Source organism: Aptenodytes patagonicus, chromosome 1 (assembly GCF_965638725.1).
Source record: "Aptenodytes patagonicus chromosome 1, bAptPat1.pri.cur, whole genome shotgun sequence".
NCBI classification, from domain to species: domain Eukaryota; kingdom Metazoa; phylum Chordata; class Aves; order Sphenisciformes; family Spheniscidae; genus Aptenodytes; species Aptenodytes patagonicus.
In genome coordinates, this window is record NC_134949.1 from 33,135,606 (window position 1) to 33,395,144 (window position 259,539).

Here is a 259,539-nt window from a genome sequence, read left to right on the forward strand (position 1 = left end):
CCCAGCCTTTATCTTTGCAGGTTTTGTAGTGAATTTAAAAGATGATGAATGTTCAGCTCTGTAGTCTCTGTAAGTCCTCTACTTCATCACAGAACACTCTTAAAGTAGAAGTTTCCCTACTTTTTCCATTCAGCCTCTCTCAGAGGTAATCCGAGGTGTGAAGGATCACTGCTAGGAATAAAAGAACATTCTCAACGCTCATTAAATATTTCTGGTCCTTTTGCTGAGATTCCCAGGCATGGTGGTGCACATGACAGTCTTTTAGACTGAAGATGGTAATTCATTTCAGATAGGTCACTGAAGATTGTTAATAAATAATACCGATACTTAATTCTATCATACCTCTCACAGGAGAGGTGTGCTAAAAACTGCCTGTGAATGCTAGATTGAAGGTACGCCAGGCGACGGCTTCATACACCGGGAAGGTGTTTACACAACCTGTGTCTGAACTTGAGGAGCCAGTGGAAGTTTCCTTCCTAACAAATGGTGGAAGATGGGCTTCTGCAGGGCAAATGGTTCCAAGTGGTAAAGCTGGGGTCTTGCTTTGAACCGTCCGTAAAGGGAGCGGAGGGAGACAAGGCTCACTAGCCTCTGTGAATTTGGGTCTCTGGGGTTAAAGGAACTGGAGTGAAGCTGCCGTTATCAACTATTTAAATTTGGGGCTAAATCTTTCCCTGGCTGCTCCCATCAGGGTGAATTGAGGTAGTGTTCAGTACATCCTCTGCCATGGGGGATTCATTCGGGCAAAGCCAGAGCCCCCTGAGGAGGAATGGGTATGTATTGCAGAGGCTCCTTTAAACAGAAACAATCTCTGTCTTCAGCTGCCAGTTCTTGCTGACATCAGCTAAGTACTAGCTGGTTACAGGGGTGAACACATACATGCCTTGATTAGCAAGCCAAGCTCCCTCGGGGCTATAGGAGAGAAAAAAAATAGCCCATTCTCAACGCTATCTGTTCAGGTCTGCTCCCTGATTTCATCATCTGCCTTTATCCCTCCTACGTTGCTCCCTGTTTCCCTCTTTGCTATTTGTCACCTTCCTGGTTGTTTTTTTCCCCCTTTTCCTTCTCCTCTTTATGTGTTCCTTCATCCTCCTTCCTGTATTTTTTTCCTCCTTGTCTTTACATCTGAGATTTATCTTTTTAGCTGGTCTTCTGTACTGCTAATTCTGCCTGCTCCATCCTCCAGGTTCCCTTTCTGCCATGTCTCACTCTTCTCTCGCTTGCTTTTCACCTTCACTGATGCTCTCTCTTTTAGGAGTTGTTTTAAAGCGTTAAAATCTGGCCAGAGGTTGAGTTTCCTATTTTTGTGTCATGCAGGTGGCAGGCTTCCAGTGGAAATAGTGCCAAAGGAAGAACAGCAGCCCAGAGGAGATTTCACACTTTACAGCAGTATTTAAAGCGTTCTGAATCTGATTAGGGGATATGGCTGAAAGTCACATAGCTTCCTGGTCCTACACAGCATTTTTTAAAAGCTGTCAGAGCAAAAAATGAAATACTGGAACTAAAGCCCCTAAGCAAGTTCCAGCTCCAGTTCAGTACTCCGACGTAGTGTCAGTCAGCACGCAAACACCTACTGCAACGGCCGGATTCACAAGTGCCATAAGCCACCTTTGGATCAAAAGTGCCATTCAATTTTTCTCACTGTAAATCTCTCTTATAAATTCCTTTAGATTGACTTTGCAATCAGAATTTGACTTACAGACATTATCTCTGACAAACGAAGGGGAAAGGGTAACTGTGTAGCACTGTGGCATCAGGAGGAAAAAAAGATACTGCAGATGTACTGCTTTTTTCAGATGTAATAGGAGTAGCGAATGAACAAACTGACCTTCTGTCAGAAAAAAAAAACCATACAAAGATGGTAAGTCCTTAAGAAGAATGCCTTCTCTGTGTATAATAAAAGGCATATTTCACTGCTCATAGCTATATATACACAACTACACACATACACACACAGAGACACGGGTACATAAATATTCAAAACAGTTGCAAATTTGTCTTAAAAGGTATTCCATATCAGCTCACTACATTTTCATTATGAAATACTGAGGTAAGAGATCTCCATGAGAAACCTCTCGAGTCCCCTTTTCCCAATTTCCACGCTATTCTAGGTAAGGAAGAGAAAGATGGATTTAATAAAGGTGCAGCATGCGGTAAGAGATCTCACAATTTTTTTTGGCTTCGAATCACTGGCTTTGTCTCAGTTTGGCAAAAGATTATATCCTTCACGACATAATCCATGTCAGTATCTTCTGCCTCCAGCCCCAGTGTTACACTTTCCGTTTTTCCTTTTTTTCCCCCTCCTTTTAATTAAATGAATGTAAAATACAGCATCTAAACAACAACAAGGAACAAAAAAAGCACAGGGATCAGGTCCAGCTAATAGAACACATCACCGTGTGGGTTCAGAATCGAGGCCAGGCGAGGAAGCCTCTCCCCTGAGGAGAAGGCAATTTCCTTGCCACTGTGCTAAGGTTATTGCAATGCCAGCATCCCTAAATAACCACACACTGCGCCTTACCACCCCTTCGTCTTTCTCCCCGTCCTTTTGGCTGGACTTGTATTGCTGCCAAGTGCAGGGCTGGACTGTGTAGAGACTCAATATTTGGTAGAAGCTCTTTACAGAGCTTCTTTTTAAAAATAGATATATAAATGAGAGAGAGAAAGAGTAATGAAGTTCTTTAATTAACATGGAGTGTACCCTCAGGCTTTGCCTGTAGGTTCAGAGCACTGTCTGTAGCGAGCCCATTGCACTGACAGGTGGTCTGGGGCTGGGAGAAGCAGAAATCTCCCAGAGGAACCTGTCAGTCAACATGGATCGGTGTTGATTCCTCCTGCTAGGTAATTGCTCAAGTAGAAGTCTCTCCAAATTGTTCAGGATTCAGGAAGAACTGTACAAATAAAAGAGTGTCTAATCTTGCAGTGCTGCTATTTTTAAGATGATTTAAACCTTAAAAAAAAATGCCCTGGGAAAAAATATTGCAATTATCAAGATGATCGTCACAGATCACCATCTCTGGAAGTTGAACACTGATGTCAGACAACTTCTTCACGAAGCAGCTGCACCGCACGGCCTCACTGGTGTCTCGCCTGCAAATGACCGGGGAGGCTGTACGGCTAACGCTGCAAAGGCACACCGCTGATGCAAAAGCCCTGCTCTCAAGCTAAACTGCTGCTCTCTGGCTGCTAAAAAGGAAAAGGAAATGTGGTTACACAAAAGGGAGCTTGAAAAATAGCAAATTTTGCTACTTGATTCTGCATTGGAGTTATCATCATCTGTAGCCATTCCGTACATTTGACTAGCCCTCAGAATGCTCTCTTACAGCCTAACAAAGAAATCTTCAAAGAAACCCTGGGATCAAGGCAGTGTAAGCACAAGCTTTAAGTCAGCTTTGCATGACAGCTTCTGATTTATGCTTTCAAACGGACCCACAGATCTCTGCCTCAGTTTGTAGTTACCACTTGCAAAACACATAAGGGCATGCAGTGCCTTAATATACTTCTCCCAGAAGAATAAAGTCTTTATACATACTCTATTAAATTAGATGGTTCGGAGAAGAATTACATTTTCCTGAAGACTGGATTTATGAAAAGACTATCTAGAAGCTTCTATTTTTACTTAATTGCAAATTCTGTAGCATTCTAGACAACTTTAATGTCCAAATTTGTCCTCACTAAGTCTATTTAACTACTACCATTTTCATATAAACATTGATAAATATCGCTAAGAATGAAGTGCTGAATGTCTTTTTTATGATACCAGTAGAACATACAGTAAAGGCTTTACCATTTCCCTTATCCTTGGGGAAGTACTTAAGCAGATAAAGTAATTAATAATGTGAGTTCCTAGCTTATATAGTAACAACAGAATATTTGTTAGCTGTACATGTAAGAAGATTTCAAATACATTCAGTAGTTCTATCTGTAGTTCAATTCTTTGAAAGAAAAAAAAATCTGTAATTGGATTTATTTGTTGGAAAAAAGCTATTTTACAGTTAAGAAGGGAGACGTAGCAGAAACTCTTTAGCCACGTCTCTCATAAACGTGCAGTAAAATGAGCTAGATACTCTGCTTGGGTTAACCAACATACTTTTATGCAAGCTGTTTGACCTGTACACTTAACTCCAGATAAGAATCTGTCCCTGTGTAACTAGAAGATAACAAACTGTATAGCAGACACAGGAAAAAAGCATCTCAAGAAGACAGTGGCAGGAAATGATTGATTGACTTTGTGTTCGTTTGGTAACCTCGGGAGGTCAAATACAAGGGAGGTCGCAGAGCTTCTAGGTCTAAAAAGTGCATATGTTCTAAGAGCTGTGTTCTGTCTTCTTAGGAGTTTGCCTGGGACACTAGCCAGAATAGCACTGCAATAGCACCTGACAGATAAAATTAAAGCATGAATCGCAATCTCTCTAGTCTGCCAAACTGAGCTTTATTCAAGTTGTAGCTTTAAGATAGATTACAGTTTATAATTTGATGGCATGTCCAAAAGCTAACTCTCCCCTAATTTCAAACCGTGTTGTGGGAAGGTCGTGTATTTGCGCTGGGCTACAAACTTGGGTTTGTGTGATGAGAATTGAGTGAAGGGAGTTCAAAATTATAATGGTTTCTATTGTTTAAATTTAGATGAAATACCAGCTGGACATTTGCCAGGATAAGATATCATTCTGACAGAGCAGAACACTCAAGTATATTGAGCAAGCTCTTTGGATTAGTTTAAAAGAATAAAGGGCATCGTAACACTTTTACAAGGCAGGGAAAATGTGGAATGCTTCAAAAACAAGCATTCAAAATAGCATTGATAATAAATTATTTAGATGGAATTTGGAATATGGAATTCTTCATGTTTGAAAACTTTTTCTTAGATATGAGGAAGAAGGCAGGCAGACTAGACCTGGAAGAAAGCCTATTATAGGGTAGAAGGGTATTATTTTTATTAATGCTAGCATTATTGATAGGCTAATCTTCCAAAACAAATCTACTTAATCTGTAATCTTTGAAGCAATGGAATTGGTTGGGTACCACAGTAAGTACCATCCTTCCAATTTTCATTTTAGATGCTGTAGCAATCAAAGGATGATATAGCTTCAAAGAGTAATACGACATAGTTTGAAGTTCTAGTTGAAGATGTCCCAGCCCACGGCAGGGGGGTTGGACTACATGACCTTTAAAGGTCCCTTCCAACCCAAACTATCCTATGATTCTATGATAAACTCAATTTATCATGCTGGTAACGGACCAACCACTGGGATTTTTTAGTTGGCTTGACCGGGACAAGGGATGGGCGTACGAAAGTCTTCAATCATCAGATTACCTTGATATGCATGACAAATTGGTTGTCTGAATATAGGGTTGGGTAAACACTTTGTAATTGACAGCAAGCTGCCTGCTTTATCAACACCAATAAAAAAGACTAATGCAATCTAAGAGTTTTTCTCTCTGTGCCTAGATATGCAGCAGATTTGTATCTCTTTAACAAGTGTGGTAATCCATAGAACAAAGGATAAAATAGTATAGAAATAAAACAGACTGTTCAATTTATAATTCAAAGCATTCTTACATTTGAGATATCAACTTATGAAAGTAAAATAGCCAGCAGATGTCTGTGCAAGAATACGTATTTACTTTTAGTCTCTTTGGCAGTGTCCATTCAGGTCCTGACATTCAGTTCATCAGTTGCAGATACGACCAAATCTGTGAAAAAGGGATCTAGATTTTGATGCAAGTAGCCATCGCTTGATGCAGTTCATATCTTTTCTGGGAGTACTTTCAGTTAAACTAGTGATATACATTCTCAATATCGACTCCAATTTAACATTGATCTTTGGCTGAGAATTTCTTTAAAAGGTTTTTACATACGAACATTTAACGAGAGAACCCAGGAAGAAACCCAATAAGAAGATACAAGAACGGTAGCATAGTATCTGCCATAAACTAAAGATATATATGAAGAATCTTGGCTCAGCTGAAAACGCTCTCTGAAGTTTTGAGACAGATTCATCAGTAGGCACTAGTTGCTTTGTGCTGCTACGTGGCAATGCAAAGCAAACAAAATATAGTCATAAGCTAGGCCAGGTCTGCAGCTGCTTTGCATTACTGAGGGAACTAACACCAACCAAAGAGACCTTATAAGCCTGAGCATTAATTGACTAGCAGTCAGGCACAGAGATCCTTTACAAGAGTGACGTTGGGGACCGGGTGGTAATTGTGCACGCTGTCAGGGAGAGCTATTAACAGATGAGGCCGGTGTCCCTGACTGATTTTGCCCAATTAAACTGAATCATGCAAATCAGTGAGTGAGGAAGGATGATGCTTGGCTTTGTTATCTCCAGTGTTATAGAGGTATCAGTGTTATCGAGGTATAGATCTGCACCTGCTTATCGCCTACAGCAGTTTCTATACCAGTCGTTAATAACATACTGTCAATGTATGGCCTCCAGCTGAAGCCTACATGTGAATTTCAGGAACTCTATGGAAAGTTTGAATGCTCCTATGTTTTCACACTATTGAACAAAGATGTGGGATAAAAGACTGGCAAATGGCAAATTTCTAAAGTGACTGGGGTGTTTTTTGTTTTAATTTTTAAGTTAAAAATGAATTGAAACATTTTATCTGTAAATTGTCACAAAAAGTGCTATATCCAAAGCATAGGTGATGCATCCTATGAAATCCATATCCTAGGTGATGGATCCTACAATCCATACAAAAGGATCTTGAACTTTTGATGTGTACAAAGCAAAGAAGTTTTGAGTATTGAACCATTCACTCAGATCTCTATAAGTAGACACATACCACAAACACACCAGTACTCTATGTTCCTTACAGTACATTCAAGGTCTGGAAATGCGACCAAAAAAAAATCACCTATGGTGATGATATTACAGATTATAAGCTTTCTCTGATGTTCAGAAGGTGTAGAAAGGGTTGGTGTAGTAGGCACAGTCAGGATGATCTCTCACAGCATGCTGCCACTTCAGTTTGAAGTCCTCGGTAAAGAGCTTAGAAGAATTATCTCTGGCCAGTCCAATCATAGTGTCTTAGATGTGCTGATGAATGGTGTTGCTATACAAAACCTCCAAGTTCAGAAGCAACCTTGAAATGTCTGTTTCCGGTGCTATCAAAGATGGGAAGTATTGTAAAGCTAATGTTACCCACACAAAGATGAACAGCGGGAACATCAGTGATAATACGAGCGTGCTGCAGCTGTACCTGGACAGTGGGAAAGCCAGGGAGTTAAAAGCAAGAGACAGTCAGTTCCAGAAGATGGTCTGGGTGAAATTTTTCCTTTATTGTCTGCTGGTTTATTTCATTTTTAATTGGTGAGGAAGAGGGGTCATATTCTGATACCAGGAGCCTTCCAGAAGTCAAGAAATGTCATATACAAAGTAAGTCAGTGTAGTTTTTTTATTTTCTTGGAAAAACTATCAGCTACTAAGTTGCTTTATTAGATACACATTTATTTTAAGAAGCAACTGAATACTATACAGAGGGTAACAAACTATGTAATAGCTGGGTTTTTTTCTTCTATTGGGCATGAAATATTTTGGACAGGCAAATGTGACTGCACAGTCACTTTGTGTTTGAAATCAAATAGAGATGGGAAGAGTCAGAGCATTTGTAAAAACTAGTGATACACCATGTTTTTCAGCTGTGTTAGGATAACTGCATTGCTGTATTGGGGAAAAAAAACATTCTTCAGCTGGAAAGCCCAGATACATTATTCCAGGATACCAGTAACCTCTGCAAATGTTTGCATTGAGGTCCCCATGGAAAGATTAAATTATGTTTTCAGAAAAAGTTAATTGCTACTAGCTTTTATGTGTCCAGTAACTTGCAGTTGTTGTAGCTTCTTGGTGCTTTCAGCAAATGAGCTAAATTAGGTAAGTTCTTAGAGTTGTTTTTTGGTTTTGTTTTTGGGTTTTTTTGGAGGCTGCCCTTCCAACACCTAAATCCCCAAAATCATGGCAGTATTGTCCTTTACTCCAGCCTGGCTTCCCGCTTAACTAGCAGCTGAGCACTGGAGCTTAGTATTCAATAGCCCGCCAGTGTGCCAGCTGAGGAACCTTCTTTTGGTAGTTAGCAGGGTCAAATTTACTGCCTGAATTGATTCACAGACTTTATTTCAAGATAGCATTATGTGTTTACACTGAAATAAACAGTGGGCACAAGTTCTTTCTTCTTTAAACCTGCTTCCAGGTTGTTTACATGTGTTCCTAACTCAGCCTTGGACTAAGATTTTGAGTTCTTGCCTGTCCGTCACTGTAAATCTTCAGTGACTCTGCTTAAATCCAAGCATTCACTCTGGATTTTGAAGAGGTTTAAATGGATGCAGACTCTTCAGTTTTATCTTGTTTGAGTTTTTTCCCTCTCTTTTCCACTTGGGAAATAAAATACACAGATGGAATCTCAAGTCTTTTGAGAACAACTGCAGGGAAGAAGTTTTCTGTGGGTGTGCAAAAACAAGCTAGAGGACAATTTGTAATTTATTGCTGCACTGCTGAGTCTGAAGTAATTGTGTCACTTCTGAGCAGTCTGAGAAGGCTGGGTGAAAGCACACATTAACACGGGAACGTTACTAGAAAAAAGTGTGATGTCAAACTGCCTAGTTCCCACAAAAATTGCTGATGTGGAAATAATAGAAAAATCGTTATTTTTCTGGATGATGTTAAACTATGTATGGATTAAGTTGTATTAAAAATAAATAAATTTACAGCTTTTCTAGTTAGAAACCGGTGTTAATGGATGTGAATACAACATTAAGAATGATTTGTTTATTGCCAGCCAAAGTATTCTGACATAATTATAGCACTCCATGGTCTTTCTTAATGGGTAGTGTTAATTTTGGAGTCTATCTGGGTTTGCAGAAATTACTCACTGTATTAATAGGTGCCAGCTGTGAGATAAGCCACCGACAGCTTCTTAAAAATACTGTTGTTCTTTCACACTGACTTCATGTAAAGCTAATCATTGCACAGTTTTGCATTTGTTCCCAAAAACTAAAAAGAAAACCGCCACTTCGCTTTACTATTGTAAATATTTAACTGATGAAGTATAAAATATTCTCCAGCTTGCTCTTGTTCTATGCCAGAAGAAATAATAATTTTTAAATAATCATTCTTTTCTGCTACATTTGTTCGAGGAAAGAAGAACCATACGGTAAGGTGTCTCTTACTGATTCTGCAGCCTCACGGGGAATTTCTCTTGGAACGTTTTTATGTGTAAAAATCACCTGAAGAAAAATTTTAATGCAAGTACTTCTGAAGAGCAAAAGGTGACTGATCTTGCAGTTTCACGATCACTTTATACAAGGTAACTGTAGGCTGCGCCCCCAGGGAGCGCTCCCCTTCTCCACCCAGGGGTCCGTCCCTGCCTACCCCCCTGCCTTGGCCACCGTAGGGACAGAGCAGGGCATGGTGAGCTGGATCAGCTTGCCAGGCTGACTGTAACTGCTCTGCTGGGTTTTCTGCAGAGTTCATTTTCTCTGCTCTGATCTGTGAGCTAGTCTGGCTCAGCCCACAGTTGTTTGATTGGAAGCAGCGGGAGCTTGTAACCAGAGGCAAGGAGGAGAGAGCTGGACTGTTCTCTCTAGGCTGTGGCGAGTCAGGCTTCATTGCAAACATCACATGTCAGCAATATAAAAAGAGGTAACCTGAGCAATAAGGTTGCACTGAAAATCACTCAGAAAAGAAATTGTCCTAACCTCAAAAAGGACATGAATCTGACCTGTGATCAAAAGACAGAAAAGCCTCTAAACAGACAACTTACTGGGAAGCAAAAAGCTCTTTGTAAATTATCACTTATTTAACAGCAGACATGTAAGTGGAACTTCACAGATACAGCACTTGATTCCTGGCACTCACAGTCTAAACATACATTGCAAGATGGAGGCACAGAGACCAGCCTACATCATGGGGTTGCAGTCCTGAAGGATGGGGCCCTATATTAAATAATTAAACATGACAGTGGGAGAACTGACCAGACAGTGACTAGACACATCTACATTAACTTAGAAGAATAAAACTGTACTATCCCACAGCTTGCTGACGTGAGAAGCTAAGGTTCTGCTTTCCCAGGGTTAATGCTGGCATTGTGGCCCCACCTTTTCCCATTTTCTTGCCTCTGGCACTGTCTGACCCATGGGTGAGCCGGGTCAGCTCACTAAACTAGCTTTCTGCCAGCTCAGCCAGTGGATCCAACAAACTGTGGGGCCATGTGAGCAGTAACAAGAAAGCAGAAAGATTGGCAGAGCGGAAACTATCCTTCTGGGGGCAGCCAGGCATCCGATTGTCTCAGCTATAATGGGAACCCTCCCAACAGTGCTCCAAAGTGCTAATTATTTGCATTCGGTTTATAGCACTAGTGACAGCAAACCTGTAGCTGGTGATTTTTCACTTTAAAAAATCATAGGATCACAGGATAATTCAGGTTGGAAGGGATCTCAGGAGGTCTCTTGTCCAATCTTCAGCTCAAAGCACGGTCAGCTTTCAAGTCAGACTTGGTTGCTCAGGGCTTTGTCCTTGCCTTGAAAAAACATTCTCTTTATTTGAGAAGTTGCACAGTTTATATAAAGTCTGTGATATTTTCCAGGGAAATTGCCTTTCTTCTGTCACAAAAACATCTACGTAGCTTTAGCAGAGAACAGAACCAAAAAATTATCATTGTCCTTCTCCTGTTTGGGCTGCTCAGGTGTAGGCAAACACCTCTGGGCAAACAGCGCACTGGCACACTCATAGCTTTCTCTGTTGGGAGGCACCATTTCTTAGGTAGCATTCCTTAGGGTCCACTGAAAGAGTTACGGACTCCCACCCCGGGACCTGTGACTTTCCCCTAACCGTTTCAGTCCGAATGAGGCACGTGAGTGAAGCCTCCTGCTCACCGTGTTTAACCTGGAGTGATTTCATTCCAACCTCGGGGGTGGACGGCGGGCTCAGCCAGTGGGTACCAGGGCACAGGAGTTTTTCTAGGGGAAGGGGCAGGTCACTATGAACCTGCGGGGAGGATAATTCTTCACCCCAGCACAGCTGGATCTGGAAAACAGCATCTGTCCATAGCCTGAGACACACATGACACGGTTGTATTTTCTTCTTTAAAACAAACTTAAGATTTTTTGTAAAAAAGAAGCAAGGAAGTTACTTAAGGAGAACGTTCTGTGGGTAGCAAAGTCAGCTACCCAAAAGTTAGAAGATGCCAGCTGACTATACGACCTTGACTTGGTCCCTGGTGCAAAGTGCATTATGCAGCATCAACACGTGTTGTTCCTCCATGGGACCTCTGTCTGGTTCAGTGCAGAATACAGATGAGAAAGGAGTAATAAGGGGATCTTAAAGTTGCCACTTTCTAACGTTCAAAAGCTTCACCTTGGACCTTATATCCCAATTAATATTCCTGTAATGTAGAGGGTTACATGCAGTATGCATGATGTGTGTAGACACACCTGTATATACTTTAGACCAGGTTCTCACCTGAAAGAAAAGTAAAAATGCCTTTAAAAAGACTGAAAAATAAAATGATTCATAAGATTTGGTTTTATCTCCTTTTACAATTCATGTTAACTTTGGACTTACAAGGTCATGTTAAACAATTTATATAGGAAATAGTAAACCAGCTTATCATAGCAAATGTAAAACAAATATGACTGAGTTTGGATGTGACCGCATGAACAGTCACATGGGGAGAAAATCCAGGCAGCTGCCTCCAAATAACCATTAATCCTCCCAAAGGCGAACAGACAAGAGAATGGCCTAAGGCCTCTAAAAGCCAGACCCCGTGCATTTCAGGAGAAGCAACACTGAGGAAGCTGGGATGAAGCAGAAAGCTGAGAGGAGAGCTCACATACAGTGGCACCGTTTGGTACTAACGCCGCCTTTTTTCCAACTCTCTTAATTCCTTCAGCTTTTTTTTTTTTTCCTTTTTTTTCCCTCCTTCCAGAGTCTGAAGTAAATTCTAGAAGACAACATGTGCATAACATCAGCCACATAAAAAATTTTAGATGTTTAGGAATCAGAGCTATTTTCAGGTAAAATTTCTTATCCTCCTGTGATTCTTGTGAAGGGCCAAGAAATCTGTAGAATGGGCTTAAAGGTGGGAAATCTCTGCCATTTACTGAGTTCAGCAACCCTGTTGTCTAGCTCTCTGGCCCTTTACTGCTTTGTGTTGCCCTTGTGGATGAGATACAGGGATCTGATATATTGGCTTTTATTTCACCCCCTAATTCCTATTAAGAAAATGGGAGAATTATATCATTTTGGTAGCAACCCACATTAGATGAAAAAGTACAGCGGGAAGGTGAACAGGAGGTTTCCCATTGATCTGGTGTGATCAAGATTTACACCACTGTTTTTTAAAAATACATCCATTTCTAAATGTCCATACAATAAAAGGGCCAAAAGGTGCCTGCATTTAATCAGAAAAACACACAAAAAATAAACATTGTAAAATATGAAAACCCTTCTGACATAAATAAGATGTCTTTAAAGATATTATTTTAATTCAGATCAAGTGTTTGTCAATTAAGAGCATTAACTGGGGACACAGTCATCCTAACTGGCATATGCATTCATCCATGGACATAGCCTGCAGGGGTGGTGATCAATTATTCAGCAAGGCATTTTATGCTGCCTCCACCTTTCATAGCACATCATCTGCTAGATTGTGATCAGCAGCAAATATCTGAACAGCAGCAAATGAAAAAAACAATTAATATTTCTTGGTTGAAGCTAAGTGAGATTTTAATTTCCTCAGTAAAAACTCTCCTCAGTCACTAGGTTATGGAAGATGCATGAGTCCGGCTCTTTCCGTTCTCCAAAAAAAGCTGCGATGGTGATTTCCCATTCTTCAAATATCCCATATGCTTTAGCATTCAAACCCCTCAGAATTCTGCCTCTTCCATCACATTTATTGTCACCTCCTCCTCCCCCAGATCTTTGCTGTTGGTCCGGCAGCATATTGATAGAGAACAGCTCTCCCTGTGTGCTTTTCCAGTTTTGAAGCTGCCTAAGACTGCAGTCAGAAATGTTGCTCTGGCAAAAGCATCTGATGGAGGTAAAGAGGTCACTGCCCCACACACTCATCAGTTTCTTCCCCATCCTCCCCATCTACCTCCACCTCAGTTCTCTTGGGTCAGCCCAAAGCAAACTATCCCACCAAAAACCTGTTCATTTTCTGTTGGATCGGGGGAGCTGATTCACCCTGAAGTTGCATAATCCCTCGACGTGATGATGCAAGGAAGAGAACAGGGACACACGTGGGAGTGGGGACATGAATACAGAAGGACTGCCGTCTTTGGTGGCAGCCCACAGTTGTACCAGATTAAGTGCAGCGTGAACAACTCTCGGAGAAGAACATGTTGACCACAGTCTCTCTACTGGGGAAAATACAATATTATAAGGTAACATAAGCTACTTCTCACTTCTTTTGGCTTTTTTAGTTTGGCTTTCATTGGCTTGCCCCTCTCACGAGCTGGAGTCACAGTTTATGCACTTCAGAAATTAGATACATGTAAAAATTCCTTCAAACTAAGTTATTTTTTCTTAAACTATCACTGACACATGCCTGGATAAATCCATGCAGGACTCTTTCCATACTCATTCTCTCACTTTCTAAGTTATTTATACTTCACGCCTTTGCCTTTTAGCACCAGGTAGGCTTTACATATTTTTTAGGTGTAGCAAATAGGTTTTTTTGCCTCATAACAGGAAAAACATACCAGATGTCATTATAAAACAATCAAGATCGTTAATCCTATTCTTCTCCTGTGGGAGGTGCTTTGTGTTTCTGTTGCTCCAGGGCATCCATCTCTCGAAAGTGCATATTCAGCATTTTTCCCCTTGTATTTTCTGTTGTCAGGGATAATATCAGGTATGGAGTAGGATACCTGGGTGAAATTGCAGCATCTCTTCATCTTTCTCTCTCTCCTAGGAGGTTAGGGATAAGGACAACATGACTTGGGAGGCAGCATTTCAGTTGATCTTCCTGTGGGCAATTATTGTATCTGCATCATCTAGATGCATTTGTTTAGCATCTTGAAAAGGCCTGGCTGATTCTAAACTGAGGTCAATATTTGGAAAAGAAAATGTTTTCTACTATGAAATTAAAAGGAACTGGTGATGCTGGGTAGCTCTGTAAGAAGTAAACCATGCAGTTCTTACTTTTGAGTTAATAATCAGACCTAAACCTAAACCTAAGTAATTAGACCTATTAGGTACCTAAACTATGTTCTGGCTGGAATTAAACACATTACTGAAAGAAGTAATTAATAAGAAAATATCTTGGTCACAAAGGTGCCTCAGTATGCTTAGTTTTCTCCAAAAACCAGTCACCTAATTTCCAGTATCACTTAAGTCAAATCTGTACCATCATTGAAAACCGGCAAAGGATGGACAGATAGGTTGGTTCTACGCCCATCCATTGCCAAAACACTTTCTGATGGTAATAAAGAGCTCTGGGTTTGTGTGAGATGTGTGAATGTGTCTGCCATCACTTTAAAAATTGTGTTTATGTCTGTTCAGTAGGAAAGGTTTTGGGAGAGAGAGAGCAATGCTAAATGCTTAGAAGTAGTCTCCCGACCACCAAGGGATGGGGATGTGACATGGTCTTGATCAAAGCTTCTGGGGTGGGATGGGCCAGAGAAGGGAGCACCTCTGCTGCACAAAGGTCAGGGTGCAGGATAACTGAGAAGACTGGACAGCCCTGCTGGAAAACCTTGCTGCTTGGCAGTGTGCCCAGAAAATGAGACTTGCCATGAAAAGGAAGCAAAGCACCTGCAAAGGAGGTTGTCCCCCATTTCATGCCCCTGTTAGCCTGGGACCTTCTCAAGGGTACCTGGGAACTGAGGAAGTCCTGTTTATCCACTGTCACCCCGTTGCTGCTCTCACAATACTCTGATCAGTGTAGATGGATGCCCATCTTCAGAGGAGGGGAAGTGGCTCCTACAGAAGGGAGGCTTGGGGCCGTACCACCAAAACCCTGCTGTACTCGGGAACTGCATGCCCCTCCCACACTAACTGCAGTCGAGTCCATTTGGGTACAAAGAAGACAACCCCCAGCACTGGACCTTATATTGGTATTCTTAGACTTTTTATAGGCCCTCTGCAGAGCCTTGGTTAGATGCTCCACTGGTCCAAGTTTTTTTGATGCCTCTCCTTAAGCACACACGAGGCAATGGCACTGTATTCCTTATCCCTGGCCATTTTGCAGCTCCTCTCCAGACCCTCAGCAAGTCTCTTCCCAGATCCATGTCGGATCACAGCCGATAAGACTGACAACAAATGACATTTCTATGGCCTTTGATGGGCTCTACAGGGGTGACAGCGCCACTGCTGGCTACTATGGCAGGGGAGACATCTGGTGTAAGGCCAGGTCCAAGGTAAAGGCTGTAGAGACCCAGCTGCAGTACCTGCAGGAAAAGGAAGGACAGGGCTGAGAATGGGTGCTTTGAGGAATCACCTTTGCTCTTGGGCAAAACAGTTATAAGTGGCAAAGAACTGACCAAGAAAAGATTTGAGGATAGATATGGGAGGTCCAGTAAAACCCTAGTGAGAAAAGAAAATATGTGATCTGTCGTAAGACCTGTCAGCAAACACTTACCCCTTTGGGGAACATTTCACCTTTTGGAGTGACTTTGTACCCGATCAGTATTTTGTATTATGTAGCTGCAATACTGTGTTCAGTTTTGGGCCCCTCACTACAAGAAGGACGTTGAGGTGCTGGAGTGTGTCCAAAGAAGAGCAACGAAGCTGGTGAAGGGTCTAGAGCACAAGTCTCATGAGGAGCGGCTGAGGGAACTGTTTAGCCTGGAGAAAAGGAGGCTGAGGGGAGACCTCATCGCTCTCTACAACTACCTGAAAGGAGGTTGTAGCGAGGTGGGTGTCGGCCTCTTCTCCCAAGTAACAAGCGATAGGACGAGAGGAAATGGCCTCAAGTTGCGCCAGGGGAGGTTTAGATTGGACGTGAGGAAAAATTTCTTTACTGAAAGAGTGGTTAAACATTGGAACAGGCTGCCCAGGGAAGTGGTGGAGTCCCCATCCCTGGAGGTATTTAAAAGACGTGTAGATGTGGTGCTTAGGGACATGGTTTAGTGGTGGACTTGGCAGTGTTAGGTTGATGATCTTAGAGGTCTTTTCCAACCTAAATGATCCTATGATTCTATGAATATTTTGATTGGGTGCAAGGCATTCAAAAGCCAGGCTTAGTGCTTTGCCAGGCTATGATCCACAGCCCTTCAGCCCATGGCACTATCACATCTGCTAGTACAGAGCAGGACCCAGGGATGGCGGGTAGGACCCACAGCTCTACCTTGCCACTCTGTAAACCACTGTTCAGTTTTCTTTCCTGTATCTTCTACAATAAACTGTAAAGCACCATTGCGAAAGGGGGTTATTAAATAAATAAAAGCTGGTGATGAACAGCCCCCTCTTAAGCAGGAAACTGTGTGTCATCGAGCTTCTCGCTTATGTCAGGGAAGAGAGGAGTGAAGGAGAGGTGATAATGACAGGGGCTGCCTCCAGGGAGGGAGATGGAGACAGCATTGGAGGGGGTGGAAAGCTCAGATTGTGGCGAAGGGAGAAAAGGAATACAGTACAGTCAAATGAATACGGTGGAAATAAAGGTCAAGCAAAAGAAGAATTTATTAGAAGTGAAACAAAGCAGAACCACCGAAACCTTCAGAGCTATAAAAATGAGGAAAGGAGAAAAAGTATGAAAACATTTTCATGAAAATTCCTAAAATAGGCACATGTTAGCACGCTTGGAGAGGGAAAAAAAACCCAGGGCAGCTTCGATCTTGTCTGTCTCTTTCTCTAATCTAGCCAGCAGTGTGCCCACGTTCCCATGCAACGTGACTATAATTATAAGCTGTGATCTATCAAAGCAGGACCCGGAAATTTTCATCTTATTGCCCTGCAAACATACAGGGAAGGCTGCAAAACTGTTAAAGCATTGACTCTTCTCATCTAACTGCATTGTTATTTAGCACCATGATTCTATACATAATGAGAGTGGCTGGGTTTCCAGTGAGTAGCGCTTGATAGTATCACACAATTAGATAAGAAATGTAATGAACATGACCAACACCTCACCCAGGTTTACTGTCTCTTGGTGTCTAATGGAAATTGCTTGCCCTTGCCTCCTCTTTAAATGATGATCCCACACAAGGCTCTCTTTCCAATTAACAAAAAGTCTTGAAGTGTAAGAACACATTTAAAGAGCCCTTTTTTCAGTTTTGTCACTTATTTGTGCTCAAGAGCCTGTTTCTCATTCTTTCCCCCACATGCTGATAAACTCCATGCTGACAGACTGAAGGGGTTGAACTCAAATGAGCCCTGAAAATTTGTATTTCAGCTTTGGCATTTACTACATTGGCAATGGATGTCTCCCCCTACCACTTCATCAGACGACCAGCCTCCTGCTGTAAAGGAGTATAAACCCAGACAAAGATAGGATTGCCCTCAATCTAAGAACACTGAAGCATTTTATAAATGTGGTATTTGACCTTGTTAGTGATGGGAGGTTATTGATACTTAGAGGGGCATCACAGCTAGAGGCATAATGGAGCTTGCTGGGGGCCGTGGGAAATACAGTCTACAGCCCCAGGCTTCAACGCAGCGTTGAAAGACAGAGGACAGTTATTAGCTTTGAAGATCTTATAATTTGCCTCCATGGAAAAGAGAGTCTTGTTTTGCTAGACAGGGACTTTGAAGATAAAAAAAAAACCAAAACGCAAACCCCAAAACAAAAAAACCCACCCCACCCAGCTTTAAAGGATCTCTCCCTGAAATATTAAAGTGCCTGTGAACGAAACACTACCAGACCTACCGTTCTCTGGAAAGAGATACAGAATCTACTGAAAGCTTAGATCAGCCAGGAAAAAATGGTCAGGTGTGTGAAACCAGATTTAGGGGTTTCGGTCCCATTTTTAATGGGAAAGCTTTAAATAAAATATTCTGCCTTGGAGACACGCTTAGTTAGCGATCATCTTGCCATTGTCCCCATAGGATAAAGACACATAAGCCTTGAGCACAGGTCAGTTCGGCTGGCGAAATCGCTGTGATGGGCAGAGGGCAGAAGCCCATGCCAGCGTGGAAGAACCATGGGGAGAAGCAAGGGCTGAGCAGAAGGTGCTCACAGAGGTCATCGGAGGTAACTGATTAGCTCAGGAACAGCCAGGAAAGGAAGAGCTATTCTTATGCCCATTCAATATTCAGCAGAATCAGATGAAAAGCCAAGACAGCTGGTGTCCTACGTGATGCTCGTTACTCACAAGTTTTACAAGCATAGTTTCCATTCTAGCATCCAAGGTTTTAAAGAGAGTATTGAACAGTATCACATTCGTGACAGATCTCTGCAGAACCCCGCTCAGTACATCTCATCAGTTTTTCTGTGAATTACTGACAGCAGTTTTCCTCAAAAATTTTCACTCAGGTTACAGAAGTAGCATTTAGACCATGTTGTTACTATGTCACAATATCACGAATCTTAATGAAGTCAAGATAAACGCTATTAACCACCTCTCTTTGACATGTAAAACCTGTACCTTGGTACAGAAAGACATCAGATTGATTACAGTCCATATTGATTTTTACTTCTCACCCCTTTGCTCGATAATGTTGTTCCAGGATTTTTTTTAACCATGGGTCTAAAATTCCTCAGCTCCCATTTTTTAAAACCAGAATCTGAGTGTATACTTGTAAACGCAAATTCTCAAAGACAACTCCTGAAATTGCCTAAGGTCTCTAGGTACTCCGGGAGGCTCAGCCATTTTAACAACATCTAACTAATCTAAGTATTCCCTACCCCTTTCTTTCCCAGTTGCAGCTTGCACTCTGATAGAAGGCTGCTAGCATTAGAGTTGACTTTATTAGTGAGGGCTGATTCTACCAGGGCTGAAACACCTCTGCCTTTTCAGCTGCTGCACTGAGAACCCCTCCCCGTTGAAGGGTGGTGGATCAACTTGCTCCCTGGTTTTACCCTTCCTATGAACATGCTCCTCTTTTCTTGTTATTCATACAACACTCATTACTGTTTCTTGTTTGATTGGCTGATCTTTTGATTTTGCCTCTGTATCCTGTCCTAATAACACTTAGTTAACTGACCTAGGTTCCCCTTTTCTTTTTCTATTTTGACACTGTTGAAGAGTTCATGGTTTAGTTAAGTTGGACTTTTATTTCACTCCTTATTTTATTCCACTTTGGGGTAGTTTGCAATAATGCCTTTATCACAGCTTCTTTAAGGAATTGCCTTTTTTGCTTTTGACTACTTCCCATGAGCTCTGAGTTTTCATCTCCTACTGCTTCAGTTCTGTTGTGACACTTCTGAAAATTAATGGGATCGATAGTACTTGTACTAAGTGAAACTTGACCCACTGCCTCTGGATGAGAAAAATAGGTTGGGAAACCGGTAAGAATGAGCGATCAGTCGTGAGGGATTTCTCCTCAGCAAGGTGGCTGGTTTACTTCATATGACTTTCCTGTTCCTTAACAAACTATTCACGCCATGTAAGTGATAGCAGCCTGCTGAGGCTCCTCCGAGTCTCTCGGTTTCCTCCTGTGATTGTCCGAGTTGAAATGCAGTTTCCCTAAACCAGTATTCAGATGTAGTGGTACTAGTAAGAAATACAAACATTTGGGAACAGCCCGAGTATGGAACTATAGAAATATGAATCAAAATACGGAATAACCATCTGCTGGTTGGCTTATTCTTATTAAAAGGGACAAACATCTAACTTTTATTTCTAAATGAATTAACATATAATAAATTAACTAAATAAGCTTAAGACAGTATCTTTGAAATCATATAAAAGTATTACAGAGATTCCCCACCATACTGTTTTCTATTTTAGAAATAAAGATATGATTCTAAGGTGCGTATTTTCTGCCAAACATCAGCAGATTTCCACAGTGAACTCTTAAACCCTTGAAAAGGAGGGGGAAAAGAAGAAAGAAAAAAAATAACTGAACAGCTAATAAACCTTTTAAGCTAGCAACAGCAAAAAATACTGCCTATCATAATACTGTGGCACAAAATACATCTTTTAAAACCAGTTATCAATGAATAATGCACTTATCACTCAGACTGGAGGCGTGTATGAAACTCGTACTTGACTATTCTCCAAAGGAATATGTCTAGACATTTGAAATGTAGTTTGTTGGCCTCTCTCATCAGCTGAAGCCTAAGTATGATGCATCTGTCATCAAACATGGCAGCAAACATTAGCCTGTGTGATTCATTGCTGGTTTTGCTATAATTCAGTTAATGATGACCATATATATTTTAATCGTCTCGGTGAATTCAATTTAACTCATTCATATTATGTCAAGGAACTGCAACAATTATATTGCAAGAAGAGAGAGAAATAGAGATGGCAGAGGAAAGTTTCCAGGCAGCAAATTTTGGAATTAATTTCTTGTTCCTTATTCATTATTAATACAAGTAATTTTAGAACAAACCATAGGATGAACTTTTATCATTAGTTGCTCACTTCAGCTTGCTAGGGTTGTGTCCATTTTTAGACATTTTATATTTTTCTGATTAACTAAAAATTAAAAAAATAAATGGGCTATCCCCTCACATTATTAGCAGTTTACTGAAGGAAAAAGAACCGGAATGAGTTAAGTCTCCTTCAGCTGTAAACCTAGGCCCTTATTTAGGTGTTAAATTAAGTCAATGATAAGAAAAGTGGAAAATCAATTGGACAGAATAACTGGATGAATGGCATAGCTGGAAAGCAATTTTTTTTAAAAAAAGCATCTTGCAGGTAAAGTATAGTTACAATGAGGCACCCTGAAGCCGGTCTGCAGATTGGATAACACATAAAAACCACAGAACAGAAATCTCTCCATCTGAGAGAGTCAGAAATCTAGGGAGGAAACCTTCATCATAGGCAGAAGAACAAACAGCACGTTATGAATGAGGAAAAAAACCTCAGCATAAATCGTATCAGTGGTGAAGTGAATAGAGATAGGAGGACTTTGTCACCCAGACAGTTGGAAAAACTGGAGAAAGCTGTGAACAGTAACAATCCCATGGGGATGGACAGGACAGCAGGGAAGTGAGTTTAAGAGACACTGGTTTTCAGGAGCATCATTAGGTCTTAGAAGTTGTTTATTGGCTAAAGAGCTCTTGAACAATAACCGGTGACACAAAGGATAGATTGCGAAGTCATTCATGGCTTTATTTTTCAAAAAACAGCTGAGCCCCATCCACCTTTGCCATATTGCTGTGAAGTTGATCACCTGAGAAAATCAGATAACTGAGTTCAGAGTTGAACGTGAAAAACAGACCTTCACTGCAATATGCAAAATCACTCATTTCCTATAAAAGCCTTCTTTAAATAGAGGAGAATTAATGTTACAGATGATTGTGTGTTGGTTTTTAGTTGACCTTTTTTGCTCCCTTTTGCCCCTTATTCTGATGCTGGTCTCTGCTCTACCAATATTCTCAGTCTCACCTGCCATTGTTTTTTTCCACTTCTGAAGCTCTCCCTCCTTTCCTCCCAAGCATAATACATCCTCTTAATTTCCACAAAGCCACTGTGCTGTCTGCATCTAAGACTCACATGTCAGAATCTATTTAAATATAACACCTATGTAAAAAATAGTTTACAATAAATAGTTCTACTAACAGACAGGTGTCATTGTTTCCCAGGAGAAGCCAGTTAAAGCATGAAGATAACTTTAACGTGAAGATGTAAGATGTAGCGAGTCCCATTTGCATTAATATAATCCATGTTATACTTCTACGTGACTGAAATCAAATCTTTGCAGTTACAATTTACACCTATGTACTCCGGACAGCCACATAGATTTAATCCTCATAAATTCTGATCTAAAGTACTGTTAAGAGGGGAATCTGCAGAAAGAAACCTGAAAACGTGTAGCATAATTGATATACACTTATTCTGGATGGACATTTGGCCTACTCATTTCTTTGCCCTACCTGCCTCCTTCCCTCCTCCTCTGGCTCCCAGCCCCTAGGAGCAGTGAAGCTGCATCCAGAGAGTGCTGTTATAATGATTACTGATTGCCCCGTCCTCAAAGGAGCAGAGTAATCTGTGTGCAGTGCTCCTACCCCACTCAGACCAAGGGAGCTCAGTGCCCTCCCATCAACCAGTTTGCCATTTCAAAGGTTTAAGTAATGATTGCACTCATGTGAAATCCTAAGGAAGAACACCACACCAAATTTGCAGTAAGTTGGCAGGAGCAATAATAGCATATTGTAGCTGGTACTCTTTTAATATTTAGTGGGCATCCAACATGCGTGCAACATAGCATAAAATCCGCCATCCTAGCACAAATAACAGAAGAGTGAAAAAAAGGTAGAAGTTTTGCAAGGGCTACTTTGTCCTGAAGTCAAGTACTCCGTCGTGAGCTTGACCTAAATTGTGCAGCAAATGGAGAGGATTCTGGACATTCTCCAGCAGCTTCAGCTAAATTAAATACGAACATGAATAATGCCCTGGGGCCCTGCATTCTCTGGGATGCCACAGGCACAGGACTCGCAGAGAATCCACCCTTGCTGCAGAACCGTGTTCCAGATCTTAATTAACTGAGTTTCCTCTGTTAAGCTCTTCCTGTGAAAGCCTCCCACAGTAAAAACACTTCTTAAATATGTTATGCTGCAGCAGGTGAAAATAAACCTAGCTGTTGAATTTTCAAAAACTTTCTTTGAAAAAAACATAATTTCAAGGACTACAATCACTCATTCCAGATACATGGTTCATGAACTCAAAACCATCACGTCCAATTACTGCATGTTCTCATCTTTCCTAACTGCCATATGCTACTAAGTCATTTCATTTTATATGCACCCTCATGGCTCCAGGCTTCATGGGCAGATGGCTCTTTGCCATCTAATCAAATTCGCACATCAAGGGCATCCCAAGTGAGGTCCTTTGTAGGACTGCATCCTCCTTTAGTTCCTCTCCCTTCCTTGAACACTTGCACATCCGTACAAACTTCTACTACCAAAAGGTTCATAATTTTCAGATATAAGACACTCATTCTTCAATTAAGCACAACATAGTACAAGCAGTTCTATCCCATTCATTCTAAAAATACAATTCAGTGCCTTGGAACTTCACAGCATACCCACACAGTCCTTAATATGCCTTTTGGTTCTATTTTGGGTCTCTCCTTCTTCCATAGCTACATCTGTTCATTGGGCAGAACGTGTCTACATCCTCTGCCACCACGTACGCAGTTACAATAATGCATCTTTACTCCTGCAACCAAGTGACAGTTTTTGCTGTACTGCACCAAGCTTGACGCAGTATCTAAATTTGCATGCCTTCTAATTTTCTTTAAGTGCATATTGATAAAACTGAATTTTCATGGATCAGCTCATCTTATCGTAGGCGTCTGGCTGTTGCCTTTGATGGACTCATAATCTCAGAGTTGCATTTGATTCTCTGGAGCATCCTACTAATCAGACAGGAAAGTTCTCACGTTGGTAACTGCGGTATTTCTTCAAGCCACTGTGACCTACATTGCCTCACCGGGTTGGTTAGATTTTTCACACACACTTTTACCACATTTTACTGCCACAATTTCCCTAACTGTCTACTTGCTGCGTTACCTATCACATCCATTGAATACTTGTATAAGCACACATCTCATCTGTTTGAATGCACAGCAGGGTCAGGGTTAGCCTCGCACTGACGAAACATTATTTCACAAACCCGTACAATTCTTCAACTTAAAAAATATTGCTTTCTTTTACATACAGAATGTCCTCAGCTTATCCCTTCTAAGATACTTTTTACAGACACCAGGATAGATACAAGAAACAAGGTCATCTACGCTGAGAGTGACTAAATCCTTCACTTTATGCCTTTTTCTCTAAAGAAGGAACAGTGTAGTAATTTTTAATATTGCCATCAACAGCTACAGAAAAAACTCACCCTGCTAAGATCCATAAGATAAACAAAGCTGTTTAGTATGAACATTTTAAGGACACCTAAAAACAGTTTTGTAACCTACACTAAAAAGAAGCAACCAGCTATCCAATACCAGTTATTTTAAGATAACACACCTAGAACAGTATTATTTGAAATACTTCTATAGAAGAGCAATGGTGCAATTGTGATCGTATATATTATACTGATACTGCGGATGCCAAATAGAATAGAAAGTGGAAACGAAGAGGTCTCTGTACTAGTTACCTCTAAACATTCATAGTAGCACTTAATAAATCCCATTTTTAAATATCACATTTTACATCTAGCTTTTCTAAGCAGTTCGATATTTTGTGCCTTAGAAGACTCCAGCCAAAGCAGCATGCACAGCTCACCTTCCTGTGCTACAATAAGTCATCTCTGCAGATTAAAAAAAGGGCTATCCCAAAGAACACGGTGACCCAGAAGCCGAAGATAGAGTGTGTACAATTTGTTCCAGACATCACCTATTTAGCTACACATAGTTCTTTATATTTACAGCCCCTTCTATTGCTCTGCTGAGAGTAGTAACCTGAATATGCCAAGAACATAGTGGGAGCCTGCTAAACATGGACTAAAATTACTCCAGCGTCTCATAGCTGCAATGGTTTAACAAGTGCTGCACAGGCACAGTATGAGTAATACCATTTATAATCAGTTAAGCTAATCATCCTTATCCCCCTTCCATAGCCCCTTCTTCCCCAAGGACAGATAAAAGTCATCTTCTAGTGACTTTTGAGACACTACTCGGTTAGCCATTTCAATAGACAAGAGGTCCCATAACCCAGAAAGCATTATGTTGACAATTTTCAAGCTGTTTTGAAAATACGAAAGACAAAAATCTAGCAAGTGGATGTTTGCAGAAAGATCCAAGTTTTTGACATTATTTAAAAAATAAAAATCTGTCTGCCACTTAATGTCATTTTGTCTATAATCAGAGACACATTATATATACTCTAAAACTAGCATTCAGCTTGCTAGCCTAAGCTAGGTCCTCAAAGTACTAAAAAAAACCCCCAAACCAACACAAAAAACCCCACCCACAAACCCCTGTGGTTTTTCTAACAATAACAGGAAGGTGTTCTACAAGGCGGTTTTCATTCTTCTCTCTTTTGATAACATGGCTACATAGCCTCATCTGTCTGGCCCAGAGCCGTGCAGCCACCAAAGCTGTTTTCTGCTTCCTGAGCTGGTGCTTTAAGATACTAACCTCTGACAAAAGCACCACTCTGTTGCTCAAGTTTTGAAAACTAATTGCACTCTATTGGCCTGATCTAAATTAGCAGCCTAGTTAACACTCCGCCTAGCTTCTCAGCACTGATCGGACTCAGATGGAAACCTGAAGCCATGCTGCTTGGAGTAGGTGAGGCTGGGCACGAACAGGAGCAAATCCCTTGGCGTTCAAAGATAATCAATAGAAGTTCAAACAGTTAAGAAAACTGTTAAAGGAAGATGATTTAAGGTAAGGAATTCTAGATGCCAATTCTGCGCAGAAGCAGGCTCATTTTTATCTGTCTCTTTTCCAATGTCACCTGCCTCAAGTGACTTTATGCTTGGAACAAAAGAGCATGGAGGAACACCACTGGGTCAGTTGTAATAGTCTGGACTGAGCTACTGCTTCATGCTGACAAAAGCAAATCCTACAGGGAAAGCAGCGAGGCAGACGCAGCAGAGTAGAAAGATATCAACACGCTTCAGCTACTGGAACTCTTGAAAAAGTATTATATTAGGTCAGAACAAAGGTCAGTTTTGTTTTTATTCTTTCTGACAAAACACCAGTAGCAAATATGAAACAGTAAAGTGTATAAGAATAAAACATTCCTAGACTGTTAATATCTCTGTATATTTTACAGCTAAAGGTAGGCAGTAATTTAGGATATTTCTGAGTGGAGACTGTATTTAAGCTAACGTTTTTAAATAACTATCACGTTTCACATACAAGTCTAATCCTTTTGACCCTATGATCCTGAAAAAAGTCTTATAGCAGTGAGTTCCACTACTACGTTACACAGTGTAATGAAATAAAAGCTTGAAACTTGCTGCCCAACCACTTCATTAAAAACTTAATTCTTACAAGCTATCAAACATTCCCAAATCAAAGTCATGGACAATATCAAACTGGTCCTCTGTTGCATTTTAGTTTTCCATCTTTTTTAAAAAACAGCATTGAACATGGTATTGGAGAAGATGACAAACGCTGATTTTAAGTAGTGGCATAATATTTTTGTGTTTGTTTTGCTCTCTTTTTCTTTTTTTTTTTTTACTGCCACTGAGCCCTAACCTAGCATTTGCAGAGAAGCATGGTGGCAGCAAGATTTTCTTCCTTAGAAGTTTAGAACTCCTCAGTCGTTATTATTACACACATGATGTACAGTGTTTTGCATTTATTAACACTAAGTTACACCTGGCACTTTAGCACTTAGCTACTCAGTAGCAAAAGACCTTTCCAAAATTCAGCAAAGAAGCTTCAGATTTAACCAGCCTGAATATATAGTGCTTTCAGCAGAAAGTCACAAAGTAAGTCTTAAAAACATTCTTTGGATTACTGAGTCCAAGACCTTCCTATGCCTAAAGCCCAATATTTCTTCCCAGTCTGTGGCTTGAGTAGTTTATACAGAAAAATTTTTCACTTTATTACCTTATTCTTGTTTCTGAGTTCTTGTGAAAGTAGCAACAGAAGACCCCAGAATGACCTTCTGAATGTGACTGCTTAGAGGGATGTGGGTGTCTTTTCTTTGCATCCAGTTATATATTTGAATGTAAATTGGTATTAGGTAAGAATATGTAATGGTATATTTCGATTTACATTTTCTATATTTGGAAGAAAACCAAGTCCTGATAGCAACAGGAAGAGCTGAAAATAGAAGCAGAGGCTAAGCGTGAAAGCATTTTATATTGTGCCTCTTAAAAATGCAAAGTTTGACTATACAAAGTGGCCAATACAAAAGGGTTACCACCATCACCATGTGTCTGTGGTTTTGGGAGTGATCACTGCTGCAGGGCTTTGTACTGTTCTAATGTGTCTGTGAGGCTTTTTAGGAAAACCCGACTAGAACCCTACAGGGATTTAAGGATGGAGACTATTTAAAAGATCTGAACAGCTTTAGGTGCAAAATAGACACCAGCACACTTTGCTTGGAGACCATGACAGTTCCAAGTACACATACAAGCTGATTTTTAAGCACGTAGGAAACTCTGTGCTCTCCAGATTTTGCCAGCAGGTTCAGATGCCTGAGAAGACAGGACTGTGATCCATGTTAGATACAAGTATATTTAAAAACCTGTGCATAACCATAATTACCATCTTAGGCACCCAAACTGCAGTTAGAAGAAACAGCGCAGTATAGGCCCTTATCACAGCAAGAGACTTTCAATATCAGATTAGAGCATATTAAAACATATGCAAATTCCCATTTTTAAAACATATGGCTATTCTCAATTTTAATGCAAGAGCAACAGAACTATCACTCTTAAAAAAAATATTAAGTATGAAGATTAAGACTGAACTAATCATCATGTAACTTTTAACTTGCATCTCCTATGAAGCCTGTATTTTATATAGGCTATATGGTACTATAAAATGTACAGCAAGTTACTAAAATTGTGCATGAGACAGAAGATCAACATCTTAATATATCCTTTTGGAAAACAGAGATGTATTGTTTAGTCTAAAATGATTTCACAGACCAAGCTTATGTGACTTATAAATTTATTATATTACTGCATGAAGAGTTAAAAAGACTAGTACAATGCTTAAGGCTGAAATTCAACCCTATGCAGAGGAACTAGTGAGAGATTCATATACTACTGAAGTACTACTAAAGCACTGCTTCCAAACAGGCAAGAAACAGACCAATACATAAAGCATCAGTGGTGCTAACAGTGATCCTAAGAGGAACTCCTCTTAGGAAAAAAAACTTACGGAAATTATCTTATGAAAGATTTCATTGCCAGGGTTTGGGTCTAGACACTGACTGCAAGAAGCATTTTCCCCGATACTTTTCTGGATTTAAGTGTAGAAACACATTGTTTTCTTAAGAAGCTGCCTTGAAGGGTGAAGTTGAGAGAGAGAGAGAGAGAGAGAGAGATATCAAAAAAATGGGAGGTTTGAGGGGCAGGGTAGAACTACAACATGATTTTCATTAAGTGTCTTCAACACCAAGACAAACCTGTATTACTGATATCTTTGTAGCACTTTACAAAATGTACACTATATATATTATATGTGCATATAAAACAGTATTATTTCAATCACTAAGTTCTTCCTCATCACTGAAATAAGCACTTTTCTTAATCCGTGGACGTTTTGAATCATCTGAAATTGAAGATTCCCCTGCAGTCTGCGTCCATCTTTGTTGCTCTTCCTCAATTTTGGCTTGCTACAGTGAAAATGAAAAGTATTAGCTAGGATTAAGAAAAATTAAGATGCATTACAAATAATAATGCTAATTATTAAAAAGCATTGAATTATTTAATGAGTTAAAGAATTTAAAGGGTTTATCTCAATTTCCAGATAAACTGTGCGATGAATGCATTAGAAAACATTTCTGAAAGTAGTTCTCGCGTGCAAACAGTAAGTCTTCTGCACCAACGCAGGCCACATGGAGTACGCTCTATTTTCCAAGAGAGGAACTTTGCACCTGGCAAACTTGCAGAACTATAGAGCAGCTTAGATCTGAAGCAAAGAATGCATCGCATTTTAAATTGACATTATTGAATCAGCTTTGTTCCACTAACAAGTCTTCTATCTGTTGGCTTTTGCAGTGATTCATTCAGGAAATTAATGTCTTCAGGAATGTAAAGGTTATTCAACTAAAGGTTTAAATAGATGCTTCCTATTTTTACTGGGAAACATGCTATCTCAGTTAAAATCTTTGGATGGTGAGAGAAATGGGAATGTTTCCTGGCTTGTTTACATTTATAGGTTTTACTTCCAATTGTGGAGTTCTCGGAGGGTGTGTAGGGGGATAATGTGCATATTTGCATCATTTTTTTGGACTACATCATGTAAAAGTTTTGCACTCATTACAGTCATATTCAGGACAAAGTTATCTTAGAAACTCTGAGGGTTTTTTTGGGGGAACAGGGGCACACAGGGGACAGCTGAGGACTAGGGAGCCATGAAATTTGAACATCGGGTCAGGCTTGCTCTGTGTAGTGAAGCAAAAGCCTGTAAAGAAGTATTAAAGAAGATAGTAATACCGCTGTCAGACTATCTATCTACATAACAAAAAATGCATTAAATATGTTTTCAGAGAAGAGGTCTATTAGAGACTGCAATGGACTGTATTAGGCAAAGGAAGTGCTCCAGAAATAGACGTTGTTCAAAGATATTCTAGTGAGTGAGGGCAGAGGATGTACCTGGTCATTTATACATCACCGTTCTTCCGGTTGCTCAGTTAACAGAGTAAAGAGGGATTTGTGGACCAGAAACCTAATATAGCATCACAGCAGAGATGACAGGAAACTAAACAGCAAAGGAGCTTGAAGGAAAGAAAGAATCGCAATGCACAAACACAGCACTAGTGAAACAGTAAAAAAAAAAAAAAAAAAAAAAAAAAAGAGACAACTGAACATGCCTGCAATATGAAGAAACCAACTATAGTCACCAACTACTGTCAGGGAAGGGTGCCCCAAGTGCTACAGAGTGGACAGACTTACGTATGTATCTCAGAGCTTTTGAGAAGCAGCTAAAAAAAGGAAGTAGAGTTGCATTTAAATAACAGTAAATACACAATGCTTCAATTTTGTACCTGAAAAGCTATGGCTTGGCTGAGGCTATCTAGAGCAGGGTCTTCTCCTTCCTCTTCGCTTTCTTCTTCCTCCTCACTTCGTTGTGCAGAGAGAGAAAAATACATAGATCTTTATTTTAAGTGTTCAGTATGAAAAAGCTGCCTAAAAGAAGTATTAACACACAAATAAATATACATACACTTCTTCTGGCTCAACTATTTTTTTTCTCTTCTTCTTTTCTTTTTTTTTTGGTGGCTCCCGCTCTCCCAGCATATTTTTAGGACAAGCATAACTTAAGTGTCCTGCTTCCTTGGAGAAAAAGAAATATTGCTTAACAGAAACCCTTACAAACAACTATATGTTGAAACATATCATGAGGAAAGTTAATGTAAGACAGTTCACGGGGGAAAAAATGGAAGCAATTAGTAAGACAAATGGAACGCTGAATTAGCACACAGAAGACAAACTCTTCTCTATAAGCTTGCCATGGAAACAAAGAGATCAGTGGCGATACGCATGTTTAACTGCAAACTGAGAACAAGCTATGAGCAAAGTAGATTTTCTCTGGCTGCTGCAATAGCTGAATACACTACAGCACAGTTTATGTTCAAGACAAGATATAAACCTCAGCATTAACAGTTTAAGAAATAGGAGTAAGTCAGCACTTTTGCTCTCAAAAGTGTTATGAATATAAATCAAGTTCGTATTTGATGTTAAATACTACCCAAATTTCAGTCTCCTATGTTATTATATTAAGGAAAAGTGAGGAATTGCCTGAAATTTAAAACACGCTTATTCTGTGTAAAAACAGTTGTTTCCAATATTTATTTAACCGCCAACTATATCATGAACTCTCGCAGATACAGCAAAAGCAGGTATTTTGAAGCAAAGATGAGGAGGTTTTCCTTCTCATACAGCTTTAAGCTGATACTCGTTTCTGTCTGCTCATCAGCATGTTAAGCAGCAATTATAAGCACATATTTTCCCCCACCCCCAAAATCTCAAATAAAAGACAAAAGGTGTACTGTCATTCTTGAAAATGGTACAACTGCTATACAAGTTGATAGTATCAACAGAAAAATTTATTTTAACACCACGGGCAGGATTAGCAATGGCCAAACTGAAGAAAAAAGCTGGAATAGAGTAGTTAATTTTTGGTTTTACTCACCCCACATTCGTAACACTTGGACTTATCAAAGTAGTTACGCCTGCGAATGAATTCTGCTGCTCTTCCATTATCAATGGCAATACTTGCTTTTATTACTCTCCCAAACAACTACAACAAATTGGAAAAAAAGGTAAATATTTTGGGGCTGTAAACCCAGCCCTCCTACCAAAACAACTTTCCACAATTTACCTGTTTGTTATTAAGTGCCCGAGAACAGTTTTGTGCAGATTCTTTATCCAAAAACAAAATAAAGGCAACTCCTTTGCTCTTCCTGGTGTCTTTGTCTTTCATAATAGTAACTCTGAAAACATATAACCACATTATTGATACACTAAAATTACTTCAGAGGTATTTTTTCCTTAAAGATCTCAGTGGGATCTTAGCTTTGTTATACAGCAAAAAGAAAATAAAGTACATTTAACAACAGAAAGGCTCATTAAACAGAAATTCAAAGGAACGGCTAACCAGGCCATGTGCTTACAGGTAGAGCGGAGATGATTTTAAAAAGTATGTGGGGGTCTTTCTGGGTCCAGTATCATTCTTTATTCCCTTGGATGACTTGAAGAACAGAGAACATACTCTCCAGATTTGCAGACAACCTAACTGGAGGGAACTACACATATTGGAGATGAAATTAAAATTCAGGAGTAATCTTGACAATTGCTATCGTTGCTGAAAAACACAGTATATTGAACTGCATCCGAACTGAGAAGTCTGTATTTCTGTAGGACCGACCAGTTAAACAGGTTCACGATAGGAAACAATAAGTATATGCAGTACTGTTCTACAAATGTCTCCAGCTGGAATCCAAGCAGGTCATGGATGCATGTGTTATTTTACATGACATACAAACGAAATCTTCAGTCTAACATTGGAATCAACAGCTCCAGTAGCACATCAAGAAATTCAAGAAAGATTTAGACCCAGTAAAAGCAACAGACAAAGAAAAAGAATGACAAGAGGTGAAGGGGGAGGGGACACCCACACAACCTCAATTCTGTCAATCTTAACATCAATTGTATTTAGCCCTAAAAACCCTCAAAAAACAGTGGGAAACAGGATGCCAGTCTGCATGTACATAAAAATAAAAGAACATGTTAAAAAGTAGGGAATAAACTCCTCCTTATGTCCACCATGGGCAGAACAAGGCTCAGCCATAAAGTAAGCCAAAAAGTAATAGGACCTTTTTCCAAACAAACCCCAAACAAACCCCGCTTCAATGCAGAAGGCCTACCAGAGAACCTGTATAAGTAACAGATGACCTACATAGTAAAAAGTGTATAAAATAAGAGCTCAGTAAAGAAAGCTCAATTTCCCCCCAAATATATGCACAGAAAGATAGAGCTTAGAACAGTTTTTCTACCAAAGCCTCTTGGACAAGGATGTGTCCAATTGAATGCATTGAGTTGAAGTAGCAATAAAACCGACTTTAGAACAATTCAATGAATTCTTTTGCCAAGTTACTCTTCCAAGAGTTCCAACGGAACCCTAATATGACTGTCAAGCTTCTACTTGGGATATTGAACGTACCAGTTAATAACACAAGTGTAGAAAGAAACAAGTGTGACAAATCTTCAAAAAGTCAGCAACTTCTTGGAGCCCTAGAAAGTCTGATTTCTCACTGAACGAACTGAGCTGAAATCATAATAGTCAGGATGTATTGGGGTGAGAAATGCAGTGTGGAAAAAAGTCAGCACGATTTTGCTGAGTCAAGACACACTTGAAAAAAAGGTCTATTAAAGCTTATTTAGTTAAGTTAAAGCTGACCTAGATAACATCGCAAAGCTTTCTGCAAAGTGTTTTAAAGTCCCTGAACAAAGACACTACAGAAATCAAGCTAATATTTGAAAAGACTTTTGTTGGGAATTAACAACTAGTTACAAACAGGAAAACTGATCCTTGTTAGCCTCAGTTTCGCAGCAAAATGGGAATACCAGTAGAATCCCACAGCATCTGCACTGCTTATAGTCAGGTCAGCTTGCAAAGGGACAAACTGGAAACAAATTTTGCTAGATACAAAAAAAAAAATCATGGTAGTATTTTACACATGGTATTCTGTGACTCTTTGCATTCGGTTTAACTTCTGGCAGTGACTAGCAAAATGTCAGGAAAAATTAGGTATCAGTAACTGAATTTTTTGCAAAACAATATATAGGTGGTGGAAAACAGTAACTGTGCAGACAGAATTGCAAGTTCTAAATTAGCTGCTTTCACACAGGATGCAGTGCAGGATTTCTTTTGCATAGGCATCTGAAAACACCATTTCTGTTGTCTATGACAGTCAAAAAAACCCCCAAATAAAACACTAGAAACTATTAATAAAGGAAAAAAAATAAAAGAGAGAATGCTGCTATGACACCTTTAAAATATGCAATGCATCATACAGTCAAAACTTCATACAATTCTCATCCTCCTATCGAACAAGTTCAAAAGCCAAGACAGTAGGAGACCCCCACCCCCAAACACAGAGTATAGGTACATTACCAAATGATAGCAGGGACGTCAGAAGTGTCAAATTTATGGAGAACAGGCCCCTCAATGGATTTTAAACACCAGCATTACTACAACAACCTTTGCTCAGGGTTTTCCTAAATCGGTAGTTCAGCAATCAACTAAAACAGTTCATACACCCCACCCTGGAAACAATAAAGGCTGTAGCTGTCCAGTTGTATTGGTCACTGCATGTCTGCCAGAGCCCTACATAAGGGTTTTCCTCTCGGTCGATTTAAAAAATATGTTTTACTAAAGTTGTAGTTTGGCTTTTCCTGCTATTTGTCACCTGAAACACACTCCTGAGACTTTAAAAACTTTGAATTTAACTCTGTATCTCACAGATTATTACTACTAAAAGTTGGAGTAGATATTTGCTGGTGTAGGGTTGAAAACTGAAGTCTTGAATCTCATTATTCTGACCAGTTAAAAAATAAATAAAGAAAACAAAACAGCAAGTTCCTTACTGTGGCATTTATTTCCATCACTTGAACATAGAGGCAGGTACTCACAAGTACTGTTCATGAATACCCCACATATTAAAAGCCGTTACTATGCAGGCTTATGTCTAATCTTAAATATAATACTCAGCAGTCACAATAACAAGTCCCTCTAGAACCACAAATAGAGGAATCGTACATTGCAGTTGTGGGAACTGTTTGTGGGAATTGTGACATCTAGCTCACATAAGTAGAAGCTCCCACTTTTACACTTATCCACTTGTGTCCCAGGTGGTGTTCGGGGGAGGGGGAACAACACTTACTAGAAGAATACTGTTTCAACTATTTCAGAGAAAAGACCATTGGTATATAACAACATTCTACTTGCTCTTAAGAAGTGGTTAGCAAAACCTGTCCCCAACGCAAATATTCTTACATTATGCGTGTAACTGCAAGGACTTCCAGTTGTTAATTAAATTTATACTTTATTAAAAATGCACAGGACTTCAATACAGTTCCACATTCATACTTAAATTATAAAAAGCACAAGACTTTAGAGTGAAGCAAAGACATTAAATACTTAAAATGAAAGCTACAAAAACAGCAGGCCATATCAGGTCACTTACTTGACAACTTTCCCATACTTTGAAAATATCTGAAATATAAAACAAAATAAAAAGATTTAACAATAGACAATTGCATTTCGTTAGTAATAAATTTATCAAGACAAACTTTTCTAAGTAAGATATATATATATATCAGTATTGTATTTACACTCAAAATCGTTGTCAACAAGTTTAATCTGCCCAATGAAGCTCTTAAAAACTTACCCTATATAGATCGTTGTTTGTCAAAGCAAAGGGTAAATTGGACACATACACCGTGCTTTTGCTTGGTGCCAACCCACCACTCATTTTTCTGATGAAAAGCAAAAGAGAGAAGAGTTAAATTGTATTCAACAGAGCAATCAATTATAAAACAGTTGCAAGACTTTTAAAAAGTTGTTTTTCAAACCTAGCCCAGACGGTCATGATAAAGTTGCAGGAAAGCATAGCTTTCATTTCCCTTTCATCATTTTACATGAAATTTGTATATGCCTTCACGTGCTACAGAAGACATACATTCCCTCCCCTGGATCCAAAGCATATTTTTGCTGTATGCGAGTCAATTTGCAAATCATGAAAAAACAGACGAGTCAGTGTACTTAAAATAAGCCTCTGCTGATTTGTGCAGTAAAGAAAGGTTTAGGTCCAGAAAGAAACAAGTAATCTCCATTTATTAAACATTCTGGCCAATTTGTGAAATTAATGACCTTTGTTCAAGTAGCTGCATGTTCTGATTCTATATGCAAGTTTCCATTCAGCTGTATTCAACATAGAATAAACCACATTCAGTTAAGGGCGGGGGGGAAGCTTCCCTAAAGCAGAGTGCTAATTATTAAGGCGGGGGGAAAGATACTGCATTGGCTTTAAAATGTATCTCAGCTGCTAAAGCAGCAAGTATTTCCTCTTGTATCTATTGCTCAGGCTTCTACGCTGGTCTGGAACTGCAAGTGTCCAGAGCTGACCATAGACAGCATCTCCCCTAGAGGCACTCCCCCTCCTCCTGCTCCTCCTGATTAAGCAGCTCTATACTGGCAGGAACCAGGGAAACCCCAAAGCCGTTTTCATTTCCAATCTCTTTTAAGCTCTTGAAACTAAGTAGCCAAGAATATGCAGAGAAACAATGAATCAATTCAAAAACCTTTTTATAACTGCATACACATCATACCACTAGGTAAAGACTAACTGAACAGTGTTACGTTTTTCCTCATGTTTGGACATTTCCCAAAATTTTAAGTGGTGCTAAAGTCTGTGCCAGACACTTTGTCCCTCTGATCCATTCTGTAGCCATGGCTTGGTCCAAGAGCTAAGTGAGTAAAATTTAAGATCGGAATAAAGCACAACCCTTATGAGAGGGCACACCAAACAGCACAGCAAAAACATTCCCTACGCAGTCCAATTACTACCTACTTATCCAGTTTCCTGCAGCCTCATTCCTGCTTCTCGGCACCTCTAGCTGATTCCTAACTGAGGATCAAGCCATTTCTTCAGCAAGACCAACTCATTTTAAAAATGCAGACAAAAGCTGCTGAAAGGATGAAAGAAACTAAGTATTAGAAACCAACATCCATCATAGTACATACAATTTCTTAGGGGACTTTTTGGGTAGTGAGTCTGAGCAGGTTGCTTGGCCAAGTGCCAACAAAGTAACTAATATCACACTCTAATCCGGCTGTGGTTATTTTCTGGCATTGCATGATTCAGTCATCTGAAGACCTGACATTCCCCGCAGACACTGATTATCCAAGCGTTTTGCTTCTCTTTCCTGACATGCTTACTGTATCACAATTCATTTGAGTGCCAGTTTCCAACTGATTGAATTTTGAGTTCTTCCATGTTCCGAAACTGTATTTTTTGGCATGAGCAGAAACGGCAACATAAAGGTTAAGCAAATGAAAACAGAATAAATTTGCAATAAAGGCCATACTTTGCATCTGGTGTTACGCAGCCGGGGTTCATTATCCCAAATTCCTTGCTGCTTGGCATTAGTATCCTTGACAAGCCTAACCAGGCTGACTTGGCAACATGCCACGCGAATAGATGGCCCGAAGTGCAGTTATCCAGATGTACGGTGGATACAAAGGACACGGTAAGAGCTACCTTAGCGCTGCATTGTGGTATGTTGCCTATGCTAATATATTGCAACAGCGGAGGAGAAAACAGCAGAGGTGAACCTCACACTGTAGATAGCAATTTTACTCTGCCTAAAAGACAAGAGAAGCTCGAGCACCTTGTAACAGGAGACCAAGCAGGCCCCATATTAATGGACAGACGCCAGCGAGGATGGCATGACTGGAGAGCAATCAGCTTGCGTATTCCGCAACACCGCAGTGCAAACCTCCAAAGAGAAGGTGGTATGTCATGTGAAGATTACTACAGGCCTAACAGCTCAGTCAATAGGAAATTATTAATGAACGCAAGTTACAGAACTGCCGTGTTCAGCTGTACACTACTTTTTCCAGAAGCAAGCTGAAAGAGTTGCACCCTGGAGCACTGGCTCCCAGAGAGCTGAGGCTGAGCTTTGTTTCTAGTCCCCTGGACAAATTTAAGCGAAACAGTCTTGCTGCTCCGACGGCCCAGATATTCTTAGCAATTTGTATTGTTTAGGACTATCGTGCCAGGATTTCTTACTTTTAATGTCTGACTCGCTGGACAGGCACAATTTTAATAAAAGAGGAAGTACAGTAACTGTAAAGCAAAACTGATGGCAAAGGTTCAAATTTACCAATCCAGGAAAGAGTATTTCCCCAGATCTGCAGGAGGACTTCCTCTTCTAAATACTAAGGGGTCATTGAGATGGTTTATAGGTATCTTATTTAAGCCAGCAGATACACTGGCAGGTTTGCGCAACGGCAATATTTGGGCCATTATTATCCGATTAAAAGCCTCATTGTCCTTACTAAGTCTTCTGCAGAACATTCAAAAATAATATTCTACCAAAGCCAACCTCTCAAAAAGTTTGAGCATGTTAAAATGCAGATTTCTGGTTATCTGTTGTGAATACAGTGGTATAAATGCAGTTTTAGATCCAACTACCGGCACAATTCTTCCCACCCGATAAACCTTAACAAAACATCATGTATCAATTGTAACTCTGCTATAACAAATCCATTAGGGTTTTTTTTTTTTTTTAACCACCATGAAGCCCCTGTGGGGATACCAAGTGCCAACACCATATAAACAATAGCTTTTTTTTCCTCCCTTCATTTATGGATGCCAAACCTGCCACAGCAGCTTCACATTTATTGGTCTGACGTTTTCTAGCTCTGTGTGTGTGTGTGTGTGTGTGTGTGTGTGTGTGTTAAAAAAAGTCAATTCCAGCCTTAAGCTAACTCTCTAGATGAGACACATCTCATCTGGAGGCTCATCATTACAAGGCTCAGAGTCCTTTTACTTCAGGAATTTTCTAACTGCATAGAACAGTCCAATACAAGTTTAACATTTTCATCACGTTCTTCCTCCTTGATCACCAGTCTCTCTGCTTTATAGGTTTTCACTTCACAGGCTGACAAAAAACCAAAAACCCTCCCAAAACCATCTGAGCTTTCTACTTGCTGCAGGGGACTCACTTGAGAGTCATGTACAACCTAGTTTCTATATCCTGCTAGATCTCCCCAACAAATGAAAACATTTCTGTTTTATACTGAATGCTTTTACGGGGCTTCCCTGATCTTCAGGGTATTACCTGGTCACTTAACTTTAAAGCACCAGCTGGAAGCCAGTACATTATCTCCCTGGGGTTGAGCACAACTCCCATTAATGTAATAGCCTCTCTGTAATATTAATGCCTTCTTCATTTATCATTTTCACATACTAACTTTCAGGATGGAGTTGTCTCCCACAACTATGACTTCTTGAACTCAATCTTTTTTGTCTTTTCCAACAACTCGAACTAAAAGAAGCCATTCTTTGACAAGAGCCATCTGCCAGTAATGATTAAGTCTCCTGCAAAACATATCGGGTACATGAGTATGTTTTGCTTGAATCCAATATGCTTATTGCAGCATCTGTCACTCATGTTGAGAACACCACGAGAAGACAATGATTAACTTCAGTAATTGGCTTTTCTACTCTGTCCCAGAACACATAAGGACACCACCAAAATAGTTCAGATGCCTCTGAAGCATCAAGTGGAGTCTGAATTTACTGATATTTTCATGACTTAACATCAACGTTTCAACTTAAGCACAAACTTTTCTGTTTGTTATGCTCATTCAGGCCAACTAATTTGAGTTCTTCTATCTTGATCCTGAAGACACCGTATTTTATTTCTAATTTAACAGTATCAACAGAGTTTAGACCCAAATCAACAAACCATTAGTTGTGGCAGGAGCTTGGCTCAAGCTTGTCATCAAAAGTCTGTGGTAAAGGAGGAAACTGAACGCATGTTCTCCTTGGTCCCAGACAAGGGTATTAAGCACTTACTACACTTCTTTCCTACACAAGAGGCATGTAATAAACTATTAGAGCTGAATCTGTTTTACCTTTACGTAGCCACTTAAATATTACAAGACAAATATTAAACAGGATCAGAATTAGGTAAATAAAGTTGACACTATCAGGAGAGTGGAAGAGCCTTTCAATCTGCCCAAGCCAAAGACGTACGCAAAAAGGATCCGTGGTCTGAATCAAGCTACTCTTACGTACTAATCTAACTACAAAAACTTTGGGACAATAGGACTGGGTGACCAGGCTGCCAGCAGGAACTACATTAAGAGTTTTAACAACAGTTTCTTGTTAAATGCATTTCCAGCATAGTCAAGACGTGAGAAGAATTGCTTGGTCTCACCCAGAAATTCACCCAGGAGAGGCAGATCCAGGTAACTCACTCAGGGACGCCCCTTCCTCCTGAAAACCCCAGCTGAGACAAGCAATCCCATGTCAGAGCTCAGTACGTGCAAACCAATATCAAGGCAAGAGAACTACAGACTACTCAGAAACTTCCACGCGTTGTGTTAAAGCCTTTCGCTGTAAGTAACATCACCCTGCGGTTCCTCTACCACGCCGCGGCCCCGACCGGCCGCTTATTTAGCTTTGCCCAGCTGCTGCGCGATGACAAACCGCTACTTCCCCGCCTACGACCACAAAAGCCAGAAGCGAGGCGAACGGCCTCCCCGGCTGTGAACGGGCGCTCCTGCCCCCCGCGGTGCCCCCGCTCCGGCCGTCGCCGAACCACGGGGCGGGGGGGCGGTGGACGGCCGGGGCTCACCCGCGCACCTGCTCCCGCGCCTGTTCCCCTCAAGGGGCCGCGGCCCCCGGCCCCGCAACGGCCTACCAGCCGCCCCGGCCTACCCGTCACGGCGGGGCTCAGCCCGCGCGGGCGCCCATGGTGCGACGCGACACCGGACGACGCGCAGGCCCCGACGGGACGGGACGGGACGGGACGGGACGCGTCACACCCCTCCCGCACCGCCGCCGCTCCAACCGCCCTCCCGGCACGGCGGCGCTCTTCCGCCGACGCGGTGCGACCAGCGCTCTTTCCGGCCAATAGACGGTGGCGGTGGTGGAAGGAAGGCGGGCGTTTCCGTCAACGTCTGGGGAGCGCCGGAAGCGGCGGGAGGAGGTGTGGCGCTAGCCGCGGGAGCTGCCTGCCGCGCCGCGGGACCGAGAGGGGGAGGCGGGTGAGCGGCGGGGGCGGGCTCGGGCCCGGGCCCGGGGGCGGCGGCGGTGGTCTGTGCCCGCGGGGGCTGGTGCGGAGCCGGTTTTCTCGCCTCCCTTTTCCGCGGAGCGAACGTGACACTTCATGGTGTCAGAGCCGATCGCGTGGCCCTGCGCTTCGGCCCGCGGGCTCTGGCGGCGGCGGTTTGCCGTTCGGCTCCCTTGCGAGGCGGTTGGCGTGGCGGGGCGCAGGAAGGGGCCTGCCTTCCCTCCCGGCTGCGCCCCGCGCTGCTCGGGCCCTGCGAGCACGTGCGCGGGTGGTCGCTGAAGCGTCTGCGAGGCCCGTCCCGGGAGACGGCGCCTCCGGGTGGGCTTTGGGAGCGGGCGTCCCTCTTCCAGCACCTGCGGGGAGCCTGTGTCGTGGGACGGGAGCCCTTGTTTCCCCGGGTTCCTCGGAAGTTGGGGTTAATGGAAGTGGCGGGACGGGACAGCCTCCTGCGGGCAGGCCGCCGCTGTCTCGGCACCGAGGATGGCTTTGGTAAACCTTACCGTTTAAACCTTTTTAAAACCCATGCATGACGGAAGATTTTGATTTTCAGTTTAATTTGCGTTTTTGTTTTGAAGGGGAGGGTGTTGCTCGTCCTGCATACTTACAAGAGTTATTTCAAACTTCGGTAACTGGTTGGAGGCTGTATAAATCCCATTGTAAACACTTGGTGAGACTTCTTGTGGGTGTGCTGGCGCAGAATCGGTATCTTTATGTTTTTGGAGGGGTAAATAATACATAACTGCGTCACTTAGCTGATTTCCTTAAAAGTACTAGGATAAATCTTTACACTTAGCCTGACGTTAGGGTGTCCTGTAATATATTTAAAGTCTTTATTAGTATTTAAACACTGTAAGTCTGCTCTCCGTGGTTCTTTGTTCTCACTCATACTCCTTAAGTAGGCTCTTTACCATGCATCAGAGGTTTTAATGGATAGCCTTATAATAATTCTTTGTCCGAGGTGTCTGGGACTTCAAGGGAACAAAGAGTCTGTCAGAAATACACAAAAAGATGTGGAAACCCACAGAATCTGTGCAAGCGATGAGTAGGGTTTGATACATTGATTTGCCCTGGGTGAAATATTCAGAGTCAGTTGGTACTTTCAAGTGTAAATGTTGAAAGCATTGAAGTTTTGACCTGTTATGACAACGGTATGGTGAGCTGACATATTTTGTTGTCAAAATGTTTGTGCTGCAAGACGGAAAGTCACAGTGGAGGTGGTGATCCATACAGTTGTTTGCATTGACGTTGCTAGTCTAGCAGCCCCATCGCAGCCTGGCAGAACGTTCTTTTCATAGTATTGACACTGATGAAGGACGGGACGTTGGTAACTGCAGGTGTTCTGGCAAAGATAAGTGCTAATACATCAGTCATTGTATTAATATAACCCCCAACGCATTGCCTCCATTTCTCTTGCTCCCAGTGATATATTAGAATGATGTGGTAAGAAAACTGAACCAGTGGGATTGCAAATCCTCATCAGAATGCTGCTGCTGTTAATAATTATATTCAGCTTACGCATTTCTGGCTTTTTTCCCTTTTGAGGTGGGAGTTAATTTGACTTTTGTGGTCAGTGCTTTCTTAAATGATTTTTTTCCTTTTTTTTTTTTTCCTTTTCTTTTTTTTCTTTCTCTTATTTTAAGTCAAAATTATTGTGAACAGGTCAGGAAAGATTGGAAGAAAGCCTTTTCCTTCAGGTTGTTTGGTATCTAGGTTGAATATGCCTAGACTTGTTGCAGTCATGCTTCTAATTGCTTTTGAAAATCTTATAGCCTAATATTTGTTATTAGGAAGAGATGGATTCTCTTTGTATCCCTGTTTTTTCTCAGTGCCTCCCTCACAGTATTTTATGTACTGTCGTGGTGGTTTTTTCCCTCTGCTCTTACACTTCTGCTTTTTCATCTTACCAATAGAGGACTATGTCTATTCAATGTTTTCTGCCTGTCCCAAGTATGGGGGGAGGAGGAGAAAGTTACTTTTTTTTCCCCCCAAACTCGGTTTTATCTGTCTTGCCTCCTGTCTAGCTAAGAGATACTGGAATATCTTTGAAGCGCTATCAAATACAGATTCTAACTGTTGGAAGGAAAAGTGGTGTTTTCTATCTTTCTTTACGTCCTCAAAGCAGCAATTGTTGCAAAATTGGCCATGATATTTCTAATAAGTTACAATTCTCTAAGCACCTTTCCTAGGTCTTACTCATACAAAAGCATCTAAGCTTTTTTTTTGAGAGCTTTCCAAAGCAGAGGAGAGACAGAACTGGCCCACATTTGTCAATCTCTACTGTTTGTCAAAGTAACAGTATAAAACCGGATATATCCCGATAGCATCAGAGATACTGCAGCTGCCTGCCTCTGCATTTGCAGCACAGCATTGGTTTTGTGCTTTGTTCGCATATGGCAAAGTGTAGCCATCTGGGTTAGAAAGCTGTATGTTTTTGAAACAAAAATGTAGATTCTGCAGAAGGTTGATAGCACACACTGGAAACTTACAGATCCTGGAGAAGTAGATATTTCTAGCCGTGATGAAAATTGATGTCGCAAGTGAGTGTAAACAGACAAGAATTGTGTACAAAGTATTGCAGAATACGGGAGTGCTTTTGCAAATGTGTCAGCTTTTTTTTTAGCATATATTATTTAGAAAGCAAAAAAGAATAGAAAGTTAATGATGATAAAGAAAACCCAGTTGTACAAAAAAAATCTGAAGTTTAAGTGACCCATGTAATCTGCTTGATGAAGAAACCCATTTTGTATTACATCAGTTATACTAGCATAGAGCAAGACGTAGTGCTGTGATAATCGGAGCAAAGCCATTCTTGGCACCTGGCCACAGTGGAGCAGCTTGCGCTGCATTAATAGAATGGCTTCTGCGTACGCTGGAGTGTCTTTATTTGAGAAAATAAAGACCTTGCTTTACGGAAAACAGTCACCTCTGATCAAAAATAGGAAGAAGTTGTTTAAATTAATACAGCAAGTGATTATATGTCATGATAGTAAAGAAACATCAACTACCTTTGCTGTATATGCTAATAGAAAATAGTGAGTGACAGTGGTGTTAGGTGTGAAACAAAAATAGATTTTTTTTTTTTTTAATCTTCGTTTTAGAACAACTTTGTACTGAGAGAACAGATGAATCTGAATACAGCGTAGTAAACTTGAGGTTTGATCTTTTCAATTCTTGTTAATTGAATCTTCTCATATTGATCCTAAGAGTTTAGTCTCTGATTGTTATTAAAGCTGTGTTAGGTCACATCATTTAAGAAATGGATTTTTTTTTTTTTTTCTCCTATAGAAACAGATGAAATGCACTCAAGATGCTGGGAAATGCATTTTCCTCCCTTTAAACATTTTTTTTTTCTTCTGGTATTTTTCAAGTGCATCCTTATTTTATCTTATTGATCCCAGCTAAAATTTGCCTGTTTAGTCTTCTATATAAAATTGGTCTCCTCCTACTTTTTTTCCTTACCAGAATCAACTATCAAGAACATTGCTCAAAATGCTATTGGATTAATTTTCTTCATTTCATTCCTCTAAATGCAAAATATTCTCACTTCTGAGGATTTTTCTTCCACCTCCATACTTTGTGTCTGATGTAATTGTGTTGTGGTTTTTTTCCTTCCATCTGTTGGCTTTTGAGATAGTATGTCTCTACCTTTTTTCCAGCTTGTGTTTTTGTTTTGTCAAAATACCGGTGATAATTCTTGCTAGGTTCAGTGAGGTCCATCAAAAGTGATAAAAATAAGAGTGTTTCTATCAGCCTTGCTGCCTGATAATATAACAGAGCACGTATGTGAACGTCGGTGCCTGCTGCCAGTGATGTGTGTTGGGATGTTGGAGGTGGCTTGCATGACCAGAGCAGCATGATGTGAAAGCTTGCACCTAGCTTCAGTGGCACTTACCTGAAATGTGTTGCTTTTTGAACATTGTGTTCAGTTAACAATTTCAGTAACTGCTGCAGGCAGCAGGGTGTGGACACTACTGAGTTTGTCAAAATGCAAAAAAACCCCACTTGAAAACCTTACCTGAATCCAGCTTCTGATATTTGCTGTTGGTCTAAAAACTGAGTGAGGCTCGCCATCAGGTACCAAAGTCTATGCGCGTGTGAGAGGTGGGTGGGCCGTGGTCGAGCAGGGGTGGGAGCAGGCACTGCGGGAGGCTCAGGTGCTCTCCAGCTGTGAGCGGGTATGGACAGAAGGAACGGTCCACCTTGGGGCAAGGGCTGGGCATGGGGGACCAGCAGCAAAGTGTTTTGAGAAAGAGCATGTGACACTGTTCCAGTGTAATCGTTTTGTCTTGCCTCAGCTAATTCTGTCCCTCTTGGTACGTGTAAAACACAGGAGTATTCAGGTACTGTTCTAGGTACAAAGAAAAGAGGATTGCGGGGACGGTGTAAGAGCAGATAGAGCACCCTCCCAGTGACGTGGGAAGGAGAGGGCACAGGGTCGGCCTAAGAACAGTTAATGCATGTGTAGCCCCTGGTATGAATTTTTAAGGCTTTAGCAAAAGTGCCTGAAGTAGAGAATGACGAAGAGTTGAGGCAGTTACTGCGAAAGTGCCGGGAAGGTGCTTCTGATGGGTATGCCTGACCAACAAATACAGCAGTATGAGCAATGGTTTCAGAATTAGTAATGTGGAGCACACTGGTGAGGGCAGGGACAGCAGACCCTCTAGCTCTTACCCTTACTGAAACCAGGACCAGCCAAACTCTGTTGGCTTAGTCAGCTTTTGATTTGTAATCTGTAGTGACATCAGACTAGACCCGTGTCTTGGTTATGGAATGTACTTAAGGTCAAGTCTGTTATAAAATGGAACAAACTTTTAAGAAGATACTCTGGTTCGTTTGTACCAATGGTAGGGTCAAAATCTCTGAACATAAAGGCTTATTACAGTTGAGGAAGGAGCTACTTCATCAGGATTTACTATCTATTGTCAAAGGAAAAGCATTTGTTAAATCAAACTTTTCATTAACCTCTCATCACATGCAGCTGAGTCTTATTTTTCTCTATTTAATGATACTGAAAGACACTTAAATAAATATGAGTGAAGTGAATATATTAAATATTTTTCTGAGTGTTTTTAAGAAAGCAGTTACAGTAGTTTCCAAAAGCTTTTGCTAACAAATGGAAGAAAAACTGAGACTTGAAATAGTGAGTAAAAGATGATAAAAGGGAAAGAAAACTCTGGAATTTATTAGGAAAGTGTTGTATCTGTAATAATTTGTCACAGGAAGTTTTTTGATATTGTGAATTCAGCTGAGTAGTTCATATTCTTTCTTAATTGAGTGTAGTGAATTACTCTGTGCTAATTCAGACAGATCATGGGGGATAGGCGGTTGAAAGATTTAGATTTTAAATGTCTGGTTTACTTAAAAAAAAGTACTTATGAATATATATGCATTTTTTTGCTGACTCCAGTTTCTTTTTTTTTGTAGGTCATTGAATGGGTCTTCAGAAGCAGAGTTACTAAAACTGACAGAAAAGTAAGTATGCGAGTGTTAGTTGTTCTTCACAAAAACATATATCTGACAGTGCTACCTCTGTTTACAGTTTATAAACCCTTTTGCCTTGTTGGTTCTTAACATCTGTAATAATCAATATTTTTATATAGCCTCCTAGGTCTATTTTCAGTTAAGTGGTTTTATTTTGTGAAAGTAGATAATGTTATATATTTCTCCTTCTGAATATGTCCTGCTGTTTCGTATTGATTGTTTTTAATAGTTAGAACTACCATTGTGAAGGGAAACTTTGAAAAATATAATTCTAGCAAGTTCTTATCCATTTTCAGTGATGTATAGTATATAATTTGTCACCTTTATAATCATCAGAAAGGTTTCAGCTCCTCAAGTTTGTGTTGTCTAACATAGTATGACTAGAATCACTTATGGTAATGGTTTATTTCCACCTGTATGTAGTTATTAATTTTGACTTTGAAAGTCACCTTTCTCTGGAAAGAGGAATTTTTGTGTTCTGCTGGCTCCCAATTTAAAATGGGAAAAATCTGCATGTGAAGAATGCATTTCATTCATGTATTCAAAACACGGAGCTTTGTCCTAACTGAATGATGTGTTGTGTTTTAACCTCTTTCCAGATGGTTGAGATGATGAAATAATTCAATCAAAGTTATTATATTATATAAAAAAGTAGAAGTTCTTCAATCTAATAAATAGGAGTTGAACTTTCTCAAAAAAAAAAAAGTCCTCTATTTTTAGCAGAGCAATATCAAAATTGCTGTAAGGTATGTGTGTATGAATTTATATGTACAGCTGATATTTGCAATATGCATATATTTCAATAGAGCTGTTTATAGTATCTGTAAGTCCTGTAATTATACTGATTATACTGCACTAATTTCCAGTTGTTCGGTTGTTCTTGCACATACTGTGAGTTATTTTTGCTTAAAGTTCATTGATTACTTTCTATAACTAGAGAGACTTACTTTTAAAAGGGCTAATTAAAAAAAAAGTGTATGTACAGGGCTTGTGCATATTACATTATTTTGGGAGAAGTGCGGGAACCTTTATTTCTGTGCTCACTATCCTTTCGTCTATTCATAATGAGTCTGGTTTTGGCTAATTCGATTTTTATTGTCTTTAGTGGCATATCGAAGAGATGAAATGTGGTCTGAAGGGCGATATGACTATGAAAGAGTTCCAAGAGAACGTCTTCCTCCAAGGATTCATCCTGATGTAAGCGTATAGTATGTTTTTTTAGCATTATACTGTTATACTATACCTTTATACCATGACTTGTACCATAAGGGCTGGATTTATATACGTATTTAAGTTCCTAGTATACCCCAAGTTCCGTTCTTTTCTCATTCATTTAAGCCAACGATCTAGCAAACGCATCTGCACAGAGATAATAGGATGCCTACAAAATTAAATCTTGGGTTTTTTTTTTTCAAATCTATTGAAAGTGTTTTAGAATAGTTGTATTTTGATAAATTTATTTTCTTGGTGTAATTCTTTGTGTTATTAAACAGAGGATTTTTAATAACTTCTGGAGAACCAAAGGCCATACTATGTTATATTTTTTCCCTAGACTTTTTTTTTTTAATGTTAATACATCTTTGAAGTGATTTGAGGTGGTAAAACGACTGCTTTCAGCATTGTTCTTGTCACCGATGCAGTGTTTTATTATGATGCTTAAAGTATAGAAGGAAATGTTTGTAACAAATGTTGAAAATACATCTTTGCTAAAGAAATTAATTTTGGAGCCCTGTAAGGGAAATGCTTATCAAGAAGAGTGTCGATGGAAGACTTCTAGTGGCATGGAGACTTCTACTCTGTTATGCTTGTAAAAGCAAATGCAGAAGCTATGCTTACTCTGCTGTAAAATAACTTTAGAATGCTTTTAGAAAATCTCTGTGCCAGAGTTGGGTAAAATTATTTTCTTTTTTTTGCTCCTGTGTCTGAAGTCTCTAAAGAAGAAAGAAAACATGTTGTAGCTTTGTCTTTTGAGCTATTACACCATAAACAGAACTTTAAGAATACTTTTTGATACTTCTGTTTACATGCTGTGCAATGTACATTTGGCAAAATAAAATTTCAGGTACCTGTGCCTGTTATCTGGCTTTTCTTTTAATTCTTTTAAACGTTGGAATAATGGTATAGCTGATTTAGCATACTTCCTGGGTTCCCTCTACCATATTTTCAGCGTGTCGTTTTGGAAGTGTACCAGTGTTGGTAACTTGGTAACTAGTTACATAGTCTTCTCTATTGAGTAGTGTACTAGTGTTTGGCTGCTCTGTGACATTTTTAACTCTTTTTACAGGCAACAACAAAATTTCTGCATTTTCAGCAAACTGGAAATCAGATAAGTTTGCACAGGGTATTTAGTCAGCTGCTTCTCCAAAATATTTATCAGCAATGGGACATGAGGAAAGGCAGAACGTATTTTCAGATTTTTTTTTTTTAATCAGCATTTGATTTGACTAACATATTGCTAATTTAATTTAACCATTACAACAGTGACATTCCTAAATTCCTTTAGTCTTTCAAGCTGTCCAGGGAACAATGCATAGCATATGCATTATGAAAATCTACTTTAAAATTTAAAAGATGTGATGCACTCATTTTGATGCAAGAATTAACTAGATAGTTCAATGCTAGCTTTATATTACATGTTTTGGACCTGGGAGTGAAGGGACTAGCAGAATACACTCATTTATCACAATCAATACTATCCATCTGCACCAAAACAACACCCCAGTAGTTGGGCAAACCAAGATCTGGTGTCTCTGTATTACTGAAAGGTGGATATGAAGCTCCTTCTCATACAGCTCTGCTGATTCAAGATAGTTGGCAGGCAGTTTCTGTCCTTGTAAGCCTGTGCCATTGTATCTGTGTCCATGTATAGAGGTCTGACTTAATTTTGATTAGACAAGTAAAATGGAATTAATTTATTCAATCTATGAATGTGCTTAGCATTTGCTGATGGGTTAGTATGATGGAACTGAGACATGCCAATGATAAAGAATGAAGTATCTCCTTGTTTGAGAGAGCAAGAAACTTGTCCTAATCTAAACTGGGTGCTAATTACATATCAAGCATAGATTGTAGTAGAAACACATGCTTTCAGATCCTGAACAGATAAAGTTGCAAGCACTTGGCACCATTAACTGTAAGTGGGTATACCCTGAGCTTTCATGTAACTATCGTTCTGTATGTCAGTATAGTTATGTGACGGGGACTTCTGGTTGAGATTAAAGCACAGAGCAGTTTTATTTTAGCTTCAGAGCACATCTTTGTCAGACACCAAACTAAAAAAAAAAAAATACATGTGGAGGATGTTCAATGAGGTAAGGGTAAATCAAGCATTGTGGCTGTGTATGAATGTTTATGTAGTCTCTACTTTGCATCAGTATGGCTGTAGGCTGGCTTTGGGTTACCCTCTAGTGAATTTGTTGGGTGGTCTCTGAAATCAGAACTAACTTTTTTTTGCATGACAATATTTAGCAGTTTGTGAATTTAATGTATTTTTCTACAAAAACTATTGGTGCATTAGATTGTGACTTCCACTACTATTATAAAAATTAGTTTGAGTATCTTTCCTCCCCTCCAAATTGCACATGCTAACTCAAGACTCTGCATTTATAGCTTGTGTTTTTAAGGCCGATATAAAAAATATCTTGCTAAAGGAAGAAGACTTAAAATACAAGGTCTTACATTCATGTTTTTGTTTGCTTTTTGTTTGTGGTTGGCTTATATAATACTTGGTTCTAGAAAATTGAATTTGTATCTTTTGCAACTGTGCAATTTGCACTTAATAAACAAAGGATTTCTTTAATTGGTAAATGGTGTATGACATTTTATTTGAAGGAAATAAATTAATTTTACATTCTAGCAAAAAGCTATCCGAAACTTGCATTAAAGACAAACCGAGAGTGTTAAAATTCTCTCTGTCACTTGAAATCCTCAGATCACCTACTGCATTGTATTGAGGAGGTGCTTATCTATTCAGACTATGAAGTAAGGACTGTCTTCACTATAATCTCCATAGTGTGAAGGATGTTATTGACATTAAGAAAATTGATATTATTTTCAGTGGGCTCTTTGTTTTGCAGGCATTACAGGTGTAATTTTCTTTATTGCATTCCTAAGTTAACATAAAAGTCTGAGAAATATATGTAGCTAATGCTTAAAAAAAGAAAGTAACTGATGCTTAGAAAGTAGCTAATGCTACTGCTTTAAACTTTCAGAAGAAATTTTCCCGCTATAATTAAACTTGTAATGCATCTGAATTGTGTCCAATTAGATTTAATAAGTTATTCCACCATCATTCTGGCATGAATTTTTGTTTGTTGTTCCCCTGTGCTATTTCAGCTTTAAGATTATTATAGTCCCATATTTAGAAATAACTTGTTTTTACTTTTATGTATTCACTACAGATTTCCAGCTGTTAAAAGCAATATGATTTTGTTTGTTTTGTGGTTTAGGATGATTACCATAGAGTAGTAAACATTGTGCCCAAGAAACCACCACTGCTCGAAAGACCTGGGGATGGGAATTACAGTCGGTATGATGATTACAGTCACACTGAGTACAGAGACTATGAAGAGGGTCGCAGTTTTGCCCATGACAGAAGAAGTGGCCCTCCACACCGAGGTGTACGTAAGGTGATTCTTCTCACGTTTATGATGTTTCTCTTCTCATTAATGCTTGAATACTGAACAATTAAAATATTTCAGACAGAGCATTGATGTTACTACTGTTCTCATAAACTGAAATAGAATGAATAGAAAAAACATCCAGGTTTTGATACTTGTTGCTTTTTTGCAGTTACTGTGCTTCTAAGACTCTTGTTATTATATGTAATACCTGTTTGCTGCTTCTTGTGTTTCCTAGCTACTCTATTGACTTAGAAAAGAGCCCTTGTCCAGCACTGTGGAAAGCTCAGAGTCTGAACTGGGAAAACGAAAGTGGCCAGAAGTCCTCTCTGTAATGCAGTGCAAAGTTATCTGGATGAATAGAAGAATGATTGCAAAATCATTCTATTTAACAAGTCCGTGCACATGCAACTTGTTGAATGTTGTCTACCTATCCCTCTAATTCGCACAGTTCACTTATTTAAATTCTGTCATGATGTTGAATGTTTGGGGTTTTTTTTCCTCCAGTTGCTACACTGAAGTACAAAATTTATGGTCCCTTTGAAAGGTCATTGGCTCCTCCAACCCAGCTGTTTGAAATTCTGTAATTTCAAGCTATTGATGATAATTTACATTTCAATGAGCAAAATTTTCTTTTTTTTAGTCAGGGCCTATGTATATAGTTTGGAAATTTTTGTAGTTTTCATGTTTTGTACAGCATTTCAAAGTTGCTCTTTTTAGTATTGACAGAGGAATGGGGTAGAGTGAATAAACTGAGAGGAACCTTGCTGTGAATGACTAATACTTTCTTCTAGCTCATTAAATGCTTTGGTTTTGCAGTGAATAAGTACCATTTGGCAACTAACTGTACCTGACATCAGATGTTGAGATATACGTCACACAATTGTTTTGCATGTACATTTTGCAGGATGAATCAGGATACAGATGGCCAAGGGATGATCATCCTATAAGTCGGCAGCCTGAATACAGGTATTTTATAAGACTTTACAGTAGTACCATGCATAGGCTGGGACTATTTAGGACATTTTTCTTTGTTATCAAAACAGTTTTAGAGCAGAGCAGTGAAATGGCAGGGATGTGGGAAAGGACATCTGTCGAAATAAAAGATGGTAGTGGTTTCTAGTTGTATTGTTTGAAATACAAATTAAAGAAATGGTATGACATGAAAGTCTCTATTTCAGTATTTGTTTAGTAAGGATAGGAGGCATAATGATAGCACCTTTAGGATGTTAGCCTGGGACTGTAAGTAATTTAGTGCATCTCCCTGATCAGTCGCATCTTTTACACGACTTCAGAGAATTCTTTGGTCTAATATTTGCTTCTGTGACTGCAGTACCTTGGGGCCACAATACAGTAGAAAGATACCTGTGCCATTTTAAAGGTTGGTGGGGTGGATAATGGGATTATGAAGTTCACCATAGCCTTGTTCTGACCTCCCTGTTTTCTCAGCTGGACCGATGAGTAGATATTTCCATCATACATGATATTCATTTCTGTGAACACTTCTTAGTCTGTACCTCAGGTTCCCATCTATGAAATGTAAGGAATAGGATTAAACAGTAGGGCTGTAACATACATATGCCTGCAATGATGTTTGATATGGGATTATTTGGTATGATAAATAAAGTGCACAGCAGGATAGTGTTACACTCAAAATTTATGGACAGGGATGAAACTCACCTTAAATGTTCAGACAAGAATCAATTGTTAGTACAACTGAAATATTAACAGTCTAATCTAAGAATGTCATCCCGTGGCTGTGCTTTTATATGCCACATCCTGTGTTTCCACTTCTCAAGGTGTCTGCTATTATACCAGGCCTGTATTTCTATATACTGCATCGTGGTTTTAGTCATAAATATCTCATTCTACATGGACTAACTCCTTGTATAGCATACAAAGATCAACGAAAGTAAACCAAGTGAGCTATAGACACCTGGTCATTTAGAATAATTGCTCTTAAACCTGCACCAGGTTAAAAAAAAAGACTTCAGGCAGTTCAGAAAAGCTCAGACAGAGCAAGCCTGACAAGCTTGCTCAAAGCTTCAGTCTTGAGGCCTTGCAAACTCAATATGAAGCTGTTAGTAGCAATGGCAATACAGTGCTACAGGGCTACACAGATGCAGTAGATATCTATTCCTTTGAATGTGATGCTTTAGACATAGCATAACTAGGTTATTACATAACTTCACCATAAAAAAAAATCCTTCATATACCATAAGGGTCTGTGTGCACTGGACTTCTCTCAAAATTGCATTCTTGGGGTTAGAAGCAACAGTATAGGGTTTTAAAAAGTAGTAAGTGTTTTATAGAAACTTGTGTAAAAATTCTTGCATCTTTCCCTCCCGCTTTAGAAGAATCAGAGTTGTTTAAAGCTGGAGGGGGGAAGACTGAGAAGACTGAGTTAGTGCCAGGCAGTTTATTTTACACAGAACAAGAGTGGCACCCAGTGGTCAAAAAGATTGTCTTAAATGCATCTTGATTTCTTCCATTTAAAATGTGAGGTGTCCTGGTTTCGGCTGGGATAGAATTAATTTTCTTCCTAGTAGCTGGCATAATGCTGTGTTTTGGATTTAGGATGAGAATAATGTTGATAACCCACCGATGTTTTAGTTGTTGCTAAGTAGTGCTTACACTAGTCAAGGACTCCAGCTTCTCATGCCCTGCCAGCGAGAAGCTGGGAGGGGGCACAGCCAGGACAGCTGACCCAAACTGGCCAAAGGGATATTCCGTACCATGTGACGTCATGCTCAGTATATAAACTGGGGGGAGTTGGCTGGGGGGCGGTGACCGCTGCTCGGGAACTGGCTGGGCATTGGTTGGCGGCTGGTGAGCAATTGCATTGTGCATCACTATCACTTATTTTGTGTATTCTTTTATCATTATAATTATTATTTTCCCTTCCTTTTCCGTCCTATTAAACTGTCTTTATCTCAATCCACGAATTTTACTCCTCCCCCCTGCCCCAATTCTCTCCCCCATCCCACTGGGGGGAGTGAGCGAGCGGCTGTGTGGTGTTTAGCTGCCTGCCGGGTTAAACCACAACAGAGGATAAAATGTCAGCTCGTTTTGTTGAAGGCTTTAAAAATGTGTTGTGTGGTAGGTGATAGTCCCATCTGAGAATAACACTATGGAAGAACTTCATAAAGATACTTGGTTCAGTTGAGGGTATGGGAATGTATTTGCAATTGAACGAAGCCCTACTGATTTATTATATAAATATGCATTAGCATGTCAGAAGTCTGATTGTACAGAAGAGCACAGGAATAGTAAATAACCTTGGATGTAAAATTCTGTGATCAGACTGCTAAACACTTGCAGCATTACATGCTTTGTAATAAACTTAATTATGATTTTTTGCATATTGCTCACTATTGAGCTATGTAGTGGATCTCAACAGAGGAAATCGAAGAACAGTACTTGGTATATGTTGTCTCCTGTGATGAAAACATAATTACTTTCTATTTCAAAGACATTTGCACTATAAAACATGAGATTAAAAAATGATTATATGTGAAAATGCTTTGGATATGATGAAAGTTAATTTTGGTAAGTTCTTCTGGAGTACATATAAATAATTTTTTTTTTCTTTGAGGTAGTAGAAGCTGATTTAAGATTACTTTAACAAGAAGTACTTTTTAAAAAATTGCATGGAACGTGGCTAAAACAGTACAAAGTTAGATTTGTGAAGCTAAAGACACTCAGGAGACTTGTAAAGTTAATGGGTTTTCGTAGTCAGTACAGTGACTAAATTCGAAAAAGAATAGCTCTTTTATTGACATAAATAATCAGTTTTCTTGAGTATTTTTAAAAACTCATTCAGCAGCTAAAAATGTGCTGTAAGAAGTTGTTGTCAATATTATGTTTAGCATTTCCTCTTAAGCATTAATCATTCACATTTCCTGCTTTGATTTCTGCCAACTTAACTGTCAAAAAGTAGTTTCTGATCTCTTACTCTTTACATTTTTGTTCCCCCTGTATTTCTTTGGAGTGCTGAAAAACATTACTCGAGATTCTCCCAAAGTAAAAGAAGCTGCTCATCTGGAATATCAAAAATCCTTAAATGATGCAGAATTTTGGGGGGTGAAAATTTCCTATGTTGAAGAAACCAGCTGTTAGGGTTTTTTTGGAGTGTCTTTTTTGTTGCTGCTGCTGTTTGTTTTGTGGATTTTTTTTTTTAAAGCTTCTTGCCTTTTCCTTAAAAATAGGAAGTGCATGCTTACTTAGCAGTTGCATAGCTGTGGCTTGAGCTGTAATGTGTCTGCTGACCAGCAGCAATTCTCCGTGAGTGACGAGAGGATTGTTGAGGTTCTACCGCTTGGCTTAGCTGTCTTTTTTTTTCTTGCCTTCTTTCTTCTCATGGAGTTATGCTCCGGTTTCCAAGCAGCTGTCATTTGCCAATAGTCTACCATTGAGCAGAGCATTGCTGATCCTTCTGCTCTTTTCTGGACCACTCAATTCTTGAGAGTTGTTAGCCCTGTTTTATACTATGCTCAGTGAACAGCTCTCATCCTGACCATGACTTCTTTATGGTAATATCGTATTTTATATGTTAAAAAAAAAAAAAGTAATTCAGAGGATGTGCTGGGCATAGATTTCAAAATGAGTTCCCAGCCCAAGAATGACCTAAGGGATTCTTAGAATCATAGAATCATAGAATCATTAAGGTTGGAAAAGACCTCTAAGATCATCGAGTCCAACCGTCAACCCAACACCACCAGGCCCACTAAACCATGTCCCTAAGCGCCTCATCTACACGTCTTTTAAATACCTCCAGGGATGGGGACTCCACCACTTCCCTGGGCAGCCTGTTCCAATGTTTCACCACTCTTTCAGTAAAGAAATTTTTCCTTACATCCAATCTAAACCTCCCCTGCCGCAACTTGAGGCCATTTCCTCTCGTCCTATCGCTTGTTACTTCGGAGAAAAGACCAACACCCACCTCGCTACAACCTCCTTTCAGGTAGTTGTAGAGAGCGATGAGGTCTCCCCTCAGCCTCCTTTTCTCCAGGCTGAACAGTCCCAGTTCCCTCAGCCGCTCCTCATAAGACTTGTGCTCCAGACCCCTCACCAGCCTCGTTGCCCTTCTCTGGACACGCTCCAGCACCTCAACGTCCTTCTTGTAGTGAGGGGCCCAAAACTGAACACAGTATTCGAGGTGCGGCCTCACCAGGGCCGAGTACAGGGGCACAATCACTTCCCTACTCCTACTGGCCACACTATTTCTGATACAGGCCAGGATGCCATTGGCCTTCTTGGCCGCCTGGGCACACTGCCGGCTCATGTTCAGCCGGCTGTCGACCAACACCCCCAGGTCCTTTTCCGCCAGGCAGCTTTCCAGCCACTCTTCCCCAAGCCTGTAGCGCTGCATGGGGTTGTTGTGGCCGAAGTGCAGGACCCGGCACTTGGCCTTGTTGAACCTCATACAGTTGGCCTCGGCCCATCCATCCAGCCTGTCCAGGTCCCTCTGCAGAGCCTTCCTACCCTCGAGCAGATCAACACTCCCACCCAACTTGGTGTCGTCTGCAAACTTACTGAGGGTGCACTCAATCCCCTCATCCAGATCATCAATAAAGATATTAAACAAGACCGGCCCCAGTACTGAGCCCTGGGGAACACCGCTCGTGACCGGCCGCCAACTGGATGTAACTCCATTCACCACAACTCTCTGGGCCCGGCCGTCCAGCCAGTTTTTGACCCAGCGCAGAGTCCACCTGTCTAAGCCGTGAGCCGCCAGCTTCTCTAGGAGAATGCTGTGGGAGACAGTGTCAAAGGCCTTGCTGAAGTCCAGGTAGACCACATCCACAGCCTTTCCCTCATCCACTAGGCGGGTCACCTGGTCATAGAAGGAGATCAGGTTGGTCAAGCAGGACCTGCCTCTCATGAACCCGTGCTGGCTGGGCCGGATCCCCTGGTTGTCCCGCTCATGCCTTGTGAGCGCCCTCAAGATGAGCCGCTCCATAATCTTCCCCGGCACCGAGGTCAGGCTGACAGGCCTGTAGTTCCCCGGATCCTCCTTCCGGCCCTTCTTGTGGATGGGCGTCACATTGGCAAGCCTCCAGTCTTCCGGGACCTCCCCCGTTAACCAGGACTGCTGATAAATGATGGAGAGCGGCTTGGCGAGCACCTCCGCCAGCTCCCTCAGCACTCTCGGGTGGATCCCATCCGGCCCCATAGACTTGTGAGTGTCCAGGTGGCATAGCAGGTCATTGACTGCTTCCTCCTGGATTATGGGGGGTTCATCCTGCTCGCCGTCCCCGTCTTCCAGCTCGGGGGGCCGAGTACCCTGAGGATAACTGGTCTGCCTGTTAAAGACTGAGGCAAAGAAGGCATTGAGTACCTCAGCCTTTTCCTCATCCTCAGTGACAATGTTCCCCCTTGCATCCAATAAAGGATGGAGATTCTCCTTGGCTCTCTTCTTGTCATTAATATATTTGTAAAAACTTTTTTTGTTGTCTTTAACGACAGCGGCCAGATTGCGTTCTAGCTGGGCTTTTGCCTTTCTCATTTCCTCTCTGCACGACCTAACGAGATCCCTGTACTCTTCTTGAGTCGCCTGCCCCTTCTTCCACAAGCGGTAAACTCTCCTTTTTTTCCTGAGTCCCAGCAAGAGCTCCCCGTTCAGCCAGGCCGGTCGTCTTCCCCGCCCGTTCTTCTTACGCCGTACAGGGACAGCCTGCTCCTGCGCCTTTAAGACTTCCTTCTTGAAGATCGTCCAGCCTTCCTGGACCCCTTTGCCCTTCAGGACCGTCTCCCACGGGACTCTCTCAACCAGCGTCCTGAACAGGCCAAAGTCCGCCCTCCGGAAGTCCATGGTTGCAGTTTTGCTGCCCCCCCTCCTTACTTCACCAAGAAGCGAGAATTCTATCATTTCATGGTCGCTAAGCCCAAGACGGCCTCCGACCACCACATCTCCCACCAGTCCTTCTCTGTTAGTAAACAGCAGGTCGAGCGAGGCACCTCCCCTGGTAGGCTCACTCACCAGCTGTGTCAGGAAGTTGTCTTCCACACACTCCAGGAACCTCCTAGACTGCTTCCTCTCTGCCGTGTTGTATTTCCAGCAGACATCCGGGAAGTTGAAGTCCCCCACGAGAACAAGGGCTAGCGATTGAGAGACTTCTGCCAGCCGCTTATAGAACGCTTCATCCGCCCCTTCATCCTGGTTGGGTGGTCTATAACAGACTCCCAGCAGGATATCTGCCTCGTTGGCCTTCCCCCTCATCCTTACCCATAGACACTCAACCGTACCATCATCACAATCGTTGAGCTCTATACAATCAAAACACTCCCTAACATACAGGGCCACCCCACCGCCTCTCCTTCCTCGCCTGTCCCTTCTGAAGAGTCTGTAGCCATCCATTGCAGCACTCCAGTCGTGAGAGTCACCCCACCATGTTTCTGTGAGGGCGACTAAGTCATATCTCTCCCGCTGCACAATGGCTTCCAGCTCCTCCTGCTTGCCGCCCATGCTGCGTGCATTGGTGTATATGCACTTGAGCTGGGCTATCGATTTCGCCCCCGGCATCGGCACGCCACCCCTCGGCTCATCTCTAGCGAGCCTGGTTTTATCCCCTTCCCCCTTCGAACCTGGTTTAAAGCCCTCTCAATGAGCCCTGCCAATTCATGAGCCATGATCCTTTTTCCCTTGTGAGACAGCTGGACTCCGTCTGTCACCAGCAGGCCCGGTGCCATGTAAACCTCCCCATGATCAAAAAAGCCAAAATTCCTCCGACGGCACCAGCCCCTGAGCCACGCGTTGATCAGGTGTGTTTTCCTGCTCCTTTCGGTATCCTTCCCTGCCACTGCAGGGATAGAGGAAAACACTACCTGTGCTCCCGATCCTTGAACCAGTCGCCCCAGTGCCCTGAAGTCCCTTTTGATCGCTGCAGGACTTCTCTCCACAACCTCATCACTGCCAGCCTGTATAACCAGCAGCGGGTAGTAATCAGAAGGCCGTACCAAACCAGGGAGCTTCCTAGTGATGTCTCTGACATTCTTGCTGGATTCCTGAATTCCAGGAACTGATGTGAATTGTGTAACCTTACAATCATAGCTTGGTTTGAAGTGCCTCTTGGTTCAAGCCTAGTTGGCATGTATAAAGAATTGTATATCAAAGCCAAATCTCTTAGTTTGGAGAACAGAGAATTTTCTGCACACATGACGACAGTTTTAATGTCTTGGTCACTGATGCTATGAGAATTGTGAAACCTGGAAATTATGAGAGAAGTAGAGATCGAATAACACATGACTTCTTTGTACATTTATCTTTCACTGATGTTGATCGCTTCTGGGGCTGTGTTACTACTTGTCTTTAGTGATATATTGAACTCATTTATTCAAAGCACTCGAATTATTTTATGCATGTCAGATTTTTTGAAAAGTTGTAGGGAACTATGCTGTTATGTTGAAGAACTCAAATTTTACAGTACTTCTGTATGGGCCTCATAGCAATGGATTTTGCATACAAGTTCATTTTTATAAAGTCAGATGAACTTTTCAGTGTGAAATGCTTTAGAACATTGTTAGCTGCTGTTTGCTGTAGTCATACCAAATTTTAATCCTTTTCAGTGCACAGAGCATTACTTCACTCTTTTTTTTTTTTTTTTTTTTCCCCCAGCCAAACTGAGTTCATAAGATGTGAAATATGCGAAACTTGGCAACTTAAGATGGGCAAGACTCATCTTCAAAGAGAAATTTCAAAATGACGCACTTGTAAATCCCAGCTATACATGCATTAAATTTGATCCTTAAAATTACCCAAGGTCTAGGTTTTTGTAAAATAAGGATTGCCATATTTGTAGACAAAGTACTCTGCATCAGTAGTAATGTTGGTTCATATAATATAGACTCCTGAGAAGCGGCTCACGTAGGATATTTTTAATATCTCCTCTCAAGTTGTTGATATGAATAAGTTTTCCTTTGTTAATGAAGGAAACTTGCTGCTACTATGTGTGTTGTTTTGTTTATTGGTTGTTGGGGTTCTTTTTTCCCATGTCCTGTGTGAAATTAGGAAATAGTCTTAGTCCAGTCTTTAATACTAATGCATTTGTGTATATAAAACAGATCTGCTTATCTGTGGAGTGCACAGGAAATATTTTTGTAATAAATAGAAATAATAAAGTAATTTTGATGCTAGAAATAAAAGAAAACTGGCAAAATGTTGAAACTTAATTTTAAACAATTGGTGATCTGTGAACAACTAAGACTCATCAGTCAGATCTGTATTTTGTTTTGGAAATCTTTCAAATCAATGGCACATTGCCTTTCCTCTGAAAATTTTATGTGGCTTTCTGAACGTTAAACTTACAGTTACCTCTTTAGGGTAGTAAAGCATAATATACCCCAATTTTTGTAGATACATAAACCTTCACAGTGAGATTGTGTTTACCAAAGACCATGGAGAAAATTGGTAGCAAAGTGGGTGATAGAATCCCAGCAGTCATGGCTTTCTGATATCTGCTTGAAGTACCCTTCCATTTGGTGGTTAACCCCTTGCAGGTGCAGTATGTGATGACAGGATGTTCTAGAGGAGTAGTCTGAAGATTGTACATTAAGAAGAAAATTCTTCTTTAGCAAGAATGGTTATTTTAAACTAAAGCCATTGATGAGTCTTCAGATAGAAGTTAAGGGTCACTGACTCTTCTCTCAATAAAGCAGGATTTAATATTGAGGGTTCAGATGTGTCATAGGCCAAGGCAGTTATCTTTACACTATCACTGTACAATCACCTTTGAATTACAGGTGGTAGCTTGTTTCTTGGTTTTTTTCCTCTCCCTGTATGTATTCTTTAATGAATGAAACAGTGAACCTATTTAAATATTTTATACTTATTTAAAACAGTGTATTATATTGTGGGAAGTCTTTAGGCTTTGGATTTAAACTTTCTTGTAATGTAAACTGATCTTTGTCTTGCTTATAGAAGAGAAACTTAGCCAAAGGGATTTATGAGATCGTGCTAAAAATGTACATAAGTCTGCTGTTCTGTTGCAATATTTGACAGGTCTTAAGGGACACCATACAAGAACCTCATTCTTTATTAAAAAACATGTGTGGAGGGAAATAAATATGGCAGTCACCCAAAGAAAATGGTCTTGCTTTTGACAGAGATTGATAAGCAGAGTTCTAATCATATTCATTAGCACATGCCTTTTTCTTTTAATAAATAAATAAATAAAACCTCTGCCAGAACATTGAACCTCTCAGGTATTCGCACGAACTACTAGTGTAACTTGTTTATTCATATATGAAATTACAGTTTCCTTATAATAGGTCATTGTGGTAGATTCGTTATACCTGTCTACAACTCCAGGCAAGGACTTGTCTGTTGAAATCTTTAGTTCAGAAGACCCATTGTATTAGGCTGCTAGCTAAATTAGTTCACCTTGACTTATGATATTTTGGGGGGGTGGAGGGGGGATTTAGAACTTTTTGGAACGAGATAATAGGTAATAGATAACTTGAAAGTAGATTCTGGTTTACACTAAATATTTAATGACTTCATATTACACTTTGTGTCTTATGCAACAGTCTTACTGATTCAGTAGTTGCTACATCTTCTTTGAGGGCTGTTTTCTGCTCCACCGCCTCTTTAGCTCTTTTGTGCTTGGGACAACCGATTTGTTTGCAAACTGAGATTTATGTTTTTATAATTTGAATTTTGTTACTTGGCCAAAATTATATATGTCTAATTGTATTAGTAATGCTTTGGATTCCTTTGGACCATAAGTTTTAATTTTGAATGGATTTTAAGAACTCGAATCTTCTCATGCAGATACCGTTTAGCGTTTTAAAACTGCCCTGTACTGAAGGCTATGTATAATTAAGAACAGTTCAGGACTGTCCACTACTGCAGGCCAATGCAATTGAAAGTAAAAAAGTTTCAATTCAGACAAGTCTGGTTTTGTTGCTGTGATGAATCTCTTTCCTCCATTTAACTTAGAACCCAGAGATTTAAAACTATGTATGTGAACACTGGCTGTTTTCTTACTAAGAATATTATGTCAAACTGAGTTTCTGCTGTTCTTTATGTTGGTGGGACCTGCTTTGTTTATATCTAGAATTATACTAGAAACTTCATTCAAAGCAAGACTGCTGTCCCTTCACTTCTGAAATGTTTGTCACTTGAGAGAATGGGGAGAAAAGGAGAGACTGGTGGACAGGGTTTCAATTGTAGAATTTTTTTGCACCCACCTTACAATATGAAAATATGGGTAGGAGGTAAAAATTCCTCTTATTTTCAACTGGATTTTTTTGCGTGTTTCAGCTAATTGTGGGGTTAATCCGAAAGGTGAATGTTGCTTTCACTGGCAGCTAGTTGTAGTTGTTTAGTGATTGCTTTTAATTTTTAAATATTTTTATTTGCATAACTATTGACCATGATCTTTATTGAAGACCTATTTTCTTTTATTTCTTTGCAGAATTTCTCATTCCAATTCTAAAAAACATGCTTGCTTTCAAAAATTGCTTACTGATAATTTTGTTCGTTTTAGGGGGGGTGTTGCAGAACTCTGATTTAATTGCTTATGCAATTTCCATCTCAGGTTGAGGGAAAGGAGTTTAAACTTTAAAGTCATAATATATGCTGTGTTGATCATTTAATTTCTTTTAATCATTTTTCCTCATGAGCTTCTGAGGTCAGTGCCAGTATTCCTACTATTCAGCCAGGACCCTGGAACCTCTCACAGGAGTCTGAGCTGTGATTTCCCCCTGTCCCCCTCCTAATTGATGGGAGACTCTTTTGACTGTTGTTGGTAATAGAGGGGTCTGGCTGTTCTATTTCATTTCAGAGTGATGTCATGGAAGCTTTGTTTTTCTAATCAAAACATTTCAAAGTTTCTCCTATGTGGGAATTGTCAAATTAGCAGAACTTCCCACTACCTGAATTTTTTTTTTTTTTTTTTGCCCTGCAGAGCTTGTAAATATACAGCCTCATGCAGTAGAGCTTACTTTTTCTATGAAACTCAGAAGGGTTCTAAATCTTGGTTTTAACTCCTGCTGAGAGCCACAAGAGAAAACTGGGTAAGATTGTTTTCGAAAACCATAATTAAAAATAGGTATTTTCAGTCTGATTCTGTGTGTTTGGTATTACTTATACTTTGGTCCTTTGAAATGTTGTAGTTACATTTGAATATGGTCTCTATGTTGTGACTCTAAAGGATTGACAAAGTGTTCTTTGGACTAAAGACAGGTAGTTATAATCTTCTCAAAGAACATTTTGATATTCTTAAAAACCCAGCCTGAATTATTGTTGAATAAAGAACAGCTAGGTAGTAAATGGACTTGTAAGTATTTATTTGACAACAATTACAGTAAACACACCAAATTTGGTAACAAAAAACCTAGAAGTTCTCATCATGGTGGTTCTCAACTGCTATCATGTGTTTATTCAACTTGCTTTTGATCCAAAGCTATGTTATGTTTTAAAGATCTATGGCTTTTTGTGTGTACAACTGTTTCCCACTGCAGTTTTTGTAAGGTTGTAAATTGTCATATGAAATTGGTATCATCATTATATTAACAGTGGTTATTGCATGAGAACTGTTCGCTACAGCTATTAGTATGTTATGATATACATGTAAGGAAAAATTCAGTAGTGTGTACAAACTCAGTTAAATTTTGTAATAATGTTGATTTGTTGCTTAAAACTAAGTCACATTTTGGGAAAATGATTATTTTCTTATCAATTATGTTTACATAATGCTAATAAGCTGTAAGGAGATCCTCTGTTTACAATGTATGATAGGGCAACATGCCTAAAGATAAGATTATATACCTGTACACTGTAAGATCTTGGCTAACATCTCACTTTAAAGAAGACTTTAAAAAGCAAGCTCGTCTGGTCCAGTTTTATAGCTAATATTATAATTGAGTGGTAGATGGTATCAAACTAGCAAGTTAATGCTGTACTGGGAAATAATGAGGCAAACTCCCACGGATAGCAGTTGATTATTCTGGAAAGGTTTCCTAACAAATATGTTGAAAAACTACTAGGTACTGAGAGACAGTGGGGAGGGAAAGAGAAGGGAGTCTCCCTTCGAGTCCAGACAACTACTGTTAGGGTGAACATCTAACTAAATCATTTCAACGATCAGCTAGTGAATTGGGTTAATGAATGTAGTCATGGCTTTCTCAGGACAGGGAGTATTGTCACAGAGGACTTACATAATTTCCCTTAGGAAGATAAATGCTTCATTTCTTAGGTTCCAAGGACTTGTTTGTTATATTTTTAATATACTAAACATTTCAGGGAATTTAATTCCCATTGAGAGAGGGTGGGAATACTAGGATGATCTTTGCTTAGATGTTGTTTCTTTACATGAATGCAAGTTGTTTCCCCCTCCCCCCCCTTAATTGACAAAATGAGATGCGCTCTAAATTTCAGTAGAGGAGAGGAAAAAGTTTGGTGTTATTGACAGTATAGGCATCCTTTTGTTAAGCATTTTGCTGCAAAGAGAAAATTTTTGATATGTCATTTCCACCTACTGCTGCGTTTGAGTGTGTTATGATCTACATCTGAGGAAAAGTTCCTCAATAAAGCAATTCCATGATCTCATGCCGTTGGTATTATTTTTAAAAGGTGATGCTATTTTTGCATGCTAATATATTATTCTTAATGTTAGTCTTGACATTTATTCATGATATGTATTTGCATAACCATACAAGGTTCTTTCCCATGTATATGAAGCTTTGTAGTTTTAGTTTGTGAGTTGATAACAAATGCTTTTGTCTAAGTGGAACCGAATATTGATGCCATGACATGCAACAGCGTTGTGTCAGCCAGCTGTGGGAATGTCTTTCTCTTCTAAAATCTGAGTTTAAACAGTTGCATTGTGTTATATGAAGTCCTACCTTACCTAGTCTAGTATGCCTAATTATTTTTGGAAATTATGTTTGAGAGCGTGTTTATGTAATTTGGAAGTAGAATGGAAAAGGTATTTTAATGTATTGACTTACAGAATCATAGAATGGTTTGGGTTGGAAGGGACCTTTGAAGGTCATCTAGTCCAACCCCCCTGCTGTGGGCCGGGACATCTTCAACTAGATCAGGTTGCTCAGAGCCCCCTCCAACCTCACCTTGAATGTTTCCAGGGATGGGGCATCCACCACCTCTCTGGGCAACCTGTGCCAGTGTTTCACCACCCTCACCGTAAAAAAATGTCTTCCTTATATCTAGTCTAAATCTACCCCCCCTTTAGTTTAAAGCCATTCCCCCTTGTCCTGTCACAACAGGCCTTGCTAAAAAGTCTGTCCCCATCTTTCTTATAAGCCCCCTTTAAGTACTGAAAGGCCGCAATAAGGTCTCCCCAGAACCTTCTCTTCTCCAGGCCAAACAACCCCAACTCTCTCAGCCTTTCTTCATAGGAGAGGTGTTCCATCCCCCTGATCATTTTTGTGGCCCTCCTCTGGACCTGCTCCAACAGGTCCAAGTCTTTCTCGTACTTCTTGACTCCAGAGCTGGACGCAGTACTCCAGGTGGGGTCTCACCAGAGCAGAGTAGAGGGGCAAACCAATTCAGGTTTGATGAGGTAGTAAACTCAGTATGTGTTCTACAATTTTTATCTTACTTGATGCAGTTTTTGGAAGAATTTTGTACAAGGATTATCTAAGTATTTCTTTACTGAAAGAGTAGTTAAACATTGGAACAGGCTGCCCAGGGAAGTGGTTGAGTCCCCATCCCTGGAGGTATTTAAAAGACGTGTAGATGAGGCGCGTAGGGACATGGTTTAGTGGGCATGGTGGTGTTGGGTCGACGGTTGGACTCGATGATCTTAGAGGTCTTTTCCAACCTTAATGATTCTATGATTCTAAGTAAGGCAAAGGATTATGTTAACAGAGGAGATTGAAGTGACAAGCAATGAATTATCTTATTCAGAAACTCTCGCTTCAGCTACTGCTACTTCTGTCCCTTACTAAAACTTGTCTCTGCTAAGCAGTAGTCCGTTTAAAAATTTATCTTTGAATCTACATTTATTACAGCTGGAATATTGTGTTTTCAGTGTTGCTTAGATATGTATGTCTTATTTTTAGAAAAAAAAATGTTTTCCTTCTTTGAGTCTTGCTGATGCTAACCTTAACTACTCTAAAATTCTGCCAAGGGACCTATTTTATTTATCATAAATAAATAGAATTCATGAATGCAGTAAGGAGACTGATCTTCCTACAGTAAAAATCTATTTCCACAGTAGTTTAAACCTATCTAAGCTGGTGCCATTCTAGTTCTTCCCTCTCCCTGGTACTGTTTCAGGTGTTTGTGCTCTTCAGTGAGCTGGTCCTGCATGCTAACCCACCACAATCAATTAAATAATTATCTACCAGTTTGGTTGCCTGAGAGAAAATATTGATGCCAGGTTAGGCATGGAGTGGGAATACGGATTCAAGGAAGGTTGAGAAGATTAAGATTGTAGCAGCACCACTTTGAATCAGTATGACTTGTCATGGAGGTGCACTCTGAAGTTAACTTATTAAATCGCTGAAATAACTGAAGGCATACAGTAGTTGCAAAAGGATTTTTAATAAGGGATTTACCCAGGTAGCGTGGCTTGTCTCTGTGTTAAATATGTTCAAGTAAGTGCTGTTTGCAATATATGGGAAATGGCAAAAAAAAAAAAGGAAAGAGATATTCATGTATATTACAGTGATTGTAAACTGTAATCAAAGTGAAAGGAAAAAGCAAACTGGGGGAAAAAAAAAGGTGAAGCTACATGGCTGAATAATTTATAAGAGGAAATGTCTGTCTTAGCTTGGGGCTTTCTGATTTTGAACAAAATACATACTTGACAGGAAGAAATGAGATCAAATAAAGAAAAAAAACCATTATGGACAATAAATTTTTTCTTCATATATATATAATGTCTTTTATCCTGAGAAATCCAAAACCAGAGGTAGTTTGCTAACTTTTATTTGTTTGCTATGCAGAAGTCTGTACCACTATTACAAAACTTCGAGGTGTAAGCAAATGAAACCTATTTGACCTAATTGCTTCAAATTTCACTTTGATTTAAGAATAAAAACAGCGATTTGTGGAGCATTTTTCTGATATAGAGAAAAACGGAGTGTTTTTCTGATTTATAGATCTCATTAAGGGATTTGGAAAGAGAAGAAAACTAAATATAATAAGGGTATTGTGTGTCAGTATTACTGACATAAGGTATTGCTGCTTATAAACCTGTTCCACAACTTGCTCTTTCCTTTTGCAGCTTTTTATTGATAGTGTTAGAAAGTTAACCACAAGGGTTGATCAAATCAGTATATACTACTACAGTACACTACTTGTTGCTTTCTCTTAAGTATCAATGAACTAATGGCATTCTGCGGCATACCGATGAAAAGCTTTAAGAGCTCCTTTAGCAGATATTTCATGGCTTCTGGGTTCTTCTATTTAAGAATTTTCAAGATAGCCTTTGAGAAAGAGAGTAATCGCTTGCTGAACATAAAATTCACTTATGCCCCTAAAAATATAGTGCAAAAATATTTCCTTCTTTTTCAGATACTTAGTGTGTATGTTAAACAAATGCTTGCCTACATTGAATTGCTTGGCAAGCACTGACTGTGAAGTAAAAAACAAAACAAACCTCAAAACCCCAAAGAAAACCCCCAAACACCCCCCCCCAAAAAAAAACCCCCAAAACAACACCACCCCCCCAAAACCAACAAAACAACCCCACCAAACCCACCAAAAAAACCCCCCAAACCCAACTCCCAAAAAACCTTCTTTTGTTCAGAAATTTGGCAGTATAAAGTTGCATGACTCTAAACAGTGCGTATTTTTCTCCACAGTCTCATGTCATTTCCCACACTGATTTAGAAGATCTTTAAAAAATAAATTATTAAAAAATTTCCATAGAGCTGCTTACTAGTGTTTCATAGCACGTTACTGTCCACAAATGCTTGTTCTCAATACCTTTATGCTTGCTTTGGGTAGTACTTGGGAATTTTTTCCATCTCCCACCCCATCAACCCCACAATTTGGTACCACAGGGAAACTTTTTAAAAAATTCTTTCCCATGTGCTGGTCTCAGTGCCTAAGGCAGGATGACAGTAAATGTGCAAACACCTACTTAGGAAGGTCTGTCCCATTAGAACTTTCTCTAGAAGCAATAATGATGACGAGTTTCTCTGGTCTGTTATGGTATCAGGAAAAAAAATAAGAGTATATGAAGATACCGTATCTTGTTTCCTGTCTTCCTTTCAATTTTAAGCTTTTATATTGAGATAGAAGATTTGAATGGTTTCCATTTTGACTTAAGTCTGTTTAGGAATTGATTCAGTTGCTACTATATTGAGAAGTTTATTCCTCGACATAGTTATCTGAACTGCTTGACTGTTCTGGGATGACATGCTGCTCAGAAAGTCGAGAATAGGAAATCTGGCCCAACAGTAGTGTCTGACAGTAAATATTTTATCAGTGAAATTCTGTGCTGTTTTAATTGCTGTAGCTGTTAATAGAAATTGTAACTTGATCCATCACTTTAAGCAAATATGCACTCTGGAACTTTAGACCTATGATTTATTTTCTATTGTAGAGAAATTGCAGGGACTTACTAAGCCCTCATTTTCGAAAAGAAGCCAAGATCACATGCATTTGAATGCAGTTATTTTGTCTACTTTGCTCTTGATTTGTCTAATTAACATATTTTGTCTTTATTCTGCACACAGTTGTATAAAGCTGTTTGCTCTTAATTCTTTGGTACTTAAATCTGTGTTTTCCTGGACTCTAACTCTTTCTTTCTTTCTTGTTCTTCTGTCCTAATCTGTATGCTTGACCATAGTTTCTCTCTGTCAGATAATAGAAAGAGAGTTTGAATTTAAATATACTTTTATTGTGTGGGCTTATCTTCCAGCAAGTTTAATAAAGTACATTATCGATGGCAGTAGAAAAGAGGGTACTCTTTACTAAGGATAAAGAGGAGTGTAATCTGATTTCCAGTTTCAGCTGAAGTGCATAGCTTCACTATTCAATTAAAGAACATAAAAGGCATTTCTCTCTAATGTTGCTATAATATTCAAGTTGTCTTAGTTTTTATTCCCTGATCTGTCATGACATCCCAAGGTGGGGGGTGGGGAGATGGGTTTAGTAGCTTTCTTGTTGAGTGAGGTGGACAAGTGGCATCAGTGTGGAGTTTTGGTGTTTGCATATGATGACTTCAGTAGTCCTACATGCAGCATAAAAATCATGAAGCATTTATATATTTTTAATTTTTTGTTGTACATTTGGTATATCTAGTTATCCTTCTCTTCTGTGAGATCTGCTATTGTTCTGCAATGCCTGTTTCCTTTTGCCTTCATGCGAAAAGCTGTTAATAGGATTACATTGACTAGACATAATTATGTTAATTTCATTTAAAGCAAATGCAAATATCGTAAGTACTGCAGTTACTCGCTTAGTCATAAAACATTGAAAACCGGTTGTCATAAGAAATCTGTCATCATTTCAAATGTTCAAATGAAAGACGGTGGAACCAGATGCAATTACTTATATCTACAAAGGTGTAATTCACTGTATTGTTTTAGCTTATGATAAATCAGCATAAAGATCTTTGGACAATAACAAGAGATTATAGTAAGTCTCTAAAGGAGAATTAAAGTAAATTGTTGGTTTGTTGCACAAACATGTATTGCGTACTTTGGAAAGGAAGGGAATGAGTTCTGGGAGAGAGGGTGGTGGCTGGAATCTTCCACTGCCTACATTTACTTTGAAGATGTTAAAGGTAGAGGTGTCCTTGACTCTTCGTGTTTGCTTTTTGGATATATAACACAGCAAATCTTTTGAGAAACTTAGAGGTCAGGGGTGTAGTATATTTTATGAAATGTTTTCCACATCATCTGAATCACATTGATAGCTCTATTAGCCCCTGCAGTGTCCTGACAAGGAAGGCAAGAGGATTTTTTATTTTTGTTTCACTCTTCCTCCCCCTTCCCCTTGCCTGTGTATTATGAGACAGAGAAAGTGTATTGAGTTAGGAAGCGTGGTTCAGATCTTGTCTGTTTTATTTCTTTGCACTGAAGTCTGGTGTCTTAGGAGATATGTATAATTCCCTCAATTTATTTATAAAATTGTGTGAGTTACTTTTAGGCAGGGTTAGTAATCGAGCGCAAGCCTATAAATGGAATGAGTAACCCCTTTGACAATAGCAATAATCTTTCTCAGATGGAAGGGGTCACATAAACTTCTCTGACTTTTTACCTAGGTGATAGACTGCACTCACCTGTGAGTTACTGAAAGAACCTACAGTTTCTGCTCCACAGCGATACGCTGTTGAGTTGCCAGTCTCTTCAGTGCAATGTCAAAAGTGTGAGTTATGTCGTCTATGGCTGGAGCACATCATAGATTAATGTTTTAGTTGAAAAGATGGATGTCTGTATTGGGATGTAGAAGTCCAAAAGAGTAGTAAGCATGAAGTATTGTACACAGTTGCCCAGTAGAATGAATTCAAGAGAGCGAACAGATTCCTCTTACAAATAAAACTTTTTCCCGTATTGCATGTGATGTGCTTTCACGTACCCAAGTACACCTCCATTCCAGGCATTTCATAGCCCTCAGTTTCCCACAACGTTGCTGCTGAATGGCTTGCTGGGCTTAAAATGGTAGGGAGGGATGGGACCAGAAGTACTCAGTGTGGTAGTGGTAGCTTAGGAAAGGTGGTGTCTCTGATCCTTTGGCAACAGAAAATCGCCCCTGTGTTGTATTCCCTTGGTCTCCTGCTATGCCAAAAGCTGTACCTTTGCCTATTCCATATTTGTGTGTTTTCCTCCAGGAAACAGGAACTGATGGTTAACTGAAATAACTCTCAGGCTTGTGCTCTTCCCTAAGTTGCCCTTGGTGGATGGTGTATCAGGGTATGGCTGTTTACTTATAAAATTTCAGGAGCTCATCCAAGATTATCAGCTTTAGTGAGAATTTAATGCTCAAGTTTCATGGAGGTTAAAAATGCCAATACTTCCTGTTGCAACACTGCTGAGAGAACTAAACTGTGCTTTCAGGACTAAGTGTGAGATGGGAATACAAAGTATAAAGATAAGAGGGATCCTATGTAAAAGGGATTAATTCTGTATTTGTTATTAAGGGCAGTAGTTCTATTTTAAAGTTACAGCCAAGCACAAAATTTTGCATGTCTATTAAATATTGTCCCTGCTCAATAAACCTTTTGAGTATGTGTTGGAATCTGAAGCATGTGCTTAACTGCTTTGCTGAATTGGGGCCTTCATCACCAAATTGCAGGTGTATGTTAGCTTAAGTATTTAAGGAAAAAAAAAAAAGCAAAACAATGCTTATTTTGTTCTGTTCAGTGTAGTTTGTTACATTAATGGAAAACATCAGAAATGCTGTGCTGTTGCTGTGCTGTCCGAAACAGATTTAATATAGTTAATGGCTTGAGTGTTCAGTATGAGATAGGGTCCAGTTAAGAATGAACACGGAGTGATGAAATGAAAATTTAAAAAATGAAAGTGAGATTCTACTTTTTTGTGCATAGTACTATTGTAGAATGAGGCTTTTAAATGTTTTCCTGTTTAAAAGTGTGTTTCAATGATATTTTGTAAATTATGTGAATATTAGAGCATGTATTATATGTGTGCAATAGCTGGGGCTCTGTAAACATTTCCATAATAAACTTCTCTGTATACTAGGGCTTAATAACTTGCTCATAAAAATGTGCTTTGGGCATAAAAGTGGTGTACTGGTCTGCCAGAAAGCTTGTGCTTTAAAAATAAGTAAGATTATTTAAAGAGAGAGATTTAGAAGGAAACTGAAGAAAAAGTGTGCTGTACCTAACTCATTCCTAATAAATATTTGATCAATATGTTCTTTAATAAATAAAAAAAACCCCACTTAACTAGACAAACTAGTTCAGTGCTGAGCTAATCTTTCTAAGTATACTTCAAGTCTGAACTTTCACTTTAAGTCTATTGCTACCTGAAATGTTCATACTAGTAACGTAGATAAAGCGTTAGTTCCCTATTTTCAGCTACATCTCATAGGTTTGAGAACTTGCCTGGCTTCTTTAGATTTCTTTTTGCTAAATTTAAGTGGACAAAGGGGTTTGAGTGTTTCTTCATTAAACTTGTTTTCTCAGTCTCTGATAATTTCAGTTATTTCCTTCTGGAAAGTCTCCTGTTAATCTACACATTTCCTAAAGAGTAGTGTCCAAAGCTGGGCATATTGCTCTTAGGACTTTGAAGAAAGCAGGAGGATTATCCTTCTGTGTATTCTGGGGTGCTTCATTCTTTGATGTAAGTATCTATACAATGGCTACTGTGTAGACGTTGTTAAATAGAGTACTATTTAACAATTCCTTAATTGTTTCTTTTGCTGGCTCACTTGGGGAGAAGAAAGTGTCGCAATAAACAGAAGAAGAAAACATGTTTAGAAAGGAAATGAATATTGATTTTTAGCACACCTGTTAGATATAAAACTATGTAACATTGTCCTGTATCAGTTTTGGTATGCAGACCTGTAAAACATGCTTTTCTGTAAGATAAGATACCTATAAAAGGCCTGTGGTCTGTTAGCAGTGAGGTAGTTATTTAAGTGTAAAATCTGGCTTTGCTTCACTGGCGTTTTACTGAAAACCAGGGTGGCTGAGAGCTATTGATTCATACTTCAGTTTCGTATGAAAATTTTCAAAATAAAGATTTGTTTTATTTTCCTAATACTTTATTCCATCTGGAATTGGAGAAATAAGCTGAAGGATTTCTGTATTTTTACTGGCTATGCCCCCGCCCTGATGATTTTTCTGTTGCAGAATAACCTCAATGTTGCTTGCGGGATGTTTGCTTGCAGAAGCAGAACCACTTACGCAGATGTGCTTTCCATGCAAAAAGTAAATCAGCACTGTATAAAACACATCAATGTAATAGGGTTTGTATTACTGTGGTGCTACCTGTGTAGTTTCAGTAGTCCAAAACACCTTTGGCACACTGAAGTCCTTTGTTACCTGTCACAAATGTGGGCCTGTAACACGCTGTAGGAATTGTACACTAGAGGGCTTTTTTCCTTTTCTCCACCAACATAAAATCAGCTATAGCTACATTGTGCTAAATGAGACCACCAGATCTTTGCTTGTCTTTGTGAGATGTTCCCTTATTTAAAATATTGGACTGTGTTGAGAAATAGGGGAGAAAAGCAGTGAAATAAGGTACATTCTGGCTTACTATAAATGCTATGAAGTCTTTATTTTTACTTAGCAATGCTGTGGAGGAGCTGAGAAGTACTTGCTTCTCTTAGCAATGTGTCTTCCAACCAAGGCAAATGTCACAAGGCTAGATTCAGTAGGTGTTCGCTTGCATGTTTGTTAGCTTTGAGATTCTTTAGGAAAAGTTCAGTTTGATACTGTTTTTTTTGACCTTTACATATATATGTATATTAATATAATCTGCAGGTAACCAGGACATCTGGAGTATAAATTTATATATATAAATTTATATAAATTTATAATATATAAATATATATAAATATAAATATATATATACAAATTTAGTAGAAAGTTTTGGTGTTTACTACATTATGGTTTCAAATCAGTTGGGTTTCATGTAATACTGACTGTGTCTGTGGCATTTTACAGTAAAGCTCAAAATGAATATTGTGTACTGTGGAAGACATAGACTTTTTAGTAGGTATAAATCTTCATATTTTCATTCAGAGTTTGACCTTGCGTGGATACATAGGCATGAGGATAGATAGTCTGCAGTTTTCCTTTTGTCCTTGTTGGATATAAACTGAAATCCCTCAATGATATTTCCCATAGGAAGGTGTGTGAAATCAAATGAGGGACATAGTCCCTTGAAAATAAGGGTAAGAGAAAAATAGAGTTGAAAACCAACCAAATAGTGTGAGCAATACTTACATATGCATTTTTAGCTATTGTAAATTAAGGCTTAATTTCCAGGTGAAGTGGAGTGTGGAGTGAATCTGAAGAAATAAAATGTGAGAGTCCCAATTTCTTGAATGTCTCTTCTCTTATATTTTAGCTGTATTATTGAGAAGAAGAAAGGAATTAGCTTCTAGCGATGAAGTAGTTGAATGAAATCTGAAAAAAATTACATACATATACATATTTTTTTCTACTTTCCTACTTGTTTTTCATTTGTTGCCTAGTACTGTAACAATGCTGAAGATTTAAGATGTGTTCTGCAGATGACAGCTAACCTATTTGTATTTACCAGACATAAAATGTTGCTATTGTATTATCTAGTGCTGTTCCACAAACATCGGAAGGATAACCAAGTAACTTTTTATTTTTCTGTTGTTTTCAAAGGGACGTCAGAGATGGCTTCAGAAGAAAAAGCTTCTATCCTTCTCATTATATGAGAGAGCGATCCCCTCATAAGAGGGACTCTCCTTTCTTCAGGGAATCGCCAGGGAGCCGAAGGGATTCTCCGCACAGCAGATCTGGCTCTAGTGTCAGCAGCAGGAGCTACTCTCCTGAAAGAAGCAAAGCCTATCCTTTCCACCAGTCCCAGCATAGCAGAAGTATGTCATCTTTACATAAAAGAAATATTTCTTCTCAGCAAGGTAATGCTGGATTAATGACGAGAACTGGTTAGTGAGGTGAAACTGCAACTCGCTGTATAAGCCCTTTTTCTTTACATGCTGTCTTTTACAATGAGAAAACTGGACGTTTTGTTCCAATTATGTGTTGTCTGCTCTTTGGTTGTTTCATTGTACTCTCTGTTCCCTTACGTATTTCATGTGGGAGATTGTAGGTGTTATTTCAGTAGCAGCTCTAGACTGACTAGGAGTTTCAGCTGCACAGCTTTTTCTAGTATCGTATGTTGTTCTCCTTTTAGCATCAGCTGCTTCTGTTACTTCATGTGCTTCATTGGATTCCCTTACAAGAGACTTTGCTGTCTTCTATAGCAGATGAAGACTTTTCTTCCTGCAACCAGGGGAAAAGAGGGGTTAAAAAAATTGGAGAAATTAAAGTACATGCTGCTACTTGTTACATTTTCTGAAAATGTTCTTAGCCCTGTATTATTAGGGTTTTGAGGCTGGTTATTTTTTAGCAATTGCATCTCATTGTCAGATTCTCTCAAATCTTGCTTTCCTCATAGAAATGTGAAACATCTCAGTCAAATCTATACTGTTTATGTTCTTCCTTTTAAAAGCTTGGCTGTTAATCTTCCCCAGAAATCTAATGAATCATCTGTTCTGAAAATATTTAAGGCTTTCCTATTTAAATAATTTGGAGGAAAAAAAAAGGCAAAATTGCCTTTTTTAGTATACATTGTAGTCAATGTTAGCCACTGCTGTTTGTACAGCTTATGTAAATTAATCTGATTTGATTTCCCTTTCTGCAAATGCTTTCTAGTGAACTATGCAAACCTACTGTTCATTTTGGCAGCTTTTTAAAAATTAATTAGATTTTTTTTATTCACTGATAGGCATATTGTGTGTTTTCAGAGTGGCACACCGGACCATTATGTAGCATTTCTTGCCAAAAAAGATCTTGTGGAGTTTAGTTAACATTGTTTAAATATTGAGAAATCATTTCACTCCTTGTAGAATACAAATTATCTTTCTAGCTCATCATTGCAATTCTTTTAACATTTTGTAGCAATACTCAGTGAATATGAATTCCTTTAAGTGTAGAAGAAGAAGAGAAAAATATGATATTCAACTAAGTTTGTAGATGTGCAGATCATAATTACCAGGAACAGGAAAAAATTGTTATGAGAAACCATATAAAATTTTGGAATGTTTCAGAGTTTTCCTAAAATTTTGAGCCGACTTCTATCATATTGGCAGAATTACTGAAACAGCAGTGGAGGTAGCGAAGTAGAAGCAGGCATCTTCACAAACCAGAAAAGATGCTGGTCAAGAGAGGAGGTTACGTTTAGGTGTGTGGCTTTTGGGATTTTTTTCCAATTACATGGTTAAACACCTCTCCCCATCATTTTTAAATCAGTTTTAAGAGACCAGATGGCTTGTACACTGGACTATTTCTTTATAACTGCCTGTTCCCTGGAAAATGGTACTACTAAACTGTTCCTCTAGATGACTGAATTAAAATGGCCTATTGGCCTATTTATACCAATGGCAAGGTATAAATGGCTTAAATAATACTTTTAGAATTGTGTTTGAATATGATTTGTCTTAGGTAAGCTCATGTATTACATATTTAAAAGGAACATAAAGTGGGACATATTTCATATATGTCAGCAGTACATTTTAGTCTACTTAAATGGATTTACAACACGCGAAGTATATACTATTTCATGCAGAACTTACAATACGGCGTCTTTTTAAATATCGTAACACTGTTTAAAATCATGGTGTCTGAATCAGTTTGGCCTCATGACTTCCACTGAAGGAGGAATTATTACATGTTCTCCAGCCCTTCATAAATTAGGATAAATGCAGGATTTGAACAAAGAAAACTAGGGGGACGTAAAGAAGCTTGGTAAAGGGAGGGAAGGGCTGATGGGAAAGGACAGGCATTCAGCTGTGGTGGGAGAGCATAGAGAGAAGCAGCGTAGTATTCCTTCACCGGGCCAGTCGGTAAGGGGTCTGTAGAGTGGTATGCCGAGGAGATGCAAGAAGGCAAGTAGTAGTGCTCAGAAAGCATCATGTTTGATTGTACAAGTAGGGCTTGTGGGTTCAAAATAGCCACACGCATTCAGAAAAAATGGCCTAATAATGTCTCCAAGTTAAATGGTGGTTTCTCTCTCTGCTTAACTTTGAATAATTTACTGCCACTTGTATCAGCTTATTTCACCTATTCAAGCGCAAACATATAATCCACTCAACTGAGATAATCGTTAAAGAGTCCAGTGTGACGAAGGAGGCATGTAGGAGGCAGAGTTAGAGTAGTCTGTAAATTTAAAAGGTGGTAGCTCATCCATGGGGCTGGAAAGCAGGTATCACAGGAGCAAAACTTCTGTGTTACTTGGTGGTGTCAAGGGAGACATACTGTGCTTTGGGGAGTGTGACAGATGAAAGACATGATTATTTCTATACTCACGTTTTTGGTTTTGTCATATACTTTGTATTTATAGGAACTTTTAATTTTTCACAGTTTTTTTTTTTTGCTATTTCTTTTCATTGTTAAAGAGCTTTTTTAGTTAAAGGTAATTCCTAATTCACCTTTTGGTTTATGGCTACTAGAAATTCTTAAATAAGGCTGCTTGCTATGTTCTTAAGTATGCTCTCCATTTAGCGTGATCTTCAAATCGAGGGTTAAAGTGCTCTTTGGAACGTTTGCTTTTGCCAGAGTAACTTCCCCAACTATTTTCAGTAGCATTTTCGAAAGACCCATCAGTAGCTGTGAAGATTTTTGCATGAATTAGTAGTCCTTCAACATCATAGCAGTAAGTCACTTGCCTCTAACACTGAGCAGAGATGAGCAGGTGTTTGATCTTTGCTTTGTATTAAGTCTACACTATACATATAGTATGAAAATGTGGGGAAAGAGTGGAAGACCAACTTTTCAAATACCGCTTAAACATTTCCTTGTTAAAAGTATGCATTTTGCATAGACTTTTCCTTACATTTTTTGTGTAAGTAGTGGTATTTTAAAATACACAACACGATGCAGTCTTATTTTATGGCATTGAGTAAAAAAGGAAAATAGCTCAGCTATTAGGAGTGAGATGCCATCTCTGCTCTTTATCGCTTCAACTCATTAAATTAAAGCCATATTTGTTTATAGTTCTACTGAAATAATTTACATCCCAATTTTCATAAGTATTTGATAGGCTTTTTAATTCATCCCTTTCTTAATTGTATTGATACAAACGTAGTGGAAGCCAAGGTAAGTCTATTGTTTTCCACTTGTGAACAGTCAGCCATTTCCCGGTGAGTGTGAACAGTCTAGTTAATTTAGGCCTACTGACAACACATTTGCTTTTCCTATCTACCTTTTGCAGATCCCTTAGATGTAATCCACGGGCCACAGGCTGAAAACTAGTGGTTTACACAGCAACCAGTTCTGCTGCTGCGGGCTGCCTGTAACTGGTCTGTGGCAAGGCTGTGCACAGACTGTGATTAGCACAGTGAATTTGAATTGTCATTTTGCCGATGTTTAACTCTTACAAGAAAAACACTGATAATACAAAGAGCAGCTAGCCCGTGGTTGATACAGTACAGGACTGTTTCCCATGGCAGGGCTTTTCAACATACTGTGGCCTGCTAAACCAGTTCCTACGCTGCTTGGTTTCCTGGAGTGATTGACTGGTGTCTAATATTTCACCCGTTTATATTATTACAGGAATATTAAAAAGTAAAACCACATCAACTTGCCAAATCATATTGATACGCCCTTTCAGTTAATGTTGAAAAACAGGACAATGGGTTTTCCTAAATATGTGAAATAATATAGCTATATCTCTTCTCTCTTTGTAAAGAGAAGAAAGCGTTATCAGTATTTATCAGATGGTGGAGCATGTAGATTTCATGTCTGACTTGAGCGAATTTCACTGCAATTTTTCTAAGCCAGTAAGTATATTTGCAACATATATCTTTAACATAATTTTATAGTCATTAATTTTTTCTTAATTGTAGGTAAAGAGAGGACATCAGTTCAATCACTGAAAACATCAAGAGATGCATCACCTTCAGGTTCCACAGCAGTACCCTCATCAAAGGTGAATTTTCTTTTCAAGTACTTCTCTCCATGGTTTCAGATTGCTTATTGTCGTTGGATTTTTTTCCTCAGTTGGAAGGAGATACTGTATGCAGCTGTTAAGGAAAGGAGCATCCTGAATTGCTCTGCAATCCAGCAGAGGATGGGTTTCCCTTATCTGGCAGGAAGGTGCTGATAATGCTGTGTATCTAATGATGACACCGAGAAACCTTTTTATTCTGTATTCACTGTCTCATTTTAGGAGAAAAGGGAGTTTTGTATGTATTTAAAATTGTCATTTTTCAAAGTCTGGAGTGTGCTAGAAAAGGAATGGCAAGGAGAAAAATGGGGAAGCAGTTTTTAGGAGCAACAGATCAATTGGACAAGCCTGTACTTGCACTGAACTCCATCCTTCAGTGATTCCAAAGCTGTGACTGGATTTGGAAACAGTGTGGTGAAGTGGCTGACTGACTGGGAAGATAACGTGAATAGCAGAGTTGGCTTGAAAGCAGGGCTCTTTGAGGATGTGGCAAGAACGATAGCCTTCACTTGGGAAGGGAGCCACATTGCAAGATAGTTTGGTAAATGCCGTTTTATGTTCTAAATGATGCTGTTTAATTTCCCAACCAAAAAATCCTGTGGGCTGAGCACCAACTACATAATCTTGTTAATTAGTTAAATGGACAGGCTAATAAACACTAATGAACAATCAGCATTCAATATTGTTCTGGCTGTCCTGTGGCAGCAAAAACATTTTCACATCACAGACTGCTTGCCTGTAAATTATATTTGAGGTTACAATGAACATTTCCACAGGAGTATTTTCTCTAAATTGTTGGGAAATACTTTAATGAGAAATAAAGAAACAATGCATTATATTGTTCTAAGTGAATAAGGTCCTATTAAAAAATAGCATTCGCCCTAAGTAGCATGGTGTACTAGCCTGGTTCTTGAGGTCGTCTTAATAAAAGCAGTGGAATGCTTAAACAACAAAAAAAAATTGAAAGAAAGAATGGTACTTTTTGTTGTGAGATGGTGAGACTGAAGGAAATAATTAGGTGGGGAAAAAAACCAGGCTTTTGTTGTGCTATGTCATTCGAAGTACTTATCCCTTATGCAGCATTTTTAGAACTGCTGTGCTAGGCGTTAGCTAATTGCCAATGTCCTTAAGGGGGGAGGCAAGCGATACATTTTCAGCAATGTAAATAAGGGAAGTAAGATAAAAGCTGTTAGGCACAAGTTACACTGATTTGGATTATAAAATAAACTTTATAATTAGTTCATGTATTTTGCTTACAGACTCGGCATAATACAGCTTAATACCAAATCCTTGCTTAATACAAACCTTTGAGAACAAGGAGACATTGCAAAATCTCTTGCTCTCATATTAATATGCAGTGCGAGCTTGAACTATAAAGTATTCTTTAAATGTTTTTCTTTCTTCTTCAGTCAGGTCTGATCTATGCTGTATTGGCTTTTTTGCCAGCAGTTTGCATATATCTGCTGGCAGTAGATATCCACTTGATGTAAGCTACACAAAATGAAACTTTCTGTTTGATGGAAATCATTTCCCCAGACAGCACAAGTATTTATTGGGTATGCATCAGCTGCAGAAATGGAAGTACTTCAGTGACCTTTTATTGCTTTTCTCTTGAAGTTCTGAAAGCTGCTTGTAATGTACTGTCATGTGTCAGTGGAGCCTCTTGGGGTGATGGCTGGATTACACTGACCAGATAAGTGATATAAGTGCTTCACTGACATAGAAATATCGACAGAAAAAGTCTTGGCAAAACATGACGAACATCTCTAGGGCCAGGGTCTTACAATCTACTAAGACTTGAGAAATGAGTTATATACTTCATTTTATAGATTAAAGGAAAAAATTTTCAATGCTCTAAGTTATAATTTAGCTTTGAAATACTTACAAAGGTATATGCTTCCACAGCAATCTCTTTTCACTGTAGTAACTATATGCAAATCTGAAAAGGTATTCTTATCTGTCTTATAATTAACTTTTTACATATTCATGCATGTGAATTAATACATGTTGGTGTTATCTGATCTTAACCACCTGTTTAATTGACTACAGCATGAAATGTTTTGTGTTTCTCTTTAATAACTGTCTGGACTGCAAGCCTTGGAGGCTGTATCCAATATAATTAGAGCAAAAAGCAGATGTGTGAGACAGGGAAAGCTTCCCAGCAAAGATAGCAGAAAACTGACAGGTTTTTGCTGTTCTTATGTTATGCATGAGGTAAAAAAGAGAAAAAAAGACACCTCTGCTTTGAGGCAGGGGGGAAGTTTGGTTGTTTTTTACGAGATACACGAAGTTGTTCATTTCTTGCAACATTGCAGCCTAAGTAAATATGTTCCTGTTCTTCAGTTGTAGTGTACCTGTGGAAATACCATTACTTTAGCACATAAAATGAACTCAGGATTTTTTAATAGCTATTGACATGCGACCTATAGAATTAAATTTAGTGAGATTAAATTAAACAGATTCTTTTTGCTGTATTCCAGCAGATACTAGAGTGGTTAGTTTCTGTTTTATGGCTTGTGGAAATATTGTAAGTCATGTGAGATTTTATTTATCTTCATTTCATGCAAAGCTGACTGTTGGTGACAAAGATACTGGTCTTTTCTTTTGTTAGTATTGGCCAGAGCTACATTTGAGGAAAGGGAGAGATTCATAATAGTACCACAATATAAGATTTTTTGGCAGCTAGGGAAAAGTCAGGTTAAAGGTAAAAGTCAGGCATACTATGGGAAATAAGAACATTGGGGGGTGGAGGGAAACTTGGCAGCAGATAGTTTGTAGTGAGACTACTGTAAGAATAATTGTATAGTTTGGAAAGGTGAGCTGGGCTAATTATTCTGTGAATTATATTACCCCTTTCTTTTAAGAACCCTCTTCGTACCCCTGCATATTGACCTTTGTCACCTCCTGACTTCGCTGGTTATAATTCTGTAATTTACAATTATAGAAAAGAGGGATTCCTCTTCGAACATTGTATTGCACTTCTCTTCTGAATTCAGATAAAGGTGGTGTCTTTATGACACAGAATCCTGGAAGGGTTCTGTGAATTGTATACTTATGCCATACTACAGCACAAAGAGATGTATGGATAATATTTTACCTGAGGTAAGCACAAAAGTTCTGAAGATGAAGCAGTCTTATTACAGGTCACAGTATTTGCTTCCTCTGGCCACTTACGTGATTTGGAATGAACTAACGATAAGAGGGAGCAGTGTTGGTTTTTTTGTTTGGTTTTTTGTTTGCTTTTTTTTGGTCCATCTGTTTACTAAGATGGAACAGGCATTGGGTAGAAATTGTGACAACCTTTTTCAGGCAGTAGAATTTTTGTATCTTTTTTAGATCATAGAATCATAGAATCATTAAGGTTGGAAAAGACCTCTAAGGTCATCGAGTCCAACCGTCAACCCAATACCACCATGCCCACTAAACCATGTCCCTAAGCACCTCATCTACACACCTTTTAAATACCTCCAGGGATGGGGACTCAACCACTTCCCTGGGCAGCCTGTTCCAATGTTTAACCGCTCTTTCAGTAAAGAAATTTTTCCTTACATCCAATCTAAACCTCCCCTGGTGCAACTTGAGGTCGTTTCCTCTCATCCTATCGCTTGTTATTTGGGAGAAGAGACCGACACCCACCTCACTACAACCTCCTGTCAGGTAGTTGTAGAGAGCGATGAGGTCTCCCCTCAGCCTCCTTTTCTGCAGGCTAAACAACCCCAGTTCCCTCAGCCGCTCCTCATGAGACTTGTTCTCCAGACCCCTCACCAGCCTCGTTGCCCTTCTCTGCACACGCTCCAGCACCTCGACGTCCTTCTTGTAGTGAGGGGCCCAAAACTGAACACAGTATTCGAGGTGCGGCCTCACCAGTGCCGAGTACAGGGGCACGATCACTTCCCTACTCCTGCTGGCCACACTATTTCTGATACAGGCCAGGATGCCATTGGCTTTCTTGGCTGCCTGGGCACACTGCCGGCTCATGTTCAGCCAGCTGTCGACCAACACCCCCAGGTCCTTTTCCACTGGGCAGCTTTCCAGCCACTCTTCCCCAAGCCTGTAGCGCTGCATGGGGTTGTTGTGGCCAAAGTGCAGGACCCGGCACTTGGCCTTGTTGAACCTCATACAGTTGGCCTCAGCCCATCGATCCAGCCTGTCCAGGTCCCTCTGCAGAGCCTTCCTACCCTCGAGCAGATCAACACTCCTGCCCAACTTGGTGTCGTCTGCAAACTCACTGAGGGTGCACTCAATCCCCTCATCCAGATCATTGATAAAGATATTGAACAAGACCGGCCCCAGTACTGAGCCCTGGGGAACACCGCTCGTGACCGGCCGCCAACTGGATGTAACTCCATTCACCACAACTCTCTGGGCCCGGCCGTCCAGCCAGTTTTTGACCCAGCGCAGAGACCGCCTGTCTAAGCCGTGAGCCGCCAGCTTCTCTAGGAGAATGCTGTGGGAGACGGTGTCAAAGGCCTTACTGAAGTCCAGGTAGATCCACAGCCTTTCCCTCATCCACTAGGCGGGTCACCTGGTCATAGAAGGAGATCAGGTTGGTCAAGCAGGACCTGCCTCTCATGAATCTGTGCTGGCTGGGCCTGATCCCCTGGTTGTCTCGCTCATGCCTTGTGAGCGCCCACCTTGGTGATGTCCACCTTAGTGTTGCAGTTTTTAATACTAGAGTTGTAGAGATTCTTGGATGGATGCTTCTGTACATGCAGTTGATTCAAATGAAATACCCATGTAGTGGTAACAAGATTTATAAAGCTAGCTGTTCCAAAAATGGTTTTGGTATGTGGGTATTTGTCATTGTCTGTTTGTTGCTCTGTTAGTAAAAGCCAAATCGTATTCTTAGAGATAAATCAATTTTTAATTATTATTTATATGAGTATTTCCATCTGAGAAGGTAGATTAAAAGGCCATAAAACCATGACTGACTCTATTATAAATGATCAACGTTCCCCCCCAAATAAAAAATAATGAATTTTAATGGAAGCAGCTCTGATCATTTAAAGTATGTATAAAATACTTTTTTCCCTAACTAGCTTAGGTTTTATACCCTACACAGTATTTAATAGTTTAGTTTAAATTTGTTACAACCTTTTATTCCTGAAAATCACATTGAATTATTAGATCATTCCACACTTGTATCTGACTTCTTAATGCCCATTTGATCCATGTCTCTTTAAACTCAACTGGTCTCAAATAATTTTTCTGTTATCTCTGTCCCGTGAATGTAATAAAACTGATTCTGAAAGTATGATGCTTTTTTTAACATTTTACTGAACTTAATTGATTTATCTTTTTTCTCTTCTCTCTTTTTTCTCTGCTGTCTCCTCACCCACTTTTCTTTTTAAAGAAATCAGTCAGCAAATGAAATAGCTTCAGCTTCCTTATTTCCTATTTTAAAATGTTTTGGGGATCTGAAAAACTGTTTATTTTAGTTTTGAAGATGTTTTGCCATGTGTAAATATATTTCATGTTAAACCTTGACTATAATGTTTTTGTACAGGGCTTGGATAAGAGCAACAGACTATTGGAAAAGGAACTTGCAGAAGCTGCAAGCAAGTGGGCAGCTGAAAAGTCAGAGAAGGCCGATGAAAGCAATTTACCTGAAATAACAGAGTATGATGTAAGACAGGAGTATTAATCTATTTATTTTGAAGTGTGACAACAATAGACTCTTGTTTTTCTTTACTCTCCTGAAAGGCACATTTTGTAACTTACCCCTGAATTTGTCCGCCTATGCTATTAAATGTTTGTTGAAAGGGAGCGAGAGGGAGACTAAAGCCTTGTGATTTATTTATTCATTTATTTAAAAAAATACAGAAAAACAGAGTAGGTTTTGTTAGTATAATTTGAATTCATGTTGAGCTACAACTGACAAAATAAGGCTCCAGCTCTCCCAGGGATTCTCCAAGGAACTGTTGTACTGGTGTAAGTATGTATGCCTACTGAACTTAAAATTAGTAAGGGACTTCTGAGGCAAAATATGAGTGTACATGTAAAACATAAGACTAAAAGAGAAACTCTGGTTTATTGAGTCCGGTTCCATGCCATGTCAGCCTGTCATATCATGTATTCCTTTTCAGAAAGCAGTCCTCCTCTATATTAAAAATTAACAAACTCTTGCCTGGGTACTGCAGTAGGTAGATTTCACACCCCACCCCATCCCACCCCCGAACGTTTATTTCCTTAATAGTCAACATTCATTAATTGCCAGTTTATACCCATCTGTTCTTGCCCCTCCTTGTCTTCTACCCTCTGCTATATTGAAGTGTGATTATAGCTGTTTTCAGTCTTTGTTTTGTTATGCTGCTCTTGGATAGGATGTCTTTTTTTGGATTCTGCTATATTAGTGGAAGATGTATTTGTCATTTAAAACAAACCAAATGTCATGTAATGTGGTTTTGTAAAATAGTCTTTTAATTCTGTGATCATTTCATCTTCAGCTTTCACTTTGCTTCAACTTTAGAGGCACTCTTACAAAAACAAAATAGTACCTACTTTACAAAGTCATGTGTCTTTAAACTTTATAATTAATGGGTTTGTATTTTATATTTGTTTGTAAATAATTTGAGGGAAAATAAAAGCATCTTGGGAAGCATCAGATTTCCTCCTTGTATTTCACACTTGTGGAACGTAAGGGCTAGATTAGAGAAATAAGCTCACTGGATCCATATTTATCTGAACTTTTTAAGTCCTGTCCATTGATGTAATGGCTGAGTGCATCAACAGCTTCTTGGTACTGGACAGGAAGATCCAGTTTGATAAATAAACTGTTCATTTCCCTCCGGGAAAAAGAAATAAAAAAAAAAAAAAAGGGCGGGGGAGGGGTTGGAGTGAGGAAGAAGCAGCAGCAAACTGATCTAAGCATGAATGCCATACGGAGGAGAACATATGCATGGACATTTCTGAGAGGTTTAGGAGAGTGACGGTGAAGAGAAATGTCACTCCTGTTCTCGATGAGGGGAAGGTAATGCAAGAGAGAAAAGAACAGAGTGGGCCATATGGAGAAGAGCTGTTTAAAGCTTCCTCTGTGCCTCAGAGAAAATTGCAGTGGCAAAAAGATTAAAAATAAAGAAGGATTCAAAATGAAACAATTGCAGTTGATTATGGCAGAGGCTGAGATGATTTATTGACTAGCATTCCTGTAGCACACTTTCTTAATGAAGGAGGTGAGGCATCTCGTTCTGAGTCCTAGAAGAAAGGATACTTCTCACCTTGATTAGTAGGCTGTCATGTATGATTTGCAACAGTTTTTAACTTTTTCCAGTTTATCTTACATAGTGCTTAATAGTTGAACTTTGTCTTGCAGTGAACTTTTTAGCAGCCTTTACTCCCTCTCAGGCATTTCATGATTTGCTGCAGTAACAAGATTTGGGATGCAATCTTAGTGGTTTATATCACTGCTAAGTTTTGAGCAGATGCTCATCAGACCACTTAAGGTTTTTTTTGTGTGTGTGTAATGCTTTTTCTCTTTCATGTTAGTTAAGTCTTAAGATTCTCCGTCTCTTTATTTTTGATAGTAGAAAATATTTTTATGCATCTTCTTCAATTCTCAAATCTTATTTAAAAAAAAAAAAAATTACTATATTCTACAAATCTGTTCCATAATATTAAATATGCTGTAGTAGTTTCTTTTTTTACATCTTCTATATAGGCTTCTTGGAGTAGGAGTCTGTTTTCTTTGGGGCAGGGATACTGTCTTAATTTCTGTTTTAAAGTGAAGCTTATACAATTTTGGTGCTTCCATAAGATTTCTCATATTACCAGGGATCTTCTAAGCACGTGTTTGCTTTTGCTATACAATAGGTATCTCTGTTCCTTTAATATTAAATCTGTGGTCCTGAATGCTGCAAGAGTTCTTTCTGACAGCATTTTGATTTTGTCGATGCCTATTTACCTTTGGTTTTGTTACTTTTGTCCTTTCCCAGAAAACTAATCCCACTTTCATTGTGGATTTTTCTTGCTAGCTGGTGTTATAAATTATATCACATACACAAATTCCTTCTCAGCAGAAGGGCAGATAAAGGTTGTCTGACGACATTGTCTTTACACACTTAAGACTGAGTCACAGGTTTTTTTATGATGTCGTTTTCTACATGTTTAAAATCCATATTTCTATATCTGTTAGATTGTAGCAATAATACTTTGCTAATAGTCTTGATAAGCAAACTCATATCTAACTGAATGTATTTGGGTTTTTATTTTGCTCTCAAAACTCTGAATTTTTTTTTTTTTTAAGGCTGGATCTTCAGCTCCATTATACGTTGAACAAACAGAGGAAACAGAAACAAATATAACGGATAGTACAGAATTATATGAGGATGGCCAGCTTCTTGGCCGCTCAAAAGCAATTGCAACTAAGACAAAGGAGATTGAACAGGTGAGTCCTCTTGGCATTTTGTCACTGATACAGTACCTGTGTAATGGTTTGGTCTGCTAGAAATATGTTGATTTATTTTTTCTCCTTCTTGGAGCATAATATGAATGTAATCTGATTTCTTGAGATGATGTGATGATAATATCTCCATTTATTTAATTCTGAAGAAGCATGGCATTTATCTGCATGTGGGAATTAGTGGTAGTTTTCTGTAACTTACATGCAACACCTGCTATTTTGCAAGCCAAGAAAATGACTGCTTCTTTGAATAATTGTTTTAAAATCAAATATAATAGAGATAATTTCAAATGTAATTAAAAAGTAGGGCTTTATGTGAGATCAAATTATCAAAAACTACTTTTACACTGTAATTTCCTTAACTTAAATATATACAGTTTGGGACTGAACACTAGAAGCTGCCTGTTGTGTTGTTGTTGTGGGTTTTTGGGGGAGGGGGGTTGTTTGGTTTTTTTAAATCAGCTTTGACTCTCAGTGCCTTTGTCATTCTCTGAAGATTAAGAAGCTTTAAGTTTTGCTTTGACTACAGTGTTTTATATCTGGATGAAGGAAGGATATTGTGTTCAAAATGTGTATTCTCTTCTCTTTTGTGTTGAGTACTTGGGGATTGATTTAATACAAAACGATTTCTATTACTCTTCCTGTAACATTGAGTTTTTGAGGACGTTCAATGGAAGTTTATTCATGAATAAGTCTTTAAGATCATGTCACCTCACAGTAAGGAAATTATCTACAATAACCTTCAATTTCATTTGTCGTAGACAATTGAAGTGTTTTGTTTCTATATTTTTGTCACTTCAAATGGAGAGTTTGGAGATTTTTCTAACTTGATCTTTCTGACATAAAGGCAACTATGCCCAACTCTGCAAATTGCATTTAAAGTTTATAATTTGGGTGGGAGAAAGAGATAACTTTCTTCAAACTTGCTCTGATTTACAGTGTTTTCAGTGTATGCCTGAGATGGATGGAAGGGAAATATAGATCACTTTTCCCCCTCATGATTATCTCATAATAACATCTTCAAGAAAATAGGTCTCCGGTCTTGTTCGAGATAAGCTTATTCTAGGTCTTTGTTTTCCATCTTGATTCTAGTGACCTTTGTTCTGTTGCCTGTGAGCCCATTTCCTGTACTGGAACACTTGTTCTTTTTTTCTTGACACTTGAAGAACAACTTTCTACTCAATTGTTTTTGTTTCTTTTTCTTTTTTTTTTAATGTTGACTTTGCATGATCGTGTTCCTAGTGAGCATGGCTTTGCATGTGTGCTGGGTCTGGCTGGGATGGAGTTAGCCAGAGCATGCTGTAACTATGGGGGTCATGATGCAGTTGGTTTATCCCTGTGTGTCTGATCACCAGACATGGCCGAAATCAGCTACTAACAAATGCACAAACTTCTGACTATCTAAAAATTACAAACTGAAAAAAATAAAGACTAGGAGCAGATTTTTAAAAAATAGCAATTGTGATTATTTAGCGTGATGCTGGTGAATCTGTGATTTCTTTATTTCCCACAAAGATCTACCCCTCGGTCCTAAGGACAGGCTTATAGTGAAGACAGATGAAAAGTTCGGCATAAAAACCAAATGTTATTTTCAATATGATCTAATGTTATTATGTTTGGTAGAGTTTGTGCTTATCTCTAAGGAAATCTAGGTTATGTTCTGTAAAACAATACTTTTAGGAACTTAGCTTAGAAAAGCCTGAGGAATAACTTAAAAAGATTTGGATTTCATAGAACCAGTTTCTCCTGTTGTTGATTTGAATATTGAAGCTGTCAGCTTCTGCAGAACTAAAATAAGATTTTAGAATGATACTGGAAGCATCTTCAATACATTTTATTTAACTGAAAAAGATTTTTTTTTTTTTTTTTTAAATAAAATCAGGTACTGTGAATTTGTTGAGAGCAAGACAAGATATGTATTTAGTCATTTAAACTTCAGACTGTAAAATGACCTATGTGATTTTCAGATGAATGTTTAAAAGTAACTTCTGCTTCAGCAACTAACAACAGATCTTCTGGAATTTTTTTTTATGATAGTCCTGATGATTTTCATAATTGTTAAATACTGTGAATCTTCCTACTGTCTATGGAAGCAGTCTCTCTGTAGAAATTTGTACACTATTCTGTTGACTTTGAGTTGTCAGCATCTAAAAGTAAATTTGGTTTAATTCTGTGTAGCTTGAGTTCTCTGCCTTTGACAAGGGATGAGGGAGGGAGCAAAGAGTGGAATGGAAACGAAATTTGCAGTCCTGTGATGGATGAACAGCTTACTAAAGGTTCTTTGGATGAATTTCTCAATATAGTTTATACTGGTTTTACTACTGTTTAACTGAAAGTATGTTTCTGGGTTTTGCACAGTAAAATTAGTCCTTAACATGCAAAATTAATACTATTGCTAGTCAAGCTGTATTGTTTATATAGATGTAACATTTAAATCTTAAAAGTGAACTGTAGGCTATAATACACTTCAGGAATAGGAAGACTGACTTGATGATGAGATATAGAATACATTTATAAGACAGCTTTTATATAATTTGTTTCTGATTATTTGTCTTGAAGACTCAAATAACAGAAAAATTTTTTGTTCTATGGACTTTTTTTCCAGTTCAGCTGTTTAAAATAGCTTCTGAATACCTAGTTTTAATGTATTATTTCTAGAATGTATTTTTGTGGAAGGATTACTAAAATAAAATACTTATTGCAAAGAGTTATGCTGCAAAAATGGTGAAGCTGTAATCCTTCTGCAAAGCAAGATTCCCGAAAGATTGGTTTTCAGTCTTCGGTGGACAGCTATTGAAGTATTTAAAATAAATAAATGAATCAGACAGGGTGGAGATACCCAGTGACACAAGAAGTTACGTGTCTAAGAATTGGTGAAGGTTCAGCTAGTGTTTGAGAAAGTGAGGCTTGATTAGAAGGCTGACCCATCAGACCTCTTTTGCTTCTGTCTCACAAGTTTTTCTGCTTTCTCTTGGAGCACCAGATCTAGTGATGTTTGCTTTTAGTTCATATTTATACTCATCCTGATTCCCAGATATTCTTGCTGTTCCAAACTCCTGCTAAAGCCCTCTTTGCTTTGTCCTCTCCATATCCATCTGTCTCCAAAGCTCCAACCAGGAAAAAGAGCAAAATTTTCCAAATATGTACTTTTACTTCATAGTATGTACTATTTCAGGTAAACCCAGAGGCAAAAAACTGTGCTGACGGAACACGTACAGTGTGTCGCAATGAGCAAATTCATTGCTGTACAGCAGAGAAACAGGCAGCCTGATGCCCTGGGCGGGAGAGGGGGTGGCAGCAGCTTGTAATGTAGTCTGTTATTTCTCTTAAGAAAAAACAACGACAAAAAGAATCCCTTAAGCAACTGAATGAAATATTCATACAGGTGTTCTGTTTAAATAAGTCCATCTCTGTATCTTATGTATCGCTCGTATCACTCTTTTGTAAAGTTCCTTCTACCTTTCCTCTAAGTTACAATAACACAATCGCCAAATTCAGAATTTTAAATGGAATGTGATTGTAAATGGTCACTCTGGCTTATCAACAAAATATTTGTATATTATTTGTTTGATGGGGGACTTACTGCAAGTATTCATGTAAAATCATGTAACCTGAAGAAAAATAAAATTCTTTGTGTGCTAACTATGACAGGACAAAAATTGTGAAACAAGTGCTAGTTGCTGTTTGCAATTTAGTGACTATCTTTTAAGAGTCTGCAGTTGCTTTGCAAGTATTAACTGAAGCTGACATAAAGAGAGGAGAACAGAAGTTGTGCTCATGGATAAAGGCTTGGGAGAATCTGGACACTGTTTGAACAGAGCCAAGAATTATCTGCGTGACTCCCAAACTAGAAAAACTCCAAAGCATGTGTTTAATTTGAATTCTGCCAGTATTACTTGGGAAGGAAGAACATGGCTGAAGATGCACGGGCACTTGAGAACATTGCTGAACTGGGACCGCAGATCCTGGAAGTCTCTGGTCTCATCTTTGAAATGACAGGCATAGTGACAGTATCATAGAAACATCCAGGTTGGATGGGACCTCACCTGGGCCAATCTTCTTTTGAAACAGGGCCTTAAATCAGGTCATTCAGGACTCTGTCAAGTTGAGTCTTGAATATTTCCAGTGAGGGAGACTCCCCTGTTTCCCTGGACAGCCTGTTTCAGTGTTTCACTGCTAGCTCTCTGAGCTCAGCTGCCATCAGTCATGCATGCTGTTCTCCAGAACATGGTTTCCTTCCACCAAGGACATGGTTTCTGCTCCTTGCTCCTCTTGGCAGTTTCCTGTCCCCATCTTGAACTGTGGAGTCCCAGCTCCTTGCTGTGGTCCCATGTCTTTGGCTGGCCTCACCTGGGGAGGTGAAGGGACCTGCTCCACCTGAATTACTCCTCAGCTGCTCTCAGGGAAGGGTTGAATTCCGAGGACCTGCTGGCTCTGCCACTTTGTGGTTGGTAGAACAGGCTCTTTCCTGGCACTTCCGCACAGCAGGTATCTTTATCAATGATCTGGATGAGGGGATTGAGTGCACCCTCAGTGAGTTTGCAGACGACACCAAGTTGGGTGGGAGCGTTGATCTGCTCGAGGGAAGGAAGGCTCTGCAGAGGGACCTGGACAGGCTGGGTCGATGGGCTGAGGCCAACTGTATGAGGTTCAACAAGGCCAAGTGCCGGGTCCTGCACTTTGGCCACAACAACCCCATGCAGCGCTACAGGCTTGGGGAAGAGTGGCTGGAAAGCTGCCCAGTAGAGAAGGACCTGGGGGTGTTGGTCGACAGCCGGCTGAACGTGAGCCGGCAGTGTGCCCAGGCGGCCAAGAAGGCCAATGGCATCCTGGCCTGTATCAGAAATAGTGTGGCCAGCAGGAGTAGGGAAGTGATCGTGCCCCTGTACTCGGCCCTGGTGAGGCCGCACCTCAAATACTGTGTTCAGTTTTGGTCCCCTCACTACGTTGAGGTGCTGGAGCATGTGCAGAGAAGGGCAACGAGGCTGGTGAGGGGTCTGGAGAACAAGTCTTATGAGGAGCGGCTGAGGGAACTGGGACTGTTTAGCCTGGAGAAAAGGAGGCTGAGGGGAGACCTCATCACTCTCTACAACTCCCTGAAAGGAGGTTGTAGCGAGGTGGGTATCGGTCTCTTCTCCCAAGTAACAAGTGATAGGACGAGAGGAAATGGCCTCAAGTTGCGCCAGGGGAGGTTTAGATTGGATGTAAGGAAAAATTTCTTTACTGAAAGAGTGGTGAAACATTGGAACAGGCTGCCCAGGGAAGTGGTGGAGTCCCCATCCCTGGAGGTATTTAAAAGACGTGTAGATGAGGCACGTAGGGACATGGTTTAGTGGGCACGGCGGTGTTGGGTTGACGGTTGGACTCGATGACCTTAGAGGTCTTTTCCAACCTTAATGATTCTATGATTCTATGATTCCATCCTGGTGCATCTTCTTTTCCATCTTTGTATCTCTTTGCGCTGAATGAAAATTCTGCAGCATTAATGTGTGTCTCATGTTTTAATATGTTCCGTGAAGTAGGGTATAGATCCACGATGTGGCTTTTGATGTTCTATTTGTAAGCAATCAGAAACTTTGGAGAGTTTTTAAAAGCAAAAATAGTGAGGTAATTAGCTTTCTGGTTGTGGGTTTTTGTGGTGGTGTGGGTTTTGTTTTGTGTTTTTTTTTTTTTGAGCTAAGTGTTTCCTTATGGCTTTGAACATGCCTTTCCCTCTTTCCTCCACAATTATAATTTTGAAATTTGATGTTATATGTTGTCTGAGCATGGTGGGGTAGAAGTCCATTAATTAGGTGTTTAAAAAAATTGGTCTGGGTACTTGAGAATAGTGTAGCAGAGAATTTTGCATTGGCATGTCAAGGTCAATGAATATTCATAGCTGGCTGATGTAACAATTTCATGCACTCTTTTTATATTTTTGCATTTAATAACATGCAATATACATTAAAGTATTGTTTTGGATTTGTTTAGTTTCTGTTTTTGTATAGTTAAGGATCAGCTTATGCTTTTAGCACATAATGTGCTGAAGTGTGGGGTTTTTTTTTTTTGGAAGTGATGACAAATATGTCCCTGGTGTTAAATTCACAGTTGGAGCAATTAAGCGTCGGTGTTACACAAAAGGCTATCTCTTTGTTGTTCCTTTATGAGCATGAGTAGCAGGGATTCTTGAAATGTCTTATCTTGTCTAGACATCAAGTCTGCAATGCTGTATTAATTAGTCCATTATTATGTGTCCAGTTTCTTAAATGTTGCATATGCAAGTTGAAGTGACATGGGTTACCTCTGAAAAATCTATTATTTTTCTGAAGACAAATTTTGCCAAATGAGCCAAGTACCTTCCTTGATTTTGGCAAAAAATCAAACCTTTAAGTTTCTGAATGAGATTTGACACTCAGACCTCAATTTGTCTATTAGCACAGAGCTCTGGCATCTAAGAAGGAAGCATAGGAATTAATGGATTAATGAATGCTTTTTTTCTAATGGAATTACTGGCTGACTGGCTTTCAGTTCAACAATATTTTTAAATGTTCAGCAGAAAAATACTTTTAAGTGTTCAAACATTTGGATTAATTGCTTGTTTACTTGACTTTCTAAATTAATATTACTTGTTAACGGCCCTCAGTAGTATCAACGAACTGTTGAAGGCTGTTGCCTTCTTGCTGGAAGATGCTGAAAATCACAGATTTTTCTAAAGCTTGCATTTGAAACGTCATCGATATGGTGCATAGAAAGAAGGAAAAACAGGTGTGTGGCTGGGTCAACAGGTTGTCCAGATTCTGTTTCCAGATCTGCTGTCTAACCACTTTTCATTTTTAGGTAAATTATGTAAATCTCTGACCTAGAAGTTGCAGTTAAGTAAGAAAACCAGTTAGGTTTTAGTAGTTGTAGTGCGTGTAGTTTCAAAAGAACTGTTTCTTGTTCTCCTGCTTTGTCAGATCTCTTGTTCTGGTAAGATCTATATAGCAATAACTGAATTGTCTTTGTGTGTATTTAACACTTTTTAATGGGACTGTGTTCTCTGGTGGTGCTGCTCTGAGAGAAGACTGACAGCTCACAAAGTGAAACTTCACATTGCGAAGATTTAGTTAAGAAAGTTTTGGTTTTAATATCAGACCATAAAGAAAATATACAGGCATTTCTGTCATGACAAAATAGTTACAATTTCTGTAATGTATGGAAGTGTACTGCATACCTTCCTCCCCACCCTCTCCTGTGTCCGTTGCTAGTTTTGTTTTGCTTCAAACAAAACTGTTTTATAGTGCTTCAATGGTGTAAAGGTGAAAGAGGATGTAAATATGAGGTAGCTTCCACATCTTGGCTAGGAATAAGCTATTGAGAAACCATGGTAAGTATATCAGAAAAGTTTTATAAGTTCTGCATATGTTAGATTAAACATTTAGGTTTTAGCAGTTGTAGTAAAATAAATGAATAAATTGGACTAATGGGAATCCAGGAAGGAATGAAGGAGGCGGCTGTCAAAGCTGGCCTTGGATATACCTTTTCTTTTGACTTCAGCTGAGCCAGGGAAACAGGTTACCATTTCCTTACATTAGCTTGTTGGTCTGCTTGCGCTGTTGCTCATTTCGGGCAAAATTATCTAGGTTAGAAAAAAATCCCCTAATTAAAATGTGAGTTAAGTGAAGCTGAGGGAACTGGAACAGTAGCTAGAGAACACATTAAAGGATTATTTCTGATTATGGATGAGGTCAGACATGCTTTGTTTCTGACGGGAGTAGACCAGACAAGAGTAACAGGCCAGATGAGAGTAAAAGATGGGGAAGCTGTAGATTTTGGTTCCCTCCTAGCTTTTCTGTTGTCTTTCAAACCTTGTGTACTTAATACACAGTAGCAAGGCCTTAATGATGAACTCATCATCATCGGTCTAATTTGGTTGGTAGCATAGTATGTATCATGCCTCCTCTGAGCTTCTGTTTATTTTATTTAAATGTAAGATGTAATTAAGTGTGTTAATTTATTTTTTCCTAATCAAGAAAACATTTGTCTCGGGTTTTGGTATTTTGCCTTAGGCTTCTCAGAAAAATTGATGAGGATTCCTTTACTTAATGGTATCATCTGCCTATGATCTTGTTTCATCCTTTCGCGGTTTATCAGTTTCCTTGTATCAGTACCCCTCTCCTTATATACAAGGCAAGTCATTTATTACTTTTTACACATTCTTAGGCACTTTTTCTTCCACATTAATTCTGACTCACTGATTTTTCTACTATCTTAATATTTATTCTAGACCTCCTTAACTTTTACCATTGCAAAATCAAATCAATTAAGTTGTTATGCTTATTTGTATCTTTACAGTTCACACTTGCCTTAAGTCTTTTTTGTGCTGTGATTTTTCAGTTTTCAAAATCTGAGCTGTTTGTTAGAAATCCGCATTTTTATGTTTATTGAGACTGCAAGATGGAGAACATAAAAGCTTTTGGTCAGTATTCTCATAGTATCATTGATTGTCCTTACAAATACATTGATTTGAAGCAGGACACTTTTAAAAGGATGTGAAAAATTTAACTACTTTCCTTTTCTTGTGTTTGGGTCACCATGCTTTACAAGTTGCGGTCCTTCACTTTCCATTTTTTTAGCTGTGTTCTATTCCCTTTCCGTGGACGTTAATGGGTTATTTGGTATGTACTGCAGTGTTCGTAATTACGAACTGCTGCATATGCAAAATCAGTGCAACTCACTCATTTCACTTCAGCACCTGAAGGTATAGTTTAATAAGGAAATGTATTCCCACATTTGAGCTTTTCGCCAGTAGCTTTTTACATTGGAAAGCTGAAAAAAAGTGAGCGTTATTTAATATACAACACTCATAGAGTGATACTTTTAAGAGAACTTAACACCATAAATGTACGCATGTATACAGTAACAGTAGAGTATTTTCATTCTTAGAGAGACTCAAATACATTAGATAGAATTCACCTTTAGCTTTCTATCACTATCTATCTATGGAAGATTTTGTGTGTGACAGTGGGGGTTTTTTTAATGCAACAGTTTTTGGCCTGTGCTAAGCACATTATTTTGAAGTTGGTGAATGCTGGGGACTCGGCCTGTTGACAAATCTAGTCATTGATACAGTTTTTGATGTCATGGCACTTCATTTATGCGACCAAGCAGGACTGCAGATTCCAAGATCTCAAAGAGGACTGTTTGCTTACAGATAGTCTTAAAGGGGATTGTTTACTGATGTTATAAATTCATGGCAGATCTCTGGAAGACTTAAATGAGAGACTGTTAGTAGTTAGGTACGTGATAAAATTGCTGGACTTGGTTAAAACCAAAGAAAATGTGAAAGAAGGTTCTGTCTGTTTCACTTAGTGCCCTGCTGTTCAAATCTGAAAGACAAGTCACTTCTTGCTCAGATAAAGTGAAAATCTAAGGAGTTGTCCATCAAATAGTATTTTTTCAATCAACAGCTAGCAGTGATTGCTTGATTTAAGATTTCTTGTTCTGTCATGAGAAACCAGAAGAACTTAACGACAGAATGAAAGAAGACTTGGAAACTAATACTGAGTAGACGAGGAAGAAGAAAGATTAGTTTCAAGAGATGATGAGTGTAAACAGGATTGGAAAAGGCGTTAGGAAGAGAAGAAACTCTCTAAAAATGTGTGGGCCTTGATACATAATTAGGAACTAATTATGAGAAATTGCCTACTGAAAAAACTGTCAGAAGTTGATGCTTGGAAGGATAAGCAGAACTGACACTGGCGAGCCTCCTGAGAAAGCTGAAGGACAAAACCAGAAATGATGAATAGGCTGAGCGTTGATAAAGGCAGTAGTTTCTGTGGGGGTGAGGGTTATTGTTTTTGTGTGTGCGTGGTTTTTTTGTTGTTGGTGGGGTTTTGTTGTTGCTGGTTTTAATAACTTTAATTTAGAGGATAGAGAGAGCCTTGTCTCCAACTTTGTCTCCAGCTTATTCTTGCCTTAACAGAAGGGCATCGGTGGTCTTGAGAGGTGGTTTTAGCAGTGTTGTTTGATTTTGGTTTTGAACTGTTTTAAGAGTGGGAGACAAAATTCTCTCTTAGTTGGCTCAGTGCACTGAGGCTTAAAGTTTCAATGTTTTAGTATTTTTCTTTCTTATAACCTAGTGTCACTTGAACAGGGCATCTTTTGAATTGTGGAGGAATATTTCAGCATTGCTGCTGGGGAAACCTGTTGCTTCCTGGATTGAAACAGAATGAGAATAGGATCAGTCCCATATACCTAATAATTAGATCCAGAAATTCAAATTGCCTCAGAAATAGCCCTAGCTCAAAGAACTACTGTATAGCATCTATTCCTACCCCCAACACTGGTTTCACATCAGCTCTACCAGTATTCCCGATACAGTCTGAGCATTGATCTTCTGAAAGACTTGGAGATGAAACAGGAATCCAAGTGGTGCTTAAAACAGGATGTATATAGGGCAAACAGAGAACAGTGTCATAACGGAAGGGTTTCATAAAACCATATGTGATGATGGGAAGGTGGTAACTGAGCGAACATGCAAAAACCCTTGGTAAATGGCAAATGAAATGTAGTGGCAGGAAGGCAGGTGACAGGAGGGACTTGATGTTTGGCATGAAAGCTGGTTTCCCTTTCTCCAGCACTGACAACAGCTTTCAGGCCTCAGGAGGTTGGAGTAGACAGCGACAGAAGAGTATAGCACAGAAAACCTATAGGTAGGGAAAATCTGCTGAAGTGTGAATCTACAGTTTTATGTTTTTTCGTGTGTCTTTTACAGACTGCAGGGCTGATCTTAATGTAACAGAAACTTGTTTTGTAGATGGCTGTTTTGCTGGTGCGTGTAGTTTAATCCTCTAATCCATTTGTTATCTGATTTGTATACAACACTGATTCGTGTATAAATATAGGATCATCTGTGACCAAAGACACTTTGGTGACAGGTTGCATTTGTCACCTGGTTCTTAAGTCTCTATTTCTTGTTATATTCTGTATCTCAGGGCCTAGCCTGATGTCTTCGTTCTTCCGGCAGTTGTTTCACTGGGTAGGTTAAACTCAATATGTTTTAAAGATGGGTAAGCCACACTGTTTTTTAATAGCTTGTTCTTTTCTGTGAACATTAGTGATTTGATAGCCATTAATTGGATGGCATTTGGAAAGCAAACAAATTATTTAAAATGAAAAAGCTGCAATTTAGAGGACTGTTCTATGGTTTTTGTTCAAATTATTTTGAGTGCATATAGTATTTATGTGGGTTTGTATCTTAAAAGTTTGGCATAGGAAGTATTTATTTGCCCTGACCTTTAAAATATAAGGTAATCATATAGTTCTTTTTCACATTGTTGGTTTTTTTGTTGTGTGTTGTTTTTTTTTTATTTTTTATTTTTAGAAAGATAATTCCAAAAGGCATCAGAATTGGGAACTTAGTTTCCTAAATGATATGGGAAAAAAATCTTTTGTTGCGTAAGTTGCTTATGCATGTGCTGCTTCTGTAAGTTAAGCTTATAAAAACATTATACTTTTATCTTGGGGTTTAAATGACTAATGCACATCATCATTTATCACTGACCCACAAGGATTACCTTCCTGTTTTGTTTGACTCTTATTTGCACTGATGTTGTGACTTTCAGTCCTCAGTGATTGTCTGGACATACACTAGTATGGATATCACAACTTTTAATGGCATGCTTCACAAAATATGGCAGAAAAACAAGGGCCAAGATTTCCCACAGGACAAAGGTTATAGTGTGCCTGTTTTAGCTTGGTACTTTGACTTTGAAAGGCTAATAGAGTCAACTTGGCTTATAAAATCACAGAAGTTGAATACTGACAAAATCAAGTGGGTAATACTGCTCATGGTTCTTTAGCTTCTCATGCTTCTTGAGAAGGACTGTTTATATGTTAATTTTCTGAACTACTGAACTTCAAGTGTTGCTCTGAATGACACTAATAACCTTTAATAGATGGATTTGATACTGTTTCTCCATGGTCTAATTGGCTTGCTAGCAATCTTTCCCCCTCTCCTGCCCCCCAGATAGCTTAAATACTTGGTTTCATTACAACATGAAATGTTGTACTTACGTGGGTACTGTGTGTACTTACTTGACCATCATTACTCCCCACAAGCAGTTCACCACCTTAGTATAGTAGATAATTTATATATTAACTTTTTCGGTCACCTGCTACCTAAATAAAAAAATCTCCACATAAGCATTTTTAACACAAAATCAGAATAGATTAGGGTATGCTGACACAAGCTTTTCGGCGATCATCTTCAGCTGGAAATTTGCCCAGTTTATTACTTTTTTTTTTTTTTAACTTGGCTTCCTGGAGAAACTAGCTTATGCAATCGCAGAGTATCTGTGCTGTGTATCTCTTGACTCTATTGTCAGGTTTCAACTAAATTCAGTTTAGGCATAAACCAAGATGATTAGTTGTTACAAGCTTTATGAAAATAGGCAGTAGCAGAAACTACGAGTTCAGTGGAGAAAGACCATAATACGATGGCATCTCATTAGACATCAGGAAGTCCCCTTAAGCAAGTGCTGCAGTTGTTTTCAAAGACAAAACAAAACAAAAAAATAACTTGGACCGTTGCAGACCTCAGCTGCATGTTATGAAGAGTTTGGTGGCAACCATAGTTTCAGAAATTACATCCCTGTGCAGTACTGTCCTCTGCGCTGGCACGGTAGTCTTTGTGGGGCCTGACTATGCATCAGATCAGGAAAAAGAATGAAAAGTTTGCAGATATTTCTGTGTCCAGTTCTCTTATTCACAGTGTGGTTCCTTAAATGTGCCTGCTGCCACAAGTGAATACCCATGCTGTGTTGTGTGTCGAGCCACTACCGTCTCTGAGTTATTATATTATGACTTCAAGTTACTAAATGTTCAAAGTTATTTAATCATCAGGCAGAAATCTATAGAAAGCGATAGTCTTTTGGTAGTTTGGCATTTGCATAGTAACTGTTTCTTTTTGTCATAGGGAAGATAAAACTTTGAAAAATATTCCTGTTTAATTTCTGTCTAAAGCTGCTGTGCCTAGAACTCTCTTCTTCCTTTAGGACACCTCACCATCTTCTAACTTCAGTAGCCTTGGTTCTACATATTTTGGAGAATTTACTCATTTTGGAGCACTAGTGCATCAGTAGACACCCTCGTAACAGCTTCTTCCAGCTGGCTTGTTGGAGCCGAACTTTGATCTAGTTGTGAACCAAGCTGGTACCCAGCTGCTCCAGCCCCTAAAGTTCTTGAGCAGATCTTGAGAGGAAAGAGCAGTCACAATAACCAGTATTTCAGGTAGTGAGATAGCTCAGTTTTGTGAACTAAATGGTCCCTTTTAATAAAACTCTAACCTCTTACAGTTCATTAAAGTATTCGTGCTTTTAGGAAAATGAAGATCAAGAGATTTCTGACTGGTTTATGTATTGCCTGTCAGCTAATGTGATGAAGAACTGGAAGTGTGCAATTATAGAGAAATGTTCCCACAGCAAGGCGCAGCTCACTGTGAAGTAAAGCTGAATGCCCTTTTGAACGCATCTGCTACCTGCCACTGAAAGGGAAGTTGTAACAAAGACTCTGTTACGGTTTAAGATAAAGATGTCTCTTTGTTCATTTGGTGGAACCTGTGAGCTGGATGCAGCCTCCTTGAAACCTGTAATTAGATTACTTCTGCTGGTGGGGCAGTCTCGCCCATAGCTCTCCCAGCAAGGGGGATGGAGACCGTACCTTCACCAGCTCTTGGCAATGACTGGTGCACCTCTCCACCCCCAACAAAAGTTCAGGGGTTTTTTTTACACAGTTGAAAGGAGAGAAACCAGTGTAGGAAGGCATGTGAATCTCAAGTTAGGAATCTTCCTGTGCTCTATGGAGAGGTGGACCATGCCAGAAAGAAGGTGCAAGGAGGACTGGATGCAGGAGAGGATCCAGAAGGCAGGGGTAAAAGGATGCAAGAGTTTCTGAGGAAGAGGCGGAGTGGAACTATGTCTAGCTGAGGGATGAGATGACCTCTGAATTGGAGGGTGGAGGAAATCTGGAGGAGGTGAAAGGATTTGTAGTGGCAGGAGAGGTAGGATTGGGAATTGGGAGTGTGGGAAGCAATGGGCGAGGGTGGGACTAGACTTGCAGTTGAAAAAAGATGATTTGTGCCAAGATCAGGAACTGCAGCCAAGAGGGTGGGGAAAAGAAAGAGATGGGGAACAAGAGGAACATGGGTGGAGATGGGAATTAATTCCACAGAAGCTCTGAAGCCTATGGGCAAATGCAGTGGAGTTTCTCCCTGGCTGGAGGGTGGAGACGCTACATCATGCAAGAAAACTTACTGCTATTTCTGGTGCCAGAAACAAGTGGGGAGCAGTCAGGTGCTTCCAGCTTGGTGTCTTCCCCTCTGGATGCCCTCGAGGCGTCTGCAGGAAGCTACAATCGTAAGGCAGGAAATGCAACGTTTCTGCATCGAGTACCTGAAATTGCTTACTGAAGAATTTGATAAACATGTCAGTCAGTGCTGATTGTTCTGTTGTCCGTTTGGTTCACTTTACTGTATTTCTTATCAACTAAAAATAAAAACAATATGAATATTGTTTTTAACGAAACTATTAATCCGCTTACCCAAGCGCAGGTCTAGTCATAACTCAAAAATGTCCTGATTAATTTTTAAATACTTTTTTTAGTTTTTCTCAAATTTACTATTAGGCATAACTACAGCTCACTGTACAATTTTCCTTTTTCTTACATTGCTATTGAAGGATGTTTTCTTGCAACTATGTTTTCGCTAAAATCAGAAGCAAAGATAAACTCTGAGAGTCTGTTTCCTGTTTCACTGAGGTCAGTTAATTTTTTTTTTTTCCTTTGATTTTCTAGTAACAGGGTACCTAAATGTTTAACTCTGAGCTCTATAAAGCTCTCTGACTCACCCTTGATTTGATTTGGGCTGTTGGTTTCTTAAGCCTATGTATAAGTGATTTGTGCTTTTAATAACAGTGAAATGTTTCATAATACATTCCACAAAATTATTGATCTTGTTATTCTTGCAGTCTCCTTTTGGATCAAGAATTATATCTGCATTCCAAATGTGACCATTATCATCTGTACACTAGTAAATATACAGTAAAATGATTGTAGTATTGAGTCATTAACATACCTAATCCAGATGTGATTAATCTAAAATTACAAATTCATATGTGATTTAATAAGACAGACTTTTAAAAAATTAGTTAAATATGGTATGTGTTCTTGGTGTGTGAATTTTCTATATCATTCGTCAGCCAGTATTTGGGGAATTGCGGGTAGTCCAGAAAAACTTGAGTTTAAAGTAATTAAATGGTCGCTCATGACCCAGGTAAGTTACCAAAGAAACTCTGTTTTAGGAGTGTTCCTTTCTATTTTAAGCAGGGTGGGCTTTTTGCTACCAAGAAAAGCATGTATCATTATAATGAGCTGGCTCTGGAGCCTTTTAATTTGTGTAGATGTTACTCATGTCATGGTAAGCAGCCAGAGCAGTGATTCCGAAGAGATGTATCTCCTCTAGCGTAAAGATAGTTCGCTCCTTGTTCATTTATATTGATCCAAATACATTTTTTACTGATGGGAGAAACATAATTTTTGCATGTATGTGTTTCTGATAGTGCAGTGAAAATGTAAGGTAACTCCTTGCTTGTCTTAGACCTGTGCGATACGTTGTGGACTTCTGAGAATGTAACCTCTACTTTGCAACACAAGCCTCTTTCTTTACTCTGTGTACGGACCAGTTTGTTCACTTTTTTGAATCATGACATTTATCATAAAAATGATCCTTCCTCTGTTAGGAAAAGCAGGATTCGATGACTTTTAACCCTTTTGTTAAAAATGATACTGGTTATTTTTGAAAGTCTAGTGCCTTTATAGTAACATGGCTCATGTCTTACTTCTTTATCTCAGGCTTCAGTTTCTCTTCAGTCTGTTGCTGTTTGAGTGTTTCAGCACAGTAAGATTAAGTATTCTTGAAAAATATACGTGCATATTGCTGAAGACTTATATTAAGATTTGCAGAGGTCTGTTAGGGATAAAGTGCTGAGCTTGTTTTTGTCCGTTGTGGATCAACTAAGATTTTAAGAGGCAAGGTCATTTAACATGTTAACTGAGTATGACTATTCGATGTCTAGTGTCAGGTAAGGTTTTATGCATATAAAGATACAAGCTTTCATTGGTATGCTTGTAATTCATTTCAATGTGAATTGCTCAGCATGTATGTGTAGCTGGTAAGCAAGTAGCTTTTTACTGTATTCCTTAAATCTGCTGTATTATATATTATATTAAAGCTCTGAAAGACCATGTGTGCATATGTACATAATGTATACAGTGGGCAGTGTTTGTTTCTGTTCTTTAAATAATGTTTCCATTTAGTTATGAAACATACCTTTTGTTTATGTTTTCATGTTTGATAGACATGCATGAAATGTAAATGTGTTTATGTCACAAGGTAATACAAAGATGCTCAGATAATTCAATTGATGTGAAATATTTTTCAATGAATTTCTGATTTTTCAGAGCGCTAGGTTATAAGAGCGCTAGAGTGAAGACTTGCCAAGAGAGCAGGGAGGACTCGGATAAAATTCTGGTGGCAGAAGTGAAGGTCGCCAGAGGTAGTAGTGGTTCCTTTATTATGTATGTGTTGGCCAACTGCAGGGTCTTTGGAGCAGGAAGAGTGATTTGGCTTTGTCCACAGTATAGTTTGCTGAGTAATGGAGAGCTACAGAAACAAAGAGGAGAGGTGAACAAGTGAAAGAGAGGTTAATACTAAGTTGAGGTAAGATGAAGTGAGTCAATGGATCATATTAAAACTAAACAGTAGTTCTAAGATCTGGTTTCAGTGCATTGCAGCCAACAAATGGAAAGTGTTAGTTGTATTGTCTTCATTAAGAGTGTAGGCTACTGACTTACCCTGTAGAAGGCAACTTTTTTCTTTTTTCCTTTTTTTTTTTTTTTTTTTTATGAAACAGTTAACTGTTATCATTCTACACAGTCCATGGTACTCTTAAATAAATAAATAAATGAAATAATCGTTTGTTTAGCATGTAAATCTGTTCTTTGTGGATACTAATCCTTGAAATAGCAAAATGTCTTACCCGCTGATTTGAAAATAGAAAGTTTGCAATGTTTATACCCTTACGTGATTTTTTTAAAAACAAAAAGCCCACTGGAATTTCTAAATGAAATGAGAAAATGCCATTCATTTTCATTGTGTTTTTTTAATTTAATTTGGCTTGCTCTATTCTAAATAAAATCTTAATTAAGTCTTTTTTCCTCATTTAATTCTGTTTCCAGACAGTGTAGTTCAGCCAGATCTTTATTAGCATGAACTGTTTTGTTTAAAAAAAAAAAAAAAAAAAAAGTTCTGGAAGGCTGCACGAAGGGAAGAATGCCTTATTTTTCAGGATATGTTTGTACGAATAACCCCTGTCTATTCTGTATCTTTGAGAGCACATGGTAATCTTGTATGAAGTGAAGGTTAAAAGGTAAATGGCATGGTGCTGTTTCTTTTGGCTATTGCATTAAAGTGTTTGACCTTTAGCAACCTATTTTTATCTTAGGCAGTAAACTGTTTAGTTCTGCTTATCAAAAGAGACTTCACTGCTCTCTTTCCATGCTGTTCTTATCCAAAACACACTGTATCAATCCAGCATCAGTAGACTTTATCAGCAACGGCCATTATTCTGCTTAGAGATGCAGCATAAAAGAGTTTATTTATATTGTAACAGTACATTTTATTTAATAAATACTTTCATATATAGTTCTGTGGTTTCCAGTTTCATTATCTAGTTTAGATCTTCTTTTGTATTACCTCCTTATTAGCTTACTCTTTCTCCAGATTTTAGCTGTTTGACTTGAAATTATTTGTTTTGGTGTCTGCCCTAAAGTGAATTATTTTAGACTATTCAAGCAATAGCCTAGGTATCTCTAAAGATAAGTTTAATATGGCAAAGTAAGTATGCTTGCAGATATTAACCAATTTCCTAATTGAGGATATCTTCAAATCATCAAGGTGTTGGTGATAATTTGAAATTTTATGAAGTGTTTAGTTGAAGGGTCAACTCCCCCATACCTTTAGTTGTCTGTGTGATTTGCCAGGGTGAAGTTCTACGCATTGGAGTGTTGGCCAGAGGCAGAACTTGCTGCATCTCTGAAGTGACCACAATTCATAATGCTGCTGGTGATACTCAACGAATCTTTAACCTGCAGGAAGTTGACAGAGTTGCTGGGCAGCCACTAATTTGTTCTAGCTATAATTTTTTCATTGACTTATTAATTTACATGATGCCTTACTGTTGTTACTAGTAAACAAATACTGGTACCGTAATCAGGCTCCCTGTTTTACAATTAGAGTACAGAAGATATTTCATGAAGTAAATCCCAGAGGACTGAGTCTAGAGCTCTAGTATCCCTGTGCAAGTTTTGTCTCTTGAGTACTAGAAATACCTCTTATTTTTTGACTTTGTGAATTTATTGCATCATGCCGTTTTCACAATTTATAGATGTCAGGGATCACAGAAAGCTGCTCTAAGCTATCTGAAGAATACAGAGCTAAAGCACTCAAAAACTCTGCCTCAAAAAAACCCAACATAAAACAGTATTTGATGATCCCAGTTTTCTTCTATTGGTCATAATACTTTTTATAAGGATTGACTGAAGCTAGACTCTAAAAGAATCAAATCTTTTCAGTGGATGCCAGAATCTGAAGACAAGCAAACACTTCAAAAAGTCATGAGTGTGTTCACGTATCTTGCCAAGTTCGTTCCAAATCTGTCCTCTGTCAGTTCACCCCATCAGACAACTTCTGGAAAATGTTCAGTGACACTGGGTTGAACAGGGCAGACATTCCTTTAATGAGTTTGATAGGTAACAGTTCTTGTGCTGAAATGCTGCAGTGTTGCTTAACTGTCTCATTAGTAAAGGCTTGTAACGAGGAAATAGAAAGCCAATGTTCTTAGTCTCAAAAGATCTTTTTAAATACAAAATAGGCTTGTTTTTCACATGGAAAAACAGTTCACAATTTAAAAATCAAGTGATTCCCAAGCTTTTTTGAACCAGCTAATTGCTGTGATTCTTCAATGTGACTTACGAGCTGTAACCCAAACTTTACCAAATAACTAATTCCAAGTACTGTGGGATACAGTCAGTGGTGTATCCACTGAGTAAATGCAGAACTCCTACTACATTCCCTTGGAACCACAATTGATAATCACTGCCCTAAGACGTATGATTTACTAACCATAAAAGACAATCTCTACTCCTTGTGGCTTTCTCTTTGGGGAGAGTCACACTTTCTATTTTTACCAATTTTTGGATCGGATTTCTGCTTCCAAATTGAAGTGGAAAGAGCTAGAATTGTGGGAACAGTTCAGAAGGAGAGATAGTTTGGGTGTTGAATGCTAAAAACACAGAAGGAATGAATATATTTGCAATGAGAAATGAGAGGCTTCATCATACTGCTTTTCTGACCTGTTCCACCCCCAGCCATTATGCTAGCTTTATGTTCTGTTTCTTTATATATTTTGTATTTGACTGAAAATACATGGTGAGATACACCGGCATTTAAACACAGATCCTGTATGCTTTGTCTGTCTGGGCTAGGTAGCAGTTGTGTGAGTGGTCCCAGATCAGCTCAAAGAGACTGGACACACTAGTAAGGCTGTAGATAAATGTCCTCTTTAGATGTCATCTACAGCTGCTTGTCACCTTCTCACCCAGAATAGGTGATTCCCCCCCACAGCCCAACTGATATGCTAGCATGTGACCTAATCAAGGTAATTTTGCCTAAAAATGAATTTTAGGAGTAGTCCTATATATTGCTGGCTCACACAAACAAGTGGGGTGGTGGTTTCTAGCATGGGGTTGGTGACAGCTGGGAAGGGGGAATACTCTTTTCAGCTGTCACAGCTGCATATGGAAAAAGATATCCATCCACAAACTAGGGAAAGATTACAGAAGTCTTCAAAAACATGGCCTTAATTTACTTTTTCCTTTATTTGATTTTACATTTGAAATGAGTACTTAAAGTAAATGATGAGAGTGACTGTTTAGAGGGTAGAGACAGGACCATGACTTGGACATGAAAAAAATTAGATCCATTATTGAGGCACTAATAAAACTGATTTGTGAGGCTAATATAATGTGTGAAGTAATTCTAAACTTTCAGAAACCTTAAGGTTTAACATAAACTAAGTAATAAAATGTTGGTAATCTAAGTAATTGTTTTTCTTCTTGCAGCTGTTGCTTTGCTTCTCTGAAAAGTTGTCCATTACATACAGTACCTTCCTTATTTTGTGTAGTATTTTCTTTATGCTGCACATGTGATTAAAAAACCTAGCCTTTAGCATGCATATCCAAACGTACTTTAGCATTTTTTTAACCATTAAAGAAGACAAGGAAAAAAAAAAAAGTTGCTCTTTAGGCAGTGATGGTGAGAAAGCCTTCTCATTTAAGGGCTAGTTCTTAAACTCATCGATCCGCTAGCTTTGAGTTTACAATAACAGTGCTGCTGCCAGTTAATCGTGCAACTGTGATCTACTGGGAGTTGCTCTTAATTGGAAAAGGAAGATTTTGTTGTTGTTATTGTTTTCTTCTCTTGCTGCTTGTTTACATTGTGTCACTGAAGAAAATATAGGTGATCCACACCTCCAGGATAAAATTCTGTCTTGTCCGTTAATAAAAATGAGCACTCTTAACGCAGAATGTTGAATCTGAGAATATTTGTAGCTGAGGATATTTGTTGAAATTGAAAGTGTGAAGACTTTTGTTGAGGGAAAACTAAATCACCACAAGTCACTTTTTGGTAAAAGCTCATGCACCATTGCTGATCTTGACTGCCACACAGCCCATATGTGTGGATTTTAAACTACTGTACTTTCCGTACAAGAATATTTGTGTGTTTTTATGACAAGGAAGACTGGTTTGTCGTGTAATTGTTGCCATTAATATACAGCCCATTCTGATGAAGCTTAAATGAATATCACTTTCCTTTATGGTTAGTGGACATAACTGAACGCTATTAAAGCATTTTTAACAAGAGAATTAACACAGACAGAGTCTTTTGTAGATGAACTTCACCCTTCCTGTTTTGGATAGAGCAATAAGTTTACCATGGAGCAGATTTAGGAAATAGCTTTCCATCAATTCAGTATTTTATAAATAAGAAGTTGCAGGGCGAGGTCCTTCCTTTGGCATAAAGCTGATTATTTCCTGTTTAATCCTGAACTGGTACGTTTCAAGTAATGGGATTTTTTTAGCATCTGTCAGAGAGGAGAGATTTTAAGGTTTTGTTTTCATTTATGGTCCTATGAAAATACAGTTTCTAGACTTGAAGATCATTACAGAACAAAGGCAAATTAATAGATACATAAATTGTTGCTCTTTCAGACTTTTTTTGACTTAGCTGCACAGTTGTTAGTAGCTGGACATTTCTTAAACATGTAGCTGGGTTGTCTTACACGAGCTGAAAAGGTGTCATTGATATGTCTTTAAGAGATTATCAATACTTCTAGTGAGGTTTAAAAACTGATGAATTGTAATTGCTATTGATTATTTGAATGCAGATTTATCGTGCTTGCAGAAGGCACACACTTTCTATAAGAAGAATATGTAAGAGGTAGAACTTAAACCAATACTGCTGTTTTACCTAAGGAACACACAAGTTAATATATGAAGTAACACTACCCTCATCCAACACATCTGTTGTAAAGAAGCCTATGAAATCTAGGCCACACACAAACTGGTCTCCAAGGGCCTGTAGTTGGTGTTAGAATGCTGTTATTATGTGGTCTGATTGGTTTAGTAAAGAATTATCTCCAGTAAAACCATGTAACATAATAGTCCTTGCTCTCCCACATGGGAGCTACTTCTGCTTGACTGAGCAAGACATTTCTTGAAGAAGTAATAATGCACTTGCTCTTGCCAAAATGTAGCATTAAATGAAGTGTATCGTCATGTACATTTTTGTTGTGTATCAATTCTTGTTCATTTAAACATTCACTTGAAGTCCTCCACTGTAGTACTAAAAATTATTAAATACATGGATTTCCTAGCAATATGTTTTAAGTAAACGTCTTGCTTCTTACTGAAAACTTGTTTGTAGTAATTTTAAAGCAATGGGGAACTATTTGGAAAATGTAAGTTTTCATAAATGAAAACTCTGTTGCTGAACTTTCCAGATACTAATTTAATTGCCAGGCAGTACAAGTCATAGCAGTTTAAGGTTTATCTTGCACTGTGCTGAATACTTTGTATGTGATGCTTTCCCTGTTCACTTTGATTTAAAAGAGAGCTGAGACAGTTCAATAGCTCATATGAACAGATTTCTAAACAGTACCAACCTGGTTGGCTTTTGCTATGGTTGTTTAGAGCTATATAGCCTTGCTTTACAGATTTGTCCTTCTTGTATAACTGGAGCTGTAAACACTTACTACAATTGTTGAGGACTTGTCTTTTTAGTTGCTTTTTATTTTTATTCTTTTTGTCTCTGCTCAACAGACTCAGACAAAAGCTGTATGTTCCATCTTTAGATTGCTTTGTAAGCATTAAGGAAATGCACAAGACTGTGTAATTTTTTGTTTGGATGGTGAAGGGAAGAAGAAAGGAGTTGAGGAGGGATGGCACTCCTCTACAGAGATGATGATTAGATGTATTCTTGCTGAGAGGCAGAGTCCTGCACAGCAGAAGTCATAGGAAGATGAGGCTGCAGTCATTGCACGCCTGAGCCGGTCATGGGCTTCTCCTGAGCTGCAACAGACTCCACCCTGTGCAAACCCCATGACTTCACTGTAATTGCAGGGGTGTCACCAGGGGCATGATATGAAGCAAAGGATGATGTCTTGAGCTTAAACTGGAGATAGTGGTTTCATGCAAGTAAATAATTTGGCCTGCATGTTTTCTTCCCAGTGTATTGCACAGCATGGAAAAGACCAGAGTTGTGTCTCAAAACCCAAGCCAACTCTTCAATTCCTTTCAGCCTTAAAATGTATGTGTAAACTCAGCAGAGTGTTTGTTACTGTAGACATAGACACGCACCCCGCAATTTTACAGAGCACTTTTCATCTCTTTTCGTACTAGAATTCTACTTTAAAATGAAACGGGAAGCCTTGCAGTGGCATTGTTTTAGACTGCATCTTCCTCTTTCAAAGTAGTTTAATCAAATGAATAAATAACAAGGCAGGCAGGAGATGCTGTGTCCTAGAAGCAAGACACTGTAGATCAGCTGAACAGAAACACCATGGCCTCGTACCAAGGAGCCCTGTGTGGGGAGCAGTGACCGGGCTCCTGGGGAGGTCAGAGCTGGGTGGCCTCAGCTGCCTCTCCCAGGGTCCTCCTCCAAGGTGCTGCGGCTCCCAGAGCCCTTCCCAGCTGCACTGAGCTCACACGCCGCCCCCCACGTTGCCAGTCCCGGCCCTTGAGGGCAAAGCAGAGTTCAAATCGGAATTCACGCTTCTTTTAAAATGATGGCTGTATCAGCATCTATTCCACATGAAGGACTTCCAGCAGACCTTTCAGTCAGGTATTTAGATGCCAAAAATGGTGGGCTTACATTCTGAAAGCTGATTAAATCTATTAAAGCAGGCGCTTGAAACTTTCAATGGAAAGGGAGGCAGAATTGCATTTAAGTGCAAATAACTTTAATATTTTGCATATCTTCAGTAAGTAGCAAATTAACATGAAATTGTTCATTATTACATAGTAGACTAAATAACTTGTTTCCCCCAATTTGCATTTCAATGAATATCTAATTGGTCTATAAACACATTGATTAATGGGTACTGAAATTATTACATAGATTCAAGGCAAAATTGTTAGTGCATTTTTAAGAAAGGAATAGAGTAGACTTGTTGATATTTTATAATTAAAAATTGTATACGACTATTGTAACCAAGTATTAAATTTGTTGTACGTCAATTTAGCTTTTTGTAACCATAAAAAATAGTTCATCTTGGTTGAAAACCAATTTTAAATGTCTTGATCATGGGAATTGTCTGCAAGTGGTTTAATGACAGTTCTGAGCATTCTTTGCACTGTGGAGCTATAAATTTATATATTGTACTCATAAACATAACAGTACAATTACATTGCCACTGCAGTAATGAAAATTTCTCTGTACTGTTTCAGTAGAGGATTGGCTTATTGTACTTGAGGAGAGTAAATTTCGGGTAGGTTAATAAAGTCTAATTTGCATGGTTGAGAAAAATCCAAGATAGTATGTAAATAAATTTAAAAAGTTATTTGGGGAGAGGTAATAATTCCTTTTAAAAGATGTCTTTGGCAAGGAAAATACTTTGATACCAGCAGTACTGAAGTCATTCAATGTATAGTAGTTTCCCAATTTGCTAGAGTTTACATGCACAATTATCATGCAAAATCTTCCTGCATATGCAACCAGCTTAGAGCTAGGTCTATGTTACAAAATCTTTTAGCATAGCTCTTAGGAGTACAAGAAAAATAATACCACCTAGTCTGTCTACCCATGCCAGAAAACCTGGCACAGATCTGGCTGCGTTAACAGAAGAGTGCTTTGTCAGACTTACTTCAGGTCTGCTGAGGAGGGGAAGAAAGAAGCTGACTTATACCACCAGAGGGCTATACCAGCCTAGCTATCCTGGTTTAGCTGGGGGAACAAAAGCTGTTACCTCTGTCTGGTGTAGAGGAGCCCTGGGGCGTCATTGAAGCAAGAGAGATTTCAGGCAGTTTGCTCTTTCGTTAATGGGGTGTCTGGAGGGGATGTGGTACGGCTTTCAAACTTGTGCTATACTTGTGCTCTGCGAGTTCAAGCTCTACCTTTGTCAGAAATCAAACAACTAGCAGTGAGCATGTTGCTTCTTTCCTCCTTGCATGGGGTATTTGATACTTGTGGGAAATGTGTCCTTAGTAACTGAAAAGTTTCTGTCTTCTGAAAGATAATACATTAAATAAATACTCGCATGAATCACAGATACAAGATTGTGATTGCTGGGCATGTTGGATCTTCTCAAGGGTGAGTTAGTATCTAAGGGTTGCGGGCTGTTTAACGTGGTTTCTGAGCCACAACCCTAACTCCTTCCCCCGTGTGAACTGAGCCTTGAGGGTCTCTGGCCTTCTGGATGGGGAGCTGAGAACAGGCATCTGTGGGCACTGACTCACAAGCACTGGTGGTGGGCTGTATACACAGGGTGCAGAGCTGCTCAGAGAGCCTAGAGTTGCATCGTGTTGCTGTGAAGAAGGAATGCTGATGGAGGTGAGAGAGATGAATCCGTAAATGTATGGAATGATAAGAATACTCAAAAATGTGGGAAAGACTGATGAAAAAGAGCAAAGGATTGGAAATTACAGATTAAATCATGGGCGTCAATTTCACTTGCTAAATCATCACATCCACTTAGTGGGTGTGGTCCTCCTCATGCCTGGTGGTCCTGCTTGTGTTTGTGAGCAGAAGTACCACCTTCTGCATTGAAATGAATTTGCCCATCTCTTGCATAAAGCTGCTTGAGCTTTGCATGCCCAAGCCTCTTGAGTCCTATTCAAGAGGCTTTTACGTGTGCATAAAGCCAAGAGCATTCAAAAAAAGTGCCAGTCATACTCATTCAAAACCATAGCTGGAGAAGATAGTTAATGTTGCCTACCTTTATATAAAATAAAGCACATTCATTAGAACAATTCTCCCAGAAATGAGAAGATTCAGTTGAGTCCTTTCTGAGACAGAGAGGAGAAATTTGCGTCTCCCATTTGCTACTCAGTTGTACTTTCTACCAGCTGTGTACATGGGAGATACAGAGGCTAACAGCGCCTGGTGGGACCAGTCTTCCTGAGGGCCTTTCCAGTTATCAGGGAACTTCTCTCTTGTTTCCCCCTTCTTCAAAGGCTGCTTAGAGCAGAAGCTGTAGTTTTAGCTGTTCTAAATCACCCTGAGCAGTTAAAAAGCCTTTCTTTGCAGACTGTAGAGCTAAGCTGAGGAAACTTGGTGCATGAGTTGAAATAAGGGTTGCAAATATCTCCATTTTAACTTCTCTGTTTTTCCTGGCCTCATCCCCTTTGAATATTGTGTCTACTCTTGCTGTCGAAATGAAGCAGCTTTTTGGCCAGGTATGCAAGACTTTGAGACCAAGATGACTAAGTTTCTGACTCTTCTGCAGACTGTAGTCACTTGCAGGGGAGGACATCTTAAGTTCTAGTTTTTTTCTCATTACTCTTTACATTGTCCAACGGCTCTGTTGCGCAAAATACACAGGCAGCTCTGGAATGGTTTTGGAGGAGAACATGGGGCTGTGCTAGGCACGGAAAGGAAATGATGCCGAGCCTGTCAGTGAGTAGTAGATATGTCATCAAGGTATTCCCTAGCTAGGTATAATTTCATCCACACCCAGAGTTCAGATGTACAACCAAGTTTTGGTGACGGTGTTTTCCACCCATCAGCTGAGCCATTCAATGTGTTTTCTTTGGTTTAAGCCAAGACCATTTTTAGAGCATCATTGCAGGAAGGATATAGCAGTCTAAGAAATGAGCAGTCCTCATCTGCTTGCTTCTGCCCCTCTTCTTCCCCACCAGAGGTTAATGTCCCAAAGCTGAGCTGGAAGAAGAGAATGCGCGGTATCCTTCATCGCTTCCATGTCAGTGTCATACATTGTAATTTAATTCACTGATGGATGGCACTTTGAGGTTAATTGTGAAAACTTTGCACAGACACAGATTAGGGAGTTCTCAAAAGTTTTGTTCTACCCAGTGAGTTCTAGGGCTTGAACACCTCCAACTGGTGATCACCTCCAACCTGGGGGACTAACATCTCCATTGCTCTAGCTAGATCTGGAAGTAAAGGACTTTTAGCTATATTTAAACAGGTCTAACAGTGCAAACTTTGGTTTAGTTTTCTCAAATATGAGGAGTGTTCACTAACGTGTTGCAGGTGCATCACACCTTTAGATTTGCGTCTAGACAAAGCCTAAGTGTTTATACAGACACTAGCACAGTGAAGAGTTGATCTCAGCCAGAGCTTCTATGCTATTATCATGCAAGAATAAAAAGAGCTAAAATGCCACGAGAATAATATAAAAGTAGGCATATTTGTGATCCTCTGACCTCACAGATGCCAGATGTGCTGATCTTGGAAAACTCTTCAAAGAGAACCTGAATTCAGCTTATATACTTCTCATTTGTAGGAAAATCAAGACTATATATATATATATATATATATAGTGCATGTATATAAAATAAATATAAATATATTCATATATTTGGGAATAGAACAGCTGTTTCTGCTTCTCCTTCATCTGCTTACTAAAGTGTTACATGTTCTTTCCATTATGCTGGTGCTGTATCTTAGGTCAGAGAATAAAAGTATGCTATGGCCTCGGTAAATGATCACCCTATGGCTTTAGCTGTTTTCAGGATTACCTGACGTATATATCAGACAAAATAATAATGTCTTTGGTATCGTTCCCTTTCTTGTTTTTCAATATAAAAATGTTATTTCTTCTTTCCTCACACATGGAATCATTTTCAGGTTTTAGTTCCAGATGTTTACAGATGAGCTTTCCATAGTCTGAGCTCAAAATCAGTATCAGCTGGAATTTTAAAGATAGGGATATTTTCAAACCTTGTTGAGTGACAAGTTCTTCCAGTATTTTTCTCCCAACAGAGAGCTTTTTTGCTTGTTTGGAGTCTTTTCTGCAGTTTTCCTTCTTCCTTAAGCAGCCAGTTCTCAGCTTATTTTCCAGAAATAGCCTCCTTCTCTTCTGTGGAGAAGATGGATTTTAATATGCCACACCACCATCCTCTTTTTCAAGAGCTTTGAGTGCTTTCACAATTTTTTCAAATAGTTGATTAAGCGGTAATTGATATTTTTGTAATTGATAGTCTCTACTCCCTTCAGCAAAGCATAGTAACTTCTCTCTGAGGGTTGTTAGTCGTGCACTGGCTTCAGATATAAACTGGTTTGTGAAGTTATTTCCACTTCACGACTGTGGCTCACAGTTCTTTCAGTTGTGCTGATGCATCTGGTTTCAGAATTGAATCACTGAATCACAGTAATTGGGGGGGGAAGTAATTTTAAAAGGGATCATCTCAGTGATGCAATTTACGTCGCAGCTATACAAATAGGTTTATCAGCACAACTGAGGAGGCAGATTGCACCAGGAGGATCGGAATTAGCAGCTGGGGTGGAAAGCTTGTTGAGGGAAAATTGCTCAATTGTTGTTAGAGAGGCTGAGCTGTTTCCTTTGTTTGCTGTTGTTAGAACTGCCTTCCTGCTCCACCTTCGCCCCCTTCCCCTATTTTAGGTCAATTTTATTTTTTTAAAAGTCTTTTGTCAGAAAGTATTGAAAACGTTCATCTCATGTATGAAGGTGTTTAATTTCAAGATTGTTGTGACAGCAAAGTAACTTCTGACTCCAGACGCAGCAGCAACGATGGCTCTCGTTTCTCCTCCAAATCGTCTTTTGTGAAAGTTTTGAAGAATAGTGCGCTTAGATTGAGCTAATATTTATATGCTAAGGGTCAGAGAATTTCATCTGGGTTAGCTCTTTGTGGTGTGTGAGAGAAATAGCAGATAGCACTATTTGCTATTAATTTGAAGACCAATTAAAAGTAGAGCATTTCCTTCAGTTGTAGCTTTGGGTGCCTTCCCGTGCAGAAGATGGGGCGATGTGTCTATGTTCTCTATTAGTGTCAGGGTTTCACTCGTGCTGGTGTTGCACAGCGTCCTCTGAAGACTGACAGTTACCAGGTTCATTTACCTGTGGAAGATCATTCACACGTCCTTGGTCTGACCACTTCAAAGGTGATAAAATAGGACAAATAGACATGCAATAAGGGAAAAAAAAAAAGTTTTGAACTATTTCCCCCAAAACTTAATAGCTCTGGGGAGAAAAAAACCTTTCAGAAATCATTCTGTGAAGGTGCTAGCAAGCATGCTGCAAGTACTTGAAAGGCATGAGTTATCTAAAGTGAAATACCATCTGTCTGTCACATGGCTAATCAGATACAGCAATTCTTCCTGAGCTTTTTCCTTGGAAAGAGTCAGGAAAAAAAGAAACCCAGATTTGCTCTGTTTGAAGTTCTCTTAGCAAGTACCGTGTTTCACTTGCTGTGGAACACGAACTCTGAGAGTCTGTGTTTCTTGCTGATGTTTTACTACCAAAGAACTAAACACAGAAAGCAGGAAACAAACCCCCCCTCAGAAAAAATGCCCTGTGTGCACCATTTCCACACTTAAGATGTTTAGCTCCGGTTTGTTTTGGGCTGCACTCTTCTTTTTGACTTCTTAATCTCTGTTGAAAATGAGTTTTCTTCCAAAAAGTTTTCTTTTATTTGCCAACGAGTGTTTGAAAAGTGGGTTTCATTTTAATTATTACAGTATAATATTATAATTATATTACTAAAATTACTCTTATTATAGAATATACTATCAAACATTTGAGAACTGTCTTTATTAAAGGTATCATGTTAAATTATTGTGTTTCTGTGAATAGTTTAATTTGTGTGCAGAATGTTTTTTGGTTTGTTTTTTTCCCCCCTGCTCCTCTGACACGAATATGCTTGAGCCGCCCTTGGACTGGTCCTTATGAATAAAACAGTGTGGTGGTGGTTGGTTGTGGGGGGGTTTTTTGTTTATTTTTTTCTTTTTTTTACTAAACAGGAATTGCTTATATACAGTTGTATCATATATGTCCACAATATAGATAGATGTGGGAGGCAAAGGTCACACAGCTCTGTAAAAAACAAGTTCTAACACAAGCACACAGTACTAAGAGATAATCATACTTTGAGGAATATCAACATTTTAGCTTTTTTTCTCCTAAAAAATGTACAGAGATAAAAACCTGACTTATCTTCATTCAAAAAGCCAGTGTATTTTCTAAACGGAAATTGGCCAAAGAGGTGTGAAAATGAACTGCATCTGGCAGTTGGAAGAATTTGACAAGTTCCTTTTTTGGTGGGTGTTTAGATTAATAACCTTAGCTGGAATTTGGGGGGGCGGGAATGGAAAGGCCCCTGACTCGCTTTGAAAACTGCCTAAGAGCATAGTCAGATGTTTGTTTGAAAAACAGTTGCAGTGATAACGAGAAGTTACTTCTCCTCAACTGTGGTACATGACTGACTTGCAAGCTCTTCATTCCCTGCAGTACAAGATCAGACGGGTTCATGTAAACCGCTGCCAAGATTTGTCTTGCCTGTAGTGGTTGAATCACCAATGCAGTTAAACTGATGAAAGTCGTATTTGTCAAGGACTTCTACAAGAAACAGATATCCAACGAACAAACATAATTTGGTGAAATTATTTAAACGTAACTTGTATGTATTAGGAAAGATTACAGACTAAGTTATTGTTGCTTTGTATAAAGATTGAGATTGTTAGACATGCCACAGTTAAATTAACTTTACATATATTTGCAATGAAAATCTGGTTTAGCGTTTGCACTTTGCTCTGCCATTATTTATTACATATTGCTGCAAGAGGAACTTAATCTCTCTTTTTAAGGCATTTCTTCCAATAAGAGTTATTTCTTGTATCCAGATAGTTCTGAACTAGTTACGTTTGTATTAGCGCAGGTCAGAAGAGAGGAAAAGGCAAACACGTCTTACAGTTGAAATTTGCGTTAAATCCAGTATTCTTTGCTTGGTTTGGCTCTGCAGTAGCACCTAACTCAATGAGGGCTGTCGGTGTGCTAATGTAGAGAGTCTTGCATTTAATCGTTTTCTAAAATGTGTTGTTTCTAGGTCTACAGACAAGACTGTGAAACCTTTGGCATGGTAGTGAAGATGCTAATTGATAAAGATCCATCATTAGAGAAGTCCATTCAGTTTGCCCTGAGGCAGAATTTGCATGAAATAGGTGAGCGATGCATTGAAGAACTCAAACATTTCATTGCTCAGTACGATGCTGCCAATCAAGATCTATCAGAACCCTTCAAAGAGGGCCCATACTAAGGACAAAAACACGCTTTTAGATCCTCTGCATTGTGTATGCCATAATACATAAATCTGCTTTTCGCGGGGAAAGAGGAGATCTTGTTGGAGATTTGAACCCAAGGCCTGCGCTCCTTCGTAGTAGCTCAGGTGGCTATATCTCATTCGCTGTGGTCTCCACAATTGTATTCTTCCTACCTGTACTTGTTGACATATATTCCCTTGAAAGGATGTTCTTTTCAAAAATGCTGTAAAGTGACAAACTATTTTTGAAACCTTTACGCAGTTACCTAGGAAAAAATGTTCAGTCCGATGGATGTACACTTACGTTTTGATGTTTATAAGTGTAACTTCAAACGCTGTATTTTTTATTAAAATGACAAGAAGCAGCTCTTCATTCCTCACCTTATGCAGAAACATGTCTTGTTTTCATCTGTAGTATAGGAAGGGAAGACTTGCAGAATTGTTCACAACTACGATTTAAATTATTTATTATAGTTTAATTTTAAACTTCAGCTTCATTCTGTAAAATTACACTAGGGGTTATCTCTAGTCTCTGACTGCCAGGGCAACTCTAACTACTTGATACAAGAAGTGCTGTATTTTTGCTCTAATTGCAGGTTCTGCAAATGCCTTTAAAGTTTTGGTGTTTTCCATATCGTGAGTCATTACTAGTAAGCAGTATTATGTAGGATGAACTCCATTTTTTGTCAGTATTTGCAGCTAAGACGTTTCCTTTGTTATGTTTTTGACTACGCCTTACAGAGTGTAACTGCAGGCAGCCGCTGAGCAGGGAAAGGTCCCTTCTCCTACTCTCTCCCCCTCCCCCCTTACACCTTGTCACCACTTTTCATGCATCAGTTTTAGCAATTAGAAGGCTGTGTAATCTTTACTTCCTACATCAAGAAGGCACAGGGGTTTGGGGTGGCAAGGTGAGGCAAGGCAAGCGAGCAGGACCGTCTCTTTAGTAACTCCAAGTTGCTTTGGATTAGATGTAACGTGAAGGTGAACCCTAAGGCCCCAAATTCATCATCATTTCAAACCTAGGTGATTCTGTGTAATGTCTGGAGCCACTTTTGACCTGATAGAGCGACTTGTAGTTGGGGAGCTGTGGTTGAGGAGAGTCAAGAGGCTGCCAGTGCGACATGACTACTTTTCAGAGATGAAAAATATTTAGGACTCATTGGTGGTATCCTGACTGTTGGATCATGTACAGCTTTACATTTAATAAGGTACTGGTTTTTATGAACGCTTTAGGAAAGGAATAATTTGACTCGTAATCACAGAGAGGTAAGTATAAGCACGATTATTTTGTATACATTTGCATTTAAAAACACGTGAAACTCTGTAAAAGGACTAATGACTAAAGCTCACCGTTTCCAAAGTGCACAGTATTTGTAAATGAAAAAGTCATTGAATTCAGCCCTCTTATCAAGATAGCTTCTCGGATTTCATCAGAATGGTTTGCAGGAAGGTAAATGAAATAGCAATGATTTTGCATGTACAAGGTACTGCATGTATCGCAGCATCTTACACATGCAAATCTCGATATGGTTTATTAAATATGTATTACATCAGATTCCTCAGATGCCTGATTAGTTTTAATGTCAGTAGGGTGTGGTTTTGCAGTTGGCTTTTGTCGGCTTCTAAGAGTTCACATTGCTCAAAGGAGATGACCTGCAACTTACTCTGTTGGCACCTGGGATTGTGTGGGCTGCACAGTGAGTGGGAGTCAGCTCACGGATCCTACAGGACGCTAATTTGGGGAGGGAGAGAGGGGAAGAGAGGCAACCTGTTGTGGCACAGTAGCTAGACCTGACCCCCCCCTTCTGGCAACAACCTGGCTTACCGAGAGCAGTCGTGACGCCACGGGCAAAGTCTTCTCTGAGGCAGAAGCGTAGCTACAGCGCTTCACTACTTGCCTACAGGACCAAGAGCCTTCAGGGTGTTACATCAGAGTTTCTGCTTTGGGTTAGAAGTGCTAATGAAAAAAATACTGAAATCATGTTTAATATATTTTTGATTAAAAATGACCATTATTACTGTACAGTTCGTTAGGAGTCTCCTTTGTTAGAAGCCTGATTAAATTTACTATGATAAAAGTACCTGATTTTTCAAGTGTTTTTCCGTAAAGTAAGACCTAAGCTTACAATCATAGAATCATAGAATATCTCAAGTTGGAAGGGACCCGTGAGGATCATTGAGTCCAACTCCCTGCTCCTCGCAGGACTACCTAAAGCTAAACCATATGACTGTCATCCAGGTGCTCCTTGAGGTCTGACAGGCTTGGTGCCATGACCACTTCCCTGGGGAGCCTGTTCCAGCGACCGACCAGCCTCTCGGTGAAAACCTTTTCCTAATGTCCAGTCTGAACTTCCCCTGACGCAGCTTCATTCCAGTTCCTCGTGTCCTGTCACTGGTCACCAGAGAGAGGAGATCAGCACCTCCCCCTCTGCTGCCCCCCTTGAGGAAGTTGTCAACTGCGATGAGGTCACCCCTCAGCCTGCTCTTCTCCACGCTGAACAAGCCAAGTGACCTCAGCCCCTCCTCATAAGCCCTGCCCTTGAGACCCTTCACCATCTTGGTCGCCCTCCTCTGGACACACTCTTAATAGTTTGATGTCCTTCTTATATTGAGGCGCCCAAAACTGCACGCAGTACTCAGGCGGGGCCGCACCAGTGCAGTGTAGAGTGGGACAATCACCTCCCTCGACTGGCTAGCTGTGCTGTGCTTGATGCACCCTAGGACACGGTTGGTGCTTTTGGCTGCCAGGGCACAGTGTTGACTCATGTTCAACTTGCCATCAACCCAAAACCCCACATCTCTTTCTGCGGGGCTGCTCTCCAGCCTTGCGTCCCCCAATTTGTACATATAACCAGGAATACCCTGTCCCAGGTGGAGAATCCAGCACTTGCTCTTGGTGTATTTCATACGGTTGGTGGTTGCCCAGCTCTGTAGTCTATCCAGATCTCTCTGTAAGGCCCCTCTACCCTCGAGGGAGTCCACAGCTCCTCCTAGTTTAGTATCGTTGGCAAACTTAATGTACATTCGACTCCTGTGTCCATATAATTTATAAAAACATTAAAGACCACTGGCCCTCAAATTGAGCCCTGGGGAAGCCCACTGGTGACTGGCCGCCAGCCTGATGTAACCCCATTTACTGTAACTCTTTGAGCCTGACCTGTCAGCCAATATTCTTTGGTGTTTTAGATTAGCTAATAGGTCAGTAAGATCTTTCAGAAGTTTGTTAGGTTGTCCTTAGCTTAATCTGACATTTTTTTAAAAATGGATTAAATTTTACTCATGAACTAAGGAGCCTCTTGAATTTTTTTTATAAAAGTGCTGTTTCTGTGAAAGGTTTAATTCACATTCAGGAGTGATAGGTAACTGGTTTTCCATTTAATACTTGTCATTATGTTGAATGTTCACATTTAACCTTTTGTGATGTATGCTTTCTGTTGATGTAAGTAAAATATTATGCCGATCACTTAACTTAAGCAAGAAACGTGGCTTTTAGTCTTGCTTCCTGTAGAAACAAACATACATATACTTTGGATTTATTTCATATCAATGTAAAAAGTTGTCCTTGGTCTCGCGGACAGCCTCGATGGGGCTCCTGGAAAGGGGTAGGAAGAGCATTGGTGGAAGGAACCAGATGCTGTGCTGGAGGAATTTATTTTCTTCGTCACCTTAAAGAGCTCCTGAAAAAAAAACCCCTTACTCCTAGGGCTCATTAATGTGCAGATACCCTTAAAAGAATAAAAAGGGAAGAGGAAAAGGAAGGAAAGGAGCGTGGAAATTCAGTGCTGTCTGCCGAGGCTGGAGCAGTTCTGAACGGATCTGTTATCTCACTGGGTGAGTTGGCAGCTTTGAGTGACAACATAAGCAGGTAGGGTGAAAATTGGGAATAAAACCCAGATATGAAAGGAGCTGATGCTATAGATCAGAGAAGGACCGGTTCCTTGCGACCCCGTTTTCTGTGCAAGGTTTCCTCTTCTGATGAGGATAATGTATTGGCCTAATATTTCTCACTATCGTAAAGGTTGTGCTGGTTTTGGCTGGGATAGAGTTAATTTTCTTCACAGTAGCTAGTATGGGGCTGTGTTTTGGATTTGTGCTGGAAACAGTGTTGATAATATAGGGATGTTTTAGTTACTGCTGAGCAGTGCTCACACAGAGTCAAGGCCTTTTCTGCTTCTCACCCCACCTCACCAGCGAGTAGGCTGGGGGTGCACAAGGAGTTGGGAGGGGACACAGCCAGGACAGCTGACCCCAACTGACCAAAGGGATATTCCATACCACATGACATCATGCTCAGCAATAAAATCGCTATTTTTTTGGGGCTGCTATTGCTCGGGGACTGGCTGGGTATCGGTTGGCTGGTGGTGAGCAGCTGGGGTTTTTTATCACTGGGGGTTTTTTTTGTTTTGTTTTTTTTGTTTATTTGTTTGGTCTTTTTTTACCTGTTAAACTGTCTTTATCTCAACCCACGGGTTTTCTTACTTTTACCCTTCTGATTCTCACCCCCATCCCACCGGGGGGGAGTGAGCGAGCGAGCGGCTGTGCGGTTCTTAGGTGCCTACCGGGGTATAAGCTCCATTTGGAATATAGGTACTACTTCTAATAACACAACACAGAACTTACAGCTACGGTGACTGCATCCGAGTCTTGTGCTGGTAGCAGACACTGTATCCCATTACCATTCTCTTTATATTTAAGGTAGAAGAATCAATTAGAAACATTTCTCATAGGAAGTGATAAAAAATAATGAAGTAGAAATCTTTTTTGTCAAGCTGAAAAAACTAAACAAAGTTGTATAGCCATCTTTAAACTGTATAATTTTTAAAGTGGATAAAAATACAAGTTAGCCCATCCTTCATTAAGCGTGGTTACAAGTACCCGTCATTCTTTCCCGGACATGAACGTCTCTCAGCAGTCCATCCCTCAGCAAAACAAAGCTGTCTAAATGTTTTCTAATGCTCTTAATTACTTGTGGTCCTGCAGCCCAGCATAGGTAAGGGAGAGGTACGTGCCTCAGAGCAGAGGTATCTAAACTAGCTCTGAACAAGCTGCTTAACCACTGGAAGGCAACAACGCTGGAGCACTGCTCCCCTAGGCATCGTGCCGTGCAACCCTACCTTCCTTGGCCGAGTCTGGTCTTGAGGGAAAATAGGTCAGAGCTCCTGCCTCGGGCTGGAAGAATCGCTGCTGTTTAGAGGGAGAGCAGCACTGCATACAGGAGGTTTATTACCCCCTTGCACAGACAAACATGCCACTCATTTTTTCCTGAGTAAAAGGAAAGGCCTCTGTCCGCTGCCAAAGCTTCCAGCTGAAAAATAACAATCTAGACAGTGGTGGTGGGAGAGGGGAACTGTCATTATTTACATCACGCATTTTGAAGTACCCAGAGCCCTTGCAGGAGCAGCGAGTTCCCAGTGCCCCGGCAACAACACCTTTAGCCCCAAGTTATCCTTGGGTTTTGTATAAGGACATGGGGAAGAGGTACATCTTTCTGCTCATTTATTTTGAGGTTTAGTGGGAGGTAACGTGAAAGTTGACTCTGAAGATGATAGTTTGTAAATGACACGCTTTAGAGATCTGTGTTGAATAGTTGGTTGCTTTTTTTAAAGCAAAAAGTATTAAGAAGCAACTGACAATCTATGGAGAACTTTTATCATCTTTTATAATACTCCGTAAGACATTGCACTTTGGGAGAGTACATATGCTGTATCCCAGAAGATGGTGTAAGATCAGAAGAACTACCACCAGTGGAGCATTTCTCCACGAGACAGTTACTTGCTCCAAAAAGGACACAGCCGGAGCAGCCCAGCATTTCGTTCCTGAGGATCCTGGTTCCCTGCTTTTGGAAATGCAGGTAAGAATGGAAGGTCCCCATCATTGTTCAAGCATCCTGGGGAAAGCATTGACAAGTCAGCGTCTCTCCTCAAGTCCTGTAAGTCCCGGCAGCCTGGCTGTAATATACTTGAGCACAACAGGCATTTGGCTGCTAGGAAAGCAAAAGCTGCCTAAGCCACCACGGCAGCCCGCCAGCTGGAAGCCTCCCACGAGCCGCCCATTGGCCCATGCAATGCAGCATGGCATTACTTTGATCAGCTTTCCTGTACACAAGACTTGCTTGTACTAGAAAAGAGACCGACTTACACGGTGAATACCACCTCTGGGAGTAAAGGAGCTCTTGCTTGTTTTACCCTGAAAAATACAAGCAAGTAACTGCCAGTTTGATTTAGCCTTAGCAACAGCTTCGTTTTCTTTGCTGGAAGCCGATACTCATGTGTCCATTCCCGCCCTTACATCTAGCTGCTTTTATTTCCAAACTTCGACATCCTCAAGAAGGGCAAGCTTAGTTCATTCTGCCAGGCTTTTTCGGTAGGAAGCATCTGTTATTTCATTAATTACCTTTCTTCAGGTGGTCAGAAAGCCAACGGCTTTAGCGTTTACTATCTATCTTAATTGGTGGATGTCACTGTTAATTCAACTAACAAATTTCTGCCCTTTCTTTAAAACGGTGGAAGAAGTTTATTATAACTTAAAATAGCTCCTGCTCCACGTACGGGTTCAAGGCAACTTTTGAGATTACCTACTACTTTACAGGTCTTTTTGCCAGCTTGCCTTCTAGAACCACCCAGCATCTCCCTTTATGTAAGCGAACTTCAGAAACTACTTTTGGGAAAGGAGGGGAACAATAATAATAATAATTAAAAAAAAAAAAAAATCCACATCCACAGGAGTTGCATATTTGTTGTACTGATATATTCCAGGCTTGTGTGGTTTTTACATTTATATAGTTTACATTTTGCTTGACCCATAAATAACACTTGCAAGATTAAGAGGGCCATAGTTTAGAGAGTATTTACATAGCCCCACCATGCATACAGAGCTTTTAATACCTAGTAGACAAAATTAAGCTGTTTTGCACTAAACATTTTTCAGTATTTTTCAACTTAAAACCCCTGACTAAAACACAAGCAATAGTTCATCCATAATGCTGCTGTTAAACCCCTAACAAATCTAGTTTGATATTGTAACAAACTTCTTCAAATTCAGGGATATAAAAATATTCAGCTTTTAAAATTTTAACTGTACAGTATGTACATTAGTATTTGCACTGTTAAATTATGAATACACTTAAGCCTATGAAATACTACATTATAAATATCAATGGGTTTTTATTTAAAATTGCAGCTAATACATTTTAAAACCTGGATAATGCGTTTGAAAAGACAGAATTCTGGAGCCTAATCCTTTAAGCCCTTATGAAAGTATTTGTTACGTAAGTAGATTCATTGACTTAAATGGGGTTACATGCCTGAGCAAAGGACTCCAGCAGTTGTACCTCTCTCTTTCACTGCTGGGGGGTGCGGGGCACGGCCTAAAAAACATCACCACTCATTGGCAGCTAAGTCCAATTCCAGCAGCTGAATTAAGATCTTCCTTTAAACGGGCACAAAAAAAGACCCCAAACCCTTACAGAGGGATTGAATCCTTAAAAAATTGTGGAGGGAAATGTATTGTGAAAGTTAAACGTATCAACCATTTAGTGCTGCTTTAGGATACATCAAGGCCTCAAGCACTTCAGCTCCCACACTCTGATTTTTGCCTCCTTAATAGTGGCCTCTTTGGAAAAGGAGCATTTTCCCAAGTGAAAAAAAAAAAAAAAGTCCAGTTTTTGTAAGGAACCTTGAAGGAGGAAGAGTGAGCTTTATCAGTGAAGAAAGGGCACAGTACAGAGCCTTCTTTTTCTTGGCAGTAAGAGGAAAAAGTCAAAGATCACCCTGTGTGGGTATAGCTACAGCACAGGACTGACGATTTTATTTATTGATCTTTGTTGAATCCCCTCTCTCAGATAGTTCAACGTAGGTGAATAGCGAGCGTAAAATAAAATGCCTACAAAACGCCTGTATCAAGAACTGCAGTAACACTATTTTGACAGCTGAAACATAATATGTAAACCTAGCAATATCTGAGCAGATCATCATTTGGCATGGTGACATTTCTGAATGTTACTTGTACAATGTAAACTCTGGCAGGGTTATCATTTACACTGGCAAAGCATGAAGAACCTTAGCAACTTGCCTAAGTACAATTATTAATATAAAAAGCTGTGGTTCAAACTGTAGCTACGGAGTTGACTGGTCTTCCCAACTGTTAAAAACGAATTAAGAAATGATGCAATTTTTGCCTTTGTGTCCCCTCTTCTTCTTTGATTTGGTTGTCCTTTGCCCAAACTGAGAACTAGATAACGCAGTAGTTGGACCAGAAAGGTCATCTGTATAGTATGGATATCTCAGTGATCGTGGCTGTGGAATTGGCTGTCCTAGAAAATACCCTTCCTCTTCAGAATCGGATGATGAGGATGAAGTTGAACACCAGGAGTCATCTTCCTCACCATACAATCCAAAAAATTTATCAACCACCTGATTCCGCAGTGCATAATCAGACCTAGTATGGGCATATGGTCCATACAGCTCCGCATTTTGGATATACGCCCGAATCTCACGTGAGCTTCTATTTTGAATAAATTTTTCATGATCCTGAGGGGAGTAATAACGAAATCTCTCTCTTGGAGAGCACCTTCTTTCTGTGGCCAAGTTAAGTGCATTATCTGAACGAGACTTCCTACTTCTTCTACGATGATGAGAAGGCCGATTGCCACGCTCTTCAAAATGGTACACACGCCTACGAGTCCTTTCACTCATTGGAGGCTGACGTATTTCAACATTCTCGTAACTTCCATTATCAATAACATCATCGGAAAACTTCACTTGCTGTGGTCTAGACTGGGATTTAGATCTTCTCAGTACAGGCATATGCACTGGCTTTTCCTCCGGTAAGACCTTTTCCTGGCACAACTCTGAGCTCAGGCTCTTCAAGGACTCTGTGCTCCGGTGGAGCATTGAAGAATTCAGAGTTCCCATGTTGCTCATTTTCTCACAGTCCTCTACCTCCAGTTCTTGGAAAGTTTGCAAAGAATAGAGAGATGGCCGTGGCTTGCCTTCTCCATCCATCGAAGCCCCTGTGGTGGGAGCGGAGAAAGGAGGAGAAGGAAAATGAGAGGTCTGTCGAAGAGATAAGTCTTACAACAAAATATTAAACATTTCTTTTCAGTAAAGCAGACCTTGTTAGTGTTTTTTGGAACTACTACCAAAAGGACTAGCTTCATAGAAGACTTAGGCTTTGTTTTGACTTAAAACATTTAAGTATTAGCTCTGATGACCAAAGAGTTCGCTAACATTAGGAGGACATCAAAAGCAGAAGAAGTTTAGAGAGTTTAAAATATTTAAACAGCTCTAACACGCATACAGCTAAGCCTCTAAGAAAAAAAGAATTACTTAAAATTATTCTACGGTCCGTGCTTGCCATTTTTAAGGCTAAAATATTTCAAGTTTCTGGTATCACTAAATTCAGTATTCCAGCCGTTGCTACAGGAAAGCCAGGCTTACTGCCTCGCAAAGAAGGATCCTTACCCTCCAAAAATCATCAGCAGTAAGCGGGCCTGGTTTACTCCAGGTTTGTGTCCAATGACCCTTCATTCCCACAACAGCAGCGTCATCTGCCTGTGACGTTCCCAAGTGCCATACCTCTAGTTCCTCCTCCCATGCCCCCTGAACCAAGCTCCCCGCGCCAGTTCCCTCATTACGGCACGTGGTCAGTCCTGAGCTACACGAGTATAGCTACAATAATTCAGATTACAGAAGGAAAGGAATGGAGAAGAGGATAGGACAACTTTTAAAATGGGCCTCTCGTACCTAACTCTCAGGCTTGGGTTTTTGGTAGGGAAATGGGAAAGGAAGGTTAACACACACAAACACACAGACAGTTGCATATCTGACTTTTATCCCTTTGGCTAATTTCAATCACGTTTGACGAGGTGGATTATCAGTTTCTCTTTAGTCAATGGAGAAAGATAAACCTCATTTCCTAAGGCTAAGAAGGTTACCATCCTTTCAGATTTTCTACATATTTTTACAAGCAAATCAGGAAATTACCTAAAGTGTTTTGCAGATTATCTTTAATATTATTCTAGTATATAATGCAACTTCTTGTACTTAAGGTATGGAAACAAATAAATCTTCGTTTGCTTAAAGCGGTGGTTTGTATATAACAAATGCATAGTCCAAGACCATTCTTATCTGTTTAACATTATGGAAAGAATTCAAAGGAAAGGAGAAGAATGTAAATAGAATTTAAGTAGCAGAAATATATCTTGTGGAAGAATATGTGCTTGATAAAAGCTACTGCCTACTTTACATGCATCTCTTGCTACTAAAGCTTTTTAGAAATCACAGATATGGAAAGTCTTAGTTCAAAATACTCCAACATGCATGCTTTGGTTGACCTCTCCATCAAAACCATTCATTTTTTTCCCCCATTACCTGTTATGTTAGACAAAGCCAAAGAATCCATTGAGTCTCGAACACTTTGTTCTTGCTGTTTCAGGTCAGACAAACATTCAAGTGAACCTCCATACCACGGTGTTTGGTCATGTTTGTATCCTGACGCCCCGTGTTCCATGTCTAGCTCCTGGATTTTCCTGCTGCTGGCAGGGCCGGGGTGGCTGCCATAGGCAGAGTCTCCCAAGCCATCTTGTGACTGGGCCCAGTACATGTCTGATTGATACTTCTTACTTGCCAGGCTTGGATTATTTTTTTTCAAGTCCAACTTGCTCTTGACCATGCTATCAGAAATCCAGTGTTCGCTTGATCTAATGTCTACTTCAGCAGGCTGCTGGAAGAGGCTTTTATCACCAAACTTCAGAAGAAGTTGAGTCATGTAGTCTTCGTGTTCAGCCCATTCTTCAGGGTCTTCAGGCATTTCTTGCTCTACTCTTCCTTTCCAGAAGTCTTCATTAACAAAGCTTGCCTCTTCCCTTGAAAGGCTTAAATCATCCAGCTTACGAGAAAGAGTATCATCGGCATTGCCTGAAAGGCCAGGAAATTTGTAATTGAGGGCCGGCGACAGGAGGAGAGACTGGCGGCACTGGTCGGCTGACCGGCTGCTTTTTCCCATGCGGACGCTCCTCCTGGAATCTCTGGATCGAGCAGACTGAAACGCAGAATCAGAAGAGTCGGAGGCATGAACATCCTCTCCCAAGCTGCAGGTTTTTGAACAGTAAATCTGCCCTTGCTTTGGAAGGAAAGGGCAGCCAAGCAAAGAGGTCTTGCACTGAGCACAAGAAAAGCAAGTCTCTGTGGCATGCCAGTGCTGTCCATCATAGGTCATCTGAGCATGGTCAACACCTGGAAAGGGAGAAAAAGCAATGCTTTGGGTTTCTCCAGAAAAAATCACTTGCATGATCCATACTTCTGGAATGTGAAATAATTTCATAAATTAGCTTTCCCTTAATTTGTACGTTTAATGCTTAAAAAGGACAGACTTACCAATGTGTTCCCCACAGGTCTCACAGTATTCCGCATAGAGAGATTCAAAACAGTTACAGCAGAATGGTCGCCCATCCTTCATGATGTATCTCTGTCCACCCAGGATTGTTTCACACTCAAGGCAACAGAAGTGCTTCATGTGCCAGTGGCGACCTTCAGCTTCTGTGCACTCATCAGCAAAAATGATCTTTTCAGAGATAAAAAGTAAACTATTAGTTAAGTGGCCAAAACCTCACTGATGCTATTTTGGCATATTTTTACAGATCCTTTTTCTAATTCAATCTACAAGATTCAATTCTAAATACAGGTATGCGCTTTCTAAATACCATCGTATTGCTTGTAATATTGCCAATTTGACAAGACATGAATCCCCCCCTCAGCCTTCAAACACATCTATGCAGCGGAGTCCTGACTTCTTAAACAAATGCATCTGAAGTTAGTAATTGCCCAAGTGATTCAGTTTGTTACCTGAACAACAGGAGTGTAGACTGGCTGTAAAACGTGAATTATTTACCTCATCGCAGGCTGAACATCGAGGTTTGAGAAGCTCAGCGTGGTGTCTGCCACAGTGAATTTTTCCATCTTGGTAGAAGTAGATAAGGTCAACGAGCAGCTCGTTACATGTGAAGCACACAAAACACGAGGGATGCCAGCACACACCAGGCCCAGCTCTCGAGGCAAAAACTGCAACTTCACCGCCGTTAACTTTTGTACCACACTAGGAACAAAACCAGAAAGTGAACACACTTGCCATCCCAAACTACTAGCTTCTAGCATTTAAACTGAGTTAAAACACCAAACCCAATATGCAGGTTTTATTCCAAAATTCTGACAAGAGGGAAAAAAATATTCTCCATTTTGGTCTAGACAAACTCTGTGCATCAACAAACCTTTTGTGAATAGAAGTTTATTTTATACATAACATTTTTAAGAATATGCCTGTTTTCCGTTTGGCATTACTTACGTATGAGTCAGCAACAGGTTTTTTTGAGTAGGAAATATATCAAAGATTCAGTTCATTCCCAGTATCAAAGGCTGTGTTTTGCTTAAGCAAGCACTATCTTCTTTCTATTTACATGCAGTTTCAGAAATACTCTTTTTTTTTTTTTTGCGTTCCGACATAGAGATAAGCTTACACGTAATATTGAGATACTGTAGTTTTACATTATTCAGCCCGCTAGTTGGCTTGTGGCGCCAGCAGTATTACCTGTTCACAAACCGCATGCATCACTGCTCTTGAGAGTAGTTTAATAGTGCCTCGGCCGAGTGCCTCCTTTTTGCGCTGAGAACTGAACATCTGCAGTTCCTTCTTTTCTTCTTCACTTAAAGACTGGCAGTATCTCACCTTCCAGTGAAAACACAGGAGAACTTATTTTAGATACTGAGCTTTTAAAGTAACAGATTAATAAGTAAGTGCATATATGCAAGAAATTCATCAGGCGTGCTGGCAATCATCATTAAACTTTTCCAACTCGTCTTCTCTACCATCTTAATATTTAGCTAATACGGCATAATACAAAAGCAGTACGGAGAGAGACTTTGCATTACGGGGAAAAAAACCCCACCATGCTAAACTAAGAAGTTGTCTAGGCAAGAAATAAGATTTGAAAAAGCCAAACCAAAACCTGCTGCTATCCTAAAATAATGGAATGAACCTAAATCAGCCATAACATTGTCCTTTAGATTTATGGCTAAGTGCCCACAACTAAGTATTGCAGTATACACAAGATCTTAAGTATTGACACCCCCGCCCCCTTTCCTTACAAAGAGCTTGTTTGTTATTTCCACTTCTACTCCAAATTACACTGCATATCTGAGATGCAAACCTTTTACTATCACAAAGCATCCTTTTTGTGTGCTACAATGCAATTCCAGGAATTTGTAGGTTCCTGGTAATTGGTGGGTGGCTGCAAACACTATAAAACCAACTTGTGTTAAGTTTATTGCAGTGACACCAGCCTCCCTAACAAGCAAAGGCAGCGTCCTTCCAGACAGCTCTTATCTGCACACAAGCCAACCGGACAGCTAAACAATGGACCCAGTGTACACACCGTGCTGCTTTATAGGTCAGATGCCACTGCAGGCCACAGTTTAGGCTTGTAATAAATACACAGGTAGGTAATTCTCCACCTAAAAGCCACCAGGGAGACCTAAGCCCTGACGGTGCACCCTAAATTCTGTATTTACCTCATTATCGTGAGGTGGCAGCTGATAGAGAAGCTGTTTAATTCGGTGTTTCTCTCCAGGGCTGTTAACGTAAGGGACCTTCTCCTCTGGCAAGCAGGCGAAATACAGCTGGACCTGACCAGGAGGAACGCAGAGTTCAGACCGAGGGGGACACATCACCCAAGCGCTGCAAGCGTCCTTCAGCTACTGTTTTATCTCAGGTCTCATTTATGAGTGAAGAAGGTTACGCTACATTAGACCTGTGACAGGGTTTGTGCTGAAAATACGAGACCCAGATGAACCAGCTCAGCAAACCTGAATTGTCTCTGATAAAACTAGCACCCAGCTGCTGAATTGCTTTTCTGGAATGCAATTTGCAGTGACAATTAGGGGGGTATCATAAATTATGCACATTTAATGTTCTCATTATTCCCACCCCCTTCAGGGCTGGTCAACAACCCCGTGGAAATTCCAAGTTTCCCTCTGCAATTTACCACACAAGGCATGAAGCTTTCCAGAAAACAGCCACTATATAAACAAATTTAATTTGCTCTCTGCATTTTACACATTGTTGAGACAAAAGCTGTTTTGTAGTCTCCCGCTGATCAGGTTCACCCAAAGCATCAGCTTTCATTGCTTCCATGTGGGCTTTGGTAAGAAGGTGGAAACATCCTTCCCTTGGGAGGAGGCTGGATCCAGCCACACTTCAATCAGATGCAAATTAGCTACGAAATTTTCACAGGCTGCATGTTTTTGATAAAGAAATCAATATTAGGTGTACACACCTATCAATCTTCACTTTTTTTTTTTTTCAGAAGAAAATTATGACAGGAAAGCTGTAATGAACACTATGACAAAGCCCAATGGCAAAAAATATTTTTGTGGAACAGCTACAGATTTATTGTTTTTCCTATGCAGTTTCCAGCTTGTCACGAGGCCTGGGGCTGTAAATAAGAGCCAACTATTGGCAAAAATATTACTTGCCATCCAGATTTAAATAATGCTCAGGTCAACAGCTTATTACTGTGCAAGACAGATAAAAAAGAAGCAGTAATCAGTCACTTGACTCAGGAAGCAAGGGAAAGGTTGTACGAAACATGATTTGGTCTTCATTTAACCAAAATTTAAACATCAGAAGTCTACTGTAAGCCCACTTACTACTGACTGTATTTCAAGAAGCTGTAGGAAAAGATAACACATGCAGTACAAAGTGAAGCTTTGAAGATACTTTATGCCCTTTTCTCAAGTCTATTGCACCGTTCTCAAAATAAGTAATTCTTCTTAGGAAAAAACCTTTAGTGAGTTTGAGCTAGCTGGATTATGAGGGTGTTTTATGTCATTTAATTGTTCTGGCAGAACGTTAGCTTGCTGTTCGCCTTAAGGTTCGATTCATCAGGATTCTTATATATGCTTAAGTAAGTGATAAAAAGCTTCCCTAAAAATAGCTTATTACTTGCCACTCCTGCTGACTTTTTACTTTTTTCATGATTAAGAAAATCTCTGCATAGCAAAAAGGAGACATCTTCTGCACCTTCGTAACTATGGACTGTATTAGCTTGCCAGCTGAAGGAGGGTTGCTCTGCCTCCATTAACAAACGTTACAAAGCCACTCTACCCATTTAACACTGGGTATTACTGAGTACACAGCTTCAGCACAGCTGCAATATCATCAAGTAAATGAACACTATGAGAGGTTCATTTTGATCTCAGCTTACTCATAATTTCACTTTTATTTCCACTACTGTCACGTTGTAGAAGATAAAGAAGAAAGGGGAGAGGGGAAGGAACAGCCCAACCAATCCACGAATGTCAGCTCCAGAGACCGTACAAGAGAAATCCTGGCATGAACAAATGGCAGGCGTACAACTATTTAAACAAGCGTAAAATACATTACTACCTGTCACAGTGACAGAACATTTTTGTTTATGTGTGGTGTAGTAACATACATGTTCTAGTTGTCAAATGCCTAATTATTTAAAGAGTTGTACAAGTGCAGTGAAGTACTGGCCAAGTAGCACAATGTCACGAGGTATGCCATGAGCTTTAATTTAACCTAATAACTTATTTCAAAGAGAAAGCAAATTTCTATGCTGCTTTTAGACTTGACAATACATACCTCTGCAGCACATATTTATTGAAAAATCTTGACTGGGAACTTTTTTTTGGAACATAAAACTCCTCAGTGGTGAGGATTTTAAGCTCCCTAAACACAGCCTCATTGGAATAGGAAACAAAACAAGAAGTGAAGAGTTCTAGATGAATTTAAGTTTTATATATTAAAAGAATTTAACTAGACTTGTAGAGGCAGGGTATCACTCCCTTAGACAGTCCTTACGAGGCTTATTTTAAAAATGCAGAAGCAGAGTCAGTACCTGTTCTGGTCTGAGGCCTGGGGGGACCCAGGCATATTCTTCCAAGGCACAGCCAGAGTCATCGTCAGATGTTGAGCTTCGCTGACACCCGAAAACGAGATTATTAGCTTTGGGCTCCATCTCCGATGGCATAAGTATGAAGCGTTAAATATTTCAGCTGCAGCTCATCAAGCAATTGATCTGGAGGAAGAGATTAACAGAGCTTTAATAAATTTGAACATGCAACGACTAATTATCAGTGTAAATGATCTTACAACAGTTTAGCATTCCTTGCGTTGCCCAGAACAATAAGTGATTGAAACATCATTACAACTTGCTACAAGCAATTCAAAAGTGCTTAGAAGAGTTATAAAAATAAAACTACTCAAGAAAAAGAAAACTAGATGCACGCTATCACGTTTGGCAACCAACATGTATTTCAATATTATCACTTGTCATCTTTTATACTTCTGCTTGTTTCATATCACAGGTTATATGTAGGCATATCTAGGAAAGACTCATTGAGCAGATACTAACAAAAGGAATGACACGAGCTCTTCCTGAAGTCATTACTACCACCAATCTAGTAACACAAAAGACATGACAACCACTTGTCAAAAACTAAAGAAATTGTTGGGGAAAGACGGTTGTGCAAGTAGCATCCTGTTTTTCACAAGGTAGGCACAGAGCAGTGATCGTGTGCTGGATTCCTTCGAGAACTTTGTTTTAGCTCTATTGGAGCGGAAGGGTGTTGGTCCAGTTAAATATCTGAAATCCAATTATGCCAGATTAGGCTCTGTAAAATACATCATAATTGTTCTGTTAATTTAAAACCCTACAGGGAGATCCTTCTGTTGATTCATGAAGCCTGCAAAGCTTAATATCAGTGGGATCATTTTGAGTCACAACTGGCAAAGAAGGCTCTCGCCAACATCCATAGCATTCTGCAGTAAAAAGCTTATTAAGATAAATATCTTACATTAATTCTAGTAGAAGTCCTTAGGAAATTCAGACCAGGAATTTCAGTGAAATACAGATTACCAAAAGCAGAGAGGACGTATCCTACCATGACAGACATCCTGACCACTGGGGTTAGAAACAAGCTTGCTTTTACAGTACAACATTACACGAGCTGTGCCTTCCCTGTTTTAGGCAATTCTTTCACCTATTCATCTAAACACAGATGCAATTTTATCAATGCTAGATCTGAGCTGTAGAAAATTTTCATCTCCTTGACATATAACCTTGCTGGTGGGTCTAAAGGAAAGAGCAATCTAAAAACTTCTGGTGGGTCCCACATTACATTTCCAGTCTCATCACCACCGTATTAGAGAAAATAAGTTGCTGATAGATCACAGGTGGAAGAAAGATTTAAGACCGTGTACCCAAGTATTCTGCTAGTTACTCAACAGGAGTTTCTCCTTCTTCAAGTGTGAGGCACTGGTTAGTGCCATGCTCTGTTGATTCAGCATGTAAACCCAAATCTGCTCAATAAAAAGTGGCCACATGCATCCAAAGCTACAAACTCGGAGAAATGATGATGTTCGGTATTACACAATCTGTCTACCCCCATTTTCAAGAAGTCTATACATTCCCACAGCCAATATGAAGAGATGGGATTACTTAACTCTTCCACTGGGCTAGTGCTCAAAGAATTTAACTTGTTTGTTAACTTTACTCCAAAAACTTCTGGTTCGAAAACATATGCACTATTTTTGGCGCACTGCTAAGATGCCAACATACTTCTATTATACTGCATAGCTGCACTGTAATAAAAGATTCATTTAATATTTGACGGTGCAAGCAAACCTGCCAACCTCCCCTTTGAGAACAGGCTATTTCCACAAAGCTTGTCAGCTGTCAGGCAAATTTCTGAAATCTTACTCTAGCTGAACAACTGAAGGCTAGCGAAACAGCTTCCAAGCTTAGCATCACCATATTACAACCTCTGTCAAGGAAGGCAAGTAAAACCAAACTAAAAGCTCAATCCTGTATATTTAAAATATAAAGACAGACACCCTGGTATGTACTAGATCCCCTGAATTAATTTCCTTCAGAAACAGATAATAAGACAAGCGATACAAAACCGTTTCCGCTCTCCACGTACTAGTAGAAGTGAAGTCAACCATCAGGTATGGGTTTTGTTATTGTTTGTATAAAACTGGGGGGGGGGCAGGGGAGGAGGGATGGAGGAATACTGAGATGCAGTTAAGAAATCACTGCTAGCAAAAAAAGGCAACAGTGCTCACTGTTGCAGATGGATGGGGATGCTCAGGTTGGCAGCTTGTGTCCCGCATCATCTATACCCAAATAATTCTTAAGTATAAAATCATTATGAGTATCACTGAGAAGCCCAAGTCCTTCCAAGATGATCTTAGCAGCAGATGAACTGTTTTACAATTTCCCTTCAGAAGGAGGTAGATATCTGGTTTACAATAACGTGCCACTTGCTGGCGCCTAAGCTGGTATTTCCAATTCTTATGGCATTGCATCATGAGAACTTGTGCTGGTCAGGCTGTCACTTCTCAAGAACTGACACCTGCCCAATAACCCAGGAATAAAAGGAGTCACTAGATGAAACATCTTTGCCAACATTTCATTAGGCAGCCCGACCTCAACCGCACCACAGGAAGCGGATCTGAAATGTAACTTAGGCAAAGAGACAGGTTCAGCTCTGCCAGTCCCGGGGCACTGGAGCAGGCTGTACCCCGGCCCGCTCACACGGCACCCTGCACTCACAAGCACACAGGTAATTAAGTAATTGCTTCGTATTGATTGTTCAAGAACCTTTCTCCGTAAGATCAAAGATTAACTTCTGACTTACTTTCTTCTCTTGAAAGACAAGGAAACAAAACAAAATCTGAATGTATGCAGACTTGTTAACTTTTCTGAGGATTTTTGAACACTAAAGCTACGTGCTACTTCTACAGGGCAAAAAGCAGCACTGGGCAATGTTGGCATTTCAAGCGTAGCAAAGGTAAGTGCAGGAGCATTGCCTAATTCCAAAGGAAGACAAGACATTGGTATGAGAGAGACCACGCTGCTTCTCCACGGAGACTGATCCTGCCTGGGCCACCTTTGACCCATCCATTTCAGACAGCACAGGCTCCAGCTCCAACAAGAGAAAACCACAGACCCACAGGCCATTTGCCCGGTGATACAGGGCAGGTTGAAAGTATGGCTGGTAGAGAATAAAGGAAAAATACACCTTACCTCCAAATGTAAAATGCAACTTTACAGTCAGGGTGCTCCGCCCCAGATAAGGCGATTGGAAATGTTTAAAGCGAGGTTCACAAGTCTCAATGAACCAAGATTACTCAAAGGACAGCATTCACTTTAAAAGAAAAATGCTACCATAGACCTACTGCTAAACCAGCTATAAAATGACTGACAGTACACCATACATCAATACAGCCACGTCACAAATACTGTAGCGTTGCCGAGAGTGAGGTTTCTAAACCAGCCCAGCTTAACAGCAGGCTATCTGCAGAACTATTTTAGCAATTGCTTGTTTAGGAGTTCTCCTTCCTCTCCTGCTCAAGTGTAATTTGGTTTGCATTTTAAAACTACAGGGTTCTTCTCCCCCGCCCCCCAACCGCACTCATCCTTCAAAGTGATCTGTTTAAAATGATTACATCCTAAGGAGGATTCAAATGAATATAAACAACAGCTGAAAAAATAAATGCTTTCGGAGGGGTGAGTAGAAAGGTGGTCTTTCTACTCCTGCCATGACATCTACAAAACACAGCAAGGATGTTTTGTTTTGCTTTCTTAAAGTTTGTGGAACATTTTGAGTTTTCGGTTCTGTTCAAATACTACCTCTCAAAAAAAGCTTCATAGCCTACAAGGAGGAATTTCACTGGCAGCTTGACAGCTATGAATAACATAAGTGAATTAAACAGCTAAATTTGATTTAAAAAGAAAAGCAATTAATACATTTTTTTCTACTGATGTATTAAAACGACCGTATTATGAGAGAGTTCTTGGAAGTGATGACAAACTACACTCCTAATTACAAACCCATGGGTACATAAAATGTTATGATATCAAACTTAGAGCAAAGGTATTGCTGAACCCCATATGAAGGTTATCCCTGTGCTAGGATTTCCAGCTCACTGATTATGTTCACCCCTGACCAGATAGAAGAGGTCATGATTTGTGAGCACAGTTAGACAAACATCTCCTTGCCCATCCCCTGCTGTTTTACTCTGTCCTGCAGGGCAAATTGTTTAACAACTTTTTTGTTAGAAGACTTGTTAACAAGGCTATAGGGGATACAAGATGCATATCACATGCATCCATTCACAATGAAGGCTCAACGAGTTAAGATTAGCATGGCCAGCCCATTCACCTGCTTACTTAATCCCTGGTGCATAACTACATTAGAAGAGGAAGGGTGTAATACAGCAGCAATAAATCACCATAATAGAAAAATGATCAGAAAGTCCTATTCCCTAGCTACAGTACAAGTAACGTATTTACAGACAGCTCTATAGCTCTGTACTTGGGAAATCTGGATCCAGAGCTGATGAGCAGAATTTGTATCAGCATTAGCACACAGCGACTTCCTCAGCTGTTGGGTCCTTTGAGTAACTCCACTATCCAGAGCAGTGGAGGAAGGAATGAAGTCTGTATACTTGTTCATTCAACAGACCTTTAGATGGACCCTAGAAGCAAGAACTTTTTTCCCTTTTGTTAGCCAGTGTACAAGGACCGACAGAAGAGTTAACTGCTCTTCCTCCTCTAGCATCCTAGCGCAAAGATCACTTTTCCAACTGGAAGCCGGACGATCCTTCTCAGCGTATTTTCTTTTGACGAGCCATACCGCAAAGACAGGCTACCTGCATTAACAAAAGGAGGAAGCACCGTGACAAAGCATCGCCCCATGCCAACACATCTGATTTGGATGTATTATGCTTGGCGCTGTGTAGCGCTGATGGAAATACAAGTGCACGCTGCAGTTAGGCAAGAATCAAACCTCTAGCCGAGGAAGTGGTATTCTCACGGATGCTTCCTTCCTCTCTCCTTAAGAGGGTGTTCAGATTTAGAAAGAAAGAAATCTTGCCTTTTACAGTCTCCCATTGATTTTTTTAATTCTATTTTAAACAGCAGCCAGACTTTACTCCAATGTACACATATACTCAGGTTTCACCCCGTCACCTGTTGGCTCCCGAACAACACCCTTCTTTGTTAGGGCTCACAGCCCTCATTTGAGACAAGTTTCCAGAGAAAACACTTCAAGAAAGTGTTCAATAAGTCACAAGACTGGAGTTGTAAAAAAAAAATTCCGCGCATAGCCCGGTTTATTCTGACAGACAACGCTGAGCCATACGTGCTCATCTCAGAGGAGCCGGAGACGATGCCTTCTTCAGCAGGCAGAGCTCTCTGAAGGATAGGCGGGTCCTCCCGTCCTGCCAAAGTTTCGAGGACGTGGGTCAGAGGCAACCCCAGCCCCCCGGGTCCCCCCCGCTCCGGGGCCGGCTCCGGCCTCCCACCGGCTGCGCGAAGGCACCGGCACCCACCCAGCCGCTCCGGCGGAGGAGCCGCGAGGGAGAGCGGATGCAAGTAACCGCCAATTACCTCTTTACAGCACCGAAACAGCGGCAAGGCTGCTGGCGGGGCCGGGAGAGGAGGCGCAGGAGAGGCGATGCCCGGCTGCAGACCCGACCCCGCGCCCCCTCCCTGTTTTAAACCCAGCCCCTTTCCCCGCTGCCCCCGGGCCTGTGTAAAGCAACAGACCCGGCGAGGCGTCCGCAAGCTCCCCGGCGGCGGGACGGGCGCGGGGCGCAGCATCCACGGCGCGCTGCTCACCTCGGGCCGGAGCGCGGCTCCCCTCCCCAGGCAGGTCCAGAGGAGCGGCCAGCGCCAGGCACAGCCCTACCGAGGAAAGGGGGGGGGGGGGCGGCGGCGGCGGGGCTCCTCCTGCCCTGCCCCTGCCGGGCGGCGCCGTCGCTTTCCCTCCTCGTCCCGCCTGCCGGGAGCGCTACCTGCGCCGCCCCCCCGCGGACCTCCCCCCCCCTTCTCCCTCCTCTCCCCCGGGGCTGCAAGCCTCCCGAGCGCTCCTCCCCAAACGCACCCCGGACCGGCAGCGCCTCCCACCTCCCGCCCCCCTCCGGGGGGCTCCCCCCGACATCCCCCGCCGGGGGCAGGAGCGCGGCCCCAGCGCCGTGCGCCCCTCACCGCTCCTCCGTCAGGCGGCGGGAGGAATTTCTCCCACCAGCGATCTTCCCTTCAAAGTGCTGCCCAAGGCGGGGGAGGGAGAGAAGGGGGGAGCCGCTCCTGCCACCGACCCCGCCGCCTGCCTACCCGGGGGACCAAGCGTCTGCAGAAGCAATAAATTTCTGCGCTCAGGACGCGACGGACAATGTGGTTTAGCGACAACGCTTTTGTTCGCGCGTACGCCCGAAATAGGTTTCCCACCCCACCCTCCGCCGTGCTCCGGGCCGCCCCGGGCTGACCCTGCCCGGCCCGGCCCCCGCCGTCCTGCCGCCCCGCGCATCGAAGCGCACGGAGAAATTAAGGGCTCGGATAAGGACGGGAAAACGTTTCTTCTAGATCGCTGTGTAGAAATAAAAATAATAAAATGAAAATAAAAATCAATCCGAAGCCGAGGACCACAGCGAGCAGATGCCCGTCGCTGCCTCCAGATCTCAAATGAGAAAGAGGCGCCCGAGCCCCGGCTTATGCACAGAAAAGTAACACCCGGGCTACTGGGGCATTTTCTAAACGCCCCTGGACAAACAACTGCCAGCCCTCACTTTTACACACACACACACACACACACACCCAGCGTGGGCATAAAAAGCCCCGAGAGGCGGGTGGTTTGGCTTCAAAGGCTGGCGGCAGCTTCCCCTCCGGCACCGTGAATGTAACCGTGAACACCGCGGTCAAATTTCCTCTTTCCTCTTCCCTCCCGCTCTTTGTCTCCCTTGGGAAGTCATTATCAAAGGGAATTTATTCGCGCTGCATCTCGGGGTCAAAGCGGCAAACCCCCCTCGCTGCGAGGGGCAGCAGCGGGCAGCAGCGACCCGGCCCCCCGCCCCGAGGTCCTGCTGCCGGGGGGCGCCTTATCGGCCCGGGCCCGCCGTGCGGGACGGCGACGGGGCACTTCGCAGACTCTTATCGCTTCCCCCAGGAACCGAATTTGCATGAATTTAAATTCACTCTTCTAAATTTGAATGACTTTGCCCGCAGGGTGCTAAGGGCAGCCGGCCCTGACGGGTGAAGGCGCGGAGGCTGCGGCGGGCAGGGGCGCTCAGAGGAGCATCCCTGTCCCTGTCCCCCTCCCCGCGGGCTGCGCCCCTCCGCCCGCCGCCCCGACCCCGGCGCTCAGCCGGACACACGCGAGCTTCAAGGCGGGCCGGGAAGAGCCCTCACCCCTCCTCCCTTGTGCTGATTAACCATCGCCAGACGCAGCCAGACAGAGAGGCGGGCTGATGGATCGGGACCAATACTGGGCTATCTGATCTCAAGTCGCAAAGCCTATCCTGGGTTAACGACGTTAAAAACAGCCCATCGACTACAGCCCATCCCCATGACAAACCGACTGTGCCGTGAGATATGCCCAGAGACCTTACAATTATGCTTGTAACCGTAGGTGGATGAACGAGGTCCCGCAGGGATCCAGCCCCATGAAATCAAAGCCGCAGTCTGTGGCTCCTGCAGCGGAAAAAAACTGCTGAAACTCCAGCAAATTAACCAGCTCAAATCCTTCCACACCCCATTTCACTTCCATAAGCAGTTTCGCTGGTTGTACTACCTCCATTCTTAAACTGCTAAGTTGTTTTGAGGTCAAAGTTGGCATATCACTTGGATGAACTAGAGATTTTGTCAGAGCTTTTGTCAGTGCTGGCTTTACAGGACCCAGACTGTTTCTATTCTGTTTGTCGGACTGAGCAGACCCCATCTGGTGGCCAGCTGAACATCTGCCAACTCCATTCATCATTAATCAAAAATGAAAATGTCAGGAATAATGTTTAATCTTCCCCACTACACGACCAAATTAAATACCAACAATTTGCATATATTGCCTACTCCTTTTGCAGGGGTGCCTGACCTTTTCTTAGTAGTTCCCTGCAGCAAGGACTCGCCGCATCTGCACAGCACGTTGCAAAAAGGAGAATGTCATGTGGGGGCTTCCGCAACACAACCGACTCAATGGCTGCAGGTAAGTCTGCAAAGTTTCCTGACCTAGAGCCTACCGAAGCCAAAGAGACGTTCACTTACTTTACTGGACAGTCAAACTGTCCCTGATCTTGCTAACACCTTCCCTGACACCAAAAGTGTTTGAGGGCGTACAGAGATAGTTGGCTGCACTGCTCTTTTTGACCTGGACTTTTCTGGCTCGAGTGCAGAAACTGCTATAGTGTTCTGGGCAATGCACTTAAAGATTATCAGGCCAAAAACAACCGTTGCAATCTTCTAGCCTGAACTCATGTGGTCATAAGATTTTGCTAAAATTACTGTCTGCATGAACAAAACATTTGATTTTGATTTAAAAGTACCAGCAATGAAAAACCCACTACAACTCCTGTTAAATTCACCACAGTCCTTGTTAAATTGTTTCAAGTAGTCAGTATTTTAAACTACTTTTTTTTTTTTAAATCTCGGATTGCTGTGTTTCAGTGCTCAAACGCTGGATCCTGGATTGTATCATACCCTTGAATGTTAGGCTAAAGAACCAGCTATCATAACTCCCCCTAGGCATCTGAAAATTGTGAAAGTCATTCCTTAACTATCTCTTTTGATTTAGGCTGCTTTCACAGGAACAAATGTGTTGCTATGATTTTTTTTTTTATTTTTACACAACAAATATGACAGCACACATACTTGTTATCTGAAGCATAAACTATGCTACAGAAGTTGCCTCCCCCCAAAAAAAAGCTAAAAGACAGGCACAAACCAACTTGTTCCACATTCTTGACTGCGGCTGGGTAGAGCTGATCCTTCAAACAACTGGATGGTTCAAGGGACTTGTAATGGATATAGAACCTTTTGCCCTAAGGTATTAGCACAAATTTAGTCTAGGTAACAACTTACTTTTACTACTGACCAGGCCAGGGGTGTTCTCTGGCCTGTAAGAAATTCGCTAAGCATATCAGTGTGGTTTCCCAGTTCCGCAATTATCCACATCAGGGAACATCCCCTGAGATAACGCTGTAATTGCTACCTTTGTTGGCAGTCACAGAAGAGAGGCCAAGGAGCAGAGAACGAATTAACCTCTTGTGCTTCAGAGGCGGCTTCTCCGGGCAGGACAGTGGCATAACACCCACTTCTCAAGCCCGATTAGTTCTGTGGATAAACAGAGGAGTGCACCCTCTACATCATCACGCTTTAAATGATCACCACCTCCACTCCAAGAGTTTTAATTAAGCATCATCTCACCTGTTCATTCAAAATAAAAAGTCACAAGTCAGCTATGAAAGGTGAAAGTATGCAGTAAGGTGAATGGAAGCTAGAACAAAAAAAAAAAAAAAAATCTGAGAGTAATAATTCTTTCAGAGAAGTCAATGAGAAAACTATTCAAAATAAACCAGGTTTTGTGTTTTGAAACAAAACAAACCAAGAAAGGTTTTGCATGTTTCTGACAGCACAGGAGTTGTCCACGGAGCAGGAATTATAACTGCTCCCCAAGGGGTTACGCACAAATCAAAGCCCGTGCCTGACGAAGGCAGGTATGCCCTTCAGGAATTTTAGGGATGGTGACTCGACCTTGTATGGCCCTGCCTGCAGGCTACAGCACAGGGTGTTTACAGCACCAAGGTCCTTTCCACCTTCAGTGGCCCCAGGTCTATGCCCTGAGGGAGCAAAGAGGCCAGAGTAAGGGATGTGGTTCCACCAGTGTCTGAGCTGATCTATGGGAAAACCCAACCCAGTGAAAAAATGCTGGTTCAGTTCCCTGGACCTGCCAGTATTAGCACAAGGAAAAACCAGGACCAACTCCTATGAAGCTGGACTGTTGTGGAGCTGCAGGCTCAGTTGACAGCCTCGCGCTCTCTCTTCTGGGAAAACTGGGAGTCATGGGCCTTGCAAGCGCAAGGGCAAGAGGGTCTTGCTCAGCTGGTGCATAAACAGCCTGACCTCCAGGACCACTTTACATGACACTCAAATACAAGTGAAATTTAACTGTGTTTGCCTTGATGCATTCAAAAACCCCTGTGGACATCCACCTGCATCTCTAGATACTCGAACGTCTTGTCAAACCTGGCCCTAAGCCTCCTCTCACAGGTTAAGAACATGAGTGTGGAAGTACGCCTTCGTAGGTGGGAACAGTTTGCACAATTTTACCACTATATGTGATCACTAGGAGACATCTGACACACTGGATGCCCTTGAAGCAAAGCTGCAGCCTTGAAGGACCCTAATGGGCCACCAGAGCAAGGCCACCCCTCTTTGTGCAACTCCATGCCTACAGCCATAGGCAAAACTTCCTTGTGCTCTCCCCGTTCAACACCGCTTCCTCCTACCCATCCGAACAGGGGAGTTTGGCACCAACAGCGGATCACCACCTGCTGCTGGGAGTACAAGCTACAAGAGGCAGATCGGTGCTGTGACTGGTGTATCGGGGCCTTTCAACTGCATCACTGGCTGGTGTCTTCCTGTATTTTCTTTTTAGAGGCTGCAAAGGGCATGGAGGCAGCACACCTCGTGAGTCCTGATGGCTCCAGAGTCTGAATCTTTGCTATTTTTTAAATAACGTTTAGAAATACAGAGAAAACCAGCTCTGTAGGAGACAGGCAGGTAAAAGACAAGAGAGGGGGAGATTTGGGGATTAAAAGGAGACATGCATATGAAATGCAACAAGTAAAAAATAAGGAAAAGACAACAATGCCCCGAACAACTTCAGAAAGTAAGTGAAAACATCCAATGGAAATATTGACATCAGATAACAAATCAGAAGACAATCAAGTGGCACTAGACAAATAAATAAAAAAAAGAATTGCTCATTTGTATTTTCACCTGCCAAACAATGGCACAGGGAGCTGCTGAGGCATCCAGCAACCAGACATCAAGGAGGGAAACAGCGCCTGAACAGCTTGCTACCGAGAGCTGCATCAGCTACCGCTGGCCTGAGGACTGGTCGGCATCAGCTACTACATGTTGGGAATGCATCTCTAAGAGAGGTTTATTTTATTTACTTTTCTTAATGCTCTCAGAGTTGAAGACCAACACACCTTTTAATACCACGATCCTACTTTGCTTCAGCAGCAAAGAATTAAAGTTTCATTAAAACGCCCTTCCTTGTTGGATCGGGCTAGGACTTGCTCCTGAACCAACAGGTCTGTTGCCGTATCTGGAAACTCTTAACCCCACAGGCTTTTCTGAAGACAGTAATCTTGATTTTATCGTAATTGGCTCCGCGCAGCCCACAGTCACACAGGGCAGGGGTAACCGCCCGGGTGCCCACAATACCACCACAACCACCAGCTGACGGGTGCAAGCGGGGCTTTCCTACCCACACTGACACCCTCTGTTAATTAGCGCCCCGTTTCCCAGGCTGCACAAGGCACAACAAAGTGCATTGCAACAACATGCGCCTGCAACGCTTTGCCGGTAGCAGAGGCTGACGCAGGGTGGAATCGCTGCCTGGGCTTTTAATAACACCCCAGCACAAACACCATTATGCAACGGGGAAGGTGTTGCAGAGCCGGTGCTAATGCGCTGTTTGCTTATTGAGGGACTTTTCAGCCAAGTATTGTGCCAAAGCCTGTGTGGATGATGAACGATGTCAGTCTTATCTGTGTCAAGCCCCATTCTCAGGCCTTGCCTCCAAAGAACTCCTCACAATTTATCTAAATTGGTTTGGAAATTGATTTAGATTAAAAAAGGAAATGGTGCAAACTTTGTGTGGCTCTTCCACTATGACCAACACACACACACACGAAGGGACACTCACCCCAGAGCATGGCATCCATGTAAAGAAACAAATATTTATACAAATATTTGAACTCATATTTAAACAAATATTTGAACTAATATTTAAAAACAAATTTCAAACCCTTCGTGAGTACAGTTTTGTTGCATGAGTAATGCTCTGGTTACACTCAGTCTGCCCTCTCGCTGGCAATGCTTTTCAACAGCCTGAACTTAGGAGAAAAACAGGTGACTGAGTTTAAGTGAAGGCAAAGTTTGACACGGAGGATTACTACTACTGCTGCAGCTTTATATCCACAGAAAACAAAACCCAGTTTTAAGCCGAAGATGAGATTGATTTGCAAAGGTTTGTGGTATCCTCCTCTCGCTTAAAATCAGCAGGGGGTGGGAAATCTAGCAGTCACTGAAACAGGTAACCAGCAGAGTGCTATGTTGCCATTTTCCATAAGCCATACGCACAGCACACTAGAAATACAGGGGAGAGAACAATGTTTAGATTAACTATTAGTTTATTTTACCAAATTAATCTCACAGGCCATCCTCAAGGCAGACAGTGATGCAAGGAGGACATAAAAAATGTCAGGTGGATAACGAGATGCATTAGCTTTCTTTAGTACAGCAGTTGCAAGAGAGAAAGAGAGACTACCAGATTGATGAGCTGTCAAAACTGAAGGCCATGAAACTCTACCAAAAGGCATCACCAAAAAAAGATAAGTGTTTCAGTCTTTTGCATAGAAAGCTCAACGCCTAAATAATTATCCCAGTCAGGTAAGCCTGGGAACAGTCCTCTCGCTTCTTGCTCAGCAAATAAAAAAACTCTGTCTCAAAGCTGGGCAGGCTTCTACCCCAACAGAGGTTCATTGTGCTTCCATATCTGTCCAGTTCATGCCCTCTGCCACTACTGTTACTGTAGCTTGCTTTATTTTTATAAGTTTTCTTTTTCTTCATGCTTAAGGTGGCTTGTCATGGGCTAGGCAGCATCCAAATGACACCCTGACTCCAGACAGTAAGGCATAATTTTACAATGAGTTTCCACGCTTCAAGTTGTCGCTGCCTTAAAACAGAAATGGTACGCAAATCTCCTCCTTCCCCTTCTTATTCTCCCCTGCCCTTGGGAAAAAAAAAAAAAGAGAAGAAAAAAAGAGAGGCCTAAGAGAAAGTCCTCCATCTAACTGAAGTTCCTTCTATGAGAGCCATGAAGGTTTCCCCCTCACTCCCATGTCTTTCTTGAATGTGTTACAAATCTTCATAAACTGGCATCTTGCTAAGAAAAATTCCCAGTCTTGTTTCCCAATGGAAGTGCTGTAATGTAACCCACTACCCCAAAATGGGCACCAAACCAGTCCCCATTTACATGCCTGGCCAAGTAAAAATCAACGTGAAGGGGGTTTTGCCCGTAGTACAAACCTTACTAACATTAATCTAACTGTGTATGACCAAATAAGATGCGGGGTAAACATGCAGGGTTTACGCTTGCTGTGTCTTTTCCTGGGAGGGTTATGATTCAGCATGTTTTCTGGGAGACCCAAACAGGCTTTCCGCTTAATAGAGTGAGGAATGCCTATCTGGGAGGTTACATCCTTTCTTTTTTTTCCTTTTGCTTCTTTCTTTTTTTTTTTCCTCCGAGTACGATTAGGTTTTTTCTGCCGGTTTAGCTCCCAGAACTGGTTTACTGTGCAGGATGAGCTGAGCGCAATTGTCAGCATTAGGGAGGGGACGGGAGGAAAGCCCAGAGGGACGGTCCCACTCCTGGTCAGTAGTTGGCTATTATAACTACACCAATACATCAAAATCACATCAAAAGGCAGCCAGGGAAGATGGCTTCACCAGCACTTCTCTCGGTTGCCTGCCAAGTGCCCTTGGGATTATGGACACACAGGTATGAGTTGAGGAGAAAGATTAGGCGAGAAGTGCTAGATCAGTAAAAAACCCCAGACTTAGCAGAGTCACAGTCCAAAGGCATTTGAAAGAGTCAAATTCCTCCTCCAAGTATTCCCTTCACTACAGAGCTAGATGCTTCGGATCAGGTGGTTGGAGACATGAAAGTGCTCCTTTCCTTCTCTTCATCTCCACTGTACTTGAAGTTCAAGGCCAGGTGGACAGGCAGTGTCTGTTCAAGATGCGAGTTATGCCTGGTTTTCAGAAGCATAATAGTGAGGATCTCAGTTAAACAAATATTCAAATAGAAATCCAGTTAATTATGTTCCTTAGCTAGCAGTCATTACCCTTTCCACACCAACTGGCAAGATATTTAATTGTAACTACAACAAGAAAAAATCAGTTTAAGTCCCCTAAATAACAAGCTTCACCTCATCAACAACATGACATTACTACAGACAAGTCTGGAGCCTCCGATACATATGTATTTCCTTAACTGTATTTATAGAAATATCTGCAGACTCCTAAGAATATATAAGCGTATTTTTAGAGTAAAAGATTTTAGATTATTCATAGTAATGCAAATCCTTATGTATGAAGCACACAGTACAAACGAAGATTGTTTTAAGAACACTCAGCTGGTACCCTTGACATGAGTGACCTTTGTACAAGCACCCATTTATCCTTAAGTCCTTACGGTACTGCCAGCTGCTGAAACAGCAACTGCTTGACAATACCTGACACCTGATACTCAGCTGGCATCCTCCAAGCTTTAAGCTACACCCACCTGGGTTTGCCAGCACATCCCAGCTTTTCTTACCAGCTTGCTCAGGAGGATGGATTCCTTTGGATGCGTAGCCTTGAAGTAATAATGCCTAGCTTTGAAAGGCTACCAGAATTTAATGAAAGTGAACAAGTGCGAATGCAATCTATGGCCATAGACAACGCATGCTTCTAGAATAGACAACCTCCACCTCCATTTTTAAGAATATATTTACATTCAGCCACTATGAAGTGAAGCATTTCACCATTGCTATGAGTTCCAACATCAGAGGTTGAGGGAATCTGCTGAAGTGTCAGGCCACTTTCACAAAGACAGTTCAAGATTAATTTCTGCAATTCTGCAGTTTCTAAGGAAAAAGTTCAATCATTTTCAGGATGAGACAGCAGAAAAACATGCAACCTTTCCACTACGTAATACTTCAGTATCTTTTAAACAGGTTTTGAAAGCAAATATTTGAGATAGCAATGTGAACTCAAGGCAAAACCCTAAATTTCAACAAATCAGGTTTTGTTAAGTAAAACCTGTGAACATCAGAGCTGCTTGATATGACTTCAGATATGTCTGACAGGTGATTTGTCAAGACATGACATTTTTACACGTCTGAGAAATGGCAATCGTTACGTACAGAGTCTAAAAAGTCCTGAGCATATACATGTATATTTAGTGTTAAACATTTTTGACAATTTAGTACCTTTAAACTCGCATATTTTCCTGACTTGCTTTCTTGTCTACAACAATTATTGCTGAGACAAGATTAACTCTCAGACAATTAGTAAGCGGAGGAAAGATGAGAATTAATGTTTCACAACAGCCATATACATATGACTCCCCAGCTTGATGTAATCTTTGGATTTTTGTGTTACACACACATCCCTCCCTCCTCAGTCATCATCTACTTTCTCTTCAGTGGTACTCCTTCACAATTCTCCTTCCCTGATATGCAGAAGTAATGAGTCAGTGATAATTACATTGTTTTTGTAAATGCAATCTATTGACAGCTGGCCTGGACTTTACTTCCAACATCATAACAAGAACTCCAGTCTTCTGAAGGTAATCTGAACCTTGAACCAGGCAAGTTTTAAAGCAAGAAACACTCTTTTTCCAACAAAGAGCAGGGTGGGGATTTGGGTGAGAATAACTTTTAGGTTTGGACAATTGGCTTTCATTAGCAGATATCCCCCTCACTGGCGGAAGCTCCATTCCCAGAAAGAGGACCTTAATAGATGACTAATGGGCACATTAAAGAAAAGAGATACAAGGTTAAAAAAGACAGTCTAGTTAAATTAGCTACAGTTTCATTAAGAAGACTTCAGTTACAGAATGGAGAATCCTGACCTAATTTTGAGCACTGCCACTGCTTTCTCTGCCAACTTGGTGCCATTATGCAGCTGGATTAGAAAGTCCTTCCTCAATCAATTCTTGGCATGCTGATCAGATAATATCTAAAATTTGGCAAGACTTAGTTACCATGCAAAGGTCCAGAGAGGTGCCTGCTCAGTGGGAGTGAAACTAGCTCTTGCAGATTTTATGTAGCTAGTTTGTACCACATTAAACTACAGAAAATAATGAACACCCATACCAACTCAGACTGGCTCTGTGTCAGGACCACAGAGCTTCAAGTGTTTCTCACTTCCTCTTGTAAATGAGAATAAGGCTGGATTTACTTCTTCACTACACATCACACCAGGAGGACTACTGGTAGAGAAGTCTGCATAGACAAAACCAGCTTGTAGTGTAGGATCAGAAGCACGTGTTTGGCACTGTCTAAAGTACCCAAGTAGATGATGACTTGTTAAAATTGCAGCTAGAGCAACTCCTGCTTGATACCATTAGACTACATCACCACAATTGATTCTTCCAGACATGAATGACCAAGTGGCATCAGCTGTGCCACTGGGATGACACACCTGCAAGAGGACAGCAGACATCATGAATGAGGAACAGGAAGAACGCGTGGGTGAAATGGAAGAAGGCGGCTAGTACTCTACAGCCTAGATGCTAAAATAAGACCTTCATACCTAATTATGATCTTATTACTCAGCTGCCACAACTGCAATGGATAGGTTGCCTCCCCTTTATTTCTCTGATCTACAGAAGAGCTAATGTAAAAGGTCAAAAAACTGAATCAATATGTTGATCCTCCCAGCAGTGGATTTTTAATAGAGATCCATTACCACACCATGAAAATGACTGAGGTAAGTTTAGGAGATGCAATTTTCTGTAGCTTTTCCCCATTAAACCTTGTAACTCTCTCAATGAGAATTTAAGAGCATACATACTTCAATTTCTGTGTGAAGTTAATAACTTCATAAGAGACAAACAGTGGAACAAGCCATTCACATTTTGTACTATCAACAAATAAATGCTGGAGAGCAAGTTTTTGGATCCAGCTATTACCTCTAATTACACCTATCTCTATGAATAAATGAAAACTAGTTTGCATTTTTTCCCTGATCATTAGCCTCATTTACATAAGTGTTATGAGGCCAGTTCTTTATCCATTAGCGTGAATTAAGCGATACCCTGCTGGGCGCAGGACTATTCAGACATGCTGACTGCGGAGCAGCTGCTCTCCTCCTTTGGTATTGAATGTTGATTAGCATCATAGCACATGACACACTGCAGGGCATATCGTGTCACGCTACGGCATACAACATTTAATGAGAACCCAAAGCCAATCCCATCGTTTAAAAAGCCAACCTCTGCTCTGAACAGCAAGGCAATAATTAAGCACATGGTCTGTCTTGGGAAAGACTGAATCCCTCCAACAGTAGGCACTCATTTTTTGGGACAATGCTGACTACCTGAGGCAGAGCTGTACATTTTCTTCGTTACTCTAAGCAGTACCAAGTGTACCCACTGCCAAATAATCAAATCTAGTCACATTTTCCAGCAAGACACTTGTACACTTCAATTCTGATCGATGAGACAGAATGAAGCTTCTGTATCATTGAAGCTTCTGTATCATTAAACCTATACAGAACATTTAAAGAAAGACACAGCAGCTATGAAAACAGAGTGCACAATATAAACTCAACTCCTGGAATATGGATCAAGGTTTACTATCACCTTCCTGTGACTACTAACAGATCTCCAGCAGAACCTTGACATTCTTTGTCAGCTTTCCTCATCTGAAAGATGGGTTGACACCACCTTGTCTTGCAAAGATTCATTACTTCTTTGAACGCTACTTTGACAATACTGTAAAATAGTGCATCGCTATTATCAATGTTTCACTACTTTGACACTATTAAATGGAGGCAAAGAAAAGCTTTTCACAACAGTGGAGAAACCGATGTCACACTGTTCAAATTTATGGAGAAACTCTAGTTATTTTACAAGAAAACACGTTTCATAAGGGGTAACAATGCAAGAATGCTGAAAGCACTGCTGCCTCAACTTATCTGCAAAGCAGCATCCACGAAATACTGACAACAATTAGCTTAGTTTGTTCTGAATGACTGGAACCTGATTAGTAAAGGTTTCAGCGTGCACATCTTCCCTAGAAGACCAATGCAGCAACAGAATCCACTTTTCCAGCTAAATAACTTGTTTTGCTCTGCACTGCGCTCTCTTGCTCCTAGCCAGTGATGTAAGCAAAACAGGAGAATCCCTCTGGGGAGAGCGGGCCAAGTTCGGTCACTGGAGTTGATCTAATTACCGTCCTAGTTGTACATCTGTTTCAAAGAGCAGAGCTAGAACCCTTGTATGAGGTGTCAGAAATTAGACGTCATTAATCAGAAGAACGATGAAGAAGTGTAAAACAACCCGCTGCTTTTTCTGTGCGGTTCACAATATAGTCACTCTGTAGGAGAACATCATAGCATTAACAGCAAGGGCCAAAAGATTTTACATTTACAGCTCAGGCCATGGAAACAGCTAAGAAGAGATATACAATGGACACATCACCTCTCTATTTTAAAAGATAAAGGGGGTGAAAAAAAAAAAATCACAAAAGGTCTCCAAATTGCATGCTCTCTTCTTTTTCTCCTCCCACAACTCCAGGGCACAAAGACATTTTTCAGATTTGGTAGAGAGAAGGAGAGAAGCCACTTCAGAGGCTGGGCTTTGTACTAAAAGGGATCTTGTCTTTTAAACTGATAACAGACCTAGGTTATGTCAGAGATCTGTTTTTGATGGCATCAGCCTCCCTCCCCATGACCTCAATGAGACTCTCTTGCTATAATGCTTCAGTAAAGAGTCAGAGATGATGCTACCTCTGCAACAGTATTGTACGGCAGAGGTGCCCCAACTTTTTTTCTGGACAGACCACTGATCTCAGTTCAGCCTCAGAAAGGGCTACCCATCATAGCACCTCCTCATCCTGGCTCTTCTTTTTACAGCCTAGATTAGCTTCTCACGTACTGCATATGCATAACAATCTAAGTGCATAGTCATCTTGTAGGTGCAGAATGGTGTTCTGGGGACTCCTGACCCGCTGTCCCCTTGGAGAGAGGCAGTCACCAGAAAGGAAGCCCCCAGGAGCAGAGTCGATGGACAGCTGTAGCGTGCAGGTCACATTGAGCACTTTGCTAGAGGACAGTGCTGTCAGCCTTCAGCCCCCAGCCCAGGGGGCACTGGAGAGCACTCACGTTGGGAGCACGGGTTGGGAGGAACAGCAAGACATGAGCCATGAGCCTTTGGTGCAGCTGCAGTCTGCACAGTGCCAAATACAGGCAGCCACTACAGCCAAGAGGCACTTAGAGCACCTCAGCCCTCCTTTAACAGGAAGGATACTCCAGTGTCTCTGCACTAGTAAATAAAACAGGGCCAGGGCACAAGCTCGAGCACTAGCCTGCAGTCACCTACACCATTTCACTGGTGGTACACGCCATGGTGTGGTTTTGAGTAACTGGACCCAGTATGTGGAATATAGGAAAGGCCATGGACCGTTCCCACTAGGAGGGCCAGAAAAGAGTTGGGTTTGGGTTTCTCCATCCTCCCTCCACAGTCCTCGAGCTCTAGCTCAAAGAGGCTTTGAACCATTCAGCCCACACTTTCATGTAGTACCCCAATGCAACGCACACTCTCAGGTCCCTATGAGTATTTCAGAGACGCTGAATGGAAAAAAAGGCAATCCACTGAAGAGCAATGTCTTTATAAACTCTTCACGAATGGTGCATGTGTGGTGGGGCGCACAGCATAGTGCAACTATGGGCAAGGGCTACGCAACATGGATTTGGGCAGTCCGGCATCTGGTCTCAGAGTCAGGGGACCAGTCACTGCTAAATGAAACACTGCCCAGACAGATGTAGTCTTGGGCTTCTGAGAAGTCTTCCACTAACTTTAATAAACACGTTTAAAATGTGGAATAGCAGAATAACTGCTGCCTTCCTTCCATTGTTAGGCTTACATAAGTTTCCTTATAAAACAAAATTTTGGAACTACGATTTACTCCAACCTGAGTGCTGGAAGTAGTTACAAACTTCAACACAGAACATCTTTTAAAAGCTTCCATCATTTGGAAACTTTTTGATAGAATCCAATTTTTAATAAAAATAGCTTTCAGCTATACACATTTGAGAAGCAAATGCAGAAAGACCATTGTTACAAGACTGAAAACAAAATTAGAGAGATTTGAAACTACTTTTTGGAGTTAGGATGATTTTTTTAATGCATCTTACACTTATAAATGAACTCTAGTTTAGAGTAAATGCAAAGAAGCAAAGAGACTTTCAATGTCATTCGCACAGACATTAATTTCAGAGGATACTGCTGTTTTCAATTATGTTTAACTGTTAATTTTTTCTCACTATCAGCAAAACAAAATAAGTGCATGCTAAGGATAAGGAAACAGCTTTGTTTATCTTCAAAATCATGTGCTTACTAGAACTAAAGCATGTATTTGCCATATGTCAGCCCCTGCCCCCCTTCCTCAAATTACAAAATTCATTAATATAGCTATATATAATAATGGTGCTATATTGTTAGCAAGGAATAAAGTACATTTTAAAGAGCAATTAAGCAGGATAAAACTACTTGGAGAGAAAGGTTTTCCACCGCAGCAGTGTCTTAGGGAGACCAAAGGGGAAACCTGACACGAAGGAATGTCAGCCTGAACTTGATGAATTTGCACTCAGAGCAATGTGTCCCGTCCCCCCCACAACGGCAGCAGCTTCCCATGTCGCTTCGCAACACCCTTCCTTACAGTTTCCTTTTGTTCTACGAAAGGTTGTCCATGAGACAGATCTGCGGATCGATACATTTAATAGAGCCATATCGTCTGTTATTGTATCAAACTGCAAAACTCAAACCATTTGTATTTGATGTGTAGCCTGCCAGACAGCTGCTTTGCCAAACAGATTGCATGGGCTGAATCTGCAATGTCGCAGTCAAGAACACGCAGAGCCGACTCAAACACTCCCACAGACGACAGCAGCCTTTCCACAGGACCCATATGCTGTGGTTTCCTGGGATGGTCATACTGGAAATACCAATAGTCCAGGACAGGGACACAACAAGGCTCAAAACCAGGTCAAGTCTGAATTTTAGTTTCCTTCTCTTTGCTTTTTTGGTACTGAGATTTGAGACAAGAAGTCTAACGGTTCGGTTTTATGGCTTAGAAAGAAAAGCCTTGAAAAGTTTGATCCTTGCTTTAAATGAAAGCAGATTCTCACCCGCACAGAGGAAGCCTAGTGCTTAACAGTGCTTTGCTTGCAAACATTGTTACATTGTTGAGACAAATGTTATATTTTTAGAGACAAATGTATCTATGAGGTTTAATGTAGAAGAAAGCATTTATTTCTATAGTGAAATGAAAAAAAAGTTCATTAAATATATTTCCTGACTTTTTTTTTTTTTAAAAAAGGTAACAGTGAAAAAAACTTTATATCTTGTCCTATGAAGATGCTAAGAATATCCTCACAACTCCTCTCCTTTCCCTTGGGAGTTAGGATGCTCAGCAAGTTTGGCTCTTAAATCAACATACGTTTGTTATTTAAGTTACGCTGTCATTGCTTCCTTTCTGTTCTGTGAGAGCACGGCATGGCTATTCTTTCCAAGCCTGGAAGCAGCATCTTTAAAGTGTGAATATTACATTACCCACACACCTACTAGACTAGAGAGAAAATACTTGTGCTGCATAGAAAGACTGACAACTCTAAACAGGCTACAATAAAAAGCAAGACCTGATAAAAATTCCATTACTTGCTTATCTGGAGGGATTCTTCCCAGTTCAAAGGGTCAATTTCCCAGCAGGGCACCAGCACTTATCAGCTAGCTCTGCTGAGCCTTTCAACTGCAAAGAGAAGTGTTGCCTCTAACTGGCATGACAATGGCACTATTAAACAGGCACTTCAAAGATATAGATGTTGTAAATGCTTTGATTTTGCCAAGTTCTCTATGCCATCACTATCCAACAGACTTTTTCATGCAGAGGTCAGATTCTTCACCAGGCAAATGAAAAGCAGGTAATAAAATAAGTTGTGTGAAATGCTGCAAATCCATCATGTGCCTCTACTCCCAAAGCAGGTCCCTACGTTTTCCCAGGTAGAAGGAAGCCCGTACCTGACCGAGAGAGGAACAGGGCTACTATAGTATAAAGTTCAACTAACCTGCTGTGGCAGGGAGCCAGAGGCAGTAGGACGTGCTTATATCCCATGAACCTGCAACCCTTCTTCCCACAGGAGAAAACACGTGGACAGTAGTAGTACTGGGAGAACTTGCAGGAGTGGACGTTCACATGAGCAGATTTATTGATTAGCTGCTTGTCTGACATACCAGCCTGGATTCATTTTAAGCTGGCTGTGTAGCCAGGAGAACTGGTACTCCCTCGGATAATGAGACAGACATGGGGTTTGTTCGTTATCTTGCTACATGGAATGAAGTTGAGGAGACTGGGCACAGCCAGCATGGACCTGGTCATTCTCCAGTTATCACAGGATCACGTGATATAGATCACACATGTTAAGGAGCATACAGAGTCATCCAACATCTGCCAGTTTGCATCAGCGCTGGATACACCTACCTTTATCTAGATCTTAGACAACCAGCCTCGGACCTTTCCCAGCATTTGATCTGAGACCTTTCCTTGCATGTAAACCATATGTTTTAAGTAAAACTCTCCTGCCCTGAGAGCAAGAAGTTTACACATCATTCATCTTTTAAAATTCCTTTTCACTTAGCTCTCTCCCCACTTTCTTTGGAGCAACATCCCAGAGTCCCAGCCTTGTTTTTTTCAGGCCAACCATCTGCTTGGATGGAGCAGAATCCTTTGGAAAGAACTCTGCAATCTCTTTCGAATGTCTACAGTTCCCTTGACCCATTAGCTCGTAACCCTTGGGACACCGGTAACAAGATGTGCCAGAAAAGATTGCAACAGCAAGAAGCTTCATTTTCACATGAGTGAGGACATGACAGGAAGCTTTTCAACCCAAAACATTTCCTGTCTGATCAACAGGCCACAGTTTACACATAGGAGTAAACATGTGACCCACAGCAAACCAAGGCCATCTACTCTAAAACATGTCTGTTGAAAGCACAAACAGACTATGATTAAATTAAGTTTTAATTCTAGAAAGCAGTTTAAACTCAGATAGGGTTTAGATTCAATCTTCACTGAAGGAATTACTCTTTTTCTAGTTACTCTAGTTACCTTCAGAAGGGGAAAAGGAAACTTTCGCTTGGACCTCCCTTGCTTGGTTTATGCAAGCATGGTTAAGAAGGGCATGGGATGCATTATTATATTATCGCACCCCAGCAAGTTACACCATACCAGCAGAGCCCCACATACTTTCCATCTGTCACAGCAGCAAAGCTCTAAGAGCAGTTTACGCCAACGCATGACACTTTGAAGAGGCTGCAGTTCCCTTAGCTTAGCCAACAGGCAGCAACACAAGTATTCCCCAGTGCGTGCCCATAACAGAAGGCACATTGTAGTTTTAATAAAATTGACCAGGGCAAAAAAAAACCCCTAATCTCCACTGTTGATAGGCTGATGTGGAGAGAACACGCAAGTTAAACAGTTTTGTCTTAGGGCTTTATTCCATCTCAGCTAATGTACATTTATACACCCTCTCCTTCCATGCTCCCGGCGGCCAAGAAGTACAGCTTGTGGTTGTGACTTGCACACACGTAGTCTCTCTTCCTCTCTTTTGTCCTCTCCCTCCCACCTCCCTTCTACTGCATTATCTTTCAATTAGTCACAAGAATACAGCAAAACACACAGTTCTCTGATCTCTTAGATGATCTTTTATCTATAAACATTAGTACCTGCCTTCTCTCTAGGAGGAGCAATCTTTCCAGAAAGAACATGCTTTTCAGAGAAGAAATAAAGACGACAAAATTGGAGGAATTAGGTAGGAGATGCTTTAAATATTTATGCTAGCGACGCCTAATATAAACACTAGTCTTGTTTCCATCAAATATATTCAGAAAGGACTTTCTCAAAGCTTAAAGGCAAGCGGTTGTGCATAAGTCTACCAGGTGAGTATTGGTACACTTACACAACCAGCAGGTAAACCAGCAACCCCTCCTCTAGAACTGCCCAGTTTCTTTAGCCCTCAACACTTGAGTGTCAGAGGCAACCTGTACAGATAAGTCTTTGTGCCTCTGTAAACACATTGTTTTAGGTGTACACACGTTGAAAGAGAAAGCATTTCAATACCAAGCCACGTACCTTGGCCCCATCAGCTGTATTTCCCCAGCCACCCACTACAGCGCTCTGCCAGAGGAAGCTCTAAACCTGTGCCCAAGGAAGGGTTTATTACTCCAGCGGTTGCCAGGGACCATCCAGCCATTTCCCTCCATTAGCAATTAGATGCAAGATATTAATTTCTCCCTTTAGAAGAAATTCTAAGCCAGTATTACTGAAAAACGATCCACAATCCTCAGGGATCTAACAATGTTTAGTAGGCTTTACAGAAAGAAAAAAAAGCTAGCGTTAAGACTTCAAGTTCAGTAAGTACTACATGCACTCCAGAGCCATGAGTTTCCACCTATATTGCACAGATCTGTTTAAAACAAGTCATTTACAGGGCATTTAATGATCATGCCATTGTGCACTGCTTTTGGCAAGTTTTATAGTAGAAAACTATGGGACAGCAGGCTAAGATGCATGTGTAATTTTTAACTCAAGGAGAACAGTTAATTTAATGCCACTCTTCCAACACATACATAAGCAGGCACCTGACTGACAAAACAGCTCTATCGTGAAAAGCTTAGTTAAGATCTCATCAGTTAATATCTAGATGGCTCTCCTTGACAACACTGCTTTAACTGCAGCACAACCTGTCATTTTGTAACTTTACTTGAGGAAAAAGAAACAAAACACTGAAATAGATTTTGCAATGCTCAACTTATCCTGAAACATCTCTTTGTTGGACCAAGATACTGGAATAAGTATTAAAAATACCACATGCCTAACTTTATAGTGTAACATATAAGCAAGCCAGGATAGCCCTGGGAACTGAACAAAGCAAAATTCGGTATGTAAAGGTTTATCAGAAACTGATGGGATTACATTTTCTAAAATAGTTACTACTGATCTAGAAGAGCTGATCTCTTCATTAATGTCATTATCTTAAGGTACTCCATCATCACCCATTTGGGTTTTCTCATGTTGCTCATCACCTTCTAAGCACATCTCCCTAAGAAAAGTCTTGCTGGAGAGTTCATTTCGTGGTGTTAGTAAGAAGAAAGTTTTACATCCTCCTTTGCAGTTTAAGGTTCACAGTTGCCCACTTGTTTACTCGGAGAGTGCTTCAAAGTAGAAGACCAGGCTAGCCCATCCAAAAGTTTGGAGGGTTCAAAACTTAGATATGACTCCAAATGGAGTCAGTGACGAGAATAAGGCGTTAGGCAACATGTCCTTTGCCATAAGGCTGCTGGGCTCTTTGCCAGTCATAGCTCAAGAACCAGTACTTGAAATGTAAGATACAGAGTTACAACCGTCTCAGACCGGACCCCTGAGCGCATGCATCTGCAAAGACGTGCGTGCCTACACCAAGCAACAGATCAGAAGCAGAGATTCATGAGCTAGTGGAGACTCAGGCTCATAAATCCACATGATGCAGTGCAGCTGGATATTCAGCTTGGGCCAGCAACGATATAGCTGCATTTACATAGCTCTTGTGCCGCTGAACTTGGATGTCTCTATTGCATTCCCCCACAGCTTCTGCTTCCAAGGAAGTGCAGCCAATCTGGGAACACTGGGAACACACATCTGGGGTCTAGAAATGCTCCAAGTCAAGGCTGACAGGATGAATCACAGTCTTCCTGCCAGCTAAAGGATGGAAGAGATTTAACAACCAACCTCCTTCTCCATCCCCCATCCTAACAAGCAGCTGTGACACCCAGGAGCAGAAGGGGGTGAACAGGAGAGCTAATGCAGACAGTCTGGATCTGGAAACAGATGCTCACTGAAGAAAAAAAGATACCAAAGAAAAAAGAAAATGTTAGAATTGCAAAGCTGTTTCAAGGGTAAATTTCAAATAGGACTTCAGTCCTTGACAAAAATCAGAGTAAACTCAGAAAGGATTGTTGCTTTCAGTTAAGCCTTTGAATATTGGTAAGACTATGACAGCTTTAGATGCAAACAGCACTGATCTACCAAATAGCCTAAAAATGATACTGAAGTTTTATTTTAACAATGTCCAATGGGATAAATAAGCAGCACAGTCAGCACTGGCAGTGTTGGGAAAAAGCCAACACCAACGCAGCAGACTGAGTCGGGACTCAGAAATTGGGAAGAAAGCTGCTCAGGGAGGCCCGTAGCCCTAGGCCAAAACACAAGTCACTGCTGCACAGAGCAGGGAAGGGAAAGGCAACATAAGACAACTTCCATTAAACCACGTAAATCACTGGAACTACTTACAGGGAGTGGAAAGTACTGGGAAGAGAGGTCTGACCATGCACTGGAGGCTGTTTGAAACTGCTTTCCCTTCCCTCTTCTTTCATATTAAAGAGTTAATATTGAAGCAATACAACCACATTTTCTTTGTTTTGCCCACTTGAAGTGCTTTCCTTTTGAGCACAGAGGGCAGGAGGCAGAGAAACACCACCATGCTGTCCTCCCACTTCTGCTCCCCATACCCTGCAGTGCTGGTCTGGAGGACCCTGGTCCCCCAGGCTCCAGCAGTGCCAGGAGATCCCAAGGCAGGGGAGAGGGACAGCAGGAGCAGGCTCAGTAACAGCCTCTGCACTCCCAGAGGCTGCCCTTGCAGTGCAGACACCGCTGGGGCAGAGCCACCTTCCCCCAAAAGGCAGAGCTTTCAGAACAGCAAGCCAGAAAGCAGTGGTACACCGTGGTTGGAGAGGACGGGCTGCTCAGTGGAGAAAGTACTCTGCTTTACACACAGCCTAGCACCTCCCGCTCACTCTTCTGCACAGGAATTAGGGATGCCCAGCACCATCACAAGGTTTTGCATCAGATTTCTTCCTGCTTAAGACCTAATGGGGCTTCAGCTCTCAACTATTTTGTGATGGCAGCAATATCCCTGGCAGCCTGCCTGGCAAAAGGATGACCTGCCCCATCTTAGTCTTACTATTCGAAGTGACACATGCAGGCCTTACGATTACTCTCCCCAAGGCCATCTTGGTTTTTACAACTTCACTGCAACACTGATCCAGACACACTCCCTTCTCTTTCATTTGAAAAGATGTAAAATGAAGTAATCTTAACACTTTGGACAGGACTCATAAGTGCAGGGAAGGAAAGATCTTGAGCCAGGACAACAGGGAAGCAGAGCACACAGACTGTGAGCTACAATAGAGACACTCAGCTGCATGCTCTTGCTATACATATATACGAGGTATACACTACATGTGTGTATATGTATACACACACACACACACAGAGGCAAGACTATATGCAGGCAAGATGATTCCAGAGCGCTTAAGGACACAACAGTAGACAGGCTGAGACAAGTAAGTAATAATACAATTTAAAAGAGCAAACTGACAGCTAAAAGATGCAAAGTAGTTTATTCTAAGAAGTACCTCCATCTATTTTATGGTGGAATAATTCATTTTTTATTCAGTAAAATTTGTTTCCGGAGTAATTTATGCAAACAGGCTTCAGATAACTTTCTTAATTATTTGTGTGGGTAGAAGATGAGTTTGACCTGAAGTAAGTTAACTTGAAATCCCTGCCAAGCTTAACAAGCCTTAAATTGTTGGGGTTTTTTTTTCTTTATTTTATTCTATGGCTAGAGCCTAAATAGCTATAACTATAGTTTGTGTAAAGCCATGGCTGCTTTTCTTAAAGCGCTAACCTAGCAGCCAGGGGCCACAGGTCTTCCAGCCACCTGATTTGTTGTACTCCAGTGCTCTGAGCCAGATGTGGACCGTTGAAGGAGAAGCAAATCCTCTTCCACTTGGACCAAGAACCATCCACAGAACTTACATTTCATAAAGCTTCACCAACAAAGAAAAAGGTTAACCTTTCTCATTGCCAGCCCCAAAACAGGCTTACTGAGTGTGCAGGCTCACGCTCGTTCTGGTGAGTGGCACGAAGATGTGTTTTGTTTCCACCACAACTCTTCCAGTCCACTGGAAAGCCTGAATGCAAGCACGTATCTGTGACCACATTTCACTTTACCAGAGCAAACAAATTGTGGATATTCCTCTCCCCAGCAAGAAAGAGATTTCTGGAGCTCATCTTTGGAGCTTTGTCTGTTCTGCATTTCCAGTGCATAGCATTAAGCACATATGAATTAAATTGTCAAGCAAGACTACCTCCCCTACCTCTCCAAAAACCCCCTCAAGAAATTCTGCATCTCAAACCACATCCTTATTAAAAAATTTAATAAGTAAATAGTCAGAAGGGTGTGTGCAAGCCACTAAACCAAAATTCCTAAACTCTAATCCTTTCCAACAATAAAACTTTCTGCTTCTGCCAAACCACTTGGTCCATCTGTTTCACTTTCTTTACTGTAAAAAGGAGGACGTGGCTTCTTCCACTTCAGAAAAACACTCTGTGGACTCGATGCTTATAGTTACTTTTCTGAGTAAGCTTTTCTTAATTTCAAATCATTTTCACACTAAAGCTTCAGGTCTTGTCGAACAGAAATCTCAGGTGATTGTACAAGCATTAGTTCTTGTGCCATTGTCATAAACACAGGATTATCTGCTTTTTGTTGTTGTTGACAAAAGAGCTAGAAAAAAAATTAGGTTTTGACTTGAATTTTCTTGAGGGTTGGGGGATAGAGCACCTTCCCACATAAAATGCCACTGCTCTCTTGAAAAGTCTAAATTCTGAAGAACCAAAAAAAGCAGTTCAGCCAGACTGCTTCCAGGTTTCAGCATTTCATTTGAAAGATCAACCTCTTTCCTGAGAATCCAGAACTTGGAGAAAGTATAAGTATGTATTTACTCTAATGTCCTCTTATGAAGAAAAACCTAATGTGTTGAAAGAAGAATTTCTTTTTAGTTAGTCATTAAAGAACTAATTAATACCTTTTAATACTTCAGTGATGTATATTTTGGAGAAATTCCATTTCTTGACCCGTACCTTGGTAAACCTTCAAAAACACATGCTGTGGAGAACCTAACCACTAGTCCATCAAGATCTAGGTAACTAATCCAATACCCTTTGTACCTAAGTCAAGAAACAATTGTTTAAAGAATATATATCACTTAACTGCAACCATTTTTAGGCCTCCTACTTCGAGGTATGAAGCAAAGGTGGCTTGAGAGCAATTTCGAAAATGTCTTCTGCAGGCTACCTTTAGAGGAATTGTTCCTGTGGGTGGATATATGTAAATAAGAGTTCCTGCTCCTCAGGGTTTCATATGGAAACATTTACTAAGTTACACCAGCGTAAATGGCTGTAAAAATCTCAGAACAAACCTTCTCCTTCAACATTAGATACTTCACCTCAGATTTTATTTGTAATTAAAATGTTCCACAGGAAATAATAACCATAGCCTTAATTAGGTAATTAAACCTGTTCTTGAAGACTTATGTAACACAAAAGAACAACCATGCAGATGGAAAAGTTTAACCTACTAATTATACGCCTGCACAAGTTACAAGAAAAAGCTTCTTAAATCTCTTATTTTAACTTTGGCAAAATTACATGTTCAACAACCAGCTGTTGTGCATCTCAAGCGAAGAGCTCACTAATGCAAACCTTCTATATCACAGTGCTTCACTACAAGCCATACTTATTCTCAAAGAGTTAGAAGACTCAGAAGAAGTAAATCAAAGATTCACAAAAAGCTGAAGTCTGCTTTCTAGATCCTCTTGTGCTTAGGTGGGCCAGTGTCGTGGTTTAATCTCAGTCAGCAATTAAGCACCACGCAGCCGCTCGCTCACTCCCCCCCACCCGGTGGGATGGGGGAGAGAATTGGAAGAGCACAAGTTAGAAAGACTCGTGGGTTGAGATAAAAACAGTTTAATAATTGAAATAAAATGATAATAATAATATGATAATAATAATAATAATACACAAAACAAGTGATGCACAGCACAATTGCTCACCACCCGCTGACCGATGCCCAGCCAGTCCCCGAGCAGCGGCCCCCCCGGCCAGCTTTTCCCAGTTTATGTACTGAGCATGACGTCACATGGTATGGAATGTCCCTTTGGCCAGTTTGGCTGTGCCCCCTCCCAGCTTCTTGTGCACCTCCAGCCTCCTCAGTCAGTAGAGCATGGGAAGCTGAAAAGTCCTTGGCTAGTGTAAGCATTACCTAGCAACAACTAAAACACCGGTGTGTTATCAACTTTGTTCTCATCCTAAATCCAAAACACTGTACCAGCTACTAGAAAGGAAATTAACTCTATCCCTGCCGAAACCAGGACAGCCAGGAATTCAGAATAACTTATTTTTACATGATTGTAGATGTTCCTTCCCCACCTGCCTGTCCCACCCTTCTCTAAGATGAGTGATAATAAGGATGTCTCAGCTGCTCATGAGGCAGCTGTTAAACCATCCTACTTTAGAGCTATAAAAAGTACAAGGATTAAAGAGGGTGGGGAAAAAATCAAGTACAATTATTTTTCTTAGTGGATAAGTGTTTGTACAGTTGTAAATGAGCTCTGAAAACTTAAGACAAGGATTTGCCCTGTACTGAGCAGCCTTACAGACATTAAAGGGATTTTAAAATGGGTGCTTTTCATCCTCTTTTGCAACTTGTTGCTCAAAATATGTACAGCCCAGGTTGGGATCTGCATCTCAAAATTAATTTTCCTATGATCAGTCTATGGTTTCATGAACATCTGAAAAAAAGATAATTGCACTTATACCTATTTGTATAGGAATACACTTCCCTAAAGCATTTAGATTAGTTTACACCAGTGTCTCAAGTAAACAGCCAGTGGTATTTTACAGCAAGTCAGCCAGTTCTCAAAAGCTTTTTAAGTAGTCGTCTTGCCTCACAGAACTTGGACCACAGAAAGGAAGAAAACATTGGTCTTCCACACAGCTCCCTCTACTGATTACATCTTCATACTTTGTCACATTGCAAAACATTTATAGAAAACCATTCAGCCATACTGATTTTAAAAGAGGTCAGAAATACTTGAGTGTTATTATATAAATATTTAAGTATCAAGTCTCAGGAAAAAACAAAAGCATCCAAACATGTCAGCCTTTCAGTCCCATGAAACCCTTGGGAAAAAAAACCCCACCCTAAATTCACATGTCTCCCAACTGAAACAAAACTAACCATACTGAAACCTCAGAGAAGTCCAGCTTTTCAGAAGCTGGAACAATAATAATGCCAAACTTAATCATATTTACCAGCCAGGGTTTCCCAGATGTGTTGAATAGTTTAAGATTCTTATCTCAAGATCACATAGGCATCTTAATATCAAGAAAAATGCAAATCATCTTGTCTATAAAGGAAGCAGGAAATAAAGAGAAACAAAACTAAGCAACTTCCAGAAGTCCTAAACTGAGTCCTATCCCCGGAGAACAGATGCTACCCATCACATTGCCATATTTATTGCATGTTTTGCTTTTCTCTTGCATGCAGTTTGCTCCTTTTTCAGTAATCCTTATGCAAAGTCTTAGCAACATTTGTTACCAGTAAAGAATACAACTAGACAGAAATCTTCTACTTCGAGACCCATATTTGGTGAATACTCTATAGATCTATCAATGCGGGTCTAAATCAAGCAAGTCATCTGCAATGCAACAGAGAAGACAACACAAGAACAGTAAGAAGTTTTATACTAGCCAATTACCTGGTTTTAATTTGATTTTAGAAAACAGTAACAGCTAATAACCTACTGTCCATCAGAAAAAGACTATGGTTTTCTTTGACCTAAGAAGCTATCACTGTGGACAAGATACCCAGTAGTTCTACTTCACCTGACCTAATCAGCAAGGATCCTCTTGTGCACATTTAGATGACACAAGAGTATGGTGGTGTAAGAATTGTGATCATCAGCATCTGTATTAATATTTCAAAACTACAATCCATGGTCAGGTTGCATCTGTTCTTTCAGATGAGTCCTTTAACTATAATGTCTGTGTACACCTAACGTGCTTCCTTCACACCATAGTTCGCTCTGTGCAGCACATAGGACTCTCGACATGTGCTCTCCTCACTTTTTGCAGCATATTAAACAGACAGTGGTCAACAACTACTCTTTGAAGATGGTTCTTCCCAAGTATTTGCCTTGTCTCATCAATTTAGTAAAATAGCCTTGTGCAACCTGCAGCTTATTCCTGCCTCTTGGGTCCCCCAGTCTAGTACTGGACCGCTAAGTACCACAAGAGCCGATCAGTAGCCCTCCATTCTCCCTTACTTCCCCTGAGTGGCACAGATTGAAATACCAGTGGCTTAATGGTGTGAGGCCCCTCAGCGTATACCACAGTTATTTTAGTCTAAGATCAGTGGAAGTAGCTACTAGGCATAACAACACTTGTAGAGAAAGAAGAAAACCATGCTTCGCAGCTGCTTATGCTCCAGCCCAAAGGCTGTGTCTCTGGCAGCAAGACAACCATGTGAATGCTCACCCGGCTTTTGTAGCCAGGTTCTGGTTACCGTAAGGCCTTTATCTTGGCCTTCCACAAACAGATCTCCAATTGCAGGCAAGCACATCCGTATGCATCCATTTTTCTTACTCCAATTCTCTTGAGATCCCTTCCCGTTCAAGCTTTTCCCTACAGGTATCCTGAAATTCATGAAACACATACACAAAAATATCAGTTTTAAACACACTTCTCCCAAGGAATACCAATTATCTCTAGCTTCAGAAATGTTGATGTCCTTTGGGAATGGCTAGACAGAGCCATCTCCTGGCTAGACAGTAAACAGAACTTCCGTAAATATATACACTTTAATATCTGTGAACAAGCTATTTATCCATTGCAAGAGAAATCCTTTATGCAGATTCAGGAGTTGGTTTCAAAGGACAGTCTTTATATCTGCATACTACAGTTCCTCAAAACAATCAGTTAGTAACTACACAAATGTTGGAGAACAACCCATCCTGTTTGCTACTAGGTTTTTGAAGAGTATGAACATCAAATTAACAGCAACTCTGGGGAAGAAAATGCAAACCCTAAACCTCTCCTGCTGACTTTAGAAACACTGACACAGCAGTAAAGCTTTGTCCTTAACAGAAGTCCCAAAAGAACATCCACGGTCCAGGAGACAAATTGCATGCAAATCTAGACAGTACTATGAGGCATCCCAACCCGCAACCCTGTCTGATTTCCTTCGGAGTAACACAGGGATAATTAAACTCAGTTACCTTGACTTTTCATGATCAGTTGGTAAAAACAAGTAATAGCTATATTTTGGGGATCTTGTGCAGTCTATATGACTAAGTTAACATGACGAGTTTAACCCTATTTAAGTTTCTAAATATCTCATGTTGTGGATTTGTTTTTAAAAAAATAATAGAAATAATATTATCCTCAGACAGCATTCAGTCTTTTGCTTCAGTAGGTTTCAAAGCTGTAATTACTGCTTCTTAGACAGAAGTCACTATTAGAACTCTTTCTAAAACCACTTCTCTGCACAACATTATCCACAAGCCATATGCAAGAGTAATTTTCCTATTTCTACCGATCCGGAAGAAGGATGTGAGCACGGCAAACAAGCCTCCTTCTTTGAACTGAGCATATCTCTGGATTCCTTGTTAAACCAACACTCAGGACTGCTAACAGATGTGAGAGGTTACAGATAAATAAGTGGATTTTGTTCAATTAAGGGTTTGTTAGTTTTCCTCCCTCCTAAAAAAAGGTATTTCCATTTCTTCTGAATGGTTGCAAACATTGACCCACCTGTAAACATAAACAGTACAAACAATGCACACACATTAGGGCAGGTAGGGAAAGATGCCACAATCACTAGGCTGAAGCCTAGCAGCATCATGAAATACAGTGGAATAAAGAACTTGCCATGGCAGTGAGGGCAATCTGTCATCAGTATCTTCTCCAGATTGTGAATGCAAGCAGTAAGCAACTGCAGCCCTTTGAATCAGACTTTATTTTATATTGCACTATGTAAGCCCTCACCTCAGAGGGACCAGAGGCTTTTGGATCCTAGTTTTAGCTACAACTGAGCAACTATCCTTCTGTTCCCTTCTTAGAGGCAGATGAGGCTCAGAAGTCTCTTAAAATACACTCTTCAGCCACCACCATGGTGATCTACGGTCCATATCATCACTTTCAAAAGATCTGTGGTTTTGACCCTTGAAGTGAAAATTCAGCTTTCCCTGTGAAATCCTCATGAGTTGACCTCGATGCATAAGCTCTTTAAGCAAAAGGAACATTCTGAAGAAGTGTCAAAACACAGGGTTTCCAAGGCCTTGATCTTCCTGCGTACCACCATTCGTACGACGGCATAAGCAGGTACAGCCGTTAGCAACAGGAGTGGCTCATGGCCCTACACCAGCCTGGGCGCCGTTTCAAAGTGGATCACATATACCAGAGTTTGGGGATCTTGGGCTAGAGCAGTGCGCAACCGAGGTCGAGGAAGTGAAGCAGAGCGCTTTGGTCCTGCACTAAGGCTGCGGTCCCCTCCTACACGGTGCATGAGCAACAGCTAGATCATTGGAAGCATTTCACGTAGGCAGTCTGGCAAGTCACAGATGTCACTTTTAAGTAACACAGACATTATTCATAGCCAGTCACTGCTTGCTATCTACAGATAACCGATTGCGTTCAGACCAGATTGGAAACAAGGTTGGATTAAAAAAAAAAAAAAAAAAAGGAAAGAAAAAAGAGCCAGACAATCTGTTCTCTCAGAGCTCCAGCCATTCCTGCACGCAGAAAGTGGGAAAGACTTCGACAGCCGGGACCCACACTTTAGCACAATAGCTGTTCAAAGTCAAGAATACAGCAAGATAATGCATTACTAGCCAAGCGCTGTAGAAACCTCAGCAACTAGCGTTTGAGTCTGCTTTTTACTGCAGCTGGAGAATCTGACAACTTTATTTTCCAGTCCTTGCCTGCTCTGTATTTGTGTAATCGTTTTTTTAAGCGTCCAGACTTTCTGCACACAGTATAAAGCTAGAAGAGATCATGTAACAGTTCAACTGGCCATGTGAAGACACGTGGCCTGTTTTGCATTTTTTAATTGCATGAGTAAATCTGGTGCTTTTCTTTTTTTCTTCTTAAGATTTATATTCACAAGAGTACACAGGAAAATTTAAACACAGTAAGAACAGCACAGATCGCCGGCAATACAGAATTTCTACATCAGCTCACCATCACTTAACTATAGGTATCACTTCAAATGAATTGATTTCTACACCTGTTGTATTCTTGGCTTCTTTGCTAAAGCATAGTGTGGCCTACTTATTACACAGCTGCAATCCGAATTTCCCTTACCTAGAAGCAGGATAATATGAAGTAACAATTTTTGGCAAGTACTTCAGAGCCACAACTTGCCTAGATCAAGTGCAATCTCTGTTTAGTTCACAAATTTATGAAGTTTGTTATCACCAGTTTTTGGGACTCTCAAGAATGCACTGCAATCAGGAAGTTTGCTCTCTGAAAGCATACTAGTATTTTAAAAATGTTGTTGTGTTCACAGTATTTAAAAACACGTTGAACTTACTCTATGAATTTTTTGATAATTTAACCGTTAGATCACAAAGCTGAACTACTAACAAAATGTTTTATGCAGATATCTATAAAAATATAAATGCATGTCAGAGCACCATCCTTTAAGTAACAGCCAATTAATTTTAATGCTCTATAACACTTCCCTTCCTCAAGGAACTCATCTCTGTCAATATCAAACCCCAGTACTAAGTAAAGCTGAATGAGCCAAACACACAATTTGGCACTGCACTTCTCTACAAGCCCTCAGATGTAGGACCTCTGAAATCCTCATTAAGAGCATAGTAATGGACACACAGTATGAATGCATTAAACTTTTTTTTAAGCCTTCTTGTTTTTCTACTTTTGTACACCTGATGTATACAAGAAGCTGTTATAAACACCAGAGCTGAGTTTGCATTTGTGTGTACAATACAGATCAAGTGATCAAACTCAGGACAGAACACACAGGAGATGTTTACAAAAGCATACAGCACAATCACACTGAAGAGAGACTAATTTTAGCATTCAAGATCTAGCAAGTTCCAGCAATTTTTAGAAGTTGATGATTATTGTAAAGCATTCCTAAATCTCTTGCCACTGTCCTTTTTGATTCTTATGTGCATCAAAACCAACATGACAAAATGAGACACACAAAGCCAAACTATCTTCCTTTGGAAAACGTAAACTCAAGTGCTGGAGTCTTTTCCCAGCACTTTAAAAAAAACCCCACCTAACCAAAAACCCACAAACCAAAATAAGTTACAGTGCCCTAGAAAAAGACTCAAAAGATTGGATGGCAAACTAAGAACCAAACACACCACTGACTACATACAAAATATTTTGTTGATTTTTTTTTTTTTAAATTGGAATTAATTTTATCTCACTGCCTATCACACATTAAAGAAAGGCACTAGGGACAAAAGTTCTCAGATTTTATCTACAGGAACAATGTAAAAAAAAAAAAAGTGCCATGCAGGAGACTTCAGCTTTAGTAATTACTTCCCTCATCCTAGACCTAAAAGATCTGAGGATATGCCTTTTTTCCCCAGGGCATGTACTCTTCACCTACCATTTGGGTTTAGACCCATCTTTACCCATGGTTTAGACTGAAACCTACCCTGAAGTGGCTGAGACATACACAACCCATCCTGCACTCCACGCCCTCCACTGGGGAGGGGCAGTAAGTTTTGGCAGAGGCCAGGGATGACAGCCATGCTGATGCAGACAAGGCAAGCAAGGGGTTCCAACCCCTAATAATCTTTGCCCCGCCAAGAGCAGTAACCACAGGTAGCAGTGCCCCCAACTATTTTAGCGCATGCCAACATCTCCAAGGGCCATTTCACTATTAGGAAAGTCATAAAAGTGAGCCAAGTAAAAAGAGCAGAAAGAGGGAAGTAGGGCATACCTGCAGAACAAGACAAAGCAAGCACACAAGAACTGGATAACTGGGGACTTAAGACACAACTTAAACCCATTTACGTTTGGGCTGCTGTAGGGACTCTGCCTTCTTCCTCTGTGCTGACCACATGCAGCCTCCTTGTGCCAGTACTGGCACTCAGCTGATCGCTTGGTGGAACTGCGCAGGAATTTAAACAAGCAGAAAGGTAACTGCCAAAAGAAAAGGAGAAAGAAGTGAAATTTCCTGTTGATTTGATTCTTTAAACCAGTTCACCATGAGGTCAGACAAGCAATAAGGCCACTTCAAGCAGAAAGACAGACCACAGCAGCACTTACCTAAACAAGTGCTCTAAGCCAGTGGAACAGGGCCCTCTGTAAGCACTTTTCCCTTTGCTGTTCTCAAACCATTATCATTATATCTATGCCAAGTGATTCCACTTTCACATTCAGTGACACCCTCAATCTTTCTCTTCTTTTGCATTTGCACATTGGGGTAGGGGAGGAGGAAGACACAAAGATAAATTTACTGTAGGTAGGAATTAGCTGTTTGTATTAGTAAAGAGTACTGGAGTTTTAAAGTATAATACATGAACTTTTATGGCCAAAGTATCTGAATACTTGCTCTATACAATCAGAATTAAGCAGTGATTAACAACTTACAGAAAGAATAATAAAGTTTTGCTTACTTATTTAGAACAATGTAAACTGACTGAACAGTAATAGGCTCACATGCTGGACAGTAACACAGAAAAAAAAAGAACAAGTTTCCTTCGGAGCTTGGATTTGAGCATCAGTTCAGAGCAGTGGAATTCCTGGGAAGGATGTGTTTTCCCTGCGTGGTCAACTTAACCTACAAGTGCTCACTGGCAAGAGGCCTGTTAGGCTCAGATACCTTGAACAGTTCTCTAACCATCCTCAGAAGAGTCATAAGAATTAAAGGACAGTCTCCATGGTAATCCCCACCCAACTTCCAACAAATTGCTGTGGATCTCTTTGGGCATCTGAAATTTCAGAGTTTTTCTTGTTCTTTAAAGTGTAGCTATGACTTATCAAACTTCCCCATTACTGCCAAATCACCTGGAGGGAATCCACGCTAATAAAAATTTTGTCTGAAAGGGTATGAACATGCAACTTCAGCTGCTTGCAAGGGAACACAATGCAGACATGCTGAATATAAAACCAAAACAAACTCAGAGGTTCAAGTTCAGCTGCAAGTTTTCTACTCATTCAGAATGACCAGTTTCTCAACCTTATTTCATACCATGCAGATTTAGGAGATGACAATCTTTATTGCCTTTTATTTACATTTTCCTCTGGAAGTACTCTAGACTGGCATTCATAAGCAGTTGTTTCTGAAGACTTTCCTGATCTTGTAAACATTTTGAGAACAAATCCCTGACTGTTCATGGACCATGAATACAAGTAGGGTCTGCTGTCCCACATAATGGCAAAGTCACCTCAGCGTGACAGAGTTCAATTGTCCATCACTTATGGCACATCTCTAAACAGCAACATGAAGCCTGTATTTCATGAATATGGCTTCTGAATTAGTATTTTAGAAGCTATTTTCAAAAGAAAACCAACTTAGAGCCTAAATGAATCTTAATCACCTCCTAACAGCACTGGAAAATATTGTTAGTCAAGTGCCACTTAGACAATTGTGCAGCCAGCTACTTCAGCAACCAGGCATCCAAGAATGAGGGCAGCCATACAAACAGGTCAACATACTCTTTGTAACCAATTATGATGCGCTACTGCACCTTCAAAGAATAACCGTACACACAAGGGAACTAAAGTTGGAGTTTTCTATTATCCCCATTCTTCCAGTGGGAACACATGATTTACTAAAGACATTTAGTTTATGAAGATACAATTTGTGGAAACACTGGCTTATTTACTAAGAGACACGCTGCAGAAGTCCAAATGTTGCACTGATGCAGGGCAGTCTGAATTCAGTCAACCCTGCTTTGCGAGAGAAGGTTAGATCAAATGACTTCCTGAGGTTGTTTCCAACCAGAACAATTCTATAAAACACCTGTACCTTCTCCTTGGGGGAACACGGTCAGTAAATATGCCAGCTCTCACACAGGATTTGTATTGGGTTTGACCTGACACAAATAAGTGTGAATGATAAAATAAGACGAAGGGTCCAAAACTGTTTTCCAATGATCTATGGGTATGAAGACTGATGTTTTACAATTGTGATCAAACTCTCCTATCCAGCATGGCAGCTGCTTCAGTTTGGTGAGAACATGCTTGAAGCGCTACAGAACTGTTGTCCTCTATTAAAATGAATTTACATTAAGCAAACTGTAAGTGGTACAGATGTACAAGCACTGCTCATACTTCAATGAGTTACAATAGCTTTGCTTCCTGATCAGTGCAACGCCCTTATGAAGTTATCCTTTGAAGTGTACAACTCCCAACTCAGGTCACAGCTATATTGCCATTTCATTGGGTCACTATAAGCTTGTTTCTATTCAAATGAAAGGAGGAACTGTTTGAAAAGTAGATAAGGTAATTACTTTCTCTTCTCTGTCTCTCCAGATTCTCAAATTAGTTCATCTTTACCTCTTGCATCTTTACTGATGTATGTTAAACCAGTGTGTTCCCATGAGTACTATTTTCCTTCTGTAATCACCACTGCACTCAAGTCCTTGAGTGGAGAAGAGCAGACCGAAGTCTGGACCAAGTTAACCGGTAGCAGGAAAGAACACATGCAATACTTTAGATGGAAATGAGACTAGTTGTGTAATAAGTTTAATTTTCTAAATGTCTTCCTGACAGATTCTGCTGATAAGAAAAAAAAGACTGGGGGAAAAAAACCACATTAACGCTTGAAATTCTCCAAGTCTTTAATGGATACCCTTTTTTTTTTTTAAGTACAGATGGAAAGATATGCTTTTGGTGGAATAAACACAATCTTGTGTCAATCTGTCAAAGCAATCAATACTTGCCAGATGTCACTCTATCCCAATAATTTAAGGTATTCCATAGCAATAATGGAGTAACATTTTATAGAACAAGCCAAAAGCAAGTCAGATGAACAGATGCAGCTTAAGCATAATCTATAAATTGAGTATGAACACTTCAAGAAAGACAATGGATTTTTTTAAAGTGACATTTTTTTCCTTTGTTAGGGTACAGATGTTTGATTAAAGATGGATTTGGTCTTAAGGCAGAAGCTTCCAAAGACGTTGCCAGTAGTAGTCCAAAGTTGTTAAGCCTGATTATTTTTATACAAGGTGAATTTGCCCAAGAGTTGCCTTCATGAAAAATCAGCTTAGAAGAGTTAAGAACTTTAGAGCTGGACATGCTACAGAAGATAGCCTTTTTCAGTGTTTTAGCTCATAAAACAAAATTAAGATCTAGGTTCCCCAGCAGTACTACATATTTCTGTGAAGCATTTTGTCCAGATGTTGCCCTGATGCACCATGTGGTGGCTTTACAGAAGCTGCTCACAAACTAGGTCCATCAAGTGAATTCAGTCCTATCAGGAAAAAAAAAAAGGACAGCCAGTGGCACCAGTTCTATACATTCTACAGAAAGGAACAGGGTATATTTTAAGTTTTCATTAAAAAATGGTTTTATGAAGCAAAGAGGTGCTGTGTGGAGACAGCAATCAGTAGTTATTCATGTAAGGTGAGCCCTCCAGTGAACTTATTTGAGCTTCCAGAAGAAACAATAACACCCTGTCCTTGTTTTTCAATGCATTTCGTCTTATTTCAAGAAACATCTTTGACATTTAGTACAAGCTTCAGTGAAGGGGAAGAGCTGTCTACCTTTTAAAGAGACTTTTTAAGATTGAAGCAACACTGAGATGAGAATAATTGTATTTACATCACTAGGCTGTCCTTGAGCTAACAATCCTGCCAAACCTTAGCTTGCTCTGGTCACAGCAGAAGTATTGAACTATGGAATATCAACTGCAGACTGTTGCCTGTATTGTCAATTTTTTGTATTCCTGTACTACTCTTTACACATGGGTGTACAGACAGCATGCTATCCACTCAGAGGCGGAAGAAGCATTACCTAATCAATGTAAGCTTCCTAAAATTTACACTAGAAGACTTAAGAACAAAAATACCACACAAAAATGACACAGTCTGTCATCCCCTGAAGGCATGTGTCACACTGCCAGACATGATCAGAATGTGATAAGAAAAGACTTTTAAAAACACTAAAGATCATGTACAGGAAGCAGCTTCAGGGTTATGCCTTATCAATCCAATCTACTTCTAGCATTGTAATTAATAAGAAATGGTCAGTCAGACAAAATATTCAGCTACTACCTATAGTGAGACTTATGTGTTTTAAGTTCCGATAAAAGTATCTGTACTTTTAAATGCAAAGCATATTTGTTAAGAAACCTTAGTCTTCCATTAACATTATAAGAAAAACTGTTTAAAATGCAAGGGCCATTTCCATTCCTCTCTTGTTCTGAAAGTCTCGGTCTATTTGTCAGTCGCTCTCATTACTGGGCAAACTATTTCTAGCAATTTGCTATTCATACTCTTTTGGTGTAAAATATGTGCAACTTTGATCCTTGAAGTCATTTTCTCGAACAGGTTGCTCAAGACCAAGAAGATGATCACAAGCATTCCAAACTTTATCATTACCGACTGAATCCTGAAGCACTCCAACTGCTGCTGATGTCCAAAGGACTGGCATCTCAGATGCAGCTACACTGTTTTTATTACTTCCTCACATTATTTTTTTTAATTTATTGTTCAGGCATATTTGAAGCTGTGTATCATCTGATGAAAACTGAATGCTAATGGAATAATATTCAAAAAATTTGGGGCTTGTTTTCCTTTTTAAAAGCAGTACTGCAGCACTGAGCACTTCTCTATGGCAATTTTGATGCCTCATGATTGCACAGTAAAACTACCACCAGGGCCGAGCAATGCTTCACTCAAAGAAAGCTGTCACTTAAGAGTCCTCCCATTTTCTAGAAGCGCACAGGAGTTGACCATTTTTACTTTTCAGTTGGGGGTGGTGGTGGTTTGTTTTTACTTACTTATCCTGTGCTGCTGGCTAATAAGTACTTCCCAGACTGCGCTCATTTGTACATATTCCACATCATTAAGTCTGTGATTCAGAAATGTACTTTTGAGAGTCTCTCATTACAAGTTGAGTTTCAATCCATTTTAACACCTTATAAGATGCTCAGCACCACAGGTCTAACTCCCTGTCACCCAATGGCCAAGCTACATACTAGGTAATGTACATTTCATAGTAGCTCTCGCTTTCACATCCCTATATTGTGCTTTTGCCCAGTCAAGAGACAACTAGCAACGTTCTCTGTTCAAACCCAGAACAGGATGACAGTAGCAATAAAAGAAACCTTACAGGAGGCCCAGGAATTGCTTCTTTTTTTCCCCAATATGAGAGAGTGGAACAGCATGTTCCCATGAGCAGCTTATTCCTATAACAAACCGATAAGCAGGTGTGAACAACATTAGATAGGGACTACTAGAGATATACAATTAAAAACTGACATTTTTGTGCAATTACAGCTTCTTAGGACAGAGGAGACAGTAGCATCACATTGAAATAGCTGTATTTAGAGTCTGCATATAAATTGAATACATCAGCAACAAACAACTGGGAGGAAAGGACATGGAAAAAAAAAAAAGGCAGAAGGAAGACAGAAGGATTCCTTGAGGAGGTTAAACTGCTGCCACACACAAATACCGTGTTAAACACTGACCAAGGGTTTGTGTGCCATGTGGGAGAATGTTAATTGTTTACAGGTACTCAGGGCTGGAGGACTTGGATGAATACCAGGAAGCAGCGTTGAGAAAGTCCATTGTACAATTAAGGGAGAGGAATAGCTGAAGGAGGCACTTTCATTTAAGCCCATCCTGCTAGTTCCTAACCTAATTATTTACCACTGAGGGTTTCCTTTCCCAAGATTGAATTCAAGGAACAAAAAAACACCCCTGAAAGAATGTTTTCTTTCTCTTGTGGGAAGAGGGGTACACAAGGAGACAGGTCTTGTTTGGTGTAGCACTAACCAGTATTTGTAGAAGATAAAAAAATGCCTTCTGGTCTATTTGAGAATGGCTTCAATGCCTGCCACTCAGGTGATTCATTATTAGCACCTCTGTCTCACAGCCCCATCATAAAGTCTATAAAGCTAGTAACACTTTTCACATTAGCAGGATAATGCTTACAAGGATCTAGCTAAAAACTCTCAAACCATATGCCTAGAATTCCAAGAAAACAACTGTTTTATTTTTAAACAGTATTTTGGTCAAGTTGGCCAGATGCTTGAGTTCTGCAGTGCCGGCAATTCCTCCCCATTTCTTTTCTGCAGAAGATTTTCTGCATACTTAATATTTTGCCCAGGTGTAACTCTTCTGCAGTTAGACCAGTTTAATCCAGGTGGAGGAGTTCACGATGCACACAGCTCAGAGTTCAGCACTTGACAGCTTTGATCCACAAATCTTCTGGCCGCAGGCTGCACAGGCTGTCACCCTTTTTCTTGTTTGCCAGGTGAATCACATCCCTCCCATATTTGATAGTCACCCTGCATCCACGGAAAGAGACAGACACTGTTGTTGGATGGCGCAGCCCACCTGAGGTCTCAGTGACCTCCTGAGGTGCCCCTTCTCCTTCCAAGGCCATTAGAGGGAACCTGTGGCAGCCGCAGCCTGCATCCCAAGCAGGATTACTTCACAAACCTGAATTTAGCACCTGCCCATCCTTCCTTCAAAAGGAGGACCAACAGTTACTGACCCCAAACCGCCTCCTCATGATTATCTAATGTTAACAGTATTTGCACAGGAACACATGAATGCTTAACCCAACAAAACCCATTTCTCCTGCGGTCTCAGGCAGGCCTATCTTACTCCCGTACCTGCAGGACAGGGTCACTTCAGCGCAAAAGCTCCCCAGGAATGAGGGCGATAAGGAAGTGTTCCTCCGGCTATTCAGCAGAGCCTATTTCTTCCTCCCTCCACTGTCTCCTGGGCCTGGTTAAACTAGTTTGGGCAGCTTACCAGGGGCCTGGAGAGAGACATCAAAGTGCTTGCTTTTCTTCTGTTGTCTCCTGTGTTTGTGGAACAGCTGTTATCAGGCTCCTGTCTCCATCCACGCATTCTGACAGCCAGCAAACCACTTACACCCTCACAGAGCTGCCACCACCACCACCACAGGCAGCACACGTCCTCATCCTGCCAGAGGGTCTTCTGGGGAATGAAAGCCTGGTGAGGAAAAGCTTGCTCTCCAGACATGGAGCACCACAGCCCGCCAGACTCCTGTCGTACCCTTCCGATCAGCCGGGGCAATCTGAGGCTGAAGGCTTCATTTCACTTCATGTTCTCCAGCTCTACTCACAAAGTCAGCTCCACCTGCTCCCAACAGAAAAAATGAAGCAAGATGTCACCCCACGAGATGTACATCTAAACATATATTTGAGCATATGGGCTGAGACCTTCAAGTTTGTTCCCTTTTCCTTTGGGTTTCAGTACAACTTTGGACAGCGAGATGCAGCAAGCAGAGGAATGGAAAAAATATCAAGTCCTCTGTTTTTTGCATTGGCAGATTGCCATCTGTCCTTCAAATCCATTTATTTCACGCATTTCAAGTAGAATTATAATAATTTGGGGGGGGGGGGGAAGCACACTTTTTAGTTTGCTCTCAGTGTCACAGCGAACCAGCCTTTTAAACAAGTCCTAAACTTCAGTCTTGAAACAGTCAGGCGGAAGCGCTTCGAGTGCCACAAAGTACACCGAAAAAAGCGCGAGCGATCTCCTTTCCTCGCATCCAGCATTGTTCACAACATCTCCTCCGACAAAACCGTAGGAGCAGCTTTCCACAGCGCCTGGCGAGACTGATCCAGGCTCTTGCGGCGCTTCGGCAGCTCCCGGCAGAGCCGCGGCCTGGGCCCCGCCGGCGGCGGGAGCCGGGCTCACCGCCAGCGTACGGGCGCCATCTAGCGGGGGCGGGGCGGGGCCTCCGCGCGCGGCTCCCGCCACAGCCGCCTGTTTCTGCCTCCGGTGCCCCGAGCGGTGAGGCGGAGCGAGCCGCCCCTCCCGCCCGGAGCGGTACCGCAGGTAGCGTACCGCCCCCGTTTCCTCCCAGGCTGAGGTGACCGGGAAAACGAGCTCTCTATCAGTCATCGACCTTTCGTTCAGCTATAAATTAAGCCGCCATCACGAGTCACACCAACTCCGTGGCTGCAACTCCACCGCTCCTCCCCCAGGTGAGAAGGTAAGAGCACATGGCATTCTTCCACCGGGACCGTGAGGCCCCCACTGGAAATTAATAGCGGCCAGAGCCCTAACGCCACAGGCTATGAGCTTTGCATAGCCCACCAGTCAACCGGTACATCTTCTGCCATCTTGGAGTCTGTACATGGTGTTTGCCTGACCAGACCTGGCTGCTACCCTCCCCATTGCAACACCCTGCCTCTCAGCCCTTCCCCGGAGTCACCAGCTGCGAGAGAGCCCAGGCAGGCACTATCACACTAGTCTGGTTTTCTTTGCAAAACCAGAAGCGTAGTTAGAGCTCAAGCCCCATATTTCAGTATTTAAGTGAAAGTGTCCAGGACTGTCATTAATTCTGCGTATTTTTCATCTACACAGTTTCAAGGTGACTATTCTCTAGCATTTCTCCTGCAGACAGCCAGCACAGCACTGACTTGAGATCCACCTTCTCAGGCAGGTATGCTCTGCCCTCCATGCTGGTAATGCACCTTCCAGTGCTGGCCCAACAACTACAGAAACGCTTCAGTTTTGGAGATGTGGATCTCAGGCTTTCTTACAGAAGTGTGCTTGGTGTGCATCTATCGTGTTACAGGTGCAGCATGTACACACAGGCTCACGTGCCTTCTGAGATCTTTTTCTTAAGGGCCAAATTCATCACTGTACCAAGCTGTATGCATACCTTGGTCAGAAACTTAGAGGTAATTGTTCTGCAGTGTGTCCTCCTGATACTTATTTTTTTTCCATAAAGTATCACAGAACAAACTAATTTGTAGGTGAGGGCTGGAACTGTTCCACAGGAAAGAAAACAGAGGCTACCAGAATGCTGTTAGACATCAACGTTACAAAATTGTCTTTAAATAGTAATTTTGGAAGGATGTCAAGAAATATATCTTTTCTATGCACCCTTCCACAGTATACCAATTTTTAAATCATTTTTACCTTCCTTAAACAGGACATAAAGTCAGATAAAAACTTAGAGCCTGCTGGCATTATTTAAAATGTTGCTTTACTTGCCCCCCATACACACTTTTGTCCTCAACACATGCGTATTCTTAAAGAGTTTTAAACACTTTTTACAGTGTCCACCATGACACGGACCTGTAACTGAATAGAAGGTTTACTCAAGAGTAATCTGTTCACACTCCTGATCCCATACATTTTTGCTTACTGCCACAGAAGACATGGGTGCCCACCAGAGGCCTCTTGTCAGAAAGCATTTGTGTGAGAAAAAGCTAGCTTTTAAAGATGCCTGGAATAGGTACAGTGACGTATTCAGTAGTCATTGTTTTTAGGATACCTACATACAAATCAAGATTGCAAGCAAATGACTCTGAAATTATTTACTAGAAGGACTGCTTCCTAAAATCTACCTTGGGTTTATTGCTACTTCCAAAACAGATTTGTGTCTTGCAGCAGCGTTGTACCATCAGCTCTGAATTTTGTGGTGACAGCTCCTCAAAACTATCTATAAACAAGTTCACGCTCTGGATCTCCAAATACATCTCCATTTTCTGAGGTCAAGTCTTAGGTCACCAGTTTCACAACAGGCAGAAAGTTACTTAAGTCTTTTGTCACCAACCTTATTACACGATACTGTCTTTGACTAGTTGTCAACCACTACAACTAATAAAGAGCCAGAAGCACGCTCTTCTATTCCCATATCTTTTTTAATGGATGCTGCTTCGTCCATGAAACTGGTAAGGTGCTTCATATTGCTTGGCAAAGATTTCAGTCTTTCTTCAAGCTTGCTGTATATACCGATTTGCATTAGAGACTAATTTTCCCAGAGATTCTCATGCTCTAGCCACAGCACCCTTTTGCTTCTCTTGTACCCAAAGATGACTTTTGCACACCAAACTACCAAAAGTAGTTTCTCTTCCGGACATGCATTGCAACCTCCACAATAATAACTATCAGAAGAGCTTAAAAATGCTCCAAAAATGGTATGACAGAATGAGTCTCAAAGCCATCGGATTAAAAATGAGTAAAACCAGGAAGACCGCCTGCATGTCTCTGCATTTGGAAGGCTGTCAGTTCCCTACTCCACAAGGACTGCTCAACCAGAACAAAGCCGAGAAGCATCCAGCTTCCAGCTGAGAAGAGCTTATTTGATTGACAAGCATATGTATCCCTATCATACACCCTTCTCTGCCCCCACCAGTCCTCACATCAGCTATAGGCAAGCACTACCGCACACGATCACAGCAGTTCACAGCAGGAGCGAACACCACACCTTGGTTTAGTCTCCATCATGCTACCTCACTGTTGGACAACTAGACTTCAAAAAAGCCACAATCAATTCACTATGATAAATCAACTATCTAAAACACTTGATTTTTCCCATGGTAAGTAATGCAAAACGTAGCAGGGACAAGGGAGAACTCGATACTGGAATTAACAGCTGTAGTCAAGCGGTCAGAAGCTGGTTGTGCATCACCTCTGTGGCTGGAAAGCCACACTAAAGATGGAGGTCTGCAACACTACAACCCTGTGCAGCACAGCAAGCTTCTGTGGCATCTTCTGTCCCTGATACTTCACTGATACATAAGGCCACCACATACTAGCTAAGCAACCCCTTGACCTTTTTGGGGGGTGGGGGATTAAAGTTGAAGGGGAAAGCTCAAGGACTGAACAGCACAAGAGGCTAAACACCACAGGGTTTTCACTCTCATCATAATCAAGTTAGAGATAAAATTTAAGTGATATACTAAGCCTACCACATTCTTCAATTTTAAAGAGACTCCCTTGTGGACACCTGCGATTTGATACTCAAGCAGAAAACAAAAATTCAAATAAGCCAATAGATCTACTCCAAGTTAGAATACATTACAAGAGTCACCTATTTCATGTTATTTTTTAAAACTATAAAAAGAGGCAGTCAAAGCTATGGCAGTTAGGTAGGGAATGCTGTATTAATTTCAAAAACTAAATAGTGGTAAAGTTGGAGTCTGTTGCACTCGTTAATGAATAAGGTGACTGTTTTCAAAGATACCCACACATGTACAGATCATAGCTAGCATGAACAGTTTTTACAGCACTACTGTATAATCTCATTCAGTTAGTTGACTACTGATGGTAATTAAGGACCATAATCCATTGCCAAAAAATAAACAAATATGAGCAACCACCAAAACTTAGGCAATGGCAGAAATTGTGTGTGGATATTCCAGGTTTATTGCCAAGTACTTAGCTGTTCAGAGAAAATTTGAAGTTAAAATAAGTTCTTGAGTATATACAAAACATAAGAATGGAGCAGAACACTTTACAAGCACAGGAAAAACAACAATAACCGAGAAAGTTTTGTTTATGTAGAATTAGTTATCTTGAACCTGGATAATGAGGAACAAGATTCACAGATTAGAACTACTAAAGCAATAGAAAACCACAAAGTTTAAACTGTATGTATAGAGCCAATCCAGCCTTCTTTACATTGGGGCTTGCACAGGAATACAGCTACACCCCAGACTTTTTGTAGGATCTGACCCTAAAGTACTTTACCATGCATATTGCTTATTAACTACCAAAATTGATGTAGTAGTACTGGGGTATTAAATCACAGAAATGTGCATCATGATTAGGGGTACTAGCTGTAACATATCATATATGAAAATGAAACATTATGTACGAAGAGAAACAAGCATAGCAACTGATATCAACAAACTAAAGTCACAGTGGCACACCGAACAATTTTAGGTTAACCAGACTCACTTAAAAATAGAAACCAGAGGCTGGGCTCTTCTCTCACCCCATTTTACATGTCTTTACTTCCATTGATTTCAAGTGGAGTTCTTCACAATTTATGCCATTGTGAGAGGAGAATCAAGCCTTGTGTGTTTGAAAGGAAACAGCAGACATGTTTCCCACCAGAGTGCAGGGGGAGATTTTAAAAAAACACAAGTATATGAACTGTGAAACCAATAGAGTACACAAGTGAAGGCAGGCAAAGAGGCTCTAGCTGGGGGTGGTGGTGGGGAACTTGCAGCTTATCCAGGTTTGGGGTTTGTTTTTTTTTTTTGAAGACTTAGGATTGGTATTAAGTCAGAAGCCCAGTCATTAAACTGGCTTTAAAATAAAATTTTAGAAATAAATATTGCATTTTCTTTCCGACAGGCATCATTGATTTATATTTTCCTACAGTTATTCCATAAAATGAGCAGGCCATTTTCTTTGCGAAGGACACAGACTTCCCATTCCCAGAAACTGGGAAGTGGGGGGACAGGTCTGAACTATTTGCATCACTAGAAATGGTGCCTTAACCATCACTCACACCCAAGCTCAAATAGATGATCTTCCAAAACCCTTCAGGATCATCTGGACAACTAATATTACAGTAGTTAGAAAAAGCAACACTTGTGACTGGAACTCAAATCAGACAAAGTACTAGTGGTTTATAGGTGACAAAACCACTTCATGGTTTGGACCTATGGCACAACAGAAGCTACAGCTTTATGGTCTATTTTTTTGGGTAGCAGCACATGGTTTGGAAACTCCTCTTTCACCACCCCAGTGAGCAACTCTGTGCACTAACACAATCCTTGTACCGGTCTGTGCTGATTTGGGAAGCTCACTTAAAAACAAAAAGCAAGAAAACCCCCAAGCCCCCAAACATTTTCAAACCATCTCCATATCCCCGCTCAAGCTGTGCCAGCACAACTAAGCAACAGTGCAAGGGAAATAGCTTGAGTATTTTACAGAGGGAATACAGACTTATTTCATTGTTTTATCAGGTTTATATACCATAGTAATGCAAGATTGAAGTCATTCATACTCATTCAGAGTCCAACACTAACAGAATATTACTGTAACTGCCTGTTTGGAAATGCTTTTCCCCCACCCTCACTCGTGTGCACAACCAGTGTCGCAGCTCACATACCGGTTTAAGTCTCCCCCTGCACTCCAAGAGGAAGATGTGCCGGCAGTTTCCTTTTAAAAACAAGTCTAGATTCTCTTCTCACAATTGCATTACATATTGGCTGATTTCATACGTGACAAAGCAGGAAGAAGGTAAATGCACAGAATTGCACAAAGGAGGATGACTTCTACCTGCAGAAAAAATGTTGCATAATTCAAGATATACCTGCTGATTTTCATGAGACCTGTTCTTTCAAAGCATTAGTCTCCTTCCAGAAGCCATGGGAAGGTAGGAGGAGACCCAAGAACACATATGCCCTTGAATATCCAACTCTGAGTTTTTCAGAGTTAGTATTTAGATGTTGAACACTGACTTACACATCAAAGTAAAAAAAAAAAAGCCTTAAATGAACAGGACCCTGGTTATCACCTCAGTTCCTAAAATAAGGCCACCAAGTATACCTTTGTGCTACTATACCACAGTCAGAGGGTCCTCATTGTATCAGTACCTCTTTACAGCATCAGCTCCAGGCTAATAAGACATCAACTAATAGGTCAAAAAGGTTTATAAACAGCTACGGTACAATATGAGACAGACAGGGAGACATTAAAAACTAACCTACCAAAACTACAGCCTAAAAGGTGGCAGATTCAGAATTAGACAATAGAGCTCTGCATGTCAGGGAAGATTTTGCAAAGAAATATGAAAAACAATAAATCTGCAGCAATGAAACAGATGCCTGCTTGTCACTGTGGTCACTTCAGTTCAATCAAATACCTGCATTGCTCAAGTTCAATATATTACCAGCTACTCTAAAACCGTAAGAGCTGCTCTTGCATGAAATCAAGAGTTTTATATAAATGGAAAATCATATATTGATAAAAAAATGGGCTATTAGCCTGGACCACTAACTACAGCTTCACACCACCTGAAATCCCCTGCAAAGATTGTCCAAACAGATTGTCTGTATGAGAGGTCAGGGGGTAAAGCTTGATGTTTACTGGATTCACAAACAGCTAAATCAACCATTCAGCTCACTAACCAGCAGCATCCTTCACCGCGAGCGCTTCCACAGCTTTTTGGCAGCTCATACTTGAACACAACAGCAATACGTAGGGCTTCCTCTTAGCCTGCGGATGCTCTCTCCAGCCTCACCCTAGTACACAGCTCCCTTCCCCAGAGCCTCCTAAGGGGAGGCCAATGCCCCACAAAAGGGGACCCGCACTCTGGGATCTGGCTGCGGAGAAGAGCTGCCGTAACACAACTGCTTGGTTTTTCACGCAGCTCACATTTCTCCTAAATAGTAGTGGTACCTCCTAGTAGATACCTGCTGAAATCCAAACCTACACTGAGCTGCTAAGAGGACAGAACAAAGCTGCATCCTGGGTAACAACATCCTTACCAGGCTGGAAGTTACGTACTTCAGGACCTCAGTACAGATGAGAGCCTGGTCTGGTTTCTACATGTTTGGCAGTATGCAAGATATTTGTTGGCTATTGGCCTGCCAAGCTGTTTAGGCTTGTAAGTTCCTTTGCACTTGCTTTATTACTATTAATTGTTATATATAAACATATCCTCTGTGTATCTTACTCCCATATTCCATATGCACAGAATGAACTCATTTCAGTCCTAGGATGAATGGGAACTCAGTATTTATCACACAGATCCACCATGCTTTGCAAACAAGACTGGAAAAAACCTCTCACAATGAAGTTATCCATATGATCTTTCTGACGAGCAAAGCATGAGAAAACAGTTCAAAGCTCTCAGAAAGCCATATGTATACTTTTACAAAAGACATCTGCAATTCACCAGTGAGGTTCTAGACCTAGCATAATTCATTTAGCAGTCTGTATATATAGATACAAATACACTAGGTTCAGACATTTCTTCAATGCCTTCATAAAATTCATTTTAAAGTATATAAATATTCACACTTTGAGTAGTTATCTCAGCATGTGACGCTTTTATTTTTCTATGAAAATACCAATTCCTGCAAGGAGGCTGAAATAAAGTAAAAATATATTAGTCCTAAAGTATGCACACAAACACATGCAATTTCTTTACATAAACACTTTTGAACTTCTGGTATAGCGATTAACTATAACACTTGATTACAAAAAGAGATCTTTAAAAAACATGATGCACTAATTTTTAACATACTTGAAAACAAGTCAGCTTTTACTGGGGTTAGACCAGTTGATCCACACTTGAAAGTGCAAGGCGGCTTTCAATTTGTGCCATGGTTATTGGGCACTTGTGTTGCTACAGAAATGGGCCATGGGTGAGGGCAGTGTCCGACTAGCCCATGCGCTCAACGGGTTGAGCAAGAGTGGCTGGGTGCCTCGGCGGAGCCTCTGGCTGAGCTACCACTATCTCTGTCACAGGAGTACTTTGTTAACGAAGAGATTAGGGGAGGGTAAAACGGGTAAAGCTGAACAATTACAGCGCTTGTGTCAGAGGTGGTTTACATTGCTCCTATGAGGAGGATGGGAATACAGGAGAGGTGTGCTTTGAGGAGCAGTATAGCAGTATCTGTCTAGATACGTTTAAAGATTCAATTGCACAATTCTTAACATGCAAGTTTTTCACTTCAGTCTTTTTAAGACTGGTAAGAGAAGATGCAGCTTTCCTACAGAACAAGAGGATGCAAGAGTCCTACCACACAGCATGATCCGAAGACTACGTTGCTATATTCATAACTGCATCTATGTTCTTATTTTCTCTTTAAAACACTCAAGCACCTTCAGAAATGAAGATGTTTGGACAATAAAGACTCCTTTTAAGAAAATCTAAGGGACTAACATCACCCTGCTTAAAAAAAAAATCTGTAAGTTTTATTATAAGCATCATGATATTGACATGCAGATTTTTAATCATGCTGGTTGCAATTATACAAATCAGTGATCAAATCCACCAAGAAGTCAGTTTTCATATACACCACATTAACACAAACATTAGATATGGATTTGGCACATTGTCGTCAGAGAAGCCTAGTTCTAGAATCATGTAATATTAAGATTGGGGCTACTTGATGCAAGATTAGAAGGCAACAAGCTCAAAAAGGTGGTTATAAAAACATCACAGGAAACAAAATTTATTTTAAATAAAAGCAAAGCAATCATATTTCAATATTTGGATGGCAGCTGGAAATGCTTTTTTGGCATGCAGCTGCTCCACGAAGCCAATATTGTGTGTAACTGGAAACATTTCAAAAAACCAGAATTGTTACTGAAGTCAAAGACTGTAATTGCAAGCTGTGGGATCTCTGCTTAGATAAAAGAGGGGCAACTGGATAAAACTGTTATGGATACAAACCTACAAGCACGCTCCATAATACTCTCATCACTTTATTGCCAACTTGGTAGAACTAGAGAGAGCAAGGGAATTGGGAGGGCGGGGGGAAGAGAAGGAAAATGAAGGAGACACCTTGTGTCTCGACACACAAGGCAGAACAGCAAGAGCTATCAGGTGCTATAAATCAATGTTTCAAACACAAACCTTAGACAGGAGTACATGACTTTGGTACAGAACAACTGAAATAACACAGTTCCAGCTTTTGTTGATGTATAATCCACTGGAAATGAAAGGCCTGCCTGAGAGACTGCCTACCCCAGGTTTACTAGCTAGCAAAACACTCTGAGCTTGATAGGTTCAAAATGATCTTGAAAAGCAACTCACCAATCTTATGGTTACATTTAAGAACTTTTAAGGAGTTAGCCTTCCAGGCAGAGTGCCAAGAAAAGGTAAACTAGTAAAAAGCTGTCATTTACAGATATTTTAAAAATACGAAAAATGTTTGTATTGGCTCATACCTCTTGTATCTGAGCACTTCACTCATTTTGTACATTAAAAAAACTCCTTGCACAAGAACATGCTTGAGAAGTGTTGTCAGTCTCTGCTGAAAAGTCATTTGCTCATTTACTTTTGCCAAAAAAAAGTATAATGTATTTAGTGCACAATATAAACAAGCAAAATACGAAGAGGAAGAGTCATAGCAGACCACTTGTGAAATTTTCTTTAGTAACTGGAAATACCCTTTGACAATGAACCAGCAGCCAAAGAGCTGTTTCTGTAAAAAAAGCATCATTTTGGCAAATCTTGATCTGATAGTCTATGTGGGAATTTCTGCCAGAAATGCCACGACTTCAGTGTGCTATTACTTGCAAAACATGTTTCTTCCCATCATTCTTCAGCCATAAGGTGGGAGGGGGAAAGATGAGTGATAGCTGTGCTGTATCCTTCCAAGCTGGTTCTTCCCATCATACAACTCCTAATCCAAACAATTTAAGCACACAAGTAAAAGCTACTCATTTCTGTAAACATTTCCAGGAGCAGGACCTAAGCATGCACGGCTTACACCAAGCATATACTAATGACTAGAGCTAACCTCAAGTTTACCTCTGTTTAAACAGCATAAGCAGAAAACAGTGCTGGCCAAACTGAAGCTTAAGCCTTAACACAAGGGGGTAAACTGAATATTGATATAAGCCACTTGGTCATTACGCACCCATCTCATAATCAAGCATTCTTAATGTAATATTATATCATACAACAATTTTGCCAGAAACACAAATGATGCTTCGTAATTATAAAAAAAAAAGTAACATTTCAGAGCATGTTTTTATACCCCAACAGCAGGGATCTCTTTACTTTAGGATAAGGTAGTGGTAGAAAACAGAAACAAAACCCAGCTTGTTTGTTTGTTTTAAGCGGACTTCACCACTGCACATACAATTAACTCAGGAATGCACAAGACATAGCATCCAAGCAAATAGAGGCTTTAAATTTAAGTGCAACTCGCAGTCTGTTCTGTTAGAGGCTGTGTATGGCAGCCGTTGACAATATATTACGCAAGATCCATATTACAAAGGGAAAGGACTTTCAGGCTAGGATACAAAGGCTGCAGCACTAGAACGGGTCAAAGCAATCTGCAAAGACATAATATCAACCAAAGCCATTTAAATTACTCTGTAAAATGTAGACGTTCATTAGCATAGAAAAGTTTCACAGGAAAACAATGACAAAGTAAAAGCCATCTGATTTTCATATGCTAATTAACTGAATATGCCAAATGCATTTAATCTCTTCTTAAAACCATAGGGGGAGACACACCAAACTCTTGAAGTTCTGAAAAGCCAAGTCATTAGCATGCCAAGTCATTCTTCAGATCTCCTCCTTATATACAAATTTACATTCCCAACTTATTATATATGTAAGTAAAACCTGGCTCCCCCCTCCTGCCCCCTCCGTTCCTCCTTCTTTGGAAGACACTTGCTATCTCCTACTCCTGTGTTCTAAATGTCTTATTAAATGTTAGAAAGAACTCGTTTGCTAAGGGAAAAAAAAAAGCACAGAAGCCATTCTGCCAAAAGCCCGAGTTAAACGCCCCAGTCCCCCTAAGACATAGAACAAGCTAGCTGAAAATGAGATTAATAACATTCTTGCACATATGCATGAAAATCCACGCATAGTTTGTAGTTTTTCACTTTTAAGTTCAGATAACGTTTCTAGCCATTTCTTGCCTTTCCAAACAAGAAAAGGATTCTGATGTTTACGTAAGGTTCTTCTTGCTTAATAAATCTTAAATTGAAACAGATTTTTTTTTTTTTAAACAATTACCTTCTTCAGAGTTATCATACTGCAGGATATTAGGAAAAACCAGACTCTCCTGTTGCTTTTACCCACATCTGACTCCAATCTTAATAGTTTAGCTATTAACCCTGTAAGGTCCCCACACACACATCTTGCCCAGTTGATGTTAAAATTTTTATATGACTGATCTGGGCTTACTCATTACAAAACCTTTTGTTATACAGAAAGAGAGCAGCTCTGTGGACCTTGATTTACAGGACACAATTAACCATGTTGTTGGCAGAACTGCACCAGCCCGGCTCATCCGGGGCTCCGCGGTGAGAAATGAAAGAATCTGTCACTGCAGGCAGAGTAACTGCTCTCCGTCTCTCCTCTCCCCTTCCTTCCCTTTCCAAACCCACTCTGACCTGCTGACATTTTGGGATGAAAACCTGGCCACTGTGATATACCTGTGCTGTAGAGAGGTAATACAAATAATATTTCCTCCTAGAAATAATAATACTAACTAGAGCTAAAGGGGGAAAAACACATCCTGCTAGAAAATCTCAACAGTCACTCTGAGTTTGCCATGCAAAAACATGCAGTTTAAAGACCTCACTTACCAGCTAAGCAACGAAAACAGGGAACTTCACCAGCAGTAACGCTAGCCATTTATTTTTGCCACCTTTTAGGTTTTAGCATGTAGGGAATATGCATTGTTAACCTTTAAGTCCTCTGTATAAACATTTCTGGGAGAGCTTGTAAAATATCCCCCGCTGCGTTTCCTGGCTCCCCAGTTGATGGCATTTGGAAACACTGGTACTGGCGGGTGCTTTATTTTGCTTTCCTCGGCCACCCCCGCTGGGGTACAATGACAGATTCCTGTCCAAGGCCAGACCCGGCCGCCCCAGGCTCGGACCACAACGAAGGCGCCCTGGACTCAGCCCAGCCCGGACGGATGATAAATGGTGGCTGCTAGAGTTTGAAATCCCGCGGTGGGAATAAATATTCTGGGAGAAGGGACTCAGGGAGCGTCCACCGCCTTTCCAGAGCTCTCTTCCTTGAGGAAGGAAAAAATGAATACATACTTCGGCTAGGTCCGTGCTGCATCTCGGGCGCTGTCGGGGGGGGGGGGGGGGGGGGGGTTTACCCCCCAGTAACACAACGCGCTCGCAGCGGACAGCCCGAAAGACGCCGCCGGGATGGCAGACCGAGATCGCCCCCCGACCCCCGCCCCGGGTCCCCCGCTCGGGGCAGGAGGGCGCCCAGACGCGGACTTTCACTGAGGAAAAGGGAGAAGGCGGAGACTGTCTGCAAGAGGCCAGTTGTCACCCCACTGACAGGCAACAGCTGAGCTCCTGCATCTGGGCCCTCATTCAGACCGGCGGCCCCGGCCCGCCGCGCCTCCCGCTCCGCCGGGCGCACGGAGCCGGCGCCGTGCCGTCCCCTCCCCCGACAGCCGCCGCAGGGCTCGGCGGGACCCCCCGGTCTCCCGACCCCGCAGCGCCCGTCCAACAACTCCGTGCAGGACGGCGCTACTCCAGCGGCGCTGACGAGTGCCGGCTCTGGGTTCGGGCGGCTCCTTACAGGCACCTCCCGGCGATGCAAAACCCCGGGCGAGGCCCAGGACCCCCGCCGCAGAGCGGGATGCCGCGGAAGGGCTCCGCCGCCGCCGCCAGCGGCACGGTCCCGGCTGCGGACGGCGCCCCGCCAAACCCGCCGGGCGCCCCGCCGCGGCGCTGCGGGCTGCCACCCGCGCCCGCCGGCCCTCCCCCGCGGGGAGAAGCCACTTACCCTCCCCACGGCGACGTATTCCCGGGCGGCGAGCGGCGGCGGGGTCTGTCACATCGACGGCGGGGTCTGTCACATCGACGGCGGGGGAGGCGGGTACCCGGCTGTGCCCCGCGTAGTCAGCGCCGGCGGGAGACGCGCATCTCCGGCAGAGCCGCGGAGGGGACCGCCCGGCCGGAGCCTCCTCTGCCGCCGGCAGCCTCCGCCGCCCCGCCGCGAGTGACCGAGCCCCGCGCCCGCTCCCCGCCCTAATGGGGCTCCGCCGCCCCGCGCCCGGGACGGCGACATGCGCGTTCCGCCGCACCCATTGGCTGCCGCCCGCCGCGCCCACCAATCGCCGTCGGGCCGGGGCGACCGGCAGCTTGGAAAACCCGGCGGGGCGGGGCGGTGGCGGAGGGGCGGGGCGCGAGGGGCGGGGGTCCGGCGCGGCACCGCCCGGCGGCGGCGCGGGGAGGGGGGGCGCGCTGCCAGTCGAAGCTCAGGGTGGCACGGCAAAACCCCTTTTTTCCCCCAATTTGGGAAAGCCGGGGAGCAGGCGGAGGACGGGCAGGCTCCCTCCTCTCCGTTTCCCCCGGTCAGGCGGAGCTCTGAGGCCAATTGCTGCGCTCCTCGCCGCCGGCTTTCACCGAGGGAGCGGGAGAGGGAAAGTTAATTAAAAACTTTTCCCGCTGATCTGTGCAGAGGTGGGTGACGGAGCTCGCTCCGGCGGTGTTTGCAGCCCACGGTGTTGTGGGTGGGCTGCGCTTACCCACCGGTTGCACCCGGGGCACTGCTGGAGGGAATGGGGTGCGGGGCCCTCGCCCTCCCCGGCCCTCGCCCTCCTCGGCCCTCGCCCTTCGGGGTACGTGGAGCCGGCAGCCGCCAGGCTTAGAAAAGCTCCCTCAGAGGGTTGGCGGGGATGGGCACTTCCCAAAGCAAAGCAGCCCCGGTGTTAACGTAAATGAGATGGCAAACCGAATGCGGTGGGCATTAAAGGGACACTGAAGTAGCCAGGTATACATTTAAATCCCTTCCCTTATATTGTTATCGGCGCTTTTGGTATCTCTTTAAGCTATTAGAGCTTGCAGCCCTCGTTTCAGTTGCTCACGCCCTTTATGCAGCATGAATTGAGCTCCTGGTTCTCTAGTGGTCTCGCAGTGTTTAAATCCTCTATGAAAAAAAATCAAAGAGAAGGGTGAGTAACAATGAAGACGTTTAACTTAATGTTATATTTTTTTCTATAGATGCAAATTGGAAGGTGAGAGAATTTCACCAGAGTGACTTCTAAGCGATCACAAAGTCGCCCCACTTGGTGAAACAAATGTGTTTGGAACTGTGAAAGCCTAATATAAAGCTGAAATTTGGTCCTGTTGTCTGGCAGCGTCTCTCTTGATTCTCTAAACAAGGAATTATTTGAGGTTCAGAAATGGCAATTTTCCCTTCATGTTTTGAAGCACATTTGGTTTTCCTGTGTTAGCAGAATAAGTTTGTTATCTGGAATCCAATCTGGTCAAAATCATCTTTCTGTATTCGAAAAAATAAAAAAGTAACACTCACAGGAAACAACTTTAGACTACAACCCTAGGCTACAACTTTATTACAGGCAAGAGCGTTAAACCTACTTATCACCTGAAAAGTTTCAGCTGCAATTCTATCCCTGGGTGCTGTGCTCTGCCATTTCCTTGCAGCCTGGATGTAGTATCACCATCGCGTTGCTGAACGCTTCCTTTTAAATCTTCACCAAGTCTGAAAATAAACATTTTCAGATTGCATCTGCATGGAAGTTTTCAGAGGGAAAGCAAAGACACTTGCACATACAGGTGAAACCTCATTAAAAGAAGTCTCCATCACTTTTTCCGTCAGAATGAATTTGGATATCTCCTATAATTTAAGAAAAAAACCACGAAGTATGAAGTGGAAATGTGAAAAAATGAAAACATTCTAAAGGGAATAGGAAGAAAAGGATGGCAAAAGGGCTGCTTGTAGCCATCTGCTGCCATAGAGCTGTTTGTCCCTTGTCCTGTGTTCTTCCCTGCCACCTAGTCAAGCATTTCTGTAGCACTTATCGCTAAGATCTAAATACGTTTAGACTGTGCTGGCAGCATTGCATGATTTCCGTCGTTTACTTCTTCCCACTTCAGGTTCCAAAGGCATAGGAAATAAGATTGCCTGGCTTTTAAATAACCTTGTCAAAGGTGTTTACAGTCGTATATTAGCAGATCTGAATCTGGAATGAAAGAATTTATGGCCAATGCACTCTTTTAAGTTGTGTATCTGTTTATCTGTTCCTCACTTAGAAATGCCTCTAATTAAGCTATAAACTCTTAGTTTCTACTTAACCATATGGGTAGCCTGGGAAGTTTGCTACAGTAATGTAATTTACCCGTTCTACAGCCATGTCTGCAATGCAAACCCAGCATAACTGCTTTAATAGTGTTACAACCTGCTCTGTTTTTCACAACGTGGGCAGAAATAAAGCACGTCCAAGTTACCAACTGTAGTCCTGACGAAACAGCGCAGTCAGTTTTCTCTTTGGACCTCCGGGACTTTCTTTGTGTCAGGGAGAAAATATGCCCATAACCCTGCAAACAGTAGGAAATAAAATTAAAAAATACAATCTGCAAATGCAAGTACTGGGGAAGGGGCTATAATATCCTCCATCAATTTTTTTGCACTTTCCGTGGGAGCTACTTGGCTCTCCTGCGATTTTGTTGCATTCTACGCTCGGGTACTGTTTGCAGTTTTTAGTTGCATGCGCTTTTCATTCACTTGAAGTCTGGATAATTTGAGGATGGGGTCTACTCTGCCACTGGAGTGGGTTGAGAGAGGATATAAGGAAAACTTGCACATAAAAAAGGCCCAGAGTTGCAATATCTATTTGTATATCTTAAACTTTTATTAAATATTTAAAAAATATTTATGCAAGAAAAAACATATAAACTACTGATAAGCAAGTTTAAAAAGGACATGAGTCCCAACTTTGTTATCTTAACATAGTGAAAGCCCCAACTTCCATGGGACTGTTACCTATTGTATGAAAAAATATTCTAAAATATGTTCTATATTTAGGATTTTTCTCTAGAAAGTAGTGCTGACAGTTGTCATGAATTTCATGTGAGGAATGCAATTTTTGGCCTGTGTTGCAGGAGCTTAGAATTTAAAAACGTGAAGTATGAAAAGTTTTTATGTGATTTTGAAGTAGGGGGAAAAGCATCCGCATAGATTCACACAGGTACGCTGGAAGGCAATGCCTAGAGAGGTCCATCAGACTTTCTCTTCCAGTCCTACCTCTTCCAGTGAATACTTTAAATATTTCTTATTATCTTTAAAGAATCCCATGTTTTCATATTTAAAGGACTAACTCATCATATGCAAGAGGTTGCATAAAGCTGGTTTTGTGTAAACCTTACATACAGAGTTGTGACTGCAACTGCAGGTAGGTGAATAAAAATAGCTCCTTAGCTAGGTAGCAAAAATATAATCTATCACTGATGTAGCTTTGAGGCTAGCCCAGCTTGGAAGAGATGGTTGGACCAGATGGCCCCCAGAGGTCCCTTCCAACCCTGATCCTATGATCTAGAGCTGTTGGATTCAGCCAATACAGACGATACAGGTCAGACTATGCTGTCTAATTACTAACGTAGTTTAAGTATTGGGGAATAGAAAAAGGCCATGCCTGAAGATGGAGAGTTTGAGTGAAGCATAGTGATCTTTATACTGGCATTAGGCCACCCCACAGGTATCTACCTGGTGTTTTTACTGTGTATTTAGAACAAAATTTGGGTTAGATTAGGGGCGAGATTTATATTTTTTGCAAGGTCGGATTGGACTGTTTTGTTTTGTGTTAGCTTTTCTCTGTGGTGTAAAGTGTAGGCCAGCTTCTGGGATCATTTGGAGATTTTCTGGGAGGAACAATACTTTAACTTCTGCTGCTCACTTTCTACAACACTGTGCATTGGGTTTATACTTTCTCTTTTTATTTCTTAGTCTTTCTTTAGGAAGGGAGCCCACAATGGGTACAATGGCCATTCTTTTCCTATTTGTACTTCTAAGTAGCAGTGGAAATGCCTGCCTCAGTTTCCCTCTTTGCATGCAGAGAATAAAACTGTCATACACCACATGGGTCTTGTAAGGCTTAGTTAATGTTTGTGCAGCACTCGAGCTTTTCAGACAAAAAGCTGTATGGAAGCACATCAATGATTAATATCAACAAGAGCACCTTGTTCTAGTTCTGCATTGGGTGTTTCTGGGCCACTTCAACTGGAATCAAGTCATACGGACTGCCACAAGCAATTAGGCATAAATTTTCAAATGCTCATTCTTATACAACCCAACTCTTTTCTTTGGCGTGTAACCAGCAATATGTTCTTTATCAGTTGTATAGTTTCGGCTTTAAAAAGAAACAGCCTTAAGAGTGAGTTTTCAAAATGCCATTGGTTAAGAGGGCTGCTTTCCCCACTACCTTCGCAGGTGTACCACTTCCCTCCTCTGTATCCTCAGGAGTCTCAACAGTCTACATCAAACCTACTCCGAGTGCTGGGTGGTCTTTGCAGGGTAGCTGGAAACCTGGTTACCAGTCATTCGAATCAGGGATAGATTGAGGAGTACTACGACCCCACCTCAGCATCCAGGTTTCATTTCTTTGCCCATGTAAACCTGTGTGTAGCATGCATAGAGAGAGGGAGGGAATCGCATCCTGATACGGAGTCAGGACAAAGCTGGAATGCATGCTTGCATCTGGAAGAGAGGACGGCTTCTCAGGTTTTCCAGTTCAAGTATTGTTCCAGGCTACAGGGTCTCCTTTTCTGATTTGTTTCTGCAATAGTCCTTCATTTTTGTGTAAGAGCTCTCCTGCTGTTTTTTGCCTGTTTTGTTTGTTTTGGCCTTATCCTATGGCTCCATAACTTTTTCAGCTATATGGTCCTTCCTGATCTCTGTTTAAAAGTCAGCTGAATCCTTGCACGGCCAGCTAAAAAAAGTTTTGTAGGGATTTCACTCCCAGGCATCTTCCCTGGCTGTTTAACTCTCTCTGTCCTTTCTACCTGGGCTAAAATGTTATCCTTATACAAAGGCTTCACACCCTACCTTTGATCACAGACTTCTCCATTGGTTCTTCTAGCCTAGTTATCTCCTATGGACTAGGATAAAATGGGCAACTTGACTGAGATGAAAAGAACAACATTTAGTTTACAATACATGTAAGTAATCCCAGTCCTGTTTCTGAGATCCGCTGCTGTGCCTTGTGCTCCCTCCTGCCAGAGCTGGAGTCAGTCCTGCTAGCTGCAGTGACGTTTGGAGCAGCTCTTGGAAAACATCCCAACGTTTCTGTAGCTGTTCCAGCCGTGGATGATTGTACTCTGCCTTCTGAGTGCTCTCAGATGAATCTAGTTGTATTCAAGAAATGATGGCAAAACTCCCTGCATTTCTCTAGTTCCAGATGAATACTCAGAAACCCAGTGGTCCTTTGCATATCTATTTCCCAGTCCCACCAGGCATTAGACTCCTACCTGTACGCCTATGAGGCTACCATGGATTTTTCACAGCATTTTCCCCAAGACTGTGGCCATCCCATTGCCTGGAGGTGTTTCTGTTTGAACAGGAGACACCGAGATTGAACAACCTTCTGTTGTCCCTGCTTTGAGAGATGAAACAGCTTTGAGAGCATATGTCTGATCCCACATCCACTGAGACACTTGATGATTAGCCGTTTCATAAGATCAACCCAGATTTATAAGTACTACACAGAAAAAAACCTTGATAGAAGGCAATAAATATTATTTTGGATAAATATCCGTGATGATTCTAAGAATCTTTTGTTCTTATTAAATTCATTTTACTTAAAAATTACACTTTGAGGAGCCAGGGTGTTAGATGTTAAGGGTAATACGCCATACCGTTTGTCCTTTTCCTTCTCTATGATGGCAAAAGTGTAAATCACAACCCTAACTTGATTAGCTTTTGTTTCACTGTGTTACGGTTTTAACATTATTTAAACATAGTTCGTTATTTAACTGTGCAGAAGATCTTAATCTTTTACTTGAATGTAAATTGCAAAGTACAATCGCTAAACAAATTGATTGAATACCATTGATTATTCATCAAATAATTGTGGCAAATCATGTAATCAATTATTCATCATCCTCAGAGAAGAATAGATGACATGAAGAATAAGCTGTAATTAAGATAAAACACTATTGGATTCTGTACTGATAATTTCTTTTGAAATTACAATTCTTGCAATTAAATCAAATTGAAATTAAAATGTGAGTAGCCTGATTGAGGCACTGAGTAATGATTGTACAAAAGTGTAATCTGCTAGAGCCTATTCACGTATGGGGACACAGGTGACATTTGCTGCCTGAAATATTTTCTGTTTTTCCCCATGCATTACTTCTGTCTAATGCAAGGATGCTGTTATGATTATAGATTTTAGTCTCCTCCATTATTATGTGACCGATGCACCAGTGTTACAAAAAGTAAAACACATTCTTAAAAACAAATTAAACATTTAATTCCCGTGCTAGATTTACATTTAGCCTAATTTGTGGGTTTTTTCATACTAAGTGCCACCCAGAATCTAGATTCGAAATGAACACCAATAAATTTACGTTGCTGTAAGAATTTGGTTTTGCAAATCTTACGGAGTTTTGACTTTATTAATTGATTTATTATTTCCATGAATACAGGACCTGACCTGCTGGACATATAAATCAATGGAAAATCTCCTTTTGTCTTCAGTCATGAAACATACCTAGAAAAAGTACCTCTAGGAAACAATAAAAACATCAGCATTAGTCTTCATCAAAACCACTGTTAATGAAATAATTTCTCAGTCAATTGGGCTCAGGTAAAAGTGAAGTCTGATCTTGACAGCAGTCCCCAACATGTGTGAATGCTGTCTTGAAATATTCAGCATTTTTTGACTATCACGCTAAAAATGAAAGGAATGAAATGGCCTTCCACCTGAAGAAGTAAACTGGAAGGTCACTAATGTAGCAAATTGTGTTTCTTTTTCAAATTAAAAAAATATTTCAGAAGGATTGATAAAGTTAGGGGATTTTTTAACACCAGCGATGAACTGTTTTCTAGAAGTAATCACTATTCAAGCTATATAACTGAACGCAGCTATTAGTTGCAAATAATAACCTCACATGACATTGTTTTGATGCTGATAGGATGAGTAATACACAGAGTACAAATATTTAGGTAGATTTGAAATTCATGTACTGGGAATACGCTTTCAGTTATGATTAGGACTATGATTTAGATACGAGTTGTCTCACAGTTTTTTAGGTCTTTTGGCCTTAAAGACATGCCTTGTAACAAGCAGTTCAGAAGCCATAAAGGCAAAGTTTGCAGGTAACATACACGCACATGGAAAAATGTATTCCATTGCCTAAATAGCCATTGTTTTGAAAAATGAAAAGGGGGAACAGAATTCAATCAGATTTAAACAGCATTTTAGCTAGACCTCTAAACTGAGGCAGAAATGGTAATGTCATCAGCAGTATTTCCTTTCTCTCTCCTCTCTGCTAGACAAAATACATTTTATTGGGTCTTTAACGAATGAATGATTTCCAACATTTGTTGAAAGTAATTTTGGAAAATAAATGTGAAAAAAACAGTCCCAAAACAAAGCAAAAAATACTCAGATTTATATTATGGAAAGCATGCAATAAATTTGCTTTCTGTGTTTTAAATTCGTACCATGTTTTCAGTATCTGATGTTCATCATTCGAATTATTTGTGTTCCCATTTATTAGGCTGCATGATGTTGTTTCTATTTTCTTATTGGGTAAACACACTATGCTGCTAGTGTGTGTATACACAAATTTAAGATTCTGCTTCCTCCTTTAGGAGTTTGAAATGACTTTGAAATGCATTTTCAGAAAACGTTTAAGTTGTAAAACTTGGTAACATGGGAGTTCATGGAAACATAAAAGCCGCGAGTAAATAAATCAAAGGATGTTTTTTGGAGATGGTAAAGAGCCAGAAATCCAACAGAAGGAAAAGGGGATAACGAGTAGGCAATATTTCTGAAAATCAGAAATGTTTACAGAATTTGAATGCTTGTTCTTTTTTTCCCCCAGTATTTGCCAGATTCAGATATCAAGTATCTTCACTGAAGATGCAACCCAAGCAGTTGATAATTAAGCACTGATCTATTGTTCAGGTTTCCTCTCTTCCACGGAGTGTCCCAGGACAATTTGCTATAGCCCTGACAGCTCCCTCTAGCACTAGGTCTCTCTCTAGGTCTAGTTAGAGGGGAGTGTTGCCAAAGTTTTTGTACTTTTTCATTCTCCATCCTGTAAGGTTCGTTGTATATTAATTGCCTCTGTGAAGTGTCAACAATTAAGTAAGCTGAGGTACTGGATGTAAAAAGGCATCCTTGTTCCTTTGGAGTTGTCATTTTCTCAGGCACTGCCTATCTGTCTGTCAAGGTTGACATGTAAAAATATGTCAAGTTGCCTGATTTGTCAGCTGAATATACCTTATATTTCTTTGCTTGCATTTTATGTAGTTAAACCTGATATAATGGAAACTCCAGAAAGTTAAAACACTGGAAGTCAGAGAAGCGGGATTTGGCGAACTCACACTGCATTATTTGGCCAGTTTAAGCCAATTGGAAAGAAAATTTCTCAGGACTGTACTCTTCAGATTGTTTTGAGATTCTCTATAATACAATATGATTTTATTCTGTACACTGTTTAATCACATCAAAGGAAAGCACCTGAGCCAATGCACTTAAAATTGGGTAGAAAAATTACAGAACCACAACCTTTTGTACAATCTTTCAGCACATTTTCTTCGTACTTAGAAAACAGTATTTTCTTGTGCATGTGTTAGTTGGGATCCTTTTCATTCTTCTCATTGTACTAATCTGAGAAATTTGCTCACCCACAAAGATATCTTACAAAGTCGCTATTCTTTCATCCAGTGGCAAAACTGTATCTTGAAATGTAATCAGTGGGAAATTTGTCAGGATTAGTCAGTACTTGTCAAATCTATGTCAAACCACTGCAATATCTCACTGACCCCTAGCTCATAATTTTTCAAGTGTAGCTAACACACACACACACACACACACACAAAATGAAAACAGATTTTAAAAGGGGAAAAGATGGAAGAAATGGCATTCATTGAGTGAAAGCATTTTCTTTTCCAATCTATATAGTTTTGAAGTTAAGACTTGATCAAAGACATTGCAGACATTACCCAGACAGAGAAGAGAGCACTCTCTTTAGAAAATTTGTATCTGCATTCGTACTTCCTAAAAGGTGGTTTTGGCTTGGGAAATCAAGGGGGTGCATGGCAATTGGAAGAAGTTCAGGCCCAGATCCACATAGCTGATGGTGGAGAGCGTGATTCCCATCTTTTGTACGTCAGCCTGGTCACCAGAACACTAACCTGAGGCTTGGCTACCTTGTTTCTCTTCCATCCACAGCTTAAGGGCTAAAATTCGTATCTCTTATCTTGCAGAGGAATGGCCTGAAAACTGTGCTGGAGAAACAGGGCAGAGGGTGCTGGGCAGGAAAGTAACCATTCATCTGACCAGGGAGGGTGTAAGAGGGAGCGGGATCGAGGAGGAGTAAGGAAATAGAGGTATAAGAAAACACAACTGGAGGCCTGGGATTATCTGCCTTCCCAGCACTGTTTCTTATTTTACTAGTGACTGTTTAATTCCTGCTGTATAAGCATGCTGAAGCTTGAGATGCGGACCAAAGCCTTAGCCTTGGCTGGGAGCTGCCCATGCCCCTGGGCAGCAGAGCCGCACTGTAGCTTGTGTTCGCTCGCCCTGGCGTCACGGGTCTCGCTCTCCGTCCTGGGTGGTGATACAGCTTTGGCAGCAGCAGTGAAGAGTTTTGCTCTCCCTTATTCCCTTGTTGTTGCTCTACTCAGGGAAATTACTTCATCCTAGGCCTGTCACATAGTCAAGTGCTTTAAACAAGAAACTATTAAGTAAATAATGGATAATCACTGCAGGACATCTTTAAAATAATGAAGAGTGAGCCGCTGAGAGCCAAAGGGATAACTTAAGTGTCTAAATCCAGATGAGGTTTCCGGTTGTCATTCATTAAATCACTTAGGCATGTATCTGGGACCTGATTAGAAGAGAGGCGGGATCTCATTTTTACCTCGTTCTATGACATTTGCTATTAGGTTCCCTCCCCTGACATACCATCCCTGTACCACCTGCTCTCTCAGCACCTCTGCTGCTGCGTGTGTCACTGTCAGGAGGTGCCCGCCGGGACCAGGGTGCTTGTTTAACAGATTCCATTCCAGGAAGAAAGCATCCAAAAATGAGGTGACCAGCGCTGTGTCCAGAACTGATTTTATCAATCTGACTTTCATGAGCAAAAATTGTGAGCTCTCTGAAGTCTGATTTACCGTTCACAGAAATGGAATGGAAGAGAAACACGGTCTTTTTTTTTTTTTGTTTCACAAACAAAAGTGAAATACAAGGTGCAAGGTAATATGTAACTGAATATGTATAAAATGTATATGAAGTAGTGGGTATGTTTGGTGCATTAGTTTGGACCTGGTAATCCTGGAACACCAGTTTCTCTCTCCTTGATCCACAAAAAAATCAAAGAGACAAACTCTGCCCTCAGACACTCACCCATGGCTCCTGCTGAGGTCAGTGAGAATTGGCTGTGTTACTCTGGAAGCAGAATTTTGCCTGGAAAACAGAATCTAGTAGAAACTGTGGTACTCTGTTCACTATTAGAGATTTGCTGGCCTTGCTTTCTTTAACACCCACCCCTCCCCGATGCAAATGAAAAAAGATGACCTTGTGTGACCTTGTGCACAGGTACTTTTGAGATGCTACGTTACTGTCAGTGTGCAAAATGATCCTTCTTTGATGCAGTAGGCTTGCAGAAGGTGTGGTGGAGGGTGAGAAGTAGGCAGTGTGCTAGTAAATGCATTCAAGGAGCGGGAGATTAAACAGTTGAGATAAATCTTGAAACAATCATCAAAATCAATCCCATTGTGGGATATTGCTGGAGGTGTTGCACTTCACTCGATTCCTTTGACTGATTCCTGGTTATACATCACCGTGGTGGAGAGCTCTGCTCTCCATGACTCTGCCCCTGAATCTCTGAAATGCATGTGAGTCTTCTTGCCCCGTGTGCAAGATCCTAGTTACAGAGAAGTCCTTTAACAGGACTTCCAGAGGTGGAAAGATGTAGATAGCTTAACTACAATTTCTTTGACAAGTACATTAATAGTGAAGGATGTAAGGCTGCTAATCCAGTCCTTAGGACCAAGTGGTTGAAGAAAATATATAAAGAATAACCTCCAAGATAAAAGATAAAAAGGGTAACCAGAGCCTACTCAGTTCCTCACCATCACCCCGTCTTGTCGTATTGCTGCTCCACTCAGCAGTAGCAAACTTCTTAACTATTACTCCTATTTCATAGACAACCTGTTTCTCCATTTTCTCTCTCTGCCATTTTTCAGGCAGCTGTCTTCAGATTGCTAGGTTTGCTAACTCTCCTGAGTGTTTCATCCTGATTTCAAGTAGGACTTCCCTATTCTTTGCTCTGAATCTTATGGGGACCTCCACTGCCTGGATGTTCTTCATGATTTCTCAGATACTAAAGGATAGACGGTATATAAGTATAGGGCAGACCATTGTGATCTGGAATACAGCAACACTCTTTCCCAGTTATTCCCTCTTCAGCCTTACTCAATAGGCTGGAACTAGTTTTAAAAATACTGCTGTGTGGAAGTATTCATTGTGCTTCGTAACACTGACTAGGTAGAAGTTGTGCTCATAAACAGGCAACCATTCTTCCTCTTTCTTACCTATGCAATGCCGTAATATCAGAAAGACAGTAGGTTAGCACAAAATAGATGTAGAGGAGCTGGGTGCGTTGGAAAATGTGAAAGGTCCTTGTCCCATGTTAAGCTCAAACCCAAAGCACACATTCACCTCAAAACTGAATTTCAATGAGGTAAATGATCTTTCGTGTGAACCTCTGGGTTTGTCTTAACTCATAACATCCATGTCATCCTGTAGAGTTTTCATTCAAGGAATTTGATCCACACTGTGCCTAAATGCAGAGGTGCAAAATGCATTGTTTTCAATTAGATTTCCTAATTTTCTCACTGCTGCTGGGGTAACCCCAGTAGCTGTTTATAACTGAATAGCAGAACTGCAATTTATACTAAGAACTTCAATAATCTGTCTCAGGAACCGAGGCCAAACTTCAAGCTTGCCTCTTGTGTGAATGACTGATTAGCTAATTTTACCACTTGAGTATTGAACAGTGAGTGTAACTGATAGCTGCATGTTTAAGTACAGCTTGGTCACTAAAAGTAATGAGAAACAGTGATAAACTGGATATTTTATGAAAGGGAGTGCCAGGGAATTTCTAGTGGAAGAGATAAAAGAAGTCACTGGAAAGCAGCCCTAGACACAACATATCTCCTGCTAGGGTGGCTGAATACGAGCAACCTGACTGGGGCTGCCCAGGACAGGTGGGAAGAGGTTGCCCCATTTTAAGACTTTTTGGTAGTAAGAGCATGTCCAACAGACACAGAGGTCTCAGTGGGGTAAGAGGTCGCAGCCCTTGCATGCTTTGCAGTCCTGGCTAGCTGCCTCTGCCATGTCCCCAGCAGCCACAGGGAATCCAGCGGGGCTGCTGGGGGCAGCCCACAGGACTCCTTCCCTCTCATGCATGAGCTGGTGTAGGAATGTGGATGAGGGAGAACCCCGTATTAATCCCACAGGAGGGAAGAAGAAGAGGGGATCAGGAAAAGACCCAGCAGTTCAGAAGGACTGTGGGCCTTGCTGCCCCATCCCTGCTCTTATCTTGCCGTCTCAGAAGAAGGCATCTGCCGGAGCCTCCATCCCTCTTCAGACAAGGAGGAGGGGAGGGGGCTGGACTCCTCCCTGGACTGACCCCATCAGACGTGGAGCCTCCAATGCTGCAGAAGGAGCAGGGATGATGCTAGGTCAAGAAACAGATGTGAGGCTGGGGGCCGAACTGCTCTATAGCTGGAGAGTGTGTGCTTGCTTTTGCTCTCTGGGCTGAGCTGCTTGCAAAGTTAAGTTGTAGACGTGGGGATGAACGTCACTGAATTGATGTGAAACTAAGGGAGACATAACGCCCAGACAAAGCCACTGTGAGCTGACCACAGGTGGGGCTCCCAAATGGAGGTCTTGCAAAGAACTTCCAAAAGTATTTCTCGATATTCTCAATATTTTGGCTCTGGCAGCACTGTAAATACCGTATGGATATCTGGCAAGGGAAGATATGATCTAAAAATATGATCTAAACTTTCTAATGAAAAATTAGCCAGAAAAATGCATCTAAGAATTTGGGAACTCATCACATACTGGCCTGGGGTAGGAGTCATGACTTTTAAGTGCTTGAGGTTGACAGGAGTAGGCAAATATCAATTCAAAGCTCCAGGGTGTAATGTGACAGGCAAATGCTCCTTTGAGATCACTAATATATGTCCTGGGGAAAGGAGCACATGCTATAGCTTTTGGAGATTAAGTGAGAACATCCACTAATTGTGCTTTCCTTCAGGTTCCTGTAGGAATAGGGTTTTTTCTTTTTTTTTTCCCCAGCTGGTTTCTATAGGCAGGCCAGGCATTTTCAATTCTCTGTACAATCATAATGCAGCACTAGTTCTGGGAGATATCACTGAACACACTTTTTTTCCTGGTATTTGAGTTAGACTGGAAACATTATTTTCTTGCATTGCAAAAAAAAATTAAAATCCTTGCATGTAAAATGTATCATACACAGTCTTTGAAATCACAGGGTTTGGGAGAGGAAGCTTAGTTGGAAGACATTCAGCTGAGATGAGAAATAATGTCTACAATAAATTTTATTCTCAATTTTTCTCAATTTCTCCCTCTTTTCCAACACAGAGCTTTGATAAGAAAGGATAGGACATATAATTACCCATTTTCTCTCCCTCTTCTTACATTTATGCTTATAAAAGCAGTACGTTTTGGAAAGCCTGCAATGTGGGAAAATAATAAAACATTACGTCTGTTTAGCCAGAAAAAGACGATATTAAAAATCTCTGAATGCTCAGATGAATTCTCAGCCTGATCTAAAACAGAACAGAGGGGAAAAAAATCACCAGAGTTTCATAAATTCTAGGTACAGCTTTGACAGGAAATGTAGCGTAGGGGCCAGATCATGTGCTTTGCATCACAGAGTCAGCAGTTTCTGGCCATAGTACGGGCATATCTGTTCCTAGAGAGAAAGGGGTATGCCTGGGATACTCTTCTGGGGAGCTGATCCCCTGCCTGCTGTTCTGATCTCTTGTGACTTAAATGAACCTGGAAGAACAGTTTCATAATTAAAAATTACGCTGTTAAAAAAAAAGGAGTATTCCCCTTCTGGTTTTTGACCAGCTCTAGCTCTTACTAGCTGATGTAAGGCTAAGCCTGCTGGGTGTGTGGTCTGCAAACGCAGCCAAGGGTCTGGCCTGGTGTGCCTGACTCCGGTCCGAGTTACGCCGGCGTATGCAGCGCAGGACCAAATCCGCTAGCAGAGCTGCAGTAAAGCCGGATCAGGCTGCTCTGTGCCAGAGCTTTAAATAGCAGGAGGTTAGAACAACGTGGAGAAATAGCTGCCTCCAACCGCTTGTCCCCACCTGTGATATGACCAAGCGTAGATGTAGCAGAGTTGCCCTGAGCTCCTGCTCCTGCAGCGTGGGATACAGCTGTCTGTCTTTGTCGGTGGGTCGCGGTGCTGCAGTTACAAGAGCATCCTCTGTTAAAAGGAGTAATTTCCTCTCTGTTTTGGCTCCTGGGGCTTTTAAGAGTTAATGTCCTGGAATTAGATCAGTTCAAAAAGAGCTTGATTGATGAGGGACTTGCACCTTTATGACCCAAAACCAAGCCAGGCTTTGGTCTGTGGTCAAATGTTACATTTATTATGGAAGATTTTTAGTTCTCAGGTTCGATCTAACTCTATGCTCCTCAACTAATACACGGCAGTTCTAAAGCATAGTAGTGTATGAGCAAGTTTACAGTCCCAAGCAACCTGAAAATAAGAGCTATATGTCGCAGTAAAATATGGGCATGAAATGTTCTTTTTTTAATACAGGCTCTAGGTCTTTTGTGTTTAAGTAAGATATATGATACTAGTAGATGCAAAGTATAAAATCTAACAGATTCGTATTAGCTAGACAGCATGCAAAAAAAGGCAGTACAGAATGTCCATTGAGTACAATGGAAAATCCTCACGATAAATCAATTCCCAGATTTCTTCCTTAATGCTGTTAAGAACAAGTGGTTTAAAAGACCAAACTCCCCAAAACCCAGTTGGGAAAAAGTCTATTAAACTAGGGTGGGGAGAACTGAAATCAATCTCCTCAATTAATCCTCTGTTTGGACTCCTTTTAAAGCTTGAGCACATGTTATTTTTCTTTAAAGGGGGATTTAGTACTTGGGCAAATGTTCCCACATATCAGCAAATGTAAAGTCACTTCTTTACTTTTTCCATAGCCTTTCCTGATTAATGAGGAAAAATATTTTTATTTTGAATAAAGGTCTATTACTTCCCGATAATTTTCATGCTTGAACCTCATCTCTGGTAAACTAATATAAATCAGGAGCAACTTGGTTGAAACCAGTGAAGTAAGATTAGCATGGGAGCAGAGCTGTACCGATAATAGTCTTGCAATAGATCTCTCTCCTCTCTTAAATTTCTGCAAAAGTATGCAAGGCAACAGCATGAATCAAGTATAATTAAGAGCAGAAATTAGCCTGAAAGGTTGCATGTAAGATGACACGCATTGCTGTGGCAGCAGACTGATGTCACACACACAGAAGTTTTTACTTTCTTCCTGCACCAATGAGAAGATCCTTGAGTTGTGAAAAAGAAAGCAATTATTCAGGAGTAGACATTGAAATCAGTGATGGAACAGTGTGGAGAATACACAATATTACGGAGCAAGTTTATATTACTGGTGCTTTTTGAACCTTTGCTCCAATATGAAACTATTTCTTCAGGAAAAGTAACATGAAAGACAAAGCTGCAGCGAAGAAAATACATTAACTTTTGCAATGGTTTCATGTGTTTTCTTGCTATTTAAATTTAATGTTTATCTAATAAATAGTATTTCAGTGTTAAACAGTAACTCTCTGTCCCATTTTGAAAGTCAGAGCGTCCTTCAGGAGTTGCTATGATGCCTTTGAAAGCATTTTTTCTCTAATGAAAAGACATACTATGTCACTGGAACAGGGTCCCAAGGAAGGCTGCCCACCACTTTCTGCCTCTGGGTAATCTGGCCTCAAACACAACCCTGTGTCAATCTTTCTTGCTTGCTCGCTTTTTTCCTGTTCTGGAGTAAACTAAGCAGTACCTTGGAAAGAAAGTTTACCAAGACAATACCACAGTCCAAAGTCAAGCCATTAGTTACTGCATGAATAGGTTTTAAAAAAATAAGTTGTTTTTCTATTGCTTTTTCTGTGGGGAAAAATATAGAAATGATTTTTCAGACTTTCAGGTCTTGCCTACTGAAGTATAGTACAATATTCATTTCTTTACTTCATTAGGGCTACTTACTTGCTTAAAACTATGTGTGTGTTTAAGCATGTTGTTGAATTAACGCTGTATGTGGTACCAACCCCCCTACCCCGCAGAAAACAACCCTAAGTAAAATGAAATTACTATTTTGCAACTGTGAAGTTTAAAAACAAGCTTCTCTTCTAATTCTTAAACAGAGGAAATTAAATTCATACCTTCCAGTACAGTTAATCCTGAGCTGTTTGACATATTTGAACATTAGCCATTTGCACTGGGGTATATACTGAGTGTGGCTTTCAGAAATACACTATTCCTGTAGACTGTTGATCCAAATTGACTGTCAAAATTTATCTGAAGAATTTCAGCAGCTGACCTGTTTTATCATGGCCACCTGCTGCTAAAAGCTGTAGATGATGATGAGAGCTTAGGTGAGAGAGAAGTTAAAAGACAGGAGGGCAAAGAAGCCCTGTAAGCTCTGCAGGTCTTTGGCCCTTGTTTCTTACTCATTAAAGAGAAATTGTGGCTGAGCGATACCTATTGAGTTGGGCCCTTAGGATGGAGCTGTGTAGAGAGAACAGGGAAATGATAAGCTACGATATTTATTTCAAGCAAATAAAATGAAGGGTTATACACTTTATGCCTTGTGTTAAACTGTTCATAATCCAGAAATGATAAGGATAAAGCTGATTAAACTGTGGTGACTTAGATTGGGATTTGTCTCGTAGGAATTTAGTAGAGAGAACCATTTTTAAGGTAGCCAACAACTCCCCTACGTAACTAGTGGAGAGAAAGAAAGAGAGTAAGATTCATGTGGCCTTCATTAGCTGAGATGCCTGTTTCTTTCTGTTAATGGTAAAGGGAACACTGATAACTCAGATACAGTCAGGTATGCTTGATTAGGTGAGCCCTGTTCTCTTTGTTTCTAACTGTGGATTAGGCAAGAGGAGAATAAAGGAGTTAACTTTTCTAGATTCCCCAGAAGATTTTGATTTGAGGTTCCCAAGTCCCCATAGGTTGCAAGACTTGTATAAAAGGTCACCTTCACTGCTCACAACATGATTGTTATTACTAGAAAAAGATAATCACTTAGGGCAACAAAAGAGTACCCCAAAAATCCAGCTGTTCCCTTCTTCCACTACCTCACTCTTTTCCCAAGCTGCATTTTTTGTTGTCTTGAACAGGACAAAAAAGAGCATGAGAATGAATTAAGACAATGCACAAGCACTTTGCTGAGCTTGTTGGAGATGTGGTTGAATGTTAACATATATTTTCTGTCACCACTGTTTCTCTTATTCCTTTTTGTCCACACCAAGCAAGGGGAATGCAATTGGCTTATCATGGCAATCCTGATATAAGTCTCCTGATTTATATGATTGCGCCACTGCTCTTTCGCATCATAAAACTCATGTAGAAATGTGGACAAAACAGTTAAATACTTACTGGCAGCAGTGACGGCGTACTTATATCTATTATATCAAACCAAGAAGTCCTAGAGATAACGACAGGCTGAGCTTTATTTTTATTTTCATGTCACACAGAGAAGGGGATGGAGCATGGGAATGGGACGGAGGAATTCCTGAGATCTGAACTCCGTTTGGATGCTGAGACTGTGGCCTCAGGCTAGTCTGGCCTTTCAGTACTCCAGCGACTGACACCTTATAAATACACAAATAATAGATAGGAACAACTTAGGTCTGGATTTCATCCTGGCCTCAGAAGGCATGAACCCAGGAGCTGCAGACAGTAGTCTCCTGACAATCTGCCTTATGGCCCGTGAGCCACAGTACTGAGTGTTGCAGTCACTTTCCATCTTATTCCTAAAATACCTATGAAGGAAGGCTTGGAAGTGGTACATTATCCCTCTGCCCACCTTTCCTCATCAATAAAATGGGGCTAGTAGAAATATTTTTCTTTTACCTGTGCTTATTTACAGGACTGTCAAGATTTAAATCAATGACAGAATGAGCAATAAGCCACTATCTTTTCAAAAGTTCTCTGAAATCAGAAGTCCCAGTGTTATAGACCAACAAAACATCACATGTCAGATCGTGAACATCTTCCATTGGTGAACAGATGCTCACACAAGGGGTTACATTGAAGTCAGCAGAGGTTCGCACAACTTTTGGCTATTGTGAGTAAGGGGGCCATGGTCTGGTCCTGTATTACTACTGATGTTAGAGCAATGTTAGTGATGAAAGATGTCTAATCAGTACCAAAGAACTGTGAGATTTTTAAAAAAGAAAAGAACTATTTAATGACAGATAAAATTGTGAAAGAAATGAAGGAGTGATGTAGGAAAAAAGTGATTACTTAAGATATCTAACAAACCACTGCAAGAGGTTTTGCTATAATTATACAGCAGGTTTAATAATACATAAACTCTGACGTTCTGTTGGAATTAATTGGTGTAAAGCATTGGTGTGGATTTCTCCCTCCCTCTCTTGCTGGTATTTGTAATTCAGAAGAATGAAAGGAGCCTGATTACTAATTGGGAAAAGTTCAATAGGTTACATTTTCTGAGAGAGTTGTGCTTCCACAAACTCTCTGTGGCCAGATCCTCTCACCCCAGCTCAGACAAAATTCCCAACAAAACTCAGCATTAACGTGCTTCAGGATTAGGTCTTGTCTTTGTTACCTGCCTCTGCCTTTGGGGTCGCTTAAGGTTGCCTGTAACCCCAAGTGAATGAATTTTACTTTTAAGCAAGAAGTGTGTTTCTTTGAAGCTGCAATGCAAAAGGGGATATATAGTGGATTACAATACACTACACATAGCATAAAATCACCCAGCACATACTAAAAGAGCTGACTGTAAGCTGCAAAGCTCAGCCTGAGACTCAAAGTTCACCCAATCTGGGTAATGTCCGTGCTGAAAGGACTGATTCTGTGTTGTGTCGCCTACGGAGCATTGCGCAGGAGGCTCAGCCCAGGGGGAAAATCAGGAACAGTTAACCTCATCTCCTCCTGCCATCAGCACATCCCCTGGTACACGAGGGAGGCCCATGGGATGGCATCTCTGGATTTTCTTGTGCAGGTCTCTGGGGCAGCACAGAGCAGTGGCATGCAGCTGCCCCAGGCATGGGGCTGCACGCTCTGGCTGGATCTCTCCCTGTCCCATGGGAGCCGATGATTTCTTATCATCCACACTGCACACATACTGATTAATCCCCACACTCCCTTACTCCACAGGAAAAAAATCAAGCAACAAATGATAAAATTGTTCTCTCTGAACTCCTCTCAAGCGTATGTCTGTATCTATTTTGTGGTATGCATTAGGGAGCAAGCCCTGCTGGTGTTTGCAGATCCATGTCCATAGTGCTTATTGCTAGCACAAACCTGCCCTTAGTCTGAGAGTTGCATTAGAAGGTCACTGTGACTCCTTTATCTCATATAGCAACATAAAGCAATCACATTGTGGACTTAGGTCCTCCCCAGGTTGCTTTTAAGGACCGCTTCTAGTCAAACAGATCTCTGGGGCTTATAGATGTAAGTAGCTTTCTTCTGTAAGAAGCAGAGGCCAGAGGCCGAGAAGCTCTGATCCCTTGGGAAGTGAAGGCAGGACACTTACTTGCCAAAAGGAGAGCTGCTGGTTCACTGTGTTTGATTTGCAGTCTCCTGCTGAGGCAATAAATGTTCAGAACTGCTGGCATCATTTTGTGCTGCTGCTTGAAGTCTTCACTGTATCAGTAGCCATGCAATGCATTTGAAAAGGTTAACAAAAAAGAGCTTTGCTTCCAGCGAGGAGAAGGATAAATAGTAGAATTAAAATCTGCTAACCTGCTCTCAAGTTTTCCAGAAACTGGTGAGGTAAAATACAGTGGCAAAATATATGCCAGCTGCTAGCTCTGGGTGTGAGCAGGAGCTGAATCTGAGCACAATCGTGTCGCTCTGTGGTGTGCAGCGGTGGTCCTACTTCATCTACATCTAGGCAAAAGGGCTTTCTGGTTCTCACGCATCCCTGACTGAAGCAGCTGCTTCTTCAGGCATCAGTGGAAGCTTATGAGTCTCTCTACAGGACAGTGACTGTTATTAAGTTAATTTTGCCCTGCATGGTTCAGGAAATGTATGGATAATAATCACCTAAATATTGTTTAATATGTGCTGAAGAAGAGGTTGGAGTCTGTAATATATGCTGCTCTAAGGCTTCCAGATCCCATCAGCAATGTGTTTACTCTGCAGCTGTGGCTTCATGTAGTTTGGGGGGAAAAGGGCTGGTCGTACAAATTGGCCTTATAGGAAAAGAAGGAAGGTCCGTCACTGTTCCAAGCATGCACACCTGAGTAATCCATATTGTTCGTGATTCATCTTCAGGTATGAATGCTGCCAACTAGAGAGCAAACTTTGGATTTATACATACTCTTAATGGATGTGGTTCTACCGTACGTGGGAATGATAGGGGCTATTGTAAGAAAAAGCTCAGGTCATACTTGCTGGAGTGCCTTGAAGTTCACCTGGAGTCTGCTCTGGTCTTTGTGTAATACCCCGAGCCATTATAACGGAAACAGATTTGGCTATAGATTCACACTGCATGGCTGAGGCCCTCTTCTGACTTCCCAAGGTTGCTAGAAGGAATAATACCTCAGATAACCTGCACATCACTTGTGTCTGGTGTTGAAGTACTGTTTCCCCTTTGTGTTATGTGTCAAAGAACTGCTAAGCTTAGCATAGAGAGAGAAACGCAGTTATAGCACACACGACTAACATTAGAAAATTATTCTTGAGGCTTTCGCTCACTGAAAATTAAAAAAAAAAAACCAACTCAGGCCCTTGAGACAAACACTTTGATGTAGCTTGGAAATAACAGAAAAGCTGCTCTGAGTGCTGGGCAACCCACCAAGAGTTCATAAGTTAATAAGACTCAAGAAAGCATTACTGTAAGCAGCATTTCAGTTTGGGGCCTTAAATTAAGCATACATTTTCCATAATGAAGAGAAATGCATGCCTGGGATTTAAAGAAAATGCGAAGAAGGTTATGGGAATAGGGCATAGTAGAAAAACTTCCCTATTATGCCTGTGCTTCTCTGCATACTAACACCACCAAAAACATCAACAGTAAAAAACAAGATGCTGAATTTGTGTTTCAGCAGCTATGGAAGGCGATTGGTCTGAGGTTGTGACTTATGGTTATTCTAGTGAATAAAATAGACCATGGCCTCTGAGGGCATTGGGTAGTGGCCCTTGGCACTCTGAGGGCAAACAACACAGCACAGCTCAAGCCATCGTGTTTTTCCCCTCAAAACAGGGTAGTTCCCCCCATGTTGCCAACCAGGAACAATCCTTCATAAGGACTCTCACCCAGGTGAGAAAAATGTGAGCTGTGATGAGCAGAGATCACAGGGAGCTTGCTAACAGCTAAACAGAATGGATGACCATGTGCTGGCATTTCAGCTTGGTCCTGTTGAAGTTACTAGCATAAACTAGTAAAACTGAGTCCATATGATGGGTCTCCTACAGCCACATTTGGGTTATTTGCTGGAGTGTTGCATGGAGAGTCTTTGCATGACATCCTCAAAAGGGTTTCCTGAGGAAGAATGGAGTTCACTGACTCCATCTTTTTTGTTTTGTTTATTTTAGGAGTTTGGATCACTCTGTTATTGTATTATTGAAGTCACTCACACTGTTTAGTGTGGACAGCCTCATAACATCCTGTATTATATGAACGAGGAGTCGGATGCAGAGCAGGAATTTGTAGTTAGATTGATTCTTTGAAATTGGATCACTTTTCCTCTGCATTGGTTCATCTTTTTTAGTTCTTCTAGAAAAGATAAGAATCTATTAACTCCATGGAAATCTCACCAACGTTTCTGAAGATCTGTTGAGCATACTTCAGTATGTCCCTGGTGATTTAATCTCTGGCTCAGCCAGACAAGCTTGTCCTATATTTTCAACTACTTTAACAAGACAACCATGTTTGAGATGAAATATTTTTAGTTGAATTACTGCTAAATCAATAAATATTTCAGAAGAATAACTTTTGAACATTCTTCTCAATGAGTCCATAGATAATCATATCAAGGTGTGGAGATAAAAGGAATGGTACTGGCACAAACTAGGGATGTATGTCTGAGTAATGTGGGCAAAAGGTAACGTTGGGATTGAAAGTGGGTTTAGGTGCAGCCTCAAAACAACATAAAGTATTCTAGACATCCAGTTGCTCTTTCAAAATCAAGAGTTTTGAGCAAATTGGTCTGTCTGAGAAAATGCTTGTGAATACATATGTTGCTGTGAGCTGTTTAAAAGTTTGTGTCTTACCCCTGAAAGATGGCAGTGAATGATCCCTATTTGTGTAAGTAATTTCTAGATCTACACAGTCAGTTTTGGGATAAAACACTGCCACATTCTTGCAAGCTATTTTATTACTTTTTAATTAATTTATCTTCTCAACTACTTAATCAAATGTTATTTCCAGCCATGAAACAGGATAAGGGCTGGTGGAGGTTCCCATTTATTTGACAGATTTTGTGGCTTTCTAGATGACAAATTAGTCTGACTTTTGCAGTGCTCTGGCAACTGTAGTGATCTAAATATAGTTTCCTGAACTCACAGCACCTTGTTTTCCTTAATGCTCTTCTTTTTTTGAATCTTTGAGGACTTCTGTACATAATCTTTTCTACAGGTGTTCAGCTGTGGTCTCATCTGTAGAGAGACCAGAGGAGGATTTGTGTTGAGCTGGTCTACATCTTATCCATTCACAATATGCTAGAGAACGTCCTTAAGAAGTTCACTGGCTGATACCTACACCTGATATTTGGACTAATGGAAATGAGCTTTCAAAGGCAAAAGCAATGCTTTAAGATTCCAGCACTCAGGATGTTATTCTGGCTTTTTATATCATCAGGGACATCACTAACATGAAATTTAAAAATTATTCATGTTATGCAGCCACTTAAAAGGGGTGGCGTGATAAACAAGGGCGTGATACACCTTCACTTTTGTTTGATATTGGCCAATGTTTTGTCTTGCATCCCAGCCTTCTGACGCATACAGCTATTCATAGACCATGGCAGAACTGCCTCCTTCATCAAATTAATCCTTATGTTTGTATCTGACAAAGCTGAAAACTTCTTCCAAATTATATTGCGTCATGTATCTTTGAGATTTTTTTCTTCACTGTGTTTCAACATTATTTGTATAGTTCAGTACCTGAATTGTAGAAGTAAGTAGAAGCTTGGCCTCCACGTGTGTCCTAGTGTCTGCTGTCTGCAACCCCAAAATGTGAGTTATGCAAAAAGGGTTCTATAGGGAATTTGTGATGGAGGTTTATGATTAATTTTATATTTTTCACATGAATAAGTTGTGGTTAGCAAAGAGATTAAGCATGAGTTTAATACTTTTAAAACTAAGAATCCTACCTTTATTTGTTGTTACGCTTGTTTTAAATTCTTCAGAGATGAAACATGTCTGACTGTTACTACAAATACTATGAGCTTCTTTAGGTAAAGGTTTTGTTATCAAATATTTTCCAGTATTTTATTCCAGTAAAGGAATTGTTTGTAAAGGAACCAAGATTTTAAAGCTCATCTGAAAATCTGTGTGGATGTGCTCACCAGAAAAAGAAATCCCCCTGAAAGTACGGATATATGAAATCTGTTGCTTAGATGTATTTATTTATGTTGATTCAAGATTTGCTAGGAATGGAAATGAAATCTGTAAAAAATGGTAACTAAATCAAAAGCTACCAACATTTTGTCAGAAGCACGCATTTCTGCTGATCACACAATAATAATAATGCATTTAAAGTATTTTCTTCAATGGACTTACCCCTTGGGACCAAAGAAACGTTTGGTCTGTGGTCTATTGTGTACCAAGGACAAACAGACTAAAATGGTTGTCTTGGTCTGATTAAGCCTGTTTCAGAATAAGAGTGCGAAATCTATGATTCAGCTACTGGTTCTTTGAACAAAAGAGTAGAGAAAAAAATACTTAAACCAAAGTGCTCAGCTGTTGTTATGGTGACACATTAAACTATCCAGTCATTCTGGTTTGGATCCAGAAGCAATTAAAGATGTAAGGAAGGTGTGCTCCCATTTTGGAGCACTTCAAATCAAACTTTCTGTGAGCTGTAGCTGAGAAATATCTTTACAATGAGGATGGGAATTCTCACAATAAAATAAAATACAAAATCTACGCTGAAGTCACTCATAAGCTAGGAAATGCCACAATTAAGATGCTTGTGCAACCTTAGCTCACTTCCTTTGCTGTGCCCTTTATATGTTTTTCTTTACATGATCACACACCTCATTTAGCAGATATGCAGCAATCACCAAATAAGCAACTGAAGTACTCCAAGGAAAGATCACTCTTCCAGGACAGTAAGAATAGTGCAGGGTGGTACCAAACAGTGCCTAAACAGTATAGATAGAGCGATCTCCCTCACACTCTTTTGGGGCAGTTTCTCTATAGCAGAGCTGCTGAGTGCATATAGGCACCAATGTCTCATCTGTGACGCTGACATGTGTATGTGTGTGTGTGTGTGTGCATACATAAATACATATTTTTACTTATGATTTTTCAGTGTAAAATGCCTGAAATACGAAGGCAATGTTTCAGATTGGTATTTTTGTAAGTTGATACTGAGGGTATCAGTTGTATGCCTACATGTGAGCATATACTGCGCGCTTTGCTGGGAACCAAACCTCTCGCAATAAGTAGAAGTTCCTGGAGTAAACTATTCCCAGAACTGCACCCGGCTTTTGCCTTAGGGAGAACTAGTTTTTTCATTTGAAAAGTGAACCAACATATGAGCAGCGTGGATAATCATGGGTCTAAGTGATTTGAGGAATCCTCTGCAATCCCATGAGACCAATGCTTATTTCTCATTTCTGATAGTCTGAATGACTGCCCCTGGTGAGTTGGGCATATCTCATTTGACTGAAAAAATCTCTGTTTTTCTAGTAAAAATAACTTTTACACAACTAGATCCACCTCTATAAATGTGGTTGTCAAGAAAAATGGTAAAATTACTGAGGAATATTCACACCAGAAACGGTAGGCTGCTCAAGAGCAGCAAGAATCCTATAAGCTGCTCTGTATTTGTGCAGTGCCATGAACTTTGGGACCACATTCTTGGCTGATCCTGAAGTGTTACTTTATTGAGCATTCTCACTATGAAATTGTCATAGCAATAAGATGGTAGTGACTCTGGAGGGAGTGACAGTGGAGTGGCTGCCACCATTATTTGTGCTGTAACCCCTGTGTGGATGAGCAGGGGATTTTAACACTTTCGTATGGCATCCTGATGGTAAAAACATTTCCCTTTTGCAGCACGTACATGAGTTAAAACATTTTTAAATATAAAGTGGAATGCAAGAGGAATCCTTGCAGCTCCCAAGTACAGCACAGTCTACATGGGAAGAAAATGTATTAGGACTCGAGAAACCAGTGGAGTCAGTTCTGGTAATGCAAACCATGTACAGTTTTGGTTTTTGCAATTCTGGGAGCAGGTATAGTTTAGATCCTAGAAAATACTGGGATCTGTATTTCTGTCTGAAATAGAATATTGGGGGACAAAAAGGGGTTGGTTGCATGGTATGTCTGAAAGTTGGACAGCAATCAAAGAAAGAGAGAGATTGAAGAAGCAGACACCCCTGCTAGTCATTCTTACCGTTCTCCTAAAGAAGCAGCCCCGTCCTTGGCTTTGATGGATCCAGGGAGGGCTCAAAATTTGCGTTGTGGTCTGATAACATCCCAGGTCAAACACGTGTAATTTCCTCATTTAGCCTCATCGAATCCTCTCCTAAAACACCTGAGAACGCGTGCATATGGTTTGGCTGAGCAGGAGCCAGCACTCTCCTCTGCGTGTACAGGGCAGGAGAGGAAGAGGAAGAACAAACGAAGAACCTGCCTGCTGCTGCCTGTTGCAGTTCTCTGAGACTGAAGGGAAAGGACAGGACACGGAAAGGGTCACGGTCAGGCAAGGGACTCAGCCTAAGATCCAGCATCTGGCAGAAAGCCTGAGTTTCAGATTTGTGAGAAACTGTCTGGGGGAGAGAAACATCTTTACACTAGATGTGAAACAGGAGGGCCTGAGGGAGGGTTGGAGAGGAGCCCAAGAATGAGCACAGCCTGCTGCAGTCATCGGCTCCAGTCGGGGCCTCCCCTCTTCCACTCGCGTGAAACTATTTCTATTGTCATTAAGCCTTAAAAAGCTGTTGTGTATCTGGATGCGCACGTGTGTGTGTGCATGTGTTTGCAAAAGTGACATGTTTAACTTCAGATCTGACAACGTGCCTTTGGCAGATTCAATGTAAAAATTAACTTGCTCTGTGCCTTTTTTTTAAAAAAAAAAAAAGAATAAAACAAAACCAGATTGAGCTTTTACACTTAAAGCCCTAAGAAAATCATAAAAGTGAATTATGGGGTGAGAATTACTCTTTAAAGGAAAGCTTTACACTGGAGTAAACTTGGAACATTTATACATAAAATATTACATATAACATTTATGTGTATAAAATCTGCTGAACTGGCCAATTTCTGACTATTATATAAACTTTATGCATTTGAGAAAGCAGACTTTCTTTCACAAAAAATAATTTGTTCTAGCTTCTATCATAAAATAATAATCCCTCAGTATCAACACTTGATGCTGTTGTCACAAGCTGTCTCCTCTGTGAGCAGTTTGGTTGAATAATTCGTCCTTTGTACATTGAGCATAAAGTGCATTGGTCTAGCAAGCTAAAAGCACGGTGCAAACGGGGAGAAGAAAAAAGATAAGGCTGGGTAGGGAGCACGTACTCCAGAGAAAGGACGCACACAATTTTGGGGTGCAGAACTTGTATCTAAACCACTCCACGTTCAAGGTTAGCTTGGAGAGGGAGTCTGGGGGCAGCTGTACAGATAGTGAGTTCTGAAATTTAATCTTCTTAATATAAGATAGAGCCCAGGTTTTATAGCCACCCTTTGAGACACCTCGAAGAAGTGACTGGGAGAGGGTCCCCAGGGAAGGCAGCAAGCAGCGGCACGGAGCTGGTGACCAGAGAAGCGTTGGGAAACTTCCACCAGGAGACAGCTCCCAGGGCTGCCGCCTGTGCTCCCGCTCTTCCCTGTGCTTGCTGCCTCACTCCTGCAAGCACTGAGTGCACTCAGCAGCCCGGGGCTGACACCCCGAGGGATGTCCCAAGGGAGGACTGTGAGCGGCAGCCATACTTCTCCAGCACTTCCCGGTCCAACAGACGAGTACCACCTCCCGGAGCAGTGGGACCTCCTTGGAGACAGTGCATTGACTTTACAGAGTAACTGGACTCATACAAGCACTGGACACACAATAAGTGGAGGGACCTAGAAAGATCAATGTCCTCCAGTGTGTGCAGTGCTGTCCTTGAGGAAAGAATGACAGAGAACAAAAGAAAATGCAACAGATATTAATGCTGTCACTTAATTCATGTCTGGATGTGCTCAGATACCATAATGGCAAGGTCTTATAAAAGCCAGTGCGATACAGAATAGCCTGCAAAAGCATTTATGTGGGATAAGTAGGCATTTCTTAGCCTATCTGTAGAAATATTGGCTATTTTTGCAGGTTGTCTAGTGTTGGGCTACTCCACAGCACTTCATGCGAGATCTTTCTGCAAATCCACTGTTTGAAAGCTACGACTTGTTCTTGCAGAAGTTATTGCAAAATGATATAAAAAGTAGATGAAAAACGGAGACTGTCCACAGAATTGTAAGCTGTAGAACTGTTAATTTTTTTTCTTACTCAAAACTGGAACAGAAACTAAGCATTTCAGTGCCCTCAGAGAAATCCAGTATATATGATCTTCTCTAATTGCCTGCCAGGGAAAAGCTGTGATTATGAAGCAGTCGCTGATCTGATCCCATAGTAGCTTTTCCTAAGTAAAAATATTCTGTTTTCTTTTCACTTCTCAAGTATTGCATTGTTTTAAAGAATTTCAGAATGTCCTTTTCACAATGAAACAAGCATCAACACTGGATTAACAGAATCAAGATTTATATCCTGGAATGATAGGAAGAAAATAGATGAAACATTTAATTGAATTGCAGATGTTATGTCTAGAAGAGCAAAACACTCTGAGAGTAATTGAGTAGGTTGCCATCTACACTAAGCAGAGATTTTTAAAACAGAATACATATGGAGAATGCAAATGTGCAGAATGCAAACATCTGTGTTGAATGTTTCCAGTGGTATCAAGGAATACACGTTTTCCTTAGATTTTAGAACTTAGTGGTATCAGTGGGAATAAAATAAAATGTCTGATTATGTTGCTGAAGTCAGCAGAGGAAGAATGCAGAAGAATCTTGTTCTTCTTCCCGAGAGACGTCTATAATAAATCATTAGTGGTATATTAAAAAGTAGATTATAGCCATGGGACTAAGCATTTTCCTATTCACCAAAGGAGTAAAAAAGAAGGGTACTGAATTATAAACAGTATCAATCGGCTTTTGTGCTTATTTAGGTGAAATATGAAAACGTCAAAATGATCTGTATGATGTTGTTCGGTCCCTTAAACTGCATAGCTTTTTAAACAACATTTAGTGGATAGAAAAAGAGAAGATAATTTTTTAGGGAATATTTGTAGTACAGAAACTATAAATTATGTTTTCAAGTTTTCTAAAACAAGCAGTTATTCTGAACACTGAGAAGTGATGATTGTGTGGAGTTAGAAATACATTATCAAATTTTAGCTTCTCAGGTAAAAAGAAATATAGAATTGTCTTTTCTATTGCAGAGGTTATATTAAACCATTCATCTTATTATTCATTTACATTTCAGCTTGCAGCACGGAAGTCTGCATAAATAAGAAGATTTTAATTAAATCAAAGGACAAAGCATGACAATTTAATGACCTGATATGAAACCTCATATGTTTCCATTGGCCCCAGGAGTCTTCTTGAGGAGAAAACAGTAAGAATCAGATTTTTTGATCTATGTGGGCTTGGACAGCCTGTTCCCAAGAGAAATGACTAGGAATTAGGCTGTATTTCCTATTGGTGCTCGAACGCCACCCAGATTGCATCAATTCTGGATCAAACAGATACTGCAATTATATTAATTAGGCAAACATCCCAAATTAATTGTGAAAGTTATCTTCTTTGATTGACTGCAGTAGAGCCTTGTTAAGGCCCAGCCACATTTTCTGTTTATAGATTTTGAGATAAAATCAATGCGGCAAGTTTTGGTCTTTTCTGGTTTTGAAAACAAAACAAATGATTATTCGTCCTCTTTTCTGCTCACAGTGAAACTTGAGCATGTTGCTTTCATGGTCGCACTTCTGCTCTGCATCTCTGTGGATTAATTCTGGTTTGGGCTGATAACACACCAATCTTCCTGACACACGAAGAAGGAAATGGCGTTTGGATCACTGCTATGGCTTGGCAGGAGCTATTGATGTGATGCCTGCACTTTGTCAGATGGCTCGGGAAATTCCACAGCCCATACTCAAAGCTCTAGTTCAGGCAGGGATTTCCAACCCCTGATAAGTGTGAAGTTCACAAGAAGTTAGCCACGCTACATTTTCTGCATCTGGTGGCTGTGCAAAGGCTCGCATGACATATGCTGGTGGCCAGAGCGCCACTTAATACCAGATAACATTACGACAGTCAGAGGCGGTGAACTGGTGGACAATTTGATTATTTTCCTCTTACTGAAATGGAGGTTGAGGCCCCTTACTAAAGGTGATGTAGTAGCTGAACCTGACGGATATGTACTAGAATATATGGTTATGTAAGTACTGAAATGACTAATCAGGAAATATGAATATGATTCAGAAATCATTTCATAAAATTAATTCATTTGCTCTTCTCTTCAAAAAGACAAGTTTCGAAAACGCAGGTAATTGGGAAACATTTCAAGAAATGCTTTATTTAGTTAAGAAAAAGGAATAACAAGTGGGGACCTCGAAAAGTTTCACTATACATGAAATATACCCGGAACTGTTACAATGAGGACAATGATCAATTGTCTTCTACACTTTGGCTTAAACTAATTAGCTGAGTTTTCATCAAGAGAATGGAGGTTAGGTGGTAGGAAAACATTTTCAATGATCAGCATGTCTCGATTATACAGGAATGGCTATCTGGGGAAGTTTTAGACTCTCTTCTATTAGAAAACTTTAAGAACGTTACACAAAATTTTCTCAGATGTGTTCTATGTGTATTAGTTCTTCAGGGTGGGAGAAAGTTGGATTCAGACCTTACTTTCCTATGACTTCAGGATTCTAAAGGAAATGGCCAATATTATCCAGGAGATTATACTGGATGGACATAAACATCCTTTCTACTACAGGAATTTGTTTGTATTTTATGAATTTATCCCATACATAAAGACAAGAGTTCAGGTCCAATGCTGTTGATCTGAAGAACATTGCATTACTCTATTATTTTATTGGTTTATTCAGACTCTCCCATGTATTACTCTATTATTTTATTGGTTTATTCAGAGTCTCACAATGAATCATTTTCTTAGCTTAAATAAGTCAATCACATCTGGAGCTGGTCAGAATATTTTCAGTGAAATGAAATATGTCACTTCATCAAAGCCAAAATGTTGTATCAACATATCAGTTTTGACAAACATTTCTTGAGAAAGTTTTTGCCTGGGGTTCCCTCGTCACTTATGGCCAGAGGAGAAAGAACTTGAGCTGAAAAGATCAGGTTTTCTATCCAGAAACAGACATTTTATAACAATTTCCATTTGCAAAGATGTTTGAGGGGTTTATTTTCATTCCTCTGAATAGTGAAAACAAATTCTGAAACCTCGAAATTTGCAGCAAAATGGAATCCTTGTCCTCTGAACAGCTTTAATTACATCTGAGCATACAAATGCTGATTCAGTAGCTCATATTTAGAGGATTTAGGTATACCAGAAGGCAGAAAATCAGGAAACCATAAGAAATGTAGCCGTAGCTTGATATTTGGCTTCTTTTTCCTTGAAATAGTATTCATTTACCAAACAGCATATAAACGTCATTGAATTTGACTCTTGCCATAAAGATATCTCTACAAAACATGCATGATAGCACGTTCTATATCTTTCACACCACGGATTAGTGAAGTGCATAGCCAAGTCCTTCCTAAATGATGGAGGATACAGATTGGGCCCTAGGTGATTAGAGGAACACTAGAAATATGTTTTCTTTAGCTCGTCAAAATTTGTGGGCACTTCAGTTACTCAGTCATGGTTAAAACATTTTGACTGCTCCATGGTAAAAAACCCGAAACTGCTTGTATCAGCTGGAACAGGAGGTTCCAGTGCACCGATGAAGCTCCTTAGCTGCTCGATTGCATCCTGGAAGAAATGTGCACTGTACATGACTGTGCAGGAAAGAGGAAGGTACAACTGTGGCAGACACTGCCCTTACCTTCCCTGGCTGGCATTTTGTAGCCATATTTCTGTAACCCATTTGTAGCACTTAGAAAATGATCTTGCAGAATATGTATTTTAAGTAGTTATTATTAAACAGGGCAACACCTGTGGCTGGAACACATATAGTGATATTTTCACAATGAAGGAGACAAAATATTGTAACAAAAAGAGATGCTGAAGTTCTACTGTATGAAACTAAGCTTGTAAAAAAAGGTGGGTTAAAAAAGCATTTCTGAACGCTTGCTGCACTGAATCTTGAGAAAGATCATTTTCTTCAAACATGAAGGAGCCATGTGTCAGCGGAGGAGGCTGAAGTCTGTCTTCCAGATCTCACACGAAATTTTCATAGCAGTATTCATGGACACACGTGTGCAGCAGTGTACGTGTACTCCCCACATGTACAGGCTGGTGTTACCACTGGTAGAAACACCTTCAGAGAAGGCAGCGCTGGGGCTGACACCCACCTTGGTGAGGAGGACCCTTACCAGAATAGCATGACCACTGCACCTGCCCCGTCTTCTTCTCCACGGGTGGGTTATACCAGAAACTGCTGAGAGGCAGCAGAACCAGCATGTGAGAAAAGGCTCTTAAGGAAAAAAATATTCAGGAGATACTGATTTCAGGAAAGGGAGTGCTAATGCTGCACAAAGCCAGATGTGTGACCACATATAGACATGTGAGATTTTGCCTGTTATTCTCTAAGAGTGGAGTAATACTGCGTATCAGTAGAGCTCATATTGCAATGCAGGCAGTAATTTTTCTGTAGGGAATTGGTTTAATCAGTTTACAGAAATATTAAAGCATAAAGTGCGGTTTTTCAGTAACCATCTTATCATGAAAAATATTACCAGATGAATTCTCTGCAAAGAAGGAAAAAATCCACAGCTCTGATTTTTGTCCCCTTGCAGTTCACCTTTAACTCGGTAGGTCCAGAATATTTTTCTTAAGCTGTTTTTACAGCAGAAGTTCAGATTTTAAGGAGTCTGGAAGACTCCATTTTATCTGTAGAGCTAATGGCACTATGCTGTGATAAGACTTGAAAGTGAAAGCTGCGCAACAGAAAGGAGGTGAGATTAAGGATTTTATTTCAGTTGGTACATGGATTAGTTTCAATGGATTTATGGCCGTTGTTTGCCATTACGGAGCCAACTGTACTGATGCCTGTGTCTCTGATTTAGTGGTACCTATTGCCAAACCACATCACTGAGAGCTCTGCTAAGGCTTCAGAAGCCTTAATAGAGGGTGTGCACACTGTTGGCAGCCTCAGCCTAGAAGCCAGAGACAAACTGGGAATATAAACCGATGTACAGCTTCACCTTCTGGCTCTCCAGAAATTGACAACTTTATACTGTGTTTTTGGCCTATCTTCTTAATATGTGGAAATAAAATCACAGCTGTTATTTTGTCTGAGACTTGCAGATCTACTGCTGAGCGAGACGATAATTCTTATTTCTTACACATGCCACTGCATTTGTTCTGATTGCTTCTTTTTAAACTAAGTTGCTAAAAATAGATTTATTTTCTGATTCAGTTGCAACAGTGAACAATGTTCATGAAACACTCCTAAAGAGGAAAGAAGATAAAATCTTGATGCAGCTGGCAGGATATACAAGATAAGATAAATTGTTTTTTAAAAGGAATAATTAGGGAAAAGGTCCTATTTGCTAGAATAATTAAATAAAAACCTTTAATACAGCTGATAGCCAATGACTCAGTGAAAAAGGAAACTTGAATTTTAAATATTAAGGATAACATCTATCTTTGCCTAGATCTGGACATTATTGGCGCTCTCCATAAATCATCCTCTTTTTAATTTAATATGAGCATCTGTAAGGTCCAGAGATAAATTAATTGCTGCCAGATTTAAATAATACGCTTGGTTTCAGGCATTTCCTGGGGATTAATGACAGGTTAGGGGGAGACGAGGGCCTAAAGTTCAGCCAGAAACCATTAACCTCAGGTTATCATTAACCTCAGGAAACACCCTACGTCTCAGCCGTGTCTGCTCCTGCAGAATGGAAATGAAAAGCATAATGCCACGTATTTCTTTTAGGGGTTGATGCCATTCCAGTTGGTACGTATGGAGAATTTTAACAGCCCATGTTCTACCCGGTTAGATGGCGTGAATTAAATGTGTCCATCCACTTGGCTTATCGTGGCTCCTCCAAAAGGAAAAGTTTAATGCAAATGATATATTGTATGGATGCCTTTTGTTTGGGAGCCAAGTGGTAAAACTGTAGAAGCCCATGGAAACCCAGGTGTGTGTTAGCACAGGGTGGCTTGACACTTCGAGGTCAACATTTGGCTTGCAAATGCACCTTGCTTGGGCGTGCGGAGCACATCTTCTGGTCTCTTCATTGCTGTCCTTAGCTGTTGCACAGTGGTGGTTGGGTGCAGGGAAGCGGGCCTCATGTTTCTTAATTTAAGCAGTGCAAAATTGTGCCTGGAGGAAAATTTCAGAGTTCCCAACTCAACTTACTAAGAGCTGAATTTTGACCTGCTTTAAAATTGCAAAGACCTCTGGAGACGTAGTATCTGGATACAGAAAATAAGAACAATATTTATAGGAAAGTTTTTATACGTTTTTCAGCCTGAATGTTTCCAAGCATTTTACGAGCATTTAATAATTAAAGCCCACAACATTTCTGTGAGATATGTGTTAGCCCCGCTCTGTGCTAGTAATGACATCAGAGATGACACCAGGAAAATCTGGGGAGGGAGGAAGAAGATGGCACCACACAGGGACAGGGCTCTGAGAATTCCCACTTCTCCCTTGTCTCTGCTGTAGACGTGGGGCATAATCCGGGCTCTGTCCACATAGACAGGGGGAATCGGGAGCTGAGACTAGTGCTGTATATAAGGGCTTGGAAAAGTGTCACTATGAGTTACCATTCTTATGAAAAAGAAGGGGGCAAGTTAATATAAGCTAATTTCAAAGCACAGCCAGCATGTGCCAGAGAGAGAGAACAAATTGCTGGAGAGCCTATGGTGGTTTTCAAGCGCCAGTCCAACAAGTACTCGGGCTATGGACAGATTCTGGTGGACCGTAGCAGCTACTCATGTGTGCAGTGGGGTTTGGATGCGCCTTTCTAAGCACCAAATTCCCTTACTTAATGTTAACCATGTACAAATTTGTGTCTAGCTCAAGCTAGACATTTAGGCTTCTTCTGTAGTTAACATAGACTCTTCCATAGTTATTTTTAAAATAAGTGTCTAAAATGCTTCCTTCCTTTGGAAGTGCCCAGTTTTTCCCACTGATTTTAGCGTGGGACTCTAAAAGACCAGTTTTTTAACAGCTGAAGTTAGTTGGGGTGAATACGAGAGCAGAAGGCCTGGATATTCCCAGTGAGGGGACAGCAAAATGTCCTGCTGGCTATTAACTGTGTGAGGACTGTTGACTGGACAATAATCTATATTTACACGCAAGCACACATATACCAGTTTGCCTTAGGCAGCAAAAAGGCCACAAGCTCATGTTGGCTTCATGGAGGGAGATGATGGATGAGTGCAGAGGGATACATTGGGAACAACACTTGCAACACAGATTAATCTTATTGAAACTTGGTATGCTGACAGGGCTGCTCTTTGTTTTCTGGTCTGTTCAACTGGGTTTAGTTCAATGTTCATTTTTTATGATAGTCCTTACATGCACAAATCTATAGTATTGTATATGGCTAGATGGTTTCGTATCTGCTTTTCATTATAATGCAACTTTTCTGTATATTACTGAAATATGTTTTAATATATAAATCTTATCTAGTTTATGTTTTTGTAGCCTACATGTTACTTTTTCTTTTTGCTCTTTATGTTCAGATCTTCTTATTACCATATTTTAAATGCTTCTGTTTCTAGGCTTCTTTAATTCTGCTAATGGCAAAACCCACTCCTTTAAACCTGTGACAATTCTGCAGATAACTGTAGAGCACTTTTTCCATGGATTTCAATTGTTAAAAAGAAATGGCACAGCTGTCTTTTAAAGCACTTTAGGTCAAAATTGTGGCCAAACTGCAGCAGTATGACTGGAAAAAAGGGCTCCCTGGGAGCTGGTAACAGAAGAATTTTCTAAAGAAAGAAAACTCCAAATATAGAGCGCACAGCATCTTTCCAGAAGCTGGCAGAAAATAAAGGATTAAAATTAACTAAATGTCTCTCCTGCTCTTAGTCCACAGTTGATTGCAAAGAAACAGCATTAGGCCAGCTGTACAACGCAGCCTAATTCCACACAAAATATAATAGCAGCGGGCTATGGAGAGTTGGAGTCTGACTTTCATGTGGGCCGGTGGGATAAGATATCTCTGGTTAACTAGAGCTTCATAGGCCCTATACTTTTGATTTTAGTAAATCTTGCTGTATCTGAGCTTTACTGAATTGAAGGACAAAATATTCACACTGCTTGCTGCTTGCACACAAGGGAGGAATGTGGAATCTCCTAATTATATCAAATACCCTCTCCTCCACCTGGCCTCTAATGCTACTGGAATTGCTCACTTTTGCAGTTCATCCTGTTTTTCACAATACTCATGCAAGTCTCACAGAGGCAGGCATTACTAATCCAAGATGGATGTCTTCTCCTGCAGTTCCCAGAGTGAGTAATGCCATGCTGGTCTCTGTGAAGGTGGTGAGGCTTGTCCGCAGGTTTTGGAGTCCAGACAAAAACTCTGCTGTGTAAGCAAGATGGGGAGAATAAGCAATGAGGCACAAGAGCCCCTGAAGGCAGGGATGGTTAACTTTTCAATGCTCTTTGGTCACTTTTTTTCCCAGCCCCGCATTTGGAGGTAGAGCAATAGCTGTGCGGTGATAGCATCCCTCAGGTGGAGCTGCCAACCCAGTCTGGTCCTACACTTCTCCCTCTTAATTTTTTTTCCTACAGAGGAATGCCTTGATCTGCTTGACCTTCCAAAAACCCACACTCTCATGGACCAGGTCAAATAGCCTTTGGGCTAGCAGAGAGTCATGCCTGTGTGACGGTGTGCTGTGGAAAGAGTTGGAGGTCCTGCATTCCTGGAGCTACTGGGAAATAAATCCCTTTTTGAGCAAATGGAGAGCAGAGCTACATCTGAAGGAATACTTTCTACAGAAGGTAGAAACTTGTAAATTGAAGAGAGACACTTCCAAATCCAGCATCGGATTTCTAAATCAGAAAGTGGTCAAAATATTGTGGTTATTTTTTTGAGATGATGCTTTAGGACTAGTTTTATAATTTCTTTTATATTTTGATTCCTTTTGTCTAAAAAGTGCCATTTATGTCTATATTGTATACATGCATATATGTTACATACATGCAATATGCATTCACTCTGAAATGGCACTCTCCAAATTATTCTCAGTTCCTATGATAGCAATGTCACACAGTCATACAGCTAAATTAGTGTATTAGAGAATTTCAAAGATACTGATTCTCAAAAACAGAAGATACATTTTCACTCATTCCTACTGAGGTCAAACAAGTTATATAAAACACCAAATATAGTTTACAAAATGAGACAGATATAGGGAGTCTAATATTCCAGGTTCATGCATCCTTATTTCAATTGGCTAGAACGAAAAGCAAAAGGATACTCCATGTCATTAAAACTAAACGGAGGTTATAATTGCTTAAAAGATTATAGCATAAAATTTGCATGACTGATGTGCTGCAAAATACAAGAGGGATTTGCTATACAGAATTTAATGTTGCTTTGCTTGTAGATGCAGCTTGCATTCAGGCATATCAAGAAATAAGAACATTTAATGGTTTATTCATTCTATTTAACAGAATATATCCGTGCCCCATCATCCACATATTCACCTGCTGTCAGCTGCTATTGAGCTCTGTAATGAACAGCTGTGGAAAGGGCAAAAAACGTACAACAACCTCTGGCTATTTGCATTTAAGATATTTAGTTCTGTGTGAGCAGAATGACATGTAATCAGCTAGGCACAGGGGTAAAAATAACAGACTCCAATTCTGCCTACCATTTTTCTCTTCCCTTAGAGATGTTTACAAAATTCATGAATTATTTGCATTTTGACTTTCAGAACAACATGCAATTTTTACAGGGCAAAGGGTTATATTCTGTCAGTCTTGTTTCTGAGGGGCAACTGGAGAAGGAAAGCACTTCTTGGTGTGCACCATGGAAACAGAGCCTGATCTGTACTGTCACTAGATAAAGTCTCATTAACAGGTCAGTGATAGAGTGATGCCCACACAGCAGGGGCAACACCTTGATAAAGAAGCAGATTTAAATATCAGTGTAGTAACCACTGGAGTTGTACAGCGTTGGTAATGGTCTCTCTTGAAGGAGGTGGGACACCTATTAAAATCTGCAGGAGGTGTTGTGCAGTGACTCTCAGAGCATCTCTGCTTGAAATGGGACTGCAGCTCTCTTGGTGCATTCAGGTTGTCGAAGCAGTCCTTGAAAATAATGGACTCAGCCCCATGAAGGCCCTGAGTGACTTCTGAGAGGCTGAGAGTGCTCCTGGCTCCCCTGGATTTCAGTGGGAGCTGGGAGCCAAACCAGGCTGCTCCAGAAAGCAGGAAAACAGGAGACAGCGAGTGGCAGGATCCCGCCTGTGAGTCCTGCTGTTGGAAGCTGAACAATAAGTAAGTCTGTTCTCAGATAAAATTCTCGTAGAAGTTGCCAGGCGTCCGTTGATTGGGAAAATACGAGGGCTCATTTGATACCAATAGCAGTGTTATCTCCTATTATCTACTATGGGTCAGAAAATTGTATTTTAAAGGTTATTTACTAGAAACAACAGGGACATTTAGCTCTCAAGTCGTAGTCAGTAAAATCTGGCCAAAGGAAATACATCCAAGCTTTTCCAAATAATGAACAAAGATTCTTTAGTTGTGTGCCTTTAAAGTTTCCTCTCAGCTTGAGGGTAGTAGATGGAAATAATAGAAAAGATACTGAGAAAGTGGTGTTCCACGAGCCAATTTGCAGGAGACCATGTGACTTTGATGGTTGGAAAAATAATAAGATTACAGTGGAAGCTTGTAAATATTAGGTGTAGCTTCTAAAATCCCTTTTAACCAGTCAAAATGATGACTAAATCATTCCGAGAATCTGGAAAAAAAATACCGGCTATTATAAAGCGTTTATGGCTTTACTAAGTAGGAGAAGAACCAGTCTGATCTGAGAGCTAAAAGCACCATAAAAAAGGTGGAATAGCTGCCTCTCTGCAGTCACTTACACCAAAATGGCTTAATTTTTAAAAATTAAATTTTTAGACAAATTTGCAGTATACAGTGAAGATCAAGAACATTATCCATTTGGAAAACAGTTAAAATAATTCTCTGGTCAGTTGTAAAACCAGGTTACTGTGAGCACATCAGTAAAGAGACTTCTGCAGGCTTGTGCAGAACTGCATGGACTGGAAAGCCGTTTTCAGAACGAATTGTCCCACTCTTACCAGTCCATGATCTGCAAATCGAAAAGCCGAAGAGCTTTTTGACATAGAATCACAACAGCAGTGTCTCTTTTCCTCTGTGGCATGGTGCTGAGTGGAACTGAGTCATACTGAGCATCACTCAGTACCAGTGGTGCTGAGGAAACAGTGCCAAGAGGGAAGGGGACTGAAAGACATCATCTCACTCAAGACGTGATTTCCTTCCCTTGGAGGCTCCATGCACAGCATGGGAGTCCTGCGTTTGGCCCCTGCCTCCCCTTCCCATGCACTGAGGATGGTATCCTGCTGACTTCTGAAGCACGGTGCCAACCTGCAGTCTTTCTTCTGCCTGGTGACCTCCTGAGCCAGACACAGCGGTTGCCAAGTCATGGGCAGAACTCTCGTTCTCTGCCTCATTGCCCCATACCCAAAGGACATGGTCCCAAACTAAAGTCATAGCATCTGGGTGTCCTCCTCCTGGCACGTGAGCTGACAGATCAGACATGTCTTTCGTCATGTGAGGGGACAAGGCACTGCCTGGTATGTTAGAAAAACAGATCTACAGAAGGTGTGCAACAGAGGGGGATAATCAGGAGGAAGAACTGCGGAATAGTTGCTTGATTCCTCTGCAGTTTACAGAGCCTGAGAATAGCTCGGCTCATCTGGATAAGAGAAGAAAGACACAGGCTAGACATTAACTATCTTATATGCTGGAAATAACCACAATGAAATCAAAAGATCTTTTTTAGTGTGAGTAAGGTAACATGAGAGGATCTGGATATAGAAGTGACTTACCCAGAAGCTCCATCAGACCAAACAATTTAAACTTCAGATATACCATGAGATTAGTCTCAAAATATTTCTGGCTACAAAGATGGAAAAGCAGAAGAGAAATGGCAAGAAGCTTCTATAAACAGTTTGATATCCAAGTTAACAAAAAGTGCCTGCTAGCTTCATTCCCAAACACAGCTGAAACCCAGATCAGAGCTGGGGGTTTTGCACTGCTCTTCTCCTGTCCCCAGCACAGCCCGCAGGACCCAGGTCCATATTGGGTCAAATTTCCAGTCCTGGGCTCAGAGACAGAAGGAGGTAGAGCCTGAATAGTGTTCAGTGACTTGAGAGTCTTCTTCCTTTTGCAAACTAAACCAGAAACAACCTGGCCTCAGGTTTGTCTCTCAAGCTGAGAAACCCACAAAAGCGAAGAAGGCAACTCACATGGAAACTGGGGCCATATTCCAGCCCCAATAGCTCCTTTGGATGCTTTTCCTTTTATGAGCACAAAGGTCAGGAAGTCAGCCTGGGTTCCAGCTTCTGCTCAAAATGTCCGTGCTCCTGTGGCTTCAGCTCAGACAATTAATGTTACTTAAATATCCCTGTCTGAGGGTGGAATTGGTTTCTTGTCTGGGTTAGAAATCGGACATGAGCTGTATGCCTCAGCTCCATCAAAGCCATTCTTTTCTCCATTGCCTTTATGTGCAGTGCCTATAGAATTATCAATCAACTGCTAATGGAAAAATCGTCGTGCGGGCTGGCCTGCTCCATGCACGGTACTCCCCTTACATACCCCGTCACACCCGCCTTTTGTTTAAACATTTGTAGACTGAAACATCCTGTCGAGCCCCGTTCTGTGGGAGAACATATTTGTGAGACAAAGCAATGCTGTGGTCTACCAGGAGGTCTATGACTCTCTCAGTGAATTATTCACTACTTTGCTGTGGTCTACATGCCAGGTCACCCGTGTTCACAGCAGAGAAGGAAGCATTATTCATTATCAAACCTTTGGTTTTCTCTTCTAGGAGGTTCTTCCCCCACCCCCATTGCCCTTTCAGGTTTTAACAAGACATTGCATTCTTTCAGACTTCCCCTGGGCAGCAGTTTTTTGCACTTGCAGAGGTACGACAATAATAGGTAGAAAGCCAGAGCAGTTGTAAATTGTAGCAGTTAATGTCAAATTGATGGGGCAGTGATCAAATGAAGTTCATAACCACAGAACGCAACCTGGGGGTGGAATGCTGTTTCAAAGATTGCTAATGACAGGGTTATAAAATCATAAAATAGAAGGCTTTTTCCACTGTGAAAGTTTGAAAGAATTTATTTTGCTGACCGAAGGTATTAGCAGTGTTAGGGTCAGACTTTTATAAGACATTTAGCACAATTGCTAATCAATGAGGGGACTGACCGGTCCGTTTTGAAAAGGCAATGAGGGAACAACACCTGCATTGTGTTTCTATTCTTGGACACCCCGAGTGCACCTTTAATGATCTTTAGGTCTTCTAGTATGGTGCTCTTTAATTAGAAACTGCTGATACAAAAGGAGAGCAATGCTTGGCTAAAAAGAGCAGTTTTGGGGATTTCAGATCTGCCTTTTAACCACCAGCAGTCAAGAAACCAAAGCAGTGCGCAATGTCACAACATCAGCACAAAAGAAAACGTTTATAGCTCATCAAAGCTGGACAGTACACAGCTGTATCCCAGCTGGGCTCTCCAGTCACAGCGCTAGAAATGTCTCAGAGGGGAAAAAAGAGGTTAGATCCATGAAAATATCGTAAGATAAATAGGCATGGAAAATATTTAAGACATCTCACTGCAATTTACATATGGAAGTAAGGAATGAACAGTGCAAATGAGGCTGATGCTTTTATAAATGGATCCTTCTGTGTTTTCAGATTTATTTATTTATCTGTTTATTTCTTTTTGTGGCTTCTGCTTCAGTTATTGAGAATAATCTGTCATGTAATTTGTCATGCTTTCCTTACTCATTTGTGCTTATCTTAATCAAGAAAGAGCAAAGCCAGAAAAAATGCTTAGCCTGGAACTGGCCTTTTTTCCCCTCATGGCAGAACATGGAAAAGGGGAGAAATCCACTTGTAAAAGCTACAACATGACCAGGTTTTGGTTAGAGAGGGGTTAACATCCTCAGATTGACACAGAGCCTCTAAACCAGACAAACCTTGGCTTCTCTACCACAGATGCCAGCCTTGGTCGTTCAGATATGTTACCTGAGTCCCTATAAGTCCACAACCCACAGGAACGTGGCTGGTCTCTTTGCACAGTCAATGTGTTTGGAAAAGATGCAGGCTCAAAGCAATTTCTGGCATCATCCATTACAACCAGCTGTCCAATTTCTGATGTGATGGAGGACTATGCCAAACAGTAATTTGTCTTTCGCTTCCAGTCTTCCTGCTCCTGCCCTATTTCCTACTCAGAGACTCTTCACAGTGGGGCTTCTGAAGCTGGAAGACAACTAGGAGATGGTTAGGTGCTTTTTCACCCTGCTGCCCTCTGATCACTTCCTTCCCTGCTCCCAAAGGCTTGCGAGCATCAAATTTCATCTTTTGCAGGTTGTGGCCCTTTGAATTGGATGACAGTCATCTCAGGAAATACACCCTTCAGAAATGTACCTTCCAGTGTTGAGGTTCAGGTCTTTAAAGGTTTTCAGGTCTTTAAAGGCATTTAGGCAACTTCAGATGCTGCAGACATACCCTTGTGGGCTTTGCATTGCCTAAGCAGTACCCATGATAGCCCATCAGCTCCACAAAGCTCTTTTGCAAATTCCACCAGATGCTTATTGTTTTAAGCTAGGTCTTCATATAAGGGAAGAAAAACCACAACCCCACTTTTCTCCATTAGTATTATACATCTGGCTCCTGTGTTGAAAGCATAATACAGATGTTCTGCTGTGTAGGTCTACTTGACTGATAACATTGCTAGAAACCATTTACATTGCCTATTAAGAAATAGATCATTGTGAATCAGTAAATAACCCAGGGCCAGGTGACATCAGCTGGATGGGAGTGAACTGTGTGCCATCACTTGGAACAGTATAATCAGTGCTAAATTAGTTGTTGGTCAGCTGGTCAATCTGGCATCACTCAATTTTGTACTGTGGATGCCCTGTGGAAACGGTCTTGGGAGAACCAGTAGGTTGAGAGACACAGAGATGTGTAACCTGGTTGTGATTTTTGGGAATAGAAGGCAGCTGATTCCTTCAGTGCAAAACCTGAAGAATATTTTCCTTCTGGTAAGTAATTTATACTTTGGCAAAGAGTGCTTGAGATCCACACCATCAGTGACAACAGCAAGCTGCCTGTTGCATCTTTCCATAACATCTGCTACTGCATCCATCAGCTGGTGACATTTTTACAAAAGTGACCTGTGAAACAGATTAAAATGTTGACGTATGAAGCAGCATTATGCTCGTAATTAATATTCCATTGTTAATATTGCATTGAGATGAATGAGAGCAGGTCACATATATCGAAGCTGTTGTTTTCACGCCGTTTGCAACATCAGAGAACTTATATTGGCTACCTGACATTTTCCTTTACTATTAATTATGCTAATGGTTTTAATGTGCTCAAAATGAAAGCTTAGATTTCTGGAGCAGGAATATGTGGCTGATTTAGAAAGAAGAACGGTTATGTTGAAATATCAAGTGATAGTGTGGCATTACAAGTGACCCGGCTAGAAATCCTAAGAAGCAAAGCAATTTCAGATGGAACATGCAGCCCCTGGTTTATTGTGAAGTAAGATATTGGATATAGTATCTCCGATTTTTGTATGTTTGCTTTTCAAACAAGGTCATCACGTTACAGTGTCTGGAGCTGACCTGTTGTTCCTTAAATGCTGGGCTTTGTGAGTAACCTGGTAAGAATTTTATCAAGTCATCCATCTCACGCTTTGTGAACACAGAAATCTGGAGTCTTGCAATCTATGAGTGAAAACCACTTCCTAGAGAACATCCTATTGATTCCTGGTTGCCTGTCAGGCATGACTGAAAGGAGCCAGGCTGTCCAGTGACAGGACCAGAGGCACTGGGCACAAACTGAAACACAGGAGATTCCCTCTGAACATCAGGAAACACTTTTTTTACTGTGAGGGTGACCGAGCACTGGCACAGGTTGCCCCGGGAGGCCATGGCGTCTCCATCCTTGGAGATACTCAAAAGCCATCTGGACATGGTCCTAGGCAACTGGCTCTAGGTGGCCCTGCCTGAGCAGGGGCAGTTGGACCAGGTGACCTCAGAGGTCCCTTCCAACCTCAACCATTCCGTGATTCTGGGATTCTGTCTTTTCCTTCAGGTCGGTTTTCAAGACCCTTTCATAGAATCATAGAATCATAGAATCATTAAGGTTGGAAAAGACCTCTAAGATCATCGAGTCCAACCGTTGACCCAACACCACCATGCCCACTAAACCATGTCCCTAAGCGCCTCATCTACACGTCTTTTAAATACCTCCAGGGATGGGGACTCAACCACTTCCCTGGGCAGCCTGTTCTAATGTTTAACCACTCTGTCACTAAAGACATTTTTCCTCATGTCCTTTACTACCACAATGTCCGTGCCATACTACCAGATGATGGAAGGGGCCCACTGATATTGCTAGGGTCTCTTGCTTCCCTTCTTAAAAGAGCATGTGCCCAAGTCATGCTAAGCCAAGCTCTCTTGCCATATGACCTTCCTTTTCCCTGCTTCTCCCTTTCAAGCCCTCTTTGTTTGCTTGCACCAACTTGTCACATTTTATTTTGAGATCCTAAAATATTCTGGGAAGGACCTATTTCTCAGATCGTGTTTGCACAGCAGGTAGAACTGGGCGCCCCTAGTCTGACAAGCTACTGCCAGAAGAGACAGCGCTGTTACTAAATACCACCCTGCTGGGCATATTCTTGAAACCAAACATCTTCTCTAACTACATATAGATCTTCAACATTTTCTCTTTTCCCTTAAAAAATAAAAAATGAGTAAAAAATAATTAACTCCGTCTTTTTGTTAAGGCTTGTGACTCAGCTGCACTAAATTAGGGTCAGGTTTGTGCCTCTGCCTCTTAGCCGTGTCACATCAGGAATCACAGGGACAAACACTGTTTTTTTCAGGGCTTAGAGGCTATAGGAGCAATCATGGAGCATAGAATGAGTAATGAAAGTAAAGCTGTGTTAAAAAGTTCCCTCATGTTACCACTTGGCAGTTCATTAAGATATACCTTGTTTACCTGCTGCAGCCTGCACACCAGATTTAGCTCTCTGCAGGAATCTGAAGGCATTTAATGTGCAGAAGCTGTGAAATGCAATGGAAAACAAAACACTTCTGCTTCATGCTTTTATGAAAAGCAAGGTACTTAAAAAGTGACTGAGAGCCTGCTCATCCCTTCCAGATTTTTCCCCATGGCAGATACAAGTATGGAACAGGAAAGTAGAAAACCAGATCTGATGATCTTTTCTTACTGGCAGGCTGGGAAACACAGTATGTTTCCTATTCAGCTCTTTGGGCTTTCTGTGAGACGTTATAATCTCCTTTGGCTTGTTAACCACTGCTGAAGCAGGCCAGAATTCATTTGCATTCTTGTGCTGCTCAGTGACCCTCCAGTGATGTCAGGTAAGAACACTGATTACTAATTAAAATCTCAATTTTCGAGTACATTTCACAGTTAATACATGGCAAGAAATTCTGACCAGATACATTATTTTGCTAAGTAGTACGGGTTCAGCTGTCTTCTTAATCACCTCTGAAGCAAAAAGTCACAGCTTCACTCCTTCACTCCTGAAAAACGTGACTTCGGAGAACAATGAATATGTGAACTGCTGATCTGCCGTACCCCCCAGGAGTTCCCCATTTGGAGGAAACATCAAGTGTGTGAGAACAGGAAAACATCCTGCATTTAAAGATTTTAAAAGCCCATGATGGCAGTGTGATATAGTATACAACAAATTGCTATGTAGTATACAATAAATTGCTGCTTAAGGTGTTCCCATGTTATTTGTTTTACTCGTTCTGGTTTTTTAGGTCTTCATGAGCCCATCACAATAGGCACCCATGAGACGTTAGTGACTTTATCATTAGTCCAAGGTCCCTGAGATGTAGGGAAGCATTACACACCCTGTTATACTGAGGGGCGTGCGGTGTCAGGGCCCAGATCTCCAGCTGGTATAGCCTGTCCGCAGAAGCAGAGAAATCTCTCACAGAGCTACAAGAATTCGCATCTGCAGATCCAGGGAGTAAACAACTCACCTGAGGTTGAACAGAAACACTGTGGCCCAGCTGGGAACCAAATTCACATCTCTGAATTGCAGGCTCAGGTTCAGCTCCCTCACCTGCCCAGAGTGCCTATAAATGCTATTAAATATTTATTTTGCCCATCCACAAGCCGTCGCACTCTTGGTAAGGATGGTTGGCTGCACACGTCAGCTCCGGCTGGCCATTCAGGAGCAGGCGCAGTGAACGAGGACGTTTCCTGCTCAACCACCATTCTTCCTTTTTTTTTTTTTTTGGCTGTGTTGTGGTTGACTGCTCCCCCAGCCAAGACTTTTCAACAATTTCAGTGAATCAAGAAAAAACAGTTCTGGACTGCTTGCAACATTTAATTCACCTTGAATCATTTGGTTTCACTTTGGGACATCGTAAATAAAACCCCAAGAGCCGGATTCACAAGAGGAATGAGGTAACTGTGAGAAGCTGGTATTAAAGCTGTTCCTCCCTCCTGTGCCCTAGATCCCAGTGCTGGACATTCACATCATATGTGGGAAACCATGGGTCCGATTCCCTTTTTATTTGGTCCACAGCAGGAATTTCAACCCCAGGCTGCCCCACTCAGAAAATATCACAAGTGTTAAGCTGCAGTGTGTGCTGAGGCAGGGGTCTCATGGCTCTTCTGTTACGGCTGGACCATTTAACAATGAAAACTTAAATATTTATTGGATAAAAAATAATATACATCTCTCTAAGTGGTGATTAGGTCATTTGACAAAGGGAACTTCAGATTTTTAGTTGCTGCTTCAGTGAATGTCTGTTTATGAATATGAGTGGAAGCATGTCAACAAGAGAGAATAAATGAGCTACATTACCCATCGCCCAGACCCCAGCGCCAAGCAGCTCTCGTGGGAAGCAGTTCACTCAGTTACGTTTCCGACCTGATATTTGTCCTACCTACCAGGCAATGCAGCCTTGGAGTGAGAGTGGGGAAAGGGACCATTGGCTCCTCTCTGAAATTTGTACTCTAGGAATTCAAACCAGAATTCGCAAATAATTTTGTTGCATCCAAAACTACAATTTTGGGGCAGACTAAATATTCAGCAACAAAAGTCATCATCCACCTCTAGTTCTACCATTGCTTTTAAGGTAGGAGGCTCACAGAAAGCAGTAACGTCCACCAGAATGTAACACCCTGAGCTATCTCTGGCCCAGTGTTCAGTTAGGCAAAAAAAATTAAGAAAACATCACCCAAACTTGCAAGATGTGGATGACTGGGAAGGTAATTGTCAAATGTTGAAGGCTACATTTTCCATTTCTTTCCCCTCACCTGCCCTTCCCTGCTGGGGGACTCAGAAAAATGAGGTTTCTAGATCATAATCTGCAGAGAATTCCTTATGAACCCCTTGGATAGGTTTCAGTTTTTAACATTGTACTGAACCAACTGTTACTCTTCTGAACAAAGAAGCAAAAAAAATCAAAAGCTTTCAACTAGGTCATGCTAGTATTATCATGAGTGAGTGTGAGTGATATCATTTCACACATACTGCATCTCTCAATTAAGGAAAATGCCAGACTTCTGTTAGCAAGACAGCTGGTGGTACTCAGTGACTAAATATAGTACTGTCATCACCTAGGAGCACAGCCAGGACATTTTAATGGCTGGGACAACTGATATTTTGGTTTAGCCAAAACAATTTTTAATCATATGCTATTATTTTAAATAACCAGTGTAAGAAATCAGTGAATGAATGAATTTCAAATATATTTTACCGATTTTATTTATTAAGACAATTTTCAACTAATATGTAACTGATTTTTAAAGAAATTACACATATTGTGTACATTTGAGATAGAAAAAACAGCTAAGTAAATACAGCTGGCATTCAGCTGATTCTCTGATTGTCTGTACATTAGATAGACTAAACTCCTTTAGACAGTCTTTTTATTGTGTGTACAGTCCTTCGATCGGTGGGGCTTGGGTCCTCTGGGGAGTGATTATTAGGGATGACTCCATTGCTCAGGAGAGGCAAAGCCACAAGTAAATATATGTAGCTCATCTTAAGCGAAGGCTGATCTAGTTCACCCCGTACTTGGTGAAAAAGCTTTAATCTGCAATTACAGCTGGATTAGGTCCTAAATTCTGGCAGTTCCCAGAGCATTTACCTTCCTGAAAAAGTCTCCCAGGCAGAGGGAAAAAGACTTCTGGGTTCTTACCTCTCCATCAGTGTCCCAGGCATTTTGCATTTTTGTGTTAGCACTCTTTGTGTCTACTGTGGACCAAGCCAAAAAAAAATAATACATAATTAGGTATTCCTAAGGATGAATGGAAACAGCTTTCTGCACATAATGCTGTTGTAACTTTAAGGTCCATGTGCCTGAGCCTGCCAGGTTTACAAACAAGGGATGTGCTCATGAGTAGCCGAGGCGCAGAAATGAAGTGTCTGTTTCTTCCCTCTTTCCAAAAAAGATTGGGTTTAGGTCTGGTTTAGCTATGACTGAGTAGGTATTTCAAAATGTTTATTAACAGTTTTATTGCTTTATTTCTGCTGCCAGTTCTAAACAATAGGGGCCCAGAACACCAGCTTTGTTTGCACTTATATTAATCCATGGTTGTCTATGGATGTACACACAGAGGTATCCTCTGCAGCCAGTGGATTAGAGGATGAATCGTTAGTCCTGTTGTATGTTGAATGTGAGCTGAAAAATGATAATGCTAGAGAGCTTTCTCAAAATGAACTACCGGTGTGAAAACCTGACTAACCTAAACTCTGTGCTAACATTAGCAACAGGTTTTTTCAGCATCTGTCCTCTTTCTTTACCTTCCTTAGCCAGAGCAATGAAGAGGGTTTTAACATTAAGAATGAGTCTAAACCTTTTTTTTTTTTTTATTAGAAAAATGGGATAGGGGAGAGAGAGAGAGAAAGAAAGGCATTAATACATTGCAGAGTACTTTTAAGGGCAAGCTTTTTATCCATGCAGTCAAGATAATGTGGGCAGCAGCCGTGCAAATTTCCCTCTTGGTCTCTTGGCCCATTTTCCCTCCAGCCTCCCTGCAGCCTTGGCCCTTGCAGGACGGTTTTGCCTTTGACCTGCACCTGGGTGAAGGCTAACTCCAGCAGGGCCACCAGCAGGCAGGCCGGAGCTGATCACTTGTTTCAGTCACTCCTTACTTCAAATGTTAACTAAGAGCTGGTGCGTATCTAGCTGCAGACCACAGTAAACAGAGGTGTGCTTACGCTTTGTTCTGTCGCTGCCGTTCACCCTATTGTTTGCATCCAGCCGAGAGGGCTCAGCTGAACAGGGAATAAGCTCATATTTTCCTGAAGGCAACAAGAGCACTTTGCATTGTGCTTCTGCTGGTAGCTATCAGCACGGCTTCCCTTCCTTAGGCCCTGGGGGAAACCAAAACTGTATCAAGCTTTGTAAGGGAAACAAAGATCTTCTCTTCATTGCTCTCCACCAAGGGTTTTTCTTTGATCTGACTCATTACTGGAAAAATAATAATAATCTGGAGGAGATTGTTTTTTCTGCTGCCCCAGTGCTGTTGTGCTGGCTTGGGGGGAGTGCTGAGCTGTACGTACAGCTCCTGACATCTGGGAAGCACCCCTGCCCTCGGCTTCTTCTGCTCTTTTCCTCTCTTGCCATTGCAGCTGAAGAAGATCCTGGAAGATTTAATATCAATGGCAGACAAGTTTTGCTTTTGGATTATTCTCTTGCTTGAATAGTTTTCAGACAGACATCTATAGCAAGGACAATTAACATATCCTTCAATAAAAAAGCATTATTTTTTCCCACTCATTTATTCTTTGTTCACTGGACAGTTTTTGAGTTATTATTGCTTTAATAGCTCCATGTTTGTCACAAAAACGCCGTACTCTGTGCAAATGATGTAATAATTACAATCATAACCAATAAATCTATCCTTTGAGTGATGCTACTAGGCTTATCACTCTATTTTTAACCTCACTGGAACTGATAACTTTAAAGCTTTAGTCAGTAAATCATGATAGCCTTTCTCTTCTAATAGAAATTTTTTCATTACTTCCATGCTAAATTTGTTATTTTAAATAACTTTTTTTGAACACAACAGAAAGATATAACTAGGAAGCATTAATTTGTGCCTGAAAGATGTATTTAAATATTTTTCTTTAAAATGAACACACACTGTGACCTAGTTTTTATAAACAGAGAAAGCAATAAATGCCAGATCTGAAAAAGTGGATTTAGCTAGATAGTATTCTAACTTTTTAATTATTTTTTAAATGTAAGAGATTATTTCACCTATTTACATATTGCTAGAGGCTAAGGGGAAAAAAGCATTCATCCTGAGTTGAGTTCAGAGAGTCTGCTTTGCCAAAAATAAAGCCAAACACATTAATATACAGACATTCTCAAAGTCTCGGCAGCATCAGGAATACATTTGAAAGAAGAGGAGCTGGTCTGGTTTGTCAGTCTGGCAAGTACCAATGGAAAAGTCCATCATCTACCAACAAATACGTACCTGCACAGCCGGTCCTACAGCTGTGAAGGGTCTGCACAGCATTTCCACTCCCAGGGGCTGAGCCCCTGTTAGTGCCTGAGCCTGTGTTGGCTCTGCTAGGGAGAAAGGCAGACATAGGAACGCAGCGGTGAAATATACTGCAAAGATGATTTTTCTACATAATATTAAATTTGCTCAGCATAAAATTTTACAAGCATATCCTGGACCACCCAAAAGCTGTAGTGATTAATCCAGGGATCTCCCCTGTCCTTCACATGATTACTTTTAAATGTTCATTCATTGCGATATACTTTATATTGTTAAACATAGCCACATGGAGCGTGTTTGTAAAATACATGTGTAGTCTAAAGTATACATGCAATTTAAAGGCTTGCTTCTCTTGTTACAGTAGAGTTCCAGACATAAACTCCTTTTTTCAGGAATTCAACAGTTAGATGAAGAAACCTCTCCAAAGTTGAAAACAAAGAATGGTTAATCTAAAAACCTGAGACTTAAATGCAGATTTGTTTTTAGTTTACTAGACTGAAAAACACTTATCTTAGTGGGTACACAGACAGGCATATCTTTACAACTGATTTTTTGGCAGGTAATTGGTTAAGTCTTGTAGCAATGGCCTTTTTGAATACCAGAGAAAGCACCCCATCAAATGGATGTAGTTTATTTTACGGGGAGGGGGGAAAGCTTTGGTGCATTTTCCAAGAAAAATTCCAAGGCTTAAGTGAATATGTTCGCCTAGCAGTTACACCGACATGAATCGATATATAAACCTGTATGTGTAAGACAGCTAAGAGTAGTAAAAGTAACAACTCTGAGCTATTAAGATGTCTAAGTGTGTCTTTACATAAAAGCCTCAAAGAGCTGCACAGGGAGTCATTATAGTGTATTATGTCAGGACCTTACTTACCCAACATGTAGAAGTTGACACTGACACCGTCAGCTGTGATGTAAAATGCTTGGAGGCTAGTTTCACAGGGCAGGCGTTTCCAAAGAGTTCAGCGCCCGCCAGTTCCCACGTAGGCAGCTAAATGAAGTGATGAAACTTTAAATGCTCTCAGCTTTTGTGGGAGCTGGTAGATGCCGGGTGGATTTAAAAAACCTGGCCCCGCTTTTAGGCACTGAAGTCTTTTGAAAAATCTAGCTTTCCCTGGGGTAGCCGCACTGTCTGCTTTGAGCTCTGGGAGGGGTGATGAGGGGGACCAAGTCAGGGACCAGCAACCTGTGAAGGTGGCTGCTGAGGAGGGGCTCTTCTGAGCCCCCTGGGGGATGTCTAAAACAGGCTGAAGGAACATCATCCCTGCTGTATCTGTAACGTCCCCACCATAGCACAGAATTAAAGAGCTTAATTAAAAAAAGAAAGCTAAGGATTACCTGCTCTGGAAATGTCCTCTCTCAGATTGTAAGATAACACTATATTTACTGTGTGAACACGGTATCTGCCACAGCAGACTCTTGTTCTGAATGGCTTCAAACATCCTATTCCAGTACACATGAAAGCCAGCATAATTCACAGAATGCCTTTTATACCCTAGTAATTTTATTTTAAAAAGATGCAAACAAAACAGTGTGTTAGATTACATTCTGGAACTGTTGTTCAGATGTTTTATGCTATTGCTTCAGCAATAAAAGGAACATTAAACTCCCGAGGCCAGACTGAGTCTAGCTATTTTCAGCACCTCTGGCAGGCTAGAGCGGAGCTGAGGCACCTGGCTGCTGGGGAGCCGTTCAGAAAGCCTGTCCCCCACTGCTGCCGGCTGGCCCCTTGCTCTGGACCTGCAGGTCCCTGTGGGGGCACAAATATCCCCATCACTGCAGGAGATTGGCTTTGTTCATGACGTTAGAGGGGGAGTCCACAGAAGGAAAAGCCATCAAGGGCTATCAGACACAAAGACATCAGCAATTACACCGCAAGGTGGGGCAGGTACCAGGGAAACATGGCTGTATGGCTTGCCCTCTTCTCCAAATCCTCCTCGGGCGTCAGCTGATGGCTACTGCCCTACTGCTAGAGGCAGGACAGCAGGTTGGACAGACCAACTGCCTGCCCATGAGTGCACTGTCTGGTTTCTCACACCATGATCCAGATAGGTGAGTGGAGAGGTCCCTAAATGTCACCTAACTCCCTGGAGAGGCCAGTCTGCCAGGCCTGCCCAAAGCACCTGAGCCCTTCAGCGCTTCTCACTTCTTGTCTTTTTGGTGGCATGGTACTTCCATGCTCAGCAGTGCAGTGGGCTTTCCAAAGATGAGGGTACGACTTTGCCCCTCCACCCCCAGCTGACCCTCTCAGTGGTCAGCAAGAGTCACCTGGTCAGCATTCAGTTCAAATGCTGTTTCAGAGTTAATTAAGCTCATATTTCTTCCTGGTCAAGTGCTTCACCTATTCAGTTGTTTTCCCATCATAAGTCGTGGTGATGAAACCTCCTCCCCTGCCATGCACAGGTAGGTACCTACTGTCTAGAGTAAACTCCGAATTTTAGATCCTAAGTGGACAAAAATATCTATGTGTAGTCTTGGCGTGATTTCATAAGCTGCAGAGGAATCATGACTATGGCTGGCATTTCTGTTGGCCTCATCTAGGTAGTTCTGCACACAGCATGGGAACGTTAAATTGCTCTTTGGTACCGATGTGTAATGAAGCCCCAGTGACATTGCACTTAATACATCCTTAATTTTGGACTTTCTAGCATCTGTATGCTGTACTTTGCAACTTCAATGGTCTTTTTCTACAATTTCAGGGGCATATGTAATAGAATGATACTGTGTCTGACTGATTTGAGTAATAGATGTGTGATCTGATGCATCTTTCTCCTGTCTAATAGGAGAAAAAGTCGAGATAATTTTTCAGTACGGTACATTAGGATATTATTTCATGACAGCCCATCGCAGAGATTATTCTACATTCTTTGCAAAAAGCCATGGAAAGGTTTGACCCCCTGCAAATTAACTGTAAGTTACACAGAAAGAAATGGATCTTCTGTAGGTAAAATAAAAAGAAACACAGGAATGATGACTTGGAAGAAGAATAATTAAAGAAGATAAGGTATTTTATTCCTTCTCAGGCTCTTTCATCCTAACTGACATTCTGAGAAATGGGCAATCTGAAATCTATGATTTATTACCTTAAAAGTTTTAGGACTTGCCTTTTTTTTCTTAAGCTTTGTCAGATTTTAAACTTCCATGAGATTCTGCCTTAAGTCCTTTGAGAATTAATAAGCAAAAGGTTCCAGTTACAGACAGAGACACATTTTTCACGCTTCCCTCCCTCCCAGTGACTTGTTTTCCGTGTTCGGCCTCCTCAGAATGAAAGAGGGAAAAAATTGCAGCCAGCAATGTCAGTTCATGTTATTATTGTAGATACAGAAATGCCTTAGCCAGCATTTATACGAAGCTTGGTAGAATGTAATAAAAAAAGACTGAATCTCTTATGACTTCCTTATTTTACTTGGTTATTTTCCCAAGTTCAGACAAAAGGGTGAGATTCATCTGACTTATGTTGAACTACATAAAACTTAAGTTTCTGACTAAGCTATTTGCCTAAGTTGTCCCCACAGTCCCATCTCCCCATAGATGGAGATAAATATCTCCAGATGGTGATTTGTCCCCTTCTGGGACTACTGGGGTGACTTGCACCGTGGAAGGGACATCTCTGCACTGGGTGCAATGGACCATCTAGCTGACGAGCCTAACTGGTGCCTACATTTTGGGTGGCTAAAGTTTCGTCTGATTCATTCTCCTCTAAGTTCAGCTTTCCATTTAGGAAAGCTCAGGGGGGCAGAGTACCTGAAAAGACTGCAGCTTTGGTCACAAAAGCATCCCCTCCCTTACCAGATTTCCAAGGAGGTGGCCACCACGGTGCTTCCTGCCCCCCACCATGGTTTTTCCTGGCCATGGTGGCTACTGTGGTATTTCCTATATTTTTTTTTATATATATATATGAATACATATGAATATATATTTTAAATTTGGTCAAATACAGAAAACATACAAGCAAAAAAATCCAGGAAAAAATGGTGAATGAAAAAATTCATGAAAGAATTGAGCTGGTCACTGATCTATGATTCACCAAGTCAGTCTTTATACAAATGAGTTGAAATGAATTTCCTGAAATGAATAAATCCCCAAAGTCTCATGAATTTTAGTATGAATGATTCTGAACGCCTTAAAATTCAGATGGGAAGTGAATTAATCATTCTTCCTTATTTTCTTGTTGACAAAGTATTCCTTCTCATCCAATCAAGGCGAGGACTACACAGTGGGTTACTAGCTGTGCTCAGTGAATGTTGAGTAGCACCCATCAGCTGGAAGTTTGTCACAGAAAATATTTGGTGGATCCTTGAGTACGCAGAATGCATTAGAATGAAATCAGAATTTATTTGCAAGTGATTCACTGACTGCAGAAATGTCTGCATTTATAATGAGTAGTTTAACAGTCTCCACACACATTCATGGTTTATACGGGGTACATCTGTCATTTAATTAAAAAGAGGAAATATGAATTAAGTATATAGATTTGATCAAGCCATGTGTATTTTAGTAAGGTATTAGTACAGATGACAGCCCTCTGTACGTTGTTCTAGTATGTAACTTACCTGAGGAATGTGGACAAACTCTGACATTATTACTACTTCTAATATGACCGGATTCTGCAGTCCTCACAAACGCACAGTGTATATTAAAGCTCAAGAAAACTTCATGTGTGTTTTTGTTGGTATGAGAAGGGGTAAGAACAGGCCCATACATGTACTTTTGTGTTCATGTATGTTAATGAATATATATGCAGATTTATCTTTATTGTATTATATAGTACATCCCGGTCCAGTATAGTACGTGTATTATTTTATGATAACATATCTTCCCTGACTGCACAGCATATTTCTTCTCTGCTTGAGACTGCATTGAATGACACACGTTTGCTTGAAGAGAAATCTGGAGTTTGCATAGTCTGAATGCATCTTGAGGAGATTTTGTCCTACCTGTGTGGTAATCTGAAATGAAATGTGGACAAATATCTTTCCCAAAGAAAGCTAGGTAGGAAAGAGTGGAAGAAATGGCTTAATTCTCTTCCTCTCTTTTATAACATTTACTCACCATCTGGAAGTTGTGAATTGTTGTGACTACGCACTTTTTTACATAATACCTTCAGTTCAGTTCTTTTTCTACAGTTAACTATAATGATGTTCTTGATAGTGATGTTATTGATGAATTTGTATAGACCAAATCTTGCTCTGATAATGCAGGACTCTCCTACCTGGCGATTCAATTCCTGCTGGCCGCCCCTTGCCTACGCACCTATCTACGAATGCCAGAGTCTGCAAGCGCCTCCCGTACCCGGGCCGGCATTTATAGGTCAGGGCCGACCTTTGGATAATCTGGGAAGGCACCTGCTATCTGACGGCACAATCAGGACCCAGAGCACAACTGAGCTGCTGTGAGTTGAGCATTAGTTCTGCGGTTAGTCTGTAATTACATGGTTGGTTTGTGATGGAAATTACCAGTTACACCGAAGGGTTCTGCAGCCACTTGGGACCACGTTCATGGGGTTAACGTACAGTTCAGGTTCTTTATTTCTGGGTATTAACTAGCCTCCCGAAGTCGCTTTGCCGGGGTGGATTATTCGAAGGACATTACATGTCCACAGCATGTGTATGCTCTGTATAATTGAGCAATGAACATCCTGGGGAGGGTTATATGGAGGGCCAAAATCCCTGTTGGCACAGCTCCACGGAGTCATTAGTGTTAGACCAGCAGGGGAGCTGACCCCAGCCCTCGCTCAGCGATTTGGCAGGCCACCTCGCCATGAGGACATTCCAGCGCTTCCAGGGACGTGAATTTGGAACAAAGAGTTATTTCAGCGGGACGAGGTTGACAATTGTTTGGTTTTTAAAGAGTTACCACATAATGTTAAAATAGTATCTTGCCTTAATGTGAAATCTTGATGCGGTGGTATCTTATGATCTATTAATCTGGCAAAAAATGTAAGCCAAAAGATAATAAACGTAAACAGTGATTAAACCACAAGCATTCCTTGGAGTAAATGACAATATAATTAAATTTGAACTCCACAATGCAGATTCTTTCAGTGCATAACTGAAATTGTGTAAGATGCTTTGGCAATATGTTAAAATTAAAGCAAGTAATTTTAGGCACCAGGGTCTGATCTTTCTCTTTTTGACATCAGTTGTGCAGTTCCCGCAGGCTGTGTCTTACTATGGCTTCTTTGTGACATGCCTCACGGACCCGCTCCCGAAGAGTCCCCCTCTATGTCCTGGCTCCATGCTCAAGGAGATGGGGCTGCACACCGTGCCTCTCCAGAGCTGGGGTCCCTTCAAACGAAACCCGAGCATGCAGGCAGCACAGGGAGCTGCAGGGTGACTTGCTGGGAAAGCCGGGGAGAAGGAGCGCCGGGGGGCTGCCCAGCACACCTTCCCACAGCTGGCATGCCCATGCGACATAGGAGTTGCCATAGCGTGTTCAACCAGAGGTCCATCTAGCCCTCATGTCTGTCTCCGATATCAGCTGAAAACGTATGCTTGGGAAGAGTATAAAAAAAGGGTAAGCATGTAGTATTGCTCCCCCAGAATATCCTCCTATGTGTCTGCAGCCTCCAGGTTTGGGACTTTGGGTCTCCTACTTTCAACTGATGTACCAATATTCCTTCCTGCTGGTCAGCATGTGTGCCTGGGAACCAGGACTCTGGCAGTTTTTGCTAGAAAGACCCCAAGCTTTTGCTTGAGGTCTTCAGCTAATGAACACAACTCCCAAATTTAAGGAGACTGGATGACAGTTTAAAGCTTCCTTCACCTTGCTCCCTGCAGGTAGCTTTCTAGACATCTTGGCCAAGGGAAACGCTTTTAAAGCCCACACTTCATACGCTCATGTTGCCAGCTTGAGGGCACCAGCATTGCAGGAGCTGCAGTCCCACGCCATTCTTCGGGCAGTGGAGATCAGGCAGGAGGCTCATCCCACGGGCACTGCTGCACACCTGAGACCCAGTTAGGAAGATGTCTCTGGCTAATTCGTCTGCCTTGCCCCAGCCCCAGATGATGGCCTGAGCCCCTGTGAGGTACATGGGGCAGTCTTAGGACAAACAAGGGCAAAACCTGTGCCTGCTGTGACTACATTGCAGGTAGGCGTGCACTCGGCTCTGTAGTTAAGAGTAAAATAGAATAGAATAGGCATTGATGATAAGTGAGGAAAGACAGGGAAAAAAGAAGACAGGTCCTCACTGAAGAACTCTGGGGACTGACTACCTTGACCTCAGCAACTGAGAGCTATCAACAACCACAGCCAGCACTGCTAACTAAATGGCATCAGTTCCATAGCATTGCATGCTTATATAAGCATAAATGATGAATAAGTATACAAATATAAATAAATATGTAAATAGTAATAAAAAAATGCTCATAGCTCCTTGCTGTGCTCTGGAATGAGGCTTGTTGGGGAAGCTGTGAATTTGGGGGTTAGTGGGGGTTACAGGGTTGCCAGGCTGTGGTTCCCAGAGCATTTGACAATAGCCTCTGGGGATCTGGCTGGTCACATGCTAACGGCTCGTCTTCGTTGTTTCCAGCCACTAAATTACAGCCACAAGGATCAAGAGTTACATTAAGTGCATTCTTAGCATAGTGGTTCCTCAGGCTCTTCCCAGAGCAAGGAGAGACAATTTCTGCAAGGACTTTGTGACTGAGAGTAGCATCCGGGTGATCTCAGCCCATGAGGCAAGCTGGGCGTAAAGCTGTGGACCAAACTGTGAAAAATTCTGGAAACTTGCTTAATGCTGGTAGTAGTTCACTTGACTGGCACTTAGGCAATAGTGGTTTCCCAGGAGTAGGTGCTGGTGGATTTGTGAAGATGGTTCTTTCTGAATCCATCTAAAAAAACTTTTCTGAGATAAACAAAGGATGTACAAACATTTTTATTGAGATTCTCCTCCTTTCTACACAAACTTGATTAAAACTACTGCTAGAATCATTATAGCACACACACAGAACAGATCACAGGTTAAAATAAACAAGCAAGCAAAATTGAATATATATACTTCTTCCTACCATCTCTCCCCTCAAGGATGATTTTATGCCTGTTCAAATTCACACAGTTGGGCTTTGGGAGGACATTTAAGCTGGAGTTCAAAATCCTGGATTTGTCCACAAATGGTTTAAACCTTTTGATAGTTGATACTCAATGTTAATGTGACCAGCCGGCATGCATAGCAAACAGCTGGCAGTGAGTGCCAGCTGGCTGAACTTGTTTAACTTCCTTGCTATTGTCACTGGCTTGAGAAATACCTTATTTTTGGAAATTACCTTACTTTTTAAAAGAAGAACAATTGAGAGAGCCGGCCAGGGGACAAGAATAAACCAACTTTTTCTGTTAATTTTTTCCAAAATGGAAGTGAAAGTCAGGTAAAACTCTCTTTAAAGTTTATCTGATTCAGTTTAAAAAACCCACAGATTATATATCTTCATAGCACAGATTTAAATCAAGTTACCAATGCCATTGATCACAGAGGTACAATTTTGGAGTTCTCATTAAACCCAAGGTAAAAAACTTGTAAAAATTCCTTCAGCAATTCACACACTCCTGATTTTCAGCCACAGATAACTAGTGATCCTTGTGCCTCTGATCCCACATGATGTGGTCCAGCATTCAAACAGGTTAAAATTACACTGGTACAATTTAGAGAGATGAGCAGTGAATTCTCAGCAAAACTTTGATTTTGGAAAATACTCATTTATCAAATGCCTTTCTCAATGTGAGCGGATACTTCTTGCTGGAGTGCGAGCCCAGAATTGCTGTCAGTGCACGCAGAGCCTGGAAATGGCTGTTTCGGAGGCTTGGCCCAGGGTCCCACACCCTGCAGAGGGCTGCCTTTTCCTCTCCTCTGGGGAGAGACTGAATTCCTGCTTTCTGCTGGCCTGCTTAGCTGTTTTCTGGCTGATGTATGCATACGAAGGACTGGATCCTGTTGAGAAAATGGATCTTGAGGAAACTTTAAAGAGACATCTCTTCTTGAAGAGATGTTGCAGCAGCACAGCGGCTGCCTCGGACACTGCGGGCGGCCGAGGAGCTGCTGCTCGTGCAGCTGTGCTGCCCTTAGTGCTGCAAAATGGCTTGTTCTATATTTAGCTCAGAAAGGAGATGACAGGGAATGTGGCTGCTGCGTATGAAATACTGACTGCACCAGGCAAGGTAATTAGGACGCTTCACGAGGAGGCAGCAAGGAGTTTAAAACAGAAGAGGCTGCACTTTTTCACTTGAGAGGGAATGAATTTGTGGACACAGCTGCATCACGCTGTTAGCGCTCAGATGCTAAAAGGACAGAAATGGGACTAGAAGAATTTAATAGTGGGGAAATTTGTAGAAAGACTTAAAATGCTAGTCTTTCAGAGAAAATAGGTCTTGGTGAAACAGAAAATATTCTTACACTTTTCTCCCTCAGTTTTTTGCTATTTTCCCCCTTTAGAGACTGGATCCCAGATTTGCAGGGTTGCTAGTCAGCGCGAGGGTGACATGTCTTATTGTCCCATGGTGATGTCTGCTAAAATTCAGAGTAAGTTTATGCCATTTAACCAAAACAAATACATGGCAAAAAAGGTAAAAAATGGTGCATCAGTTTGATTGAATACTTACAGGTACTATGAGACTGAAAAAACACATACCAACCACATTGCTCTAGCCACAGTTTCAGCCACGAACGGTTTTATCTTTCCATTTATAGGAAAGGTCAAGAAAAGTTTCAGTCACCTTTCCATATGCCTAGGAGACAGCTTTTCTTCTCATACTTCCCAGCCACAACATTTGTCTGGATGCCCCAGCAGAGGGGCTGCTGAAGGGAAGCTCTCCCTGTCAGTCCCTCACGTCTGGGCTGTGCTTTGCCCTGGAGCCCACATTTGTAACTCAGGCACGCTGCAAAGCTTTTCCCTAGGCTTTGGCAGGGGGGGGAGAAGAAGGATGCAGGAGGATGTGGCGCTTGTAACCCAGGTTTGGGGACAGACTGGTTTCCCTACATGGGCACTGATGATGGATGGAAATGGGTTGTACACGATGCATTTTTAGTTTGGGGAGTTCATATAGAACTATCCAGAGCTTGGGATAAAATTCTCTGTTCAATGGTCTCAAAATATATCTAGGTAAATAAAACAGTATTTCTATCTTGCAATGTCAGTACCAGAATACTGCAAAGCAACCATCATTTCACACTCCCGCTGGACATTTCTGGGCTTTGTAAGCACATTTGCTCCATTCAGAGCAGTGTCTCACTGTGCTGCTGCTTTATAAAAGAAGCATAAGGATGGGAAACATCCCACCCCAATCAAGTCATTGCAATAGGGGAAACTCCGACAGTGACTGTTCAAAAGAAAAGGACTAAACAGTTCAGCTGATCTCTTCCATTTGTATTAGTTTTAGGTACCAGTTGCTATGGCAGTAGAGGAAACTATTTCAAATTGTGTCCTTTTTAAATCTGCAGAATTCTTTTGTATTTCAGCAACACAGAGCGCGTTTATAGTTAGTGCCAGGCGTATATCGGACATATTTTGTTTTGTAGCTGAGCAGTGTCCAGCTTAAGCTTTGTTTTAGATTGGCTGCAGATTTCACTGGATATTTCATTTCTAAGTTATTTCTGCCTTTAAAATGGTATCCTTTAAAAAGGCCAAATTTTAAAATATAAAGATAAAATATATTTTTAAAATATAAAATATTTTAGCCATTTCCATTTTTACTCATTCAAAATATCCATGGAATAAGATCTGACTTTATAAAAGCTGCCAAAAATCTAAACTTTTTCAGTGGCTGTTTTAGCGACTAAAAGAATTGAAGAAATTAATTCAGCCATCTGCATTTTTAAACACAGCTTACTTCTTCAGTCCTTGCTAAAACACTGTTCCCACAAAGTTCATTCTAAGTTGTTGTAAAGATATTCTCACCTTTGGGGATTTGCAGGAATCAGTCCAACATGTATGTTTTTAATGATTTTTTTATTATTAATATCTTACAGTCATTCACCCTTTGCTGCCTCCCACTTTACATAACGGTTATTAGGCTCTCACTGAGAAATGGTCTCTTAGAAACGACATACAGAAAATAAGGAAGGAGGGCCAGCAACAGAATGCTTAAAGATAACGGTGATGAGGACGCTGAAAAAGAAGTCAGCAAGATAGGAAACAGAAGGATTCGGAGGTCAGCGGAGCGGGAGCGAGCAGGAAATGGAGGGAGGAACTGAGTGTCAGAAGCAGCTGATAGATTCATTGACTTGGATTTTCTTAGGGTAGTACTTCCTCCACTGATATCAACGGCCGAGGCTGCGTCACCTTGCATCTTAAACCTCCGGTCTGTGTACCTGACAAATGCTGCCTGGTGACTCTGCACTTACATTCCTTCTGCACGTCTTAAACGGGCAAAAATACTGGTTACTCTATAATAGGGGTGTAAAAACATCCAGGGACTAAAGGAGGAGAAACATTTGCTTCACTAAGCGGCATCTAGAAAATTCAAGTATTTGCTGAAATCAGGCCTGTTTATAACAAGCACTGGCCAGCTAAGGTTTAATTTTCCTTCTCTCATATATAATTATTTCATAAAGATTATGAATCTTTCTGACAAAAGGGAAATGGTAAAGGTATATCTATGCGCTACTTCACTGCAAATCTTAAAGGCTTTTCATATTTTAGAGAAATTAGGTTTATTTTAAAACCAGACTTGAAAGACTGTATTTTATTAGAAAACTAACAATGAAGAAAGGATTGAATAAATAAAGCAAAGGAATGTTTTAGAACATATTAAGCAATTAATTTTCTAAAACTGGTCATCTGGTAGTGGGTAGAAAATGAAAAGTAAGTTTTCAATTTTGCAAAATAAACACAGTTTATACACAAGACAGTGCATGAAATAGGTGCTAATCAACATTTATTTGGGAATGTAACTGCTAAATTAATTTTTCAGAAACTGCTTGGACTGGATCTCATTAAGTAGTCTTCCTCTCTGTTCACTGTGGGATACACAAACCATAGCATGTTCTCACAGCTGGTCAAAAGGAGAGTTTATAGGTTTATGCAGTATTTGTTAACCACGTGCAAAGATCAGCTGTAAAGCGGTATGTGTTGAACTAAATTAGTAAAAGATCATAACCCTGATCAAACTACATTGTCATACGTTCATCACCCAAAGCACATATAGAATCCATAAAAAAGGGAACAATAAATAAACCTTAGAGCAACTGGCACCATATTTGCAAATATAGTCTTCATATCGGTTTCCCTCAATACCCTTCACAAAGCTGTATTTAAGAGCGCGTCCAGCCTGGGACGGGCACACTAGGACCTGGTACTGTGCTAGATGGACCTTTCTTCCACCTCAAACTCTGACACTCTGATAGTGGCCTTTTGCTTAATTAATTACCTTTAAATGGCCTTTGTAGGCCATTTACAGATCCCTCTGATTCTGACAGGACAGGGTTTGAGGAGCCCCTTGTCCCTCTGCATGCTGCGCCTGGTCCCCGCTCCCCCAGTGCCTTCGCCCAGTGCCCACCGTTTTCCTTCTGGGGAGACGTCCTCGTGCTGTCTCCGCCTCCAACGCTGATATTAAGCAATGTATAAATGTATAAAGAATGACCCAAACCTGTAATCCTGTGAAAATGTTACCACATTAATATGGCAAAACGTATTTTGCATAAATGCATGTTGATTGGCATTTCTTTTATTACCTTATAAAATTTGTTATTAATAGAAACCAACAGTAGCTCTTCCATTGCCTTTAATAGCAGGCTGCTGGGAATGTGATTGCTCAGGATGTCTGCTTACACTTCTAATGTATTGTCACAAAGTCAGCTTTCTTTTAATCCTCTGCAATTACTAGCTGTTCCAAAACTTACTAGAAATGATGACGAATATTAAAGAGATCCTTGTCTGGCTCTTTTAAAATTCATACATGGGAATTATCTGATTTTGTTGATATTAAATCTTCATTTGGAATCTGCTGCTTAGCATCCGCTTTAGAAATGGTTATAATTGGTATGCAAAATATTTTATCATATATATAAATCTGTCTTTTTCCTAACCACAAGGCCAGAAATATTTATTAAGTACTTCTGCCCTCTTGTACTAAAACCAGCGTTAGGATTTCTTTTATTTTAGTTATACTTAAATTTTGTTTTGTCCTTAATCTTTCTTTGCTATAGATTTTATCTTGTGTCCTGTTTCCTGCCTTATTCACTTCCCACTGCACCATGATATTTGATGCTGTCAACTTTCTTGCTTTTCCATTTGTTTTAATAATTTTGTGACTTTCTTTATTACATTTTCTTTCTAAGTTATTATTATTTTTTTAAAACAAAGCAGAACATTGTCTCTGTCTCTCTCAACTGTGAATTTTTGGCACCCGAGAGAGTGTTCTTAAATTCCCAATTAGCATGAGTATTTTTTATCTCTAAAAGAAAATGTGGGCTTGATGACAGAAGTACTGTTTTAAGATTCATAGCCATGTGATCGGACTAGAGAACGAGAAAGGCTCTCTCCGGCCTTGTAAGCAATAGGAAAATTCAGGAGTACTGCACTTGGATCATGAATATAGAGTTGCATATTTGTTTCCCGAGCTTGCATTGATAGCATTCCTCTGCAGCTGTTCTTGTAAAGGAGGCTGAGCCCTGCCCAGAAACTTGCACGCCTGCACTGCTTTGAAGTGTAGCTTGTTCGTAAAGGCTTTCTGTTAAGTGTTTCAGGCATAAAACCTCTTCTGTAGGCCTGCGCAAAATGCATGAGTGCATTTTGTCCTTTGTTTTATTCCTTTTTCTTTTGCAAGTAAGTGTTTATAATATTCTTACACTGAAAACAGCATTTGTTACCTTTGAAAAAGGAACACCATTGATCTTGGGAGGCTGGACGACTACTGCACAGTTTTTCTCAGCTATGCCCCAGTAATATACCGCCGAAGAGAAAGTCATGACGTCAGAGAAAACTGGCAGTTGCCAAGTCCAGAACAAACGGAAGGACTCACCTCTCGGTATCCTGCAAGGTTAATTCATAGGTCTTCGTGTCACAGAATGCTGTGGACGGTAACATTATAGATCTGTTCAAGAAAGGATTTGATGGATTCATGGAATAAAAGTCCATTGAGGGATATTAGATAGAAAGACACCATCTCTGATTCACAGAGGCGCTGAACACTGGGGACGTCCTGCGGAAGCACCACTTTCTGCTTGCCCCATGCATATCCTGTTTCCTGGGCATCCACTGCTGGGCACTTCTGGAGACTCATGCTGGGGTAGATGGACTTTTGGTCTGACCCGCATGGCTGCCCTCTGCAATTAATCCTATTTGAGTCAACGGAAATAGAAGAACAATTTGGACTGGCAGCAAGGCTTGACCTACATGGGTTTTTGTTGAAGTATTTATAATTCTGATAAGCCAAGACTGACATTAAAGAATAAAGGAAACACAACAACTCTTCCCCTGGTTCTTCTTATTGTGGTTTCATTCCTTTGTTTCTTGATGTGGATTCCAGAAAATTAATTGAGCATTAAGACCTAAAGAGCAGTACTTTTGGGGCTGATTATTGCACGCCTCAGCTGCTGTAATAAGGTACGAGTTAATGACTTTAACCACCTGAAAAGTGCACCAATTTCCCTGTAAATTCAGTGCCTGGAGTTACTTATTGCCTGATCACCTCGTCTGTAGCTCAGGAAAGAAGAGGAATTGAAAAAGCAGAAACTTACTGTTATTGTGTTTAAGAAATGTTAAATAAAAATAAGTTTAAAAATAAATCCAGATTCTTGCACTTCCTGGACATTATTGTCCTGTGCATGACATACCTGGCAGTGAGTCAGCACATTGCGCTCACGTCTGAAGTTTGGAAGCTGTTTCATAACTAAAGAGAAACCTGTGACCAATCTGTAAAGGCAGCCAGGCCTGAATCTGGCAGCACCGCACATTGTAGTATTAGCGTTAGATCAGGCTTGGCTGGTACAGGGATTGCTATCGAATTGAATTTTGAGCATGGTCCTGCTCAGCTGCGTGTGTGCTTCTCACAGGTCAGTCAGTGCTATCAGTAAGTTTCCCTCTCAGCTCCGTTCGCAGGAAATGAGCAAAAATCCTGTCTGCTTTGAGTGCTTTTCAATACAAGACAGAAAAAAAGGTAAGCTGAAATTCAGTGCCCCTCGTGTTCCTGGCACCCTGCCTCCCCTACATAGGAGGGCTACATGGTTTTTCTCATATAGACAGCTGCATTTGTAAAATGTTGAGCGACTGGCCGGTGAAAATTTCAAGGTTGGACAGGATCATCCCAGCAATGTGAGGGACTGAAAGGCTTGTTTTTGGATTTCAACCTCTTCAAGACAAAGGCCATCCTTTCATCTGTATTTTTACACTGCTTCGAGCAATGGTCTCTGCTCCTCATTGGAAACTGTGCCTGCTGTAATACTGTCTGTGTTTATTAATAGCAATAACAACAAAAGGCGGAAGCTAATGGAGACAAAGGATGGTGAGTTGCAGTAATTTATGTTCTTTTCCCAGCTTTGTCACACACTTGCTATGTGACCTTGAAGAAGTTATTTAATCTCTTTCTGTTTTAAAGTTCCTCCGGAGACGTAGGATAACAGTGCTTAGCAAGAGTGTCGGGAGGCTTAATTCGGAAGCGCTTACGAAGCCCGCCGGTCTCCGCAGAGGGAATGTGTTCTGTACACGGCACGGATGATTGTCCCGGTGGCAAAGGATCTGCAAAGAATGTGAGCGGGTCATCAAAACAAGAAGTCTCATGCTGAAAAATGTCAGACTGACCGTTTCTGCCACCTCTGTATAGTTTGGAGACAGATAAGGCGAAATGAGGGAATTCCTGTCTGAAGCAACACCACAACAGGAAACATTCCCTTTAAGTAAGCAAAGGCAAAACAGCCACAAAACTTGCAGTGGAGTGGAAGAAAGAGCCTGCCCTGGGTACACAGGCTATTGCAATTGCCAAGAACCAAAATCTCCCCTCCTTTACACCTGAGGGGTCTCTCTGCCATCGGCGCAGCTCTCCCAGCCTTCAGCACAGGCTGGAACGAGCGCTGCAGTTGGCCTTGACTCAGGCATTCCCAGCCATGCCTGGCCCTTCCCCTGCTAATCGCCGTTAACACAGCTCTTTCAGCGGCAGCGGGGCCGGGCGGGCGGCTGGCGAGCTCCCGGAAGCCGGCGTGGCTGCCAGGCCCTGTTATCTCCCAAGGCATGCCTGTGAAGGGAGCTGCCTGGGGATGTGATTTACAGCGTGAGGCTGAATCCCATCCCTTGTTCTGCGATCAGCGTGGCGGTGGCGAGAAACACCACCTCCTCCAGGAAGGGATGGCTGGAGCCGGGGTCCTGACAGTGAGGGATTAAACCACGAACAGACTTGGATGTGATACAACCAAAACCTCCTTCTTCCCGTAACAAATCTGCAGCTCCGAGGATCTTATTTTAAAGTACCTCTGGGAGATACCGCCCTTCCTTTCTCCTGGCTTATCCCTGCTGCAAAGCCCCGCCGTGCTGTGCCATGCAGACCTGGCCTGCACTTCCTGGCATGCAGAGCTACGCCTTTCCCAAAGAACTCCTAAATCACGTCACCACTGTAAATTTTCTTTTATTGCTTTTTAAAAATTTTATTACAGAAGCCTGATCCTTTCAGTCAGAGGCTCTTGCTCGAAGATACCGCACTGCAAACCCTCAGGGAGTCACGGTTCCTCCTCTGAAGAGCACAGACTCTAAAGTCCATGTTTCATTTATGGACAGCCCCTTCTGACCACATGGGGGGAAGAGCTGCCAGAAATGCACGTATGGACATGTACCTAGATAAGTGAAAAAAGTGTCACTTGATCAAGGGAGCAGATTTTGTGAGTGCATTTTACACCATTCGGATGGTTCTTTCGCTTCCTCAGATTAGTATTAACAAGGAGCTGTTTAGACAGATGCCCTTGAACCCCTATTTCAACTAGCTCATGGCTAAATGCAAACTCTCACACTTGGGAGCATTTTGCGGTTTTGTGACCTTCCTTGTCAAATTTTAGTTTTTCAGATCAATGTCTGGATTACACCTATTCAGAGATCCAGGGCAGTGCCAATGTATTTAGCATGTGAGATAAGTCAGGAAAGATACAAAAGAAGCACAAGCGGCAACAGTTAGCCACTTGCATACAGTAACAAACTTTCTGCATTTTGTTTATCTTTTTCATAGTCTCCTGTGTCAAAAACACTGCTGAATAGGAATGGCTTGGCTTCATGCGACAAAAGAGTTTCAACATTTTGTAACATTTGGCATGGCTTTCAGAGAAGTAAAATGCATGTCACAGAAGGCGTTTTCAGCTGGGGCATATCACTGCTGGATGCACTGGCATTTCATTTCACTGACATGCATGCTATGTGCTGTTGAAATGCTACAAATTTCACTGGGGGTTTTTTTTGGAACCTAATCCCTTGGTGACAGTAAACATGGCATATGAGAGAATCCAGATCAGAAGTTATTTGTGCATCACTTTACATCGCCCCAAACTTGCTGGATATGCTTTGCAAACTGCAGGAAGAGAAAAAGTCGCTATTTTTAAAGTCTACTTCTAATTGCTGCATTTTTTCAATAATGACAAACAAGGATGAAATTTCAGTTTCATGATTCTGGGCAATGAATGTATTTAATCACTATAGTTGCAGGAATAAATACCAGACTAAGAATGTGGTCGACCAGACAAGAGAATCAAGAGAAATACGCTGATTTATTATCTGCTGGAGTAACATTTCAGCTATTTGAGGAAAAGATGGTCCAAATGAAATGAACAAATAAAGCCTGCAACTTTTATATGAACAAGATGGCTATTTCAAGAAACCCATGCTTTATCCTGGGTCAGGTCTGCTATATTTTCTTGCTTTTACATTTGTCATATTTCTCTCAAAATTTATTTAATAAGGTGGCATTAAAGGGTTCTGTTTATCATTAGTAAAAAGTAAACAAAATAAATTAGAAGTTTGAGAGAGAGTGAAAGCTGTGTGCGCACTGAAAGATGTATAAGTGATTGGATCACATAGCTAGAAGTTTTCCTGCAAAAGACTACCTGACCTGAAACTGAGTAAAGCAGAAAAGTTCCAGCTTTATTGAATCTTTTCATGGAAGACTAGTTAAACCCTAAAAACTTTCTGCCTCTGGTATGCAACCATCCTTACTGGCTGAAGAATGAAGAGAGCATAAAAATGAGCGCTGAGTAAAAGTTCATAGAAGTAGTCTTTTAAAAATGAAAGAAAAAAGAAATCCTCATTCAGTCTTACTTACACAAACCAGAATTTCAAAATTACTGTGTGAAATTTGAAATGAGTGCCCTTTCCTTTTTTCCGAAAGCCCTGTTCGGGCTCCTCCAGTGATGGTGTTAAACAGATGTTTTCCCTGATCAGCAAATAGTTTTCCTGTCTCTTCGGAAAAGAATGAAGCTCCTTTGCTTGGGGACCAGACGTTTCCAGCCTGTTTCAAGGTCTCAAACGCCTTCAAACTCCTGACTGCTTTGTCGAATCTAAGTACATTCTCCTGGATCTTCTTTTGGCAGGTTTAATCATTACCTGGCTGAGTTCCAGGATTAAGTATGTGGGGTTATAGAAATCATTTGATACCTTGAACCTGGGGAGTTTCATTACCTGACTATCACTGCGGTAGAAAACACTGCACAAGTTCTAAATTTTAATTTCATGCTCCATTCATTTTTGTGTCACTGCCTGTTCTGTGACACTCAGACCTGCAGGTCTGTCC

At 40.8% G+C, this 259,539-nt stretch overlaps 3 protein-coding genes across 13 annotated transcripts; 1 reads left to right on the top strand and 2 right to left on the bottom strand.

Annotated features, from left to right (window-relative positions):
* Window positions 1–27,618: 27,618 nt before the first annotated feature.
* ZCRB1 (zinc finger CCHC-type and RNA binding motif containing 1) lies at window positions 27,619–39,758 on the bottom strand. Of its 5 annotated transcripts, none has more exons than XM_076331395.1 (8): window positions 39,652–39,758; window positions 34,588–34,675; window positions 34,384–34,412; window positions 31,017–31,128; window positions 30,828–30,935; window positions 29,859–29,968; window positions 29,680–29,788; window positions 27,619–28,305 (listed from the first exon to the last, which is right to left on the bottom strand). In XM_076331395.1, exons 2-8 carry the CDS (start codon window positions 34,669–34,671, stop codon window positions 28,174–28,176), a joined length of 684 nt encoding a protein of 227 aa, XP_076187510.1. In that variant the 5' UTR covers window positions 34,672–34,675; window positions 39,652–39,758; the 3' UTR covers window positions 27,619–28,173. The 5 variants fall into 5 exon arrangements, with proteins under 5 accessions (XP_076187510.1, XP_076187538.1, XP_076187519.1 ...); XM_076331423.1 differs by having other exon boundaries at window positions 29,680–29,755; window positions 39,652–39,757; XM_076331414.1 differs by lacking the exons at window positions 34,384–34,412; window positions 34,588–34,675; window positions 39,652–39,758 and adding exons at window positions 29,288–29,409; window positions 31,309–31,463 and having other exon boundaries at window positions 28,224–28,305.
* A 162-nt stretch (window positions 39,759–39,920) lies between these two features.
* Window positions 39,921–119,052, top strand: PPHLN1 (periphilin 1). Of its 3 annotated transcripts, none has more exons than XM_076331437.1 (10): window positions 39,921–39,980; window positions 45,431–45,478; window positions 46,593–46,684; window positions 49,936–50,115; window positions 51,014–51,075; window positions 73,359–73,615; window positions 77,603–77,685; window positions 83,210–83,329; window positions 85,946–86,086; window positions 116,759–119,052. In XM_076331437.1, coding segments are annotated over exons 2-10 (1,146 nt in total). In that variant the 5' UTR covers window positions 39,921–39,980; window positions 45,431–45,477; the 3' UTR covers window positions 116,969–119,052. The 3 variants fall into 3 exon arrangements, with proteins under 3 accessions (XP_076187552.1, XP_076187562.1, XP_076187571.1); XM_076331447.1 differs by having other exon boundaries at window positions 73,359–73,573; XM_076331456.1 differs by having other exon boundaries at window positions 49,936–50,106; window positions 73,359–73,573.
* A 4,644-nt stretch (window positions 119,053–123,696) lies between these two features.
* PRICKLE1 (prickle planar cell polarity protein 1) lies at window positions 123,697–190,383 on the bottom strand. Of its 5 annotated transcripts, none has more exons than XM_076331468.1 (8): window positions 190,181–190,383; window positions 132,885–133,064; window positions 130,534–130,647; window positions 129,554–129,691; window positions 128,861–129,064; window positions 128,347–128,533; window positions 127,342–128,205; window positions 123,697–125,981 (listed from the first exon to the last, which is right to left on the bottom strand). In XM_076331468.1, exons 2-8 carry the CDS (start codon window positions 133,014–133,016, stop codon window positions 125,125–125,127), a joined length of 2,496 nt encoding a protein of 831 aa, XP_076187583.1. In that variant the 5' UTR covers window positions 133,017–133,064; window positions 190,181–190,383; the 3' UTR covers window positions 123,697–125,124. The 5 variants fall into 5 exon arrangements, with proteins under 5 accessions (XP_076187583.1, XP_076187592.1, XP_076187621.1 ...); XM_076331477.1 differs by lacking the exon at window positions 190,181–190,383 and adding an exon at window positions 189,010–189,057; XM_076331506.1 differs by lacking the exon at window positions 190,181–190,383 and adding an exon at window positions 139,044–139,062.
* Between the last annotated feature and the right edge of the window lie 69,156 nt (window positions 190,384–259,539).

What these genes read in the sequence shown, in the direction of transcription:
- ZCRB1 (XM_076331386.1), bottom strand. Translation starts at nt 31,448, where the DNA reads ATGTGTAGTTCCCTCCAGTTAGGTTGTCTGCAAATCTGGAGAGTATGT. An exon ending in GGGCACTTAATAACAAACAG is followed by an intron (nt 30,936 to 31,016) that starts GTAAATTGTGGA and finishes AATTTGTTGTAG; the next exon opens with TTGTTTGGGAGAGTAATAAA. An exon ending in ATAGTTGAGCCAGAAGAAGT is followed by an intron (nt 29,789 to 29,858) that starts GTATGTATATTT and finishes CTTAAAATAAAG; the next exon opens with ATCTATGTATTTTTCTCTCT.
- PPHLN1 (XM_076331437.1), top strand. An exon ending in CAGCAGTACCCTCATCAAAG is followed by an intron (nt 77,686 to 83,209) that starts GTGAATTTTCTT and finishes GTTTTTGTACAG; the next exon opens with GGCTTGGATAAGAGCAACAG. An exon ending in AGACAAAGGAGATTGAACAG is followed by an intron (nt 86,087 to 116,758) that starts GTGAGTCCTCTT and finishes TGTTGTTTCTAG; the next exon opens with GTCTACAGACAAGACTGTGA.
- PRICKLE1 (XM_076331468.1), bottom strand. Translation starts at nt 133,016, where the DNA reads ATGCCATCGGAGATGGAGCCCAAAGCTAATAATCTCGTTTTCGGGTGT. An exon ending in TGCATGCGGTTTGTGAACAG is followed by an intron (nt 129,065 to 129,553) that starts GTAATACTGCTG and finishes TTTTGTTCCTAG; the next exon opens with TGTGGTACAAAAGTTAACGG. An exon ending in GATGTTCAGCCTGCGATGAG is followed by an intron (nt 128,534 to 128,860) that starts GTAAATAATTCA and finishes ATCTCTGAAAAG; the next exon opens with ATCATTTTTGCTGATGAGTG.